Raw genomic sequence first — 247,482 nt, forward strand, 5'->3', positions numbered from 1 at the left:
ACTCTAAAGTAAAATGTCAATGCATTTGATTTTAAAGGTTATGTACAACTGTGAATCTGTATCAAGATAAAGAAGCGGAGAAGGCCTCAGATGAATCATGTCTGCAGGCTGTGAGGTCACAACAGATAACTACATCTATTAAAACTGGACTGGCAGTTTTCCTTTGCACACCATCAACAACAGCAAGAAGAAGTTCACACAGAGATTTGATGGCGTGCGATACTAAAGCCACCCCCTAAAGGCTAGCTGGCCCCTCTTCAGCACTCTGCACTGTGGTCCCAGCTCTCTCCTCATTAATTGCTTAACAGCATTCTTTCATCTCTGTTGACTTGATCCAAAGAAAACAACTTTACGCTGCACATTATGATTAAAGAATGTGCTTGTTTGGCTCCAACTATACAACTTGTGCTTGGACCATAAACATAAAAGCGCCTGTTTCAGACCTTATAAGTTATCGGTCTAGTGTTGAATTTAGATGATCATCGATGTATTAGTTTGCTGCGTTTTGTTGGAATATTTCTAATGTGGTACATTATAGACAAATATTAAGCTGCCTTTTTATTACGGTCTCTGAGATAGGAAATATGATAACCTGCAGGTATAGCACAGGACATCAGTGGAAGATCCTTATTTTATTCAATCTGTATTTTTATGTCTTAGACATAAAAAAAAAAAAAGCAACGATCGTCTTTTTTTTAGACCTTCCATGTATAATATCCCTTGAAGTTCACTTCTTTTTTTAACAGGCCGTAATGATAAAACATCTTTTATGTTTAGACAGAATAAAGCTAAGAGCGAAAAAATGGCTGGGGAGTTCAAACTGCATGGCAGTAAGTTTAAGAGCTAACTGTAGTCACGAAGGCCGTGTATTTGTCTGTCGAAAGCAGTACTGAGTCATTCATCACACTTGAGGAAAGAACTGAATGTTTTTCTTCAGGGTTTAATTATCAGAAGGCCATATCTTAGGAAAAGCACATACTATTCATTTCCCTACCTCCCCAACTGTTGTTCTAGAGAAAGCAAAGTGATTATCGTGGACTTGATTTGCTGCTATAAGACCTAAACTTGCACTAAAAATATCTCTTGAGCGAAAGATGGCCTCTGATTAAAAGTTCTCAGTTGTCTAACTTGACACACAACTTGGAATTTATCCCAAGAATGTGCAGCAAAACACAAAACCCTAATTTAATCAGAAGCATTAATGATGACACAAACTGGTGCAAATGAGATTTAGTGATTAAAGAAAAGCTGAAAAAGTGTGAGATGTTTCAACACAGTGTAAAATAGATGCCAGTGCCTTTCTCAGACTGTGGGGCCAGCAAGATGTCCTATTTTTCACATGTAGAATCATATTGACCATGGTATTATTTCATGTTTTGTCAAATGTTTTAACAATGATAAAGTTAGAGAGATTTACAAATATCCTCTCATCTAGTCAAACTTTAATATAAACCTATCCAGGCTCAACCGCAACCAAGAAAATGATAGCTCAGCGCTGGCTCCCCACTCGCTTTGTATAAAACAGTGGTTGGCGTATTTTCTGGACATAGTTAGGCTATGGTTGAGCTCTCTACATCAAGGATTAACAAAACCAAGTCATCTACTATAGACCTATGGAAAGGTGCAGCAGCACAGGTATCAGTCCTATTGCTCAGCATCACAAGAAGTAGAGGAGGGCGACTAGGCAAGGTGGGATTTCTGTTTTTGTTTATTTGTTTGTTTTTGTTTTCCTCGAGACCGCGGAGGATGGGGCCACCCCCCAGAGGGGTTTTGTTCTTGTATTTGTATGTTCTGTGTGTTCTAAATAGCCTATAAAAAAAATCAATAAAAAAATTATCTAAAAAAAAACAAAACAAATATAAACCAAGCAGAAAATGATAGCTCGTAAATTGAGTAATAAAAATGTAAACGTCAAATCATAAAAAAGTCTTTGAATTCATTTTTGTGTTTAGCCTACTCAACAATAAGTGCATTGATGACGATTCTTTTCAGTTGCAAGTTGTAATATTAACTCAAGAATTCATATTCTTGTTTATGTATTTTGTAGGAAAAAACTGTTGCAACTGCATTTTATTCCATTTTCCTCCAACTTTTATTTTGTACAGCTCCATCCACGTCATAGATCCACGTGTGCGATTGTTTGCGCTGACCGAACTTCCCTAGCAACGTGTATATGAACCAGGAAGTACTTTTTGTATGCTCTAGCTCCTAGCTGCGGTTAGCACGGTTAGCACAGAGGAGTGAAAGTGACTGACAGCAAAGTTTGTCTCGGTTAGATTTATGAGTCCATCTACCGTTCATGTTTGTATTTAACACATGTCAGGTAACGTCGTGCTTAGCAGGCAGTTCTGTCGCTGGAGATGAGTGAAAATTGTAAGTTGAGATTGTTTTGTTGGTGTGTTAGCGAGCTGTTAGCTACAAGCTAACGCAAAAAAAAAAAAAAAAAGGGCTGTTAGCTTGACTAGAAATAACTTTATTAAAGTAACGTTAGTGTCCTTTATTCAAAGAAAGTAAAAAAAAAGCACGTAACACAAAGTAAATGACGTTTGTTTTATAACGCACATTTTAAACTCTCATGCGTAACGATACATTAACAGCAGGGACTGTTTGGATAACGTCAAATTAGGTTAACGTGATGGGTGATAGCTTGATGTTATGTGCAAGTTTTGATTTGTAGTCTTGTGGGTCTGGACTATTGATAGCACGTTTTAGATAACGTTAGTTAGTTACATGTTTGTACTCGGGTGTTAGTACTTAGGTAAATGTTATTTGTTCTCCACCCCTGTCAGTGGTTTGACAGTACTGACTGAATAGTGATTAATGTGTGTGCTGTAAAGACTGAGAATGTGCAGAATCATTACTTCCACCACATAATTCACTGTCGGTGGAATCAGCTTCTGCTGTAGTGTTAGTACAAGTTTAGTGCCCTCTTTGTGCCAGTGCATTTGTGGTCTCAGTGGTACATAGCTGAGAACAATGCACCATGCTGCTTTGCAAGAGGCTCTTTACATCTGTCTTATCCATCAAAAACGTTAGATAATCTTGTCCTGTATTATCCCTGAATGACATTGTATGTATTTATTTTCCTGTCACAGGTGTGCCATGAAAATGATTTTCTTACCACTGTCTGATAGGCCATGATAGGCTTATCAAGTTATGCAGGGGTTATGGAAAGTCTAATGAATTCTGCTGAAGAGCAGCAACCCTCCTCTCCCCTGGCTAACTCATGGTCCAAAATACAGGAATCAAGCAAGAATCAAAAGCCAAAATGTGTTGGTGGATTTGTTTTAGTTCATGCAGGTAAGTGCACACACTATAATTAACAAGAGTTTATTAGAAAGAAATAGGTAAGGTAATAAGTAAACACGATTATGGGCATTGAAACATGATCCATCATGCACTGAAACATTAAGTCTTCAAGTATAGTTTTCTGCTTAGAGGAGGTCAACTTTCATCACTTTATGAATGGTCAATTGTTTTTTTCCCTATTTGCTTTCAGGAGCAGGATACCATTCTGAATCTAAAGCCAAGGAGTACAAGCATGTGTGCAAAAGAGCCTGCCAGCGAGTATGTTTGTTTATTTTACTGGTATTACTATAGTAAAGTGTGTGTGTGTGTGTGTGTGTGTGTGTGTGTGTGTGTGTGTGTGTGTGTGTGTGTGTGTGTGTGTAAACAAGCAACATACTGTAACCTTGTACTGTTTGTACACAAAACTTTGTTATTCTTAATGGAATGCTTCTAAATGTATTCCTTTTAATGTAGATAATTTGGCACTTCACAGTACTGAATCTGTTAAAAACTTTCTGAATGCTGAGCAACAGACAAGATTGACATTGATCATCAAGTATCATTTCAGGGCTTTCCTTAAAGAATAGAAGAATAGTGCTGCACCATTATAATTTAATGTCATTTCAGTTGAAAATATTCCAAATATGTTGGTATTGACGACATCTTACTACAAAATAATGCTTTCATCATATTATTTAGCCAGTCTAATTTTACTTGCTCTGACTCTACAATTCAGTTGGTTGTGACATTTTAGATAACTAAAAGTTGCTTAATACTGAGGTATGTGTAAACTTCCCTCTACTACATTTTTGCGCACAAATGCATTCTGTTCTTGTTCTATCAATTGATCTCATGTCTTTAGAAAGTATGTAGAGTAACCTTGTTTTATCAGTAAGATATTGGGATTTTCTCCTACACTTTCTTAGAGGTTTGCTCAGGTTGGATGGGGAGCATCTATGAACAGCTGTCATTCCATGTATAATCAGTGGAATTCCAATCTGTGTTTTGGCAGTATCCCTCAAGTACTTTAAAGTTCTTGTTTTGAAGTCATTCCAGTTTTCATTTGGCTGTATTAAGATAATTTTGCAGTTGGAATGGAAGTCTTTGTTCTTTGGCACTCGAAGCAAGTTCTTCAAGAATGTCCTTGTATTTGGTTTCATTCATTGTTCCTTCCATCTGTAAGACTGAAAAACAACCTCATGGTGCTGCCATCACCCTTGATTTACAATAGGAATGGTGTTAAATGGGTGACGAACTGTGCCCTGTTTCAACTGGATGTAGTGCTGCATTTAGGCCAAATTCTTCAATTGTAAAATATATATATATACATACATACATACATACATACATACATACATACATACATACATACATACATACATACATACATACAAGTCAAATTTAATTCAATCCAGGATCCTTATTGCATGTTTTATGCTTATTTTTACTCTAGTTTCTGTCCCTACTCTAGTTTCTGTCCCTGTCTTATCATAGTGTTATGTAACTGACGTAGATGAAGGTAGACAATGAAAGAAATCTACAAAGGCTGAAATGAGAAATGGGTTTATTTGATGTTTTGACTGGAAAGCTGTTGCACTTTCAACAAGGTAGCTATCTGTCTTTTCCAGGCTGTGGACCGACTCAAAGCCGGGGCACTTGCAGTGGAAGCAGTGGCCGCAGCATTGGTTGAACTTGAGGTTGGTTGATTTTGATTCAGGTTTGAATATAAAAAGTCAACCTTTATTAACTCGGTGTTAAATAACACCCCACATACTTAATGTAGAAGACATTTATCTTAGGCCCAGATTGGACTTAAAAAAAAACAACATCCCAAAAACTTTCAGTAAGGAAAAGAAACTTAATTTGACATATGTGTGTGTTTATCCAAAACAGCTTAATTCTGCTCGTGCCTCCGATGCATGTACTGTTGGATGATATAAGAGGTGATTTTCCTCAGGGCAGGCTTGGAATAAAGAACAATGACTCTCTGCAGCTGCAATAATGTGTAGAGAAATTCAGTGCTATATATATATATATATATATATATATATATATATATATATATATATACACACACACACACACACACACACACACACACACACACACACACACACACACACACACACACACACACACACACACAGCGAGGAAAGTAAGTATTGAACGCGTCAGCATTTCCCCCAGTAAATATATTTCCGATGGGGCTATTGGAATGAAATTTATCCACACATATAAAGAAATCAAAACATGTATGTCCATGAACAAAGTTATGTATAATAAAGTGGAATGATAATGGGAATAAATATTGAACACATGAAGAAAAAGGGGTGTAAAAAGGCATGGGAAGCCAATAAACCAGCTGAAATCTGTCAGTATTTAGGAAGCAATCCTGCCGCCTATTAGTGCAAATTAATATCAGCTGGATTAGTCCTAATTGATGGCCTATAAAAAGATTTCTCATTACCAAGGTGTCACTCAAGAAGCATTTCATCATGGGTAAAAGCAAAGAGCTGTCCCAAGACCTTCGCAAGCTTATTGTAGAAAAACACACGGATGGCATTGGTTACAGACAAATATCTAAACTTCTGAAAGTTCCAGTGAGCACTGTTGGGGCCATTATCCGGAAGTGGAAAGAACATCATTTCACCATTAACCGGCCACGACCAGGTGCTCCTTGCAAGATTTCTGACAGAGGAGTCCATAGAATTCTTAGAAGAGTTGTTGAAGAACCCAGGACCACTCGCAGAGATCTTCAGAAAGACCTGGAAGAAGCAGGTACAGTTGTTTCAAAGAAAACAATTAGTAATGCACTCGACCGCCATGGCCTCTATACACGCACACCACGCAAGACACCACTGCTCAAGAAAAGGCATGTGGAAGCTTGCTTAAAGTTTGCTGCACAACATCTGGACAAGCCAATGACATACTGGGAGAATATAATCTGGTCAGATGAGACCAAAATTGAACTCTTTGGCTGTCATAGCATACACTATGTTTGGAGAAGAAATAAACCATACAAACAGTGAAGTTTGGAGGTGCGAAGCATCATGGTGTGGGGCTGTTTTTCAGCATCTGGCACTGGCAGACTTGATATAATTGAAGGAAGAATGAATGGAGAAATGTACCGTGACATTCTTGATAAGAATCTGCTGCCCATCCACCAAGATGCTGAAGATGAAACGAGGGTGGACATTTCAGCAAGACAAACATCCCAAACACACGGCCAAGGAAACTCTCAATTGGTTTCAGAGAAAGAAAATCAAGCTGTTAGAATGGCCCAGTCAATCACCCGACTTGAATCCAATTGATAACCTCTGGAAAGAAGAGGTTCATAGAAGATGCCCCCGGAACCTTCAAGATTTGAAGACAGTTTGTGTGGAAGAATGGGCAAAAATCCCAGCTGAGCAATGTGTGCGACTAGTTTCTTGATACAGGAGGTGTTTTGACGCTGTCATTCCCAACAAAGGCTTTTCTACTAAGTATTAGTATTAGCCTCAAGCCCACAACTATATCAGCAAAATTCCTATGAAGAATCAATGAAAACCAAGAATGAGGCTTAAAAACATAAATGTAGTATCCTAATTAGATGGTATCAAAGAACAGAGGAGCATTAGGTAAACAGCCAATTATTGTCAACATTATTGTCCCAGACAGATAACAGTGACAGCAACCAAAGTGTTTTAGGATCGGATTGTTATTGTGTTACAGGAGGTGGTTCACCACCCGCAATCTATTATGATTTTTGTAAAGTAGAAGTAGTAGTGTTTTCAAGTATTTAATAAATGAAGTGCATTCAGCAGGGCCATTTTATAAGCTGCTGATTTAAAAAGTTAGAATTACAGTAGATATTGACTTTAGTCATTGCACTATCACTTTGGACCACAAGAAAGAGTGACCCTTTATTTTCTTGGTTGAACTATATTACACAAAAGAATGACTTTCCTTCAACATATTAACATTGACAATATGTTTCATTGCAAATATAGTTTTATTCTAGGCTCTGCATGTTTTTAATTGTTCTCAGGACTCTCCTTTTACAAACGCTGGCATGGGCTCCAACCTTAATCTGTCAGGGGAAATTGAATGTGATGCGAGTATCATGGATGGGAAGTCGCTGCATTATGGTGCTGTAGGGGCTATAAGTGGTGAGTTATTACACATGTATTGATATTTATGTAATGTTGTTGTGGCACTGAAGTTCAGTCCCCTGAAAGTAATGGTAATGAATCTGTCATGTGTTTTACTGATTTACTTTCAACCCAGTTTCTTAGAGGTTCATAAACAATGAGGGAAAATCCAATTTTTACATAATTTGGCATAATTGTATCTGGATTTGTTTTTACTGTAATAAAATAACATATAATGAATTGCTAGCTCTGTGATGATTCTGACTTCTCCTTCAGGTATTAAGAACCCAGTCTTGGTTGCAAACCGTCTACTGAGTGAAGCACAGAAAGGGAAACTATCAGCTGGCAGAATACCACCCTGGTGATTATAATGTTTATTTATTAATGTTGCATTAACGTGACTCTATCAACTTGTTAATTTGTTTTATTTTGTCAGCTTTTTAGTGGGGCGAGGAGCACATGATTGGGCAGTCAGCCATGGAATACCACCATGTCCTTCAGAGAAAATGGCCAGCAGTGAGTCTTGTTGCACTGATTATATGCTTCATCTAAGAAATTCATGTTCTGTAGCTCTGCAAAACTGAACCAAAACACAGTGCTCAAAACAACCTTGGGAAGAGGTGCATTCATTTATGTGGATGATGGATTACATTTTTTCTCACACAGAGTTTAGTTTATCTGCGTACAAGAGGAACAAGCGAAAGATGGAGCTGGCAGAAAAAATTGACACAGGACATAATCACACGAAGAAAAGACGACAATCAAGTGAAAATGTAAGTACTATGTTATCAGTTAAAATAAGATAAAATATTTGAATGGCATCAAGTTCATTCTTTCTTAGCTGCAGCACTTGAGTCAGAATGGACCCATCACTTCCTGCTGATTTTATAGTAGTATTCCTCACAGCGAACATCCCACAGATGCTATAAGGGGTTGAGATCTAACCATCTGACCAGGGGCATCATTTGCACTAAACAAATAGCAGACTATTGGCCAAATCTGGCCTGCCAAATGAAATCTAAAACTTTCCCTAATTGGCCTACATTAAAATATTATTATCTATTGTTGATAAAACAAATGTAAAAAATGTATTTAAATTACAATGGAGTTAACATTACTGTAACCATCTAATTATCAATACCCTTTTTAAGAGCAAAGTGATACTGTGCCTGAAATAAGTTCTAATAAAAAAATAAAGCTACTTCACTTTGATTAAAGTGTTGTTTTGCTTTAATTAAAACTGATTTAATTCCTCAGTTATTACACAAAAAGTGAATTGGATCTCTTAAACACAAATGACAGGGTTGTATTAATGATGAAATTGGTGTGGTTTCATCATGCTTTCAGCCCACTCTGCAGATTCCAAACCTGCAGTTATGCACAGGGATATATGGCATCAAACTGAAATTTAAAAAAGGCAGGAAACATAAAGTAGAATATGGTATTTTATACAAGAAAGCAAATTTACGAAGACATCAAGATATATTCTGCCAGTTATAATCTCACATTCTCACAGGGTCATTAAAGGAAATGTCATTACCAGGTTGCACAGAGGGTTCCAGGAAACGATTAAAGTGTTGACAAGAGTTAGTGCAAAGTTTCAGTGCCCTGAGCAGCACAACTGGAGAGTGTCTTAATGATGAGCTGAGTAGAAAGCAGTTGAGTCGACTCATTCTGCTATTCTGCTCGAAAGTCACTAGCAGTGGCAGCAGCACCGAACAGGGTGGGAGAGTTTATTTTGGTTCAGATGTAAATTGTGTTAAATGGAATAGAATGTGTAAACGGCCCGATATGCTTCATTGGACCTTTTTTAAACACTATTATTGTTTATTTAGTTCAGTTACATCAATCCTCAATATTAATGATCTATCCACAAAAAGACTAACAACTAAGATGGATAGTTTGTTGACTTACGTAAGTAATATATGATTTAAATGATTGATTTTGTGTCAATGACTTGTTAGCCTAATGAGTTTAAGGTTGGAGTTGCCCTCAGTTCTCATCAATCTCTTACATGTTTACACAAAACTGCTTGACCTATTAAAGATTAATATGTGACCATTTCTGATTTCAACATACAGTGCCTTGCGAAAGTATTCGGCCCCCTTGAACTTTTCGACCTTTTGCCACATTTCAGGCTTCAAACAAAGATATAAAACTGTAATTTTTCTAATTTGTGAAGAATCAACAACAAGTGGGACACAATCATGAAGTGGAACGAAATTTATTGGATATTTCAAACTTTTTTTAACAAATAAAAAACTGAAAAATTGGGCGTGCAAAATTATTCAGCCCCCTTAAGTTAATACTTTGTAGCGCCACCTTTTGCTGCGATTACAGCTGTAAGTCGCTTGGGGTATGTCTCTATCAGTTTTGCACATCGAGAGACTGAAATTTTTGCCCATTCCTCCTTGCAAAACAGCTCGAGCTCAGTGAGGTTGGATGGAGAGCGTTTGAACAGCAGTTTTCAGTTCTTTCCACAGATTCTCGATTGGATTCAGGTCTGGACTTTGACTTGGCCATTCTAACACCTGGATATGTTTATTTGTGAACCATTCCGTTGTAGATTTTGCTTTATGTTTTGGATCATTGTCTTGTTGGAAGACAAATCTCCGTCCCAGTCTCAGGTCTTTTGCAGACTCCATCAGGTTTTCTTCCAGAATGGTCCTGTATTTGGCTCCATCCATCTTCCCATCAATTTTAACCATCTTCCCTATCCCTGCTGAAGAAAAGCAGGCCCAAACCAGGATGCTGCCACCACCATGTTTGACAGTGGGGATGGTGTGTTCAGGGTGATGAGCGGTGTTGCTTTTACGCCAAACATAACGTTTTGCATTGTTGCCAAAAAGTTCGATTTTGGTTTCATCTGACCAGAGCACCTTCTTCCACATGTTTGGTGTGTCTCCCAGGTGGCTTGTGGCAAACTTTAAACAACACTTTTTATGGATATCTTTAAGAAATGGCTTTCTTCTTGCCACTCTTCCATAAAGGCCAGATTTGTGCAGTATACAACTGATTGTTGTCCTATGGACAGAGTCTCCCACCTCAGCTGTAGATCTCTGCAGTTCATCCAGAGTGATCATGGGCCTCTTGGCCGCATCTCTGATCAGTCTTCTGCTTGTATGAGCTGAAAGTTTAGAGGGACGGCCGGGTCTTCGTAGATTTGCAGTGGTCTGATACTCCTTCCATTTCAATATTATCGCTTGCACAGTGCTCCTTGGGATGTTTAAAGCTTGGGAAATCTTTTTGTATCCAAATCCAGCTTTAAACTTCTCCACAACAGTATCTCGGACCTGCCTGGTTCGTTCCTTGTTCTTCATGATGCTCGCTGTGCTTTAAACGGACCTCTGAGACTATCACAGAGCAGGTGCATTTATACGGAGACTTGATTACACACAGGTGGATTCTATTTATCATCATTAGTCATTTAGGTCAACATTGGATCATTCAGAGATCCTCACTGAACTTCTGGAGAGAGTTTGCTGCACTGAAAGTAAAGGGGCTGAATAATTTTGCACGTCCAATTTTTCAGTTTTGTATTTGTTAAAAAAGTTTGAAATATCCAATAAATTTCATGATTGTGTCCCACTTGTTGTTGATTCTTCACAAAAAATTACAGTTTTATATATTTATGTTTGAAGTCTGAAATGTGGCGAAAGGTCAAAAAGTTCAAAGGGGCCGAATACTTTCGCAAGGCACTGTACAGTCACTGATACTGACTATGACTGTTCACATGCATGCCATGGTCAGAGTTTTACGTTGTCTTTTTAGGTTTTACAGGAATTTGGCATCAACCTTGCGTTTTAATTTTTGTACATACAATTAATACAAAAAAGAATACAATTAACATATAAAGTCCATTAGCAGAAAATAACTTATTTTTGTACCAAGGATGGTGTCTTATGGGTTCAACAAAAAGCATTATCGTAGCAAGTCTGGTTTTAATTTTCATACACAGTGTTCATTTAATGCAATAAAATCTTTCCTTTTTTTTCTTGTGCAATATAGACACCTGTCTCATGATGGTTTATAGTTGCAGTGTTGTTTAGGAAAATCTAAAGGATTTCAATATAATTCTAAACGATGCCCTTATGTTTTACAGTCATTATTTACTGTGGATTTTGTTCATTTAAGCAAACTGATAAGGAATGACAGGATGGTCTTTGGCTCTGGTTCTTTTTGGCATCAAAAGCCCAGAGACAGGAATGATTTAGGAGAGCATGAGAAACGCTGTAGTCTTCTTTTTTTTTTTACTCTGCTTTTCAAGATCTTCAGTTTCTGGTAGGAGTGGAGCTCTGTTCATGTATCATAATGCCATTTTGCACATTTACCCTGTAGAACTCTATTCATCATGAAGTCTGAGTCAGGATGATTCACAAACGAGTCACTTCCAAAGCAAACTGCAATCAGGGAAGAAAAACAGCTGATTGAAATCACAACAGCACATTTTTGATGAAATATGAAGGGCAGGGAAGAGTGATTCATAAATGCATGCGTTACATTGTTAGTTTTGGAAATGTCCCTAGTCAAAGATGATGTCTCTGCTTCAGAATGTGAATGTTTGGATTTCTCCTCCTTTACGTTGCCTGAAATTCTCATTCAACCATTCTCATGTAACTGCTCTCCTTTCTGTGATGTAGGAAAATGGTTCAGGGTGCCTCGACACAGTGGGAGCCGTTGTGATAGACCTGGAAGGGAATGTAGCTGCAGCGGTGTCCAGTGGAGGTCTGGCCATGAAACATCCCGGCAGGGTTGGCCAGGTAATTGGGCCTTCCCCTTCTTTTTTTTTTCTCTGTTCATGTCTTTACCCACATAACTTCTTTAAAGGGGACATATGCTAATTTCCAGGTTTACACTTGTCTTTTGGGATTCTACTAGGACATGTTTACATGCTTTAAAGTTAAAAAAAAATACTGTCAGTCTGAATATAGACTTGAAAAAGCTCTGGAAATTCAGAGACTGGCAGACTCCGGTGACACCAGAGGTTTTTTTAGCGCTACTAAGGCTGTCTATGGCCCAAGCCACCGCGGCCTCAAAGGACGGGCAGGAGCTGCTGAAGGACAATGAGTCCATTAACGTCCGATGGAAAGAGCATTTCCAGGAACTCTTCAACCGTGACAGCACAGCTGAACCAGGTAGCATCAGCCACATCCCTCAGAGTCCTATCAGGGAAGACATGGGGGAACCACCCACCATAACTGAGGTCCAAAATGCCATTAGGAGCCTAAAGAACAACAAGGCCACTTGTCCAGATGGGATACCAGCAGAGATCTTGAAGAGTGGTGGACCAGAACTCCTGTACCACATCCATGACCTACTCCTCAAGGTCTGGGAAAAAGAAGAACTCCCGTCAGCGCTCAGGGATGCTCTAATAGTGACTATATTTAAGAAGGGGGACAAGGCTGAATGTGGAAACTACAGAGACATCTCACTCCTATCAACAACAGGCAAAGTGCTTCCTCGTGTCGTTGCCAATCGACTGCTACCACTGTCTGAGGAAGTACGCCCTGAATCTCAGTGTGTCTTCCGCCCATCCAGAGGGACAGCAGACATGATATTCACAGCATGCCAACTGCAGGAAAAATGCAGTGAACAAAAACAACCTTTGTACATGGCCTTCATAGAGGCCATATAGGCCTTTGGCTCTGTGGATCGCCAGGCTCTCTGGAGCATACTATCAAGGCAGGGCTTCCATGATAAATACGTCAGAATACTGAGGTTATTACATGATGGCATGTCAACCACAGAGCTCAGCAACAGTGGCTCTGAGTCCGGGCCTTTTACAGTAGCAACAGGGGTCAAACAGAGGTGTATCATAGCATCCACCCTGTTTTCCATCTTTATTGCTACCTTACTCCACCTCATTGGTAACAGACGTACCAACATCAGCGTCTTGGAGGAAGCCACCATGTTCAGTATCACCACCGCAATAATGCAGTACCAACTTCGATGGACTGGCCATGTTATTCACATGTCAAACACTGTGACAGTGTGACAGTGCGACAGTACCGCAAGGAAAAAGAGAAAAAGGCTCCTCTACCACTCACCACCTCCACTTTCCCCTGCCCACACTGGACCAAAATATGTGGATTATGCATTGGCCTGTACAGCCATTTAAAGACCCACTAACAGACGACCCTACGGAGAGGACAGTCCTACTCATTTCGAGTGACCGCCGATGATGATGATACCTGTATACCCTCTGTCTGAACCGCTCTGTTTTAGTGCATGTCTCTTTAAGCCCCCCTGCTGAAAAAGCCCAGTCTGCCCTGATTGGTCAGCATCTCCGGGTCTTACGCATCTGCGCTTTTAGCATCTCTGCACAGTAATTGCAGCCGGGGAGTGACTGTAACCGCACTGTAGCTGCACTTTCTATCTATATATTTTGTATAGTTGTTACATCACAACCAAACGGAAGTCCTAAAGGCTCGTTTAAAGGCTCAGTTTCTGAACACGGGCTATGTGTATTTCTCTGTGGATTGACCGTTTTGATACTTTCACAGTATTTATACATAACCTCGACCTGCTTTATAACCTGAAAAGACATGAAAATCTCACTTTTTACAATCTGGGACCTTTTTAAAATGATACAAAATAGAAAATTTTAGAAAGATTGAATCAGGCCTTTATTTGAGACGGCAATTATTAGAGGCCTTTCCTTATTTCAGTGTGTCCTTTTTTGTGAAATATTTTAATACGATAACATAGAATTTCTATTTTATAAAGCATACACCTACATGTAGTTTGTGTCAAATTTATAATGATGTGCATCTTGGAATAGTAGCAGCAGTAAACAAAAACTGCTTTTTCCCTGCCTAAATTATCTGAATCTAATGTGGGCCACCTCCTAAACCAGGTTATTTATTACTAAACTCCTTGTTTTTGGTTTTACAGCCTAGACATTTTCTGTATGATGTTGTCTCACTGTTCATGAAACCGGTTTTCTGCAGGCAGTCATTTTTACCCCAAAAGCTATGATAACGTTTAGTCCATTTAATCCGCCCTGACTCCAACCTCCGTTCGACTGTCTCTGTCTTCAGAATCAGCTGTCTGTCTGTCGGCAGCAGCTCCTGAGGTGTTGAGAGGACAGCAGCCAGCCAGACTGTCTGCACCAGGCTGACTGACAGCAGAAATGTACTGGACAATAATAGTTTTTATATAGGAAATGCATTAAGCTGTTCAGTGAGACAGGCAAGTGACAGACATCAAAAATGCCTCCTATGCAGATTGGCCATTAGACTCTCGAGTGGACAAAAACAATGCCAATGGAAAGATGTGTCAGCTGATCTGTAAACGGGCAATATCTTGCCAACACATTAACCACAAACGACTTAAAGGTGCTCTAAGCAATGTCACGCGTTCTTTAGGTTAAAATTTTTTTGTCACATACAGCAAACATCTCCTCACTATCCGACAGCCCAGGCTCCACACGCGGCAACAAAAACAAACTGGCCAACCTGCACCACCAAACATAACAAGCAGTTAATGTTTGGTGTTGCCAATAACCGACTAGAAGGATTGGGGGGGGGGGTTGGTGCGCGGGTGCACGGAAGGGAGGGAGAGAGGACAGGATGAGGAGGAGGGAGGGGCGAGCTAGCCTCAGTTTTATGTGAAAATACTTTGAACTTCAACAAGAAGTGCCGTCACCCAACAGCGCTTAGAGCACCTTTGACAGTGTGCCACGGCTGTGTGTTTTTATGCCCTCCAGTGGCCAAAAATTAACTCAATCAATCCAGCTTTAGAAAAACTGAAAGCAGCAGATAAGAGTTGTTAACGAGTAGCTGTTAGTAAATAAGCCCCCCATCTTTCTGCCCCCCTCCTTTCTTCCTAACGTTTGTGTTAATTCGGCATTGCTGCTGTTTGATGTACCTAATGGAGCTAAACGTTTGCTTCTTAATGCAGGTAGTCAAAATGAATGGGGTGACCTTCTACAGAAGAATTCGCTCTGATCACCCTCATGTCCCAAGTCTTTTACTTTGAGGCAGCTACAGGAAATTTGAGTTTGTATGAACAGCAGCTCAACAGGGGGAAACAACAATTTAACAATGGGGACAGCACAGCATGAATGCATCAGTAGGATTTACTGCATTGACCTCATTAACACTATCACTGGCTGTTAAAAAAACTGAAGCTCAGATCAATAGAGTTGTGAGTACAGTAGGCATGTTCTTCTAGTGTAGTTAATAATGTGGAAATGTAAATTAGGCTGAAATGACCATCCCAGTCTGCAGTGTAAGTTTTAAAATCTTGAATCGGCCATGAGCATGCCTTACTCAAAGTTATTATTTGAGATGTTTTTAGTACTTCCAAAACAGAATATTAAAACTAAAAAAACAGCAAAACTTATTTTCATCTAAAATGTCCTCTTATCCTCTCTTTTCTCAGGCTGCTCATTATGGATGTGGCTGCTGGGCTGAAAATGCCTGTAGTATGAACTCTCACTCTACAGCAGTGAGTACCTCAGGTATGCCACAGCACACTCTTTACTACCTACTTTGCAGTTGTGTATATGTGTGTTTGCATGCATGTAGCCTGCCTTTTTGTTTTGGAGATGATATGAATCCAAAACCGATATTTGATGTGAGCCTCCTATTTAGGCCTCGGTGATTCAAACTTCAAAAAGCCTGATAATACTTTCCGATGACCTCCAACCATTCCTGCTGAGTGACTCTCATCAGTCACTTCCTCCGCTGATTGAGTCATCATTCTCTGCTCTCTGTTAGTCAGCTGCATGCCAGGTGCATTGCAAAGCTCTTTGGATTTGCAGTGACATTTGACATGGGACACCTGCTGTAGATATGATGAGGAGAACCGCTGGGAGTGCAGCAGAAAGATGATACGTTTGCAAAATATCAAGTGCAGTTATCTAGATTTAGATCATAACTTTTGCTGGTCTAAATGAGTAATTATATCATATTATATTAAATCAGTGAGAAGTTGGTTATGGAAAGTATGCAGTATTTTCTTATCTCTAAAAACATTTTGTCACAAAATTCATTTATTTAACCATTATGGTCAAATAATGGTCATAACATTAAGAATTATGCATAATATGCTCTTAGGAAAATCAGCTGGCCATAAATTAAGTTTTTAAAAAGTGATCAAGTATCGAGACTACCAGGTTTTATTTGAGCTATACCCAGTCATTAAAGCTGTGGTTTAATTTTGGCGTCATTAGATAAAACTTCTGTAGTATTCTTTCCGAATATTCATTGAATTCAAATGGTCTGAGATAAAACTAGACTTCTGCATTTCCTCTTGGCTCTCTTTTCAGGCTTTAGAAAATCTAGCCTAATCTAGACTTTGGCCAGTCACATGTCATTGCAAAGAGAGAGTTTATATTGGCTGTTTTGCTCATGCATACCATATGTCCGTGCGGCAGAGAGGGGAGCGGGAGGGCTGCTGGAAGAGGTCTCCCTCCATTTAAAATTCTGGTGTTTTTTTGCTTTCTACCCACTACATCTTCAATTCTACCAATATGAGGAGCCTTTAACTAATTAGATCCAAATCTAATTAAAACTGAAAACACAATTTGTAAAACTAAATGTATTAATTTAAACCCCATGCAGATTTTGCAGTATATTCCCAGTATCAAAATTCTGTTTTCTGCTGCAGGAAACAGTAAATGGATTATTTGCTACCTCTCAGACGCTTTGTGGCGTGGTAATGATTTGTAATTGCCACCTGTCGCGTACTGCTTGTCCTTCTTCCTTTCTTTCTTTTTACTATGTTCAGTTGGAGGATGTAAGTGGTTGCTATTGTTTCTCCTCATGCAGAAGTGGAAAGCTGAACTACCATAGCTGGCAATCTTGCTGGATTTTCATTGGTCATCAAGGTTAGAGGTTTGAACGTCTTGTAAACCTTGTCAATAGTTTATCTCCAGACATTTCGCTACTTCAGATGCTGTCATATCAGACTTGTCCCCGACAACAATGCTGTCAAAATAGATATTCAATTATAGAAAGACCGCATTAGATAAGTATCTTCAACACTAAGTATAACATTATACATTTTAGTCTTTTATCAGCCTTATGAAAATGACCTAAAATGCCTAGATAAATTCACAATTATAAGCGACAAGCAAATTCTGAGGATATTTAACACTCTGCTTTGGGACTTTTGACACTTTTAAACAAAAGAATTATCTGAACAGTGAAGCAGGTCACTAGCTGATTTTGTAATAAATCAAAAACAGAAATTTACCGGTGCTTATTTAGAGGATCTTAATGCTACAAGACCAATCTCCTTCTAGCAATGTGACCTGCATTCTAAATGAATGTAAATAGTTACAGACCAGAACAATTGGAAGTAAAACACAATGCAGAGTAATGACAGAATGGTGTCAGATGATACCATTTACAATTTTTTTTTTTTTTTTTTTTTTTAGCTTTTTTTGGCTCTTCAGGGTTTTAACTAAGTGAGTCAATTGGACAAAGACATGCTTCCCTTTTCAGGACCAATCTGCCATTTCAAAAACAAGTTGCATTTTTCTTGAACATATTACACAACGTATACGTACAACCATGCTTTAGTGTTTCCCAAAAATTAGATTTTTTTGGGGGGGCATTTTTAGGCCTTTACTGATAGGACAGCTGAAGAGATGAAAGGGGAGAGAGAGGGGGAATGACATGCAGCAAACAGCCGCAGGTCAGAGTCGACCCCGGGCTAGCTGCGTCGAGGAGTAAGCCTCTATATATGGGCGCCCGCTCTACCAACTGAGCTATACGGGCGCCCGATATTAGCCCATTTCTTTAAGATGTGTAGATGTCTGCGACATAGCTTCTGGGGAACATTAAAACCTTTTGATGTGGATCTGTAGCCTAATGCACCTGAGTGCAGACGAGCTGATTCGATCAGACAGGCTGAAGCTTGATTCATATGTACTTGCATATGTACATTTGAGATAGCCTGCATTTTGCACCGCTGAAGCTTGTCTTATCACCAGCAATCACTGAGAAATTTCTGGGAGTGTAAGAACAAAAACAGTTACAGTGAGCCAAAACAATTCTTTGGACTGACGGTAATTTTAACTACAGTTCTAAAAGCCAAATACAGTATCTGCTATCTAAAGTGTATGCCTCCGTCTGGCAATTCTGAAATTCTCTGGTACATTTCATTGAAACAAAAAATAAAACAAATCTCTTTTTATTGCATTCCTACTGTTCTTGACAGTAGATGAAGGGTAGATGTTTGCTCCGTATGTATTTTCCTGTCTTCCTATATTGTGGTTTTGCGTTTGATGTTTGAAAAAAGCTTTTCCTTATGGGTATGGAGAACATAATGTGTGTTCCAGTATAACACCTGCTTTTAATTTTCCGAACATGAAAGGCATTCCTATCAAAAGAAACAGAAAAACAATCATTTTCATTCTGACTCGAGGAGCATGGTCCATACTCTATATGTCACTCTTTCCTCTCTTTTACCTCACCACCACTTTGCCCTCCCACCCCCTCTATTTAAGTCCGTTTTGTAATATGCGGCTCATGCGATTCTTTGTTTTATATGCGTTGACTTGCTTTGTCTGGCCTTCACTTGCCGCCGTGGCCCATGAGAGAACAGCTCACAAACTGTTCACTCTCGCTGCTGTTGGCTGTCACGTACAGTATCTCCTAGTTGGCCTCTTTCTTTTTACACTTCTCTTCTGTTGACTTGCTTTAGTCTGGGCATCTTGCTGCAGTTCCCGCTCAACCGTGTTTGTGCTTCCATAATATCCAGTTCCCCTGGGACAGAGCAGTTTGCGGTAAACGCAGTACACAGTACAAAAGGCACATTACCTGGCCAATCTGATGTTCTGCTCTTGTTCAAAAAGAACTTTGAATTGCTCCAGGCGTCTGGTCTCCACAGTTACCGATCTGCATTCAGTTTTGTTGTAGTTACCTGATATTTTATGAGGCCTTCATTTGTGTTTACAGAAACAACAAGGCTATATTATTCAGTCTTTATGGAGTTTAACAGGAGCTTTTGCCAGATGTGTTTTGTTTTCGCTTTTAGATTTCTTGTCTTTTTTTCTGAGTGCGGGCACACTTCACATTTGAGAGATTATTTTGTAAGCATGCAGCATACATTCAATATCTGTCTTTTCCTTAGCAACAACAAGGTATTGGTTTCAGTGTTAGTCTTTTAAGCAGTATGTAGCATATTATCTAAATAAAAAATCACACCTGCTATGTTTTGGCTTGGAAGAGATAAAGGATAAGGTGTTTAGCCATTTAAACCTAACTGGGAAAATCATCTTACAAAAATACATGAGATATTAAGATGTTAATTTAAAACCTATCAACATAAAATTGATTCATACATCTTACAAGCATGCATGCATGCATGCACATACTGCAGAGAGCAGTGAGCAGAGCAGGGTTAACAGAAGTGGAATTAATACTGGTTGCCGTTTCAAATTCCAAGACCAGCTGGGAATCTGTGCAGGGGAAACTAAATGAGAAACACATACCCTCCCTCAGCAATTACTGTCAGTGTGCCCTTGAGCAAGCCAGCTGTACTTGGCAGCCCCTAGGCGCTGTCATTGTTATGTACCTGAAATAATAAAGTTTAAAGTCATCACGCTGCTGAGAATGTGCTGAAATGACTGCAGTAGCACCAAATCTTTTGAAAAGTCAATTTTGCAATAATTTTTGCAACTTATTAACCAGATATATTTGGAAACTGTGATCTTTTTAACAAGTTATGAATATCAAAGCATAGTATTACAAATGGTAATCAGGAAATACTCGTACATACGGATCTCTTAAAAAGAAAAAGAAAAAAAAAAAAGTAATGTGCCTTGATGTAAGTGGTTTGTACTACATGTGCTTCAACTATCTCAAAGAGAACTCACTGGAGACCTTGTGCAATTCTGATTGAAGGCGTGCATGCTTGCAAGAAAGAAATGATTTAATGCAAGTGAATGAGACCGGTTCAGCTATGTCTGTGTCTCTTTTTTTTTTTTTTTTTGCCAGGCTGTGGAGAGCATCTGATTCGCACCATGCTGGCACGGGAATGCTCTGCTGCCATGCAGTCTGAAGATGCCCATCAAGCACTGCTGGAGGCTATGCAAAACAAGTTCATCAGTGAGTCACCCACATGCAGCCTGACTCCCACTACTTTCCATACACACAGATTTGTTTGTCAAGAACGTTTTTTTTTTTCTTCGAGAAACACAATTATACACTGAGAGAATTAAGCTAACAAACAGATGTTGCATAACATAAGGAATGAGCTAACAACTGGAAACATTGGAAATAATAGAATCTGAAGAGACGGCTTTTGATTTGTGGATCGTTTTTGTTCACTGTTTTAAACCTTCAAATGTTCCACGCATCACAGCTGACGGCCACGGATCATTTTGGAAGACACAATTGTTTTGTTAAAAGTTCATGTGAAGATGTCATTTTTTTTTTTTTTTTGCCATATTCTCAGAAGTGGTCAGTTTTTTAGAAGGTCTTGTTAACTGTGTTTGCTGCGCCTGTGAATGACCACTGGGATAGCTCAGAGAAGACCGAGCATGTGGAAACATGTGGTGGTTTCTGCCTTGTTTTGGCCTCCTTTAAAAGTCCTTCCCAGTTTGTCATGGACATCTGTAACACCAAGACGTTTGGACGGGCTGGATTAAGTCAATTTGAAGTTAATTCTTCTGCTGTTTCCTTTCAAGATGCACATTAAGTCAAAACAAAGCTCCATAAATCCTGCCTTAGCAAGAGCAATGATGACAGTGTCTGTGATGTGGAGGCCTCTCACTCAACGTTTGTCAGGTTCTCTAAATAGATTATCTTTAAAGGCAACACGTCAGCATTTTTAGATCTTTTTTTGTGTAATACAGTACTTTCATTGTACACACACCCATACACACACATATGCACACTCAAAAATAGTTAAATCCCATTAATTTATTATTCTTTTATTGTTATGGTAAAATAATTGTAAACGTTTAGACAATAATTGAACTGCTCTCATGTTTACAACATGCAAAGTTGTCAGTGTTATTATGAAGGGTATAACAAAATGTACAACAAAAACCTGGATTTTGTGTGAATGTTGTAAAAGCTGCACTCAAAAGTGTTAAAGTTTTATAGAGTGAGGAAAACATTACGACATGGAACCATAATCGGCGTGAAACGCAACAAAGAAACAACGGCTTGCAGACGCAAACATGTTTTCATCAAAAGCACCAATTGGTCCTGCTGTTCTTTTTCCTGTTGCTGTGTTGAGACATTTCAAGAAACGCTGTAGCTGTTTTTAGTTTGTTCTTTTCCCAACTGAGCCCTTTTTTCTTTTATTGCCCCTCATTGATCAGCCAATCCAAGTTTTTATATATATATTATATATATATATATACACATATACACACACAACACCTCATTCAAGTTTGCCTCTTTTGAATTCAGGAAACGAGAGAGGTTCTCATTCCACACAATTGACCCAAAGTTCTTTGAGAGTTATGTAGCTGGGTGTTTTTCTTTTAGTTAAATATTGTGGTACAGGAGTGTATACAGTGAAATATTTTTTTATTGAACAGTCTGCTAAATGAAATAAATCCATCCGAATAATTGCTTTCAGTTGTTTAACTTGGCCAGAAAGGCAAACAACTTGAATAGAATCAAGTTTGTCTTAGATCACCTTAATTTGATTGAAAGGTCTGTGTTTTGTCTAGTTTTTTTCATGTGTTATCCTTGGTTCAATGTGTTAGGATGGAAAAAACTATAAGTATACAAGAGACTTTGTTGATTGAGAATCCCCCCCCCCCCCATGTTTATGCTTTGTTAAGTCCTCACAAGTGTGGTGTTTTCTCTGTGTGTCCAGGCTCACCCTTTCTGGCCGGTGAAGATCGTGTTTTGGGTGGAGTAATTGTCTTGCGCTGCTGCAGATGTGTGGAACCTCCGCCGTCACAAAATATTCAGGGTATACTGGGTAAGACATTAATCATATCAAGAATGATCACACTCAAACCTCGGCGCCACAGCTTATGGTAGGCAGAGATTTGGCTGTTAATATTTAAAAATCCATCATCCGATAGATGGGAGCAGGGGGAGGAGGCACTGTGGCTTTCCTGGCGGGTGGTCTGTGTTTTCATTCGCACAATCAGTCTCTGGTTTCACACCCTTCATCTCAGATTCAAACCGAGACCTCCCACTATGGCATCAACGGCTAATCTTCAGACAAGTGGAGGCCTTCTGACTACTGCCCAGTTTGGCTGATTGTATTGGCGGATCTGGTTTCTCTACCTGGAGCTTCTGAGAATGATCCTTCCTTTTGCAAAGCTTTACCATCATGGAATTTGACTCAATCAGAGGTCTGTCCAAACGTTTAGCCCATATGACTTACTACTGGGTTTTTATGTTGCCCTTTGTGCTTTGCCATAATTTTAACATGATGTATATCGAACCCTCAGCTCAAAAGAAATCAATGGATGAGTTTAAGTTCCCTGACAAAGTAGAGCACATGGTTCTCCATTCCATGTAGGAGGGATTACATCTTGATTTAAAAATAACCATAATGGCAAATGACTAGTGAAGTGCTATTTATGTTATACAGTATGTCAGCTTGACTAATAAAATGCTCCAAAGTACCACTTACACACTGATGTACTGGCCCTGTTTGATGCCGTTTTTATGGACCCTAGCCCTTGTGCAGGGTGTGGACTACCTCAGATTACTTTGGACTGCAAATGGCTCTTTGTTGATTTACAAGAATAAACAGTATGTCAACCACAACCTATGGGTGCTGTAATTTCTTTTCTAACTCACAAGTTCTACCTTCCTCTGCAGTTATGTCACAACTGCAAGTCATACAGTATATTTGTAATGATAATGGGCACGCTCAGAGTTTACCGCAGTTCAGCACGCTGAGTCACCTTCCAAATGTTTTCCTCTGGCAGATGCAAAGACTTGATTTGGGTTCATTATTATGTGACTGTTACTAAACTAAAAGTTTAAACCTTTAGTTTAGTTCTCTCCTCGCACCCTCGCTCTGTCCCCGGGCTCTTTATATTTATACTGTTACATTTATATTTGTCTCGCCTTGCCAGACCTATCTCCACAGTGATGTGGAGTAAGGTCTAGCTACCCCACAGATACATTCTAGATAGGAGAAAAAAAAAACGCTCTGGGTTGTTTGCCACAGTCGGACTAACTTTATCCTGGAAATGTACTTCCGTTGATCCAGGCTACATTTAGATTAATGTATATTCATGTTCATTTATTTTCTCCTCTTCACTCTGTAATTAACCTTTTTGTATCTGTGTGTTTTCACAGTGGAGTTTCTATGGAGTCACACCACAGAGAGCATGTGTGTTGGCTACATGTCTGCCCAAGATAGCAAAGCAAAGGTGAGCTTCCCAGTTACCATATATTTGACTTTTATGAAGATTGTTTTACATCATATTGATGTTAATTAGAAAAAAAAATCATTAAAACAAAGGACTCTTTAAGTACTGTGGCAGATTTTTCAGAAATGCCATCTGGCTGCAGAATTAAAATGTTGAATGAATGAAATGAGGTGTCTTTTAGCCAGATTCTTGTCTTGTTGTTTATCTATTCCTCCAGAGAAAATGACTCCATAAGTTGTATTGAGTCGGATTAAATAATGGCTAGCTCACCTGTCTTTGCCAGTATCAAAACTGTGACTGATACACTATGGTTTTATAATGAGAGAGAGAGAGAGAGAGAGAGAGAGAGAGAGAGAGAGAGAATCCTAATCTATTTATTTAGATGCCAGTTTGTGGTAATTGTTGAATTCAACTTGCTTCTAGACTTGTTTTATAACAAAAGTCAGAGTTTATGCTGATCTGACAAGAAGTTGTGCCTGTTGGATTATGGGATTAAAACTCTTTGCAGAGCTCTTTTAAGTTGACATTACATTTACAATTTTGTTGTTGAGGTTCTGTGATCCTCCTCCAGGACCTTAACTTTCTAAAAATCATTAGCAAAACTCCTCAGTACTTAAATTATATGTCTTGAATCAGTCATTGTGGCGTCTTAAGCAACACGACTTAATGCTCTGGTCTCTTGGCTCTAAATGGAGTCTCAGCTTGGACTGATTTGTTTGGCTAATGTATCTCTGTCACTCTGTATAAAGAGAGGGCACTGTTGTTCAAGCCTGGTTCAGATTTCAAAGTGTTTGCCCTTCATGCCGCCTCCCGGCCCCCTCACCCCGCCTTTCCTCTGTCTCTTGGTCTATCTCCCTCGTCACTCCCCCTCTCTGGCCCTACCTGGTCCAAAAGAACCATCAAGTTTACTGAAAGTCATGCACCACTGGGGATATCAATATCAATCTGCATATTTGTCCGATGTGCTCTGTGTATTGGGCTTTGTGGTTGAATGTGAGCATGCAAGCTCCACTTTCACGCCTGTGCCAACGTAAAGAGGTGAGCAGAACACAGTGAACTGTGTACTGTTCAGAGGCGCTTTCAGTCACCAAACATTGCTCTTGTTTGTTACCTTTGTTTTGTTGACATTGTTACATAAAGCATGTATAGGGGCCGGCCTCTAGCTCACCCAGTAAGAGCGTGCGCCCCATCAAAGCCGGTCTACGGAAAGCCATTCCACTCCCTATTCAGCCCCATTGTACCGAATTTGGTTGCAGTTCCACCAGAGTTCCACTGGGGGTGATCGCGGTCCAGTGCAAAATGAATGGGACTCTATGGAGCTAGACGGCTAAATGTGTCTCTTTCACCCGATTGTCGTTGAGAAACCTCAGATTTGATTGTAGTTTTTGCAAGTTCAACATGTGTTATAGGTCGAAATTTGAATGAACGAGTACTTATGTCCTTTTGATTTCTTACAGGGTGAGTCGTTGTAGCCCATAACACGCTAGCATTCTGCTAATGAATGCTGATTGGTCAGTGAAGTTCTGATTGCGATCGGAGAGCCCGCTTGACGGCATCCGAAGCAGAGCCAGAATGTCAGAGTGAATATTTCAGCGTAGTCTTTAAAACATCAGCAAACCTCTTTCTAGCACGTGTATTATCAGGGAGAGCCGAACCTGTCAGCTGTGTTGTCGATGCCTCGAGAAAACAAAGGAAGCGACTCAGAGCTTGCCGTAAAGCAGTATCTCCGGCCGTATATGTGTATGACGTCATTGACATTTTAAAAGGCTTTTTAGAACAAAAAAGCGACTTTAAAAAAATCTAACACCCAGCAGTGTGTATTTTCTCTGCCTCCCCTTTCGAATGCAACATTCAAATTACTAGACAAAAAATTATATCCTGAGAAAAGTGGGTTTTGAGGGGTATAGCTCCATAGAGCCCCATTCATTCTGCACTGGCCTGTGAGCGCTGGTGAGCGCCCCCTATATGGAACTCTGGTGGAACTGCAACCAGTTCAGAACCCGGAAGTAACGAGGGAGTGGAACTTCTTGGTATATTAGAAGTTCTTTGGCCCCATGTAGGCTGAGGCCTTTGCAGTGGCCCGGGTTCGAATCCGACCTGCGGCCCTTTGCTGCGTGTTGTCCCCCATCTTCATCCCACCTTTCCTGTCTATCCACTGTCACTCTGAAATAATAATAAAAATAAATAAATAAAGTGTGTATAGTTGGAGGTTTAGCAGGCATTGGCGGAGGGTGGTATTACTGGTATAGTAGGCACAAACCTATGATGTTAATTTCTCCACTATGTCCCTACTGTCATGAGCCTCACTGTGGACTTGCAACAGGATTTATGATTAACACTTTCTTTTTGCCACAGTGGCTTAAGCTGCTCTGTCAGAGACTTTGAAATAGTGCAGAGAAGGTAAGGAGTAGAACAGCAGTCTTTAGCACTCCTCCATCTTTCAGTAGTGGTTTCTGGATCTCCTGGGAAATGGTATCCACTTCCTCTCAACGGGGCATTGGTGACACAGTGATATTGGAGAGTGCAGCCAAGAACACAGCTGCTCCACCAAAACTCACACTGCTCTACGAAGCTCCCATGAGCCTCCGTGGCTCTCATCGTCTGCATACCAGAAGCTGGCTGTTCTGTCCTTTACGCCGCCACACTGGGTGCAAAACAAGGTTTTACCCGTTGATCCCAAGCTGGGCCCAGAGTTGGCTCCCCCGCTCTCTGTCAGCATTTCATCCATTGAGGGGATTCCATAGGAGCGCATCTGTTTTCTCTTCAATCTAGTGAAGTCCAAAAAGCCAGAGATGGGAACCTTAATGCGAGCAGGCTCTATTCATGATGTCTGTTGTCTGTAAACTAAGTGTGAGTCTGTATGTGATGGAGGCCCAGGAGCTAGAACCTTCATGTCCATGGCCCTGATGGCAGATGTCAAAATTGTGGCGAAGTTCTGCCTTAAGACAATGTAGGAAATGCAGATTTTCTGGAGATGAAGTGTTAAATTAAGTCCTCATAAAAGGCATCGTCTTTTTCATCTTACCATCTTGCACTGCAGCACTGGGAGAAGTGCAGATGAGGGTTGATGCTGGTGACCAAGCTGCAGCAGGACAGGCTGTGCCTAACCAGTTCTTCCAATGAAGACTTCCTTGACTGTGTTGTCATAAATACTTGCTGAAGAAAACTTGATGAGGATTAGTGTTCCCATTGCACTTTTAATAGGTTGCCTGAATAATTCATCCTGATTTAAACGTGCACATATTAGTTAGTTGCAGAGATTGCGTATAGAGCCAGAGCCATCCACTGCCTCAGCTGCTATTCTACAGACATTTCTCCCATTCTTATTAGCATCTCCCTGGGCATTTCTAACCAGCCAGAGTCCATCTTCCACTGCTTTTCTGTGTAAGAACATGGAACGGCTGATACACAGTAGCAGGAGTATTTGGAACTGTGCTGGCAGTTCCTCTGAGTTTTTTTTTTTTGGCGAAAGTTGAGTCTGTTTTCTAATCCTTTTGACATTATTGTGTAAAATAGCTGCAGAGGGAGAACATCTGGTTTTATTCAAACGCTCACCTGTGTTTTCACTGTACAGCACATCAGAACATCAAGCCATGCTTTACAGAGCTACACAAAGCTGCATGGACAGGCCAGTGGCGGCACTTCTGAAACCGTTAGACTATTGTTTTATTGTTTGTCATGATTGGACAGATGAAAGGGAAGTGTAGGATCCACAGCACCGCCACCATGGCTCACTTCCCTCGTCCTGGACATCATTACCACTATAAAGCTTTTGGCTGCTCAAGTTGCGACAGGCCAGACAAAATCAAATGGCATGCAATTTAGGCCTCCTGGTTATTGTCTGCTTTGTATATTACACAGCAATGTCTTTTTTTTTTTTTTTTAAATGGTGTCGCATGGGGAATAAATAGCATATGATTGTTTTTATTTTAAAAGAAAGGAATGTAAAAACCACAACACAAAAACAGCCACATAGTCATAGAGCTAAATTTTCCTTTGGCCTATGCTGTGGTGTTAATGTGTGGCTTCTGTAGCTCCTAAACACATTCATATCACCAAAGAATGTTGTTTTTCTCCGACAGATACAATGGAGCTGTGTTTTTCACGTTATATTTTGACTCAGCCGTAGTCCTGTAATGTGGTCACTTCAGTCACTGGGTACCAAGCGGACAACCGGCTCACTGTAGGTTTGCGTGTCTTCATTTTTTTTTTTCTGTCTATCTAACCCAGCTATGGTATAATTTTACATATGGTTGCTCCTTTCAACCCTACTGACTTTATAAGTAGTTTACGCTGCTTTGTCAAACATGGATTCAGTCTAAGTACTTTGGCACTGTACTGTGTTTTATTGCTAACGGCCAAAAGCTTTTCTTCATGTAAATCTGCTGCAAACTAATAATCCAAATAAGAGCGATAGTTGGCACAACATAGACACAAATATGGTGTAAATGTTAATGAGGAATTTAGTGTTGTACACATAAGGCTCTAGCATTATTTGTCTGATGCTGACCAGATTGGATGTCACAGAAGTGTTCGGACTACTCATCCTCACTACTGTATCCCTGTAACCTTAGTCTATATCCTTGATGTTCCACTTCCGGGATTGCTCCGGTGCTGCAGGAAATTCCGCCGGATGCATGTATTTTCGCTGATGTCCGTTTCCTTCCGCTTTCTTTGTGTTGGAATTTTAAACTCCGGTGGATTTATGAGGACTACGGTTAACTGCTCCTCAGATCTCTGCAGGGTAAATCCAGACAGCTAGCTAGACTATCTGTCCAATCTGAGTTTTGTCTCGCACAACTATTTTACAGCGGCTCTGTGCGGAGCTTAGCGCTGTCCAAGACGATTGTGATCGGTTTAAAGAAATGCCAATAAACGAGAGCACGTTTTTCTCCCATCCCGGAATGCTGTGTGGACTAGCCAGACCCACCTCCGGCTCTGCAGAGTGTGGATGGTCTGGCAAAGTGAGACTAACTGTAACCTGGACTTCTGAGCTAGTGCCACAGCTTGTGAAAGGCACACAATGCTCTTAGCGATGTGCTGGTGTAATTACTCACTTGTTTGGTTTAGTAAGCTTTTTACTCTTCCTGCTTACTCACTCAAATTGTCCATTCTGTCAGATGGAAATAAAAAAAATGAAGCTCTTAACAAATGCTGCAAGGTTGCGTGTAGGGGTGAGGGTTAGGGCACGCAGTTTTCTTGCAAAAGCTAAGCGCTAATTGTGCCCAGTAGTGTTTTCAGCTGTGTATTCAATGTGGTTGGAATTTTACAAAAAAAACATTGCAAAGGTCTTTCCTTCTGACATGCAAACATCAAAAGCAAAACCTTTAACATGTCACCATAAGTTGATTATGTCTCTGCTGTGGACCTTCAGTCAAAACAGTTTAAACAAGGACTTTCTTTAACCTCGTCTTTAGAAGATGAAGGGGAGAGGATGAACTCAGAAAGGGCTACTGGAGGCATAATATCCCTTAAGAGTGTTGCCATGTGTGCATGGCCTTGTCTGGCTGTTGTCCCATTGTAGTGACAGTTGCCCTCGGGGTGCAAATGGGGCCGTAGTCCAAGCTTACACAAAAAGAAAAATCCTGTAGAGGTGAAGGCTCCTGCATTTATCCCCCTCCTCTTTGATTTGATTTTATTTCAATTATATTTAAATAGTTTTAACCCTAAACCGTGTTAAGCAAGCAGCTAAGAACTTCATTGTGATTGTGGGATTTGATGCTTGATGCTATTTGAAGTTTTACTTGCCTGCTAACAAAAGTAATAATACTTAATAATAAAAAACACATTTCATCATCATCCATGCCTCCTTTTTTTTTGTATTTTCTTTTGGTTTTGTTAAATGGTGTACAAATAACACAGCCACACATTGACAGTACAATAAATAATAAATGTAACCGACCGTAATAATGAAACAAAAATAAAAAAAAAATAAAAATGAATGACTAAAAATAAGTAAGAAAACTTCTATTGTATAGCTTTAACCACAGTATGTTTTTTTTTTTTTCAACACTAGTATATAAAAGGTTGACCTATTTTATAGAAAAAGATGTATCTTATTCCTTTAGTGAGTAAGTTACCTTTTCCAGAGATACGCATCTGTTCACTTCTGAGAGCCACAGAGATGTTAGCGTTTCCTTTTCCCGATGTAGCCCTGCCTCTGCATGTACATCTTTCTCATTGTGTGCATGTCTTCTTTTGTTAACTGCAGACACACATATCCAGATTACCCCCTGGGACCGTTCCTGGACAGTGCTTGGCCATCGAAGGAGGTGTGTGTCGACTGATGAGCGTGGTGGAGTGAGCCACATTTGCCCTCCTACTGGGCTTCTTCAGCAATACTCCAATACCACACACACACACACACACACACACACACACACACACACACACACACACACACACACACACACACACACACACACACACACACACACACACACACACACACACACACACCACCCACCACCCTGCTGAGGGAGGGAGGGGCGTTAGCTTCTACGTAGTGCACTTACAGGACTTCCCTTTGCCACTGTCTGCCTCTAGCATGTCTCTATTCTATACCAATCCCCCAAGCTCTGGTCGACCTGGATTAAACGTGGGGTATACTCGCCGCAGCCGACCTGTCGAGCGCCAGTGTGACGCCATGGGAGCGCCGTAACTGTTTATACTTGCGCGTGGTGGTCGCGACACTAGTTTGTTGCTCTTATCCTTCCCTACTCTTATCCTTTTGTATATAAGCTATGATTTAGGAAAACAGGGTGGATGCTCACGTTGTTTTGTGTCACTAAACAGACGTGACTATTTTCAAAAAGACTTTATTTTGTTCTCAAAATACTTTTCAAGTTTAAAAAGATGTTTTTTTTTTTGCCCCTTGTGGAATGCCTGCTACTCAAGATAGTTGTTATGAGTGAAGCATTTATAGCTGTGAGAGTTGAACAGTAATGATGCAATTTACAATGTCAACACGTACAGATCAACTTCCACATACTCGTACACACATATTGTTATTAATCCTTCAGCTTACAGTATGATGTAGCATACTTTGCATCTTAATCACGATGATGAGTTTATAACCATTTCAGCCATACAATGCTTTGCTTTGATTGTTTTTGAAATGTGAAATACATAGCTATTGCATGTGCAAAATCTACAGTAAGCCACTTTGTGTTCTCTGACAAGCATAGAGTTGATCAAGAAGCAGGAAGCTATGCACTTCCAGAGTGATGTTGAGAGAATATATATATATATATATATATATATATATATATATATATATATATATATATATATATATATGATGCTCAGGTAGCAGCATTTGACCCCACATGACTGTTAGTCATCATTTAAAAATTACAATTTATATTTGTATAGTGACATTGACAGAGACATGTATTTTCTTGCTTAAAAAAAGGGCCTCGGAAAACTAATTTATGTATCAAGCCCATGAAATTGGTGCTGTTGAGAGTTGTACTTGAAAGAAGTAAGGGTCTAAATTTCTGTTGAGATAATCCGTTCCTCTGGTGTTGCTGTTTCATTCAGTTACTACTAAGAATTCCAGTCTCAACAAAACTATAATAGAGCTTGTTTATTCTTTACTTGAAAATGCAACTATCATAAAATGGTATAAGCTATGGAAACGGTAATAATGTGCACTGCTCTCTAAGGTGCTTTTAAAGTAAATAAAATCTATGTTGCTACACTTCTGCGTCTATCTTAAGTCTATTAAACTTTATGACATGAGACACATTCTTCCTACTGTACTTTTTTTTGCAGAAAAGAGCAGTTTGTGTAAGCCCTAACAGACAGCATACATATCATGATCTAAACTGTGGACTGCCAAAAATGTATCGTCTGGGAATAAATTACATGCTGGACAGTAAGTGGAGTGGAAAAAAGGAATTCTGCAGAAGGACTTGTGAGCATGCTGAAACATTTCAACTTGAAAGAGGAAATATTGAAGTCTGTTTGTTAAGGAACCTTGTGACTGTTAAAAATGTGTGCTGTGCGTCTCTCTCTCTCTCACACACACACACACACACACACACACACACACACACACACACACACACACACACACACACACACACACACACGATGTTCCTTGAGCCAGTTTTCTTTTCACATATAAGGTTTTTTTTTCACATTGAAAATTGTGGATTAAATGACCAAAATCTTCCATTCTACACGGTTTTTTTCAAAATGCTATGTTGAGTTGATTTACAGTTTTTCTTGATTGCTTTGACCTGCTTAAAGAAACTGGGAGTTTGAAAATAAGAATCAATAAAATTTGCATCAAAGCATTTCTGATTCTGGATCCAATTCTTTGCAAGAAAATGGCACTGGCGTGAAAACTACGTACAGTAATAGGCTACAATGACAAGCAATGGTGCACTGATTTGCTCTGAGTGCCGTATTTTGTTGTCCACTGTGTAATGGTTGATTGGACTTGTTTACAAGTTGTGTTGTTGGAAGGCAAAATTCATATTTTAAATGTTTTGGCACGGTTCGAGCCTTTTGCAAACAAAATGGGTCAATTTGACCGTGAGTGCCACTGTTTCGGCCTGTGTGTTAACGGTTTTGAAAATGTGGAGTTTGAGTTGACTGCTGCTATCAAAGCAATCAAGAAAAACTGTAATTTCTCATAAAGGCTCTTATTAGGGAGGGCAGTTATTTATATCAATTGTTTCAGTCTCTAGCGCAAGACTTTGTCCAGCTGCTGGCTTTGGATCGTGGCCACTGTAGTGTCTGAGAGGAATGTGCAATAGAGATGTTCAAGAAGATAAATATATGCAGCGTTTGAAGAGAGAGATTCCTCCCTGTCAGTGCACCATGCCTGGTTGTTGGATAGGACCATATATTGATGGTATTCAGCCGATTTTGCCTCTCAGGTGTAACGTGTCACGGTCTGTTGACATCGCTGGCGTGCTAAATGTATGCGACAGGTCAGGAGGAGCAGCAGAAGGTTGGTTTGGGAGCTGCTGTGAATGTTTGTTTTTGTGCCACAGCCTCCTGACCCCGGGTTGATCTTGAGGGTCCATCTAAAAGGAGATGTATGTTACCTTGCCCCTCACCCACACTCTATATCATTTGCTTGATCGTGGGTTATTATAGATCAACCTCTTTTCATCGGGGGGGAGGGGGGTAGTCTGTGTTGCTGGGAGACCCTCTGCCCTATTCAGCACAGAACCTTCCACTTCAAACATCATCCCTCTCTGTCCTGGATCTCCTTAGCTTTGAAAAAGGATCCTGGGTCCTGAGCCATTCAAGGTGTATCCAATGCCTCGCGCTCAGCACGGCTCTTAAATGCAAAACAGACGGTGGAGCAAATAAAGATCAAAGGCAGCAGCCTTGCCCGTCTGGCCTGCTGTCCTCACATGCCAGGCGGTGCTGTCACAGTGAATCACGGCCATGCCGCTTCCATGCTCATGCTGCCCCACTCCCCCACCACCACCACCACCTAAGGGCCACCAAAAGCCCTCGACACGTTACAGCCCCACTGTGCCAGTGTCTAACATCAACACTCACACACAGGGTTATAACCAGACAGTATGTTAGGGGCTGTCTTTGTCAGACCAAGCCTGAATTTACCCTGAGGAATCTCTCACCTTTATACACATCAGGATCACCCTTTTGCATTTGAGGGGAAACTGATTTCCACTCACTTCTACTAGAGCATGAGTATATAAAACGTGCTGGTTCATTAGTCATGTGTTTAGCTCAATGAAAAGCATGACTTAATGTAATAATGCTGTTCATTGCTTGGTGATACTATATGTCCAAGTGGATTAGAGTTATGTGCTTTGTTGTTGTTCTCCCATAGATGGTGCAGCATGTCAGCGATGTCCTAGCAGCAGGGGTTAGGTAAAGCACCCTGCCCTCTCAGATGCTACACAGCTACTTGACCTGTTTGTTCAGCTGTACACCCAGGCACATGTTTGCACCCCACCACCCACTCCGCCGCTGACACGCTGTGCCAAAGACACAAGTCTATGGCAGGCAGGCAGAGTGCCAGCAGCTCCACTCCTGTATTTGGCGGTAGGATATTGGGGGTGAAGATTGAGAGGGAGGGATAGAGCTGCTAGATAAGCAACCTCCTGGTCCAGGTCAGCTATTCCAGATTAGAAGACCAAAGAAAAAACCTTTTAATTAGGTTTGCCGTGCAGTTATGGGCCTGCGGTATTGCGGCCCAGACACTTCCTGCATTGTGCTACACCACCCAAAAAGTAGCAGTGCGAGGGAGTGAAAGTGAGTGAGAGAGACTAAAAATGGCTCGGCCACATCTGCACCACACCACAAAACAAAAGAGATGCCTGATTGCCACCATGCTTCGCGGTTATTGACCTACTAGAAGCCGTACAGTGAGCTCCAGCATGGACAACAAACCACCTGGACTTGTTTTAATGGGAGATATTTCTACAGAAAAGAGTTGGAGAACAGCTGAGCTTTTTCTTCATTTATTACAACATTGACCCATCCAAGTTTCCACTGCTTTCTTCTTCTTTTAACTCCTCTTGTTTTCTCATTCCTGCAGTTAGCTCTTGTGTGGAGATCTACTGAGAAATCCCAGAGCCAGTCCTGTCAAACTCGATCTAAAACGGCATACGTTGGGACATAACTGTCTTCTCATAACAAAAATAGAGGCAAAATACCAACAATCATATCTTGGTGATGCTTAATGAGCCCTTTCGGATCCCTGACAATATACCACTAATATGGTGCTTTGCATCCTTTGAAACATACCAGAGTAGAGTCCTGGAAATAGTAACACAAAAGCGAGGCCTTGCTGACGCCCCACAGCCAACGCAACAAGTTTTCTCTGCACTCGCTTGTCTGCATTATGTCTGCCCTCCCATACATTTTCACAACAATCGCACTCAGCTTCTAAATCTGTATTGTATCTGTATACCTATCTACAGTACGCCTCGGCACAGCAATCACCGTGCAAGTGTTTGTAGGGGAAGAAATGAGAGATCAAAAGTGAGGAGGGTGTACAAATCCTTGCCTGCTCTTGAGACACGTGGAGCCTGTCTTGAGAAGAGATACTGGAGGCAGGGGGGGGGGGGGTATGTCATCAATTTGCGCTCACCCCTAATGTTTCAAAAATATAAGCCGAACACCTCACTTTGATCTCCATGGCCTGCTCTGCAGACGGTCCGCTAAGATAACAATCCATGCCGGTCACTGTAATCTTAGCCTCAAACCATGCTTTTACTGAAGAGGGGGGGGGGGCAAAAGAGACCTTTACACACTATGAGTCTGATAGTACAGGGGGGAGAACTATTTCTACGTTTTAAATGAATGTATCGGTGCGATTTACAGTGAGGATTTGAGGGTGGGTTGTTGATAACAAAAAAGGCTTTGTTTGGGATAAATTGGTCGAAGGACGCGTGTGGAGGAATCTTGTATGAATAGTGAAGAGACTAGGCGGTTGCAAGTAGCGCCTTAGGGGTGTGGAACGTGCTGGGGCCTGCTGCAATATAAAGACGAGCCTTGCAGCCGGCCAGCTGTGGCGTACACAAGACTGCAGGAATGAGGGCACCATGAATGGCTTTCTCTGTGCGACAATGACTGCAGCACTCAGCGGAGAGGGAATGGTCAGAGGTCCTTGATATGGACGGGCAGCAGTGTGTGTGTGTGTGTGTGTGTGTGTGTGTGTGTGTGTGTGTGTGTGTGTGTGTGTGTGTGTGTGTGTGTGTGTGTGTGTGTGTGTGTGTGTGTGCGTGCGTGCGCACGTGTGTACATATACGTGTGCATATGTGTGTGTGTACTGAGAAATTACTCAGGAATGTGAGGATACATGCCAAAGACAAAGAACTTGAGTCCCATTCAAGGAATCTTACCCCCCCCCTCCCCCCCCCCTCCCCTCCCCCTGAAGAAATATCACATAGCTGATGAAACTTTACTTGAAATTGTGTTAAGATTTATTTGCCATGAAGATCATACACGCAAAGATAGTTGTTTTTTCTAGCAACACATTCATTAGCCTTTTTAAAATGGATTTATAGATTTATATCTGAAAAATCTTTCCGTACAGTTGAATTCACACATCCTTTACGCTCTGTTATGGTTTCATCTTAACTTGAGACACAAATACGCACATCGGTGCCAAAATTTCAGCTCGAGCATAATCTCAAGTTGGCATTCAGCCATATGTGAATCAGAATACTAGACACCCAACTCAGACACAGCTACAACTTAATAAATACTTTACAAAAATAATGCAGGCTTTTTACAATAAAGATCCGCCTCAGAGACACAAGGGACACGGTTGTAAATTTTTGGTGAAAAAAAAAAAGAAAAATATGTGCATGCTAAATAAACTCACAAGCTTACATGAGAACCTGGATATTGTGAATGAGAAAACGAGAGAAAATTAGAAAACCCTGTTCTCTGTCCCCCCCTCCTTCCTGAAGGATCTCATTATTCTATTACCACAGGCCTCTCAGATTCACCAAACATAAACAATCTATGGAGACGAACATGGACACAATCTAAACGAACATTCCTAGAATAATAAATTTCCCTTTTTTAAGAATAAAAACTCAGTTCTCCCTTTTAGTGACCAGATCTGAAGAAGAAAAATACAATTGGTGACACAATTACTGGCAAAAATTTCATTCTTTTTGTTTTTAAGAGGCATATTTTATAAAAAAAAAATTAAAAAAAAATGTAAAAAAAAACAAAAAAAACAGAGCAACGTTGTGTGCCTGGTCAAGAAAAATTCCTTGTGAGCAAGTAAGTGTTCTGACTCTGTTGGATTTGTATTCCTCTTGGTTCATAAGAGCAGTTAAGTATTGTTCCTCAGAGCCTAAATGTTCTTTTGTGATTTGATCTAAAACGGAATAAAAAAAAAAAAAGAATGGTTTCAGCACCATTTTTGAGGTTTAGCTGAACATTTTAAGCAGTGTGTGTTTGTTTTCTTCCTTTTACTTTACAGCCGGCTAGAATTCCCTTGCTTCTTCAAACTGTTTGTGGTAGTCCTCGTCCTGAGGGTTGTCGGGACACTTCTGTCCGTTGTTAGGCGGCCTGGCCTGGTTGTAGCGGCTCCAGTCTCCTTTGCAGATGATCCAGGGCAGGATGTCCACCTTATAGTGCAGGTCGGCTGAGAACTCTGTGCTGATGAGGTTGGGCGTGCCGGCCCCTTTGCCGCGAGTGATGAGCTTCATGTTGTCGTTGTAGCAACAGTGCTGTGCCGCCAGCGTGGTGGACTCCAGCGTCAGCATGGAGCGGATACAGTAACGGGCCGTGGGCTTGTAGATCTGCAGCTTCTCTTTCGGCCCGCTGGCGTCTTTCCAACGAAAATCTCGGCGCGTGGGAGCATCGTGTACATCTGCTGTGCTGTACGCCACCTCAGTTGGGTAAGAGCAAGGGCAGCTGGGAAGGTCGTTTGCCACCTTGGTCATGTACTTCTTCAAGAAGTCGCTCTTGCAGTTCATCCATCGCTCGCAGCTGTCTGTGTCTGCAAGAAATCAAGACGCTATTAAATGCTCAGACTGATCTCATGAATTTGCGTATGTATGACACGCCAATTTGTATGCCTTTTTGGCAAGTTATCAAGACGCATAATCGCATTTTAGGGTGTATATCAACGCAAATCGGCCGCCATTGACCTACATTGCGAGTGAATTTCCGCCGTAGCGAGTAGTATTAAGGAACGGGGGATTTCACCCGGGAGAGCCGGGTTCGCGTCCCGCGTGTGGCGATTTTTCAGCCGTTTTTTTTTTTTTTTTTAGTTAAGTTTTAAGTTTAAAGTTTAAAGTTTCTTTCCTAAACCCAACCGTTTATTGTTTTCCTAAGCATGTTTTTGTCGTTATTTTCCGTGTTTTTGTCACTGTTTTGTTACTAAAGCCTTTCCCTGTGTTCTTTTCCTAAACCCAACCATTTTTTTTTTTTTTACAGGCGTGTGACGTTGTTCTCGCGATAGTACGTCACGTTCTCGCGATAACGCGCAACGTGGAGAGGCCACGTGGTGGGTATCTTTACATCTGCTGTATACAGCGTAGATATACACGTGGATAGCTGAAAATGCGTACAATAACACGCCATTTGGCTTTAGGAAAGTGGCGTGTATGTTTACGCAAAGTCATGATGCCATGTTGAAATGCTACATCTCCTTCCCAACATTAGAGAATGAAAGTGTGAGAAGGTGTTATATTTAATGAAGTTGTTGTTTCCACCGGGTTAATTCCGAACAGACGGACTATGAGAGTGTGGGCAGGCAGCGGCATACTGTGCTCTTCCTGCCCTGCTGCAGATTTTCATCACTGCGCAGTAATGGAGCGCAGCCCGAGCATGAGGAATGCTAAGTGTGTGCAGGAACACTGCTGCCAGATGGATAAACTGTCTTTGATAGTGTAAGAACGTCTGAATGACGGATAGTCTGAAATAAAAACAAGAGTAGGCAGAATCTTACCAACACCAAAGAGCTCCGTGGCATTGAACTCATCTGTTCCAGCTAGCAGGCTCACTTCAGTAGCTGCTGTCTTGAAGGCATCTTCGATACCTTTTAGAGAGATGAATGCACATCGAAAGGTGGATCAAAAGATGAAAGACTACTAAATCAACTCTCGCACTTGCAAACTACCCTGTAATATCCATCGACGCCGTTTTTACTGTTGGATTTCTTTAAAAAAAAATCAAGACTTTACCTGGGCAGTTGGGCATATCACAAGTTCTGGATTCGGTGGCTGTACAGGCGTAACCGCAAGACCTAGTTCTCTTCTGGTTGCCATTTCCACAGGTGACACTGCACACTGTCCAGTTACTCCAGTCCCCCTCTCCGTCCATATAGTCTGGATCAGAGAGAGAGAGAGAGAGAGAGAGAGAGATCCTCAGCTCTGATGCAGGCCACATGCTGAACTTACTCAGGCCTGTTAGCACGCCTCACTAATAATAATTGGGGGGAGGACATGAAAGGGGAAGTGGGCGGGGGGGGGCTCAAAGTTCTCTTTGACTTTGGCCCTCAAAGCAGATACCACGCAAGCCTGTCTACACACATACACTATGTCGTACATGGCATAGGGCACAGTATGTGTGTTCAGCTAGTGAAGTAACAGGGAAGTGTTTTGCTAATTCCAACAAAGCTGCAGGGGATCTGACAACAGAAATGTTCTGCGCTGCCTGAGTATCCCTGGAACACAGTGGCACTGGACCCCATTCAGTTGCTCTATCGGTGATTCATTGGTTTGGAAATAGGAAGTGAAATGGCAAGAAATCCTCTTTAACTCCAATTATCATTGAGAAGATCACTGTAATGGGTATACATGGAAACAGTTACAATCGGCTCTACGACCGCCTCACCCCACCACCACCCTCACTAACACACACACACACACACACACACACACACACACACACACACACACACACACACACACACACACTCTTACACACACACAGACACACACTTCTTCACACATCTTGAAAGCAGTACTCCATCAATGAGGAGAATTAATGTAGGCATGTTGAGATGGAAGTAATTCTGGCCAGGGTCCAAACCTTCCTATACATCCCCCTCCCCCCCCGCTGCCATCTGCCCCTCATTATGAACATTTCATTATGAATACAGGCCAGACAGTCATCAAGCGCTGCTCCCCTCCCCCTTCTATAACTAACTACGGCCAAAGAGCTGGTGGCAGCTCAGACAAAACTCAGAATTTAGAAAACTTAATGATAACCTGTCCTCAGCCCACAGATAAGACGGCTGAATGCACTAACTGTGATGGATAACTCTCACTGCCTGTCCACAGTTATGATTATTAGATCTAAAACCAGGACAGAAATGATGATAATGTATTTTCTTGTCCATTATGTGGTATGAAATGAAGGATGAAGGAGAGCTGACCGCAGCGATAAGCCAGAAACATTAAACATGGGCTATGGTTTGACAGAAAAAGATTATAAAATCGCCTCCCTAACCACTGTTGGGTAAGTGCAAGTGGATAAAATGACATATTCCACAGCATGCACATTCCTGTTCGACCATGTTGGTTTGGGCATGCTACAACACGGGCCGGACGCTTACTGTATGACAGTGAGTGTAAATTCTTCCACGGCAGATTTATCAGTGGGGTTACTTTTGGAGAGCGTTGTGAGGATGCTGTGGCAGCCTAACAGTGCTTCTGGCCCCAGTCGTGCTGCTGAACTTTGATGTAGCGGAGGCGTTTAAACTGTGTTGCGTAGCTAGCCCCGCACCACAGAGGAATCCATCTCATAAAAACGTGTTTAAGGCTTCAATCAGGGGCTCCCAAAGGCTCGCCTGGGATGAGTGCACTTATTATGGTGACAGCTTAAATCAGCAAAATCTGCAAATTACAGATTCCACATCAGACCATGGCCATCTGTGGAAACCCTGGAGACCAGTGCTCAAAAGAGACCATGGACCCAGCTAAATATTCTGCCATGTGCGTTTGTGCACTCATTTCCTTGCAAACACACCCTCTTGTCATTCTCACCATATTCAGTTTGAGCTTTGCTTCCTCCCCCGGTGCCTCCTCTTCTGTCCCAGTCTGCCGGCGGCCTGAGGAAGTTGCTGTCCTTGCTGTTGCTCCCGTAGGTGCGATCGTGCTCCTCGGTCTGATGAGTGGTGGAAGAGGATGAAGGTGAAGAAGATTGAGGCCACCAGTTTCTCCAGTTAGGAGAAGCCCAGCTGGGTTTGCTCTCCTTACGGAGGCCTTTTTCGGGCTCGTGGCCCTCTAGTCCATCCACCACTTCAATAGTCACCTGTATCAAAGAACAGAAGTCAATTTAAAGTCAGTATTCAACATGAATTCATCAAAGAAGTAAATACTTGTATAGCATTTTGGGATAGAATGAGTAGATTGGGTGCCGTGAGGTGACAATTTCTGATAGTCCCGTGCAGAATATTACCCCCTCCCCCTTTCTGTCCTAACACATGTGCCTCCCAGATGAGGGGGGACCACCACCCCTGCCCCACAGTCACCCTCCCACCTCTTGGGCTCTCTCCACCTAAACACAAAGTTCAAAGGGCTACTCAGCCTCCTCCAGACCATGAAAGCCAGATGAATCCCAGGATCAAAGACACCCCCCTCCTCCTCCTCCTCCTCCTCCTCCTCCCTCCTCCTCCTCCTCCTCCCCGTTCTCCCACAGCCTCACGCCCTTGCTCAATTGGTTGCTCCGCTCTCTTCCCACATCTTGAGATGTTAATACACTTTGTTCGTGCTAGGATTTAGCAGTGATGCTCTCAGAAATGGAAAGACCCCCTCGCCGGATTAGACAGGAGAATGATTTAAACATGGCAGCGGTTACTTGGCCATCTGCACCACTAAGGGACACATTAACATAAGCTGCTGTCTGTCTTCCTGCACATGGGTTAGTAGGAGTGGAGTGAGGCATTGCTGGTTGGTGTCTGCCATTCAGATGTCATGATGATGGACGCGAGACCTCAGTGTCTACCTAAAGCTTGACCACGAGTCAGGAAGTGTGAAAAAAAAGGGGGTAGTGATGTGCACCAAACTATTCTCCTCCTTCCTGTTTGCTCTTCCTGTCCTATTTGGTTGAGTAGCCATGTCTTACAAGAGAGTGAAAGCATCAAAGCACACTGGCACTGGCAGGTGCACAGACACACATGGTCACCTGTATGTTGGGATTCTGTCCATTGATATCGGCTTTGGAGAGGTCGGGGAAGTTGTGCAGATCGAGGAGGAAAGCTCCAGGGCCGTCCCTGTGTGCGTTGCTGCCTTGGGCCCAGGGGAGGGTGGCAGGCCGGTGGGCCAACCGGTGTTCTGGACCAGACCTCCGGTCTTCAGGAGCCAGTTGGGCAGAGGAGCTGCTTTTTACATTTATATTGTTCTGCTGAGGAGAGAACATAACATTGATTTATTATTGTTTATGCATTAACAACATAAGATTATTAAAATATATTTGTTTAGGAAATTCTTGCCTGTCAGGGCCCTGTCACTTCTGTCACTTCATCTACAAAGTCTGCACACTCAGCAACATTAGATTGATGTTGACAGAGGTTCATGCGGCCATGACGTCTGTCATAAATCCTGTGGCCCAGAAAGAAGGAGCCCCTGAAACCGTGGGGGGGAACACTGAGTGCTATGTGTCTGTCCGCTTCCACCAAAATATAATGCGTCTAGAGCCTGCATTCAGAGCCAATGCTACAGCTACAGACTGTATATTTTCCATTTTTAACTGACACAGAGTATGCTGCTGCTTTACGGTATTTATATGATGTGGACATTTTTAGCATGTTCTGGTTCTGGCTGGGAGAAAAGAGCATGTAAGACTGATGGGTTTCCTGCACTGGGGCTATGCTAAAAGCCAGAAAGAAAACATTGCAAAATAGTTACAGAAAAAACATTTGGTCTCTTGACAGGGGGGTTGTAAATTCATCCCAAAATGACAGTTGAGGACATATGTCTTCTGTCAGGTATGCACAGAAGGAACAATTATTTCTCAATTGGACAGACAGCCATAAGTAGTCTGCAATCATCCGTTCTGGACTGGCACAAAATAAGATCAAAGAAAACCATCAATCATGTTCCTTGTTTTCTTTTTTCATGTCCCATTTTTTTCCTCCCTAGTGCTTTTGTGGCCGGGCGGAGGCCTGAGAATATGGCAGCAGTGCTGTACTGTTGCGGTGGGCGGTCAGAGACAAAGTGTCAGTTCAGTCACATTGTGGTGGGCATAAAAGCCCCCAGTGGAGCTGTTTGTGTCCAGCCAAGGTGCACTCTGTGACAATAAATAAATGGAGCTGCACAGCAAGGGAGAAAGGATTATAAATGTACATGTAACTTGAATTCAACCGCAGAGGGGACAGCGGCTGCACAGAAAGATATTCTATTTAGCGTTACTTCACTTGATGGAGAGATTCTAGATTCACAGATGGAGTTAATAGGATGATATGATGCAGTTCAAAGAATTAAAAAGCGTTCACATCACATACTTAATGTGAGCTACTGCCATAATTACAATGATTATACTATTGCCCATAATTTTGAGGAGGAAGAGTAGATGGTTGTGCATTTTGCCTGTAGCCACCAATTAAAAAGAGATAAGATGACGAGTTTTTATGAGAATTTATGTTCGAAATCATAAAATCGGAAGAAAATGATTCTGAACAAGCAGATTTAAATTAAAGCCACAAATATCTTGTATCATAATCAAACAATTATGGCTGAGCGCTCAGTACAGAAAAAAGGTCATTTCAACAACATAGTTTGTGCATCTGCTATCAACCCTTTTATGTGAACATCCCATGACCCTCTTTGGTTCTACCACAAGTACTTGGGCTTTGAGATACCCACGTGATAACCCTGTCTTTCAAGTTCCCAGGCTTCAGAAGTCACTGGCTGTAATTGAGCTCCACTCAGGGAGCAGGCCCAACACAGCGCTTACAGGTTCAATCCCAATGTAAAAACATACACACAACTGTAAATAAAATAACATGTGCGGTATGTGTGGTTGATCTCCTCTGGTGGGTCGTATTTTTATGGTTAATGCATGCAACTGCAGACCACACAAGTTGCTCTTCAGTCCAGACATTACTGTTTCATAATACTAATACTACAAACAGTAATTTCCCTGCCGCTGAAAACAAGACAATTCCCTTTGTTTTCCCATCATAAGACCGTGAGGTGCTTTCATTCACAAACGCCAAACAGCATTTAAGGAAATCCATCCAAAAATGCTCTGGCTACCTACTAACACAGAGAAATAACCGACATTAAATTATAACTCTATTAAAAGAAAGCAGATGCCACCACAAATGTTTCAGAATACACAAACTGTTGGGTTATAAAAACCCAGTTACAGTGTTTGCAGGCAGATTAATCCATTATCCAGTCTAATCCTGTCTGAATCTTCTGTTGTGTCATATTATGCCGTATTACACATGGCAGGCGGATTATCTAATCAAACTTTAAAAGCATTCGGATTAATCCCAGGGCAACACTCAGTATGAGAGGCCATTGAGCTGACTCCTGCTTGTAGTTTGTCAGTTTATATGAAAATATTATTACTATTTTTGTTTAGGCCATAAATTATTTTGCAGATAGTACAGTACTAAGAATGCTCCATATGGGAGAATTGCTCATTGGTGTGATGCAAGTTTAAATGAAACTATTGTTAATAATGTGCTACCAAACTACTACTGTAACCACCTAAAATGACCACCCAGTTTCATGTTTTAAGTTTCTGTCACTGGACTCTGATATGGAAAGATATTTTCTGATGTGTTACATTGACAACAGGTTGGTTCATTGTACAGGTCTGTTTTATGACCAGATTTGTAGTTTGCTGTAGGGCATGTGTTATCTGTCAGCTGTAAAAAGCCACAACATTTACAAACTGTGCCATGGTGAGGCTAGGTAATGTCTGAAGACATGCATGAAGGTGTACAAAAAAAGACGTAATATGCCGCATTGCTTTTCCACATTTATTTATACAGAAGCTACATCAGAAACACTTAAATATGAGAGCTGCTCAGTACTGAACAGTCAAACCTAGATGCTACTGGAATGTGAACACAGGGTTGACATACAGTTTATTGTCTCGTTCTTTGGTGCCAACAGGACAGATGCTGATTTTCTCCAAAAAAAGTATCAGCCTTAAAGCTATAGTGTGTAGTTTCTGTCGCCCCCATGAGGAATTATAAGTAATGACAACAACAGTGTTGTTGCATCAACATGATACAAGCCAAGCGTAATTGCGCACCGCCCCCACCCCTCCTCCACGCAGTTGCTAGTAGCCAAGGAAGACACGGAGGATTAAAAAAACATGATGGACTCTTCAGAAGAGGTAATTATCTTCACTCGAGTTTCTGCGTGCGAAAGTCGCCGAAACGACAACAAATTTCTAAACACAGCCATGCTGAGAAATACAGAGAGAGTTTTGTGCAGCTGATAGTCTTTCTATCTTTGTATTAACTCATTTGGAAATGGCTTGAATGTAACGGATGTTCATTAATATAAAAAAAAAGTTACACTCTAAAGCTTTAACTACAATGCCGTTGATTAAAGCCTTGAGCTATATTGGAAAATTGTGAGGTTGTATTGAAAACATTCCATCATTTGGACAGAAACGGAGAAATCTGAAGTGCTTTTCCCCATAAGCTCTGAGATTTCACTAAATCTATATTTCCATCTGGGAGTTCAGCAGTGTGAAGGACAAACCATGAAATTGTATATACGCCCTAATAGATTTTTTTCAGTCTCAATCAGTATTTTAGCAGAATGACTGAGGGGAATTAGTACAGTTGAATATAATGGAAAGACTGCCCAACTCGGAAATTAGTCATCTGAAAGGAATGGCAGTTGTGTATCAGTTGTGTGTAAATTCCTGATAATGTCGACATAAACACCTCTCTTGGTCTTTTCCAAGTGATTCTCAGTGGAGCTTTTTAACAAACATAATGAGAAAAACATGCTGTTTTCTCATGTTTCTCTAATACAGCCCAGTGCACACAGGGCTTACTCATTTAAATGTTAAAAAATCAGCAGTGTTGCCCTTTGGTGGCGGGAAGCTTTACAGTCCCTATCACTCATCTGAGATCTTCCTTAACGAGGAACATGCTTTAATTTGGAGATCAAAAGTGACACCACCATTCCTCAGTTCATCTGGGGCCTCCCAGGATGTCACCCCCCACTCTCAAAAGCTATGAATGAACATTTGCACACACAAGCCACCCCCCCCTCTCCCTCCTCACAGTTATCTCCTCTTCTTTTCCCGCTTCCCCCTTTTTCACTTTGTGAGGGCTGCTTAAAGGGGCATGACTCAATTTTCAATTGGGAGCAACTCAGGGGTCCTTCCCCCAGGGAGGCTGGCAGGAAATGAAGGCAGTGCACATTGTGCCAGATGCTTTTCAGCACTACACTTATGTAGGTGGAAGAGGAGCTATCCTTCCCCTGTCACACGCCTCATACTGGGCATACGTATGTGTTTATTTACAGGATCAAACTGAGTCGCTATAAAGGAGTGAACTGTTTAGGGTTTACTTCTTAAAGAAATCAACATACGATAATAAGCTCAAGGGTAGAAAACAAAGGGTAGAAAAAAAAAATCATGATTTAGTACAGTATTCATAGCTGTGTGTTCTTAGCTGACAAATACTGTTTTGTAATTATAAAATCAGACACCAGAGTCTTCACACCGCCACAGTGGATGAATCTGCCTTCCTGAGTCGGTGACGATAAAGTGCCTTGGACCAAAGCGTTTTCTCTCTCCACTACAGGTGCACGGAGCCACATCCTGTCATTTGTGTTCCTGTGAATGGCATTTTAAATATGACACCTTGGAATCACAATACACCCCCTGGGCCGTGACAAGCCTGGCTGAAAGATGACATCACCGTCTTCAGTGGCGGACCAGTGAAGCATATCCGCACATAGTCGGAGCTTTCATGGGCAAATGAAAAACAACACATTCAGCGCTTTTCTCTACATGTGGCATGAGTGGCAATGTTGGGCTCTTTCATCACAAGCCAGAATCTCTATGTAAATGTGAACTAGTGACAAAAGGGATGTTGGAGTTGGAATGGGTGGCATGTGTTTAGTATTTTTGCTGCATGTCCTCAGGAGAAACTCCCTCCTGGTCCTCATCCTGTTCGTTCAATCCAACATTTGGCTGTGTGACAAATATTCGATAAATTCCTGGAATATTTCTTCGGCTTTGCATGCCCTAATATCCAACCGAACACAGGCTTGCTCTTGCATATACACAGGCAGGTCTACAGTGATAGTGGAGATAAGAGAAATTACCCTCACCATCCCCTTGTTGAAGTAAAAATTATTTCCATTAATTTCCCCCAAAGCCCTTATAAAGAATTTATGAAGGGACACCATTCCAGTGGGAATAAATCCATTTATCACTGGGACATGACAAAAATATTTCAGCAGCATGCTAAATATACATCAAAAAGCAGCTGAAGGATGCTTAACACTCTAAAAAAGCATGTCTTAAACCCCGAGTCAGTATTTGAGGCGCTCGTGGAGTCAGTGTGCTTTATGCCGATGTTAAAATGGGCAGTTAAACTGTAGAACCTGTCTTAAGTGGTGTCATGTTGACAAATGTCTCCCTCTTGAAATGTTGTTGAGGTATGTTCTAAACTGGACCACAACCCAAAAAGGTGTCATTAAAAACAGACATCAATGTCAAAAGATTTCAAAAACTATTATTTTATTAGTTTATATTATTCAATTTCTTGTCTTTTCCACAACAAACAACACAGCATTCTTGTCTGATCTTGGTGTCTATGTGGCCTTGCCTACACATGTGAGTAGGATAAAATAAAGCTAGACTTGATCTGGAGCAGTCTGATGCCAGACTCTTCTCCCAACATTGGGGGGGGGGGTGGGCCTTCATGGGTTCAGCTCTGACCCTCTGCCTCATCAACTGAAAGCTTGGATGACAGTGATGAGCCCATGATGACAGGGAAGTGCCTGCAGCTAGCATTTAACCCCCAACAATAGGGTGGTGCGTCTGGTGCAGGGGGCTGATCTCTGACCCTGCCTCATCTTCCATCCCTCTGCTCGCTCCCTGCCATTCCCGGGGGACGCCCTGGGGAGACCCCATCCCGGTGTATGTCAACAACCGCCAAAGACTCACAGAGTTCCTGGGGAATATAGGCTTTATTTTTGCCTGGGCCATTGGCTCAAATCAGCATTTTATCAAACCCATCTGTGACCAAATAAGATTAGATATCACCTTGCGCATCAAATTTCCCCCAAGAAATCCCTTTCTCCCTTCTGGAAAGCAACTCCCTACTAATAGATTTCCTAACTCACCTCTGTAAGTGCTGTGTCCCGATCCAGGCTCAGAGTTTCATTTCCCTGGGGCAGCGGGCTGCTCCGTAGTACCGTGATGTGCAAGGTAAGGAGAAGGAGTCCCAGGAGCAGCAGCAGTTCCGCCGCCAGTCGCACCATCCTTTTGACGCGGCCGCTCTTGGGAGCCTGCGGTGTGGCCGGAGCTCCGACTCCGCCTCCTCCCGGTGCAGAGCCTCCAATCTCCGGATCCGCCGGGGACGAGGAGCCGCAACACCACTTCGGAGCCACTTCGGGAATCAGAATTGCAAAAATGAAGGGAAAAGGATCGGAGTCGAATAATTTGGGGAAAGTGTTGTGAATTGATTTGGATCCAGTGGGGTTTTCGTTGTAAACTGTGTGCTAAATTACGATTGATCCTCTTTTACTGATTGTTCATATCTCCAGATTTTTGAGCAAAATATGATATGAGTTAATGCGCGGATCTGCCAATTACTACAGTGTATTCAATACTGCAGGACTGATCCAGCGCGCAGCATTCACACTTTCCCCTGTTGTTGCGCCCTCGTCAAATCTTCAAGCTCAGGAAACTTGCAGCCCAGTTGCCCCTTGGTGTCATTCTCAGCCTCACACTTCACTTTTCCTCATTTCCACTTGAGCCCTTTTCCGCATTTCTTGTTTTGTCCACATTCTGCACCACCCAACGTTATTCGACGAGATTACCTTTGGAGAAAAGAGTACAGGTAGTTAAAAAATAGATCTTCCTAGAGTTCACGGTGGAGTTCTGTCTTCTTCAAAAACAGTTTTCATCCTTTAGCTATAAAAAAAAAAAAAATGAATACATGGGCTGGCGTGCGTCTCTAACGAGTCCTGTTGCAAGAAAACAAGTGAAACCATATCAAACTACGGCTTTAACCAAAACTCACGCTGTTCTTGATGTGCGCTCTTGAGGTGGTTTTTATACTATACGCCCATGTGCAGGCTCCCTCCCCCTGGTTAACTCTTTCGTCCCTCCCAACCCTCCCCAAACTGGTGTCCGGCCGGTTGCAGATCAGATACATTCTGATGATACAAGTCCTGTATAGTCACAGGGCCAAAATGCAATCTTTAAAAACTACAAATTATCTTATATTAATAATATGGCAGATTTCATAAAGTTTCCCAATTCCAATAGACATTCAATCACAGATATGTATGCCGATCAAGTCATCTCAACACAGTTTAATATTGGAAGTAATGCCACTATACAGCCAAAATAAAGGACTCCCTGAAACAACCTCAAGTAACCTTGGTGGTCCCCGGAGGCGCACTGGGCACACGGACGCGTCGTAGCGCAGAGGAAGACACCCGGCCGGAGGCTCTTTACAGGAGGTCTGCCTTTCCTGTTGACATGTGCGCAGCAGCAGCCTTGTCTCAGTCTTTGATTAAAACGCTCCTACGGAAGGTGCTGTAACACTTCACTTCAGCGAGACAAATGGTGCGTAATGTGATTAGCCCTCGTGAGACTTTTTATTGTCCGCTTCAAAGGCCAGGTCGCTGTGTCAAATTATGCACCAAGCGGGGATGCTGCTGCTTCAGCATGGGTGACAGTTCACTGAGCCCCGAGGCATGGAGAAGAGCGCGCATCTTATAGCGTTTGTCACCTTTGAAGTCGATACATTCAGTTTGGCCACAAGTGGAACAATAATGTTACTGACTATGGCAAACAATATCTCATTGGTGTCACGGATTATTTGTTAGTGTCATAACAGCTCGCATAAAACCATATAAACACATCTTGGTTACTTGGTTGTGCGCATGGATAATCCTTGATGTGGTGGCCAAATGGCGCGTAAAGCACAGCTCCGGCAGGACATGACAGTGGAACAGAAGCAGAGCCAAAGCATCAAATTAGACTACTATAGCCTATTTACATTCGAAATAAATAAACTTTAAAATGATTTTTTTCCTGCATCACTTTCTATATCAGCCGACCAGTGTTTCAAATGTGTTGAATACAAGCCAAAGAAAACCCACAAAGGGTCTTCAGTCATTTCATTTTACAGCTATGGGTGTCATGAGTCCTGGGAGTAATGAGATGTTTGGTAAACTCAGGCCCTGACCTCAACTTCAATGTGCCCATCTGATGCACATGTGTGCCAAAAAGCAGGGTGAGTAAATCTGGTCTGAGTGACAGCTTACTTATTATTCTAAAGAATGCCAGTAGAGTAACTGGCAGCATATAATGATGAGCAGGATGGAGTAATTCACCTTTGATGAACGATATAACCAATATCATATTTCCTTCAGTCATTTATACCCCTTTATCCTGAACAAAGCTTCCCAAATGATCTCACACATATCTGATAAGATCATATGCCTCAATTAAAATATACAAGATAATGCTCCTCTTCTGTGCTTAAATACACCACACTGGCCTACTTCATTATGCTCTCTGTTAACAAGTGGTTCCCACTATACTGCAGTCTTCAGTTAAAGTCTTACTTACTCCAGGCACAGCCTAACTGTCTAAACCATGTAAATCTGTTCTTTGTCTGCTTCACTTCAAAAATCCCTCTCCAGAATTGAAAAATCTCTTGTCTAAATGGAAAACAGAGAGCCGAGAGAATGGCTTGCCTGCTTTGGACACAGTGGTGGACATCAAAGGCGTAGCAGAGGATCCCCCTTCAGAATTGCAGCTACATGCCATTCCAATAAGTGCAATGTATTTGGATCTGCAGTTCAAAAGGGGCTGGTGCAGGCAGGCAGGCAGGTCTCTGGGGCCTTGCCACCAGTAGTCAGGCTGCACAGATGTTTTGAATGCCAGCACACACCATTCGCCACTTCTGCTGAAACTGAGGGCAGTTAGAAGTGACTGGAGGGAAGTTTGGCAAGACACGTGCTTCCCACCTTGAGTCAAAGTTTATTACCATACTTTGTCACTTTGCTACATAGGCCAGTTGGAAATTGATTGATGAAAACTGTATCTTTTGTGATTTCCTTTCCTAAAAAATTATAAAGTTATACACACACACACACACACAGTTAAAAAAGGCTTTCTAAAGCAAAAAGCAGTTAATAAAAGCCACCAGTATGATCATCTTCTTCAAATGTAATTTCATTCTCAAATATGAGATTGGTAGAACAAGCATTCTTCCTGCTGTGCATCTATACAAAAATGTTGCAAGTTCGAGTTTGCCTTCCCGCATAATCACAGTGGAGCTTAGTATTTGAGCACTCTGTGTCTGTGACGCACTGAGTTATGTCTGAGAATGAATTCAAGCTTTCGAGTTTCTCTTTACCCACATCTGTCTTCTGCTGTAAACCCGCAATGAATTTCAGAATGTTCACATTTAGACTAAAGGTGAAAGTAAACACAAATTAATAACAGACACCCCGAGGACATCAATGCAACATTTGAGGCCACCTTTTCCCTTCTCCTCCAGATCTTTATGGAACAGTACATTGGTATGACATCACATATTAAAAAAACTGTTTTCTATTGTTTCTGGCTATAGGAGCCAGATGTGAATATTCACTTACAGAACAAAATGATCAAGTATGGAGCATAGATTGCAATTTGTTTTTTTTCCCCCCTTTCTTTTAACTTTTAAAACAGTTTGCAGTCCATCCAGCATGCGTTTTCCCTAGGATTGCTTATTTCATTTTAATTCCATCTTGTAAAATGTCAACACTATGTTGTTTATGGGGAGGAAAAAAAAAAAAAAAAACACACGTCCCGAGGGCAAACAAGTGTCGACTAGACCCAATCTGACACATTGTGAAAACACATTTATCATCTATCTATCTATAATCCTTCCTGTGTTAATCAAATGATTACCCCATACCACGAGAATTTAGAGTTCAGCACTAATTGCTAGGTAAGATTTGTGTTGGCTCAGGTGCTGCATACTCTGCATGCTTACCTTCACAACTGTTACGCAGGCTGTGTGTGAAAGAGAACGGCAGGTCTTTAAAACATCAACAATTAAGCCGTTAAGACTTGGTGAATATGAGCAGTCTCGCCACAAAACTTGCCATAACACCTTTTCTTGTTCGGCACAGAGGTTGTTGAGATTTAACTCAGTAGTTAAGTAATTGCAGCATGATCTGTTATTTACAGGAAGGTTATCATTTACTGTGGAGATGAAAGTGGTGTTAGACTGAGGAAAGTTTTATTAAAAACGGTTCACAATGGAACTCAACCAAAGGCATCTTCCTCATCTTTTGCCTAATATGTTCAGCCTTGAGTAGTGTAAATAAACGTGCGTCAGTAAAATTAACACAGTTCCAAAGAGAAGGTGTGGCACTTTATTAAGCCTGTCATCTGGATAATTAATCTACCTTTCTATTCAAAAACGCTCTCAGGAAGTTTTCATGTGCAGTTTTTGTGTTTTATTGAAAAATAAAAATAAAAAACAACCTCAACATTTTAGCAATTCAGCAGTACACCATGGGGAACAACTTCAAAGTACAAATGCATTTTCAATACTTCTGTCACTTCATGTTCAGGAAATAAATGGGACTCCTTACATCAACTTCTTAGAGCGTGTGCATCATACACTAATAATAACAACTACAACCAGCATTTGTAATGAATGGTGGCTGATATTAAATTATGAGAAGCAAAAACCTCCTCCATAAAACATTTTCAATGTCCAATACATAGACATGACTAAATAGAATACCTGGGTAAAAATAGGCCTCTCAACAACTGAGCTAACCGTATGTGATTCAAGATATTTTACTGTACGCCGTACTTGAGTTTCAGACCAATCCAGCATTGTTTGTGCAATAATTTAATGTGTGTATTCGCATATAAATGTATTCAGAAGTAAAGCATTTAAATTGTTCATATAGAGTCTTGTTAAGATGTACAGGTAATCGCAATGTTTTACAAACGTATAAAAAGCAGCTGCTAAACACTTGGCCCCCTCTTCTTGCTTTAAGTTGTGCGTTTATGTGTCTGCGGTGGCATGGACACTAGACTTCATTTTGACACTGTGAGATGAAGGTGTCGAGGGTCATATCAACTGACCAGCTCAAAGTCCATCTCATCATGGAGGTTTGGACAAGAGGAGTATTTCAGTCGTGAGAACTTCAGACAGAGATGGTCTCCCACCTCGTTCATATGGTGCAGCACCTGAGGACAAAGGAAAAGTCTCAGAACATGTGTGTATGTGTTTGATTTAGGTGAAAAATACCCTTTAAAGCCTCAGAAAGGAATTCCATGTGGGTACATCTGTGTGTGTGTGTACCTGATTTAGCATGGCTCTAGTGTGTGCTGCAGACAGACAGAAGCGAGCTCGGGCCTCTGTAATCGGCGTTGCTGGAAAGCCGACTACCACTACACCAATTTTCCTCTCCAGCATTTCCCGAGCGAAAGCCCTGGTCAGCAACACAAAAAGAACAACAACGATCAGTTTTTATATATTCTAGTACACCGATGACTGCAGAGAAAAAAAGTACATCACACCTAAAGTTGTGTTTACAAGGTGTAAGTAAGAAAATACAATTTCTGCATTCATCATTTTCTGAACATCAAATTTCACTTTACCAACGCTAAACATATAGCACAACAACTTATTTCACATTTCTCACATTTTTAAGGTTTGAATTCTCCAAAATGTGCAGTGACCCCACAAGCCACCTCAGAATGAGGGAGCATTTGTCTCTTTGCCTCCTCACATTCAAAGTCATGAGGAATGTTGCTCCCTCTAGGCCCTCCAAATCCTCAACTATGTAGTTGGGATGTGCGGTATCGATAATTAAAAAGAACACATACTTAACAATTTTGAAGGGCTAGGACTTTTACTTTAATAAGTCCAACAGTGAATACCTCTTTATTTTGCGGCAAAGTGGACAGTTTGGAGAATTCAAACCTTAAAATGTGCTCTGAAAATGCTTATGTGAATCTGACACCGCAAACTTTGACAGTCCTGTATATTTTCGATGATCGTTGATGTGTATGCAGTGCTTTGTACAGATGCTAGAGCAGAACCTCAATCAAACCCCAGCATCTTTAGGATGTACTTTATGTCATTAGGACAATGGCAATCCAAAAAAGATATCAAATAAATGGCCAGAAGTAAATTTGATATATAGTAGAGTAGCTACAGATACATTACTTTTATAACATTGTTATAACAATGCCTAAGAAATGCAATTCTTGATCTTGAGAACTCAAAAAATAAAAAAATAAAAAAATAAATGAGAAAAAAAAGCACAAAAAACATTATTGTTTTAAAAAGTTTCAAAAATATTATTTATTAAGGACAAGAATGTATTTATTTTATCAATCATCATTTTTTTTTTTAAGATTATTTTTTGGGGCTTTTTTCCCTTTATTTCAGAGTGACAGTGGACAGACAGGAAAGGTGGGAGAGAGATGGGGGATGACACGCAGCAAAGGGCCGCAGGTCGGATTCGAACCTGGGCCGCTGCAGACGCCTCAGCTCTTACTGGGTGAGCTAGAGGTCGCCCCTTCCCAATCATCATTAAAAGGACAAATCCGGCGCAAAAGGAACCTAGGGAGTTTGAACGTTCTCTGGGATTTGTTTTCATGCTAATTGAATATGTCCAGTTTTAGTGCAAACCGCTAATTACCTTATAACGGTAGTCGGGGCACTGGTAAAGTAAAAAGAAATCACTATTTCTATACCACTAACAAGGCTCAAAATAGCACCCCACTTCCACGGTAGCATAATGAGGGTCCCTACATGTACACCAAAGCATTGAGAACTTTGTAAGTGTACAGACAGTTTATTAAAAAGATAGATTATAAAGACCGTACCGTTCACGTATACGGGCGGGCGCCATCTTGGGAAAATAGTCACGATCAGTCCAACGGCGAACACGAGCACGAAAACGTAGCACGAAAACATATCCCAGAGAATGGTTGACTCGGTACCCATGTGTTATTAACCCCTAGGATCATTTTGCGCCGGATGTGTCCATGAAAACAGAGCAATGTAAAAATCAGAAGCTACCGATTATAGCAGTTACTGGGTGGGATCGGCCTTTTCATGGATATTAATGGTGACTGGCATTGAAAGACGCTTTCAGAGTGGCTCAAACTATCCTGGGTTAGACCTAATCAATACCTGATGTTGCCTCTTACGTGGTAACAGAAACCCAGTCTACACAGACACAGTCTACACTGCTGCTTGATGGAAACTCTGTAGTGTGTGAAATATGGCAGCCATCCAAATCCCTTAGAGAAGATACACACTGAGCTGACCTGAACATGCTTGTGACCACAAGGGATAGTGAAGTTGATATTTATTGTTGGAAAGTCTATACAAAATAAGAAGTGTTTTTGTGAGAGTTCGAGTGTACTTACACCACTTTGCCCGGCATGTAGAGCAGGATTGGAACCACAGGTGAGTCATCATTCCCATAGATGATGAAGCCCATCTCCTTCAGTCTGGCCCTGAAGTATCTGGTGTTCTCTGCCAGTTTGTGGATCCGTCTAATGCCTACAATTAAAAACAAGGACAACACCAGATGCACATGAGTAAAACAACAACTCATTGCTTTTTTTAATGCATATTTCTCCTGTCCCATGCAGGGAGGGACATCACCTGTCAGTAGTAGCTAATGTAGTTCATGTAGAGTTCTCTTTCCAAGTCCTGCACCTCCAGCTGGGCCATTGCAGGCTCCATTATGAACTTGCTCATAATTACAACTCCGCTGCGGCAGCAGATGGTTCAGTTTTGTCTGTCTGACGGCATGGTATACGCACTTGCACGTTGCCAAAATGAGGGTTTGTAAATTGGATACGATGGATTTCGCACAAAATAAATGACTGTGGACTGCCACTGGAGCGTAGCCATGACTGAAACGGAATACAAATAATGCTTAAGTATCACATGTATTTCAGATAAATGTATTAGAAAACAAATCAAAGACAGCAGAGGTGGCGTGCCCTGCTAACCCCCTGTGTTTCCGAGTGATGCGAGTCACTGGGGAGCCTGGTGCTCCGTGGCTGAAGCAGAGTTTTGGCATGGCTCAGCCTTGGAACACAGCTCTGTTTCCCGCTGATTACCTGGGAACAGATTGGCAGTTTGTTTATGGGGATGTAAGAGAGCACACTTTAAATCCCCTTATCTCGGCAGAGAAAGAGAAAGAGAGGAAAAAACTTAAGGCATCTGCCAAAAAGCACAGGCCCCATTTAGTAAATTGTTCCTCTCTGCTAAGATAGAGGGCATAAAGGTCAAAAACTTGCTGCCAGACTCAGAAATCATAGGAGTAGGTGAGAATGTGTGGATGTTGCTGTCTGTCAGAGTTTCCCTGTTTCAGAGCTGTTGCCACCAGCTCGCTTTAAAGTGCGAAATTCAACATCAACGAGAAAGATGAGGGGGCAGAGGAGGACTGAGAGAAGGAAGGAATAAGAACCTACCAGGCATTTAAAGCAAAGAATATATGACGTTTCCTGTCACAGTGGGCTTTTCTAGCGCTGTGATAGATTTTGGAACTGATGTTTTGAAAGACTGCGCGGTTTGCTGCGTTACCCGACAGGTCAAGACTCATTTTTTCCACAACAGCTATTTTGCTGGGCTACGTCAGATGCAAAGCGCGCCTGGTTCAGGGCCAGATGAGAAAGTTACTCATCTCCGCATGAAACTGCAATACACCTCAACCACGACACACCCGGCTTTAGTCCTTGGAGCGATTAACCCATTACAGCACCCTACCACAGACATGTTGTGTATTTTTCCCCTACGGTGAACACTTTAAGTCCTGTAGATTTGGATATAACTATCTAGCATTTACTTACCACCACCACCACCACATGTACTAACTCCCACTTATACTCCTTCTATTACAACTACAATAAGTCAAGAAGAACTGCTGTGGAAGTATTGCAACTGGTCTGGTAATGACTACTTCCCTGCCCGAGTGTCTGATGCTATTAAAGCAGAAACTTTTCAGAGGTACAGTGTTCCTCACAACACACACATGAAAATGATTTCCTCCACGTTAGGGTCACGTGTGCTCTGGGACTGCACGCCCCCCCCCCCCCTTCCTACCACTGCAGACCCCTCTAATTGTTACCACATTTTCTGACCAAGCAGCTGTTTGTCTTTTCCTGCAGGTCTGGATTTACTCCTAATGTTAACGTTGGTACCATCCTCTGGATTTGGTTTGCTATTTTTTCCATTAAAAAAAAGAAAAAAAAGAAAAAAAAAGAAAAGGATATTAAGGTGTAAAAATCTTTACAAGCCAGACATAATATTTGTCTGTGTAAAGAACATCAGGTTTGACGAGCATGTGGCTAATAAGACTGAAATTGAGGGTGACGTTCACTGGAGGGAGCCGCAATGAGCTCAGACACTCACCCTCTGTGCTCCCGTCTTTTCCCATGATGCACTTCATGGCACGTATGATCTGCTCAGTGACCGGAGGGGACATGGCCGTGGCGTATACTGCACTGTGAGAATGACTGCGCAGGTAGTCCACCAGCTCCTACAACACAGGACACAGTGTCACACAGACCATCAGCAGAGATACCATACAGTTTGTTTATAATACATTTTTGTTAGAAAATCTGATTGTATATGCATTTACAGATATTCATTTCAGATATTCTATAAAGTGTGGCCCTGCACTTTTATTAAAGCACCACTAGAGCATGCTCATGTATAGTCAACACCTGAGAATCAATTAAAATACCTCAAGTCATGTCTCGGTCATTATGACTATCTTGGCATAGACTGTAAAGTAGCTCTGGACCCTTTCCTGCTCTCCGCTGTGAGGTAGCCAGTGCATCTGAGAAAGAACCGATGCTGAAATGAGCCAGAATGAGGACTGCCATGCTCATTATTCCTAAATGTCAGCAGGAGATTCATTCTGCTAGTGGTTGTCAAGAGAAGAGCAGGATTTCAGGAAACTAATTTGGTCATGGGTCCCAAGAGCACTTGTGTGTAAGTGGTCTGAGGTTGGGAGCTGGGCCTGGAGCTGTGATGGGCTGCTGCTCAGTGGCCAGCGGGTGCGGGGTGATGACACGTTGCCGGAGATGCTGTCTGGCCACCATTTCCACTCACCGCCATCTGTCCCCATTGGGAGGCGGCTGTGGCACACAAAACACAAAAAAAAAAAAAAAAAAAAAAAAAAAAACACACACACACAACAACAACACACACACACACACACACACACACACACACACACACACACACACACACACACACACACACACACACACACACACACACACACACACACACACACACACACACACACACACACACACACACACACACACAATGCTCAAACGTAGGATGAGAACCCTGAAACAACCTGACATCTGTTTTCATTCAAGGCAGGGGCTTTTCACCGCTTTAGGGCCCCCGCAGGATTTTGGTGCAACCAAGATAAACCAGTTAAGAGAACATGTCCGAAATCCATCTCATTTCTGCAGCATGGAGTGACAGCTCAGAGTGTTTCCTCAGCCACAAGGTGGCCACAATACTGATGTGGGGATACATGTCCACAATGCCACAGGGTAGGAGTGGTGCCAGAACACACACACGCACGCACACACACACACACACGCACGCACGTACGTACGTATGTATGTAAGGTTAAAGTGAATTAGAAGGAGCTTGGAGGGTATTTATTGGGGGTATTTATTTTTGGTACTCTCATAAAATAGCTATTAGCATGACTGTTTTCCAGAACACGTCTGCAGTCTTTTGTCGGTCAACCTGAATCCACTTAATGTAGGATTTGAGGGATTTCACCACAACAACAAATACGTCAAATCTAAAGGATTTCTCTCTCTTTTCCTGCCTGTTTCTTTCAGGAGTTTACTACAGCCAGCTGTCAAACCAGGCAGAGTGTGCTTACTTCAAACATGATCATGCTTGTTAAAAGTCATCCTGTTAAATCTGGAGCGCAGTTCCGACGCCTGCCACAAGAAGGGGCTGGCACTCGGCCAGCTTTACCTTCTTATTATGGCAGAGAAGGGCTGAGCCAACATAAAGGCAACGGCAGGAAGGGTCCCTCTCTGAATACCTAATTCAAGCAACATGGTCGTTTCCTCTGTTGCTTTCTAATCAACTGCCCCAAAACCAGTGTGGTTATGTACTAAAGTGTACTTTTTAATGGAGTAAAAAAGAATTACAAAGGCCCGGAGTCACAGCCTGGGGAACATTTGTTGGACACATGAGAGCTACGAGAAAGGGGGGAGGGGTGTGATGGAGTGTGTATGATTGGATGATTGGTCTTTAAAAAAAAACAGATCTGGGTAAAATAATATTAGAAAATATCGGGTATGATGTGTTTTAATCTGCTTTGGAACCAAATGGGTTAATGCTGTTACTGTACACAGATAATGGTTGCCAGGTTGTTAAAAACAATGTCAGGAAAGTATCCGAAAGTCAGCTCAGTTATTTGGTTTTCTAAGAATGGCAACTTACTTAAGGCTATTGGAACTGGGATAAATCTCACCTACGCACATATATTCGGAAATGTAACTTGATCCTGTTTGGGTCCAGGAGGATTATTTTTAATAGAAAATAGCAACCGGACTAGTTTCTGCCTGACTGGAGAATCAGCAGGTCTACTGCAGTGTTTACAGGTGTGCTATGGACTAGCGATAAGGATATCACTGAAAACAGTGATGATAAATATAGAACTATTCTCTTTTTTTCTCCTTCCATTTCAGTTTTTTTTAATTGTCTTTATTTTTTAAATAACGTTTCTCTTATACTGTATCTTGTTTTATGTAAAGCACAAAATGGCCTTGTTGAAATGTGCAAAACAAATAACATTGCCTTCCCTTGCTTCTCTCTCCTCAAGTTTTCATTCACTTTCTACTGCCAGCTATCTAATAAAACCTGAAAATCTTAGATGACAAAGTGTTCTGGGTTGGCCTACCTTTAGGATAAGATAAGATAAACCTTTATTGATCCCGGGGGAGGGAAATTTGGGAATAAATTTGTGGAAGAAAATGAAGAATAGAATGAAATTCTGTGAACAAAAATTCTCAGGTATGAAAATAATTTTTTTGTAAAAAGAAAATTACATTCATAAGGACTGTGATAAAAGTATATAAATATTGACAACAAATGATGAAATGAAAGCAGGGGAAGCTGAAACAGAAAACCCACGGTTACCTTTTTCCCTGCGATATAGCCTCCAGCAGCTCCAAAGCTCTTGGTGAAGGTGCCCATCATCACGTCCACATCGGACGGGTTCACATTAAACAGCTCGGTCACACCCCTCCCTGTTGGTCCCACTGCTCCAATACTGTGGGCCTCGTCCAGGTACAGATACGCTTTATACTTCTTCTTCAGAGCGACGATCTCAGGAAGTCGCACCAACGAGCCCTCCATGCTAATGACATGAGAATCACATCAGTTACAAAAAGGTACGACATGGGGCCCACACATTTGATCAATTATAAACAAAACTCTTAAAAAAGGTGCCCTGCCACACAGATTTCATTACTTTTTGAAAGATATGAGATTTGTGCCAGTTCTCATTCATATTCAACGAACTAAGCTGCTTGAGTCCGATTGGCTAACTGGTAGCCAATGTGAGCCTGGCTATCAGCATCCTTTGCCCAGCGCAACTGGGTGAGCTCATGAATAGTAATGAGCTCAGGCAACACCACGTCAGACTGACCAGCTTTTGTAATTGTCCTGATTTCTCCGCTTATTTCTTTTCAGTGGCAAGAGCTGACAGAGGAGGTAGCAGTTCATTTTCACATTCACATTCACGACATAACACAAACACATATGGACCCAACATATTTCAAAAATGCAAGTAAAAACGTTGTTGTGTGGCAGGGCACCTTTAAAGTGATTAGGTTTTAAAAAGGGAAAGAATCTGACCAACCTCACTTTATCACCTACAGAGCATCTGTAAATGCATATTACATCATTTGACATGCTCCACTCTTCCAAGAATCTTTCTGCTGGCCTATTTCACTTTGCTCCCACCTCTCTCCCATATCTTCTTCCCCCTCGGATGCAAGCCGTTTAAGGCTAAACACAGACAGCATGAGTGAGTATATGGCTGGTAAAAAAAAATAAATAGAGCAATCCCAGACCTGCTATCCTTGCTATGGCTGAGAACGTCTGCAGCCCAAATAACACAAGACAGGGTTTCACCAGGGCCGATGTGGACATCAAAGGCAGGGCCAGGATATAGCTAAGCATGCTTACTCTTTATCTGAGCCTTTTGATGTTACAGGGAGGAGATAGATGGAGCGTTAGTTCTTTCAGTGCCATTCCGAAAGGCGCCATTATTTTAATGTCTGAGCCTGACATGAGACATTATTGTCAGATAAAGCCAGTCTGATTACATGCAATTAAGTTGTCTCTTAAATTACCAGGATTGTTATGGAACTAATAGTTATATTGATACCAACTGATGGCCATGTTCAAAATGTTCCTCTTTCAAAAGAGGATTGTCATAAAAGTAAACTTCACAGCTGACTGAGTAATGCGTTGTGTAAATGTGTTGAGGAAAAAGTAACATCTTGACTAAAAGCACAACGAGTACGTTGTGTTTTTGTTCAGAAGGGCTGCAATGTAGGGTGCAATTGAGGGTAAAAAGAGGAAAGAAAGGAGAAAATAAAATGGCCATGATAAACAGTTGGAGCTGGGGGTGTAGCCAAGTCAATCTCTGTGGCTCCATTTGGCCTTGATTTTGAGCTAATGAGCAGATGGAGAGGGTCACTAAGATTCAGGATAGCTTACTGCCGGGACCGACACACACACACCCACACCACCTTTCTCTTCTCTCTAGTAATGAATCGGTACCCAACCGTAGACACAGACACACACACACAGACCTACACACACAGACAGACACACTATTATTCAAGGGTAGAGAAGGAAGCAATTGGAAAAGAGACCATTTCAGGGACTGCTAAACACAGGCTGAAAGCTCTCCTCAGGTTACAATTTAAGACTCCTACCTGAGTCTGGCTGTGCAAAACTTTGCAAAAGACCCCCTGGAAGCCTATACTTACAAGGACTGATACAACAGCTCAACTGACCCAAAATACACATCTGTGAGAGAGCGACTACACTAATGTGTGTGTGCAGTATAATAAAAGCTGACCTATAGATGCCTTCCACCATGATGAGGATCTTCTTCCAGGGCCTGTGGGTCCGTGGCTGCCCTGAGGAAATTGCCTCTCTTAGCATCTTCTCCAGACTGTGCATGTCTGACACACAGACACACACAGACACACACACAAATTTCATTTAAATCCAAAGAGGGGAAAAAACAAATACATAACACATAATCATGTTGGCAAGTGTAGTTTAGGCTTGTACTATGAAATCACATACACATCATAGCTTGGAAATAACTACAACTAAAAGCAAACAACAGTAAGTAGAATAATAATTTCCACAGGGCATGGCAGTTCACAGAGTACACATGGAACTACTTTATCTGCCAGAAACACCTTCCACAAACTACGCACAGCAAGTGTGCAGTCTGATGTGAATGAACACCTGCAATGTATGTATAAGGGAGGATTACTAACTGAGCTAAATATGGGTTTTACCAAAGGTCTTTTATTGCAGTCTGCAGAGTTGCTTACAATTAGGATGGGACTTTTGGCTCCAGCTAAATAACTTCCCAGTGGCATTTAGAGTTTATAACAGGTAATGTTTACACCATTAATGATCCTTTACTGCAAACCAGCAGATGGCAGTATTGAATAGCTGTGGTTTATAAAGCAGCATTATTCAAAGTATGACCACAATCCAACCATTTCCACCGGAGCAGCAAGTACACCTGTCATAGCTAATTATTTGACATACGTAGATGATCGATATCGCTCCCTCGACACAAAAACAGCTTTACTGAAGAGGCAGCAGATGCTCTTCTGATAAAAAAATCACGCCCTGAAGCTAAACAAAACAGAGTACAGCTCAAGTTACAAATAAGAACATTGAGGAAACCAGACAGGCAGCGAATAAGATTCCACAGTAACTTGCTGTGTGCTCAGACAAGAATGAGGAAAAGATTATTTCACAGTTAAGCACCGATTTGAGATAAGTCACCCTCTGATATGAGATACAAGAAACGTGCATACAGTTGTGGATATCCACAAAATGTTGTCTTATCTTTGCACTGACCCTCGCGGTGCCCAAATGCAACTAGCTTAATGCACAAACCACAACCTTCCATTAAATACATGTAATTATTTAAAATAAGAATGCCAACCTTCAAAATGAGGGTCCTTCACCTTTAACTTTTTGAAGTACTTTAAACACACAAAGCCTCACAATGCCAGACTGGACAAACCAGTTCATCTACTCTCTGGTAGAAAATGCCATCATTCCATGTTAAACATACACCACTGAAACATTTCAAATACCCTAAACAGGGGATCTCAGACATTTTAGAGAGAGATTGCACCAATACATATTATTGTTCATGTGGCTGAGTTAATTGGTACAACCCTCTTAGTAAATGTTGGCCTTGTACTAATAAAAGAGTGTCTGGTGGTGGAGGCATAAAGGCAGGGAGGGGTCAGCTACCCAGGTGCCTGAGGGCTCTTTGCCTTTAGACAGGCCTCTGGGATCTGCTTGGAGGACTCATAACGGAGTCTGCTTGTACCTGTCAGGACACATTTGCTGCCAGAGGACTGTCTCATTTGTCCAGTCTGCTGAAAGAAGCAGTGGATGTTTCCACTGCAAGCACAGTGAATGTTGTATCATGCATCCTTCATAATTCCCCTTATAATCTATTGACTATATTTAATTTGACAATATAATAATAGAAAGCATTTAGTTTAAGTTCGATGACATTTTCATAAGAATAAACTTCATATAACGTATATATATATATATATATATATATATATATATATATATATATATAATGTTTTGCTGCTCTGCTGCATGGATAAAACACAGTTGTGACTGTAAACTGAACCCATTTAATTAAAGCTTTTACATTTGTTGCTCTAAACACTGAATGTTAAGTAGGTCTTTCCTAAGGCAAATCCTGTACCGCACAAGAAAGTCATGTTTTTCTCACAGCAGGAACAGTGTTGAATGAATAGAAGAGATAAAAACTAGATAAGGTGGTAGCTGCACAAACAGAAATTCAAACTTCATCAACAGATAATCTATTGCAAAATACATTATAGTGCTATCAACAATGGTTGTTTGCCCGGAGCAATGAATGTTAAACACCAAAGATGTTGGCAAACTGAAACAACACAGATTTCATAACTTACAGTAAATAATGCTGTGCATTGTGTTGTTTTAAGGCAGAAGCACTATGACTTATGTTCAAGCGAAAGAGTTACTGGACTTACTGTTGTGTTTGAACACACGGATTAAAGCCCCTGACAGTCTGGCCCCTAAGATGAGAGATGTGTGATTGAGCTCATCACTCAATATCAAACAACCCTGGAAATGAGCAGAGAGAAAATAGTTTATTTAAAATTTCCTGAAGAAAGCTTTTTAATTCCCGTGTAATCGCTGAATCCCATGTTCCTGCATCTTTAAAATCAAAAATGTCTTATGAACTCCACAATATTCCTGTTTATAAATTACAGTGTTTCCTTTAAGATTTTTTTTTTAGCAGAGGGGGCAGGTCTGTCCAAACAACCTACACTTAGAACGGACCCACCGCGGTGATGTTTTAGGTGGAGCTGTTCGTTTAATACTCGACTCTGAAGAAAGCGGAAGTTTCGATGATAAACTACATCAACACAACAATATGTGGAGTTAAGGTGCCTTGCCATACAAAACAGTTTTTTTACTTGCATTTTTTGAAATATGTTAGGTCCATATGTGTTTGTGTTATGTTGTGAATGTGAAAATGAACTGCTACCTCCTCTGTCAGCTCTAGCCACTGAAAATAAATAAGCAGAGAAATCAGGCCAATTACAAAAGCTGGTCAGTCTGACATCATGTTGCCTGAGCTCATTACTATTCATTGGCTCGCCCAGTTGGGCTGGGTAAAGGATTCTGACAACCAGGCTCTCATTGGTTAGCTGTTAGCCAATCAGATTCAAACAGCTTAGCTTGTTGAATATTAATGAGACTTGGCAGAAACCGAGCTGAGTCTTCCTGTAGGCTTTCTATACCACGCTAGAATGGCTTGAAACAAGGTAACCAAGGCATTTTTTCCACAAAAAATGTTACAGAGTCCATGGTAGAACTTCAGACATTACCAAAAAGTAATGAAATATGTGTGGCAGGGCACCTTTAAACTGGACGGGCCAAATAACCTCTGAATAGTTCTACTTGTTGTTAAATTGCAATGTGCATTATGTCGGCAGGATAATTTAAAAGGCAACCGCGACTACTTTTTTTGTACAGCCCTATTTCTGATACTGTGGTGGCAGAAATTTTGCCATGGTGGGCCGCCACTACAAAAATCAACATAGAGGAAACACTGCATTACACTGATTATTTGGTAGTAATTTTTGATTATTTATAATATGATGACATTTGCATAGACTGTGTATGATGTCGTTTCAGATTTAGTGGTCTATACGTAGTGAGAGGGCCAATTAGATTCTCCCTTGGGTACAGAAGAAATTAATTAGCTTGCAAACACTATCATCAGTATAACCGTATACAGATGATAATCATAGCAGTGTGTGCTACCCACCCATACAACTCTATAATTTTTCTGAGAGCTTGTTTTTCTATGTATTTCAACATATGTTTTGTTGCTTTGTACGGTGTCCTTGTAGAAGGTGCTGTATGGTAGTTGTTGCTCTAAAAGGATCCACCAGGCCAATTACATGTCAGCCCACTCGTCTTGCTCAATCCTAATCCTCTATGTCTAGGTCCTGTGTATGATGATAATAGCTGTATGCACTCCACACATAGTAATTTCTTTCATGTCTGATGAAGTTTCGACCGCCAGACACATCACAATTTTCATAATGGAGAATATGGTACTTCATATTCCATGAAAATCAGCATGCAAATTAATTCAGCTGTTCCACGAAATTCTCCCCAGAAAATTATCATATTTAACATTGAAGCTCTGAGCATTTGACTGCATTAGTTTGAATACATTCTTGTAGAGGGTACGTTGACACGGTCTCAGAGTGATTGATACCCTGGGTTTGGCCTGGGGTCCAGCTGGCCTGGTCCCGAGTCTACCAGCAGCTGTCACTCTAATGTAGCTCTGCCTGCACAGCGAGGGCTGTCCTGACACGGCCTGTCCCTGTAGGATAGAGTTGGCAGTGTGGGTTGACCCCCAGCCCCTGCAGGGTTACTGCGGGGGCTGCAGCCTAAAGGGCTGCTACACCTCTTGAGCTGCATAAACGACCCTGTTCTCATCACTTAAACAGTCAACCTCCCCTTCCTCCTGTCTAGTCCAATCACAGATATTCATGCTGCGTGTTGCCCCTGGTAACCCATGGCTGTGTGTGTGAGCCAGGCTGGTGGGCCAACAGGCCAGAGTATGGGTAATCATACCCTTAAGTTAGGCTCTTAACAAAACCTGCCCTTCCTTGTCTATGTGACTGAAAGCAGCCATGCATGCCCAGGGCCTTGTCCTCCTGGCTACTGTAATGTGTAATTATGATTTTAATTAGAGGGGGTGGGTCGGGAGTTGATCACAGCTGAGTTCAGTTGACTGTTATTCATTAATTTAGGCCATATGCGAGAAAGGAACAAAAGCTAGGCTAATTAGATTAATTTCTGCTGCGCTGTAAAAATGACACCCATTTATACTGTAGAAGGACTTCCTGTATGCAGTGTGTGGCATTTAGTGTGTAAAATAACAAACCTTGCCAACAAGTGCTGGAATGTTCATCGAGTTGGTGGCGAAACCCATTCCAAAGGTCATGGAGGACTCTACTCGGAGGAAATTGGCCACAAGTTGCTCCAGCTCTTCATGGATGCCCAGGTTACCTACAAGACAGAAATCACAAAAGGATAACTCACCCTGACAAATCACTGTACCTGTTGGTTAGTCTTCTAGTTTTTGTCATCCAACCACACAAGCAAGCTTTGACAGAGATGAATGCCTCCTGATAAAAAAATAAAAAAAAAATAAAAAAAAAAGCAAGAGACCCACATGCAACAGCCTGGACTACCAGCATACACACAGCATCATCAGCCCCTCTCACTCTCACACATTTGAAGAGATTTATAAAGATTCAAGATGTGGTAAATTTGTGCCATTTTTCATCCCAGGTACTATCGAGGCAAAGTCTAAAATTGTTCTGCAGCACATTTTGGGAATGAGGCAGTTGATTATAACGGTGGGGGACCAGAATTCATTCAGAACATTGATCAGACTGTAATCTGTCACCCGACATGGTGTTTTCTATTTTCTGCAATAAAAGTGGGATTTTTGGGTGTCTCTGGGGTGCTTTCAGTACTGCCCTTGTGGTCCGCTGATAAAAACGAATTATGGTTGTAATTGTGATACAGTGTGATACAGTGAGAGAGGTAGGCAGTGAAAGGTTCATATATACTGTATTTTATTTCTGCTGGCTCTGGGGATTGTTGTGTGTGTGTGTTCGTTCATATGAACACACACACTATAACAAAGGTTCCATACATTTTAACACACTCTTTACTTACTATAGCATAGTAGTTACTAGAGTTACAGTTACTCTATAAATAGATGTAACTCATTAGTAATACTAATAACTGTCATTGAGTATGACGGAACCAATGAGAAACCACACCAGTCTTCAAAAATGTATTTTGTGACGCAACACCGTGAACAAGCGTATCAAATAAGAAGCATCATTAAATGCAATTGGAACAGTCTTTAGAGCAAGGTAATCCTTCCAACCACTGTTCATAGAACCACCTACTGTATGTTCTCATTCAGACGTGTACCGACCCTGAGAGACAAGGAGCTACCTTCCCCCTCCCACACTAACAACCTGGCTAAAAAAGACCCATCGGAATTTGAGAGATGCAATAATTGCGATGTTATGGAAATCAATCATTTAAGATGTGAGCACATAGCGCATACATAAAAAAAAAATAATAATAAAAAAGACTCTGCCAACTGGAACACCACACATGTTGTTTATAGACTGGAGTGCCCCTGTGGTTGTTTCTATGTAGGACGATAAAAAAGAAGACTAATAGACCTAGTCGCAGAACATAAAAATGCCATCCGCACAAGGAATGTTGATTATGCTATGACAATACATTATGTGCAAACGGGACATGGCAACCCTAACACACTGAAAGTCATGGTGTTCGAAGCAGTTGAAAAGGACAGCAGCAGGAGGCCACCGCCTAAAAAGACTACTCCAATGCAAGACTTTTTAGATTGTACAACTGAAAGCAACAAAATAGCCCGGCCTCAATGATGAGATCAGACTTTTCTTTTCTGTGAAATGTGAAATTGTATGTTGATAATATATGGAACTATTGATGGGTAAGGTGTAGTATGTTGTTGTAGTAGTAGTAGTAGTAGTAGTAGTAGTAGTAGTAGTAGTAGTAGTAGTAAATATGTTTGTAGTCATGAACAGGAATATGTGGGCCAGGTTACAGATTGAAGAATTTATAATGTGTGCATAAGAAAAGGATTTGGTCCACTTTGACTTGGTAGCCAACATTATATGCACCTACTTTTGTAACATTAGGTTTACCCCTGCCCTCATCTCTCTCTCTCCTTTACTCCCTCCCCCCCCCTCCCCTTAGATTGTTTTTGAAGGTGGCTTAATTTTTTATTTTCTGGGACCATATTCGACCCATGCAATGAGCCCTTCATAAGATGTAATAAGCACAATTCGCCTGAAGCATCCAGCGAGCACCTTAAGTAAGACCCAGCAGGGCTTCTACCCCATTGCCATTTATGTCTAGCTCTTCAAAAAGCTACAAGATGAAATCTGTTACCAAAGTAAATAATCAAATCAAAGTCAATACAAATTAAGCCTTGTTTTAAGGTATTGTGATGTCATTGAGGCAATTCCCATAAGAAAACAGTGCATCAATTTTTATATATATATATATATATAAAAAGAAATACTAATCACTGTAGTCAGAGAGCAAGCATATACAACAGTTCAAACAGACTGAATGTTTGAGGAAGAATTGGAAATGGAAAATGAGTATTGAGTGATGTGTATAAAACCATAATACAGTGAAGCAGCTCTGTCTTTATGGTGATCCCTGTCAAATCGATTTGTACATTTCCTTGACCACTCAGGCTTACAGGTTCTGCTGGCACGCACAGCATTTATGATCAGACTGCATCGGCATTTGCTCTCTATATATAGACTGTGACCTCACAGATATGCCCGGCCACCTTATTGAAATGCTAACCTCATAAGGCTGCTCGAGGTCTGGATATTCTACAGGTAAGAGAGAGCGGAGGCCTTATTAGATCTCACTACTCTGCTGACTTGAGTTAGCTCTTGAGTCACATGCATCTCATTAAGCAGGGTCCCCTCCCCTGCCCTCTGAATTAACCAAGGTTACCTTTCGGTCATCACAATCCTCAAAGCTTGTTGACAATATAAACAATCTAGCAATTGCCAAGAATAGAAAGCATTATTGTGTAGGGACAACAAAGACTGTGCTTTCAAACCTCCAAGCTTAATCTGTCACTTTCGTTGTAAACCTGTGAATTACGTTTTTTTCTTCAAAAGGCTTTACTACAAGACGAGAAAAAACAAGCCTGATTTCTTGGTGATAGAAAGGATTAACTCTTTAATCCTTTCTATCACCAACCCCTATCACTGGAGTCTTAGCAGACGAGTGTAGCATTTATGGCTTAGTTCTAACACATACACAACAGCAATATTACATTAGTATATTTGTGTACACATTTTGGTGAAATACTTACTGTATGCTTGGTAGCTGCATTTATGTCTTGGTAATTTGTCATGCAGTTGAATGCATGACAGCATTATCCAATATACTGTATGTTAATGATTGAAGGAAAAGCGGGAACAATGAGCTATCCATTAATATACAGTGCCTTGCGAAAGTATTCGGCCCCCTTGAACTTTTCGACCTTTTGCCACATTTCAGGCCTCAAACATAAAGATATAAAACTGTAATTTTTTGTGAAGAATCAACAACAAGTGGGACACAATCATGAAGTGGAACTAAATTTATTGGATATTTCAAACCTTTTAAACAAATAAAAAACTGAAATATTGGGCGTGCAAAATTATTCAGCCCCCTTAAGTTAATACTTTGTAGCGCCACCTTTTGCTGCGATTACAGCTGTAATGTCGCAGGGTATGTCTCTATCAGTTTTGCACATCGAGAGGCGACATTTTGCCCATTCCTCCTTGCAAAACAGCTCGAGCTCAGTGAGGTTGGATGGAGAGCGTTTGTGAACAGCAGTTTTCAGTTCTTTCCACAGATTCTCGATTGGATTCAGGTCTGGACTTGGACTTGGCCATTCTAACACCTGGATATGTTTATTTGTGAACCATTCCATTGTAGATTTTGCTTTATGTTTTGGATCATTGTCTTGTTGGAAGACAAATCTCCGTCCCAGTCTCAGGTCGTTTGCAGACTCCATCAGGTTTTCTTCCAGAATGGTCCTGTATTTGGCTCCATCCATCTTCCCATCAATTTTAACCATCTTCCCTGTCCCTGCTGAAGAAAAGCAGGCGCCCAAACCATGATGCTGCCACCACCATGTTTGACAGTGGGGATGGTGTGTTCAAGGTGATGAGCTGTGTTGCTTTTACGCCAAACATAACGTTTTGCATTGTTGCCAAAAAGTTCGATTTTGGTTTCATCTGACCACAGCACCTTCTTCCACATGTTTGGTGTGTATCCCAGGTGGCTTTTGGCAAACTTTGAACGACACTTTTTATGGATGTCTTTAAGAAATGGCTTTCTTCTTGCCACTCTTCCATAAAGGCCAGATTTGTGCAGTATACGACTGATTGTTGTCCTATGGACAGAGTCTCCCGCCTCAGCTGTAGATCTCTGCAGTTCATCCAGAGTGATCATGGGCCTCTTGGCTGCATCTCTGATCAGTCTTCTCATTGTATGAGCTGAAAGTTTAGAGGGACGGCCGGGTCTTCATAGATTTGTAGTGGTCTGATACTCCTTCCATTTCAATATTATCGCGCACGCAGTGCTCCTTGGGATGTTTAAAGTTTGGGAAATCTTTTTGTATCCAAATCCGGCTTTAAACTTCTCCACAACAGTATCTCGGACCTGCCTGGTGTGTTCCTTGTTCTTCATGATGCTCTCGCGCTTTACACGGACCTCTGAGACTATCACAGAGCAGGTGCATTTATACGGAGACTTGATTACACACAGCTGGATTCTATTTATCATCATTAGTCATTTAGGTCAACATTGGATCATTCAGAGATCCTCACTGAACTTCTGGAGAGAGTTTGCTGCACTGAAAGTAAAAGGGGCTGAATAATTTTCGCACCCCACTTTTTCAGTTTTTTATTTGTTAAAAAAGTTTGAAATAGCCAATGAATTTCGTTCCACTTCATAATTGGAACCCACTTGTTGTTGATTCTTCACAAAAAATTACAGTTTTATATCTTTATGTTTGAGGCCTGAAATGTGGCAAAAGGTCGAAAAGTTCAAGGGGGCCAAATACTTTCGCAAGGCACTGTAAATCCACGAATGTTTGACTTCTCAGTTTATTAACAGGGTGTGCTTTCAGTGCACTTTGTATCTACTTCCAAATGACTTCAATAAAAAATAAATTAAAAAAAAACCTCATATTGCACTCTTTGCACTTAGTGTGTGTGGGAGAATTATTTCGAGTTTTTTGTAACTTTTGAACTGAACTTGACTGAATGGAACTTGCATAGCGTACAACTAATCTCTAAGATTTGACCCAAAAGCCTAAAATTGAACTGCAGTTTCTAAAATAATTGAATATCAGATAATGTAGAAGAAGAAAAAAAAAATAATAATAATAATAATCTTTAAGAGAATGTAAGAACCACAGACACAAGTGAAGTGTGCATTAAATCATCATCATTTTTGTTTGGAATAAATTAAGTGCTGGTAAATTCAATAAAAACAAATCCTGTGTATCAGCAATACAAATAGCTGCATGTGAACTAAAACACTGGTGATGGTGTCACTGCTACTATAGAGATACTTGGGTCTTTAAAAATGGATGCTTAATAAGATCTCATGGGAGAAATTTATGTTATTCCTTAACCCTCTCAGTGAGCCATCTGAAACACAGATTACAAACCCATGGAAAAACAGTCCCATTTTAAAAGAGAAATAAACATATAAATAAATCACATAAATGAATAATAGATGATGCAGGAGGAGTGCGTGTGCGTGTTTGTGTGTGTGTGTGTGTGTGTGTGTGTGTGTGTGTGTGTGTGTGGTGGTGGGGTACTTGCACTCTGACAAACGAAAGACAAACAACTAACGATGACATGGCCTTAAACTCCTCTGGTTCTCTCTGTTCTTGTCAAACTGCTGATATCATGAAACTTTACACAGCCACTCAACACCGCTTTGAGCTTGTATGTCAGCTCACGTTCCGCTAGCCTGCTCTCAGTAGATATATAGCACGGTGGTGTCAGAAGTGCCATAAACTAAACAGCATTGACAGAGAGGAAAGGACCTACTTTTCTCAAGTAAACTCAGAGAGGCTCGTTCAGTGAGCTCAATATTGTTTCCCAGTGGCAGTTTTTGACCAATAAACACACAGCTGACTGCCAATCATCAGATTTCACTGCCTCAACATTGCTATGCCGGAACATGAGATCCTGGCACACACAGGCACTTAAACACCATCAGAAGGCAGGTAAAAGTTCAGAGGATAAAACACCATTCAAAATGAATCTGAAGCTACTGATCCTTGCTGTTCTAACACTTCCATCACATATATTCCTTTTGCATACTGCCAAATGCCCAGGGTGTTTTAGAATGTTACATACCAGTATGATATCATTTCTCCAACTCCTCCTCAGTGTGGGCCAGTACGTAATGATCTCAGCTTATGCCCAAACAGTACATAATTCAACAAAGGCTAAATAATTCATATTACACTGGAGCCACTGAAAGATAATTAAACATGCGGAAAGATAATAAATTATAGTATATGTGATGAGGGAGATGTAGTTTTATTTCCTGTTAGATACTCAACCTATATAGTGTCACCAGGGTCTGCCAGAGAATTTTAAAATAGATGCACATGTAAAAAATGTGAAGCAGATGAAGCAAAAGAGACTACACAATATGCTCTTTTAACTTGAGTTAGGAAGTGGACCTTTTTTGCTCAAGATAAAATGAAGCCCCCTGTTGAAAATAGCTGACAAAAGAGGAAAAGGAGGACAAGTGCCACACTTTTTTGTACCCGTATAACTGCACATTGACCACAAACTTACCAATTTCCTGCCGTGTGCTGCCAACCCCAACCCCATACTGGCACGTTTTGTCTGCCACAGTTTTCAGGAAATCAGCGTTGTTCTCAGCAAAGCCGAGGTAGTTATAGGAGCCCATGTTGATGGCATTGTGTATTGTCCCCCCAGTTAACCTGCAAGTATGTAAACGTTAGGAATCTCTTAGCTTTTATACTTCATTTTCTTCTACACATACTCAGAGAATGATTTACATACTATAAAAGCAATCAAGATTCAATAAAACATAATTGCTAATCATAAGCTTGTTTCTTTGTCAGTGGAGTTCAGTTCATTAGGAGCAATTTTAACAACGTTTATATTAGGTAAACAGCAGTGAGTGTGTGTTAGCGGCATTTGTTATCCCTAATTCCCTGGACTTTTTTTATAATGCAATATTCACAACTAATTATGCCATCCTATATTATGCAAGTACACATGTAAGTCCACAGAGAAGAGACTGGGAAAAGATGGATGTATGTATGTCTAATCTGCAGTATGTCTATCCAAGATGACTGGAGTACAGTACCTGAATGTCCAGTTGTAGTCATCAGACACCCTCTCCATCAGGTCAAAGACAGGTCCAGGCAGGCTGCATATGGGACGGTTCCAGTTGTCTCGTACCCTCATGTACAGGTTTCGATTGTAAAAGTTCTCAAAATCTTGATAAAGTGGTACAAAATCCTGAAAGCAAATATAAACATTTTCAACAACTTCCCGGTAACCCAGTACGAGGAAGTCACAGAGTGGTGGAACAATAGGGGCAGGTGAGTAACTTCTCAAATTCTAAACTAAAAGCTACCAAAACACTACAACAGGACAAACAATCCATGTCCAAACTAAATATTATAAAAAGATTACCGTTGTTAAGATGGATTATAGCAAGTTCTTATTGATCGTTCTTAAAAAAAAACCAACATATTCTTTATAGTTTTGTACTCAGTATTGTACTGCATTAACAAGAAAAACAAATCTTTGCTATGTTAAACTTGAAGTTATAGAAATTAAGATTAAAGTCAATTAAGTTTTGTGACTAGATACATTTCCTTGTCTAGCCTCTTAAAAAGTATTTTGCCATGTGAGTAGGGGCTCTACTTTTTAGTACATGATTTGTGTTTGATGCTCTAACTCTCTAGAACCATACAGGTGTTCATTTTATTGTGTCTTCCCTTGTACTACATCAAGCAGAGGACTGTTGTAATTATCTTATAAATATCCAAACCAACTTTTTAGATTCTACCTTGTTAAGAGAGTTAGATCTACACTACTATAGCCTTTACAGGTACTGTATGTTTTCATACACAATGATCCCCTTTGAGCATTTGTCTTCATTTTCACTTTGCCCTTTGTATGTCGATCCAATGAAGCCACCATGACAACAGAGCCCACGGGCAGTTAAGCTCTTCTTCACTTTAGCTTACCTCATACTGTAAATGATTGTTGTCAAACTCAGGGAGCAAACTGCATAGCTATTCCTCCTAGATACTGCTTTATTGTCTCTGGCTATGGACTAATTGCCTTATCAAATAATAACAAAACATGGCCACAGCATTTACTTTTATAAGGTTATAGCTGTGTTAATATGAGCCACACAAAACAAATCATTAACTACTACCAAATATTACAATAACCGCAATAAAAACAAAAATCTATGGGAATACATTGGCTCTTATGTGGCAGTGCTCAGGCGTTATCTTGGTCTAAAGCACAGTTACGAAGAAAGAACTTGAATCCTCAGAGATTTAATTAGGTCTGCAACAGATATTCTCTGCGGTGTCCTGTCTCACCCATGGCAACATTATAGTGCAGAGAACATGAAGGAAGGAGGCAGAGAGAAAGCTTTAGGGCAAAACATTTGAATTAATTTGGGGGGAAAAAAATGCGTTGACACCTTAGGCATGTATGCTTTTCTATTGCAACTGTCTGGGTGCATGTGTGTCTCCAGTAAGTGTGTACACACACAATCTGCAATATGTCCATGTTTGTGCTGATTGCATGTTTTACCTACCTTCTGTTCCTCTCTTTCTTGGGCAAGGTGGCACTTCTCTAAGCCCACAGATCTGAGGAAATCTCTGAGGTAGCCAAACAGAGTGACAATGCCAAAGCCCAGGTACGTCATGACAGCCACGTACATCGGGGCCTGTTCAAAAGACTCCTGCCTGGGCTGCCTGGAGGCGACACCAGTCCCTGGGCCATTTTTCTATACAACGAGAGGCCCACATAAGCTGTCTTACATTGCAGATACGAAAAGAGAGGACACACAGTTATACTGTAAAAAAGTGGCTTGATTTCAAATAAAGGGTTGTTGTTAGACACACCAACTAACCTAAATAAAAGAGATAGACAGTGGCCCACTTACAGAAGTTACTAACACTTTTAAACACTGAAGAAAACCAGAAGAATACCCAACGTTACACCATAAATATTGTCACTTTGCATTATAACATTATAAGAGCAGAAAATAAATGCACACTATTTTGTAAACACACTGATTTTGTGTTTATAAAGCAGCATAACTGATACCTTTGTTACTGATGGAGCGCAAATTTGGGCTCAAAATGTACTTTTTCTGAATTAAAAAAGTCAAAACATGTAGAGGGTTGCAAGTGTTTGGGAAGCAAAACATGGCATAAGCTAGATGTTAAAATGGAAACTTATTACCATTAAGTTACAGAGATTTCACTGTTAAGTTAATTTTTACACGACCACAATCACTTTTTGGCACGAGTGCGCTTGTTGTTCCTGTGGGTTTCCTCCCACCAGAAAGATGTGCATGCTGGGTAAAGGAGCTACTTAAAGAGCTAAGATTCCTGGCTGTTATTATAATTTCAGCCAGCCGTTGAAAGGATGCAACTTGCACAAGTAACCATAGCTGGTATAGCCTGGAAGTGACATTTAGTCTTGAATGACTTTAATGACAAATATGAACTTGTATATCGAATTAAATTCTTTGTGCAAGGGACGGAATATATGTAAGGTTTAATGCCCCGCTTACAGGTCAATTGCCAAAGAACATTGATCTAATTTATCATGCGTTTTGCAATCAAAGTTTTTTCAAACAATTACTGTTTCCCTGGTAACACCGCTCCAGTAAATAGGACGGGCCTTCGATAGACCTGACACCGGGAGATATTTCTAGTCCGCTCCGAGCCAGACGTTAGCCAGCTAACATAATGCTAGTAAGAGTTAAAGTCAGTTACATTGTGAACGGTTGATCAGTAAATACAATTTGGTAGTATGTTGAACAAGACAAGCTAACGTTAGCTATCCAGCCATGTCACTGTCCCAGATCAATATCAACAAGACGCCATGAGTAACGTTACTCTCGGCTGGTCGGCTGCAGCCTGAAGTAACGTTAGCGAGTTGAACAGAGAACGGGATGTGCGATGATAGCTAGCTAAATGTGAAACAAATTCAAGGGGGCATAGCAACTTACTTCTTGCAGCTTTTGTGTTAGCGCCATCGTGTGGTGTTCAAAGAGGCACTGAATGATTAGCTACACTCAGTGTTGTAAATAAAATATTCAGATTATTATGTTATTTTTTTTCCTTTTAGTGTAGCGCATTAATTTGGAACGGTAAACAGTCCAGTTTCACCTGAACTACTTAGCTAGCTACGTTAGTATGTGGACACCCTGCAACCCATGGAAATTGCATGATAAACAGAATAGCCCCAGGGACTAAACTTGCAAAGACAAACCACCTGCATAACTCAACAACAGTATGAATGTACGTGAAGTTACAACACACACACACACACACACACACACACACACACACACACACACACACACACACACACACACACACACACACACACACACACACACACACACACACACACACACACACACACACACACACACACACACACACACACACACACACACACACACACACACACACACACACACACACACACACACACACACACACACACACACACAGCAAAGTTACCCAACCTGAAACCATAAGAAGGGAAGAATGTCAGGGCGGGGTCGACTAGCTAGTTCGTTCATATATTGGCGTCTGTTTACGTTGTTTTTCGTGGGAACTAACCAGTCCGTTGTTAAAAAAAAAAAAAAAAAAATAGAACGGCAGCAGGCAAATAACATAGTTAGTTTTAAAATGTAACAGTAACTTCAGTAAGATGGAGATGAAAAACACAGTGGCATGCTGTCGTGGTCTTTTAAGTGCATATTTCCGGCGTATTAATATATTTTTTTCTTCTTTTTTTGCGTTTTAGCATTATGTAATTGGTGATCAGCCTCTATGGGTTACAACGTTTGCCTACGTCACAGAGGTCATTTCAGGTAGCGAGCACCAATAAACAACATTTGCTCAGATTCAAGACTAAAGAAATTGTAATATACCTGACTCCATGTAGGAAACGTAAAGCAGATGAATGAAATAATTTGGTGGACAAATTCAGCCGCTTGACATACGTACCTTGTTGTGATAGCCGTTTCTCTTGATATCTTCGCATTTCAGTCCATTCTGGTTCAAATATAGTTTTAACTTGCCGTTAGCCGTAGTCCTTGCCATAATCCTTAAAGCACAGCAACGACTGTCTGCTCTGTTTGACTGTCAGGTAATATCACCGGTGTGCCCTTTACTGAACTTACAAAGGTGACTTCCTCCTTTTGTTGCTTAGGTTCAGCCTCCTATGAATTGTTGGTGTGTTCGAACATCGCTTGTGTTTTTTAAAGGCTTCTCCAAAAGTCACACTTCAGTTATTGCTGTGTTTGGATATCCTGTAAACTTGCCGACTCTCTCTTCTCCTTTTATGCAGAAATGAAACGTGCGAAACTTACTATCTGGTTTGAGTTTCAAAATATTGTGATTTTTTTTTTTTTTTATATATATATACGTTTTTCCCACAGTTTGTCATGTTAAGTTATATTTACCTTTCCATAAATCGAAAGAAACTTGGCACATTTGACCTAATTACTGTGTTAAAGAGTTTTGAGTGCTATATTTGAGTATCTCCATTTAATGTAATGCTACTAAAAAATAATACATTTTGGAGAAAATTGCACTCTTTACCACATTTCTTAGAAAGCTTGTTAATTCTTTGATTTGATTTATTAGACAGTAACAGAAATAAATGCATAACAAGATGCCATCACAGTGACATTGTAGATTTAAGTTTTTGTACACACAAAACAGACTCTGAAAACAGGACTTTTAAATGAGTATGTATACTAAGATAGCTGTTCTTTAACTGGATTAAAAGTTTGTATTGTTATTTGTTCACATAATTTAAGGTCAGGCAACAAAATAATACATGGGTCGGAGAGTTTAGAAAAGTTATTGCACTCATGATTTTTTTTTTTTTTTTAGCCCTGTCTTATCATTAAGAATGTTCAGTCCGGTGGTGATACAGTAGCAGGACACACCAAAATTCATCATCAGCATTGTGTGCAGGGTTTGATGCTCACAGTAATATGATCACACAGTAATACTAATCCATACAGTTTAACAGGTTCAGCTACACCTGGAGCTGAAAGGGTGTCACAATCTGGTTCAAGCACTCCTCAGGACAGGAAGGCCGATCTTACTACCGTGGGGGCTTGAACTCATGCTCACTGTGCTGGACTGCTGTCCCCAGTTTACAGTAAGTAATAAGAACATTTCATCGACTACATGCAGCCAATAGATTATGTTTTAGGTTACAGCTTTATGCAGTAATGTGCAACAGTCCAGCCCAGCCTAATTGATAAATTTTTACACTCCCTACTGCTGGCATTGTTTTTGCAGAGCGCAGAGACGTTTATAGCAAGTGGTAAGGTGTTGTACAATTTGCAGTCATTGCAGTCTTTCTGGTTGATGATTAATTAACTGAAATGTCATAAATCAGACCAACAAAAATAGCGCTGTAAACTTACTTCTGTATGCAGGCTGTTGACAATTTCTTGTCCGTCTGCATTGTTGAGATTTTCCCCTCAGGGCAAGCACAAAGAGATTGTCTGTCAGTTAAAGGTCAGCGCCTACTCAGTGGTCTTGTGGTGCACTTAGTTTGTGGGTAAACAGTAAATCGGAAATATGCACAGTATTGTGACATTAAGTGTAATGAGGTTTTTTTTTCCTTTACTTATTGACATTGACCTGTTGCTGTTTTGGAGAGCTTGTCTTTCGGTGGGCGTGCACAAACAGAATATGAGAAGCGGACAGTCCAAGTGATAATGTTAAAAGTGGTGAGGTGACACACCAGCACACAGCCAAGAACTAGTGGCGGTGGTGGTATTAGCAACTTTATAAGATAGCTAGCTTACTAGGGGGCTCAGTTCTAATTCTAGCACCAACCACGGTGCCAAAGAAGAAAGGAAGCAAGGTCTACAGTCTTTAAATTAGTGTAGGACATTATTTCATCAGTTTATTTCGTAATGTGTATGTATGTAGCTCTTTTAAAAGACATGTTTAGGTTGAAATAAATATACCTAAACAAGTAGTCATGTATCTTGTGTTACATATGCCCTCTTATGGCCGTAATGTGCAAAAATAAATATTCCAGTACTAACCTATTTTTAACCTAATTTTTTTAGAAGGAACATTCGGATGTAAGTTTTGGCCAGTCTTAATAGCCCTATGTGTATTGGATTGATCAGATAAGGCCTTTAACTTGAGCCATTTGCTTGCTTCCCTCATTTTCATTTTCATACAATTGCACTAACTTGCTTAAGCCGAATAGCCAATCGGAGGGAATCCTCTCGCTGACGTCTCAGATACATGTTGAACCGGCCGAAAAGAAGCCGATGAGGTATGATGAGAAGAGACGGTGTGTGACACACCGCAGATACTTAGGGCGACTGACGCCAACCATCTCCTTGACGTGTCAGCACCTTAAGGTGAACTTGGAGTTTGGAATGCAGGTGCATGTCTGAAAATCATGATGTGAGATTAGAAAATCTGATGAAAGATGATAGTATCACTCTCTATGTACGTTCTGTTGGACTATTCGGCTGACAGGGAGCACATTTAATTGAAGAACTGCCATTTGGGACATTTTACAGCCTGTCTAATAATCACCACCTCCATGTTACTTTTACAAAAAAAATTTTACACTATAGGTACGAGACTCTGTGCTTCACAACCATTTACCATTTGACAGGTCCTCCTTTCCCAACCAATCACAATTTGCTGTCTCTGTGACATGTGTCTAGAGTTCTTAAGTCTTCATTTGAATTGCAGAACTGGTAGAATCTGGCCTTCTTTGAATGCATTGTGTGATGTTTTGGCTGAAAACACTCAGGCCCTGTGGGAGGACATGTGTCATCTGCCATCACTTCAGAGCTACCCTGACTTCACACTAACTGATGAGGGTTGGTGTTGTCTAATAACTCTAGACTCTTCTCAGAGAGGGAGGGGGGACCACAGGGTGACACTTGCATGAGGGTAAACTAGGAAAGCTCACAGAAGAGTGCTGGGAGATTGTGGATATTTATACTGCAGTTTGAGTGAAGCAGAGAGAAAAGTACATATCGTGAATCCGGAGTTGTCGGCTTGCATTCAACTGTTACAGAGAGAATGATTGAATGGAGGGTAGCATTCTGCAGTCTTAGTAAATTAAAGGTATCTGCAGCTCTCACCTCCTCTTAGCTCAGCTTGGAGTCTTGAATGGAGCTGTCACAGTGGCAGGTGCCTCCCTGCCTTCACTACAGGATTGCTTTCTACCAGTGGGACCAGATGTAACCTACATCTGTCATGCTTCATTCATTATGTCAATCGGCATGGCACTGTTCATTTTGGCTTCACAAATATTGTTTTTTTTTTGTGTTAATTCTTGTATTTAGTTTGCACATTTAGGTTATAATTTGCAATTTGAAGTTTCCCAGCATTTAACTTAATATTAGTCGTACCAAAGTACGACTAATATTCTTGCTGTTTAACATGCTGTCGATGTGACTTTAACTAAAGTTGATCAGACTTTAAGGGGGATCACAAAATTAGGCTCATCTCCACAGGGAAATTCTTCATTTTTACACTTCAGCAAGCATCTTTCATGTTTTTCAGCGTGACTGAAGATTGGACTTCATTTCTTTGCTTCCTGTTTGATATTGATTGATGTTTTAATTTCCTAACAGGATTGATCCTTGTGTGTCTCACCCTGACTTCTCTTCTCTGCATTTAGGATTATTATTAGATGCAGTTTCCCTTTTTAAGATGTGATGGGCAAAATTATTTTGAAGCCTCCATGAAAGAGATTTCCCACCTAGAATACAGTTGAATGGTAAAACGGTGTATAAAGGGAATAAGCTGCCCATCACGCCCAGTGGGATGTCTCCATCTAAATTGCTTTCATGTGAATGTCATGTAAAATGGGCTTTCCTTAAATACATGATCAATACTAATCCATATTTGATCTGCTTGCATGTTTCTTATAGACTTATATTCACAATTCTGATAGCTTGACTAACTATTTACTTTTCTTATGTGCCTCATTATTTCTGTGTTTGGATGTTCATTAAATTAAAAACAAGGTTATAGGTTAAGGTTAGAGTCCAGAATGCTCACACAAATCAAAGGGTTTGGATGAGTAGCCTACAGGAGACATGGGTTGTCCCTCCACCTAGTGGCAGTGCAGGGGACAGCACCTCAGCCTCCAATTACATACAGTACACTGTCCTATTGCCACTTCCTACACACCTATAATGAAATATTTAATTATAAACAAATACGTTTGCTTAAGCAGATGGACAGGTCTTTGTCATACGTCTGTAATACCATCCAGTATTTAAGTGTTTATGGATGAACTCATGTCATGCTGTGCTGTTGGAAGCCAGTTGTAATGCAGAGCTATATTTAAACTTCCCCTGGGGTGCCATTAAATCATGTAATTTCTTCGTCAGGCCTGGCTGACCTCATTTTAATATCCACATCAGACAGCATTAAGAGAAAAACATTAAAAAGAGGAATATTGAATTTTGTATCTACCGTGCTATCTTACATTTGCATTTTATATTTAATCCATTTGCTGACATTCTTATCAAGTGAGACTTACAAGCAGAATAAACTGAAATTCCCTACATCCGCATGTTGGAATGGCAGGGGAATGATATTATGTGCTGTGACACTTGTTTTCTTGTGTGTCGGCTGTCAGAAGGGAGAGTTGAAAGTGGGTCCACCTAAAGTTCAGCAAAGCGTGCAATCCATTTGGACCACCAAAAAATGACAATATCATAAAAGGTTGATGCATAAAATGGCTGCATTGTTGTTTTTTGCTTTGCCGGGGATAAGAATGCGTAATGTGTTTTTCACTCAGCTAAATAGGATATACAACTTTGTTTCGCTGTATTATTTTTTGGAAAAAAAAGGGGACAGACTGAGATATCACATTGTCTAAACCTTATAGACTGTAACATTCAATTTGGCTTTAGTTTTATTAGCAGACAAAATGAGTTTGTGTTTGACAGCATGGGCTATTAATGCTGTGGACTGTACAAATGTCTTCAATTAGTCCTGTATGCCAGTAGAAACCCTGCAGCTGCAGTACTACTAACCTTGAGTGGGTGTTCACATCTACAGGGGATGCAAGATTCCCCTGTTCTCTTCAAAAGCAAGCGGGAGAGTGGGGGAAAGACAGGCTCAGAGACAGATATTTATAGAGAGAGTGGGAGAAAGTGAGATTGTGGCTTGAAAGGTTAAAGTAAGAGGGTGCAGCAGAATGACAGAGACGGAGAATGACAGAGTTGTCAGGTGAAACAGGGAGATGGTAAAAAATAAAGATGAAGCAAGAAGACTTAGAAATGGATGATGCTGCAGACATCACCAGAGGCTGTGTGGACCCTGCTGTTAATGTCTGTGTCTCTGTAGGTCAGGTCTGTGCTGACCCTAATTAAGTCCTGCAGATATTGTAAATGACTCACTGAAGGGCTAGAGGAAATGTCTTCTTAGGGCATGTCCTGCATTTATGCATGTCCATTATTTCCCCCGTGTCATCCACTCCTCGGCCTATAAACATTACTTTACTGTGCTGATCCTAACACATTGTCCATTCCATGAGCGAATTTTAAATATGTATATGCTGCAGAAATAATATAGGTACTTGAGTTTATTAGCATAGTCAGTTGCAGTTGAAAATTGACTTTGCTGAAGTATTATTAACGTTGAATAGCTCATACATAAGTCAGAATGTGCACTCAAAGTCATAATATTCCCGTCTGGGTAGAATTATTTCACTAAGGAGACAGCTAAAACAGTAAATCACCTCCTCTAAAGTCAAACATGCCCAAATCTGTAGTCCTTTTTCTGCTCTGACAACTGAGGCAACCATTTGTTCCAGGCACCCAGGAATCTATTGGCCTTACGACATCAAATCTCTGCAAGGCTCCAGACTCCCGGCGAGCCTCCCACCCAGCTGTAATTACAGTTTCCTATCTACCGGGATTGTCCCGTCCAGGGCTACTGAGACTCGGCACTAAATCTCCTTGATGTCGGCAGTCAGCCTTCCAGATAGGTAGCTGGGCAGCCGGGAAAAAGGCTGGGCCTCGTGGAAGCCAGCTCCTCTCCAGGGTGGTTGATGTATGGACCGTCATGGGCTGATTTTAACGGATTGGTCTCTCCTGCCACACTGGGCCATTCTGAAGTCATTGTCACACTGGGCAAATGTGTCTGGGAGGATAGATGGGAGGTTGCCGTGTTCAGGATAGGGTGGAGAAAATGTTGTCTTGTGGAGACACGGCTGATGAGGTGGCGCAGACAGACATTCTCCTGCTGTTGAAGGAAGGAGTTTTGTAGGAGCTGGGCTGTCAAGAAAAGGAATAAATGAGGATATGTGAGGGAGGTGTTCAGCGTTGTACTTGTACACCGCATGTGTTTTGTGAGTGCAGGTACCGTACATAATTAGTTTGATCAATGATTTTTTTGCAAGGAAGACATGGTTAATACAGCAACAAAACGTAGTTTCAGACAATCTGGGGAAAGTAAGAAATAGGAACAAAAGAGTTTAGAGAGCTTAGAGCATCAACACTGTCCATGATTACAGGGTATGTGGATGTTTTCATTTGCTTCCAGTTGTTTAAAAAATAAGTCTGCAGACAATTTGTTTTTGATGTAGAAGGCTGATTAACTGAGAGCGCCATTGAATTTTAGTGGTATACGTTACCATTAATTGTTACAAGGATGTTTGGGGCTTTGTGCTTCCTTTATGTTGAAAAGGTCTTTTTAAAGGACATAAATTAGACTGAGATGTAAAACATTTGCAGGCTGAGAGGGGCTGGTGATCGAAGTTGCTGATTGTCTCAGGCCCTTTAGTTTGAAGTATCGATTTGTTTTTGTGTTGTCCAAAAGTAGATTGAACACTTTTTAAATCAATGCATGGCTTTTGAAACTAAGATGAAATAATCAGACTTTCTCAGTGGAACATGTTTGAGGATGGCTATTCATTTTGCAACACACTACTATTTTGATTCAACAAAAGTAGATTACAACATGAAAATAAAGTGACACTGAACACCAGCCAACATCAACGGGCGGCCCGCGGGCCACATCCGGCCCGCCAAAGCTTTTAGTCTGGCCCGCAGAATAATCATGAATTCACAAAATGTAAAGAGGAAAAGATGCGTTCTGTTATTTATCATTTCAAGCATTTAGAGCAAAAACCCAGCCCCCTGTATTTGCATCTCTATTCACATGCCGGGATTCTGTACAGCGATGCCCAAGCTCCACACATAGGCTACAAGCTGAGCCGAGATGTGTGTGCGTTAAAACACGCAGCACCTGACTAGGAACAATACAGAGAGAGTTACCAATGGCTGCTGGGGCAGATGAACTCACGCTAGTCTCTTTTCTGTAAATAGGGTACAATTAAACCTTCGTGAGTAAAAAGTCAATACTTATGAATGCACTCACCTGTGTAGACCAGCATAAACATGTAGAAAGCAATATTTCAATCTGCTCTGTCTGCTCAGTCCACTCTTGTCCACCGCGCTGTTTTACGCAAACACAGCTCTACTCTGCAAATAGCAAATTTTTACAAACAAGCTAAAACAAAAGCTGTCGGTTTTTAGTCTAACTGTTTATCTTAGTTTGCCGGGAATCTGGAAATTTTTACAAATTATTTTAAACCTCACTGCTGGCTGAACAAACCAAACTCTCTGCTAGAGCGGTAAATCTATGGAGGTATTAGAAGACCAAAACAGATGCATCTGGTTACTTAATATGCATGTGAATGACACAATCGTTATGTTCGAGCTCTTCATTCTTGATGATGATGATGCTGGTTGTATTATTTTGCAACAGCATCTTTCATTGCGAATGAAGCATACATGACGAGTGCCTAGCCTGCTTATCTGTCCATTCATCATTAAAGCTGGGCTTTTCCAGTCAACTTTTTGCTTCAGCCTCTTTGACAGTGACATGTTTACCTGACAACAGCAGTTTCTTTCTGCAAGCATTTTCCACCAATCAGGACGCTGCATACTACAACAATGTTTCCATAATCACAGACTTTAACCATCACTCCTCAGTGAACTGCCTCCTAGTTAAAGAGCCAGTTATCATTATGGAGTTTCCATGTTTTTTAGGAGTTTGCTCACCCTAATACATGTAAGAAAATAAAAATTTCGAACAACAATAGGCGTATTAGGTATAAATTCATTTTATTATTTTATTCTGCTTAGAAAAATTCTGGCCCTTAAAAAAATGTTGTTGATGATCCCTGCTGTACACAATATGCAAAGAAAAGTGGACTGGTTGTGCTTTGAGCTGGTCTGCCATGCAATCATATTTGCATTAGTATGAAAAATGAAAGAGAAATAAAAAGAGCAAGACAGATAGCTGAAGGGGCTTTTTTTTTTAAAGCCTGCTTAGTCGAGCACAGTTATTATGAGAGTATCAATCCACATTACAACACACTGCTGTTCCACTCATTTACAACACACAGTCCTCAAATGGGAATATCGCAGTTACTGTATTTAAAAGTCCCGTTCAATATTTATTCTTCGAGCGTCAGTTAGGGAGGAATGTTAATAAGCCTTATAAGCCATGCAGAGCTGTGACTCCCTGTTACTTCACTGCAGGTTTTATCCTGGTTTGTGTGAGGCAACACATGGTGAGAGCTTGACACTCCTGCCTCTTATTTTCCTTAAACTGGTCGTAAATGCAACGCTATTGCAAACTGGGGGTGCAAGCTTGCAGACAATTTTTTTAATATGGAGAGGGGGTTGGAGCTGGATGAATGTAATTTCAGTATTTATGGACTTTACAGTGTTTACAATTCACTTTACTCTAAGTACTCTCACTTTGGAAGAGTCCCAGAGAAGAACGGGTCAATACAGGAAACTCTCAGAGCAAAGAAGGAAGTTAATGGGTTCACTTTAACCCCATGAAAGAGAGATCAATAAAACAAATGGGTGCATTTAACACCGTATTCCTCAAATGTCTGACATGTTCTTTAAAGACACATAGTAGTGATTGGGCTGGTTGCTGTTAATTTATGAAGTAAGTCTACTAGTTTGAATTGGTTAAATATATTTTCTGTACATCTTTGAATTTCAACTACACCATGAAAAAAAACATAGGATAAGATGCAAACTTTATTGATCCCACACCAGGGAAAATTCACTTGTTACAGCAGCTCAAGAGTCAAAATGCCAAAGGAAAAAGGAGATGAGTGATTAAAAAAACAAATTTAACCGGATTAAAAACACAAATAAAATAAAAGTAATATGCACTATATAACCTTTTACTTACTGTATACTGATCACATTCACCTCCTTCTGATCACGAGTCCCCACAGTCCATGTCTCAGCTACAGTGAAACAAACACCCACTCCCCCCATTAAGTGATATTTTTCGAAAACCACGCCTTTGATTTGGTGCTAAAAGCTGAAGTGCTAAAACCTCACATTTTTATTGAGTAACGCTCTGCTTGTGCTCAGACCTGGGAAATTGCATTCCTGCAGTGTGTCCGCTCATGTTACCATCACCACGGGTATCCAGCCGACTGCCACACACATATCTTGTGGTTGAAGCTGTGAAATATTGTGTCGAATACTTCTGGTACTAAAGTTAACTATTTTCATGCCACTAACTGAGGTTTTCTCAGTCAGTCCGGGAGAGCAGAAATGAAATCCCTATTTAGAACCACACTCACCTATCCATTGGTAAGGGATGATTGATTTAATTCTGCAAAGATATGTGTAAACAACATGATGAATGTTGAAAAGTGCTGGTTGGACTCGCTGTTCTGAGTCTCAGTCTGCAGTTGAAAAAGGGGAAATGGACATTGAGAATGATGGCAGCTGGCTGTGACACCGGTGGCAACAGGCCTGTGAGTCTGGAGGCAAGGGGGGAGGGTTGCGTGCAGGCAGCGAGAGGGGAAAATGGAGAGGTGAGTGACTGATGGGCATGTGTCAACCCTCCTCCTACAGTAAATGTTGAGAGGGAACAAGGGTGGCTCGCTAATTGGGGCGAGATGTAAAAGTCACTGTCACTCATCATCATCTTCACTAATATGTTTGTAGGCAAAAGCCAGCTGAAGCATAGAGCTGAGGGTTAGTTAGAGTTGGGGCAGAATGAAGGCTGCAGTTCCACTCAAAACATCTTTTTTGGGCATAGCTCTTATACTAATAAGATTGGTACCACACTGTGCTGTTGAACACCTAGCTTCTGCTTTAATTATTGAACATATGTACATTTAATTTGCAAGGTAATTTCAGAAAGCAGCCCTGTGAGACCAAGCCTTGTACTGATATTTTTTCTCTTTTGCACAACCCGTCCAACAGTGAATCCCTCCAGCAATAACGGCAATGTCATGATTTGTCATGATGGTCATAATAGAGTACTGGTCTTAACCTTCTAGCATCTACATCTGTCATTTTTCTCTGACCTTGATTTGCTTCCTTCTTTCAGAACCCTTCATGCAATGTCCTGAAGGAAAAAATGGCAAAGAGAAGAAGAGCGCTGTGCAGCCTCTGGAATTGACTGTGAAATTAACGGGAGAACTGTTATTCCAGCGTGCCGCACTAACCAGTGTGAAAAACAAATAGTGACAGTGATAACGAAGCAGCTAATGAAATAGTAAGTGCTCTTCCTACGGTTGTATGTGTTTATCACTGTCTTTCCTGTTTTGCAATCTCCCCTGACTAGAACAATGGAATAACAATGTAGCTGTTTCCGTTGATGATTGTAGTCACACAAATTAAACATTGATTTCAAATACGGTAAAACTAAGCTGCAAAATTAAGTTTCAACAGGTATAATTAAGGCCATTTTTACCATATAATTAGATTAAAGGCATACTATGCAGTTCCCATTTTTGTTAAAATGGGATGATTATCCATAATACTGAGTTTGTTTACCATCGAAATGACTTCGAAGCTGTTATATTAAGATACAAATCTTGCATAGTGTGCCTTTAATATGCTACCAAACATTCCCAGACTCTTTTTTTTTTAATGGCTGTTTAATACTAGTACTTGGCAGTGTCTCTAATTCCTGCTCCTAAATCTAACGATCCGAACAAAATTGACCAGTTATACGATCTAATTTGAGTGGCTTTTAAAACCTGCTAAGATTGCATTTCCATAACTCTCTAACTGGGAAAACAACAGCAATTATGGGATTGGTATTTGCATGAAGTGACACCCCTGAGCTGCAGTCATGCAGCAGGTGGGTAATTGGCCCTGAGCTGTACAGTGGGCACTGTGTGGGACTGTCCTTGTCTCGTGATGGGGACACCGGCTGCTCCACAGGGTGGACTTATCAGCCTGCTGCCCTCTGAGCCAGATGCAGCATTTCATAATTAACCAAGTGAGACGGCCGGGGTCAGAGAGAGACGCCGCAGTTTTGTACTGTAACTAGCTCGGCTCAAGCTGCGATCATACATGTGCAGTGAATATGTCTCTCCTCTCTAGTCTTGTTTGCTCTCACTTCATCAGATGTACAGTATGTAGATTATTTGCATGCAGACAGTATTGAGAGAGACAGAGAGTTTTATTGCTGAGAACGAAACTGGACTCCAGAGGCCTCCCTGGTGTTAATTGAGGTGTTATGTGATTTGTTTAGCTGGCCCTTCAAGCAGCCCTTCCCAGTCCATTGAATCAGATCCCCTGTGATTACTCTCTAATGGCCTGAGTTACGTCTGTGTGCTTTAAACAACCCACAACTGCAGAAGATAAAATGATAAGGTTAATGCTGCAAAGACACTATGTAAAGTGAATTACTATTTAAACAGTCTTTACTGCACCACTGCAGTGTACTTAAGAGAACTGTCCTTAAAAACAAAGCCTCTTTTCAAGCAGATTCAAAGCCAAAGGGCTGATGCTGGCACAATACCATTTATCTCTGGTGCACATCCATATTCTTGTGCTTACATAATTACCTAGCCCACTGAGTCTGGCAGGTGAGGTAGTGTGAGCAAAAGAGGCAACCAACAAAGAGCTATAGTTGGGAGAAGTAGACACAGAGACCTTTCCTTGTAGGTCATGCACTGTAAAAGTCCTCTCTTTCAGTTCATTAAATGCCTGTAGCTGTCATTCATCATCATATGCTGAACATAATTGCACACTTCAGCAATGTGACTTGGAGGAGTCTGGTGATATCAGTAGTACTTCATCGCTATGTAATGTGCCCTTTTTGGCGCTCAAAGCACCAAAGAATTAAATGAGAAAAAGTCAACATGCATGCTTCTTTTTAAATACAATGACATGGTGAGTTATAGTAATCCACGTTGTGATCTTTTTATTGATAACTTATTTTTTTTACCAAATCACGTCTGCCAGCTGTTTAGTCCTGAGTAGAAGAAAGAACACAATCATTGTGTCATTACATTTGAAAAGACACGTTGATATTGAAATTAAATTAAATTAAATGCATATTTTTGGATCTTTGATTGCCACAAAACACTGAGTCATTTTAAAACCGAGTGAGCTATGGTTAATAGTATCTCCAAAACCCCAGCAAATAAAAACAGATCACACTCTTCCTAAGAGAAAAAATTAATTCTGTTGTGTTTTGGATGAACTGCCCTTTTTTTTTTATGTTCCAATCAGTGACTTCATCATTCAAAGACAAAGGTGTTGGATGGAGTTATACTGGCTTGTACAGTATGTTGCTGTGTAACATCATTTGCTTCAATGCCATATTCATTAGGGACAACATGCAACAATGGAGTTTTTTTCTATTTATGAAAGGAACGGGCTACCAGATGCAGGTCTGTGGGGAACGTATTTATTTATTACAGAGAGGCGTGTTGATGCGCGGAGCTATACCCGACTAAACCGATCATTCTTGAGTGACCTTTCTGCATTGGTGCCACTGCACTGCAGTTCATGAATGTTTAATGGGAAGGGTAGCTGTTTTGGGCCTGCCAAGCTGGGTTTGCTGTTTGACAGAAACATGCTAACTCAAAGGCAGAATAGAGGTTAAAAACAGTGAGTGCTACAAACAAAGGACGCCAGACACAACCTCTGACAACTAAACACCCCTCACACCCAAAGGAAGCAGGTGAGTATCAGCCACTAACAAGCACCGTGACTCATTATATATTAATTAATGCTATTAGATATCACTCAAGAACACTAGATAAATGGCTAGAATGACAAATAACAAGCACAGGCAGTGTGAACAAGCACGGGGGAGGACTAAGTAGAGAATGAGAGAAGGACCTTTTAAAGAGAACAGGAACAACAGGATGCACTGCTGGCGAGGTGTCGTTGCAACAATGTCTTCTTTACAGTCTGGCCCACAACGTTCCTCCCTAACACCTTTTCTGTCTCCTTGTTTTTCTGACCTACCACCATATACTCTATTGTTACCAAACAACTCGAAATAAGGACAAAAGAAGGCAATAGCAACAAGCAGTGTGCAGAAAGAAATGCTTATTTTAAAAGAAGATGGGAAAGATAATTGGGTTTTTGAGAGTGAACTGAGAGTGTTCATGAAATAGTGAGAAAATGTGTGGAGGTGAGGTGCTGGTTTGGCAGGCAGACAGTAATGCAGATGAAAAATTACCTAATTTATATATATATATATATATATATATATATATATAAAAAAAATGAAACAAAACCTCCATCGGTTTGTTGATGCCATGTTTGACTATAAAGGCACAAACAACATAAAATCAAATCAAAGTCTTGTACTCTCTGTTTGCAGGATGAACACAATCAGCTTTTCATATCTGTCTGACAGCATCCCACTCATCTGGTTTTATTGAGGAGACAGCACAAAGGGAGTACTAGTCAACTGTGTCATGAAGTGGGAGCGTGAGAGAGACTAAGGCTACCTTCAAAACCAGGTGTAGGGAAACTGTTACTCCGGTGAAGTCTTACAGTTTACTTCCAGGGTGGCATGACAGGATAAAACCTTCAACGCTGAGCTGAAATCTGAGGGAGAGAACAAGCACATGAGTCAGCTGCACCAACGGAGCGGACGGCATATGAATATGATTTTAGAACTCCTACATATTCCGTAAGTCCAACTTAGTTTGACAACTTTAGCATAATCTATGTCTAAAGAAGGGGAAACAATAAAAAAAGAGATTTGAAAGGTCAGATGCAACTTCACTCAGTTGTACTTGATGATGTACTGTATTGTGCACATGATGAGACGCGGCAGAAATGGTTTCTATTTATTATTTGCACCTTTCAATTTTGCAAAACACCTTCAATGACGCCTGACTGCACCTTGAGGCGTCTCTTTAAATATCCGTTGGTTTCTTAGTGGAGAGAAGCACTGAAGAGGGAAATAAATGCTAGAGCCCTTTCTGTCTGGGCTGGGGCTGTGATGCAGAGAGCAGGTCTCATTGATAATGCATCAGGAGGAAAAAAAAAAAATCCATCAGGACCACATCCATTTAATGCATGAAGCAGACATTTATGCATGAAAGTGCGCGTGGCCTCTTGCTCCAAACCTGTGGCCAGGCTAAGAAGGGCTGTCCTCTCCGGGTTGTCACTGAGTACAGTAGCTCAGGTCTCAGGGACACAACGGCTCCCCTAGACATCACTCCTGCCCAGTTCCAGACAAAAGGATGAAACATTCATGAGGTGTCTTTTGCGACAATGGCAGATTTAGGATTGTTTGGTTATGATGGCCTTCCCACCTCTTCTTCTACACTCCACTTCACCCCCCCCCCTCCATACACATCATATCTGTTGGCCCCCTTGATGGAGCTTTCAGGTGAAAACATAAACCTAGTGTGGAGTGATTGCTGAATGTGCTCCTGCAGAGGAAGGACTGGCATTTCTCTCTCTTTGTTGTGCCTTTGACCTTTTGAAAATATCACAGATTAAATCTTTAATTATTTATGAAGGCTAGTTGTGGTGATGGGAGAAGAGAGGGGGGTGTTGCCACATGTGATGGTGCATCTTACCGCAAGACAAAAGATCGACGTTGTGGTTGGCGTAGCTCTAATCCGACCAGTACACATTCATGCATGAGCCGAGACGCCCGGTGTGTTATTTGACATTTATCAAATGTTTTGTGAAATTTGTGCATTCAGTGTGTATTCTGTCCTTTTTTAGATATTCTGATGTAGATTTTAAATTCTTAATGGAACATTGGACTCTTCCCAACATGTGTATCGCACTGTTTAGTGAACTTCAAAACAGCAACCCTCAGATGCTCCTAACTCCTCACGTCACCTATCCTCCTGCGGTAAACATTCCTGACACATTCATTTAAAATAATCAAATAATCATGACGCGAGAGATAATACACAAACAAACAACAGAGAAAATAACTATATAAAAAAGTATTTCCCAGGAGAATGGTTCAACCAGTGTTTGATATGCAAATTCTCTTTTTCATCGAAACCCCAAGTAAATGTCAGGAGGGGACACTGGGGAGGGGCTGAACATCTCAATTAAAGAGCGCTAACATGCATCATTCCAAACAACCCATGAAATGAAAGGCATCATTTAGATTGATCTACAGCATCAGTGTGAGTAAATCAGAGCTGCGGCCTAATAATGCAACACTCCAGGGTACGTCTGAAAATTGCAGATAGGAATTCAGAACCATATCTGCATAATGATGTTCCAGCTGATGAAGTTGGTGATCAGTATTTGGGAAAAGGCCACTGTCGCTGTTAAATGCTAAAATGTTTCTGTGAGAGAAGAATGAGTGTACGACTGTACCTCTCTAATGGCTGAATAGTGCTTACAGTTTGTTTTCTTTGGCAATGAAATGATTTGCCTGCACTCCCGAATAACCTTCTCCGGTGTTCATGCCAGTTAAGCACTTTCATGGAGTTTGGAAATGTGCTTCTTGGCAAACTTGGCTTGTACTGTATTAGTGAGAAGACACTTAAAGTTGGCTCTTGGCTAATTCTAGTATTTTAGTATTTAGTTTTCTGAACATTAGAAGCTTCCAATTTGCTTGTCTATTGTCTCATATCGATAACAGCTTGTGCTGAAAATAATCTTCTACAGTAATTACCTAAATTCTGATTAAGTTTGGACTTTTTTGAGACATCAGGTCATTACTTATAGCACTTATTAACTTTCCTTATCCAAAACCTTTCGTTTCAAAGTTAACTCACAACCTTTTTATAAAAGGTTTCTATTTTGATCAGGTACAGTCCAGAATAATGTGGCTTGCTACCCTAACGGACAGTTCATTTTACTCATTACTCTTATGTCTAAAAATTGCTCACTTGGAAGTCGGGAGGCATTCTTTAAAAATTACTCAAGTGAACATGAAAGTACTGGCTTTCAGTAACCGTTCTAGACCATTTCAAACGGAGGGGGCCAGGCTGGGGCAACATGCGATTTTAGGGTTACCAAATATATTAAGCACAAGTGTTACATACCACCAACCCTATAGGTTTAGTTCTACAAAACACTAATGATACACATAGAACAATAAACACAAGAATACTCATTCACTGTGTTCTACATTTTATTTATCACTGCACATGAATGAGATATATATATATATATATATATATATATATATATATATATATATTTAAAAAATGTAATCGCATGCCGCCATTTATAAATTTATTTTACACTTCACTCGGCTTCGCATCATGCCTAACAACACCCCTTAGCTGTTTTAAAATCATTAGAATCTAGCTAGGCTACTATTTTAACCCTTGTGTGGTCCTTCGGTCCTAGTAGTGACCGGAAGGACAACACAAGGGTATATACTCCGTTTACTTTGTTGAGAATTGCTCTCTAAACAAGGGTTAATACAGCACCTTAGTTCTTGTTTGTACAGCATTTTGGTCAGCTTAAACTGTGTTTAAATGTGTTCTAGAAATAAACTTTACTTACTTACTTTACAAGAAACAGGGTTTAGAGAGCAATTCTCAACAAAGTAAAGGGAAGTACATAATCCTTGTGTTGTCCTTCGGGTCACTGGGACCCGAAGGACCACACAAGGGTTAATCCTTTGCCGCACCTTATCATCAAGCTGCCATACTTCCTCGTAACACAGCCTGCTTCTGCAGGCATGATGGAGAAAGACAGCAGCAACACAATTCTGAATGGCGCTTTTTATTTTCCAAAACTCCCGGACGGCTCAGTAGACAAGTCGAAAGCCATGTGCACATTGTGTAAAGCGGAATTACAATAACCCGAAGCACGTCAAGCTTGAGCTACCACCTACGAGCTAAGCATAGTACAGTTAACGTGACTCAGGTTGATGCTAGCAGGCTCAGGCAAAGCACTTTTTTGGAGAGTGCTACTTGCCGACCTGTGGATGAAACCAAATCCCCAAAAATGACTACAGCTCTTGCAAAATGGGTGGCAACTAACTACAGACCTGTCAGCATCATAGAAGACTCGGGTCTTAAAACTACGGTTGGCATGTCTTATACATATTGCCATCGAGGGGGACAGTAATTTTCACGCATACACAGCCTGTACGACACGGAGAAAGCAGCCAAACTGGAAATGCTGCAAAGTGCAAATGCTGTCTCATGTCATGTCAGTGAGTAATCAAAATTATTTAGGAGTTACTGCACACTATATTGACTCTGGTTGGACTTAGCACTCGTTTGCCTTAACGATTCGACATACAGAAGCACGACACTATGCTGAAACGTGCTGAGCACTTCAGCGAAGTTGAATCTTAAAATTCAAGTTCATAAAGTAACTTTGATTTGATTCCCAATCAAGATACACTGGTAAGAATTGCTTTCCATTGTTAATATGTACTTAAAAACAGTTCTGAAATGCAAAACAATCGAATTTTAATCAAGTGATGAAACATGCGATTAATCGTGATTAACTATAGAAATTCAGCGATTAATTGCGATCAAGAAAAAATTTATCGTTTGACAGCCCTAATATATATATATATATATATATATATGTATATGTGTGTATATATGTGTGTATATATATATATATATATATATATATATATATATATATATATGTATATATGTGTGTGTGTATATATATATATATATATATATATATGTGTGTGTGTGTATATATATATATATGTGTATTTGCCACAGTTAGGGGGGCCAAAGAGGGGATCGAGGCTTAACTGGCCACCCTTGCCCCCCCCCCAGAACAACCACTGATGTCTTTCATTAATCAGAATGTGGATTTATTTGCCCAGAATGAGAAATGTACTTGACTTTATCTTGGTGGTATCACTGCAGGAACATGGCAATAGCTCACAAATGTAAAAAAATATGTTTTTATTGCGTAGCAGCAACAGGACCACACATACAGTATATCTCAAGAGGACGTTGCTAGTTATACAGCCGAGACCATACAGTAAATAAATGTATCCGTTTTATTCAGAAAGGCAGCATGCCACAGGGAAGAGTTCAGTACAATGTAATGCGTTTTATGAATGCAGGAGAATATGTCTCATATTTAGATTTACAGGTTCAGATTGCTGATTTTATTAAATAGGAAGCCTGCAGTATATGACCGTAGTATCAATGGTTATATTAACAACCCCCACTGAGAATGACCTAATTAGCTGGCCATGGAGGGGGTGAGATTTTAGAGACCACGAGGCGTTTTACCATGGATGTCACCTCTGCTTGCCCAGGTGTTAAGAAATATTTAGAAAGCAGAAAGTAACCTTAAATATTTTGCATTTACCTGTTTTTGCCGCTATGTAGAATATGGTGACAGAACTGCTGACATTTTGATCAGATTTTTCCTAGGTCAGAATTTTCTGTCACACAGGCACTACGTTATGGGCATGACGCTGTGGGTATGGCCACCAGTCGTGCTCAGACTGTAATCTGGGACAGTTTGGGCTTGTTACACTGCTAAACATATTCTCCAGCATCTAACGCAAATGTGAATGCAAATGCAAGATGTTGAAGATTAAAAGAATTACTTGGAATTAAAAAAAAAAAAGAAAAAAAAAAAGACTGAATTAAAAGGCTTCAGATGACCCAGTTTCCAGGCATCCATCCAGTGGCTTAGTTGCTCTGGAGGCTTCTGAATGTAGTATTTGTGGATTGTGTGTGTGTGTGTGTGTGTGTGTGTGTGTGTGTGTGTGTGTGTGTGTGTGTGTATGTGCGCATGCACACATACATGCAAATGCTTTTTTTTTGTGTTTTTTATGTTCTTACTTATATGCAGCTTTTTTCCCCCGCTTGTGTCGGCTGGTACACATCCTTAGATCTCATCAAAAAACAGTGACCTAGATATAATTAACCCCCTCTAACCGGCAGAAAATTGTATTTAAAAGTAGCACAGCACCCATCAGTCTGCTCTGCATGTCAGCACGGAGCTGCTCCCCATGTTAAACCCGGGTTCCTAATAGAGGGAGATATCGTGGACACCCTGCAGCATGTCAAGCTGGCGGCACACACGGCTCAGGGAAATGTAGTAGACAGGTGATGGAATGAATAAGCTTGTCTCAAGGCAGTCTCCTGGCTGACAGGTTCTTCTCATGAAACACATACATTTGAGAAAATAAGAGCTTCTGATATTGTTGAAATGAGTATCACTTACTGAATATCAGAGTAACAATTAATGCCCTGAACCATGGCTTTTGCTTGTGTGGCAGTATGACAAAGAGATGCTTGAGAGGTATTGAAATTTCATTTATTTTTGCTCAGATAGCCAATTGTAAGACATTATGATGTGTAATTTTCCGTTGGCTAAACAGCTCCCCTCATCTCCTTTGAGCTGAATGAGCACACGCATCACACACCGCCTTTAAGCATCTTCACTAACGCGTAAGATCCTGATTACACTTTGCCTTTAATCTAATTATCACTTAATTTGACTGTTCATTTGTTCATGCATATCAATGTGGGAATACAGTACATGTTCAAACCACTTTCTTCAAAGTGGCAGGGTGACTTATGGATGCTGTAGTTATTATGAGCCAACATTAGGCTGCGTGTATTCTATCTGATCAGATCAGTCATTTTCACTGTTCAATTTTTTCACATTCTCTTGAGATTGATTTCCTCTGAAGACCTCTTAGAAGATCAAGATCCTCTTAGTAGCTCATGCATGTATCTGATTGCATAAATTATGAGTTGCATCAACTGTTGCTCACATGCTCACTGTATGTCATGAAGTAGCTGCGGATATTCAAGGATAGAAATGAGGATGTGATTGCAGGCAGATAATTAATGCTACTTTGAAAAGGAAATGATCAACTCCACCAATGAGTAGTCATACTTAGAAAAGTTAAATGAACTGGATTTCAAGCAGCACTCTTAGTCGCTATAAAACAAATTCACACTTAGTCTTACACAACAAGGTTAAAATGAACCCGGCCTGGGGGGCTGATTGGCTCAATTTCCCATCTTAATAGCTGGTGGAAAAGTACAACTTTTTTACAAGTACACTATTATAATCAGGTCAGCTAACATGCTTCATTTCAATAACTTCAAAGTTGTGACTGTTATTTATAATATTGGCATCCATGCTGTACCTTTTATCCTGTAGCTGATATTTCTTAAGAACAACTTTAACAAAGGCACAAAGTAACAGATTTGTCTTTTTTTTTTTTCTCAGATTCTGCACAAAATAATAATTCTTACCAGGCTTACAATGTCTTACAAAACAGCAATGTTCTGCAAAGAGCCTTTTTCCCGTTTGCTTTCTTGCTGCACAAAATACGGCAGTGCTGATGCGTGGTTTCCTCACCCTCCCTCTGGGAGGTGTGAACCAAGGAAAGGGAACGGTAGAGACAGGAGAAAGAGGAGGCGGAGAACACAGAATGCAGTAAACTTCAATAAGCACAATGCCCTCATCTTCTTGTTCTGGAGATCACAGTTTCCAGTTTTTGTCAAAGAAATGAAGAATTGGTATTCAATACCCCTGATATTTTGAATAGTATGCCTAATAACCTAATTAGATGAAGGGGTTTTCATGCAGTGGTTAGAGCAGGATCTTCACACACACACACACACTCATTAAATCTGCTGATTTTGTTTGATCAATCAAAGCAAACCCATTCATAGGTTGTGATGCAAGCAGACAAACTGTGCCTCAAGGGATATTTTATGATATAGCTAAAAGATAAACATCAGACCCCCTGAGTCTGTTGTTCTTTGCAGAGAGTAGAAAGAATGCATCCTAGAATTAAATAAGTGAATATATTTATCATAAAATATCTTTGCTCAGTCTTCGTCAGAATGGCAGCGCTGCTGAGAATCCTACTGGCACACAGTCCTACCCCGGGGCTTGGGGATTACATGTGCTGCGTACACGTTAAAGCCTCTAAACCCTCGCCTCCGCAGAGCTGATCTGACTGCACAATCACCCCCCTCACTCTCAGCTCCACTCCATCGGACATGAGGCCTCCGTTCTCCCAGGATGCTCGCTGCTTACTTCCAGATCAGCAGAGCTCCGCAGTGCCCGCGAAGGTCGGACCATAAGTAAATTTGTCAGCTTGCCTCTGTGTTCACTGGATCACCTGGGAGTTGACCCTCTAGCTCACCATCAGTTCATGGAGTTGGACATTCTAACCGGGAGTGAGGATTTTTCAGGATGAACGCATCTATTTTTACATATCACTTTATTTTTAGAAGAAAAACAGGTCAAAAGAACAGTTTGAGTTATTGTTTTGCGCATTGCACTTGAACTCCCATTCACTAAGACTGGCACACGTAGCACAAGCACACAAGTCTGCATAAAACCACACACACACAAACACAAACACACAAACATCATCACACAACACATCTACAATTTCAAGGGGTGAATCGACGGCATAGAGGCAAGGAATACAGTGCAGGGCAGAGCAGAGCATATTCAATTAGCCCCTGGCAGTTCTTCCCCCTTACCTATCATCATTGCATCACATTTCAATATTGCACAGAGGTGTGCCGCCAACGCACTGCTGACACATCAAAGGGCTGCGGCAAATCCACACTCCTCCTTGGAGCCTCACAGCTATGTCACAGCTGTTCTGGGGTAGGCCAGGCAGGCACAGGGAGAGGCCAGGCATGACTAATGACCTTAGCAGACATATTAAAAAATGGATTCTCTATTTCCCACTTCGATGAGTTAAGTTATCAGGCCAGCCTGCGGGTAGAGCTGGATGGTTTCCTGGTCCAGCATGGCATGGTGAAGTCAGAGGGTTAAAGGAGAAAGATGAGCTGGATCAGGAAATGTGTATGACAGGGTAGATGCGATGAATTAATTTTTAAGTGTAGCACTTTTTCCATATCACTTTTATTTATGCCTACAGTAAGTTTTCTGATAAAGCTAACTTAACCATGCCCAGGACAGGGCAGGGCTGGTGCACTGCAAGTAGTGCATCCATTCTGAGTCATATCCTCAGTTTGTATAATAAATGGGTGCAAGGGCGTAAGTCCAAGACCAAGAAATAAATAATGACATCCCCCTCAGTCTGTCTTCCATCCCTCTCCGGGCTGGTGTAGAGGCGATAGGGGCGGTAGTGGTTCACTGAGATCTGGATATAGTCTAGATAGAGATATATTTGCAGAAGCGGCATTAACAGCGAGTTAAAGTTAAAACAGTGTGCTCATTTTTTGCCGCTGGGTTTGCCTCCTTACCTCTGCACTGTCTCTTCCCCTCTCCTTTCGCCTTAAATCAAATGAGTTAAGGCTCTAAATTGAATTCCATCTCCATGTATTTCTTCCAGAGGGCTCGCTAATTAAGACTTTAATTATGGCTGGGAGCAAAACAGAGGCAACAAAACCTCCTCATGTTTAAAACATGATCACCATATTTCTCTTTCCCCCTCTGCTTCCTTCTCTGCAAGTGTGTTTTCTGAAAGTTTTGAGGTGAACGGAAGGTAAGACATACTGTACACTAAGATGGTAATCAGAAAGGACTATACCAGAAATCCTCAAGAGTGAGCATACAATGCATGCATGATCAAAGAGAGTCACAAGGTTGGACCGTAGAAAAGATATTCAACGCTGGATGATGTTATTATAACTATACGCCTGTTTGCTTAGAGTAAGAACTTTCAGTGCCAAATCCCTCAAAATAAAATTAATATTTGATGATTATAGCAATTGGAAAAAAAGAACGGCTTAATTAGCGTCCTGTGTTGTACATTTTTTACTTCCACTCTCTGGGAGCACTGCTCAGTGTGATATTCTACAATAATGACAGTGCTTCTCTTTTGGGGCTTCACACAAGGGCTGCCTGGAGGATCGTTGCCCTGCCTGGGGGCTCTCTACTAGGCCTGTCCTGTTCACATACTGCACCTTTTCTCCCTCTCTTCATTACGCAGACCCTCTCATCTTGTCTCTGTGGGCCAACCCTCCAGCAGCTTCTGTATTTGTCACAAAGCCGATGTTTCAGAGAACCATGACCTCGAGTGTGGTTGCTGGGGAATGGGAGCTTGGCGCCAGTTGTGATTGGAAACCTGCAGAGCAGCAAGGGCATGGTCAAGGTGAGTAATACTAGCTCCTCTCAGGTCTTAAGGTCAGCTAATCTCCCATGGCAATCAGGAAGGCAATAGAACGAGTGAGACGTGCCTGAGTGGGGCTGTCCAGGCCCTGACATCGCAGTGATGGGGCCCGACTGGGACCCGATTTTCAGGAAAGGTAATTAATGTCTCCTCTCCAACTATCCCACACACACTTGTTATGGGATAATTGGTAGGTGTACAGAATGGCATCAAATGTGGCTCCAGAAATCTACTGATAAGAAAGGTAAAAAAAATAAGCAGATGCATGTACTTATGGCTGTAGCATGTGTGGTTAAACTTGACCCTACACTAGGTATAGAAATTGTATTTTGCATTCAAACGAATAGTGCTCTCTAGCTCCTTGCTTTTTCAAATGAGCCGTTATGTACCAAAAAGCTATAGACTACATGTCTTCCAATTTTAGCTTTTTTGGCGACGAGGATTCCTTCTCCTGTGGCTCGGCATAAATATGATCCTCCATTATGAACTAAAGTGCAGTGCAGGCTTTCAAATTTGCCGGGGCTGTGACAAGCGCCTCTCACTGATCTCCTTCTCCGTTTCAGCTGGTTTCAGTCACGTGACGCTGGCTCTGAACGAAAACGCGTTGTGGATTAGCTAGACAGGTAGGCTAGTGCTTTCTGTCCCTCTCAGTGATTAGAGTTTTTCAAAATGGCGGAATGACATGGAAGCCTCCTTGGACTTGCCCGTCCAATGTAAATACAGATAAGAAATTCTTCGCTTACGAGGATAAGTCAGATCATTGGCAGAGGTAATTTTACACCAATGAGGCCCTATTTATGAATGAAGACATTGATTTTAGCTAATAAAATACTTAAAACACTACACAGTGTACCTTTTTAATTTGTGTTAAAATAGCTAATAGATCATTTTATTGTGACCACTGCTGAGGCTGTAAAACTGTGTATTTTAACAACTGATTTTTTTCTACCGTTTTCTACCACTGTGTTTACAAGAAAGCACATGCACGCCATGTTCGCAGAACGACGTGACGCACATTTCTGCCAGCTGTGGAGGGTGTTAACAGTTGGTGGCAGTAATGTGCTCTAAAAGTAGCAATACAGCAATAAAAGAGAAGAAGACCGCAAGCCAATGTAAACAGCGCAGGGCTTAGCGCTTTCGAAAACAAAGGCTTTGCTTTATGAGGTAGGAAATGCATTCACGCAATGCATTTTTGTGAAAAACATGAACAAAACCATGGCTGTTTATAATTAAAACTCCACATGCTGCTTTCAAAATCGCGCTCTCGCTCTCTCTCTCTCTCTCTCTGACTGACACTCACTCACTTACTCACTCACAGACTGTGCCGCCTCACACCTTGCAGGTCACCTGTTATTACGGTCCATTGTTATGTTTCCACAGCCACAAGTGAAATGATTTCCCAGTGGCCTGTTGTATATAACTTTGCTTAAATTGGAGAGGGGAAGAAAGAGACAGGAAAGATATGGGGACGTGTTGTGGGCCAAGTAACCGTACAGCACATAGTTAGGCACGTCTCATGTTAGGCATCGTCGTCTTTATGTGTCAAAGATCTTGTTTGTTTACAGTGAAACCGTGTTCATTTTCAATTCAAACTAAACAGTGTACCTTTTTCCAAACGACTGAGTCAGTTTGTAAGTTAATAGAGCAAAAACACAAGCTACAGGTGTAACTGCATTGAAGATACATTAATAATATGATCCCAAATCCAAAATGTACAGAGATCCTACTAGGTAGCTCAGATACTAATGAATTGCCATAGATATGTATATAGGGGAAGCAAAGGAGAAAAAGTAGTTATTGTGTGTGGTAAAGGATTATGTATTAGAGAAGAAAGAGTGCTGCACCAAATGTTGTTTGATATAGGAAGGAGAATTTTCAGTTATATATTTATATATAGATATTCTGTTATTAGGTGCAACTGTAATCCAGTGGAATCGATCAGACAGAATGTAGATGCATGTTAATGACTGAGTTAAAGAACTGTGAGAACAAAATATATTCCAAATACTGTATATTCAGTCACGTAGTCTTGTTCATAATACTAAATTTGTTTAAAGTGTAAACACATGCAATGTAATAGTCATTTAAAATCTATCACACAGTGCACCAAAAAGCCAAAAAGCAGTTTTCAACAATGCAGATAAATTGTGTGGTAACAACTTCATACTTACAGATCTGTTTTGCATCTCATATATATCTTAATTCCATCTGGAATTCCATTTATTAGTACTTGTCTGCATTACATACCTTTTATGATTAATTATAATCACAGCGAGCAGCCTGGGAACGGGAGGCTCAGATAAATTGCAGTAAGTACGAAAGACATGTCAAGAAATCATTTGATCTTGTATTACAAATAGAGCTCAATAGCAATATGATGGTGACTCAGACTCTGCTACTACAAACAGTGAAGTTGCTTGGAGTACATATTTAAGACAATTAAAGCAAAACTCTCTTACTCTCTTCATAAGCAAATTACTGCCACCTCTGTGGCCAAAGCATCGTCATCTGCATTCTCAAAGAGGCAAAAGGGAATGTGGTGTGACAAATCCCTCTCATGATATGATATACATGCTGTAATTCATTAAAGGATGCATTTGCTGAATAATATTCTAAATTCCATGATGAAGAAAATAATGAAGAGCACTCATCCCTTTCTCCTCGAATTACTGCACACGCACAGACTGTGGTTGTATAATTAAAATGTTCTGAAATCAGTAATTAATAGAAAGGTTAGCATGCACATAATTCCGTGATTTAATCTATTAAGCCTTGGATTTTAGAGTCAAATCACTCTGCCGTGAAACCACTTTGGATTTTAATTTGTCCTTTCACAAGCTGTTGTTAGCCTTTACATCTACCCTTATCCCTCACTTTGTCTATCTCACTTTGGTTAGGGTTTTAATGAAGATTTTGAGGCTGGAGCTGATGATGAGTCTATTTCCCTGGACTTGATTCAGCTGTTTCTCCATCTGGCGTTTGAGCACCTGGGGTAAGCCTTCCTCTACAAACCCTCCCTATGTAAACCGATTTTCCATTTTTGTACTCTTTGTTTTTCTTCCGTCTTCTTCAGCTACTCCGCTATCCTCCTGTGGGACTTTCCACCAAAACTGAAAACATTAACATATTAAAAAATAAAACAATAAAAACCAGAGCTTACTGGTGAAAATCAGAACACAAATCTTGCATTCAGGAAGGTCTGAATCACACAATATCTCAAAACCTAATGTATCAACATTACAATTGCATTTTCAAAAGTACTCTAAAGGTCTATTAAACTTCAACTTTTGATTTTCCCAACATGAATGTGAGCACTGAGCGCTGTTTCGGCGACTGAAATTTGAACTTGCAAAGTGAACAGCCTGACAGGCCAGATTTGATAACAGAGTGTAGCACAGAGCTCCTCAGCTCTAATGAACACTACAGATGTGTCAAGCAGGGAGAGGAGGGGTATGCCAACAGCAATGTAAACAGCAGCCAATTACCTGCCTGGATGACGATTCTTTACTCTTGCTTAGTGCATGCACGTGAAGAGGCCAGCGCATCTGCTGCCAGGCCGAGCAGCAGTGTTTACACACACCAATATCAACCACGGAGCTGCCATTAGACACACACTGCATCTCAAGCACGTCTTCTTCTTTCAGTTTGTATAATTCAGTTGGCTTTGGGACATGTATAAATATGATCCATATTGTTTTAACATAGCATGTCATGTATATTTATTGATATACTTCAGAATGGTACATGTGAGATCATGGAAGTAATGCATGAAATGCTATGAGAACAACATATTCTGTAAGAGTGATGGTGATTTATTGTGCTTTTAAATCAAATTAGACATGAGCATGGTCCACGGATGCAAATACAAACCTAAAACGAGAATTCAGTGACTAAAAGTATGACAAGCAGACATGTAGTGGGTAGTTGCATTATATGTTTAAGTTTTGACCAACGTTGCATCAGTTTGTCATTTTGTTTTTGTTCTTACAGCTCAGAAATGTTTGTTCACTCTGGCATTAAAATTGTTCTCATGGCATTATTATCAAGCAAGACAGGTGAGAGAGAGAGAGAGAGAGAGAGAGAGAGACACACTGACTTGCAATCTGGATGTCTCCTGATCTCAGCCTCAGGCAAGATTGGCCAGTGTGAAGGGATGCTTATTCCCTCCAAATTCTGCAAACATCTGTTTTAATGTATTCACACCTTTTAGGAGAAGATTTCTCCTCTTAAACATACCCGGGAAAAGTCATCTCTTGTGCGCGAAGTCATGCTCTTAATAAGTCCGATTTTCCAAGCCCCATTTTTGTCATCCTCTAGCAATTTTTCCCTACTCAAGTCTTTGATGAAGTCATTTCTTGAGAAAGGAAAGGAAAATGATGTCCACTCACTGATGAGAAAAAAGCTAACGTTTAATGAATGAGGGAACCAGATGATAACTTGTTTAATGAGCTAATCAATTCTAAATTCGACTTTTTGATGCCGCTGCAGTGCAATACTTTCTGTTCAGAGGAAAGACAAAAGTCAGCCTCAGTCCCACAGCTAAAGTTGCATTATAATGTTAGATATGGGGCATCCATATACATCTTACCCTGAGGTGCTTCCCTTTATCTCTGTTTTTCCTCCCAAAATAGCTCCCTATATGTGAACATATGGAATGAATAAAACTGAATAAACATTAGATGTTGATCACATGAGATGAAGAAGCACACTTGAACAAATGCAAGCTGTTTGCACAGCGAGCCTGTTTTCCAGTCTGTCTGCATATAGTCATCTAGCTGATGCATTTAAAAGTGCTTGAAGGGCAGCATAGCTTTCATTTGGTGTGGTCGGACAGTAATGCATGGTGACAGGTCTTGACTGAAGGTAGCTCATTATACTGCACTATATATATATATATATATATATATATATATATATATAAAATCAATATTAGTGATGCCTGGCTTCCCACCAAAAGGGATACTGTACAATGGCAGTCTGCTCACTGTCACCTCTACAGTGAAATATGTTTAGAAAATAGAGAATTTGGCTATTTTTATTCAGAGATATTGCTGATGCACGCTCCTGAATTGAGTAAATAAGAACATCCTTATCAGAGTGGGCAGGGTGTTTGCAGGGATTCGGCTCTTTGAATTCAGCAAGCTGTAAAAGTGGCACCCCTTCCCGCGAGCAGAGGAGGAGCTAGTAAGGGCGCTGTTGAGAGATATACTGTGAGACAGCTACAATATCACTGACAGAAGGAACATGCCTCTCTGGAGTCCATAATCATATTTCACTGTGGAATATGGCGATTCTGATATGATGTAAGTCTGTTTTTCGCTTATAGGCAGAACACGGGCACCATTGTTTCAAGGCGGTCATACTTTATGATGCAGAAAGCATAAATCTCATTGCCTTTAAGTGTTATAATGCTGACACACAAGTCGACAGTGCCTTTGCTGTGTGTGAAGCGCAACTCACCCTGAAGTGGCCCGACTTTATTCTGCCTGGACAAAAGCCAGCGCCCATCAAGGCCTCCCAGGGGTTTAAATTAGTCACACCCATGTCTCTCTGTGGCCTCTGAAGCCCCTTCAGTTCTACTGCATAGGGTTACACCATGTCTCTAGTGGCAGGGCTTACTTAAAGCCCAACCCACATACTGTACCAAGACGTGAGCTATCTTTGAAAATAACCTTGAGAAAGTAGGGCTGGAGGGGAGGGTTTTGGTACACTTGATTTGTCTCCTCTATAATAAGACTACATGATTTGGCCTCTCCTGAGAGCCTGTCACAGAGCAGACGATGTTGAATGCTGCCCTGTAGAACTAATAGAAGACCAACAATGCATTTAATGGTTTGGCTTAATGTGGTGAAGTTATGTAATCTCTGTGTTACACAAAAATAAAAAAATGTGTGGGTGACAATGAAATAGTACATAACCAAGCACCTTATTAACCAGATAAATATGGCATAGCTTTATGTTATACAAAGTTTAAACTGTGCCTCAGAGGAGGAGGAATGTTTTCAAGAGAGGCTCTTAATAGGCCTACAGGGGAGTTTTTGTATATGGGTAGGTCACTGCTCAATGTCCTAGCTGCCTTATAAAGCCAGGAAGGAAACTAATTATCTGTTATTGTGTGTGTGTGTGTGTGTGTGTGTGTGTGTGTGTGTGTGTGTGTGTGTGTGTGTGTGTGTGTGTGTGTGTGTGTGTGTGTGTGTGTGTGTGTGTGTGTGTGCACTATGTTAGATAGTTGAATGTGTGTCCATATACGATACATACTCATCTCTATGACTACTAATGCCCCTACAACACCCCTCTATACACACTTTCTTCTGTCTATCAGTGCTGACCTGTGGCCACAACAACTGTCTTCTCTGAGACGACTGCCATGAAATATTCACTATACCATGAGTCATGTTCAGACTGCACGGAGAGCTGTTCTTGACTATCCTGTTCCCAGATCAGACCTGGCTAAAAGGAGTCGCTGTTCACTTTGATCCTCTGCTGGGTCTCCTGACTAAAAGCTGTCTCTCCACAGCCAAGCTGCTTCTGTATATGCTTCCTTGGTTCTTTCTATCTTACTTCAGCATTTTCTAGTTCCTACCTTGCCTTAGATAACTCCTGATTGGAAGAATGAAAGAAAGGATACTGTAGACAAAGAAAAAGATGGAAGGCAGAGTAACAGCTTCAAGCACCTTTTACTTTCACCGAAGCAACAGTGTATTAGCCCTAATATCTTGTTTTTATACAACTCGTTGCTGCGAAGATTTGCTAAAGAGGTGCCTAAGGAGCTGTCGATGATTAGTGGCGGAGTACGTACAGTATGTGAGAGGCGTGATGTTGGTTCAGGGTCTTGGTTGTAACAAGACCATAAATTACCAGAAACAAAGAATATCATCCCCCTCAGCAGCGGTGATTAATCTTACTTTGGGCTTTTAACTCTGGAGCTGGGTAGCAGCATGTTCCTAAGTCAGGCGGTATTTGCCTGGCCATTTATTCATTAGAGAGCCCTAAAGAGAACATCCGCGGACACCTCAATTTGTGCTGAAAAGAAATAGTCTCTCATGTTTTCCTGCTCATAAAATCCCGAACCAAATGGCACTTGAGTTGTATCACACATTTGACATTCACAGTGGAACCATTGTATAGACAAACACAAGCTGTTTGTGATTGACAATGCAGTTTGATTTTCTATTTAGTAGTAGACCATATGTGTCACTGATTCTCATATGTCCTTAATACTTACTGCACACACCAGAGCGACAGTTCATTTACCATTAAAAGGCGTTTGCTCTACATGCAGAGAAAACAAAGTGCACTCTCTTTGTACTCAGTCACTACAACTGCATAATTGGGCTTTACACATCTGCTCTTTTACTCATTATGTCCAAACTATGTCATCATTTCTCAGACAAAAGTGTTATTAAAGGTGTAGATCCACAAGGCTTTCCTCAAAACCAGATGCCAACTGTCAAAGAAGCCAGGCTTTGATTTTGTACTACCTCAAATCAATGTGGTCGTTAGTCTGTATGGTCTGTGTAGAGTATGAGTAGGCCACAGTGCGTCCATCCTAACTAAAAGTTTTCAGTGTGTACTTTTAAAACAATGTGAGCAGAAAGTCCTCCAAGGACAAACGGGGCCACCCGGAGGCACAAACTACATTTGTTGTCCAAAATAGTAGAAAAATGAGATCCATTAAGGCTAGAGTCAAGTGTCCTGTGTCTGATGACAGAACATGCCCTCTGTCTCGTCAGTCCCCATTGGTGAACTGGTTAAGGTCCTCAAGCTGATCAATAGAGGTACAGCGTCTGAGGATTAGCAGCTGTGTGAGTTAGTACACTTTCTCACTTGGCACCACTAATCTGTTGGCCTGTTATTTCTGCAGTTGTTGAGTGCCATGAAACTGACATTTCTTTTGTAGAAAGTACCCGTATTTTCTATTTTTCAACCTAGATTGTTAGGGAAGAGAAAAAACTTGTTTCTCTAGAAATGACAAGAACTGTTCAGCTGCCTCCAAAGGCAAAACTTTTAAAGAACATTGTGTCCTTGCTTCTTCTTTTTTTACCCACTCGTCCTGTTCTTTACTTGTGATTGAGTGAATAAGTGGCTGATATTGACTTTGGAACAAAAATGTCAATAAAGGCAGGAAGACAATGCTTTGCATATTTAGGACACGCAAAAAACACTCTAGATATGAGAGCAGTGGCTGACTATTGAACCTGGCACTCACCTCACCAGAGAATTGAGATGTTAGTCCAGACCTCCCAATCAATGATTGACACACACACCAAGAATTCTCAGCAGGGACTTTGCCCTGCTTCACAAAAAGGACCAAGCAAGGACATCTTGTGCTATATTCTATGAACAGAAACTAAAGATACCACAGGCATTTTAAAGCACATTAATGATTAAAAAGCAAAAATGCTCCTTTGTCATTTGAGGGACAAGTTAAAACCCTTTCCCAATTTGAGAGGACATTTACAACTCTACAGTGGCAATGAGTTTGACTTGGTATTTTTAAACCAATCTCAAACTTGTTTGAGTTCTTTAATAGCACATAATTATGTTAGTGCCCTTATATTTGAATTGCCTTAATGAGTGTAATTTGGAGCGGCCCTCCTAGCTTCAAGAGGCTGCAGTGTTGTTCTTCCGACACCTGCAGCCCTTGGGAGAAACAGGAAACCCTTTTAAGAAAAAGTCTACTAAAAGAACCAATTAACCAGTCTGACAAGTTCCCAAAGTAATCGCCACTGAAAGAAGATTGGGTAGCACTTAAGGCCAATCAAAGAGACAGGCATTTAGAAATTAAAAAGACCATTACATTTTAGCCTTTATCATGGCCACTCACGGCCATTGCAGAGTGGATAGGAGAGATGTGGACAGCTGTATAAATCCATTTTCCACACCTATTGTGTTCTGTTACCTGACACTCTCCCATTTCACGTTTTACTGTGTTTCAAATATCAGTATCTGTGAGATGTTTTGAAGATATTCAGGCAATACTTTTAATTTTCTCACTATTTTTTTGTCTTGAATATTTTACATAAAGTACATATTCAATTCATATTTTATTTATGTATAAAACAACACAACAACATTTCCCTTAGGGATACAAAGGATGTATGACGATAGATCTGGCAATGGAAGACTGAACTGGATGGGAAGCTTGGCAGTAGGTAGGAGCAGAGATGTACAGTAGTAGGACATAGCAGCACTTACAGTTCCCCATCAATTGAGTGGCATTAGTTTTTTTGGATTTGTAGCATTGACATTCTAGAAATGTAATTTGTATTGATTTTATGAAATACAGCGCAAGTAAAGTGGGAGTGGTCGCACAGAGAAACAACTATTACGGAGTGATCAGTATAGAAGAAAGATGTAAGATGTGAAAAAGTCACGTCAATTCATTTCCTCAAATATGTTTTTGTTCTCTAGAAAATGCATCGCAAATTGCATGTTTTTGAAGGAGCATTAAAAACATTCTCATGATATCAAGTACCAAAACAAATGCTTCTCTTGACTTGCATGAAGTCTCAGCGGAGTATCACAGTTGCTGTGATCAAGGTCAGCTCTCATCCTCCAGACCTGATTTTCCTTGTTGGTATTCTAAGCACCTCAGAAACTGTTGGCAACAGTTTTTTACTTGGCAGATACCTCCCCGACCTGATGGGCACATAGAAGAGACGCACTCTGAATAGTCGATTCTTCCAACCTGTGGTCAGCATTCCACATGCGTCCCTTGGAGCTAAATGCTCTTCCTCTGCTCTCCTTTTAAGCCTGACAGGAAGGATGTGATATTGCACCTGGCCTCTTTCATTGCTCCCTCCCCCTCGCTTCTGCCTCGTCGTGGAACTGCTCTACCAATCCACACTAATTGTTCATGCCTTCTCTCCCTCTTATTCCGCTCTGACACCTCCTCCCCGTAGAGCTCCAGTGCTCACGCCTTGAGAAAAGAGGACAACTCGTTATTCAAACTGTTAAACAGATGAGCTCATAAGCAAGAACAGCTCTGCACGCCGAGGTACAGAAACTGTGCAACCCACTATAAATCCGTTTTGATCTGGGCCGTTTCAGCGCAGCAGACCCTTCTGATGCAGGAATGATAAACATAACATCCTCCGGCTCACCCTCGATAAGTCTGTGTTGTTTAATGAAGCCCAATCAGCGGGAACAGCTTGGCAGTAGATCTCAATCAAACCTCATCTTCTTATCTAATGACTCCCTGTGGGACTTCCAGGTCCTGGCCTGATGCACCTCGGAGTCCAGCTCCATGTCCGGCTTTTCTAATAAGCATCCTGGCATAATAAGCATCCACTAAATCAGGCTAACACAAGTAATATTGCAATATAAGTTCTAGTATATGTTTAATTCTTCAAGGACGATTTAGAAGTTGTCTACACAGCTGCAGGCTTTGTTCATTTCAGTTTGTCATCAAAAAGTGTTATTTGCACTTACATCACAGTACAGTGGGCTGTTTCTTTTTTAATGGCAGTGTAGTGTAAGTAATGTGTTTTGTGCATTAATACATATGGTTTGGGTACAATCTTTTATTAGCAAAATAAGACAGAGATACCATGTTGCAATATTTGAGTAAAAGGTCTATGAATTATTACACAGTGGCTTGTGGTTACTTGAATGAAGTGTACCTGTGCACTCAATAATGGTGTGTTGTAATGAGTGCTGAGTTTCTCTGCGACAGAACTTTTAATAAATACAACTCAAATAAAAATATAGTCCAAACAATATTTCAAATGCAATATACAGTAGTTCAGTCAAAATGTTAAAAACATGTTAAAACATGCGCAGGCAAGAATACAACACAACTTAGACGTTTGTGTCTGTGGCTATAAATAATTATTTGAGTTATGTTTAGTTATTCTTTGCACAAATGTCAGAGTATATGTATTTTATTTTGTGTGCCAGTGCCACTTGAGCACAAGCGTTATTCAAGAAGTGTATGATTCTTCCTAGCACCTTTGTGGTAATAGAAGGAAGCTTGTAAATGTAATTCTCAACTGATTTGGGTCCAGCTAGCTTGTATACCACAGATGTACAATTAAATCAGGGTTTAGTTTACAATATGTATCATACCTGATTCCTACCTTTCCCCGAACCAGAATCGGATCAATCAATCAATCAATTTATTTATATATAGCACGCTTAAAAACAACCATGGTTGACCAAGGTGCTTCACAGGTTAAAACAACAACAACAAATTACTGCTCATACATTTTATACAACAATAAAACATGTGTAATATACAGTATACGAGGTATAGTGAAATTAAAATAAACTTAAAATTACCAGGAAATAACAAACCTAACTCGAAGGAAAAGCCAAAGAAAAGTAATGAGTTTTTAACAATGATTTAAAGCATTCCAGAGTTTGGCAGGTTCTGATATGGACTGGCAAGTTGTTCCACAAGTTAGGGGCAGCTACACTGAAGGCTCGATCACCTCTGGTTTTTAGTCTGCTTCTCGGTACATCTAAGAGGAGGAGATTAGCGGATCTTAGCACTCTAGCCGGGATATGAGCGTGCAGAAGCTCTGTTAAATATAATGGAGCCAGGCCATTTAAGCATTTAAAAGTCAGTAGTAAAATTTTAAAATCGATCCTATAATGAACAGGGAGCCAGTGGAGGTGACGCAACACAGGTGTGATATGGTCCCTCTTCCTCTTTCCTGTCAAGAGACGTGCAGCCGCATTTTGGACTAACTGCAAACGCTGAAGCGATGACTTATCTAAGCCCACGTACAACGAGTTACAGTAGTCAAGGCGAGAGGTTATAAGGGCATTTATCACCCTTTCCAGATCTTTAGGATGGAGATATGCCTTTACCTTGGCTATAGTTCTCAACCAGAATCGGATGAATGCATAGAATCGGCAGAAAGATAATTAATTCAACACAGCAAAAAATACATATTTGTATTAATTGTCCGTGATCCTGTCACATACAAGAGTGATTAGGGATTCATTATAACATGGCCTGTCAGTGCTCAGCCTGTGTACATGTGTGCAGTGGATCAATGGTGATGCTCCAGCATGGAGCCTGGCCTTGTCGTGTGGCACGTGGGAGTGCATGGAAGGAGCGGGCAGATTAAAGCAGCTTTGTCTGTGTGTAAGTGGATTATCAGCAGGTAGAGTGCTCCCTGTGTTTTTGCAGCGATTGTGTTAGTGCACTTCCTGCCTGGCCGCAGAGAGGACCATCTGCCATTTAGCTCTGATGGATGGCCCCAAAGCAGACGTCAGTCTCCTCTACGCAGAACACCTGCTGAATCCTGATCAGACTGTTGGCTCATATTAGTGAAGCCCATCAGTTTGTCACGATAGCAGTCGCGTCTTGCTGCTGAGGTTCAAACAGGAATAACCGCGCGCACACACACACACACACACACACACACACACACACACACACACACACACACACACACACACACACACACACACACACACACACACACACACACACACACACACACACACACACACACACACACACACACGATGTGGCTTTCTTCCAATACATACTACTCTAGGTAGACTTATAAACAAGCCTCATTATGGGCTGCATTATGTCCATTGCTCATTATTGGTGAACAGACTGTAATATTTTGACTGGCATCAAATGGACATAGCTGTGCCAATTCCTAACAGGATTGTGTGTCTTGAAGCATAAGCTCACCCATTGACAAAGTACAGTATGTCTACTTCTTGCACACGAGATAAAAGACAAACAGAAGGACAGACAAGAAAAGAAAACCAGATGGAAGAAGAGGATAATTAATATAAGATGCAGTATATCGAGAAAAACATCACTATAAAGAGGAAATATCCGATTGATCAAAGTCATACAGTAACCCCATGGATCAGACCAGTGGATCATTCAGACATTAGATGATAGAAACTTTAGAAGAGGAAGAGATAACGGCCTTTCATGTGACAAGTTTGGAGAAATAAATCAAAAGACAGAAGTTATCCATACATAGTAATAGAGAAGAGAAAATCATTGTGCAAAGAAAGCTGAATTTTTAGATGCCAAAAAATACTTTAGCTTGTCAAGTGACCATCAACACCTGCAAGACGTGCAAAATAGAAACCGATCATTTACAAACGGAAATTTCACACAGTAAGAGTTTTACATTTTACATTGGGTACATTTGAATATTCAAATGCAAGATGTGATAGTAGCTACCACTTGAAAGCTTATTTAAGGTCCAAAAATGTTTGGACGTTTTGGTTTGTAATTGCATGAATCTATACATTCCACCAGTAGCAGTGCAGATTTTTGATATGGCATATAATATACACAAAATGTGTCTGTCTTCTGGCACTGTGTTGAAGATTCTGTCATATAGCTACATGTAACAGTGAATCATTGTAAGCTCTCAGGCTGCTTCTGAATCAGTGTCACCAAAACACACCGGTGTATCTTTTATTATTACCTATTCTACCATTGTCACATTGATTACCACCTCCCAGTTTACCTTATATATAGGGCATTACTGATTTAGCTAGGTCTTTGTGTATTGTTTATTTTTTCTCTCATCCCCAAAAGGCAAAAAGCTTTTTCCACCATTAAGACATGTATACACTTAACAGCAACTGTATGTGTGGTGAATCCGTGTCAGTCACAGAACAGAAAAGGGGTTTGTTGCATTGTGAGGGCTATTGACCCTCTCAGTGTGGCAGACATGCTCTCAGCCAGTTTTAAAGCCCTGATAGCCACCAAAAGGCAGCAAGAAGAAAGACCCTGTCTCCTCCTGACAGCCATCTCCTACCACTCGTCACTTTATCTCACCAAGTCTGTCAAAAAATAAATTGAATACAGCAAACGGGGAAAACAGAAGCAGTGTCCTTTGTGACGCAAGTGACATTGGCTGACAATCTTGTTTTGCCACGAATGCTTCCATAATTTCATGCATGTGCTTTTTTAGATTGATTTCAGTTTTAATGCACAGCTCTGGTGTGTTGGTATTATGCTGTTGCCTTTGGGATTATGAAAAATGAAATTCCATCATGTTGGTGTGATACCCATTACAAATGTAATTGAAATCTTAATTTGCAGAGCAGTACAACTTTATTTAAAAGGAAAAACAGATTTTGGATGATGATTTTTTTTTAAATAGTATTTCAATTTCTTTTAGTGTTGTTGTTGACTAAGTACTTTAAGAAGTCATCCTTTTATTTCTTAAACTATTGATTTTGAAATCAATTATTAATTTTATGATATTCTGGATTTAGTCCAATAAAAAATTGAAACAAACCAGTATAAGCTGGTCTAATGGTCCTCTACTTGTAACACTGGATCACAGATGTGGTACCTGAAATCAGACCCTGGAAGCAGAAGGTGTGGTTAGAAATGTCTGTAATTGGTCAAAAAGCAAGAATCAGCATTGAGAAAGCAGTCAGACCAGAGGCTTATGGCAAGCAAGCAGTTGTCAAAATATAATGGGTCATTTGAAACCAGTTCCAGGTGTTTAGTAGTGACGGCTTGTGGGCAGGTGTGGTATGGCAGGTCCACTAGGTCAGATTTAATAACGAATTTGCTAGATTGCTTTATAGTGGAGGAAATGAGATTCCTTGTAGTTTATTCTGGCCATAGATCTTCAGTTAGACCAACCTGTGTGTCCTTAAGGCTGTTTTATGGTTTTATGGAGCTTTCTCCGTAGCCTACGTAAGTGGCCTGATGTTTATACTTGTGCGCTGGTGTGTGCGTCGAGCCGGTGGTGTGTGTGTGTGTGTGTGTGTGTGTGTGTGTGTGTGTGTGTGTGTGTGTGTGTGTGTGTGTGTGTGTGTGTGTGTGGGGAGTGGGTGATAGAGCGAGGGAGAAGTGAGAGAGTGACGGCGATTAGCTTAGGAGCGTGTACCGACTCTAGAGTCATAGTGAGAGAAACAAAGAGTCTCCCCTGTTCTTTCTGACCACGGTGGGAAATCTGTAGCAGGAAAAGTTAACCCTCTCCTTGATTTCATGTTGTTTATGGAGAAGGAGAACCAGGAAATGAGTCGGGGGAAATGCAGGCGGATTTGCCTGGCGCACGCCAGCGGGAGCTGTCCGGGATGCGGCAAAGTAATCTTGACCGGGTGGCGATGTTGCTGCGGCCTCTCGGGTGCATCTCCTCAAGTCTGGAGAGGATTGCTGCAGCCATGGAGCGTGGGCCTCCAAACGCACCACCTGCTCCTGTTGTGCCCCTTCCTCCTCCCCCCACTCCATCTCCGTCTACCCGCTCCACCAGGAGCGCATTGCATATTGCCACCCCTGGACCGACCAGATCCCGCTGGAGTGTCCAATCCCGCCATAGTTCAACATCACGTCTCCTTAATTCCTCTAATATTTCCTCATTTATGTCATCAACACATCCATGATTTATGGAAATGTTGTGTAAAACACAACAAGCCACAAAGAATGCTGTGATTTTTTGAGGACTGTACTGTACAGTGCCTCCTGGCCTATCCAAACACCTGAAGTGCATTTTCAGTAATATTTTTCCTTGTAATTATTTATGGTTTGCAAAAATGGGAACTGCTGCATCCGTGTAGATGAGAGAAGCAAAGTGTATGCGCGTTGTCCACACGCTACATTATGGCCAAGCATGCGCCCTTAAAATAGCATCTGAATAACGCGCCACTGACTTTAGACTAGCGCCACTGACTTTAGACTAGCGCCACTGACTTTAGACTAGCGCCACTGACTTTAGACTAGCGCCACTGACTTTAGACTAGCGCCACTGACTTTAGACTAGCGCCACTGACTTTAGACTAGCGCCACTGACTTTAGACTAGTGCCACTGACTTTAGACTAGTGCCACTGACTTTAGACTAGCGCCACTGACTTTAGACTAGTGCCACTGACTTTAGACTAGCGCCACTGACTTTAGACCAGGAAATGCCAGAAATCGACTTTAGCTTTCATAGCATCAGCTAGTGGGTTGCCATCATCCAGCATGTGTGAATTGAATGAAACTGTCCTGATGGGAGTGTGAACAGTAAACAATCATCAATCAAACTAAATAAGGCAGACAATGCAACTGCTTATGGCGTAATATTTAGAGGAGAGGGCACTTTAACATAATCAAAAACTCACTTGCATGTGTGTCCATGACTACACTACTACATGCATGCATGCCAAATTGCCAATAATTTCCAATCATTCCAATCTCTGGTCCCCTGGTTAAAAAGATTTGCAGTAATTGTATTCAAAATTCTATGCGTTGCACCTTTAATCTTAGTGTAGGCTATATTTCTTACCATGATCTATGCTGTGTGTTGTATGCTTTATGGTCCTCTAGATACTAGATAAAGTAATCAGTCCTGGAGGGGAGGACTCCCATCTCACCAATCTGATACAGATATCAAGCCCATGCCTGCATCTTGGAGTGTTACACCATGCCTGCCTCTCAATAATAACCACAAATCTTCACTATAGCCCTCCTGCTCACTGCCTCAGGCCACTTATATTCTATCAAAACACCAGCATGGACATCTCAGTCTTCCACCACCTGCAGTGCTATTTACTGCCCTTCCCATGAGCGCTGGGCCGCTGTTGTAACTAAAATACACACCCACTCACCTAACTGCCGACAGGTGGAATGGTTTTGCCTGCAGCACTGAACGCACTGTAGAGTGGCGAATGGAAAAACATTGTTTCACCTCAGTGCCTCACGATTCTGATTTCAAATCATCACAGATATATGTGCAACTTCTAAAGTCAGTATTTAATCTTTGAATGCTTGCTTAGCCCCAAGAGTTCTCGCTGAATGGTAAAAGTCACACCCAGCCTGCATCCGAAACCAAAGTGATCTGGTTGTCTGTCAACCCCTTCTTTCACTGTCTCTCTACAAGCTCATAGACACTAAGGCTACCGTTTTGCAGAAAATAATTTTTTTCCATAACTGCTGTGCTGTTCATTTTCTGGGCTGCAGGATTACAGGTTATATTCAGGCCTCCAGATATACACTGGCAGACCAGTGTCCCACTGACCCTCCAAAGCCTGCAATTTAGCAGGGTTATTTATGGAGCGAGGAGAACACATCCTCCCCGCCTGCTCCTCTGCTTTCATGATGCTGAACATCCGCAGAGGCCCTTCACACTTGTGTCTCAGTCCCTCCCCCTCCCCCCTCCCCCCTCCCTGCTTGGTGAGCATGGCGCTTTCTCTGTGAGTCACAATCCTATTACCCCTCTACGGCCTCATGGTGGGGCGATAAGAGCAGCCCGCCGCCCTGCAAGACGGGTAGCGCTTAGCCTCCTTTAGCTGCGGAAGGTGGCTTAACCATGGGAAGAATGCTCCACCGAGCTTTTGCTCTCATCATTTCAGTGGGAATTAGCTTTTGCAAAGAGGTGTGTATGTTTGTTAAAGATGAAATTGCCAGGGGAAAATAACACAAGAATATGACTGTCAAAACATCTGTAGCATAAGAGACATTGAAATAGACAAATGGATAAAAATAGGGCAGGAAATAGACTTGTGACATCTGTAGAGAAAAAGAAAAAATCAAAGCATTATCATTTTGAAAAAACCTGTTTGTAGTTTGGCTTGAAGCATGTCTGATACCATCTCTCTCCCAGGGGTCATCTGCTATACATTTCACTTTCGGGAACACTGCACACCTAATAGGAATACGGTGTTTTAAAAAAGACAACCTTAATTTGGCATCTGTACTTAACATTCACTCACATATGCATATGTGGACTTTGTACGCAGAAGCAGCACAAACAGCAAAACACACTCACAGGGACACAATCACCTCACATGCAATGTGATATTTATCTACATAATACTGTATGTTTATGCAAATAGCAACACTTTCTTTGCAGTAATTTGAAAAAATGCAGTTGACTACAGTATATCTCCACATGTAGGCTTCTTGCCTCTGTTGAGGCTCTGACACTGTTAGATATATTGAAAAGCAGACAGCCTATCTCATTTTCCTCTCACCACCTGAAAGGAAATTAATGTCACATCATTGAGATTGCCTCTTTTCATCCCATTTTGAAAATGCAATGAACTGCACTGGCCTTTGGTGGTTTTATGCAAAAATGCATTTGATATTTCAGGCCATATTATGCGCATGATGCAAGTTTAGTGTACACATTTCTTGCTGCTGTGCATCCAAGTTTCATGTAAGGCAGCCTGTGTCAGCTGACAGGGTGTTTCATTGTAACATGTGTAAAAGTGAGTGTGCTGACAGTGCTCTTAACCCTCTCATCAAAGCCCGAGCTTTCCTCTGAACCCCCTCCTCGCTCACGCCTTTATGTGAGCATCAATCCCTGTTCAGCCCTGTACACTGCGCCTAATTATGCCGAGGCCAGCATGAGAGGTAGAAGGAGCCTCCACTGTACGACTCTAACCCTGTCAAGAAGGAATAGGAAAAAAAAAGGGCAGATAATTAGGAATCTGGTCCGTTTTCCTTTTCCACTTTCGCTCCTTTCCATCTCCCCCTGCTTCATCTGCATGTTTCAGAAGGTTTCTCCAATTACTGAGGCAGTACCCCTAACCGTTTCTCCATCCGCCACCAAGGGGGAAAGTAGGAGTGTGTGTGTGTGTGTGTGTGTGTGTTCGTGTGAGGAGATGAGAAAATGGAAGGATTCTGAGAACATAGAGATTCTGACTTTGAATTAATGGTTTAAATTAACAGTTCTACGGGATAGAGTAAAATTGAAGATGAGGGATTTCTGCTGTATAAACATTTCAGTGACTGTAAGAGAGCTTACCTTTTTCCTTGTTCTTAGTGCTGGCCTGATGCACATAGACAAACATATGCTACAGTAGAGGGACCCCTCACATGCACTGTGCTCCTTAAAAAATGGTGGTGTGACGTCATCTAAAGCAGGACATGTTGTGAATCAGTAGCCTTGAGGGAACATGTCATACATTTCATGCAGGATTTGCACTTCTTTGCATGCGTCATTGGCTTCTGTACCTCATGGATTATCAGTCATCAGTGAGGACAGCAGCCTTTGAATGGCAAAGCAGTAACATTAATCTTATTGAAATATTGACTGATTAGAGACATCTGAGTTTGTAAGATCCACTGCAATATACACACATTGTAGATTACTACTACCCTCACACTCTATCTCATTTCTCAGTTTTGCAGAATCAGCTGCAGCAGAGGTGACAATATGATGGTGAAGGTGAAAATGACTGAAACCTGGCAGAGAGAGTGGACTGGTGTTTGGATTTACTGTCACCTTTTCACACTGATTGGAGTGGAGGTTAATGTTGTTCTGGGGGGAAAAAACATCATGAATACTAGCTCTACTAGTAAGCAGTACTGTCACTTCTGTATGAGGTAAGCAGTTTAAAATGGTTGACCACTGAATATTAATTTTTGAGCAGAATGAGAGAGTACAAATAGCACATTAACTGTAAATTGAGGCTTTTAAGAACATAGCTATTATAATAGATTTTCCATCAGGCCTAATTTCTTCATTATTCCCCAGCTTGTACGGCGAGCATGGAAGCTCCAGATGACTGTGGCCTCTGCACAGCTGCCACGTGAAACCCTTTCACTGTGCCGGAACAGAGAAAAGCAGTTTTAAAACAGCCAATTATTACACTCTAATAGTCCAGACTGCTTAAAATATCAGCTTTGATGGAAAAGGGCTCTTTGATGGAAAAGTTAGGTGTGCTTGTCTTAATAATAATAATGCATCCAGAGCAAGAATTATAGAGAAGATCATTTGTGACAGTACCTACAAGCATTATCTCCCATTTTCACCTGGAACGGCATTGAATGAAGGACTTTTTTTGCCCATGTCCGCTTTAGCTACTGTTGCTGGATCTGGAGTAATTTTTTCCCTGTTCAGTTGCCATTAGTTTCCCCCTAAAATAGCAGACGACAGCAAAAACCTCTGTAGCCAATCTCCTCTTTCCTAGTTGGTCAGTATCAGCCTCTTCCTCGCTCTGCCGCTCACTTTCAGCAGAGATTAGGATGTATGAATTCATTGGGCTGGCTGTGGCTGTAGTTGTATAAAATGAACACATGTGAGCTTTGCATCAAGCCACGTGTGCTACTCGTGCACGAATACACTGTCACTTTATGTTGACCCCATAATTCTCCGTTGTCCATGATTTATAACTGAGAATTGCTACAAAATCCCCTCCGCCACTCTGCTTTCACATACAGAAAGCAATGAGAGGCATGTCATAGCTTCTTATGAATAAAAATTGATAACATTATGGGGGTTTCATTTCAACCATGAAATGTTGCTGTCATTTCTACTTCTCGGAGCACAATGTATGCCACACCACAGAAATATCCCCCAGATCCCATGAGAGAAATGTCATTCTCCCACGGCCATAAGTCCTGCAACATCCCCAGAATATGCAATCAGCCAGGGGAGGTGGATGGAAACAAAATTGCTACAGGCAGACCTATTAAAAACATACTGCGGTCATGGGAGGAGTTAGTGTTGTAACAAGGTCATAGCGAGGGCCAACCTAATTTACTCGAGCCAGTAATGTTGCCTAGAAATGATCTAGAATACTTACCTGGCAATGTTGTGAGGTGAAAACCTCTCCTAATGCATTAATAGCATGGCATTACTAACTACTTAATGACCTGTTATAAAACCAGTATGGACAGGGCTCTGCCAGGGATTTGACCCTTACAGAGAAACAGATTGGCAGAGTGACAACCGCATATGTGTTGGAGGAGGGGGGGTTGGGGTTTATAGGGGGGGGCAGAGAGACAGAGTTAGTTTTAGACAACACAACAGATTAACAAAGCATCATATTAACCTTCAGGTGCATCTAATTGTTGGGAAATTGAATGCAGCTCTCAGTGAGGGGGGGATCAATATATCGAGCTTGCCAGGCTTACAACCTCTAATCCTGCAAATCTTCTTGAGGTCCTGAAGTGCTGTATTGAATATCAGAATGAGTTGGGGAGCACTGCTTAAGTATAATTTATGTAATGTGTCTGCCTGTGTCCACATTCATTCCCACTAGTGCCGGTGCTTCTTTAAGATCAGTCGACCTTTCTCCCTTTTAAGATATATTTAGCTGCAGTTTCCATTACTATCACATATCAAACATAAAAAAACAATAATAATAATAATAATAATAGGGATGGGTATCGTTAGGATTTTATCGATACCGATATTGATACCGATACTGCTTATCTTTTTTGTGATACATTTAAAAAAAATTTTGTTATTTATTTTTAACACAACATACAGAACATACAATTTGCCTGCTTGGTTGTTTCGGGGAATGATTGTAAAGATGAACAAAGAATGTGTTAACGGCATTTCCTCTCTAACTGGGACGTTTTGGGACCGATTGGTGGGTTTGCTGTGGACGAAGTACACACAGCGATACACTGGTAAGAGCTAATTATGTTTAACCATGTATCAGCTAATTTAAATAGCTCATGTTACTGTATTGTGTGAACAGTTAACTTTGTTTAATATTGTATATGGCGTTTTCTTTTATCTGGGTGCAAATGTTCCACCAAAACAAGTTCCTTTCCCGAGACCGTTTTGCAGAGGCACCGTCGCTGCGTGCAGAGCTTAGCGCTGCCCAAGACCTTTGAGATTAGTTGAAAGAAATGCAAACAACATGGAACGTTTTTTTCTCCTACCCCAGAATGTATGTGTGGTAGAGCCAGACCTTACTCCGCAGCATTGTGGAGATAGGTCTGGCAACGCAAGACTAGCCTTAAGGTGGACTAAGATGGTCCTTAGCAAAACTGGGAGGAGCAGTTGTAACTAAAATGAGAATAGTTGGTTGGTTTAATATAGTTTCCTAGCTGTTGAAAAAACGTCAGGAATCCCAGAATGCAAAGCTGAAAAAGCTGTTTTTTCTTGTTTTTTTTTTAAAGCAGATTTGATTCTCTGAAAGACACAGATTTGGAACATTGAAAACATTACACTGCAAACATAAGAGTGAAGCCATTATTTTAGACATTCAAATCTTATAATCCCATTTTTCAGTTTTAAAACCGTAGTTTACACTTTCAAAACCTAAGTTTAACATTTCAATTGTTTGTAGCCTTAATTCGATATGTAACATTAATCTAACCTCATAATTTAGGCCCTGGTACAAAAACCTGTGTTGCCTTCTCTGCTGCTTGCCAAGACTATTGTATTCAGAGAATCTGGAATCTGTTCAAACCTTATCAGCCATCAGCTTAATCGAAATAGTCATGATAGACCGCTAGTTAATGAAACATCTGAAGCTATTGATCACAGTTGGTTCAGCCAGAGACAAATCCAGTGTGGCACAGAGAAAGTGAAATGTCTCCTTTATCAAGAGATGAGTAAAGCCTGCACATATGCTCAACCTCCCACAATGTTTATCATGAAAACAAACTCTTCTTTGTTTAGAAGCTGTGATACTGCATGAGCTGATATCAGACGGGAATAACAAATGTACAGATTGTCTTACTTGCTACATTTTTTCAAGTGCAGATCTGTTACTTTTAATCAAATGAGTTCTAATTTGTAAATATCCAAACACATTTAGTATCTTTGAGCTTCTGAATCCACTGAGTCTTTGACACTTATGCAGGGTGAGGTGCCCTAAAGCCTCATGTCTGTCCCTTTAATCACAGGTTACTGTGCCACTTGTCATCTGCAGTCAGGCCTGTTACTGATAGGCTTTACTTCAGGCCGCCTCCTTGTCTTTAGTGGCTCGATTAAATTGGAGTGACACCTGGCATGAATCCTCAGCTGTTATGGCCCTTCTATGCATCCCATCCATTTTATCAGCATAATAGACCTCTGATGAAATATTACAAACCAACAGCTCCTTCTCGGCGCTTCACTGAGCTGTGTAGGCTCGAAAGAATCAAGTCATTGTCATCGTCACAGGCTTTAATGATATAGCAAATTAAAAGAATGTATTCAAATAGGTATGAATAACATCAGGAAATAGCAGTCCGCCTGCAATCCTCGCATATTAGAGTCATTGGATGAATTAGTTTTGAAATTACATGAGCACTCTAATCAAATTAAATGTATGGTTAGTGACTCCTGCACACTTGTCATGTTGAGGTGGTGGTGGGTGGGGATATTTTTAACCTCTCAAAGGCAATGGTGGATATTGTGCAGAAGCTTCTATTCCTGGAAACTGAGGACTGTGTTAGAAAGACAGCCTACTTGTGGCGGTTCACAGTTACACTTTACCATATATATAATGCATTGTATGCACCTTTGTTATGCAAAATAGGCATGATGAAAAGAATGTTATCATTGAGAAATGGAATTCCAGCTGCCCCTCCTCCTCCCCATGGTCATGAGTGCTGCTGGAGGTGCAGCGCTGCACACTGGAGGAAAATCCCCTCCACTCCAATCTTGTTGAGCTGACACACATGGCCTTTTGATATTTCATGCGTCTCTTCTTTGCATTTGAGGGATGGGCAGGGAGATGCTAAGGGGGCATGTCAAAACCTGTTTTGAAACTCATTCAGTTTTCTTGTAAACTGAGAATTCTGTGGCTGCAAAAACTACAGACTCTGTTTTTTTCAATGAACCCAGTGGTACTTGATGGAAGATATTAATTATTGACATAGTATTATCTTTCTTACAGTATCAGTGCACTTTTCATGACCTTTCACATTTTGAGCATATTTAACTACGTTATATTGTTCCACCTTCATTAACGAATGCTAATTCTGCAAGAATTGCAAGCAGTTGTATTTTAGCAGTGGTTGCTTGCAAATGTTCTGTTCTTGCTCTGCTTGCTTTAGTGCTGCTTTGGGTGATATTACATCTCTCCGATGACTCTTTATTGCCTTGGGGTGGTCAAGATCTTCTGCAAGTTATCCGTCTGAGAATCCAAAGGATTCATCCTGTTGTGCATTCATAAATTATGCTCAATATGTCAATAGCAAATATGTCAATCCCAGCATTTATCATAGTAAAAATGTAAATCTCACTTCTATGTTGTGGTTTACAAACAAGATGATCCACTTTGTTGTTATTCTACCTCTAATCCCACTGCTACCATCTACTAGATAAACATGACAGCATCACAGGTTCAGTGTAAATGCCACTGAAATGACATCTGCCCACACATTGACAATCATAGTGTTCTTCCTCCTTTACAACCATGTGAAAAAACACACAAAGCGTATATTCCACCTCCCCTGAATGAATAATGTTGATCCCACGCCTGTGTACATGTATGATTGCCTGCCAGTACAAACTCACATTACTTACAGTCCTGCAGACAGTGGGTCTGTTTGGGATGAGGCGCTTTAAATAAAGGTCTGATGCTCTCTTTATCTATACATGCATAATTTCATTATTTTCATAGGACCTACAGTATAAGCAGCTTTATTTATCAGAGCTGTCACCTGGCTTTCTTCTGTACAAAGCTTGTATAATACGTCAAGTTTAAGCTAGGCTGCCTGTGCAAGAATACAAAACACACCAAGTAAAACTCAGAAAACTTCCACAAAACACAGCACTTTTATTCATCTCATGTCCTGTGATTATTTCCAGCAGCTCAGCGAGAAATGCTTTAGTATCTCAAAGGGAAGCGGAAATAAGGGGAAGGTGGGGCACGGTGAAGCTTAAATTGAGGCCATTATTGAGGGCAGTGAGGGAATAGTTTGGGGCTTGACTCAAAAAAGCATAGGCAGGAAGAGTTTTAGTTAGGTCAGGTGAACACTGATGGTAGCCCCTATAAATCTCTTAAAGTTTATATAAAGGTACAGAATACTGACCTACCAATTAGGCTAAAAGGATCTGTACAGATCCTGTATTTAGCCAAATGATTGCACTTTACCAGCAAAATGTAAGACTACATTTTGCTGGTAAAGTGCAATAATTTGATGTTTCTGTGCATTGAAACCTTGACTGATTCAACATAAAGAAATAACTTCTGACAACTTTGAAACTGGCTTACTCTCTGACAGTTGAGGCAGCTGCAGCTAATTATCTCACTTAATAGTAGGATGAGAAAAGATTCTTTGCTTCACAAACATCAGATTCATATTCATCTTGAAAAATAGGCTGGGATCGTGCAGCTGCGATAATGTTAATGTGGACAGATATGGAAATGTGAAGCTGCTGTGTGAATGCAGGTGTATTACTCTCAATCCCTTTTTAATTGAACATAAAATCGCTACGTTATAATGAATTGTGCGACACAGTTTGCATTAGGACAGAATCACCTTGGTAATGCGTTTCTGAACGATGCTAATTGTATGGACGTTTAGATACAGTAAGTCCCTGTGGTAAGCAGGACATGAAAAAGGGCAGAGGAACAAGAGATAGCGCTCCACTTTTTAAATTAGGCCACAAAAGCAGGCTGGTAGAGCTCAGTTGGATTTCAAAGAACTTGGGCGCAATATCACTCTACTATGGATGTTATTATACTTCGTGCCATAATTCAGAGAGAAATTGCAAGTGTGGGAAATGCGGTCATTTAAAGGTTAAATTGAGAGAAAATAGGCATTCAGCAAATACAATTCACCCTTGTAAATGTGTATTCAGGGACAGGAATTGCTTTTCTTTCTTTAGCACTGTTACATTGTGCTGACTCCTAGTCTAGTTGATATTTCTGATTTGTTTGACAAAAGAAATACCTTCTTTCCAGTATAATGTCTCTGTTGATTACCAGACTCACTGCTGCCAAGTGATAAGATCCTAAAGCAGATAAAGCCCAAATGTGAGAAATAGCACAGTTAAAGCATTATTCTGGCAATAACTATAGAGTGCATTTTTATTCATATATTTCCAAATGCAATCATGTAAAATCTGTCACTTAACATTTTCTTTGTGCTTAAATAATTAAACTGGAAAACCAGATTTTCCTATGTTCCTTTTTTGAATGAACGCTCACAAAGCTAGACTCCTGTGCCTCTCTGTGCTCTTTCTCCATCTCTGAATCACTCCACAACACATTAAAACACATTAGCCCTCCCTGATACAGCTCACAGAGAGAGAGAGGGAGAGAGCGAGAGCATGTGTACAAATGAATCAGTGCTGTTTGTTGTACTGTTTCAGACTCGAGCTGTTTCAAGTAGCTTATTCAAGAGAGCCACAGATCATGTTTAGTAAGCTCACCCTCATTATATCAGACCCTGAGGAGAAAAGGGCCCTCTCACTCCATACTATCAAAGCCATGGAGCTGCCTTAGAGGACATTCTTCAGTATGAATAGAGGCTCGAGAGTACATACAAAAAGTAGCATGCTCAGCCCTCATCACCTCTGTCAGTGGGAAGCTGCCAACATTCAAGGTTTTGATCAAGCCTTGCCGTAATGGCTGTAGGTGACAGGTATACGATACCATGGTTGTGGGAATAAATAGCTTGATTAGCATAATGCATCACCAACAAATTCAGCATTCAGTGCGCGTGAATGAAATACTTTTTGCCTGAGTGCAGCATTCATATACCTTCTGGGATCGTATTTCATAGGACAAACACACAATTATGTAAACAGGGTATTTACCTCAGCACCATTGGAAGGTAATATAATACAGTATACTTCTAGTGTGTGCCTGATACTCTGTCACAATGTTTTGGCTCCTTTGAATAGGCCCTGCAGCTCCCATTGTCCACCAAAAGCGTATTTCCACTCTTTTCAGCAATCATAATTCACCTGATACAGGGAACGCTTACCTCCAGAAATCCCAGCCATATTGATCCATCTGGAGCTGAGCGACATTGCTATAAACAGACTAATCTAACATAAAAGCTGGCCTTTCAATGCCCTGGCCTGTTGAAACGATTTAGCTATGCCTGATAGCAATGAATAAATAAGAAATGGATAAATGAGACACACAATCGCAGACTCGATCCTGCAGTGCATCCCGACGGCATGACTGGAGGCACCAGCTCTGAGATAGGAGATTATTTGGAATAATATCCCTTCCGTTTTGCAGGTCTTTAGCACCACAGGGTTGGACATGGGGAGGACAAAGAAGTGAATTTGGCTATCATCAGTCAAACTCCTGCTTTCTAACTGCTTTCACCCACACCTTGAATCTGAACTTTGTGACCTTTTGCCATTTTAACGTGAGATTAATTGCCACTTAGACCGTCCACTAATAATCTATGTGATAATTGTAAAGGGAATGAGCTCTTTACCTGAACACTAGTCAGACCAGACTTGCCACTTACCTCTGTCTCCCTCTTTCCATTCTCCTCTCACCCCCTGCCTGGTTCCTGCTTGACTGGATGCCAGTAGGCTGAGGTTAGCGCAATAAAGGTAGTGGGGGGCTCAGATACCCCTACATCTGTCAGGATTACAGCAATTCATTCTAACCTTCAGCAGCCCTTGCCAGATGCTCTCATAACACTTACTGGGCAGTTTTTGCACTTGGAATGCACCAGTATACTATGTTGTACAGATACATGTACACCTTTAGAGAAAACATATGTTAAAAGTGAACGTAGTAGAAAAGGGCGTTGGGATTTCCTTTGAGATTTGTTGAATAAAAAAAAAAAAACGATTATATTTCTATCCTGTTTAATGCTGCACCACATTAATATGCCCAGTAGTCAGTGATGTGATTGTTTGTGCAGCATATCAACCACAGAGTAAGGAAACAACACCATCCCTCCTAAGACACAAAAAGAACCTTTTGGTTCTGTTCACAGACTTGTCTGCACTTGGAACAATCAATCTTAGAGCATTAAGAATGTTGAGCAGTGGTAATCCACATTCCTCCCTCAAGTCCGACTGAATCTTTTCATCCTTAATTTGTATTGAACAGTAATTAAACCCTCAATGAGACTTTCCTGGGCAATATGTGCCCAGTCTGTCAGTATCCAACAACTCTGTGTTCCCTTTTCCCTTCCCCCGCTAAACCCAAAGTTTATTCCAAAACTTGTCTATGATATGTACAGAACTCACAGTCACAGATGAGTAGTACATGTCATCTTCCTCTATACTCCAAAAATCTGATGTAAGACTGTAAACACTTTGAATTATGTATTACAATTTCAGTGGTAAAATCAAACCGGATGCCAGCACTGTATATGTGACTGAGTAATCCTAAAATATTGTATCACTACACTTACTTCCTCATCAGTAATACATGGTATTTCCTGTATATGCATTTTATTCTTAGCCCCGTCAGAAACAATTACATTTCATTCATATAATTAAACTGGTTTACCACAACAATTGTCCCCTCTCATAAAATAAAGAATACCGTGTTTTCACTAAATATAGCCTATCACATAGTGAGTCTAAAATGGATTTATATTTTAAAGGGTAATAGCAAGTGATTAGAGTTGCCAACAGAACCGCTGATTGAGGTCTTGCTATTGATCCGACAGTTGTTTTTGTGCTCCATGAAGAACAGAGCTGTTTCCGTCACAGCTCTGGCAGTGAGCTGGTAGCCTCTGGCAACACTCCTGCCTTCTGAGCTGACTGTGACCAACACCAACAAATGTCAGGTCTATAGGCTTGAGTGGCAATTGTTTCGGGAAAACAAAATGAGGAAAGGTCTTTTGTTTTCGCTTCAGAGATGACACAAATGCTTCTTACACAGCTTATTCTCACTGTATCACTGTAAAGTGTCCTTGGATTGTAATGGTGCTGCCATAGACCAGCTACATTTGCAAAATGGAACTAAGTGTGTCTCTGTGTGTCTGTTGAAAGCAGGCCTGCTTCTGACTCCTGGCACATTCTAGTCCCCCGCCACCTCCAGTGCAATTAATGATCTTGCTTACAACATTAGCGCCACAATCATGAAAAATCGCACAGAAGTACCGAGTCCCCTAACATATTGAGCTTGATTCATCAAGGGCTTCATGCTCTTTGGCGATGTCAAACTTGGTCTCAGCGTTATTGAGTGCCTTGGTAATCAAGTACCTGTCATAAGCTCCCAGGAGTGATTATCTTTTTGAACCTAGACTACTGTTCACAAAGAGATATGATATATGATTCGTCTTGAGATTCAGTTAATGACTCATCTTATTTGGAGTTTTACAGCATACTGTATAAGGCACTCGGAAAAAGTAGAAAATTATGTGTCTTTGTTAATCCATTGCATTGTCAGTGCTTCAGTAATTGTATTTGTGATTGGAACTTTGCACTTCATCTACAACACAAGTGTGCCACTTCAAGAGTGTTTGAAAGACAAAGATATGAACAGGAGTAGAAATCCTTTTTTGAAACTTGCTGTCCTTTGTTTTTATCAGCACTTGCAGACAGACACATAAGATTGACCGTGGGTCAAACAGCTAGTGTGGTATGCAGGGAATTCCACATTTTTGAGGTTTAAGACGTTCAAGATTGTAATTTCATTCCCTCTCTATCTCTTGAAACTTGAAAACAAGATTGCCATGTCAAGGAGACATCCTTTATGACTGCAGTCTGTAAAAAATTAAGGTTGCAGAGGTTGTTTGCCATGCTGTCAATGACTTCAGACCTTTGCAGAAGTGATTGTAGCCTATTAAAATTCATATTAAGGAGGGGGAGGTATAATGTTGTGTATTGCAGTGGGATGCAGAATAGAGTCGGAGTTTGACAGACAAAAAGCAGGGTGTATAAGTGGCATGAAGACAGGGCTCATCAATCATCAGACAGCTCTCCTTGGCATTGTAAATCACTGCAGTGCCGAAGGGCATCATCTGTCCCCATCTCCTAATTTCAGACAAAGTGTGAAGTTCTAATGCTTATTACAGATGGGATCAACAACCAGACTGTACCATTTGTTTTGTTTATTTGCATCATCAACAATCATACACATTCGTTGGTCTCCCAGCACTGTAGCACGTAAACACAGGACATGAACACCAGTTTGCCCATCCACTGTCATCAGCAGATAAGCCTTTGGATGTTTATCCTACACCAGAAAAAAATGTCCAGTAGCACAATAAATCAAAAATAATCTGCCTCAATAAAAACATAAGTAAAACAAAATAACCAATTTGATTACAAACCGACATCAGTGCAATTCTGTAGCATATACAGTATGCAAATACTGATACTGTATAATCACATATCACATTGGGAGGGAGTGCTCAACAGTTGACCGTTTTTAACAAAGAGAAGTAAAAGTCCATAAGATAAACAGTTGCTAACACTTAATCAATCATTGATCTTTTTGCTGTAAACAAAACCAAGGCGCCAGAACAATTAGTAGTACACGTTAGCTGAAAATGGAACAGTACTGCAGTGCAGACAAGTAGTGCAGAGTAAACCAAACAAATCTTCCACTCTACTGTGTAGTGGTGAACGTTGATCACTTTAAGTAAAATTTCACTGTAAACATGATGACACATATCTAAATGAAACTTCACTGGAGTGACTGAGATGAGTGTAGGTGAAGAGCAACATGCTACAGAGAGAGAGAGATGCTGTATGGGTTATGTGTCTCATTATATCTAGTGCCCCCTAATCTAAGACCCCTCAAGCCCTCTCTAAGTGCCCTGTTACTAGATTCAAAGTATCAAAAAGCTGCAGATTCAATTGAAACCACTCAAATACAAATGCCTAATGAACTTTTATGTTGGTATTGAGTATCATACAGCCTTTTTTCACACAAGTATTGCTATATATGTGCATTCTATGCAAGCATAGAAATAATAAACATACTATAGCATATTAATTATATAAGATATCTTAGTGGCCCGCATTGGCCACAATTTTGTCATCATATACATTTCAGAATTTACATATATGCATATATACATGCACATCTAGTGCAAGATATTTTTAATCTTTCCGGACTTTTGTTCATTTACGTATCTGGACAATCCAACATCTTAAGACATCTACCTGATCCTACTCAAGTGGACCAATTACTGAAATCAAAAACACACAAGACCCTATCGCGTGTCTGAAGTAAGATTTCTTTTTGCACAATAGTGACAAAAATAAATACCAGAAAGTGACACTATGCACAAAGTGATCATTTTCTATATTCCATAAGTGCACTGAAAATCAGTCAGTGTGTGCACATGGGTTGTCAAGCGTAGAAGATGAGCTCAGGAATCTGTCCCCCCTGCACCCCCGTGCCGTTAGTGCTGTCCGAGGAGCACTGAAACTGAAATGTCACTTTCCCACACTGCACCTCTGTCATCCCTTCCTGTCCAAAGTAGCTGAGCTCATTCCCATCCAGGACCACGCTGGCAGTGTAGAAGGTATCAGGCTCGATCTGAACTGGATACTCAAACCATGCTGGGAAGGTGTTGCTGGAACCATCAGAGAAGTATTTGCTGAGGTTTTGTCCCAGCAGTACTCCTTGACGTTTCAACTCAATCTTGGCACTGTACTCTGCTGAGCCACAGCTGGATCCATACAGTCCAAACCCAGCAATGAAAACTCTTTTATCCACTGCAAACTGTATACTGTCACAGCGGCCCCTGTAGCGCCACTGATTGCTGCGGTAGGCACAGGACTGGAATCTGTGGCAGCGCTGGGGTGTCAGGCCCTTCCTAGGCATGCTGACAAACTGTAGCTCAGGTTTCTTGGCTGCCGTGTACCACAGGAAGATGTCATTGGTCTCATTAAGCGTCAACACGCCCGACTGGGCTGCTCCATTGGCAAAATCATCCAGAGCCATCGTAGGGATACGTATCAGGAACATGGCCTTACCCAAAACCTTACGCCTGTTGTCAGTCGAGGAGGTAAGGTCCTGTCTCTGGCACTCAGCCTCAGCCCAGTTGAGCGCCGCCTCAAACACCACTATCTCTTTAGCATTGAGTGTCTCTCGCTGTAGGATACTCTCCAGGGTCTGGGCGTCGATGTCGCAGAAGCCCTCTGAGCGTAACGCCAGCTCGGCCTGGGCATCAATCACCTCCCAGCAGCGCTGTGTCAGCTCCGGCTCCTCGAACAGGCAGCTCTGGGAGAGTAACACACAGGCATTCTTGGCACTCAGGCTGGTCTCCAGGAAGTTGACGCAGGCACGTGCCAGGTGAGGGACAATGTATTTCTTTGCAGCATAAAGAGTGGCCAACACTGTGTCAGCACTCAGGTCAATCTCATCACAGTAAATGTACCTGTTGACATAAAATGTGACTTTCTCAGCTTTATAGACAACAGACCAAACACCACAGAAATGACATGCAATACGACATGATGTAAACATGTTTAAGAAGATAATTATATTATACAAACAGAGGAGAGGTTATGATAAATACACCAAAGATAACTTCATTTGAAGTTGATTATGGTTGAAACAGACTGATATAACATTATTGTACAGTAAGCAATAGCGTTGCTGTATCTGTTCATATTCATGTTGGAAAACAATGAAATGAGATTCTGAAGAGAGTGAAATCACTGTGCAAACTAATCAAACCTGCCAACAAAATAGTATTCCTCCTACACTCTCATCTACCACCTACTGTAGCTAACCTGTGAGGACACGGCAAACAAAACTCTGAAATAAATGCGATGGAGGAACAGCAAGGAGGATGGACGGAGTGAGAAGTAGAAAGTCTGGCAGTCTTAAGTGTGAAACAGGTTTATCCAAGATGTTCCAGAGATAGGTATATAAACTAGTTTCATCAAACCTTGCTTTTTTCCACCAACATCAAATTAAAATATCAGTTATGTACATAAAGATGACACTGTTTGTTCAAAGATCATTGTAGAAAACACACATGAACAGGGCCAGTTGAAGTAAGTTAAGACAGAGGAGAATTCTTACTTCAGCATTGCCAGAAATGCTGCTGGTTCCACATCTGGAATATGGATTTCATCCGTGTTCTCAGCCAGTTCACCATAGAACATGGCGTGGAACACTGAGCTGCCCACAGCCAAAACATACTGTTGGAGGAAGAAGAGAAAACAAAGTGATAGAGTTAAAAGAGAAATGAAAACATGTCGTAGTTAATCTGGGATTTCACTGGAAACCACATGACATGTAGTAACATTCGGTGAAAGGAGAACGATTATTTGAAATGGGAATTGTACTAAATCCAATTAGTTCACATGTAGCTCTTACTGTACATAAAAACACAAATCTCTTTGTGGATATTAAACAATGCCTCAATTCTAATCACTGCAGAGACTGAACCTATTGAGTTTCTCACATACTGTAATGAGCAGAGCTCAGCCAGTTACTGTTTCCCCTGAGGACAGGAAGGTGGATTTCTAATGAACAAGATTGCCTCTGATTTAAAAAAAAAAACACAGGAAATCTTAATAACACAACTGAACAGAGTGCAGCAAAAGTTCAATTTACTGAAATTAATGAATTATCTGAACTTATGATGAAATCAGATGCAACACATTGCTACTAATAATTCCAGCGATAAGCACTGTATACAAGGCTATGAATTCTGTTATTATACTCAAGGACTGTACTTTTGTGTGTGTGTGTGTGAGAGAGAGAGAGAGAAAGAGAGAGAGAGAGAGAGAGAGAGAGTATATGTGGGTGGTATACATTTTCTCAAAAAAGGCTCACAGATTGTCTCTTAAAATTGCAGTCGACCCAATCTAAAATAGACCTTGGAAATAATGTTTTTTGAAAACAATGCTGTTGTTGTTACACAAAGAAATTCATTAAAGGATGAGTATATACAGTAAATACTGCGTATTAGTATAAGATTAGTCCCACCTCTTAACCCATTGTATTTTACAGATGTTCAAATAAATCACTCCTTTTAGCTGCTAGCAGCATCTTCCATCTTTTAAGGATATAACTTTGGAAATGAAATCATAATGCACATCTGAGTTCCTGCCAAATGGACACAATAAACATTGCTGCGCTGAACATCATTATATTATATCCCAATGGCATAATGTCTCAGCATAAAGTGCAGTCAAGTCATCCTCAATGTCCTTCCATAACTGCTTTCTATAAAGAAGAAGTGCACTGCAGCTACCAATCATAGATAATACATTTGGGTCCCATTATAAAAGAACTACAAAAGATGACCCATGCAGGGCTTTTCTGACAGTGTAGATGTGGAATGGGAAGCCAAAGCCAAATTAATGGCTGCAAAATCACTTACCAGATTTAATGTGAGTGTTATAATCATATTCAGACAGAGTAGACATTATGATGATGCCTTTAGATGAGGCACATGGTCTCTGCAACTATAAACCTTAATTATTTATGTGAACATCTTGGAAAAAAGCAATGAGGTCAGAGGGCGGACTAAACAAAGAAGCATGTGGACCTGCATGTTACCACTGGCATAAACAGGATAAATATGGGCCCAATTATAATAATCATGGCTATTTATAGTAGATTCATTGTGCTGTCAATCCAGAATTCAAAAGCTAATCAAGTTAATTATTTCAAAAGTAAACTGCAGAGTTGAATGCATCTTACTCTATGCCTTATCATTGTAACTTTGTGCTGTTGGGTGTGTTTGATTAAAAGTTGAGTAATTGCAGCGCTGTCTCTGAAAAGGTGAGCTGAAGCAGAGACAAAGGTGATCCATTCTGTGTGAGATGACTGCTAAAGCGGGTATCCCTTCCTCCTTCGCTCACTCTGTGCCTCTATCCGTCAGCCTCATTTACATAAATAATTGAGGACTGTCTAGAAAAGACACATGGTGCGGAAGTGAGAGTGGAGCACAAAGGATTTCACTTCCATTACTGCTGGCAATGAGGAAGATTATTTTTATGCTGATAAGATATGAATAACACTAGGCCGGGCTTGCTGATTGCTTGTTTGCTAATTTCCTCCCTGCTACCGTGACTTTACTGGTTGATGAAATTCTTACTCGGTGTCCTGGCAGCCGCTGGGTCTTTCCAGGTTGACCCACCACAAAGTGAACATCTGCCATCAGCTCATTGTTGAACATAACTGAATTTCTAAAAAGAGAAAGACATAAAAAAAAAAACACCAGAGAAAATTAATTTGACATATTTTACCCTGTACATTTGTTTTAGAAGAGGAGAAAAAGCTTAACTTTAAAATATTAGGGTTAGATTAAAGTAAGATCAATGCACATAAACCCAATTATATGTTATGTGAATAATAAATAAACTAATTAGTCTTTGCCAGAAGTTCAAACTAAAATAGTAAATTACATTTTGTAAGACAAGAGTTGTATGATTGTATAAAGTGTCCCAATTGCTTCGGGCAACACTTACGACCTTTCATTGAATTAAAAATCTTACATAGAACACTAAAACACACTTAAACTCTATTAAACACATCTACATAAAAACAGGCAAACAAGACAATGAACAGAATGGAAAATCCCCACTGTGAAAGAATGGGACCAACAATAAAAGTGCGTTCATATATTATTGAATAGTGGAAAATGTCACAGGGGTGGGTAAACAGCCCCATGGATTTCTGGAGAGACAACAAAGCCAGGTTGGAAAGCCCACATTTTGCTCTGGACAGCTGTGGTCTTTTACTGATAGGCCAAGGTAAATATTTTCCTTTTAGTACAGAGCAGCCTCTGCCTGTTGTGCATATCAAACGCACCCGGTGGCTGTTCGCCCTCTGTTATGTCAAAGCGGCAAAGTCTGCAGGAGCAGGAGAGGGTGTAAACACTGATACCCCCAGCAGATTGAGGGCAGGGCAGAGGGAACACCCAACCATACACACACACACACACACACACACACACACACACACACACACACACACACACACACACACACACACACACACACAGACCTCAGTAAACAAGAGTAATTACCCTACTTGTGTTTTGGGATCCATTTTTGAATGTAATGGAGGTTCCGTTTAGAAAACTGGCAGGAAAAATGCAGTGGAACATACAGCTCTCATCTATTGAACTTTATTAAAATATTGAATTCAAAAATCAGATTCTTCCCTAAATGTACTGTTGACAAAGAGGGGAGAAGCAGTAATGGTTCCTGGTTCAGAAGGAGGCTTGCTGGTTGTACCTACCTTTCTCTTATAGTGGAGTAGAGTCCTTGCCAGTTACAGTTCTGTATGGTGTTGTTGTTGTTGAGGTTCTGCTGCTGGTACTGTTGCACTGTGGTGGTGGATGCTGGCTTTTTGGTGGGAAAAATATCCGCTGCCATCTTCTTCTTCTTCTTGCTCCTCAGAGTGATTATCTCATAACAGACAGGGGGCAGCTTGGGGCTGCCACTGGCATTCGCTTTCTTGGAGCTTTTACTTGACTTGCTTTTCACGGACTCTGGAAGCATTAAGAAGAAAGTCAGACATTTCATGTTCCTTCCCTTGGCATCGACCATGAGTGTTATTAACTGCCGAGCAGTGGGATTGCACGAAGAGAAGACATTCACCAGGAGCCGGCAGGTGTAAGGGAAGACCGAGGGGGACAGAAGAGACTTGAGCTGTACTCAGCAGTGTAGTAATTAGAGTTCCTGTACGAGGCTTCTCCTTTCAGGGAACTAACAGGACAACTCTCTTTTTTTGCCCCTTTTCTTCACTCCTCTGAAGACTCAGACTGCTGATCCAAAGGCACTTTTCCTGAGTGAAGTTTGATCTGCTGACGGAGAGGCTCTCGGGGTTCCCATCCCTGCTTGTCCAGAGTGATGAGATCAGCTCTTTAAATCACTTCTTTCTCTCCTCTGCTCCCTTGCGTCTCTCACTCACTGCTTTGCTGAGGGTTGGCCTGACAGCCCCAGATTTAGTACAGCTGCAGTGGTCCTCAGGCAGGCAGCAGTGTTTACTCAATTCCTTTTATTTACCACTCTAACTCCTTCTGTGCTTCTCTTCCTTTTTCAGTCTCTCTTCATCTGTTGATCTACCCTTTTCTCTCCAACACTTCTTTTTTCCCCTCTCTCTCCTCCATGGAGCACAGTCATCTGCAGGACGCTGTAGCCGTGGATGCTGTGTAGCTCTGCTCAGCCACTCGTTCTGCTGACTACAGAGGTTGAATGGGAGAGCGCAGAGGAGATGGAGAGCCCCCCTCTCCGCCCCTCACAGCACAGTACACGGCTCTCTCTGTAGCTCAGCCAATGACAGCGCACAGCATTCATGATTGGCTAACGTAGCCTAGTGCAGCACAGACTTGAATATGCAATAGTCAACGTCTCAATTAAAGTGACAGCCATGCCCCATAACAATGATATATTTATCTAAAGTTGTGCTTCCTGTGTTTGCTTTACCTGGAGCCACTGCATTCAGTTTGCACTACAGTAAATATAGACTCCATTTTATATTTTAAAAGGGCAATGCAAATTTACATGCTCTTTTGAAGGGCATATTTTGGTTAATTCATGAATCCTCTGACAGTCATACTTCTTTTTTTAATGAGCTTTTTCATAAATACATACAAACCGTTGAATTTGCACTACATTGGTCTTTGCTGCTTTGATTGAAGGTATAACCTTTAAACAGTGCAAAACCTTTTTAGATGCAAGTCCACATGCGATTTATAGACACAACATTCATGTGAAAAATAGTCACACACAACCTATTCTTGTACTACTAGAATTTGATAATGTAGCATATAGCAGTGTGCTTATATTCCTGTATCTTTAAATATTTTAGATTTGAAAGAGTTTTTTTTTTTCATTTTAAATATGTGAAATCGCTATGAAATCGCTGTGAAATACCGGAGACTTTCTTTTAAAAAGCCAACTGCTTCCAGCCCCATCCAAGAATGTGTGCTTGTGCTTAAGCTTTCTTGTTAAGTCATCGCTTCAGGAGAATACATGGGGATATAAATGTAATGCACTCTTTGCACAATGTATAATGCATACAGTTCCTTTGCTCTTCTTGTCTAGTTGGGCCTCAGCACAGTGGGTATTCTATTTAAAGCGCTGGGCTGATTTAGCTTTTTGGTGGTGTAAAATGTTATAAAATGCTGTCATATTCACTGCAATAATAATAATTAGATTAGATTTTACTTGTATGGCACTTTGGTTGTTCTACTTCTATTATGTACATTGCATTAATAACAGTATTGTCTTAAGCAGCACTATTACTACTAATATTAGGAGTTCATTTACATATTATATTTGTAAGAGTGAAAATCAAACTGACAAAAAGAGCAGGATGAGGTGAATACATTTAATTGAGGATGTCTTCCTTAAACAACTGTCACAATATTGATTTTTCCATAAACCCTAATTAACTGTCTTAGTGTTTGCTGCGCTGAGGAGCGTTAGCCCACTAAGCTCCCTTGTACAGTGTGTGCTGGAGAACAGAGACATTTGCTATGGCAACATGGAGCCAACATTACAGGGAACCATACTCTTAAATTGCTGGCCACTAGAGATGTTACCTTGGTAACCACATCCACAAGCAACAGCAGGACAGAAATGTAGTACACGGACATAAAAACAATGATGATAGTAAAGGAAAGGTCCTAATATGATTCTGCATCTTTTGACTTAAGAAGGAACCTTAACTTATATATAAATATGTGCTGTGATTTTTCTGTTATTGCACAGCAATCCAGTGTCATTTGTTACCATCAGCAACCTTGATAACTGGTGACAGAATACACATGTTAAACTAACAGATTTGTGATTTATCTGGCATCCTTGTCTAGCAGCCTTACGATAAATAGGATATTGTTATACAGTATATCACCCTAAATGGCTTCCTGCTTTCTTTAATTGCATTTTCTCTCCATTCATCAGCAGAAAATGTAATCGTGTTATTCACACATTCAGAGCTCGGCGTGAGAAGAGGAAGTAGTGATGGTGTTGTCACAGCGTCAACATCACCTTTGTCTCACACTTTGTCATCACATAATCACACATTTTTACAGAAAATGAAAACACTAGCATGACTGTAGTAGCATGGCAATCAGCATTGGGGTCGGCAAAGGCCGTTAGTCCTTAGTTAATCCTTGCTGCTGAAATAATGTAGAAATGAACACAAACACTGACATAAGTGTGCACTAAAAGTAATTTAACCATTGAGATATAGTTCTCAACATATCTCAACTGTCATTCTTTTATAATTTGAGATAATAGCACTAAGATTGTAAGATAATTTTAATTTCTGATGCAAGTTTAAACATTTTGGACGTATTTCAGTGCCTGGCAGTACTCCAGTGTCAGGATATTAACTTCAAAAGGTGAAGTTAAAAAGCAGCAGAATTCCAGCTGTTCCACCTTTGTTGATTGCTTCTTGATGACAGTACTCAGTCCAAACCTTTATCTTCAAAGTAAGTATACCAAGACCCCTTCATCTTTTAAGAAATAACTACAGTCGGTGGGCAATACATTCAAGCCGGTAAAGGTAGAAGTGGAAATAGTCTGGCACCTTAAGCGGTGAATACTTGGGTAAATAAAGTATCTTTCTGTTAATTTCTGCTGTAGTGTAAGACATCAATTTGCAATTTAAGCAAAAAATGGAAGCACTGGGTAGTAATTTTTCCAGTGTAAAAAGCTCTATTAGTGTTTCAATTTCAATTTCATTCATATTTGTAAGGGACAATGTGCAATTAATTAAAACATAAATATAACCTTTTGATGCATTGCACCACAGTTAGCCTTAGGCTAATTTACATCTACAGAGGTGCAATCTTAATGGAGTTTGGTAGAAAGAGCTCAGGAAAATTTCTCCAAAACCCATTGAATACAAAGCGCTTTAGTTGTAGTGTGGAAGTGACTGCTTGCTATTGTGAGTTTGAGCAGAGAGATGCGGCAGTAAGTGTGTGTGGCAGAACTCTTCTGCAGAGAGACACCTGCTGAGAGGCTTGGCTGAGAACAGCAGAGGAGAGAGGAGGCTGGGAAATGAACTGTGATGCAGGCCTGGCACACGGAGGCAGGGACAGGATCCAGCAGCTTGTCCAGTGTTCACCCCAACCCCCACAGCCGCCTGCCCTCTCTGCCACCACCGATAAAGCAGGCAAGGGCACCTGACAGGTGGAAGGGGTGGAAGTGTTGGCGTCTGCCCAGAGACGGGACTTAGAACTCCTGATAAAGAGAACTGTTAGTCAGCGGGGTCTGAGAGGGAGCCGGCAGTCATGCACAAGAACAGTGTGAAGCTTGTCTGTGTATGCATGCGAGCGTGTATGTGTGTTTTTGAAACGTAAACTTGTGGTTTGTTCAAACTCTCTTTCTGACACTGCTCTCTTTCTGACACTCACAGAATTTTCTGCCTGTTCACAGACCATCACAGCGTAAATTCAGCCAAGCCTCTCGGATTTCCAAAAAATTTGAATAACAGGTTTAAACGATCCAAATTTAATCCGAAAAAACAACAATTTCTTGGCAAACAAATAGCCTAATACGCTTTAACTGACCAAAGACGACAACAACACCATAGATGAGATGATAGCCTCTCCTTCGGGTCACAATCAATATGTCACAGTCACAAGATGTAGAGGGGTAACTGTAATTACCCAGAGAGCACAGAGAAGCCAGAGACTGTAGGAGGACTGCAAGAGCCACCAGCTCCTGGATTACATGCACAAGAGCAACCATTTTAACAACGGCACACCTCTTCCACACTTGCAGTATCTATCCATCCATCCATCCATCTAATCTTGCAGCCGTGTGTATGTTTGCTGCTGAGTGCGTGGACACAGTAATGACAGTGTAGAGAAGATCTTGTAACCCCGGCCCACCACATGCTGAAACGTCGACTCCCACACACTTTCTAACATTGCTCACTCATCGCCCTCGCTGTCAGATAAAACTTGATAGCCACAATTTCCAGTGTGATTAAACGTTTTGGGCGTAGTATGAGTTGGTCTTTGCAGATGTATTACATATTCTGCCCTGTGGTTAATTTGCTTTATTTGTCTGAGCGTTGTTTGGTGCCCCCCCCCAGCCCCCTAAATCACAGTTCTTTTCGTAATCCTCGATTCATCGACCGTGGGAGTTGTTTTCCAAAGCCTGTTTTTTTGTTTGTATGTGTACACCTAATTGGTGCTTCACCTGTGACCTGTACAATTATACTGAAAGGTTACAACGTTTATATTGGTGACTGGAAAACCTGGAAGGGTCTGACTAGGAGGAGCTGTACCCAGGCTGTGTAAGAGGACAGTTTTGCAGGTAATTAACAAATACAGTACCATTTTCAGCCTTTCCAAAACGAAAAACACAAGCAAAAGTGTAAGGAATGGATCAAAAAGTTCCCCAATGTTCCCCAATGTAAGCGAAAAACATTACCGTAACGGTACCGTTTGGCTAACTAGCATACTACTTGCAGTAAAAATGCAAATGTATTGTTATTTCTAAAAGCCTTAGTTATTAGCTAACTACACATTTGCAGCCCCTTCCCTGGTTAGGCTTTTAAATGTACTCTGACAGATTAAACCATCAGAGTACATCTACATGTGTATGTGTTGTACATGACTATCAATACATTAAGGTGTGATAGTGTACGTATAGCATGTATACTGAATGTAAGCATCAATTTGATAAGTGAATCCAACAGTCCATTCAAAAGTTGTTCAGTGTTCACATCTTTGTTGTTGTTGAAGCCAGTGTTTCTCTTGTGTAGTGTAAACTTTATGTTCCAATTGTGATTTTAAATCAGGTGGAATGGTGGTCTGTGATTGCCAGCCTTTTACTGCAAAAGCTCTCTCTGAATGGCATTTATTGCTCCTAGAAAACTCTTTTATTGGTGCTTTTCAGTGAGTTCAGGTCTTGTGAAGATCAAGATTATTTGTGATTATTACATATTGCGTGTCCCACACAAGACATACGGTTACTTGGATTTCTCTTATACTCTTTCTAATTCTACAACCATCCGGATATGTGATTCATAAATTCCAAAGACTTTTGCCAGCAGACTTACACTGAAGTCTGACTGGAAGGATAGGCTTCTTCACTAATTTATGAGAGTAATAAAGTACAACTTTATGAGCCCATATCGTTCATTAAAACCACTGACTTGGAATGCACTAAATAACATAACTAACATTGATTGTCCTGCAATACTAATCCAGTCTGGACACAGGTTATCTCCTTTGCATAGATCACGGAGGCAGTATCAGAGCTCTGCAGTGGAAATGCTTGATGTTCTGTTGATACCAGTTTTAATGTCAGGCTAGGACTGTGTTCCCTGGGATCGTCACTACTGAGGTGTGGGGTGCTGGGGCACGTACAGGGAGCTGCTACCCAGTTCTTTTTAAACTCAGAGTGGGAGGTGCTTTAAAATATGCAGCTTTCAGTAAAGCTTATTCAGAGTTGGAGCCAGTTCCACGGAATCATTTTCAGAGACAGAAATCCAGGTGCACTTTTAGCCTTATTTGACTGTGATTGCAAATTTGTTTGCCACTCAGGTGGGGAGGGATCAGCTTCCTCAAATGGAATTCCTCAAGTCGAGGATAAGCTGTCTCTTATCTGTCGTTTTTTCTTGTGGAGCACTTAAAAACAATATTTAAAAAAGATTTTCGGATTAGTATTAGGCAGTGTATTAGTAATGTTGACACTTGTGAGTTCAACCCTTACCCTGATGCTCCTCACACACAACGTTTTGTTTCAGTTTACTCCACACTCTTCTTGTGATTAATTCGAAATTATTCACCACACCTCCCTTTCTCTCTATGGTTATCGGTGAAAGTCTTTGTGGTTACTATCAAATAATTTAACAAATCTGCTTGCTTTTGTCTTTTTCATGCGGACATTAAAAAAAAAACATCACAACCTCCCTGCTCGTACTGTATGCTGGATTGGAATATGCTTGTCATAATGCACACACACACACACACACACACACACACACACACACACACACACACACACACACACACACACACACACACACACACACACACACACACACCTGCCAACCAAACATAGCAGATGATTTCACTGATAAGCAAAGAGTTATATTTCATATAAAATCAGCTGTTTAGTGATCATTAGGTGCTGAAACCTGCATATTCTCAGAACTACATGGCACGTGGCTGCCTCTTTCTGCGGTACAGCACAATGATCTGCTATAAACTAAAATATGGAAAGCAAGGTGTTGACAAAGCTGTTTAAATGTTGGCAGGAGGCCCACCGATGCTGGAAAGGCTGACCATATGGTTCGTCCTAGGATGTGATTTACAGTAACATGTCTGCAGCCCATGCAGATGCAGGAACTGGTGTATTTACACAAGAATCCCAGTCATAATGTATACCCTCATTGTACCTTCATATGCGCATATTACCATAGGACTTGTGCTTGGATTGTGATAAATATGTATATGAGCATCTAAACAGACTCCTCATGTGTTCAATCTGTGCCAAAGAAGCCCCAGAGGAGCAGAGTGCTGACCAGGCACATACAGGCATGGAGAAAAACAAAAAGAGAGAGAGAGAGAGAGAGAGAGAGAGAGAGTAATGAGGGTCCTTTTGTCGAGGGAGGAGGGGACGTCTCCTTACTGTCTTTATAAAGCAGGAGGAGAATAGCAGTGGGATAACAGTAATGATGTGCTCAGCTGTCTAGATCATACAGATGGCATGTATACAAAAAGAGAGAGCGAGAGAGGGATGTAACATGTACAATAAACAATAAACATGTTAAAGAAAACATATCTACATGTTATTTAGCTGAATGATTGCTAAATTACTATAATAATAATGTCATATTTTAGATCCTGGATCACAGTGAGACGCTGCTATTAAGATGATGTAGCATTGTGGTCAGATGCTGTAGGCTGTTGCAATGTGCATGCTGTCAGGGGACCCCAATGTTCCATATTGTAACATGAAATTGTATGTGGGTGTGTGTGCGAGTGTTAATCAACAGAAACTGCTGGGCAAAGAAGGTCAGAGAGGAGATTGGGTTTTCTGAACTGAGTGAAAGCGGTCCCTATAGAAAGCTGTGGAAAAGCAAAATGTGAGATATGGTTCTGTGGAGCACATGGGAAAAGCCCTTCAAAGCTGATTCTTAATCCTTTTCTACCCCTGACCTCCTCCCCTCTCCTTCCCTCAGTTAAATCTCTGTCACTGCCTTAAAATTTACATTTTTCACAGCAATTTGAATCTAGTGTATGCCATGACCACCTAGATTCATTCATTTACACTAATTACCTGCTGCTGGGATGGGAGTAGATGGTTTAACCTTCTCACAGCTAATTTCTCATGATTTCTCCAAAGCTGCACACAGCCCCTCAGGGGAAAAATATGACCTTTTCCTATTTTATTATCAGCAACACAAACAAAATGACACTAATCAGAATAATGTGGTGGCACCTTTAAAAATCATTTTATTCCATTTCACTTTGTAGCAATTGATGACATAATTAAGATTGACCATATGTAGAATAGTTTTTTTTTTTCAAACATTTTCTCTATGAGCCGGCCAGTGTGTTACATTCACTGGGTTTGAACAACTGAAGCACTAAACCTGTCACAAAGAATGGCGTGGAAGATTGTAAAGTTTTGCTAAATTGTCTGTCCATTCAGCCACCCACAATGTTATCTATAAGACAGCATTTGATTTGTTGCTCCAGGCAAGGACAAAATAATGTCTATTTGAGAAAAAAAAGAACTTGTGTACTCTTGAGAACCATGCAATGTGTGATAATTTCACAAAAAGACCTAGGATAAGTGACAAGAAAAGAAGCCACACATGTTTAAATTAGTTTCTTGAATTTTATTATGAACCTATTTACTAAAATAAAAGACTATGTTAATTAACCGGGGTTGTCAGTCATAATGGCAGTGTACGGCCGAGTCAAAAGTGGAATTACTGACGGCAAAACAGTTGGTGGAGGACTGCAAGGAGTCTTAGAAACAGAGGTTCTTTTTAAAGCCACTTAAACAGTCCCGAAGGCCAGTTGCCCAGATGGAGAACGTCTTCCAACAAGTCCTCCAGACTAATTGCTGAAATAGGTCATTTGTCATTGCCTTCCAAAATGACCCATGTGAGCTTTTTCTGATGGTGTCCCTTTTGGCAGGATGGCATCTTTTGTCAGTGAGTGTCTTACAAAACCCATGTCATCGCTACATAAAAGGTCTCCTATGAAATCATGTGACAAATGAGATCAAGTGTTTTCTGAACTGCCTCTTCTATTGTCACAGTTGGGTTGGGTTTAGGCACCAAAACCATTTGTTAGGGAACCATTAGGGAAATATTGGGGGCAAGGTAGTCTCGCTAGTCCACATAGCATTCCAGGTTGGGAGAAAAACGTGCTCTGGTTTATTGGCATTTCTTTAAACCGATCACAATTGTCATGGGCGGCGCTAAGCACCGCACGGAGCCGCTGCAAAATAGCCTCGAGAAGGAACTTGTTTTGGTGGAACATGTGTACGTTCAAAAGTTGTTTTAGTCGTGCGGGAGAAAACTCAGGTTGGACAGATAGTCTAGCTAGCTGTCTGGATTTACCCTGCAGAGATCTGAGTCCTCATAAATCCACCAGTGTTTAAAATTCCAACACAAAGAAAGCGGAAGGAAACGGACATCGGCGAAAATAAATGCATCCGGCGGAATTTCCTGTGGCACTGGAGCAATCCCGGAAGTGGAACGTCAAGGATATAGATTAGAAGCAAGGGTACAACTGAGAGACAATAATTTGCTCAGCCACAAGATTTCCTTGTTGGTAAATGTCAACATTTGTTGTTTTAGATATTTGGCCTCCAAACCATACAACAATATAGGCTGTTTATTCCTACCTTCTAATACGACCCACAGGAGCATTTAGTTAAGTAGTAAGATTGAGGTAAAATCATGGATATTTATTAAGTTACATCACTTCCGGTCACGCACATGATGTAGTTCCGTCAAGTACAAAACAACTGTTCAAACATTCAAACAAGTCCTGTGTTTGTTTGACCTATCCACTACCCCAACCTTCCTTCTTGGACAGAATTTGACGCTCATTGTGGCACTTCTTCACCTTACTCCCTGCTTTGGTACCGTCAGAATTACTACATCCACTCATATTTCCTGGCACCTTGCTCTAATCTGCATATTGTTTTCTGACCCAAGAAGTCCACCCACCCACAGCAACAGAGGGAGGGGTGTCACGATGGACAATCAAAGACTAACCTTTACGTGCATGCAAATCAAACCTATGCACAGTGCCCATTAGATTGCCAACTGAAAGATTCTACATTTTTCCTTTTTTGTTCTGTGTCCCAAGCCTCTGGGCATCCGGTAATTTCTCAGCACAATTAATTTGAGTAAACTGTGTTAAAAGGTCAGCAGTGAATGATGGATTATGGCTTGTTCTAATTAAGATTTTTTTTTCTGTGATGCAATTGAAAGAAAGATAGTGAGTCAAAACAAATGCAAAGCATTTTTCACTATCTTTTTTTTTTGCCTGGCACGAAATGTTAAATAATTTGGATCTATTTGCTCATGCTGTATGCATCTCATATGATACATTTGTGACTGAACAAGATTTTGGTTCACCAAATAAGTGATTTAACCCTGAAGCAATGTCATATTTGTGGTGTGAAAAACCTTTTATATTCTCATAAGTGCTAATGTCAATCAAATCCAATGCCACGATGGCTCCAAAACAATCTATTCACACCTTTTACATCTTAATTTCTTTTGGAAGAGGAGCCAAAGCTGCATGCTGCAGTTTTGCTTTCTAATTTCAGATTTGTCTGACAGTGGTGCAGCCCATGTGGGTGGTGTAAATGCCTGGCAGCTCATGTCCCAAGCCAAGAGAAAAGACTGCACATACTTATAATAAGACAATCTTATTATAACAAGGTACAAAAGTTTGTATTGGTCATGTAATAGATTAAATCCTTCAAGAAAAGCTTCCCATTTCTTTTCCAGTTTAAAAGGGTGTACATCCAGTTGAAAATAGCATACCTGGGATTAAATCGCTAATGCACATAATACAGCACAGGATGGAATCAAAAAGGATTAGCACACACATTTTTATATAAAATGTGTTGTACTTTTTTTTGAAATAACAATTTAGAAAGTTCCAAAAATCAGAAAAAAAAATCTTTTAGTAAATGTAATGTACAAGTATGACACTTCTAAAACTATCTTGATGCAGTAACTCCATCTGCCAGAAGAGTAAAAGAAACATTTGCACAAACTGTTTGCTGCAGGGTTTCTTGTTTTGTACAGTAGGTGTGGCGCAGCCTGTCGCTGCTGTATTCCACCCCTGAGTGCTGTGAAGCTGATTTATAAGAGGGAGGGGCCCGTGAGCTGCAATCAGCCCATTTCCATCAGCGTTATGGCTGCCTGACAACATCCAGCTGTCCCTGATGTGCCACCAAGGGCCGATGGTGCGCTTATCCGCTCTGCTGTTATACTGCAGCGCTCACTGAGACGAAAACATATACACACATGCATACTTGCTCACACAATCACACATGGTGACACGCCTGCTCCCCCACACACCAAATCACCAAATGAAATCCATCATTGTTTTTCCTAGTTTTGAATGAGATCTGAATATAATATATATTCTATTCTATATTATATATAGTATAACAACTGGCTTAGTTTCAGTAAGGTCAGGATGAAAATGAAAATAATTAAAATGTTTACAATGTCTTCTTTGCATCCCAGTACAGTATATAGTCTTTATGGACATCAGTGTTCCATATTATGAATCCCAAATGTTGCATATCATGTGATCTGTTCATTTTGTTAAATATTTATTATAAATTTGGCATTTTCCCACAAATTTTAATGCAAAATTATTATAATGCATCCAAACAATACCTTTTTTCCAATTGACCTGTAATGCACAAGGGTCTTAAAATGAGCTTCTCCAGAGAATGAGTTTCACGAGATGATGCTGTGTTCTACTTTCAGACTGAGAGCACAGCTAATCAGAGCCCTGACTCAACAATGCATCAGTGCTGTGCCTCATCAGTGCAATCTCTCTCTACCCTTTTGCCTGATGTCTTCTCTCCAGCTGCTCCCACTAACTTATGACATAATAACATTATACTGTAACCTGATAAATTGTGAACCCAGCTGTCTAAACCCTATTTTGTTTTTACAACAGCTGGGATGCTATGTGCACTGGGCACCCACCATGCTGCCGGGGCAATGCATGACAACAAAAACCTACCTTACTAAATTTATATCATTCTACTTTAGTGAGTTAGACGCTCAAACAGGACAGTCAGTGCTATTTCTGACTGCTGGTTCTCGGAAACATGCTGCTCTCTGTCAGAGCTCCAGAAGTACAAATTCTACCCTAATAGATGTGACCATCATGGTGCTGTATACTTTATATTTGATTACATTTTTGTTAAGAGATCATGATAAAGACACCACACTTGTTTGGTTGCCAGTGGACTCATTTATGTTAAAACGCATACATTCACTCATGCAACTGAAAGACTTAAAGTCTGTAGCAATGGTAGGACAAAAAAAGGGGTTGGGTGGATGAAAAATGGAGATTTGTCAATTCTTACTACTTGAAGGGCAAGAAAAATGTACTTATGGGCTGAGAGTAGAAGAAAAGTTATGTTGTTGCCTAAATCAAAATGGTTTATTCTCTGTACAGTTTAGCTGTACCTTTTCAGCATTGCAATTTAGAATGCTGTCATGCTAAAGTATGCTAATATGCCTACATTAGCATATTAATGTTTGCATTTGCTGGGTCTGAACATTTCTGTAACTTGTGTGTGGAGGAGAGAGAAGTTACCAGGGTTTGAACTTCTCCCCTAAGCCTTCTTTATTTATTCTTTACACACACCTATTTATGTTACTTTTTGAGTGTATAACTGCGTGCAACACCATGAATTCCTTCCAGGAGAGACTGTCTGAAAATGTGCTCTGTTCGCCCAATATTAAAATTATTTTTGCATCTCCCCACTCTCTGTGATGGCCATTATTTCAACCCGCCTTCGTGTGTAGCCATTCAGAACAGCAATGAGCAGTTTTACCTTTCACTCAACAAGTTGTACAAACTAGTATTTTTATCGTAACTCTTCCCTTAGAATAGCATGTTAGCATGGTGTGTCAGAATTACGCTTGAAGTACAGCTAAGGCTAATAGGAATATGGGAATTAGTTTTATGGATTTCTCAAACTTAAGTGTTAAACAAAAGGGTAAGAATTAAAAAGAACAAAATTGTCACATATACTGTCTAATGGATGATTTTATTATTTCATCACATAAATTACTTTTCCGGCAGTTTAGTTCTATTTAAGACGTGCTATCTTTATCACTTCATTGACAGTTAACGCCACCTGACTCTGGTACATCATTTATTATGGTAGTAGTAATTTGCAATGCCTAAGTAATCAATTTCAATTCTGACATTTTGTGATCATACATGTCCACTTATGTGGATGGAAGACCCGCGCTGAGCACTGTTAACAGAGGACTGATTGGCAGAGAGCGTAGCCACACGGAGAAAGTAACCATTTCAATGTCTTAACTTAACCATGTTTAAACTCTGTTCTCTTTGCAATTTCAGTTTTAGACAGAGGGTGAAATAAAAAATGGGTTTTTCCGGTCTGGCAGGCTGACAGTGGAGACATTTATTGATTTCTCCCATTTAATGCGTTCAAGATATAAAACTGTGGCTGCACTTATCTACCTGTCTATCTTTCTCTTATCAGGCAGAACTAACTGCTTACATTTCATTTGGGGCATTTTTACCACAGTTGGATGATCGTCATCTAAAACAAGTGCACCTGTTGAATTGGTAATAAAGCATTTTCATCCCTTTATTTGCAGTAAGATATAATCAATAATGATTAGAATAGACACTGAAGCAAACAGGTTTCAAACATATGTTTCAAATGAGATCAAAAGCAACAAACAGAAATCTGTGTAATTTGGCAGATATTTCTAACCATGAGAGGAAACTAGTGGTAATTGAAAGTAAATGACATTTGGCAAACCGCTGAGCTGAGAAAATGTATAAATGAAGAATCAAATAGTTCTTAAAGTTGTAGTCTCACTATCGTTTTATAACCTGTTATATCATCCAAAAGACAGTTGCCTCCCAGAAGAAACCTTGTTTAAAAGTAAAGACAATATTCCCTTATTCTTAAACCGAGGGGTTCAGATCACAGTCTAATCAGATTTAAATGGATGTGAAATTAACCACAATATCAATCTTGTGCCTTTCTTTCTTCTGAAATACCACAGAGATGTTGCTCTGATAGTACACACTATAGCTGTTATTGTGCCTGATCTACCACATGAAATTGCTTTCTGCATTTTGCTTCTCGCCTATAATTAATGGTTGAGAATAGACAATATAAGCAGACCCCTTGCCTGAATGAAGTCGCCATGACTTTCAAGATTTTGAGTCACATTCAAAGATAACGTCCTTTACCCTGCCTTTATATATCAGTTTCAGAGTGCTTATTTGAACAAGCATCCATTTTGGACTCATATAATCCCAGTGGTGATGACTGGTACTGACGACACAGACAAAGTGCCCTCTCTCCGATTCTCTTCAGTGATAGATAGAAGAGTGGAAATGATAGCGCATGCTGTTGTGGGAGGGAAAAGGCCAGTTACAGCCCCTGGGCTCCCTTATGCCTCCGAGAAATGGAGCTTTTACTGATCAACACAAACACACATCAAATAATTTGTGGTTGTGTCCCAAAATTGAGCTTGTTAGATTAGATGTACCCATGTATTTTCGTCCAGGTAATGGCTGGATTATTGCCAGGTTCGTAGGATGTAGCTGCATTGACATTTTACATTTCTGTAAATTGTAAGTTTTGCCTGATGTTTTCATCCAAAGTGACTCACACTAAGAGAAACATGTCCACCATGGAGTAAGAATCCTTGGTTTGTTAATCATCCATAGTTATAAGCGGAGGTTTCTGTCCTCTTGTCACATTAAATATCATAACATACACTTTGAGAAAAGGATGTTTTTAATCATGCCACAGAGGAATTAGCATGGGTATTTCTAAATACCTCAGGCTTTTGAAAAGACACCCCGCAGTGCTACGCATTGTGTGTTGTTTGTGCCTAATTCATACTCGGCATCTGCGGCAGATTGGCTCACAGGGGCGGCTTGCAGACATTTGAATTAAAGCTGCAAAACTATTAAAAATGTATGGTCTGTATGAATGCATGACCTATATTTTCCATGCAAATAAATAAATAAACAGGGTTTGGGGAGGATGATGCAAATCTTCAAAAGGGGGACACAGGATGAGCTAATGACATTATAACAATAAAGACTTTGGATTTCACACTGGTAGTGTAATAGAGAGCCTTTCCCCTTCGCCCATTATCAGTCTATCCCACAATGCCGCCTGCATCTGTCCCAGCATGGCTGTGTTTTAATTGGCCTCTCCCAGTTCAAGTATATATTGTGACTCACCTCTCTCTGCACACTTCAGGATTGCAGAGAGAATGGCTTCGCTTTCATGTAGCTGTGTATTTTTCTTGAGCTGGGACATTGACACAAGGCGGTGTTTGGAGTGTTTGTCTCACCAATGGTGATGTGGCCTTTCTCCTTCATTCTGTCCCTAGACCATGTCTGTCTATCTTCTTGTTTCTGCCTGTCTTTATAAGCTCCTCTCCATCCTCCTCCCCACCACCCCACTCTGTCTGACTCCCTCTGTTGTCTCAGTAGGTTTCTTCTTCCTTCTGCCATTCAGACGATGTCAGGGACCATTGCAGTGAGAATAAAGGCCTCTGGTTTCTCTCACTTCAGGATGAACTGTCGCTGTCTGACTGAAGCAGCCTCTAAATTCACACAGAGAGAGAGAGAGAGACACTATCAACAGCAACTTATTTGTGTGAAACTTTCAAAGGCTGAGTTGTTAAGCCTGGGCTGCAGTAGTTATTCTTGTTAAGAGAACCCCGGCTGTTTGAAGGAAGAGTAAAGGGGTTTTGAGTCAAGGCATTAAAATCAATTTGTCTTTGAGATCCTGTACATGGAAAGGTCACCTCGTTATCTCTCACATAGTCTCACGTGGCATTAGTTTTCAGCCTAACATCTGTGTATAGACCACTGAACCAGGGACGTAACATTGACCCTCACTCTGTAACGGTGGAGTACACTTTAACCTGAATGTTTTCAGCAAAGGCCATCCTGTCTCTGAAACAACTCATAAACCAGGGTTTCATACTCTCTGTGTGTATGTGCCTGTGTGTATCCATTTATGCGTGCGTCTCTGTTTGTTTGTGTGTGTGTGTGTGTGTGTGTGTGTGTGTGTGTGTGTGTGTGTGTGTGTGTCTAAGTTGAGGCGAGGCTGTTGGCTGCTTATATGAAGCAGAAGAGTGTATCCATGCTGAACTGACTAATTGGGAAATATAGTGTACAAGCTCATTTGATGCACCAAGCAACGTATTCCCTTTGCATGAATAACTGCAGGTTTATACCCTAAATATAGTTCTTGTGCATAGCTTCTTACTACACTGCAGCCACTGCATTGTTGACTGTAAACCCGGTGATAGATTATGAGAATCTCTACACAGCATTATGTTTGTTTTTTTTGCCTTCTTGTTTCCATTGTGTTTTCTACCCTAAGGGACTTCATCCCCCTCCTTCTGCACCTCTGCTCTGGCTAGTGCCACAAGCTTGGCATCAAAGGGCCATTAAAAAGGCTTCTTCTAAATGAACTTGACAGCAAAGCCAAGGCGTGGTGATATGGGTGGACATGCAAATCAATATTTCACATCATCAGCCACTGGTTGGTGGAGAATGGGGACAGGATGACGAGGTGTGGCAAATACTGTCTTGTATTGATTTAGACAGCAAAATCAAGGAGGTCCAGTTAGGGCTTAGCAGTTGCATCTTACACGTGTACTGAAGGTAATGTGGAGGTAATCAAAAGCCAGCGATCATCAGGGAGCTTTTCTTTCTGTTTCAGTACTGAAACCACATTCTGGCGTTCTGTTCCGTGGCAGTTCAGCTCACAACAAGCAGCAAGATGAGTTGGAGGCTGTTGATCACACTGAAATGACATCTGCGCTTTGTTTATTCCCCCATACATGCCATAACTGTTTGCAATCTCATTTTAGAAAGAAAGGATCAGTGTAAACCAAGCAGATGGAAGGCAAAATGGAAGCAAAGACATTTCCCCTCTCACTGAATTGTACCATTTAGTTCTACAGGCCGGCTAAGCAATATGTCACTACACTAGCACTGTTGATGCAGCTTGGCAGCCCCATGAACAGCAAACATGTCATTCAGTTGTAAATTACGTTACACGCAAGGTCACCTTGTGTAAAGGTTGGGAAGGAGGAGGAAATGAGCTGAGGGTGTAATTCATCTCTTCATGTCAGAGATATATATCGTACGGTGGAAACACATGCAGTTAAACTCCCAGATAACACAGACACAAACATGGCACAGATGTCTTTATTTATGAGGCCTGTTAAACCATGCATATGAAGACCTGTCAATCCTGTGTTTACCGCTATAAATCAAATATCGTTGTTGATTCCACTTTTATCTGCATCACTATACAACATATAATTTAGTATTGATTTGTTAATAGGGTGAATCACAATCAACCAACGTAAACAGTTATTTAAGCTACTTTTTGCAGATGCAGCACTGTATGTCACCCAGGACTTGTAGCTGGTATCTTCTTCTCGTTGGCCCTGCTGAATCTCCGTCCTTGTGTGACTTTCAACTCCAAGCCATGCTCCCTCAAGGATACATGTCTTAGCATAATACAGACAGCTTAGGAGCCATTGAGATGTGGTCCCTCTACACTGAGAGGCAGACACTGCCAGGCAAGGAATCCCCCTCCCCCAAAACCAGCTCGTTGCCAGCACAAAGTCAACTCTGTGCCTCTCCAGCTTTGGCACCCTTGACCGTTGACTCTATCTCATTTACACCTCCCCCTCCCCCAGACACACAGAATACAGTGTGGCAGTGTATGGTTCATACACTTTAACCATCCTGTCAGTTACCATCACATAGCTAGATGGACTTTGCAAAGGGATATCTTGCATTCTCAAATTGAGTTGCTCACATTTTTTATCTTTTTTTCCCCAATTTTTTTATCATTTAATATCACCCTTTCGCTTGGCACTGTGCCAGATATGAAGAGACTGTCAAGGTCAAATCTATCCCCACAATCCCCAGCTGGCCCAGTGACAAGGGTGTCTGGGAGAGGGAGATGTTTTCATGCTGGATGCACAATTTGTCTAGTGTTTACTCTCCTGTCCATTTGCATCACCGACTGTGGACCTGAGTGACATCAACATGAAGCCGCAGTCACAGAATGCTATTGCTTTTTTTTTCTCGGTTAGCCTGGAAATTCTCCCCTAGATGATGCATGCATGATTTCCCAGCATACATGTAACGTGCAAGCATGTACACACACTGTTTTTTATTATGTAGACCTTTCATTGATGACATCCACTCTTTAACTTTAACCATCACCACTCTACATGTCTAACCTAAAACTTACTGTAACCTTAACCTAAACCAAAGAGTACAATGACAAGTTGTGTTTTTTTTTATGTGGGGGTTATGTGCTGGACTATGTCTTTGCCTAGAAATAGTCCAGCACTGTGCAGTGACTTCCTTGAACCCAGACTAAAAATAGTCCAGCGCATAAATCCATATAAAAACACAACTTGACGTTTTTACACATTGACTGTACGGATTAAACAAACAAAACATAACGTCTTAAATAGGGAGATTTAGAGGTGCTGGAATGGGATTTTTTTAGTTTTTTTTTTTAACCTTTGGACAGAGCTAAGCTAGCTGTTTACATTCTTTATGCTAAGATAAGCTAACCACCTCCTGACTGTAGCTTCACATTTAACCAACAGATTTAAGAGTGGTATCAATATTTTCATCTACCTCTGGGCAAGAAAGCAAACGTGTTTTTCCCAAAATGTTGAACTATTCCTTTAACTCTACAACTCTGTCCTAGAAGTCCTAACATCCCAAACAGCTAAAATGCCGTCACTTTACAAATATACAGTATGTTTTGACTCTGAAGGTTTGAGACACAAATTAGAAATTGGTAGTACATGTATACATGTTGATTTGCATCTTTTCACTTGCCAAAAACGTCAATACATCACAGCAAAATAATAGTGTTCCTACGTCTCTCCAAATTGTTCTGCTCCTCACAGGCGTCTTTGAAATAAATCCCTTAAATGTCAGCAAATTTAGCAAATGTGTAACCCATCTGAGCAGATTATCAAGATACAAAACTGTGAAATTAGCTCACTGGAGACGTGCTTTTTCCCACTAAATACTTCCAAGAAATGCCCTAATCCATTGATTTCAATCAGTTGGTTTTATCTTTCAACTTTTTGTCACTCCAACATCTTTCCTTATACAGTATTTTCACAGGTATAGTACATGGCACAAAGTATGGTCCTATCATATATTACATAAGCACAACAGGGTTCCTCAACCCTGCTAGCAAATATAGTATAGTCGCACCTGAAGATGAACAGGATGACCTGATTTCCTGTGTCTCCAGAGACAGATGTGCAGATGAAGGAGCACGGTGCATCAGGCCTCCATTTTCCTTCTTCTACAACCTGTCATGGAATCAATCCTGCCCTTAGATGTGCTCTCTATAGGGAATTAATCAGTGAAGGTACTGTGGTTTAACCTTCTCTGTCTTTCTCTCTCTTTCTATTTCTATCTGTGAATAGATCTATCCATCCATCCTTATATTTTGTCATCCTTTCTCTTTTTCCTCCTCGGAGATTAGCTCTCTGTCTCTTTCCGCTGACTTTCTTTCCGCCTCGCTCTCTCTTTTTATCTCCCCACTCACTCTCTCTCTCTCTCTCTCTCTCTGTCTTGCTCTTGCTCTCTGTCTCACTCCCCTGTCTTGCTAGAGCGGCAGCTCATGGAGCTGAGGGACTATGATTAGGACAGAAGAGAACTGGCTGTAAGACAGAGACAAACTCAGAACTGGGTCATCATTGTTTCTGTGTGAAGGCCCGCTCTGCAGATGAAAAGCTTGAAGACAAGGGGAGCAAACAACGCTCAATACAGCACCGGGAGCCCTAGACATTTCTGGGCTACAGAAATACTCATGCAAAGGAGGACTCGGAACTGCAACACTGAATTTATGTAATAAGAGTTGAATAAAACATGCTGCTGGCCCGTTTTCTATCTCTCAACCCTTCAAGTTAGTAATCATCCATTGTTGGGCTATAACTGCATAGCGGAGATGCAGCACAATCACAGAGAAGTGCAGCTGTCATGAAGAACAAGACATGGAAAACCTTGGTTGTCACCGAGTAATAGTACTTTGACATTGATCATCATTTTTTTCCGCCTCTCTCATGCTTTATCTCTCTTCCTTGTCCACTCTGCAGTCATCTCTCTCTCTCTGTCTTCCACCCCTTTAGCAGACAGTCTGACAGGGTCTGTCCCACTGGCCAACCATTCAGCACTCATCATGCGCATCATTTCCTCTCATCATTCCCCCTGGTGTGTTTCTCCTCTGGCCTGTTCACTCGCCATCAGCCACTCCCCATAAACCCTTTTATTTGTGTGTGTGTGTGTGTGTGTGTGTGTGTGTGTGTGTGTGTGTGCGTGCGCGCCTGAGTGTGTAGTGCATGGGCAAAACTGTAGTATATACACCTATGCATACTAGTACATGTAACCTGCTGCTACACATTGTTTAGTTGTGGGTTTGTGTGTCAGTGTGACTACACATAATATTGCAAGAGAAGGTTGTGTCACAGTGTGCAATGTGAGGGAAAATGGGTTGTGATATCAGTTTGAAACAACCAGAGCTTGTCATATTTTTATGTTAAAGCAGCAAATTATGGTTTTATTTAACACTCTATACGTCATAAAAGCAACAAGTATCCCACCATAGATTTTTTCCATTACAACTTAACGTCTGCTGCTGTTAGTAAGAGCCAGAGTCTTCAGTTTGGGTGCAACAGAGTATTTTCTTGAATCAGAAGACATATAGCATTTATTGTACTCTTGCTCTATTTGATGGCAGTGGCTCTAAAATAAATTAATTAAGCAAGAAGATGTAGAGTCTTTATACTGCAAGCAACATAGCAACCTTTCTCGATTCCCACAAACAGCATCAAATTGAATATCCTACATTTGCGTGTTGTTCTTGTGTTTTCTTCAACACAATGCATTTGATGTATGTTGCCTGTGTCAAACCTCTACTGCAAATCAGAATTAGTGGTGCCTTGGCCTACTTTCCAAACCATCGAGGAGCAAATAATCAGCCCGAGCTGAGGATTTGGCTGGCAGTCTCTCAAACGTGAATGCTTGTAAAACATCCTTTTCTGCAAATGTTGGGTTTCAACTGAGAGACTTTCAAGAATGTTTCTTTGACAGGGAGAATACTGAGACTTCTACTGCCATCTAGAGTGTAATGGCAGGTGATTCATGGGAGAGAGCTGTGTGGTTAAAAGGGTTTTCTAAAGATGTTTACTGCACTAAATGATTTGCATGTAATGCATCAAATGAAATAGCTCTACTGTGTTTGAGCAAGTCCTAGGTAAAAAACTCAGGCGTGCATTATTTTGCTACTTTTAATTGATTTACCCAAGTCTGAAAAATACTGCTTACAGTATTTACTCCAACAGACAATATTATATTGGACTTTTTTTCCTTAGTGGGCTTTCTGTTTTGCTGCCTCTCTGCCCTCTTCCTAGACAAGCCTACTCCTCACAGCACAGAAGTAATGCCAGAACAGTTCCCAATGCCAGGAATTGCCTGGAGGTTTATAAATGAAGTACTTGTTCAGAGTGTGGGAAGATTTTTCTTTTTATTATACAAATAACCCAACACCAGCTTCTAAAAAAAAAAGAGAGAAAGCCATAGATCACCAGAGGCTTAAAACTCTTTTGATGTATTATCCACCTTACCTTTTCCATTTCATTTCTTCCTCTTGTAATGAATTTCTCTTCCTTTGTACAGTAGTCTGCACTATGCTACCACTCAATTTGAAAATATCCCAGCCACTCTTTGCTGATTGGGTTCCACAATGATTTTTTATAATCACCATTTTCATCTTGCTTTAATTAAACCTTTTATTGGACAGAGACACGGGCCATTATGCCCTCTATATTTCAGAGAGAATGGATTGGAAAATGACTAATACCTTATGCTGACCTTTCTCAATCGCTGCCTGCTGGCAAGGCTATGCAAAGCAATTTCACCAACATATTTATCTCATCAAAAGCACACCTTAGACGTAATCCTAATAGCCTTTTCATTAGCCTTATAATTGAGCAGCGTCGAGAGTGTTAAAATGTCTCTCAGCCGCTTTTGAAAAGTAGCCCCACACCAGATCCAGCCTATACACATTAATTTGGGGGTAGTTAAACCCACGTGAACCTCCAAGTGTAGTCATCACTCACGCACGTTCTCCCTACTTTATACTTAATCTGACTATGTGACATAGTAAATAACCTGCTGACTGGACAAGGGTTTCGGGGGAAATAAATGTAGTTACATTTATAACAGTAATCTCATTACAAAATATCACATATAATATAATTCTTTTTAAACTGCTCAATGCTTGTTGAAAGCTTGATTGCTTGGATTGTATGGCGCATTGTTGATTAGAAAGGTGATCCATTTTAAGATTTAATTTGTTAAATACATTCTGCGATAGATGCAGTTTCTAAATGATGACGATAACGCTTCACATTACAGTTAAAAACATGAATAAATATCAGTATGAGTATTTCATTGAACTGCATTTTATATGAACGTCAGACACACAAAAATGAACGTTACCAAGAGTAATCAGATGAATCTGATCCTTGGTTATTCATCCATTCATGGAAGATAACTGATACATCGCCTGCTCTGTATCAATAATAGGATCTAATCACAATCACTTCATAATCAGCACCAAGAGGCGTTCTCATCTGTACACCAATTCAAGACAATGGTGTGAAGTTTCTGAGACGGCCAGTAGATGGCAGTACTTCCCCAGCTTGTCTGGACTGGCAGTGAATGCAGTAAGAATATACCAGGGACAAAGGTTAAATAACACTGTTGACCAGGAGTGGGTCAACACATAAATATCTCCAGGGACTTTCTCAAGTGCCTAGTGCGGCTACTTAGTGTGAGATTTGCCAGAGGAAAAGGCAGAAGCCCCATTTCCACCTCAGCAAAATGAAATCAGAAGCCCCTGGGATTTGCCTCTAACCTTCCTGGCTCTCACTGCTGCTGAATGATTACTGAAATAGAAGAGGCTAGAAGGTGTATGGCGATATCAACTACATAGAGGGTTACAGGACAGAGCTACATGAAAATGTGAGACGATTTACATATATTAGTAATGATTATCTTCTAATTAACATCTTACTAACTACCTCATTAACTGTCATTTTGAGACTCATGGAGCAGTCACACACAAACGCACAAAGGGATTATTATAAAAACAGGAAGATACAGCAGTGTCTGCTTTAAGCAACGCTTCTTTATCATGTACAGTATAATATAAGGCCAATGTCAGTCTTGTTTGTTTAACGTTTAGTGGACAGGAATTCCTTTGGCTCGCTTCAGACCTGCATGCATTTTATTGGCTTGTGTGGGATTTGGGCAGGAAACCAGAGCTTATGCCCCCTATCCCACTTCAAACGGATGCCAGGCACCCTTAAATGTCATGGGGTGGTTAGAGAGTTGAAGGAGGTGGGAGGGAGGGGGGATTGAGGAGTGAGAAGCTGGGGCTCGCTGGGCGAAAGAGAGAAATCCAGCCACACCGGGCTCACCTCACAGCTTATCAGTGTATGCTGGATGTACGTAGCTTTACCGAGGCTGCTAAGGCAAACCAGATGCAGTGTTGGTTGTTCTGTGCCACTACGTGTCAGGTAAAGCCTGGGTCAACCTGAGGCGCCTTGGTAGTATAGGAGGAGGCCACTGTACAGGTTAAACTCACTGCAGATGTTCCTGACTAACATACAGTAGAGTGTTGGGTCCTGCGGTTCATCCTCTTGACTTGACAGCATCTTTGAAAATGTTTTGAAGGTTTCACGGTGTCACTTCAATTACTCACCCTGACAGATTTCCTCTGCGCTTTAGATTGACAACTTGCAGTGGTTTATAGCTGGAGTATCAAAGCCTGTGAGCGTGTGTTCTAGGGAGTGATGGTCACTGGGAATCCCACTGTGTCTTTCTACTCTTGCCAGCAGCAGTGTTTATAGGATTTTGTCTCATTTTCTCCAGTGTTAATTTATTTCCATAAAGACAGCCATGACACATTCTCTCCTCTGCCTTCGGTCTCTGTGTGGCTTTACTTAACTGTGCTATTAATTTCTCTCTTTCATTCTGTGTTGAATGGACGAATAGACCTGATTGATGGTTACTTTGACAATGAGCATCATCACTATTGTCAATTTTTCTCCATCTCTTCCTCTCTGTGTCTCTCCCCTTCATCTCCCTCCGTCTCTCTCTCTCTTCAGCGCTACGTGTCTACACCCTGCTGTTGCATTGTTTTGTGGTTTTTGGATAACTTCTCACTATATTGTTATGCTTCCTGAGGTACGCCATTATGGTTCATCTGTGTCAATGGGTAAATGAACATGTTGTGGCATGGTTGACTTTAATTTCCCTTTTCTGCGACTAAGTCTCTCAAATCTCTCGCTTGCCAGCATCATACTCCTCCCTCCCTGTGGGTCTGTTTGGCAACCAGAAAATACCATCTCTGTCATAATCGGGATTATATGGAGCTCATTTGCCTTTGATTGCGAAAACATTAATGCACAAATGTGTTGGTGACTGACCTGTGACCTTTCTCATCAAATGACAAGCGAAACGGATCTCATCACTTCTCCTCTCAGGCTCTTTAGACCCCAGGGGTCTGGGTCAGGGTTTGGTAGTGTTCGTGCTGTCTTTCTGTCAGACTTGCATGATCCACTGCCACTTAACGAGGGAGAACAAGGCTAAGAAATGAGGCATTTCCGGGCCCAAGGGTTTATTTTCTACAGCACAGTGGATTACATTACAACATACAAAGGGAAGACGTGACTCGTTTTTTAAAAACTCTTCTGCTCTGAACACTAAACCAGACCGTCCTAGTGTCTGATCTTCAAAGAGAAATCAGGATATAAAGCTTTTGGACGCGTTGTTATACTTTTTTCTACTCTGTCCTGTTCTATCTGTACTTTAAAAAGGTGGAGCATGCTGGGTCCTCATCCGGCTTGCATTGTACCCTCAGATATTACCCTGCTGGGTGCTAAAAAGAAATGCTTATTACATATCCAGTGGAGTAATGCTCTGCCTCTGTGTTTCTTCCTTTTACTTTTTATTTTCTCTCATACCACAAATATGCTATAGAACAAGAAGAGATCCAAATAGAAAAAAGAAGTGAATGAAGTCTTTGTTAGTGTTCCTTGTTTTCTTGTTTTTCATGGGCATTCTTCTGCACATACATTGAAACAATATGGATTATACATTACGAGTAACTACCAAGACGTTATGTACGTGTGGTGAGGCTTTAAAGTAGAAATACAAGTCACATAAAAACACAGAAACACAGCCATGTTACTATTTGGCATTCCTAACTACAAGGCTTTGGCAAACATCTACAAAGAACATTTCATTAATACAGTAAACATGTTGACATACGGAGGTAAATAACTAAAAAATAAAATGGGAAATGGCATTTGACATTCTGGGGTCATTCTACAGGCAGACATCATCAACACTCTGCTCCATACTCATCACCGCTGTTTCTCTCAGTCTCTGTAGTTGTCTCTTTCCTCTTCGCCGTATCGTCAGATGGCCATTACCTTCCGCTGTGGAGGGGTTTCCATGGTGATCACATCCCTTTCTGGGCAAATTGTTTGCATGGGATTAGGGTTGACGATGCGCTGCAGGACCAGAGGGGGCTGCTGGGAGGAGGGGGTGGGTGGGGGCTGGCGAAGGACAACAATTTTAGCGCTGGGTCCCTGCAGCAGGATGTCAGTCAGCTCTTCCTGTGTCGAGTTGACCACCGGCACACCATTCACCTCCACCAGTCTACAAGGCCAATTACACCCACACACACACACACGCAGGCAAAAATACATGTTAAACAAATAATATAGAAACAGTGAATGTAAAATGTTCATCATTAAAGTCCAACATCCCCTCATTCCAAATTAGAAAATTCAAATGTTCTTCTCAAAGTTTCTTTGATAACATAAAGAATGTCCAGGACAACATTGTATATTTTGGCAGGATATTCTCTACAGGTAAAGGCTGGACCTCTGTAAAGTTTATTTAACAAGCAATAAATAATATCAGTAAAAAAAACATTACCTTTACACAAAATTTCCCTTCATTAGTTTTTATTTATAACCAACCAAATAAAACTGACAGGGAAATAGCAACCCTTTGTATTTTTTTAATAGCTGCGTAAAGAGCACTGGCACAGATGCTATGATAAGTGAACACACACTGACTGTTTTCAGCTTCTGGGGTTCTGTCTCTGCACTGTCTTGCAGACTTCTCTTTCTTTGGCAGGATTGTCTCTAGGAGATGGAAGATGTCAACTGCATTGTGTGTGTGTGTGTGTGTGTGTGTGTGTGTGTGTGTGTGTGGGGGTGTGTGGGGTGCAAATACTTTGTTTGAGAGTGCTGCGATTCTAAGCATGTTCTTATAATGCAGTAATTGCTTAATTATATAAAGTATTTTATCTGCTCCATTTCACTCTCTTCTGCATCCAAGTATTACATTACAGTGTTTGCTTGCTTTGGGGCCAATATCTGATGGGTTCCCATAGCTACCAAGCATAAAACAATGAGCCATGAAAGAAATGGGTGGGATGAGTGACATACTAAATAATACTCTCACTAACTAGGTGGCCAGTGTGAACGCTTACCGAGTAACCACATAACTTGGTTTTGTATGTGTCTGTGTGTTACCTGTCATCCACACAGAGGTGAGAGTTGTCCACCTTGACCACCACTAGTCCGCTGTCTTCTCTGTAGCGACACGTGAAGCCATAATGGCCATCAGGGTTGTGGTTCTCCTGTACAACCAGTAGCATGGCAGGAGACTGCTGTGAAACCAGCTGGCTCAGGCTACCAATGCCCAAACTCTTTTTCCGAGCTTTCTCCTAAATGTAGAAACAGCAAGAACATTTACACGCATTCACAAACATTTGTTTCAGAGTTTAGGCCATAGCCTATTTGTGGTGGATTGATGTAAATGGCATGCAAAATATGCTGTGTGTGACACTAGAAGTAGTATTTTTTATAGTATATGTGTATTAAGTAAAGTTAAAGGAGTAGTTGGCCGGGCGCAGTGACTTCTCGGAGTCTTGTCACAACTGAGTTTGCCAACCGCACTGTGATGACAGGAAGCCCCCTGTAAAACCATATTTTGTTGTTTTCCAATGTAGGTTTTTGTACAGATTAAACAACCAATCTGTAACATGTACATTAGTGAGCTTCAGAGGTGCTGGTAGGCAGATGTTTGGCCTTTGGACAGAGCCAGGCTCGCTGATTCCCCCTGTTTCCAGCCTTTATCATTTAACTCTTGGCAAGAAAACGAATAAGTGTGCTTTCCACAATGTCAAACTGTTCTTTTCAGGACTGTAAATGGCAGACAGTTAAGAGATTCAAAAGTAAACATGCAACATATTGTATGGTTATCTTTATCACAACCCTTTTCAATCTTTAAAACTTTCAAAGGTATGTTTCTGTTCCTCTGAAAAATAAACTATTGTCATTTGCTTAAAATAAAATTGTAACATTATTTCTTGGAAAAGGATTACAAATACCACTAATATGGAGGCCCCCAAGAGATAAGACTGAGGCTGCATCAAAGCCAGAAGACCACCAAGATGTAATGATTAGCTTTGGAAGAGCTCACATCACAAGTAGCTTGCAGGGATCAGAAATAACTTGTGAGTCTGACCACTAAATTCCAATGTTCCCATATCCAGCCTCTTGGCATACTCCCCCCTCCCTCTGAACGGCATGTGAATGCCTTGCAGCAATAGATGCCGCCTTGCCAGGGTCAGGGGTCAAAGCTAAGGCTTCTCTCTCCTCAGACAAGTGGGCCAGACAGGATATATCCACGGAAACGCAGCCCAAGCCCCTTGAGAAGCACACTCTAATGTGCATCATTTTCCCTTTTAGTTTGCCTCAATGTTGGACACACTCCAAGAGGCCGAGGAATTTTCTCTTCATATTCTTCTTGTTTATCCACAAGATCTCATCAAATCCTACCCTACCTGGGCCAGACATATCCCATATACACAACCAATGGACTGTTAGTAGGCAATTAAATACGGCTATTCAAGATCAAAAAGGTCACTCGGGGGAGAAATAACGGCTCACCTATATTCTCATAATAATGAGAACATTTTGATTTTAAGTTGCAAATTTCAGTAACACACAATACTTTTCCTCCATCACAGGAAGCTACAACATGATATTTGTTTCACCCAGTGTGAGAAATGATCCTCTGACAGCTCAGACAACATAGGTGCTAAGTGGAAGGGATTGCATTTAATTTATAATGATGGGTGTTGGTAGTTCTAAAGTCAGTGCTGTCATTCTGAATGCTGATGCCTTGGCTGCTCCAACAGCAGAGATCTTTAACACAATCAATCAATCTATCCTCACTGGACATGTAAGACTAAAGAGTGGGCAAAACAGTAATTCTTCCAATGTCCCCTCTTTAATAGTCTGTCTGAAGTTTTCAAGTTGTCCAAGCTAAACTGCTTATTTAAAATAATTTCCGCCAGTTATTGTACTTCCCATTCTCCCCTCACTCGCTCCCTCTGTTTCTCTGTCTGCTTCCCTCTCGGCTGCTTTATTGATGCTCTCCAGTTGCAATAGATCCCGGAGATTAGACTGCCGATGATAAAATATTTCCTTATTGTCTGTAATGCGGGGCAGCCTACGAGACCAAACACAGGGCGGTCTGCTCCTTATTAGAGCAGCAGCTCCATCAGTTCCCAGGCTGCTCCTCAGCTCTGACCTGTGTGTTAACTCTGATTAGGTCATATGATAAACATTAGCGCTGCTGCTTTTCCCACAAACTCAGCACCTAAAAAAGCGTGGCCCCGGGGCGGCAACGTGACACGGGGCACCTTTCAAAGCCGAAGCCGCGTGTGTCCTTTCATGGCACCTCGTTAGGGCTTCTCCAGCGGGATAAAAGAGCCACATTAAAAAAGAAGTAGGCTCCTCCGGGGATAGATGGAGATAGTTTTACACATGCTGGCCCACTTCTCCATTGCACTCTCCCAGTGGCTTTTGTCACACACATTCCATTGTTGGTATGGTCACAGGCTCTCGGATGTCAGCGCTAAACATCATTTTCTCAGAAAAAGTGCATGTTCAGCCAAAAGACTTTACTCAGCCTTGTATACCCACTCTCTAACTGCACAGCTTAACGAAACAGAGTAGACTGAATGGAGCATTGTGTTGTCACTCAGGAGAACAGTAGAGACAAGATCAAAGATGATGGACCTAATAGTGTCAAGTAATGAACTACCACATCAGGAAGCTTTCCTAGTGTGTGCTAATTCTATTGTAAACAAATATGTGAACATTTTCACATGTTCTGTCGATTAATTTACCCTCTAGGTCCGTGATTATCACAACATGGCTTTCATTAATGATGAAAAGGCCAGTTATACTGTGTACATTGCTAGGTGTTCTTCTATGGTTAAAGACATAGGGGACAGCATTAGCCATGTCATTATTGTCCAAAAATGACAAATTTGACTGTTCTTTCTTCAGCAAAAGTTTGATTTCAGTATCCCGTGTCATGCTACTCTGAATAACTAGTGTCGTTTGGATGCAAATATCAGTTTCTCATTGTATATTTTTAGCAATCAAAACATTCTCTGACTCAGACCGTACAGCTTTCCCACATATTGGTGTGACTTTGTTTCACATGCTATCGATTAAACTCCACTGTTGGTTAAATTCTGCAGCAGTTCAAATAATCCATGAAAGGTGTAATTTTTTTAAAATTTTTTGATCAGTAGTACCTTAACATAGCTTTCTTGCAAAGCATTTTGGAGGTGAGTCGCCTGCCGGTTGAGATGCACCATGGAAATCTCCTCCTTAAACACTTGGCAGTTCAGCTTCATCTTTTCCAAGAGACGAACATCCAACTGTCTGAAAGGCAGGAGACCACATTTCAGAAAAGATCACAGATTTACATATATACATGGTTTATGAAATATGTAGTTCAAATGTAGTAAAGGTTTTATGTGAATTTCAGCAGAGTTAAATAAACACAGCAGTTTATTTTCCTTGGAGTAGCAATGCTGTCTCTATAGCCCTGATTACCTTTTGGTATGCAGTAACATCACATAGTCTGTTTGGGTGGATGGCAGTCAAACACAAACAAGTAGCACAAAGAAAAGTTGTATGCATTGTTGAACAAGCCACTAATTAACAGAGGCAGTCCACCTACTTCTTCTTGTGAGCAGTGGAGTTGTTAATGTTGTCTCTGAGGATCTGCAGGCTCTGCCTCTTGTCATTGAGTTGGCTTTTAACCAACTCCAGCCTTTGCATCAGCTCCGCAGAGCTTAGCCGGTCTACATCCAAATCTCCATCCATGTTCTTTATCTCTGAGCAAAATGCCACCAGGCCGTGGTGGAGCTCCTGGACCTTTGGGTTTCAAAAGAACAGTTTTTCCTGCATAGTTATATTCACTACCAAGCTGATAAAATCACCACAGTTATTGCATCATTACATGTAGAGCAAATGTTTTTTTCTGTTACATATTTACATAGATGTAGTTGAAGACAAATATTGACCTGAAGGATGACATTTTGTAGCGAGTCCACCTGTTGGTTTAGCTCCCTGATCCTCTCTTCTTTAGCTGGCTGGTTCACCTCGACATTTTTGTTGACATTGCTGTTCTCATTAGAGCTGTTGACTTCTGGATTAGTGTGTGAAGCAGTACCTGTTGACATCTCCTATGATGCAAAAGCATACACAAAGGTGTCTTGTTAAATGTTATATGTCAGGAAAAGCCTGGTACCTTACATATAAATGATCCGTGTTACCGTTTTACTCAAATGCAGCTCCAATTGTCTGTTCTCTGATGTCGATGTCAGTAGATTCCCAATCTGCTGATCTGGTGGGAGCACCTCTGATGAACCTTAAAAACATAGCGCATTGCAGTATATGAATACATGTCTGTTTTTTTGTGGGTTTTTTGTTTTATAAAGACTACATGATGTGCTGTGCACCTTGCTTTTCTTTCAGTATGAAAAGGCTCTTATCTTCTGTCATTCCCAACATTTTGATGCATGACTCCATGATTTTTCCCACTGTTGTTTCCTTTGGGGTTCTGAGATGAACTATCCGCTCTGATGCTGCAACACAACATGTCAGTCAGAAGTAATATGGAAGGCTGATTTTTTTCTCACGTAAGTGTCCTATATGTATGTCAAAGCAACAGCCGACCCACAGGCTCCACACTGCATAATGTGGCTATATATGGCTATATGTAAGTGAATATTACATATTCACATCAACTTGTATGCTCTAAATGTACATAGTTTTTCTTTATAGTTTATTAGTTATAATATACTGCATATATTTAACCTATAAAAAAATTACTCACCATTAATAGTAATCTCTATCAGTTGAGAATTCCTCTGCGCTTTGTAGTTTGGGCTGTTGTTTCTATAGTGGAAAAAGGCCAATAGATTAAAACAAAGTTAGTCTTTTTGTTTTCATTGTATACTGTAAATGAGAGGCTGTACCTGAGCTTGAGGGAACGCCGATTCATGCTCAGGCAGCTCATATGAGGAGAGGACTTAGATTTGCTCATTGACGCTAATGTTGCTGTGAATGTCTCAACATTATTAGGGCCTAAGGATTCTGTAGAAAAAAAAAGAAACATCAGTTTTAACATCTTCTTGACATTGAATTTGCAAGCTGTCAAAGTAAATGTTTATTTGTAATGTTGTGATGATAAAAGTGTACCAAGCAGAGAGTTGAGTCTCTGGGTGATGGTGCTGGGGGGGTGCAGCTCATTATAAATGGCCGACAGTAGCAGCTCCCTATCTTCCAGTGTGGCGACATGGAGGATGTCCAGAGTCTTCACATCCACCAAAGCAATATCTGCTCCACACAGTTTTACTTCTGAAAGTGAAACATTTAGAATGTTTTTTTGTCTAAAGGTAAATGACAAGTCTTTGCATACCTGAATGCCATTTAATAAAAAAAAAAAAATGAAAATGTGGAAATTGGACATGTAGTAATACACAAGTGACATCTTTATGAGAGAGAAAGTAGAAGAAATCTGAAAATTAAAATGTAACTGTTAGCACTTACAAAAATATATAAATTTTTACAGACTTATATTAGCTTTCAGCTATTAGCTACTTTACTACATTACAAAAGGAATATGACAGAGGTTGTTGTCTTTTAAGTAAAAGGAAAAACTCTAATGACGCAAGTATTTTGACAAATAATTTGTCATTTTTGACTAAATGAAATATGAAGGCTAGTAAGACAAGTTTATTATTGCATAAACCTCTTGCATATTGCAGTTAAAATATGATCTATGCAGTGATTATGTCAGGTTTAATCTTACATTATCCTCATCTCCTTTTCCTCTGAAGTTATTGACATACATAAAAAAAAATGTTTTTGATTTGATCTGCGGTGGACAAAAATCCAATTGGCAATGTCTGCCTTTGTTATGTTACCACAGGGCTGGGAGAGGAGACTGTCATAAAAATGTGTTTTACCTCTGATGAAAGGAAGACATTTCTGCAGTCCAATACTGGTAAACCACTGGCAGACTTCATCTGTGTTCAGCTCTCGAAGACATTTGGCCACTTGCCTGTCAATGTCCTGGGGAGAAGGAGAGGTTACATACCTGCTGCTTATACCACATTCTACAAGGAGCAAGTGGCATGGGAAAAACTGCTTTCATTACCTTTATAAAAACCCTTCACCCAAGCAACATACTCTTTGAACTATTGTTTTGAGATGTGATAAAGTTATATACAGTATGTATTTCTCAATCCAAAAAGTAAGCAAAGGTTGGGAATTTCAAAGAGAGCGGCACATGATGACGATGATTCTGACTCAAACGGCTGCATGTTAAAACCTATTTAATGGGAGGCAAGACATCCTGCTTAAACTGCCAGGCATTTTGTCATTGTGTGTTTTACTGATTCATTTAGAGTAAGTATGACTGTGTTGGATATCCATGTTTCGACATATCACAGCAAGTAAACACATCTGTGTGTTTAACTGTAAGCAAGTGATTAAAAATACTGAAAAGAAATGTTTACCTAAACACATTTTCCTATGTCATCGTTGCCTTAGTCACATATGCTCTGTTTATGATGTTCTTGAGAGGAAAACTAGTGTTCCCTGCTGCCAACAGAGGCTTTACAAGGTGACTGTGGAGCGATTAGTTAAATTGAGGTTAGGTTGTCTTAGGAATTTCATTATTATGTTATAAGACAGAGACTTTAAAAAAACCCCAAAAAAAAAATTAAAAAAAAAAAATAAATCTTCTATATTTGTCAGCATTGGCTCTGGTGTTCGTGTGATACGTTGTGTCTCTGTGTTGGTACCAGGAGTGAAAAGGAATAAAAAGTAGATATTGCATGGAGGTAATAAGTGCAGGACGTTAGCAATTTGCCTTTAAAAAAAAAAAAAAAAAATCTTTCCGTTTTGTGTTTCAGCTAACACATGGATCGCTAAGGATACGAGCAATCTTGCTTGGCGAATCCTGGACACAGACGAAGATTCTGAGACTATTTGCAGAGTCATTGCTTTGACAGATCAAGGGAGCTGGGAAATATAAACAGAGCATATTCTGTAATTGCGGCAGCTCTGGACTGTGTGCTGATGCCACCCTGAAGGCCCTTGCTTTAATGTTTTACAGTACCTTCTCAGGGAAGTTTCCATTCTGATCCTTAGACTGAGGCATATATGATGCTGCATGAAAGCCGTAAAAAAAACAAAACAAAAAAAAACAGAGACATGTACGGTTATTTTTACATTATGTATTAGTCCGAACAGAAATATTATGTAGAACAATCTTGTTTGTCCATAATATGATATTACCAGACTCACCAACGGTTATGCGTCGTTGTCGTGGCGACCCCTCCTCGTCCTGGTGCTCTGTGGTCTGGGTTAAAGTGTGGAAAGTGGCGCTCCTGGTAAGTATGTCCCCAAAACTGCAGGAGCGCGTTACTGGCCTCTGTCACGTAATACAGGTTTCAGTTAACATTAGATTGATAATCCAGCCCGGTCAAATCAATTCACAGTCAGTAAGTATTTTGAAGTCGTAATACATGGTCATAGATAGTGTAAATCAGATAAAGCACATTTCTTCCAGGAATGTGTAGTGACTCTCTGTAGATACCTTTAAATACATTAAAGGTGCATGAGTGGGCTATAGGGCATGCAGCATATACAGTATGAAGAGATGATGAAAAGATTTTCATGGCATGGTCTTCATACCCTTTGGTGAGTAAATGTGTCCATGTTGGCAGCACGAGGAAGCCGACAGAGTTCAGCTTTCAGCATGTCGGAGCAGCTCACATCTCTGTTGGTCAGTTCATCTGCATAGTAATAATAAACAATAAGTCAATAAATGTATAAGAATTGATCCCAGGTATTCCTATCTTAGTTCGTCCCTGTATTGGAAACAAACTATTTAATGAAGAACATATTTTCACTCTTTGAAGCCACTTTATTCTTATGGCTTCAGGCCTTCTCAGCCTTTTTCTGGCATACAGGTCACCAGGTCTATTTACAGTGCATTAGCTGGTGCTGATACTGGACGCAACTAGATGGGGTTGCTTGGCAACCCGTCATGCACACTAATGTCCGTCTGGTTGATGACATACTTCTCTGACAACCCAAGTTCTTTCCCACAGAAAGCCCATATTCTTACATTTTCCAAATGTCACTTGGTCAGCGAGCAGATATCTTTTTTTCTGCTATCATAACAAGCAAGACGAATGAGGCTGAGAATATGGCATCCAAGCTAGGGCTGACTTTCTCAGGAAACACAATTCTATGATGTGATAGATGTTGGAATGTTTGCAGTTCTGATTTGTAACTACTTTAAGTTTTATATCTTCACAGATTGAAGCGTAACAAGCCCCTTTACTGTTTAAAACAGTAGTCTTTTCAAGTAGTTTACCTCCAAAAAAATCCAGCCTAATTTCTTAAACACATGTTTTTCATTTCAGGGGCCTGTTTCTCAAAGGCTGGTTTGACATGGATGGGAGTTTAGATGGAGTCAGAATCAGATAAGATAATGTAATTGGTTTATGTGTGTCAGCAGTGGAATCTTGTCTGGTTCCTGAAGAGACAGTGGAGTACAAAGAAGGGGGGCAGTGAGCTGGCACTCTCTTCATCACCTGGTTGGCCTGTGAGTCACTCTGTAGAGGATCATAAAGTCTGGCCTACAGCTAAGCAAATTCAGAACACTGCATGCAAAACACAACCGTCTTGACTAGAACAGCCAAGTGAGAAAAGCGATGAGTCTTAGCTATAAGATCCTGAGAAAATCATTTCCAGTCTCGCTCTGTGACTTCGTTTCACCATGCATGGAGAGAAGGGACACAAGGTGGAGAGCTGTCTGAGAATGCTAATGGAGGGTAGCATTACACCCACCCTACCACAGCCACGTTCAGACTTCGCACAGCCTGCGTCGTCCAGGAAAAGCCCAATCAAAACAAAGGACAGGAAAATTTAGGCAGGCTTAGGGACGCAGCCTGATGTTGCCTTAAAGGGTGAAATCACCAGTAACGGAGAGATGGACATCATTCCCAGTCTGAGTTGGCTCAGTCAGGACAAGTCAAAGCATGAAGGAGTTCTCGCCCTTGACTGGTTGGCACAGACGAACACATTGCATCCTTGCACGTACACAATACAAACACACTGAGCAATCTAGGTTTGGTTCGTGACAAGTTTGACAACTAGTCACACACAGACACACACAGGGTTAATGGCAAAGCAAAGCTTTAGAATCAGAACTTTTCAGCACATTTATGTAATGGATAGGCAAAAGTGATGCTTATCATTTCCAGTATTATTGTCCTCCTCTGGTTTGAAAAGAAATTAAGCTCTTTGAGAGACGACTGAGGGAGGAGAGCATGCTGAGTCACAGGAACCCAAAACCTGGGAACCGCCTGCCCAGCCACACACTGGGAATATACACACAATGGCTAAAAAGGGATTCCAACAAAGGGGAACTTCTGCAACTCCCAAAGGAGGCGTTCGAGGTACTGTAGCCATGTCACATAATGACTGCAATTTCATCTGAATGGGGAACTGAGATCAAAACGAAGAGGCAACACATGAGCTCAACAGCTGGATGAAGCGAACCATCATCTGGTGCCATTTACCTCTCACCTAGTGTTTGCCTAAATGGAAGCAGAAAGGTTTAAATACAAATACTTGCAAATTCACTTCAAGAAAACTCACCCAAGTTGTGCTCAGTAAATGACAAAAGATTTATTCCAGTGTTGAAGCTTCCTATGACAGAGAAAGAAACCAAGACAACCTGTGTGACAACAATTTCCTTTAAAATAAAAAATGAACATTAAAGAAACATTTTGAGAAATACGCTTGTTTTCTTTTTACCTCAAGTTACATAAGAAGAACAATGCCAACTTTTTTTATGCTCAGCCTTTTTTAATATAAGCAATGGCTCAGTTATATTCAAATGTCTCCGTAAGCCATGACAGTGTGACAGTGGGCCGGTATGTACAATACCAGGACCTTACAACTGAATCATTGTTTACAGCTACACTGTCCTCCTGTGACATGTCAAAATGCATCTGGGCAAAGGGCCTTTTGTTTAGCCTATCTTAGCAGTTAGCCTTATTAAAAAGAAGAAATCATTCTGTGCAACAGCTCAACATTTGTCTAATTGATGTTTTATTTTGTTGGCTAAATACAATCACCTGGGTTTTGTTCAGTGGGTATAGTTTACAGTAAATGTATAATTTAAAATAGTTAAGGTAAGACTTTGGAGTTGCTGTATGCAGTCACTGGGCACAGCTGCTGCTGTCTCATTTTCTATTTCTACACGAGACGAACACACAACCGGTAAATGTGGCCGCTTTGGAGTCGTTGGAAGGTACATATGACAAAGCCAAGCAGTGTTTTTGCTAAGCTCTTCTAAACATCACGCAGGTACCTCGCTATTGAGCTCACAGATATGAATTCAACATTAATCGTCTCATCTACAGTATCTCCTAGTAAGAAAGCAAACTTTTTTTTTTTTTTTGGGGGGGATTTCAATGAAACATCACTGGAGATCTTATCACTGTTAGACTCACTTTTCTGGGGGTACTTAGGGAGAGGAGCCACCTGGTAGGCGCAACGTAAGAACATGGGCTTTGTTTTCTCTTTATCCCCCTCTTTGGCTGTCACAGCCTCTCTTTCTTCTCCACACTCATCACTTGGTTCCTCTTCAGGCTCAGCTGCATAATCAGCACTGACCTTATTCTCAGCCAGTGTGAATTCCTCTGTCGACTCCTCTGCCTCCACACTCTCCATCTTTTCCTCATAACTCTCCTGGTCACTAGCAGCAAAGCTTCCATCACTACCAGATGTATGTGCCACACTTTCTTCTGAATTCCTGTCAAAGAACTGATCATCGTAAACAATGTTGGAGGGAGTGGGAGGGATCAGATTAATAACCGGCGGTGTCAGGAGGCTATCACAAGCTGGTGTGCCATCAGTGCCACTCTCAAACAGCAACGGGTCTTCCTCCTCTTCTTCATCATCTTCTGCACTGGTAGAAGTGATGGCCGGTTGGGTCTGGGACTCTATAGGGAGGGAAGACAGAGGCTTCAGGCGTTGCTTTTTCAGAGCCCTCCGGCAGGCTGACACAGAGCTGGCTGAGCGGCCCATGCTGTTCCTCGAGGTCACGGGGTCCTCCTCGAACAGGGTGAAGCTGGTGTTAACTATTCCCAGATCCTCTACTGTAATCTGGATAGCCTCCCTCTCACCTGATCCCCCTTGATCCAAGTGTGGATGCTGAGGGCCTGCATTCATCTTCTTTTCCTGCTCCTGCAGAGTATCTCTCTCCTCACCTCGCCAGCATGAGCAGCAGAACAGCCTGCCTGTAAGACTTTGAGTGCTCTTCCTCCATGGGCGCCTACGAGGCCGCTGTTTCTCTGCATTTGCACTTGCCATAGCAGTGGCTGCCTGACCATACGCTGGCTATACTGCTAAACACACCATTCTTCAGTTGGATCGGATAAACCTCTGCAGACTAAAGAGAAGATAAACAACCATGCACACCTCTGAGATATAATACTGTCCTGTGATAGGTGCCTAAGCATCTGCACGCACACAACAAACACTCATCAGCAACATGTGTTGCTTAGCAGAGGAGTGAAATAAATGGACCAATTCATGCTCCGGGTCAGGTGAACACTTGAAATGAATGCTGGGCTTAATCAGCAGGCTTTGATATGTTAAGCAGCATCATTGCAGATACAGCTCTGGTTTCAAAGGGCTTTTATAAGACAGCAACACCCTGCCAAAATAACATCTTGGCATATGTCATGTAGATAATAATAAGGACAGTAAATTGCATTTGTATGATTATACTGTGTGTGTGTGTGTGTGTGTGTGTGTGTGTGTGTGTGTGTGTGTGTGTGTGTGTGTGTGTGTGTTTGTTTGTTTGTAATACAGTATTGCACGTGTCCATACATGATCGTGCATGTGTCAGGGCATGTGATTATATTATTACAAGTCAAGTCATGTTCAGTGTTCAATTTCGATGGGTCATCTGTCGGGGACTTAGACTTAGCATGGTACTATATGGAAACCGGTGAGAATATGGGCTGGCAGATGCTTGGCTCATACAACCCCTATGGCATCAGATGACATTTTCTTCATTCCACAGGCCCAGTCCTGTTCTCTGCTACATGATAAGTCATCCAGCATCATCTTAAAACCTGTATGCCACACCACCCACATCGAGATCTTGTATGAAAAGATATCTGTGTGTTTTTCTCACGCCCATAAAGTGACAGTACAGTGATGGGAATAATTACTCCTTCACAAGTATCCACCTCTCATATTTCAGTCTCTCTTGGGAGTGAAAGGAAGCTGCTACTGTGTGTTTTTTTGTTTTAACTCTGTCATTACTTTCCTCAGTTTCTTCTATCCCCCATCAGCATTTGGTTCTCCCCTTTTAGAAATGTAACTACTGTGTTTACAAGCCAGTTTCCAATAGGCAAGATGATTACCTGCCCAGAGTGTGTAAAATCTAGATGAACTTCCTTCGGTTTTAAAGTTATTCTACATATATTTCTTATGTCATACAATTACGTGCCAATGCATTATACTACCCACATTCATATGGAAAACTCAGCTCTATGTTTAAATTAAAATCTGTTGCCTTTATTGGGGTTTTAACAACACTATGACTATTTGACTATTTAAAGCTGACCTCTGACACAGTAACTATTCTCAAATTAGGTTAAACAATTTGTTGATGTGCAGTAGTATAATTTCTGCACACTGGCAGCAGATATAAGCAAAAGTAGTGCTTTCAAATTGAGCATTTCAGGTGGTAAAGTTCCAGAGAGACTTAGTTGCTAGGCACAAATTACACCTCCAGGTGATTTCAGTGGGAGGCCAGCTGACTATTGACAGAGTTAGTGCAGGGCTGAAGACTCTTTGTAGTGGAATGAAAAGTGCTTTCATACCCGTGTCACTCAGAAACCCACATGATTGTTTCCACTGGGAGAAACATGGCCTCAGAATTAGCAGCAGATGAGAAACTATTTGAGTTCAGTTTACCTCAGATTTGAGCATGACACGGCAAAACTTAAAGGCCAAGACGCACACAAGCTGAGAGCTACAGTACATTTATAAAGGTGAGGAGGACATGCATTAGAAAAAGGAAACTTGCCCTCAGCTGAAAACCATTTTTGGAGTTAAGCATTTAAAACCCCCCTTGTATACAGTACTGTACAATATTTTAACAATGCACACTTGTTCTCAACACTGCAGAATCATACAATTTACATATATTGTATATGTTTTGCTCTTAAAGTAGGGGTTGGTGACAGAATCCTGGTCAATACTACATGCCCAACAAAGGGGGGCAGTAGAGAGCAGATGCACAGCACTGACAGGACATAAAACAGAACCCACCACTTCTTAGAACGACCTCCTCTGGTATTCACAAGTCTGGATAAAGTTAAACCACACAAGTGCTTTTCATTCGCAGCCTAGTGAGGCTGGCTTTCATGATATCTTGATCTGGTATTTGCAAGAATATCAAGTTTTGTCATAATCCTTTTTACATGTTGTTTGAATATACATAAGCAGTAGGGGAATGAAAAGATATATGTACGATTAATGTTCCATCTCCTTTATACAGGATATGTTTGAAATTAGCTGAAAATCTGTGACCTTACTAGCAGATTTATGAAAAATGAGTTCCTTATGACAAATATTGAGAGACACCGTAAGTGACAGACAGACAAAAATGAATGTTTCACAGCTGCCATAGCCTGGGGATGTCTGCGGGAAAGATGACTGAGACAGACATGGAACCCCACCAGTCTCCTCTCTCTGAGTGACAATGTAAATTTTACAATAAACTAATTGTTGGTCTTAAACTTAGCCTCTTTGGCTTGTTTGACTTTCTCCGTGCATTCATGAAGTTACATCACCGGACTTCATTGCACTTGGTGAGTTAGTCTACATGTCCAGACATAGGTCTGTGAGTATCTGAGCATGCTCTTGAGTGTGTTGTTGCTGGTCTCACTACCAGAGAGTGGTAGATTCTGGACAGCCCCCAGATGGCTGTGCAGCCAACATCAACACCAGCCTTCAGCTCTGGGAGGGATCCTTTTTAAAACACCCTCACCTCTTGCTCAGTTGCAGCACAGTGAAACATGTTGAACATTTCCTGTGACAGTCATGTTTCCATAGGCATCAAGACTCTGGGTCCATAGTCAGCGCCGGCTTCGGTGGTGAACATAACCCTGTTTGGCCATACAGAGAACTCACACAGGCACACAAAAAAAAACAACCAAATACAGCCTTTTTTCCTCTACTCTAATTCACAGAAGAGGAGAATGCTTCAACCAGTATATAATTACATCTACTAAACAAGACAGCAGCATGAGTCACTTTCCAAAGACAAGGAATGTCACCTCTTCCTGTGAAACCAGGAGGAATGATGGGAGTTATTACTTCAGAATAACATCCACAACCCTCTTTATATTGTCAAGGATGTGGAGCAACCGCGGAGGGCCAAACAACGTGGCGGCGTTCTTAGAGCAGCAAGGGGGGTCTGCAAAAAATAAGCACATTCAACCAAGGATGTTGAGTTTCCGATTCAACAGATAAATCAACACATAGCAAATTGAGTCTTTTCACCAACGAGTTTCACTTAAACAGATGCATCCATTTTGCTTACATAGATCTTCCTGTTTGTGCACGCCACCACCAAACCTCTTGGAAGTCAGACCAAGTGTGCCAAATATTTGCAGTTTCGCCTGTGGCTGATACCTAATAGCATGAGAAAAGGAGTTCGGTGGGGGGAGAAAGAGGGCACTGACCTTGAGAACTTCTGGGTTGAACTTTCCCCTCCATCCCCCCACCTCACCCGCCAGTCCTGTGCTCCCTAATCAATTACTGTTGGCAGTCAGGAGACCACCAATGATTAGCAGCAGCAAGGCAGACGTGGTTTGGGGGATGGAGTGTGGGATGTGGGAGGCTGGGAGGGTGGCGCGTGGGGGAAAGGAGAGGAAAGAGGTCCTACAAACGGCTTTGATCAAAACGCTGCCTCGAGAAAAGCGTAATGCAGTGGGACCCCCCTGGTTTAAATGACCCTTGAACAGTTTTATTTATCTATGAGAATGAAAGACGGCATCCTTTTGTATTCTGTCTCTCAGACTGCTGCACGTGAGCGGACAGCTGTAGATGTCAAATCATGTTTACACTTGCACATGCACAGTAGAAACCAGCCGAGACCAACAGGCTCAAAGACAACAACACAAGCACCGCACATAAACACAAACCTTTTTTTGTTGTTCAGGTCTTTGAAGCAGGAGGGAAATAATTTACAGGCTCTTTTTTTTTTTTTATGAGAATCTGTGCTGTTCCCACGCCCAGTGTGGCAGGAAAGCTCAACAAAATCATTTGTCTTAGATTGGCTGATTGGCTTGCTGGAATCTGAGTATGTCTTTGACGGAGATGGAAGAGAGAAACTCTCCCACCACACCCACCCCACAACTGGCCTCCTCTCACTTTTATTCTTTAGCTCTCTTTTTTTTTTTTCTTTTTTCTCCATTTCTGATTCTTCTGTCTCTCTACTTTGTGTTTATAGGTTTATCTTTTTTATAGAGTGAGATTGAGGCTGACAGAGAAAAGGGGCCCACACTCCTGCAGACATAAGAAATGTTTGTGTCATTAATTCTCCCCATCTTGTTTTATGGTCGGGGATAAGACAGAGAGAGAGTTTATGTGTGATCGGGAGGGAGAGAGGGAGAGAGAGATAAACAGAGAGAGAAAGATTAAATAAAGAAAGATAAAAGAGGAAGAAAGAATAAAAGAAGAAATGAGCCAGAGAAGCCCTGACTCCATACAACACAGCAGACTGCGGCAAGCTTACACAAACCTGCTTTACAAGATGTGGCTTCCTCCGGGGCTCTCCGTGGCTAGCCCTTTCTCCAACTCTCCCAGCACGCAATTAATGGCATTATGAGCACCACTGGAAAGCTTCAACTAAACAGTTGTGTCTACAGTTTTCCCATGGGAACGCCATTTTGTGTCGATGCCAAGCACTCTGAAGTGATAGGGTTATCTCTTTTCACTGATGTTCTCCTTCGGGACTTCCACTGTTGAGAATTGCTTTGAGGAAATAGAGTAAAATCAAATTAAGTTTTATCTGTAATTTCAGAGCCAACTAGGATTATCATGATACATCACTGAGCAATGTGGGCTGGACTCTGACTCGGGCTGTTTTGGAATCCAGTCCGTGGTATTGTTTGCTGCTCTGGGTTTGTCTTTGTCATGAGATGTTTTTCACAGCCAGACAAGTATGGTCAATGTGATGTCCGCAGCCAGAGCATCTGAGCCTAATCAGGCAGGCATTTCAAAGCTGCTGTCATGGGTATTTAGAAATGGGCAGACCAAGGACAAAGGACGACTATTGGCAACTTGTCCATTTTGTAGCCCCTTTGAGGTTTCCTAACGATGCCTGTGCCGTCATAGAAATCACTGCAAATTAATTTTAACACTCAGTGAAAAGACAGATTAGTGCCGAGAGGATGGCACAAAGGGTGTTAAATATGGCGAGCAGCAAGCTGGACCACAGGCCAGGCTTGGGACACATCACCCCCAGCTGCCAACACTGACCTATTTTCACCAAACCAGCTTAAAGATTTTTTAGCATCCTCTATTGTGCAAAGGCACTGCAAAGCACACCATTGAAGTCTTATCTGCGTGACCCCCTTTGGGTACGGTGCCCTTTGATGCCTCTCATAAAGGCAGTGATGGGGTTTTAATTAAGTGTGGCAGGTGATTAGATGGTCCGTATTGATCTGAAGGGTTAGGGGCAGATGTTGCAAGAGACAGCCAGGGGGAAATGGCTCTATAAAGAACACAAACAAGGGCCCAAACTATTGTAGTGGATACTCCAGTGACAGACACGACCCTCACTCTTAAACCAAGAGAGAAAAGTGATTCCAGATTCTATTATCTTCTTTGCAGGAGGAAATAGTGAGCAGATGGCAACAATAGTCACGGGCCTCAACACGATCAGCACCGTTCACAGACATCTTTTCTTTGGGACAAATTTACCGTGGCCTCATGAGGTTTTCATTGAAGTGCTAGCACTAGGAGGTGAAACTTGCCAACAGGTCAATAGCATTAGAGACATGACAGAGGTCCCAGAACATTTTATATAAACTCCGTCTGACACCATACCCTTTCCCTGAAAGATTTGCTTTGTCTGTTTGCATTTTGTCAGTTTGATTCTTTGGGGGGGAAAGTGATTTTTTGTTTGTTCAGGAAATGTGCTTAATGTCCTTTTACTTCCTTTACTGCATATCATTTCATGATAAGCAAGTATTGAGATGGTTGACCAACATTTATAAATGTCAGCGTGTAGGTCAGTCAGGAAAGATTATTCTCATGTCATGCTATGAATCCTGATCTAAAAGAGTGTAAATGCCTGCTAAGCAAGTAACAAGGGTTTGTGTAAATGATTGATTGGGTCATGAGATGACTAATTTGTAGTTTATACAGTTCATGGGAGAAATTTATGAAGACAAAGATTTGGAATGCAAGTCTGAGTTGGTCTGCTGGCTGCCACTATGGGAGCAGATTGAGAACCATATTTGAATGATGACCAAGTTTTTTTTTTAAGACAAATAAATGACCTCCATTTAAGGGTACATAAATCGGATCTTTTGGAAGGGCAGTGACCCTTTTGAGGGAGCACAGGCTAAACTTCTAATTTGATTCATGCCATGGCTGAATGAGAAGGGAATGTGTTTACTTTTTTTGGAAATAGCCATGAATAAAACAAATGGAACCTGGGAGAAATCCTAAAACTTTTATTGATGAAGAAGTAAAGAAAGATTCAGAGGGTTCTAGCAGACACGTTATCTTAAAGACTTTAAAGTGAGTTACGATCATTTATAAAGCAGCTATTATGCTGTGTTTATCCCTACCAAAGCTTTGAGTAATAAACAGTGGCTGAAGTATAAACAGCAGTCCCAATGGTCTAATGGTTATCATTATTATCAATGTGTGTGATTGTGGTACACATCAGTATCAGTGAGGAGTGATTACAGTTACTGTAAAAAGTGAACTATAGGCAGATTTTTCTCTGCCACAATTTTTTTCACATGCAAGTGAAATCAGACTAGATCTAAAAAGAAATGCTGTGTCATAAAAAATAGGTTTGAGACAGTTTATCCACTTCACTGTACCAACAAGGCTGACTGGTGCCATATGATATATGCTATAAACATTGTATGCAGCTTGTGCTGTGTTATTGTGCTTTTCCTCTTCGGCACATTAGTTACTTCGATTTACTCAAAATGTATTTGATTAGATTTTTTTTAATATTACATCCAACACACATTTGTTGTAGTGTGTGCCTGTGTGTTTGCATGCTTATCTGCACATATCTTGGAATGAGGGAAGCTCGGTCAAGAATGGTAAAACAAACAAAACACAAAAAAAAATCTATTTGATAAGTCAGTGAATAGGAAAGGGACACGCTTCATTTCTCTCTCCTCCCTCCATCTCTCACTGAAAGCTATTAATGAAGGTCTGGCAGCACTGGTGCAGGGTGGCATAAAGGCCACCTTTGAGAGCATAATATCCAAAGTAATCAGCACCTTGAATGGCTTTAACAAAAACCTGGAAACACAGTGGGATCAAATGTACTGTATACTTATTAATCACCTGTGACAACCGTCAGTGTTCATGCAGATTGGCAACATTTGAGGAACCCGGGCAGTGATCCTTTGATTTCACAGAATGAAGTGTCGACAGGAACCTGAGCCTTCTCAGCAGCTAAATTACAAAAAGGGCAACACAATAGTTGCTCATTTCCTGCAATGAATAGACTTTTGAAATGACCTCAAGCTTATTCGTCCTCTTACCATTATCAGAATTAGCATGACACAAAGTGCCATTCCTGTTAGGAACTCGTAATGGTCCTATTTGTAGAAATTACGTTCTTGTCATTTTGCACAGGAAATGACTATCCATGTATATGCATTGTCTGATATTTATTAATTAAATCACATCCAGATTTATCTTTTGGGTCAGCATCACTGTTCACTGTACCATGAGATACAATATTCACTGTGTCCAATCAGCTTCCACTTTGTGAAAATTCTGTGTTAGCGTGGAGCATCAAGGTGAGCGATCCACTGGAGATAAATAGGTATCTTTTAGGTCTATGCTTTCATTTAAAGCAGGGGTGTCAAACTCAATTTCCCAGAGGGCCACGCTGGAAAATAAGAATCACATCAAGGGCCAGACACGTTTAGTTTATTGACATGTGTTATTCAATTGAAAAAGTCAAATATCTTTGACTGTATTATTGCATGTGTCATATAGTCTTCTCACTCACAGTTTGGTCGACAGATAGTCCTAAAGAAGTCAGGAAAAAGTTCCTCAGCCATCATAGGAAAAGAAGCGCCCAAAAATGTCGGAAAAAGTGACAAATCGTAAAAAAAAAACAAGAAAAAAAAGAAAAAACGACAACAATGTCAGAAAAAGCGACAAAAACTAGGTGGGCCAAAATGTATTGTGAACCTAAATTTATATGCGGGCCGGATCATAATCTGCGAGGGGCCGGATTTGGCCTGCGGGCCTTGAGTTTGACACATGTGATTTAAAGGATGAGTTGACCAGTAGACAATTTTCCTAAAATCTTGGTATAATCCTTTAAACGGCACGCTTCTCATGTGCTGTCACAGACATATAATCTCCTCTGTCCTCTGTACTGCTGGGGTGTGAGAGAGGAGTATTTGTGTTTTTTTCCTCCTGTGCTGATGGTCCTCTCAGGAGCCATTAATGCTGCATGTCTAGTCACGCTAGACAGCAGCAGGCTGTTTTAGTACTCAGGTTGCTGAAGGTTGCTCCCTCACCTTGACCCCACTGAAACAGGAGAGCTTGAATACTGTCTTCCCCCATTTCTTCAAATAGCAACATTTCTTTACACCAGTATGGTCGCAGCAACCGGAAAGCAACTGCTTCTGTGTATTTAATAGAACTTATAATCACAATATATGTCTAATTTTCCATTATTTGTTGTTACCTTATTTATCCTTTGCCTATTTTCTCTGTTGTCCCTCGTTGTTATTGAGAGCAATGTAGGGTTTAGCATATGGGGTTTAGCATCTATTCCAGTGTTTGTTGTATCAGCAACATACTTTTGGGTCACTAGTGGCATGTGCACCATTGCTTGTTTACCCACATAATCCTGAATTCAAACATCTTTTGATGAACAAATAGTATTTTTTATTTGAACATCAATTAAAATAAAAATGTTAATATTATAATTTATATTGTATTGTCTATAAATTGAATTTTTAAATATCCAGTAATATTATAACATCACTATTTTTGTAATGCTATTGTTTCACACTACAGTTTTATAGATGCCAAATAATAATATTACAAATAAAAACATTGGTTGACCTGCTGCTTATACACATGAACACACAAATGATAAAATATTCTTTAATTGTTGTTAAATGTACTTTTATTAATCTCTGCCCTCATGCAGTACTTGAGTATTATTAGTCCTACAGTACCCTGCAACAAGACCAGGTGCATAGCCTTCATTGAAATAGCTGGTGTCAGCACTGTGAAACAGGGTGTTGACCATCTCTGAACATCTGTTTAAGCACAGGAAACCATCCTCACTACAGTTTCAGCTAATCACAGCCTGTTCCAGCTCCCCGATAGACAGCAGCTCAGACTGAGGGTCAGCTTGGGGGTCAAAAGAAGGGAACAGGTCCATATTGTCAGTTTGATTAGGACTCGTACTCTTTCACAAAACCCTGTCCCCAGCAGCCCCCTTGTCTCATCCCGGGCCCGGGTGGAATGCAGGGGAATCTGATGGCAGACAGGAAGTCCTTATTGTACTAGTGCAGAGATCCCGGAGCCAGACAGCATACGGGAGCGATGTCATCCCTGGCCGGGCCATGCATATCTTTGTGCTTGCTCACCGCGTAACAAAGACGTAAATAAACACTGTTACCCCCACCGGTCTTTAACTGTCATTTCAATTAGGCAGAGTAGTGATCGAAAGCCACGGCCTCTGTTTTTCCCAGCCATGCCGTTACCTCTGACCCCTGCGGCTCGTGCCTGAGGTGATTTTCTTTATTAGTCTATGGGGTCAGTATTTAGCCCCATAGCCATCAGTAGCTGGCTTAAATCTGCAGAGTCAACACTCTGCCTTCCTGGCTGTTAGCTGCATTAGCACACTGAAGCCCCACAGCCCTCCCACTCCCACTCCCCAAACATCCTCCCTAAGGCCAGATAACATCTCTGTCCTGTGCATTCATGAGCCGGCCAAAAGCCCATGGTCTGAAGCTGGGGTTCTGCACATGTTGATGCAGAGAGGCTTTCTAGTAAGTCTATTCAATTTAAATATGTGACACTAGACAAAGGATTTAGCAACAGTAACAAGTTTAGAGATGTGAAAGATAAGAAAACCTTCTTGACAGGTTGTAATGAACGTATTGGCTGTTTAATACTGATCTAACTCGCTGTGGTTGCTGATTAATTGTCTTACCTTGAATTGTTTTTTGACATGCAAAAAAGTTATTAATAGAGAAAGGGCAAAAGCGTACCTATAGGCTACAATCTCTCTCATAGTTTAAATAAATATATCAAGGTCCCCTTACACAAGCCATATAAAATTGGAGGTCTTGACTTTCCCAACGCGAAGAAGTTAACAGAGCTGTGACCAAATGATACATTTTCCAGGAAACCAAGCCTTTGGGATTGAAACAGTAAATGTTTTGTTACAGACAATAAATCATGACATTGTTTAATTAGCATCCTCCAAATTCTCATTCATTGTGGTGTGCCTCTGAGATGTTTCCCTCTTTGGCTTATACTCACATATTTCTCAAGATATTCCACCCATCAATTTTGCCACTGAGAGAGAGATAGAGGGAAACGGTAATTACACAGGAGGGAAATCTGGTGAGGAATAAAATGGGCCATTGTGATAATCCTCTCATGGGATTTACAACCCATATCAGATAAAAAAAAAAAAAAAACAGCCATTTGCTTATCTGGCTTCTTTCTCATTACACACATTTCTTTTTATACCATCCAGTAAAACGATGTACGTATAAACAACATCTGTCGCAGATACAGAGATGCAGTCTCACTCAACTGTCTTCCGTTCTCACAGAAACAGCCTAAAACACTGATCAAATACAGTTCCTCCCACTCTCCTCTAACCCTGGGCTTCACCTGAACCTAATCTCACAGGGCATCTCAGCTATACAAAACCCTGTCAACCTGAGTAAGACGATGCCTTGTTGGTGGTGGTCTCTAAAGACCAGCAGGGACAATGGATCAAATACAAACCGAGAGGCTTTGAACTATTGTTGTAACTCTCTTTGCCTCTGTTGCTCATGCCCACCATGACCTTCTGCTCCTCCTCTGCTCCTGATATATCGCTTACTATCCGACTGAGTGAAAGTGCCTCATTCTAGAGCAGGAGGAAATTACTGATTTGCCTCTCTCGTCTACCTGTGACCTAGATAACGGTGTCTGCTCAATGAATACATGTACATATAACAGCCTTCATACTGGCTCGCTAGTGTTTGTAATCTGATAAAAACCTACTTGGAATTCCCCTTCATCCATCTGACTGCAGAGTTATACTGTAAAACAAATGCAGTTTGGAAACCATGGGTGTGTATTATAGGTGTATCACATTCACTTCTGAGTAGGGCTGGGCAATTTATCAATATTATATCTTCAATTTGGGATGTTGTAATATGGTAAATGTTGTCTTTTCCTGGTTTAAAGGCTGCATTACAGTAAAGTGATGTAATTTTCTGAACTGTTCTTGCCGTTCTATTATTTCCCTTTATGCACTTAGTCATTATGTCCACATTACTGATGATTATTTATGAAAAATCTCATTGTAAAGATATTTAGTGAAAGCACCAATAGTCAGCCCTACAACATCGAGGTATTTGGTCTAGAATATCATGATATTTGATTTTCTCCATACCGCCCACTACTTCAGAGGAAGAAGCAGGATTTGGGAATAACAGATGACATGAAACAGGATTACATGTAATCCAAATGATTACCATTTATAATGTAAAGAAAATCCTAAACATTGCTCATTCTTTGCATACGTGCCTTTTGTAGTTTAATTGTCTTTTCTCCCCGCCTTTACTCGCCCTTTAAACATGAGCCATGAAACATAAACATAAGTCATCCACAAAATATACTAAGTGTGTAGTATTTAACAATAACATAACATAACTGCATGGTCGCAAGAAAAGTTATACAAATTTCTTTATGCATTTTTTTTTTAAATAAGCCATGCACTGAAAACTGTCGAAAGGAAAGGCGGGAGCCTATTTGTGTGTGGATATTGCAGAGCGGTGCCAGCTTTCATGAATAACACAATAAAACAGTCAAACAGCGTTACAGAAATCTTTCAGATTTCCAAATGTTTGAAAAATGGGACTTTCTTTCGCAAGAGGAATCCCAAGGAATCTGATCCTTGGATATCAATCTCTGTCTGCGTGATAAAGACACTGATGACAGAGGAGTTGATCACTAGCCTAGGGTGGGGTCCATGCATATTTGTCTGCAGTTCTACAGTAAATGCTGCTGTCTCCACCCAAGCTCAAACCACTCCACAGACTTGTCTCTCTTCCCGAGCTGTCGGCAGACATCAAGTCTAACATATAGTACACTCTGCGTTCACCTTCATTCCATCAAGCTTTTCCTCAAGACAGGACCACGAGGAGCCTTGTCTAATGAGAAAACACCATGTATGTAATCAGCTTGACAGAACGGGGCAATTCTGAAAAACCTCAGTAAAGCAATCGCTGGCAGAGGCTGCTTATGATACAGGCTTGTCAGTTTCTGCCAGCTGGCACAGGCGCCCTGGCAAAACCATGCCTGGTGTTTAATGGATCATAAAGGTTTGCTGGGAGCAGCTTCACAGCTCGAGTTGATTTAGCAATGTAACACAAACCCATTAGTGCAGCGTTTCTGTGTAAGCAAGCATGGCATTCAGACTCCATGCACCATGCAGGCTCCGTGCAGCAAAACACAGACGTATAGCCCTCGTAAATCATCAGGTCTGGGCAACTTGCACAAAAAGGCAGTTACACATTTCATCAAAAGAAATGATACAGCTTATCACATAATCACTGTAAAATTATTGGCATGCCCGAGGCAATTATTCTCAACTGCTTCATGTAAAATCGTAGGAGCAATTTCCTAACCATTCGGTCCACAAAAACGATCCATTAAATCCAAAATGATGTTTGGAACTTATTATAAGGAGAAGTGCACTGCCTTTACCCCCTCTTTAGAAAACTGGCTGCATTGTTTTGCCTCCTATTTTCATAGCACTCTACGCATATCCAACGTTAACAATTCTGCATCTCAAGACTGGATGTATCATTATTGTGAAAAAGAAGGTTCACTCTTACCTTAATACAAAAAGACCCAAGAGCATCATTATTCCAGGAGTGTGTAGTTAAACTGAAGACATTATTCAACCCTCACTTTCTCTGTTTGAAGATAGGTGACACACTGTAGACAGTGCGTTGGCATGAGGACAAGCCTGGCTGGCTGACAGAAAGGGATTAAACAGTATTAAGAGTGTCCAGATGCCGGGCCACACGCACATCCGTTCAAACTAATACTTCGACATACTGACACACTGCAGTGCAGGATAAACAATGATCAAAACCATTATCATTATCTCATCACTCAGAACCGATACCCATCATTCCACTGTTTCATATCAATATTTGCACACTGGATCTTCACAAATCAAAACATTTAAAAAAGATAGTTAGATGCTAGCCTTTGTAGCTAACGGTTGTGTCTCTGTCTTTACACATGCGCTTTGTATCATCTTGCTGTCTGCAGGTCTGTTGTTCAAAGCGGATTATAGTCGGCCTGATCCACCCTGTGTCACCAGCCCCCCCTCAGTGAAGGATACACATCTGGGTCATGAGATTTTGTGAGTACGGTATTTGTTTTTCAGATTTCTGCATCATGATCGTGGCTGTGGAATTATTAGAGTGTGGTTATAAGTTAATCAATGCAAAAAAAAACAAGGACCAACACAAAACAAAATGATTTTATTTTCCTCTATAGCCCATTTAAATATCATTTTTTATATAATCTACATTTCCTCTGAGGTCATTGTAGGAAGGCAGAGTTTATGAACCTGTAGTGTAGTTACAGAGGCCAGAAATTCCCCAGCCGCAGCTATGGCTAGAGGGTGTTTAGAGAGTGCAACCAGGAGAGCTTTTGGTACGGCTCTGGGGGCCAGCCTTGCTCCCTGGACGGCCTCCCCTGGAAGTCTCCTGTGACCCCCTCAGTCTTTCCATAACTCTGCTGAGTGATTGCGGTGGTCAATTAACACTCTGTGAATTGCTCCCGGTGGAGAGAACGGTCACACTCGTGACAGCAAGAAACCAAAGCGGCGGGTTCACTCCGAGTTCTGCAATAATAACATAGTGGACCTGGTACAATGAAAAATGGGTTGAGGGCCCAAAACTATAATAGCAGCTATTGTGCTGGTGGTCACACAGTCACTCAAGTGCAATATCCAGGAAGGCCATTTCATTACATCCAATAGAGCCTCAATCATGTGTAAAATTTGCAGTTTAAATGGGCTCGCTATCATATCAATCATCAGCGGCTGCAGTGAAGGCTAATGGAGGTCCTTTCTTCCTGCTGACTCTTTTGGCTTAATTTAGTCTTTTTTTAATCAAGACAGGCCTTTGAGTGATTACTGTTGTGCTGAACCAGAGGGCTCACACCAATATGTTTCCTGAAGATTAGAAGAAGAAAAACAGAATTTGTTCTGCTGGAGGAAAGCAATCAGCCAAGATGCATTTGATGTTAAATGTGGCAGCAGACCTGCAAAGAACTTGTTTAATTTTTTAGGTTCTGAGTTTGGACAACAACAATGGTATGTCCTACTAAATACTGAAACAGCAAAATTAAGAACAACCTTTAGGCAATTTTGTTGAATTTAGAATATGAAGTAGTGTTTAGCCACATTGAAAACTGCTACTATGGCAATGTCAGGTCCACCACTTTGGTCCAGACTGAAATATCCCAACACTATTGAATGGATTGTCATATAATTTTGTACAAACATTCTTGGTTCCCGGATGATATATCCTAATGACTTGAACTGACCTGAACTTTTATTTATGATTTTCACATTTGTTGCTTTAAGTAAAATGTTTGAGTTAAACTATTGGATGGATTGCCATGACATTTTGTTATCCCTAAACCTTAAATTTGGGGCTCAAAACAGGTCAACATTTTAATTTGTCTAACACCTAGCAAAACAAAACTTTTTTATCAGCCTCTGCTGCACTTAATGTTTAGTGCTAATTGGCAAGAGTCTACCACGATGATGACCATGGTAGACCTGCTAAACATCAACATGTTAGCATTGTCATGGTGAGAATGTTAGCATGCTGACGTTAGCATTTAGCAAGTACAGCCTCGCAAAGCCACCAGCATAGCCGTAGACTCTTGGTTTGTTTTATTATTATGAAATGCTCTTTTCTTGGTAAGAAGTGATCCCACACATGAGCAGAGATGTATAGTAACGAAGTAGAACTACTTCACTACTGTACTTAAGTACTAATAGGCTGTATCTGTACTCTGTACTTATTTTTTTCTCCTACTTCCACTTTTACTTGAGTACATATTTTCGATGAGTTTAATACTTTTACTCCGATCCATTTTTTATGTGCTGCATTGTTACTCGTTACTGTTGTGAATTCCTTACGCTACGGAGACTGTGTAGGTTACCGTGTGTGTAGTTACGGCTACGTTAGTTACGTACGTATAAATCCCTAATCGCCTAGTGTTTCTTTTCATTACGGCGGTTGCCTGTTCAGAAGTCAGAGACTATGTAAGTTTGTACTCTTTCTATTTAGCCATTGTTGCAGCAGACTAAGCTATTCCTGAGTTGTTTCAGTCTGCAATGAGTACTGAATGTTAACCGTTTTACCCTGTGATGTGAAGCTGCTACTTTATCTGAATTTTGCTAGCTTGCTAACTTTCCACTACATCACACGTTACTAGCTAGTGTGTGATACGTTTTTTGGGGCTTTAATCGTTACTGTGCTGGAGAGGATGTTCATTTTACTTGCACAATTGTACATTTTATTTCAGTATCTTTTTATAAGTGATTAATAACCCACTGTTATAGCAGAGAATAGTAGTTATAACAGCTGTGACATTAATGTACCTTTTTTGGGTTTATTTCAGAAACTTCCTTCATATATCCAGCAATGTACAGCTTGTGACTGCCTGTAATGCACCATCTTACTACCAAGTAAAAAGTTGAACTCCACCTGGCGACTCGTGCTCTCTGATAGGAGGCCTGGAGCAGCTAATACACATTATCCAGCATTCACAGGGTTAAAATCCCAACAGTTACAATTATCAAAATGTTACAAATCATTCCTTGTTCTGCTGCTACAGCCAAAGGAATTGTGAGTGTCCTTTAGGCTAAACATTTGAAATAATATAAACAATATTATATTCAACCTTTTGACTTTCTTTAATAACTACATAACACAATACTTTCAGTACTTGAGTAGTACATTTTAAAATAAACTACTTGCAATACTTAAGTACAAAAAAATGTTGAATACTTTAGTACTTCCACTTAAGTGTGGTGCTTAAAGAGCACTTCAGCTTCTACTCAAGTCACTTTTTTTATAGAGCACTTGTACTTTTCCTCAAGTCTGGGTCTCTAGTGTTCAGTCGGCTTTGCAATATATTAATGATTAACAGGGAGACACAAGAAGATGTGACTGTATCGTTAGTACCGTGTACCTTTATTAAGCTTCCCCCTACCCCATTACATGGGTTCCATACAAAAGTTCCTACCCAAGTATTTCAACTAACACTCCATCTAGTACTTTATACATGTCTGCACATGAGCATATAAAATGTAAGCATGCTTAAAAAAAGTCTTTTATATGGCGTGTCTTCTGATCACTTCTAAGAGCAAAAGTGTGTTGCTTCTATATGGCCACATCAAAAGGCAGGGTGAAAAGCCTGCCTTAGTTGTCACTGCACTGTACTCTGATCCCTCTGTAACATGGTTTGTCAGATCGACAGTTTTGGAAAGTTACAATATTTTGAGACACACTTCCGCCCAATTCCAACGTCGGAAAGGTTTGGTGGAGAACTGTTTTCACATGCTGTTTGACAATCCGACAAGTACTTCATTTGAAGCATACTGAGGCCCTGGCGTGTCCCGTGCTCCTCTGTCCATCATGGCCCATATCAGGCATGAATGGTGCCACTTTATGAATGCATACATGGGGAAGTGTACAGAAGAAGTTTGAGACTGACTCAGCAGCTGCAGGATGCAGAGGAAGCCCCAAAGGGGAAGTGATGTAGTCGGCATAATCACACTGATGATTCACAGGCTGTAAAAGCACCCAAACTATTTCATCATCACTGGGAAATTAGCTTGTGGACATTTTTCTTTAAAAGTTTTTGCTGCTCCTTGTGATGAGTTTAATTAAAAGAAATCTCATAACTATGAACTCTCACAAGTATGAAACATTGCATGCATCTCAAAATTTTATATAAACTACAATTTAATGTTAAATTACTGTAGACTTGGCATTTTCAGTTTATTGTGCCAACAATACATTTCCAGGGGACACAAGTGTTAAACGAAAATAATAAGCAACCTCCATTTTTAATTAAATGCACAGCTTTTGTCCCTCGGCTCCAAATGCTCATTACCCGACAATTACATCATCTGTGGTCACACTTAAGGGTGTGTGTTGATGTTTGAACACATTTACTTTGTTTATGGATGTTGTGACTTGGAGTGTGGAAAATAGGTGGTCAGTACCCCCACAAACCCCTTAATTTGCACTTTGTCGGCCTTGTTTTTTATGATGCTGCGAACAATTATGTATACAAGGAACATCCCATAAAAGACACTAATATAAACATTTTATGACTGCAGACAATCTTTTCCCTAGCACAAAGACATTATAAGAAGTAAACGCATGATGTCATCATCTATATTTTATCTCTGGAGTTAAGATATACACCCTGCAAGGTGCTTGGCAGGAAATCAATAGCAGACACTTGCTCTATCACAACATGTAGTTCAGTGTTTTTCTGGACGGTCAAAGTTGGGTCCAGCTTTGCAGAACCCAGCTGTGGCTTTTGGTGCCTTGTAAAATGTTTTTATGTCTAGACATTGCACCAAAATAGAAACACTGAATGGATTTAGCTGAGAATCGACTCTGTCCTACCCAAAGGATCAGTGTACTTTCTCATGAGTGAGAATCCGTTCTGTTATTTAACCTCACAGTTCAATAGACCCGTCAGTTGGAATAGTAATGTTGATACAGCAATAAGGACGGGTGAGATAACATTGATATCTGATCCAGATTCGAAGGCTTGCACGGAACACTGAACTGAGGATATGTAATGGAGTAATGTTGCATTGTTGAATTCAAATATTCAAGCAAAGTAAAAGTTCACATAAACACAAAATAAAGACCTCATATTATTGTGTATAGCGATTAAAAAATTGCCTGTGACATTTAGTAATGCCCTGCATGTGTAAGCAAAGAATTGAATCAGACGTAATGTCGCCACCATACCTTTTGTGTTGACTTGGATGTACTTTTGTCAAATAAAGATCAATAGATCGAAGAAACGTGATTCAGAAACAGGAGAAAGGAGCATTTGCTTCTCCCAGAGATGAAAAGCAGGAAGTGCGTGCAATTGATAAGTAGCCCAAAATTGTATTGGTCCTTCAATAGTCCATTTCTTTTAACCGCTGACACTTTGTTCGCCCAAAATGCCTCTGGCTTTTGTTTTCTCACTCAAACTTTGGAAAAAATCCAATGTTCTAAATCAGTCTGCAATTTACATTTCCAGTGGACTGTTCCTTGCTTAAATTTATTTGAAAGGTGCTTGCCCAGGGAGCTTATGAGTCAGGGTTCAGGAATCCCCTCATTCACTGCTAATGCACAGTGACAAACAGCGAGGATGGATCGGGATCTCCAAACATTCTCCACAGGCTTCATGGAGCAATCAATTTATCACAGGCCTGGTAGAGCAGTGCCAAGGCTTTTAACTGCAACGCAAGACGCGGTCCATGCTGCTAACAGGGGGAGAGCATGAAGATTGATGGCCAGATGAAGCTCTATTATGACTAACCCCACTTGGTGGTTTTCAGACAGTGCCGCCGGGCTGCTCTAAGAGTGCCAGTGGTGCTGGTGGAGCAGCAGCAGCAGCAGCAGCATGACCCTGCCAGTAAGAGTGACAGGGAAGAGTGTCACAGACACACACTGAGGATGTTTTGTGGAGTCTGAATGATCTGATCTGCATTGTGTTGATCTGCAGTCAACAGACAGTGGCCCAGCTCTGGCAGTGGTCCATTCTAACAAATACCAGCTTTAACTTTGGAGAACAGATAGTCTCCACTCTTATTCTGAGTAATGTCTGCCTCTCATTCATTTGGGCGGCGCATGAAAAGTTTTCAGACACCGGGGCCATGCCAGAGGTGACATCACACCATATTTTCTCCTCCTATGAGGCAGACTGCAGCAGGCTGTTAAGGAGGTTGACATGACAAAACCACCTCTGCTTACGAACGTGTACGTGTCAACGCCCTTTTTACGTGTGCGGTGTGAGAGCGTGTGTGCCAGATTGTGCGTACGGTTCCTTGTGCCAGATTGTACGTGTTTATGATCATGTGTGTTTGGCGTTTGATGATGCTGCAATGGGGTAGGGGAGCATTGCTTGAATAAAAAAGAGATTTATTGCATAACTGAGGCATTATTCTATTTTCTCTTAATTTTTTTTAAAGAGGTAGAATAACTAATATTTCTGAGATCTACATCCAAGCAAGAGCTGTTGATGAATAGGGTTATTCCTGATGTGCAATTCATTCTACGTTAGAGGATACAATTTCCCGTATTGAAGATATGTTCTTGCCTCCTCTTTAGTTTACAGTAAATTTCTTTACTTGTGATTGTCTCGTATGCAGCCTTAAAGCCTTGATAAAATTGAAAAGACAAATGTATACCTTGTTAAACTTTATGTCTTGTGGCTGCTCAATTAATCTTGTTAGAAACAAAGAGTGCCCAGGTCTAGGCCATTAAAGAATACTATTACAGCCTTACCATTTTTGAAGGCTTTTGTACACCCATGTTTCCTTAACTCGCTGTAGGCAGTAATGGGGATTATACACTTTTATGTTCCACCCATTGTAAGCTTTCTTTTGCTTTAGCCACTCCGCAGTCATTTATATTCATTCAGCACTGACTGCAGATAAAGACATGAGCCTTTGTGTCTGTGACAGATGGAATGTAACCAGGAATTAACCAAGCTTCAAATGGTCTAATACAGCTAAATAATTACCCACAATGATTGCAGTTTGTTTAAGCACAAGATAGAAAACGCTCCAGAGGTCTCATGTAACAATAAAGTTTTGCATCACGTGTTCTTGTTCAGATCATCACTTAAGCTAGACTTGTGGTAGTCTCTGTGGCTGACATATTGAAACATAAAACAGGAATCACACCTACAGCTTCCCCCTTGCAATCAGGGCTTGTCTCTGTGGTCGTCACGGTGGTTGACTTTTAAGTTCATTGTTTTAAATTCCCCTCCTCACTGCACATGATTTAGTTATTAGACTGGGAAGGAGAGAGTGATGTAGGAAGAGAGAAGATGGGGAAGGAGGAGTATGTTTGCAAGATTTTTTCCCCTCAACTTAGCCTCTCTTCCTTGCCTTTCTGCTGCATTCCCTTGTCCTCACTCTGCAGTCTCTAACAGAAGAGAGCTTCAAGGAGAGGCTGGTCGAAGTCAGACAGGGATGGGCCTGAAAGAGGCGTATTGTGAGGTCACATTCTTCCCAAATGCAGGCAGGAGCCAAGTCAGTAGCTAGCGGAATTACCCCCATGAATCATGCCCATTGTGATGCCTACCCAGGATGAGAACATGGAAAGGAATTAGGTATGGCAGAGCCTTATCAGCTTCCCATTCGGAACCGGCCGCTCGCTCGGTACGACCAGCCGGACAGCCTTTCCCATCCTTGCTCATGTAGAGTGTCCGCGAATGTGGAATTCCTCCACTGCCATGTGTTGTTACTTAAGGGTGTGCTGCAGCCAAGTTACTGCGCACTTTTCCATCCACGCCCGTCCTCCTGTCTGTGCACTTCCTTCCCTCCCATTTACCCAGAGATCTTTGTGGTAGGTCCTGGAGTTCAGGCAATATTAGGTTGCACCTCTTAAAACATGTTAGGCTTTGTGGTGAAAATTAAAGAATGGAAAAAAGATGAAATGTAACATTTTGCTTAGGGCTTTTTCACATTTAAGCAAAAGGGAGAAAAGATGAGACGACTGGAAACATATTTATTTTTCATGTACAGTCCCATTTGTTTCCTCTTAACCAGCTCTCTGCAGAATCCATGTTGAGTTATATATCTTGGGTGGCATCTTTGGTTTTAAGATCAACCAGTTGTCTGCCCAGTAAAGTGAGAAAGACGTGAGAAACAAAATATATATATTTTTTAAAGATTATTTATTTTTTCCACAGGACAGATGAAGACATGAAAGGGGAGAGAGAAGGGGTATGACATGCAGCAAAAGGCTGCACGTCAGAGTCAAACCCACGGCTGCTGCATCGAGGAGTAAACCTCTATATATGTGCGCCTGCTCTACCAACTGAGCTATCCCGGCCACAGAAACAAAATATTTTTACAGCACAAATTTGGGGGATTTATTATATCTCATTATTTCACATCAACTTTTCATTTGAATCCATTTAAAAGTAGCTGTTTGCAGCGACCATAAATCCCCCTTGACTGCTCTTTGTGTCTTGGGTTGAGAGACTCTTACATTATATGACAAATGAAGTGAATTTAATGGTGAACAAAGAAATACGTTTGTCATTTTTGTCAAGGAGGATGAAACCGATAAACATTGAGAATGAAATGCTGTAATAGAAAACACTCCACAGAGAAGGCATGCATTCTCACTTAATAACCCTTTGGTGATTTGAATGAAAAGAGCCAGCAGAGAATAAATGAGTCTGCTGCATGATAAACTATGCCATGCAGCGATCGAGCCTAACATGACTTCAGCTAAAGGTTTTAGCCCTCCAGGACTTTGTGATGGATGGTAAACAATTCTGAACCATTCTGAAGCTCGTATGAATGAGGTAATAGCAGTGAGACAGGAAAATGGACTGTGCCAGGAAGTCTCATGTCAGCATTTTCAACTGTCCATGAGAACAAAAGAGAGAGAAAAAAAATGAATCTTGCCGGTTGAATCTAGCTATCCTCTTTCTGTTTGTTTGTGTGGTGGTGGTGGTGGTAGTGGTGGTGGTGGTGTGTGTGTGTGTGTGTGTGTGTGTGTGTGTGTGTGTGTGTGTGTGTGTGTGTGTGTGTGTGTTTCCATCAACGGCAGGCAGGACAGGACAGGGTGTGGGCAGGAGTCACCCCCTCCACCCTCCTTCAGCCCCTCCTCCCAGCCCTCTCTGCCTGGGAAGGGCACGCCGGGTGGGGCTGGCAAAGCTGTGAGGGCCCCCATACCTCATAAGGGCATGACACAAGCACTGACTGCATACATCCGGGGTGTGAAGTCTTTGTCATAACACAGCTCTCCACAAAAATAAAATAAACACATGAGAAAGGAGAGGGTGGGGAGATATAAGGACAGGGAGGGAGCCACTGGGAAAAGGTAGGAGGTAAAAAAGTGGGAGATAAGTTGAGTAGGACAAAGACTGAGAGAGTTGGAGAAAGGTGGCGCATGAAACAAAGCGACAAAGCCCCCCCAAGTCGATTACTATTGAGTAAGCCCCGAGTCCATTAGCACAAATAACATCCAGGTGCTGCTGTGGCTATGGTGGCTTTTTTCACTGGGGTGTAAACGACCTGCTCCTTTTCATGCTCCAACACAGGAGGCCGGGAAACAGGCCAGACAAGCGCCATGTCTCCTTGGGCTATTCCTCTCTCCTTCTCCCCTCCATCACCTGGGTCCCGTTGATCCTTGAGACATGTTCTGTTCATCCGCCGCCTGTGACATCACCCGAAAACATTGTTGCTCTCTGATCTGTGTGTGTGTGTGTGTGTGTGTGTGTGTGTGTGTGTGTGTGTGTGTGTGTGTGTTGAATGTGGGTTACTTCTCTCCTTGGGTGAGACCTCCTTTCATTAATCGTTACAGTTCCCTTCTCACAACTGAGCCGGGGGGCCCCTGAGCTTGCACTAAACATGCTTTCTTTTTCACTAGTTTAATGAGGAAGAGGAGAAAGAGAGGGAGAAAGAAAGTTTGGCAGAAAAAAAGTGGAGGGATTTTTCAAAACAGCCACAGAGGATTTATTTGACAGAGAGAGAAATGTGGAGACAAATATGTGCGCATAGAACCACACCACACCCATGTTACCTCTCATTACCTCCAGATAAGCAGCAGTGCACCACAGCTGGCTGCTGTCTCTCAGTAATGGCCACTATAGTACAAATTAGTGGCTGTAGCCAAGCCCAGTCTCTTTGGCTACTAGGCCTGGACTCTGCATTCTCTGGTTCTGTTTCACAACTGAAACAGGCTTGAGCGTTTGTCATTACATCCCATTTAAGGCTGTTAGTCATTCAGGTCATAAAGTCCCCTCTATTCTTATTCTCAGAGTTGTGAAGTAAACATAACTGGATTACAGTAATCTGATTACAAAATATAGTAAGTGACAATAGCAATGTGACTGCTAAGACAAACACCAACACACATAGACACACACGCACACACACACACACACACACACACACACACACACACACACACACACACACACACACACACACACACACATATATCTAATAGTAAATGCACATGGCAAAGGACAGGACACAATAAGTGCCAAGGGTACAGTGCCGTTTACACAGGAATCTATATGTATGTATAGAGATTTGGCTAAATTGTAATGTTTATTGGGGGGGGGGGGCATTATCATTATTCCAACAACTATTTTATGCATTTTATCAATCTTGTAAAATATAAATAATTTCTCAGTCTTAGTAGAAAAGTCAGTCTTTCCATAATTATTTGCTTTACCATGGATGGATTATTCTGCACAGTACACGTTACGTGCAGTATACAATACATATTGTTGTAATGTATGTAGATCTTACATCTTGAAAATGTCCCTCTCAACACGGCATATGCATACTCTGTACCCATGCGTGTATACATAGGTGACTGTACATTGTAAGGAGGTGCTCAATCACTCCAGCCTTCACCATTGCCCTCATGTCTCCAGTATTCCTTTCTGGGGTAGGTAGTGTGCGTGTTAAAACAAGAAGTTCAATCCTTGCAGGTAATGATCCTGCGAGCCTCCTCTCCTTCTCACCGAAATATTTGCACTGCTGGCTGCTGCTTTGTGTCCCCTATTTACCCCTGTTCCTCTCAGCAGTGCTTCACCTCTGGGTCACCCTTTGTTGTAAAACAGTTTGGGTTGTAGTACGAGCTTGATGTCGTCCTGTGTCAACTCCCTATGAGGATGTCTGTGAAACATTCACTCAGCTGGGATACAAGAAGTTATGGAAGGCTGCATTGGGGACAAACCAGGCAGAAAATCCACTCATCCCTGGGGTGACCATTAGATATGGTATGTTGACATGATATGGGACTGGGTGGTGTTTGAGGTGAGGAGGCCTCGTCGTTTACAGTCTTGAGGATCTCAGCCTTAAAACACCATGACAAGTGAACAAAGCCAAAGCTCTGATCCTTAAGCTCCATAATGACTGGGTGCATGTCATCCATAGGGACTGATCTCATTTATGTTGCACTGTTAGGTCTGTGATTCTCATGCGCTCAAGTGCTCTCTATAGTAGTGCTGAATACAATATCAAGCATTGTTGAAGGAGTGTCTGGAATCTATCCAGCTTCATTATGCAATGTCTGAATGTATCTAGATTTGTGAAATGTGCGAGCATAGTGTGCACACAGGTGAACCTAAAGGTAGGTGTGTGTGTGAATACATGCCACCTCTTCAGAGTTGTGAGTTTGTTTAGGGCATGTATCTCCTACTGCAAGCCTCCAGGAGGAAAAGTTGTTACAGCACTGAATAAATGTTATTTATGGCCACCTTGACAATTGCTAATACAGGAACTGTGCACACGGAAGCCAACTCCAAGTGCTTGGTAGGAACATACCAAGAGGATAAATCCTAGTTCAAAAAGCTGCTTAACATTACAGTGAAAGTATTTTTTTGCAGAGATTGAGAGACATGGTTTGGACTATTTCAGGGAACTCTGAATGTTCACTTTGAACAGAAAGTTTGTGAATGAGTAGTGTGTTGAAAACATGCAGTAATGGAAAAAGCAGACATGAGGATGTCGCAATGTAGAAAGAAATACAGTATGCACAATGGCAACCAAAGAACTCTGTTGATCTAGTGTTGATGCCTGCCACCATGGCTTGAACCTAAATGCTCCCACCACCAGGTCTAATTCTGCCATAGTACTACCTATGATGCAACAAGACTAAATCCACTGATTCAGCGGAAATTTAAGCATGTAGTGACATGATACAAATGATTGCATATCAACTTTTGCCAAAACCAAGAGTCATGACTGGCATGGCAATCACCCAAGGGATGGGACAGAATAACAAATAAATAATGAACAGCATGTCATGTGATTAATGTCCTTTTTATTAAAGTGTTGCGTCATGTTTTCGGTGTTAAACTTCTCATGCATCATAAGTTGGAACCAAGTCATCCAAACCATATGACGACATACGCCGTTTGTTCCTACCTTCTAGTACGACCCATAGGAACATTTCATACATTAACAAACCTAGTGGTGGCAGGAAATACGACCCACAGGAGCGTTTTCCGTCCTTATATCTAAACCAGAGGATGTAGTAATCGCATTTTTAAACACATTGTTAATGTGCTAGAATGGTTGCAGTTTGGTTAGTTTTTGTGTTAGGTTATACAAAAACTACTTGGTTATGTTTAGGCACCAAAATTTAGATGCTGATGTGGATGGCTTTTTATGAAACAACATTAAGCAAACATCTTTGAAACACACTGTAAAAAGAGACTGCGTTTTTTTACAGTGTGTTCAGGGGACAGGCAGCTAGCGGATAGTGAGGAGATGTTTGCTGTATGTGACAAAAAATGTTGTAGCCTAAAAAGCGCGTCACATCACTGAGAGCACCTTTAAGTTTAGAAAAAGGTTGTGTTTTGGTTTAAATCAGATGTTATTTCTCTTCTGGTTACGCAGAACTTGACATGGCTTTATATGTTACGTTTGTTCTGTAAAGTTAAGAAAAAACATGCTGTTTACTGTTTACTTTTATTTTATATATATATGGGACTTAAACCACGGTCTCCTGGGTGAAAGTCCTGTGTTTGTTTGACCAGTGTTGGGAACGTTACTTTAAAAAAGTAATTAGTTATAGTTACTCACTACTTAGTAAGTAACTGAGTTAGTAACTGAATTACTCTATAATAAAAGTAACTCGTTACCAGGGAAAGTAACTATTTGCCTTACTGTTAAAAACAAGTTGCTATATGTCAAAGAATTTAGATTTTTTTTTTAGCAGTTTTCACAAGTCAGTTTAAATGAGTAGAACAGATAGGTGTTTGTACATAACTTTCGATATTTATTGCACGTCGACAGAGAGCAAGAGGTTTATCCTGCACTTCAAGTATTATCTTTGTAAGAAAAGTAGGCTAAACAGTTACACCATATAAACTTAAATGACACACATAGGCCTACTTTTAACAACATACCTGCCTATCATACGGTTGACTTCAGCCTGTGTCATAGGTTTTTGTTGTGAGGCAGAAAGATCTAGCTTTTGCTGCTTAGAGGACTGTGCTCCGAGTCCTTCTTTGCGAGCTATCATCTGTAGTGGAGGTATCAGTGTTTTGGCCACTAGCTTTGTAGATCCATGTGTCGTTGTGAGATGCTTCATTAAATTAGAGTTGCTTACAACGGATGTCGACAAAGTCTTCGCTCCTGGACATAATGTACACATTACATGCTCGTTCTTGCCTTTGACCACAATGAATTTGAAGTAGTGCTTATATCTCCACCTTGAAAATGCCAACTTTTCATCGAATTGCTCCTGAGTCGCCATCTCTGCTGCTTCATCGAATCTCTGTTTAGCTGTTGTGTGTGCGTGTGGCATGTGTGCTGGCATGTGTGTAAAAACACTGGCTCTGATTGGCTACCATGAAACATGACTCTGCCTTAGCCAATCATAATCGCTTACCTCGTTATTAACCCACCTTCTCACTAGCTGTGAGCCAGGGATGCATTCGGATTACACAGTTTATTCAATCAATGCATAGTAACGCACCGCATTTAATGTCCAGTAACGTTAACGGCGTTGTAACGACGGGAAAAGTAATTAGTTAGATTACCCCGTTACTGAAAAAAATAACGTTGTTACCTAACGCCATTCTTTTAAACGGCGTTCTTCCAAACACTGTGTTTGACCCATGCCTAACACTAAATATGGCACTCTTCTACTTCACCTTACTTTCTGCTTTGCTCCTGTCATAATTACTACGGCCACTAGAGTGCGCCCGCTACTATAAACGTAAATCTGAGTCGTAATTGCTGCTTAAACAAACAACTTACGTATGTGGGCGTTTTTAGGGGGAGGACAGTTTTTAGTTGGAAGAGCCAAGAAGGGGCGAGGTTGCTTTTACATCACCGAATTTTGACATAGCTCCATCTGCATGGCAAGTTGGACATGCAAAATTAACACCTACGCAAGTGGATTTTTTGCTGTATAAGTTACTATGTCTTTTTGATAAACCCAAATCCCTTTTGACTCTTGCCCCTTCTCTGTCCTGCTCTGATGCACTTTGGTCTACTGCAGTACTGTACACTTGTATTAACTCAATTTATTGTACTTTATTATGTTTGATTTGCACAGTAAAACACACAGTTCCCATAGCAATGGTGAAGCTCTACAGAGAAAGCCTTATTTGTTTGCACGATGGTTTCTTCACCCTTACTGGTTCACTGCCTTGGGTTGGACTCGTAAGTTTTGTGGATTTGATGAGCGAACAGCAAATGTTCACTGCGTTTTGGAAACGGTCCATTTCTGACCCAATACACCACTCTACAGTGTGGGCTAAAATGCCATATTAAAAACAACATACTGTTGCTGGTGTGGCGGGGTCATTGGAGACATAATGAAAAAAGAAGTGTGTGACATTTTTGCGTTCATTGAGTGCATTCCATTTACTTTCCAAATTGCAAAATTCCCCAGCCTTCCCCAGCACATGGCAATGATAGGTACTGTAGTATATTGATGCATGCTCTAAGTACCGAAGTACCACATAACCCATAATTAAAGCCATATGTGCCATGATGCACTGTATTTTTGAAAGAAAATGTAAGGCAAGGTATCAGATCTGACGCCTAAAGTTATGGTGCATTTCAATACTCCACCAATAAAAATTAGAAATCCAATACAGGTGACCAGCAGATTCCCCAAGGGAAGTTGTTTTTTTTCATTACAGTGAAAGAAAATGCATCATCCTGTTTAACTGCTCTGAAGGAATACAACATCATTAGCTGGAGGTTCTCAACCAAACTACAGGGCATTTTTACAGTGGGACTGGCTGAATAAATCAGCTCTCTTGGAGTTCTCAAACTAAGTAGGTTTTACTTGGTCTCTTTGATCTCTGCAGAGCACCTGCATCCGATGTCTCAGGGAAAATCCTTTAAAAGTCAGAGGCATGTTTATGTGGCTGCCACAGAGACCTGCTTTCTCATCACTTTATTATCAAGTCTTTTAACTCTGTCTGTAAGAAGCCAGACTGAAGCTCCTGAGCAGTACCGAAGCATGAGCATGAGGAAATACCTAAAGACATAATAATCATTAAATGATTAAACCAGGAAAGCGGGCACTGAGTCATCTCATGTGTATTCAGTGTAAGTGCTACAACTCTCAGGAGGCACCTGTGTTCCATCAGCATGCCATTAGAGTCTAAAAAGATCACGTCCAGGATCCTGCTAACATCCTGTTTCTCTGTGTGTGTGTGTGTGTGTGTGTGTGTGTGTGTGTGTGTGTGTGTGTGTGTGTGTGTGTGTGTGTGTGTGTGTGTGTGTACTGTATATGTGTGGAGGAGTAGGTTGGGGTGAGGTGGGGGTACTAGGCTAAGTTGTTTTGTTTTAATCAGTTTCGCCTGTAATCACACTACTCAGAGTTGGCAGGCGATGAGACTGGAGATGGGCCTGATGCGGGTAAAATGACTTCCTGTTTCTCTCTCTCTTGCTCTCGCTCTCCCTCTCTCACTCTCCCCGGACTGACTCATAGCTGGGCAGCGGCCGTGCGTGTGAGTGTGAAGACGAGGGGAAGTGAGCTCACTGGTGGGCCGACCTGGCCCTCTTGGGGCCAAATCACTGCCCGCTAATTAACCACAGAGTGGCCCCTTCCCAACAGGACCCAGCAGGGACTCTGCTCACCACTGCCACTGAGCTAGCGGAGTCAGCGGTCACTTTATGCAACTTTGCAGTACTTTCTTGAATTCACTGCATGTGCGTGTGGAAGACAACACTGTGCATAAGTGTTGATCCTCTCACTAATAAAAATGGACCTACCTAAATGTAGCATGCATCCCTGTTCCACACTTTGAGTGACATCAGTTGTTTTCTTTGAGCTTTGACCTCAATGATCTGGCTGTGGTGCTGGGGCCATGTTGCCCATGTTGCCATGACAGTGTGTACCTTGTGTTGTGTAATGTGTTCCAGATGGATAGGTAACGCCAAACATACTACATTACACCAGCGTCTGTTAGAATAATCTCCTACCACCTCTAAAATGCTTTCCTTGGATGCAGAAAGGAAGTGATGATCACGATTTACAACAATCTGCTTTGATTTCTGGAAATCTAGACCACCACCTTGTCTTGGCTGGCTGTGACTTAGAAACTGGCAAGATGGGAGTCTGTGGCTTGAAGCTAATACGCTGAAGAGCAGCCAAGCCCACCCACACCTGACAATCCAGGGTAATATCCAATAAAAAAGGGAGGCATTAAGTGAACAGCGTTTTGCTTTTTTTGAATTTGACTCTTGAAAAGTCAGGATAACTATTTAATAACTCACTGCAGAGTTTGAGAGCTATTTTTACTCTAGTAATAGTAAACAATGTATAGCGGTCTGGCTCACAAAGGAAAAGCAAAAATGCTGATCGACAGATAGTTTCCAGGAGAATCAATCCAACAAGGACGCGGGATGATTAATGTGGTCAAGTAAATAATCATTCTTCTAGGGGTGGAACAAGACCTTGAATAAATGTTTACCAGCATTACAGCAGTGCCGTTACTGTACACAAAAGGATCCAAAGCACAGGATTTTTCTGCTTAGTTTTTGGACTTTGTAGTAAATACAGGTGATTTAAAAATGTGTTTTGTTACAGGGAATAATGCTCACTAAGCATGCTTCTCCAACATGTGTCTTTTGTTGTTTTTTTCACATGGGGAACGTCAAAGTATGGGATGCAGCAACCAATCTCTGTCTGTCTGAAGTAAAGACTCAAAACTCTGCAGCATAATATAAATTCTCCTAAAGAAGGCAGATGTCTGTTTAGTCAGATGAATGTGAGATCTTTTGGGTTTCTCATTGCTGAGAGTTTCTTTTGCATTTTGGACCACACATGAAGTAAATTGAAATGCAGACAGTGTCATAGGAGAATTATAAGACATATAAATATTGATACATGTTTTAATAAAGACAAATTAAATAGACATGAAATCTATACTAATGTCACTATAATCTGTTTGGAGCTCCCTCTCTGCACTTTAAAATAGAATCATTGTGTAACAATACAGCTTGAGTAATAACTAATATTGAGAGCCATATGACAACCATTGACGGGAAGCATATTAAAGCTTTGCATCAAAGGATGTGTCACCAGTTGAGCAATTGGCATGGCACTTTGTTGATGTAATATGGCAGTCATTATCTTCCACAGTACCATCCAAAAGAGGAATACCCTCTCGAATGTCAAGTCAGATCAGTTCTGTGGAAAACCACACTGACTACAAGAGCCAATTTGTCACATTTGCAGTATGTGACTCCACACCTGCTCCAGTAACATTCATCATTGCCCTGATTGGCCCTCATTAGGAGAGCAATAAAGTGACCTGGCTGCCTAATCATACAGATATTGCATTTTCTTTTCATTGTCAAATTCAATTGTTGGCCAGAGGATTAATTCCATTTTTGGCCTGTTCTGCATTGACTACCATTTTCTGAATAAAGGAGCAAAGACACTTTCATTTGCCAAGAAAAATAAATGTACAGGAATTTGTCTTGGCGCTATTATAGTAGAGGATGATGGACAATATACCGTGTTTAACAGAACATACTGACAGACATACAGTAGAACAAGGACAGCAGGACCTCACATACTGTGTGCAGGGATATGGAAGACATACTATGGACACCATCCTCTACATAGTTTTATATACATAGAGTGCTTAAAAAATAACACTTTTCAGAATAAACTGCCTGCACTTAAGATTGTTTTTAATTTGTAGGATTCTTTGAATGCAGATGGCATGACGTCCTTCCATGTGTGTCGCTTTCAAATCCCCCTGCAATTCAAAACACATACATTGTTTTCTTTAACATAAAGAAGCTATGCCTGTGCCATATGGATACATTTCTATTTTGTAAACCATAACTACTCTTCTCATCTTTGTGTTTTAAACAATTTCATACGACAATGTTCAAAGTGGTGAGTGTGATGGTGTGTGTGTGTGTGTGTGTGTGTGTGTGTGTGTGTGTGTGTGTGTGTGTGTGTGTGTGTGTGTGTGTGTGTGTGTGTGTGTGTGTGCGTGCGTGCGTGTGCTGGTGCTGGTGCGTGTGTTCTGGCACACAGGGTGCTGATGAATATGCTGTGCCACTCTGAGTAATGCCATTATTGCATAGGTGTGTGATAATATAGCTAGTCTTCTATATCCAGAGGGCAGGGGTGGGATTACTCTTAGAAGCATCCGGAACATACCTTTCTGTTGTGATTGGGCTGAGTTTAAACTGCTAAGGCTACAAACATAAATGTGGACCACATATGAATTAATGCAAACTACAACCATATGAAGCTGATGGCAGACAAATGAAAGAAAGAGAAAATAGACAATGACTGCAAGGTCTATTGTAATTAGAAGCAGTGGGCTTGCTGGAAATACCCTACTTCATTGATGAGATTGATTTTGTCTCTGTCTGCACACACACATATAAGTACACACTTATGCATGTGCAAATGTACATGCACGCGCTTGTATGTGCATGCACAGAGCTCTGGAGGATTTACTTTTCCTGGCATGACTAACATACTAATACTTTTATACACTGAAGTGAAAAAAGAGCTTGTAGTCAGGCTCTTCTGCCAATAGCTGTTGCAATACTTCTCTCATGCAGAGAGAAAATTTGGGGTTGGGAATATGAATCCACAGTGTTACAGATATACACTAAGTAGGCAAGCCAGACACTTTTCTGCAAAACCACCTCTGCATTTCTGGTCCTATTTACTGAGGAGCTTTAAGTGTTTAACTTTAGACTTTTTTTTAAATAAGGGGCCATACTGCTTGGATTAATTTAAATTGCAATTCAGTTATGTCTCTTCTGTGAATACTTTGAAAACCTGTGCTCAGTTAGAACATGCAAACTTACTGTAATTTATTTTGTAACATACATTGCGGAGAATTTCCCTTACTGAGATAAGGAAAGGTAGGAGTATGGGAATGCAGAGCAGGGGTTGTAAGGAAAGCATGTTTCTGAGGGAGAGCCCAACCTTGATTTGCCTTCAGAAAATAATAAACCAAGCCATTTGTGTAAAGGACACTCTCAGGTTTGTACATACAGCTAAGCTTTCAGTCTGCTTTCAATATTGTCTCACAGCAGCTGGCAAGCTACAACACACACCTGGGTAAACACACTATGCTCTAGCTCTTGTCCTGTTCGCTCTCTGTCTTTCTGTGCAGGGGCCTTCGTTTGTCTTCATTCTGCATTCTGCTCACAGGGCTCAGCTGCGACCGCAGATCAATCTCACCAACACTGTCCATCTAGACACCAGGGGGAGGACGCCATGTCCAAAGGCCCACCCAAAATCCTTTCAAATCCTCCTCATGCAGATCAGGCAGGACTCACAGCAGTGTGCATTACCTCAGAAGGCTGACATAGCCCAGCCCCTCCGCTCTGGACTGGTTGGCTCGTTTACAACCAGAACTTTGATTGTATCAGCTATGGTGATGTCAGCCTGCTCTGCTGCTAACAGCGTTCTGCCACTCTCTTCCAATTCTCCCTCTCACTCTGTATGTCAATCCTGCCAGTAGATTAATCCATGGCTCCCCACCACACGCTCATCACTCTCCCAACAACAGGCACAAATTCATACTGCCAAGAGCAGGATATAGGCTATTAATGTCACACCTGACTAGCATTTACATTGTGCGAGCTGCTCTCAGCCACTCCAACATTACTATTTGGATCAGCAATTCATTTCACAGTATTGAAAAAGCCTGCTCCTGCGGTGACCTTCACTCAATTGCAGCATGGGCCTCCAGATGCTGGTGACTTAACCCCTCGCCTGTAAAACAAGAGTAAGAAAAACACCCTGGTTATGATGACTATATTGGTGGCCTCGATTCTCCCAGGGAGCAGAGGCTTGGCTGAGGCTCTGTGCGACTACAGAGGGCCAGTGGGTATTAGTGGTTGCTGTAAAGTTTTTTGGGAGTAATTTAGGTTGGTATCAGACCAATACGCCTCCGCTGACCCTTCCCTCTGTGTTGTACCTCTTGCGGTCCCCCCTGTTGTCCCCCCTCAGACTGGGGAACTCCATGTTAGGGGTTTGTAGATCTCACCGTTATTTATTTATGAGTGTTTAAATGCCACAGCACCCTGGCAAGGACTTTAATGGAGGTGAGACACTCCCATGTCGCACAACTCCCCTCAGTAAAGTTTTACAGCGTCCCACCACACTCTCCAGAGAGGCCAGGGGAAAATGACGCCATACCCTAGAAAAATACTCTGTACTCATGCCTGGTCTGACACTCTGGTGCAGTAGAGTCGGGGGCTGTGAGGTATTTTCAAACTGTGAAAGTGTGGTTTTTGGTATTGCTTTTCTTTCAAACAACTCCAAATGTTACTGTCATCAAATATCACACTTTAAAAGCAGAAATAAGCTGCTAAAAGACAGTCAAAACAAAGGATTGCGCCACATTTGATAGCAATTATCACAACATAACGTCCCTCATGTAATGAAGACCTCTCGACTTGTTTTAATCAGCCCACAAGCCAGTCGTATCTGTCAGGCTTCACCACCACTGTGGCTAATGGATCCGTACTTTATCACATTGATTCTCCCTGTAAAACCAGCCCCCCTGTCAACCCACCCACCTTTCCTCCTTCCTTCATATGGCCTTGATGGGATCCAGACTCTGTGTGGAAGCATATTAAAGTGGCCCAACAGTGTCAGCAGGAGAGCTAAATGGAAGGTAGTGAAATCTTTTGAACCTCTGTTACATTATAACAGTTCTAAACACATCCAGCTGGGTCCAAAGTTCAGGGAGGACATAAAAGCACCATTGCACGTTACCTTGGAGGATGATAATAGCCGAGCACCACTAAAACTACTAAGACAGTCCACAATCAAAGGGCCCAGAGGAAGGACTCCCTGCACTTCTTACTGGCTGCTAATGGCCTGTGTGTGTCAGAGACAACCTATCTGACAGTCGTTATATCTCCTATAACACACACTCCATGCGTTGTAAAGACGGGGAACTTTTTCGGTGTTAGTGATTAAACTCCATTAACTTTGGGTCAATTAAAATACAAAAGACTTAGAAGAACAGTAATTACCCTGTACCAGCCTGGTAGGTCACCCTTTAAGCGAGTTACAGCGCACTGATCTTGATGGGAGGCTGCTCATATCGTGACTTCATGGCTGCCAGACTTGTTTTATAGGAGTTGGACTGCTGACATTGACAATATTGCTTATTCTGTCTATATTGTAGAGATGAGCTGGTCAGACATAGCAGAGCGAGGCCAGACAGCATACAGCATGTGTGTTCCTTGAGCTATGTGTCGGCTGTGGGCTCCTCTGTGGCGTTTCAACCACACACGATAAATATGAGCTTGTGGCGAGGCCGTGGTGCCCCAGGAATGCTCACATGTGGTGGAGCGGCTCTCACCACCATTGACAAGAGAGTTAAGATGGCTTTTGGTCATCAAGATTCCTAGTGGGGAGAGCTACATAGGAGGCCATTTAAATTCAAGACCGTGGTTGCAGATGCCAGTTTCCTTTCTGGCTCAAGTCTCTTACTAAAGCGTGTTATTTGTTTACTCTGTGACGAAGCAACCAATCACACTATTGTTTACTGGCTGACTGATCTCGGTCAGGTCCAGAAATGCACTTAATCACCAGTTAGCAGCATGTGAAACAAACATGGAATGGCATGGTCAACAGCAATATTTCCTTATCACGTGTAATTCTATGAATGTCTTTCCATATTTATTTACACAACTCAGAAATGCTCTCACAGCTAGTTTGGCCTGAAATGCAGGATTTGGCCAAAATAATTAACAAGTAAGAAGTTTAGGAATCTGTGGAAGATGCCAAACAAAATATGAGCCACGATAAGATCTTAGCTTTAAGGACATTCAGCAATAAGACGTTTAAACCTAGAACCAGCCAACACACCCATAGACACAATATGCCCACTAGCTATCTGCGCACACTCCTCAGTTTGTTGTCCTCTGGGATTTGGATGTAACTAGAAAGGAAAAAACCTGTCCCTCCTAAGCATAACTGACTTTTACATCCTCAAACTTATCTACTCCATAAAACTGACCGAGTCAGATAAAACGAACAATATCTACATGTGTAAATTGTTGCACAGCAGAAACAGTTTTATAGCAGCCTCCTTACCAAAAAGAAAAACACTCGGCTTGATTGATGTAGCAGTGATTGGGCTGTCTGTTATTTTAATATCAATACTCTAGCGAGATAGAGTCAAAGTAATTTGTTACCCTCAGCAATTGTGCCAAAATATTTCTATGGATCTATTATTCATACTGTAAATGGACATTCTTGAAATGATGCCTGTTCCTTAAATAGCTCTTTGAAACAGAGCTGATTAAAGGCTGGCATAAATTATACACCAGAACGAATTTGAAAATTGTTTCACAAGCAACAACAAAAAAAACAATTACCAAAGAGATTTAATTTGGGTCAATTATGCTGTGGTCAGGCTATTATATTTATTTTCTACCAAACATCAGGAAAAAGTCAGTGTAAATCATGGGACTATGAAATGCGCTCCTTCCACACATCCGTCATCAGAGACCAATCTGTTGTTGTCTCCCATAACTTTACGGCTGACAAGGGTCATTCGCCTGAGGCCCTGACGGAGACTATAGCCCCTCTCTGGACAGATGCAGTGGCATAAGGGGGGCCCGGATACCCCCTCTCCTCCTGCTGACCTCTCCCTCTCTTCCAGAGTCTGAGAAAGGGTCCCAAGGTTGAGAAGGTCCTGGGGACTGGACACATTGCGGCATTAATTACACACTCAGTTACCATTGAGCCTAATGTTTGCCCCCCCCCCCCCACAACCCCCCCTGGGGTTAACTCCTTCCTGACAAGCAGGGAAAGTAATGGGGCCTCTGTGGCTCGTTTGCCAGCAGTCAGCCAAGACAGCTCCTCCATGTCCTCTTCCGCAGCCCTGTTCTCGCTGACTGACAGCACCTAAATGCTTCGGTCCTGCGTCGCTTTGCACGGAGATCACACACACACAGGGGGGAGGAGACGGAGATAATGGGAGGTGTGAGGCGGTGGGTTACAGGCGGGACACTTCATACCATCAAAGGCTTTTTTGCTGGGCGTCTTGTGCAAACAAAGAGGCTTTTTTGGAGCGTTATCAATCAGAGGCTTCTCCTGCTGACATCCTCACTGCGCCCGTGACTGTGATTGGCTGAGAAGACACGAGTGAAAGAGAGTGTGCATCGACAGGATATCCCCCCTGGTTAAGAGTAAACTAAACACAGTGGAAAGAGAGAGAAGGACGTGTACCTTTGTCACAGGCTCGAGGTGAGATGCTCGCAGATATCCTTCGATGTATTAGTTCCTGAACTTTAGCAGGGCTGGCGTTCTTCTCCAAAGCGCTGCTGGCTACAACTATAATCACAAGTGTCTCTGCCTATTGCTGAAGTATTCCCATTTCTGTTGACAGGGGCTGTAGTCGGTAATCTGATAGGAGAGTACTTACAATATCAAGGCTTGTGTTTCGTTTGATTAATTCATAGCCTACAGGGTCTGTGAGATAGAGGGAGAGCTCAGCATGAGATCATGACCCTGGAATTCTAAACAATAACCATCTGTGGTGAACCGTGTTGAGCTCGATCTGACTCTCGCTTTTCCTCTCTCACTTCCTTTTTCTCTTCCTCCCTTGCAAGATAACACATTAAAACACACCCACACATGGAACACACCTGCAACAGACATTTTGCATATACAACCAACCAAGTACCACAAATATGTCACGACATGCACACTGTTAAAAAAAAGGATACTTTTGGGCCTGAGGCACATTTCACCATAACACCTGAGTTAAAACAGAGCCTCTGTAAAAAAAGAAGAAGAAGAAAAAAAAAACTCCTATGTACACAACCCTCTGCCTGAGTCAACTTACTAGCAAAGTTGAGAACAAAAATGTTCCTGATTCACTTTCCCTTTTAGAGTATCATGTAATTTAACAGTTACTTCAATATAATCAGCTTGGCAACAGTGCTTTACACTACAAGCTGTTAGTGTTAACAGCAAAGAAAATAATCCCTGTTACATGTTGGATTTAATGAATTAGTCCACTGCTCTGTGCTGGAAAAAACGCTGCTGTGTTCTACATGCTTGAATCTGACATTTTAAAAGAGGGATGTTCTGAATTAAAAGCTTTAAGAATTTTCTTTTCTTTACTCCACAAAAAAGAAAACAACATGCCTGTAAATGTCAGAGCTCTTCTAGCATCTCCTTCGATGTTGAGAAAAAGTGACGTGGTTTGTTCTCTTTCAGCTGGTTGCCACAGGGCCGAGAAATGATAGATGAAGTGTTACTTTGTGGACTATTTTTAACTTTTCCAAACCAATGTTCAGACATTCCATCTGGACAGGGTTAGGGGCAAGGCAGCGCAAGTTCTTTGCCATTAGTTACAGTAACAGACACCGTGAGCTCTCTTCAGAGGTCAGAAAACAAACATTTGACTTGTTTATGTGCCATGGCATGGCTGAGATGATGAGTGCAGCCTGGTTAACAGTTTGCAAGAGGTGATGCGTGAGTGTTTAATAAGCTTGGACAAAGTTGTGTTACATGTAGAGGATGGTTTCAAAAACTTCAAAGCCCTTCCTGGTTACTAAAAATATACTTAAGCTTCCACAAAGCTAAATTGCCTGTTATCAAGATTATCAAGTGAGGACATACCATATATGTGTTTATGTTCAGGAAAACTAGTAGGCCCTGCTGTAAAGGACAACGGTATTCACAGGATACATCCAGCATGTTTCTCCATTTAACAGTACGACATTTAAATAATTCACTTCGCCAACATAGTAGACCGAAGGCATGGGCTGGTCAATGACATGGTATCACAGAGTCAGTGGCGTTTGTTAAACTGTATCGAGCTGTGGTGTATCCTTGCAAACTGGGCCTTTAAGTCAGATATATTGAAAGTTATATTACATCGTGCAGGATAATGTCAATCTGTGATAGGGGCACATTGGATTATTTGGAAAGACAGGTCTACGTGAAGCAGGTAGCCCTTGTTTATTTTCTCAAGATAAACATACACATAGAGGCTCAGTAGTAGTGGATAATGCCGATTTAGAATGTGCTATTGTGCGTGAAAGGCCTTTTTTACATAGTAAGAATGACTGTTTAGAATACTACCAATTCAAAATACTGGAGAGTCGTTTCCCCCGCCCCCTCCTGCCCAGACTCGAAGTTCACGGGGGTTGCCAGGCTGAGACCGCAGCATTCACAACAATGTTGCTAGACGCTTTTCTCACATAGCCAGACATTACTTCACAGCACAGCAGAGTAGCTAACGTTAGATGCTAGTCTCACATAGCCAGACATTACTCCACAGCACAGCAGAGTAGCTAACATTAGATGCTAGTCTCACATAGCCAGACATTACTCCACAGCACAGCAGAGTAGCTAACGTTAGATGCTAGTCTCACATAGCCAGACATTACTCCACAGCACAGCAGAGTAGCTAACATTAGATGCTAGTCTCACATAGCCAGACATTACTCCACAGCACAGCAGAGTAGCTAACGTTAGATGCTAGTCTCACATAGCCAGACATTACTCCACAGCACAGCAGAGTAGCTAACATTAGATGCTAGTCTCACATAGCCAGACATTACTCCATAGCACAGCAGAGTGGCTAACGTTAGATGCTAGTCTCACATAGCCAGACATTACTCCACAGCACAGCAGAGTAGCTAACGTTATGCTGGCTATATCGACAGTCATAAAAGCCTGTGCTCACGCGGAGCCATAGATATATACACGACGCGGAGCTCTGTAACCAACTGACAGACACACTTTTTCGGCTTAAAATTACAGTATGAACCGCTAAAAACACAACAACCTCACCGTCCTCTCCACACGCCAGTCAGGCACACTTCCTCGGCTTAGAATTACAATACGAAACGCTAAAAATACCACTAGCTACCTTGCCGACAGAACACACTTCATTGGCTTAGAATTACGGCAACAATCGCTAAACACACTGCAAACTCATAGTCCTCTCTTTCCGATTTACAGCCCCCCTCTCATGGCTTAAAATAACTCACCGTTGTCGGCTCCAGCTGCTGAACTACACGTTGTAAACAGCCATGGGCTGCTTGCCTGGTCCTCCCGGTAACGTTAGCAGTTAACAGGGTTAGCATGGCGGCGTTAGCCAGGACCAGTCGGGATCACTTTACTGGCTGTGTCTCAATTGTTTTTGCGAGTAACCAACTCGGGTACTCTAGCTATATAATTCAATGCGAGTACACAAATGTTGAAATGACATAAAATGCCTGTCCCTAGTGGCTGTGATAAATTAGCCTGAAGCTATGCTTACCTGTTCAGGAGGAAATAAGCCAATTCTGCGTCCTTTTGGGATCTAAGCTGTCTCCATCTTTCAAATACATCTCCAATATTTACCAGGGGGTTGTTACGTCTCTGGTCACGCAACTGTTAGAAACATGCTGTTTACTTTTTTTTTTTAGGTCGGGTAGAATCTATCTCCGTTGATCCTGTTCGTTTGTTAGCTGCTTGTAACGTTGTTACAGCCATGAAAGCGCACTGGGTTTACGTTTTTACAGGTATATCTGGCAACCCGGCCTGGCTGTCAAACTGGGCTGTTGATAACAACCACAGACCAAAACATAAACAGAAATTCCGTCACGGAATGTAAATTTCAAAAAGAAAAAATACTGACATTAGCATTGTTGTCAGAAAAGATAGTATTTCAGTTTAACATGTTTCCTTAATATCTGATGAGGCATTGGTGTCATTTTTGGATTTATTACAGTACAAATATTACATATTGGACCTTTAAGGAACTTGTTTCCTTTCTCTTTAAATAGCCTTGAGTAGGCCCAAGTCCCATACTTCTTATTTTACAAAAGCAAGATTTTCTATGCTTCTTTATATCTCTGAATGTGGCTGTCATATGCACACTTATCAACTATTGTGGTCAGTGGGTTTTGTAAATACTGTAAGTAGTATGTAAAATGTAATTTTTCCATGTATAAAGAAAATATACATTATTAATTATTATTTTTTCAAATAAACCTTGGTTTTCAGAGACTGAATGTGCAGCATATTATTTGACAAATGAAATTGGATTAAATGAGTTGTTAGGTGTCTTCTTCTCTCCCAGCCAGATTTCTAAAATGACATGACCTACAAGCAGCCTCCAAAGGCTTTGCTTTGCCCTTTGACTGAACAGGATGAATGAGCTTTGAAGGATGGCCTTCACGGAGAAGGACTGTCTTGCTATCAGTTAGGAATCTCGTAATGTTTATGTTTTGAGGGGTGTGTCAGGATGAGAGTGTTCGACTGAGATTCTTTGAGAAAAAGGGAGGTACGCCCTGCCTTACGGCTCGAGTTGAATGTCAAGTGTAGATACGCTGCACAACAATGAAGCGGCAACACCGTCTCTACTGAAAAATGTTCTCCTGTCTGCAGCTGGAGCACAAGTGGCCCCACAGAGCTGCTCTAAAGATTTCCATTCTGTTTTTCCCTCAGACTTACCACAAGGTCCACAAATAGGCCTACATTGCACAGAATGAATTTTATCAGCAGAGGACTCTCACTTCATACCACTATTTTTGACTTTATAGTGAGAAAGGGTGTTCCCTTGATTATGGTTATACAGCGAACAATAACTGGAGTTAAGTTTCCCTCTGTGCCCTGTGAGCCTCAAATAGCGTGTCCACCACAGAGAGACCATTAGGTTTTCAATTACACTCTCAAAGTGGTCCCCGATCGTTCCCCCTGTCACAGGTGGTGGGATGTAAGTGGAGGGGCAAAACCTGGTGTTCCATTTAAGAAATATGTGGGAAAAACTGACTCTGAGCCATATTTGTTTGGAATGTTTTGTGGTTACAGATGTAACTTCTACTGCGCCAGCGTCACTCCGCAGGAACAATGTCTCTGCTCCGCTTCTAACCACTAATTACAGCATCAGAAGTGGGACTAAACACATAGCATAACCAAAGAATACAGTCATTATACTGCATTTCACGCATTATATTGTAAATATAGAACTGTGCAAAAAGTGCAAAGACTGATGCTAATTTTCACAATGTTTACAAGTTAAAAGTTGTCCAATAATCTCACCTAAACTGGATCTTAAACACTTTCCCTGTCAGTTTCTGTCACCTTGCGGTTGGCATTTGCCCGGGTGGCCCCATTTTGCTTTGGGGGGTCTTGGGGTACACGTAATTATAAATTCCCACCCACCTTCTCTCTCTCTCTCTCTCTCCACACTCATCTGTATTACATGTGTTATTTAGGGGGGGGCAGCGAGCCACCAAAGTAGAACACAAACCTCCCTCTCAAGGAGCTTTGTGTTCAAGAGAATGAGAGAAAAAGAGTTAGACTCCGAGAAAAAGACATAGAGTGAGCGCATTGTGTCTGGACTCCTAAACCAGAGAACCACGGTGCTTCACCAGAGGACTCTAAGGGGAAGCCCACACAGCAGGAACAACAGTACAGTACAGCGTGATGGGAAAACATCCACAGATTGATTTTCATCAGTTATAACAGAAACCCAGAGAAAAAAAGAAAAACACTGACTTGCATATTGTGCTTAAATCTGTTTGGCTTCCTTTGCGATATGTCATGTGTAAAGCTACATCCTGTGGTTCTGCCTGGTGGTCAGGCAGAGTGTCTGCGGGGGCCCCGAGTCCCTCACCAGGACTTGGCAGCAAACTGCAAGCTTCACTTTGAGCAAGCAAAGGTCAGCGGACAGAGAAGAGATCATCCCTTTGGCTGAGATATCATTTCCACACTGCAGCTCAAAGCCTTGATCTTTTTATTTAAATTTTTTTATTTTAACAACATTAGAGAATTCATGAAGACTTGATGTGCCATGAAGGCTCATACACTCAGCAGCGACCATCTACTGTATGCACATGTATAATCTGCAGTGCAGGTCTTCTTTTATCAACCAAAAATGAGGCTGAGTTTACACTTAATTATCTTGCATCATCTTGGCTTAAAGCGTAACTCTCGCCAAAATGTAACCATGTTTCTTTTTGTAAATGTACCCGAGTCAAACTTTTGTTTAAAAGCATATTTAGGACGGAATCGCCACTTTTAAGATTTACTGTATTTTTGTTTTTCGGTCAAATGGCCTTTTGAATGGGAGTGCTAGGGGCACTTTTATGCTAGCCTCAAAATAGCTATTTTTAAAACACTAAGAAGGCTCGACACAACATGAAACTTTGCTTGAAGTATCACCAGGGGCTCTTTTAACCAAAGATATAGTATGTGTTCAGGAATAACCCTACTAATCAAGCATCTTCAGAAACTGACCCCTTAAATGGCAACAGTGCCCTTTGACCCCTTCCATCCTTCCTCACAGGAACACACTTCTAGACACACGCAGAAACACACACTCCTTAACCTCATTAGCAGTTAGGATTCATTAGAAAATGGAAATTTAATTAGTGGTTTCAGTTTGTCATCGGGTAGCATTTCCTCCGTCTGAAAAACGGGCAAAGGGGTGTGTCTTACGCCTTTTAGCAAAAAGAAATGGTAATGCTGTTGTGGCCGTCCTCCACACCCTTCTATCATTTGTCTTAACCAAACCCGCCCAGAAATAAAAAAATACTTAAATGCAAGGGGATTTTCAATTATTTTTTTTCCTCCTTTTTCTCTTATACTCTCTACTTCTTTTTTTTTTGCAAGTGGAAAAGCAGCACGCTTTGTGGAATTCCGTCGCCCACGCACTCTGTCAGGACACTTGATTCCAATTAGATATTTTTCTTTGCTTTCTTGTTCTAGCCTGTCTGGGCCTCCTGCTTTTATCCCTCCCTCTGCCCTCCCCACTAACTCCCTCACTGTTGAACTCTCCCCTCCTCTCTTCCATTTTCTCGCTCGTGTCCTCATTCTCTCAGTCTCTATCACAATATGTAGTTTTGTGAACCACAGTACCCTGCTTTGCTTTCATGTATTCCCTCATACACAGATTTCTCACAGTCCCACATCCTGTGACAGATTTTAAACTTTGACACTGTAACATACAACACATCAGGGCTGTAAAACACTGTGGCAAAACTGTTACACTGTTAAACTGTTAAAACCCTACAGTTTCTATAATTATAAAGTAGGGATTTGGAAGTTTGCAAACCACCTTTGTTTTACTCCTAGGCAGTGAATATTTATTAACCTATGGATCTATTTGATTACAGTGTGAGGTCAGCTCCGTGCTGTGAAGGTCCTCCCACACATTCACTAATGATAGCCTAGGCATGGAGTGCATACAATACATTACCCAGAGTGCAGTAGCCACATGTAATTCTTCATCTAAATTACTGTAATTAAAACATTCCACAATCCTTTATATGTTATTCCACCCTTTATGTGCTGTTGTTGCTTGTCTTGGCTCTCTTTTAAATCAACAAATCAAACATTAGTCTTACGGTTGAAGTGATTTGCATTCAGCATTTGGAAATCCTTGCAGCGTCTAGCGACATTAATAGTTCTGCTGACTCATACAGACTAGACACAGCCTTATGGCACAGCTTTAATACAGGAAAGAAACATCACTCTGTTATTATTAGCTTAAGAAAGAAAGTCAGTAACATTTCTGCACAGACGAGAGAGTTAGCACGCTGAAAGGCTGTCGTTGCTAGTCCAATTCTCCTTTGTTGCGTGCCACAGACAGATGATTTGAAGTGCATCTCTTCAGCCTTGATTGTTTCCAAGCAGGGGGTTCCTCTGCAGCGTCCAGCCCATCAGTTCACAACTGAGGCCTCGAGTTTCTGCTCTGTGTTGCATGGAAGTTTCCAAGGGCCAAGCTATTGTATGTGTCAGCCACATTTATCATGTAGTTGTACAACTCTGGAAAATTCTGTGTTACAATTTGCAATTTCATGGCTAACCACAGTAATAGAATAATAAGAATAGTATAATAAGAGTATATTTGATATTTTTATATCATTAGAGCATGGAGACGGAAAGCTTGCAATTGAATTTGTTATTGCGCTGGAAAGGTTGTGTTTCTTATTATGCAATTGCTTGATGGTAGGCTAAATGAATTTCTATTGGAAAAGCTGAGCTTCAGAGTCACCTCTGGTCGCCCACCTTCAATTAGTCGTGATTCTGGATGGGATTATGTTACTGATGGGCCAGCTGAGGCAGTGAGCTCTAATTAGGACTGATACTCAGGGGACAGATTAGTTCTGAGAATGCATGAGGGGGGAGGTATATGCATGCTTGTTTATCCTTCACCTTCAGTTGAACATACAGACTGCAGAATAGCTGGCGTTAGGCAATAACAGTTATGTTCGGCTGTAGGTACTATGTACCGCCTTCAGCAAAGAAAACTTCTTACTGCTCTCTCAGGGCCAAACCATTCATCACATGGAAAAGAGGGATGGATGAAAACATACCCCCTGGTCAAGGAGAGAATACATTCAGTAAGTCAAAAAATCATCAGATTGCATCTAAACCCAAAACACATCCACCTCATCCGGAAGATATTATCTAAAGTCGTGCATGAGCTGGATGTAAATAGCAGATGGACCTGCAGTACCTCTATTATGTGCTTTCCAGATGACAAGATTTACCCACAGATTCAAAACTCTCAACTGCACTGTAAAGCAACCTATGTTCAATGAAATTACTATTGTTAGATGGCAGGCAAAATTATATCAAACAAATTAATTTTGACTAAAGATAGTAGGGAAACAGTCTGTGGCCATATTTAAGTTAAAAACATGCAAGGCAGAATTTTGCAGAGGAAATAAAATTACAGTTATGTTCTATGCAGTATTCAAGGCCTTTTGCTTTCAACTTGCGAAAGAGAAAAATAAATTCATAACAAACTAAAACTAGGAATAATTAAATATTGTCTTCTACTATTAAAATATAAATGTTCTCCTGCAGCCCTTTATGCAAATAACTGAAGCTAATAAGGAAATAAGAATGTTTCCAAGGCCCTCTAAGAAGTCTTTCAGGATTTCGGAAGTGCCAGCAGGTTGGAATTTGACTATCACTGTATATCATTTAATCTAAATGAGGAGCTTGTGCCTTTAGCCAACCATTAGTTTAAAATTAAAATCTTATCCCAAGAATCTTGTCTGGATGTTCCACTGACACACGTGTCATCAGAGAAAGTTTGGACCACACAGAGTAATCCTTCATGGCTCTTCAAGGACGGAGCTATGCAGGCATGGAAGATCTACAACTGGAAGGGAAGGCTAGCCTTGCATCTTGCCTTTTAAAAAGCACTCGCTCTCCTTGAGTGTCTCCAGAGTGGGACAGATGCAACAAGGCAAGGCGACCTCTTGAAGGGGTCAAGGAAAAAAACACAGGGACGCTTGGGGGCGGTGGGTAGGAGGGCCGTTGACCTTACTGGAGGTACCTATCATTCACTGAAGATGTTGGCACCTGAGCAGACATACACACACATATATAAATCCCCGAACATGCACAAAGAAATCACCCATACACACACTTTTCATGACAGGAGGTCTCTAATGAATCTGGCACTCAGGAGACCCTTGAGAGGAAGCAAGGCCACTCTCACCCCTACCACTGACTCTGCGGGGCACAGAGAGACCCTCGCATGTCTGCATTTCATAAGATAACCACATTGAAAAGCCGTCAACAGACAAATGTGCTCTGTCAAGGGCTGAGGGGCGTTTTTATGTCTCCCTGTTGCTGTCTGACAGAGACGCGGAAGGTCGGCTCTGAAGGAGTGCTTGTTCATGGCTATTACAGTCGCTGGTACAGTGATGGGGCCCTTCGACTCGACAATGCCCTCATTATCCGTCTCTCTCTGTCTCTGCCTTTACTGATGTGCGCCAGGCACTCTGTCTTGATACCCAACACACACTGTCAGCGTGTTATGGCCCGACTCAAGTGACTGTATAAATTCAGATTATTGAAGAATTATTCTGGTCTGTCTGGCAATTAAATACGCTCATGTGTGGCTTGCCAGGGCAGCCAGCCAAGCTCTCATCGGCACCAGTCCCAGTCTGATCTAATTCTACCAAGCGCCTCCCTTTGTCTGTGGTAATGCACTTTTATCAGAAGGGAATGTGTCTCATAGGATTGAAATATCTCTTTCCAGTCACACTTCCTGAAACCTTCAGTACAAGAGCAAAGGCATGGAGGATATCTTTTGGTCTGCGTTAAAATCCAAACAAGATGAGTCTGTCTCATAGTCATCTGAAGTTTATGTGATTGTGTGATTTATTTCATTGTTATTTAATACTCATTGTGGCCTATTCCCCTGAGAGATAAAACTCTATGTTCTCCGTCTTGACTCCTCTGTTGCAGAACTGGAGAGTGTAATAAGCAGCTGGCGGTGGATAAAACACAGTACAAATCCATTAAAGGGCCAAGTGGTATATTCTGACATGGTGCAGGTTACCTCTGGTCTCTGGGCGTGTAGAAGATACATGTTTATTTTGGAGTTGAGTGACAGTGAACATTATCGCAAAGGCCCTGACTTCAGAGACAGGAGACATCACGTCAGAGATCTCTTTGCCACAATGGGAGCCACTAACGAAAGCCACTAACGAAAGCTTGCCTCCACACAACATGCTCGTAAAGCACACACACTCTCACAGCATCACCTTCAGAGGGGACCTACCACCCTGCAGCAGAGCCTGGCACCTCGCCAGCCAAGAGGGAAGAGGGGGTTTTAAGTGCAGAGCCTGGCCTGGCCTCATCCAAAACGCAGAGACCACTTAAAACACATTTCTGCAGCTATTTAACACAGCAGCTTAACACAGCTCAACAGCTGAGGTCTTCCAAGCTCCGAGAGCAGTCCAACTAATTGGGGTTGGGGTGCAGAAGCCTGATATGGTGTGGGGGGCTGTGGAATTAAGCTATTACCTTAACCACAGGAAGTAGATGAAATATGATACCTACTAATTCCATCAAACCTCCTGTTGAGCCATGTGTTCCTGAACAGGTCTTTTTTCTTAAACTCTTATCTCATACTTAAAGTTTCTAGACACCATAAGTTATCATTGTCATCTCATTATTAGTCTATATCCTTGACGTTCCACTTCTGGGATTGCTCCGTTGCCGCTGGAAAATCCGCCGGATTTCACTCATTTAGGCCGGATATTCGTCGCCTTGGGCTTCCTTTGTGTTGGCATTTTAAACTCCGGTCGATTTATGAGGACTATGGGTAACCTTTTCTCAGATCTCTGCAGGGTAATTCCAGACAGCTAGCTAGACTATCTGTCCAATCTGAGTTTTCTGTTGCATGACTAAAATAACTTTTAAACGTACACATTGTCCACCAACAAACAAAACAAGTTCCTTCCGAGCCTATTTTGCAGCGGCACCATGGTTTTCTTCGGTGCTTAGCACCGCCCAAGACGATTTTGATTGGTTTAAAGAAATGCCAATAAACCAGAGCACGTTTCCTCCCATCCCCGAATGCTATGTGGAGTAGCCAGACCCTCCTCCAGCGCACTTTGGAGGAAGGCTTGCCAAGAATCATCAGATGAGGAAAAATTGCCAGACAACAGTGGGACACATGGAGAGACTTACAATCAGTAGAAACTATGATTACACACCCAGAAGCTGTCCCTCTGGTACATGATGTTCTCATCTTTAAAATTGCAGACGCAAGCAATCTGAATGAAAACTTTTATATCCATGACAAGTAGAAGCTTGTCACATTTGGATCCATGTGTACTCACCTTACGGCAACATACTGTACATTGACACACCTATGGATAAACATCATGATTCACAAGCTTTAATATGAGTCATTTCTTGACACATAATATTCAGTGTTGCTTTGTCAAAATGATGAAAGGTTTTGTATCCCATTCATTCCACAATGACAATGTAGATGATGACAATGCTCTATAAAACCACGGACTAACAGGCAGACCCGTCGCCAGACCTCAGTCTTAAGGGGGGCATATGAAATACATGGGAGGGCACAATTATTATTAGCGTACAGTACGTATATTTATAATAATCATATACTCTTGTTATACTATTCGCACGTAATAATCACGTTAAACATAACCAACAGCAATATGACCAGGTAGCCTATATAGCCTACAACACATTACATAGAAGCAATGTTATGAATATCCATAAAACACTTGACTATACAACATATTAGATGTAACACCAGAAGCATCTCTCAAACATTGCATTTTAAAGCAGTCAACAGAAGGATATGCATTGCTATGCATGTGCCATGAGACACACGCACGCACGCACGCACACACACACACACGCACAGAGACTTTGAACCTACCGGTACTTTGAGTGGAGGCAGCATGTCCTCTCTTCAGTCCCTCCTGTCATTTGAAGCTGCATGCTTATTTAAGCCCTTAATAAAGAAGGTCGCGTCCGATGATATAGATGTGAATTTCCTGCAGGCATAACTAAGGGGCCATCCACACGGAAACGTTTTTTTGTGCAAACGCACATGTTTTGCATCGTTTGGGCCGACCGTCCAGACGAATCCTGCAAACGCACTGCCTGAAAACGCACTTTTTTGAAACCTGGTCTCAGGGTGAAAAAATCCGAAAACGGCTCTCGTTTGGCTTTCGTATGGATGGTGAAGCCACAATATTGCCGATGATGTCATCGCCACACCCCTCTTTTACACCCTCTCCCACGGCCGCTGACGCAAACAACTGCGGTGAAGCTAAGCGAGCATGTCCCATCTCCATGGTCAAACCAGCTCACTTCATCTAAATACTGTGTCTCTGTCTCCTGACCCTTCCCTCTGGATTCTACACAAGATATATTGCTAACGTTATGTAGCTAACGTTAAACATCGCTAAAGCAGCTGGACCGCTTCCAGCAGCGGCAACGTTAACGTTAGCTGCTATGGCTATCTGTTTATAAAGTGGAAGTAGACAATTTATCAACTAGCTAGCTAATCTGTCTGCTTATAAACTCCTTGAACGGATTATAGTAACTTTTACCACGGCTTATCGTAGAAAGGCTACTGCAAGAAAAACGTATAGATTATTAAAAAGACATCATTCATGGATCATTGATGTTTGTTTGACTGCCGATGTTAGCGAGTTACAAGTGGATTCGTTTGGACGCAACTTTTCTTGAAACGAATCCAGGGAAGACGGGTAAAAAAAAGATTGTTTTGGTACGTGTGGACGGGGCCTAAATGCGGAGTCCTTTTCCACCGAGTAGCCTACACAAGCCAGTCCCTGTTCAAATACCAGATAGAGGAACTTTTTTTTTTTAACCAAACATTTTGACTGGATATTTCCTAAACACAACCTGTTTGGGTTTGTCCGTCACACCCCCTGATTCAACAGTTAGTTGTGGCCCAAATGCTGCCCCAGTCGCAGTTGCACTTGACCTGCAGGTCCTGCCAGGCCCAGGGTCGTTCTCCACGGAGCTACTAGCATCAGGCTCAGACTGTCGTCTAGGGGCTCCTTCTCCAACGACAACATCAGGAGGCGTCGGTGTCCTTTCCAATTTGGCAGAGGAGAATGTTGGTGGGCTTTTTAACCACTTACGGATATCCATGACGAACTGAAGCGAGTAAAGCCGGCTCATCCAGCTTTCAAAAATGTGCGGTAACTGTTGAGCGGTGGCGATGAAGCTAGGCTACGACGCCTCGTAGCCTAACTTTCTTTTTAGTAAGGCCGTGATAGGCTGTTGCAGTGTAGATTCCCATCAATCAAACAAAAATCACACCATTGTTTATTTATATTTTTAATGTTTTAATGATAAAGAATGCAACATGCAACACAAAATTAGCAACTATGATAATATAAAATTAAAGTAATTTTTTTTAAGAGGTCTGTGCCTCAAGTGGGGGGGCACAAGCATTTTTGGGGGCGGGCCCGGCCCCCTATGGCCCGCCCATAATGACGGGTGTGCTAACAGGTACCTCAGGTAGGCTATGAAGAGTCTTATTAATAAGCATATTGTTTCTTATTGAAAAAGTAAGAGTCTACTGCCATGCTAGCAGTAGGTATAATGTTTACTATGGTCACCATGCTGACATTTGCATATTAATAGGGCTGTATCGTAGCCTGCTTGACACCAGACCCTTCTCAGTTGTAACTGAGAGTGGGTCTGGGCAAGGTTCATTCACAGCGCATTTCCAAAGAGGCATCACCAACGGACGCCGCTCAAATGCCTCTGGCCGCAATTGGATAGTCCTTCAACCAATCAGACCAACGATCTGGGTGACGAAGCAGCGACAGCGGCATCAACGGGCCGTCATGTTGAATGTAAACAAAAAGCTGCTTGCCGTCACTGCGCTATCTTCATCGTGTAAAGCCCACCTCAACGGTTGTGATTGGTACCTCGATTTGGAAAAATTGGAAAGGGGCTTGAACGGGCTCTTGGCCTGACTGACTTGCAGAGCAAATCTCAAATTTGCCAGAAGTTCATCAGGGTTTTCCCAGGCTAGCTGTATCGTATAGTTTGAAGCTTCATTCATTCATTGGCTGAGGACATTGGTTGTTTGTTTTTTGGGCGATTTTTATCATTTTATTTTGCTAATTTAATGTTCTGCCTCCGAAGAACGAGCTGCGCATTGTTTCTGTTGAGTTTGACTGAAGTGAGTTTTACATGAGTTAACAAAGCAATTAAGCTGCTCTTGGTTCAGTGAAAGAGAGATACTTGAATTTAGAAGGTGTTGGGTTGTATTTTTCTGTGACTAAAAAACAAAAGTGTCAACCTCATGGAGGCGTTAGAGGGGAAAAAAGTAGGGATCACCAAACTCATCAGTATTTATCCACTGGAGACCACGGATGTTGATGTTGCACAAAGTTTAATGGCAATCCATCCAATAGTTGTTGAGGTATTTCTGTCTGGACCAACATTGCCACCCCTAGAGCCATGCCACTAGTCAAACATGGTTTTAAATACTCTGATGTTGGACGATGTTTTAGGTTCAGATTCGTTGCTTTTGATGTGAAGAACATTTTAGGTTTAACATCTATAGAGCTGTTACTTTTGGCCAGAAAATTTCCTCAAAGACCAAATCCTTCCTCTGCACTGTTTTTGTACAGAAAAAACTTAACACACCAATGCTCCATTTCTCTTAGGGACACTTTGAATAAAACTGAATTAGTCACGCCTAGATGAGCCAAAGAAATGTTTTTATTCCTCCGCAGATGCATGTAGACTTCAGAGTAAGTTTTCTAATGTACACAAAGTTACAGCATGTTGAGACTACGAGGGATTGTGATTATAAATTAAAGTGTACAGCACAGGCTTCAAATAGAACATTCTAGTAAAACACCTCTATGAACACTGTTGTTTTACTTCTTTATGAAACATATGGTCTCACTTTGCAGTTAATTATTAGAGATTCTTACATGTAGTGTCATGTCCGACAATTATGTCACATGAGGACACACAGAAAGTACAGTACATAATCTCTGTCTTGTTAGGGCACCAATCAAATGATCTGGGTACACCACTGGGTAATAATTGTCATCTGTGATTACTTACATGAACTCATAGTCAGTTTATGACTGAATTTTTCAGGGGAAAGCATAAGAAGGATTCAACCTTGATGTTTGAATAAAAGGAGTAACTGAGGTCACTATCTTGAAGAAAAAAAAGAGAGAAAGTCCCTCTGGTAAATCTGACAGAGGTGGTTATCATGAGGAGGGTAGATAACACATGGGAGCATGTGGAAAGAATCACAATCACAGACTCAAACACACGCAAACGCAGCCACACAAACTTCCTGTAGCAAACACTTCTTCCACACACTTATACACATGCAAGATGAAATTCATCCCATCCAAACACCCCATATACACTAGCACTTTTATATCCTGTTTTACCTCACAACTCGCCTCTAACACAAACAAACTCTTGACTCTTTCTGTAAAATGACTTGTTACATACTGTATGGTCATTTGTGCACACACACACACACACATACACAGACACACACACACACACACACACACACACACTGGCCTCCTTTCGTCCTGCACTGGAGCATGGACAGGCCAAAGCTCACTTTTCAAGAGGGGATGCTTTGAGTTCCAGAGGGGTGCACATGAAAGAGCAGCAGAATATAAAGGAGTGCCCAAGGATACACTGCAGCGCTCAATGTGAGGACAATTTAGCTCTGATGGAAAACCCGGATCAAAGGCCTGGCCTCCATAATTGCACATTCCCCAACAAACACTGTGCCATTTGAAGAGTGGGCCAGACCTCTGGACTCCTGAGACCTGTTCCTGCACACAGGCAGCCCCATACTTTCACCTTGCTATGTTCTCTATCTCAATGTCTCACTAAAAGATTAGAGAAATGCTTTCATTCCAAAAGTGCTCACGATTTCTCTGTGAATGTCAAGATACTGCCCGAGGCTGAGCCAAACAACCCTCAAATTTCCTTCTCTCTTTTGTTTATCAAGTCATGTTTATCGCCATGGTGAGTCATTGTTCAAAAGGACAACGCTCATATTTGCATCAGATGCACCTTACTCGTCTTATAACCGCTTTGCTTTGTCGTAAGGTGAACTTTAGGTTGCCATGTTCTAGCATCACCAACAAGGACACCTAAGTGATTTGGTTACATAAGCAGCTCACAAATTAATGACTGCACCCCTCTGCTAAGACTCCAAAACAAGTTCCTGCTTTCCTGACTAATTCTAATGATATTAGGATGATCTGTTTAAACACGTGGGTTCATCTTTATGAGAGAATCCATTGTGCGGAAGATATAGCTCTCTGTGTACTTGCCTGTCAGAGACGATGAGACAGAAAAAAAAAATTAAACTAAAGGTTTCTTATTCCCTTGAGCCCCGCCAACAGGTTAATTTTCTCCTGCGTGCAGGTTCAGCCACCAGAATGCAGTTTCAGAGCGTGTATATCTAGCTTGGATATCTTCACTGTGCTGCAGGTGGGAGACCTCTGGGTATTGTGGAATGTCTTGGCTCTGCTGCGAAGGAAACCAACAATAAAATAAACTGTCTCTTAGAGTTGTAAGTATTACAAGTGTACATGGCATGGGTAATCTTCAAGTTAAACTGACCTATGCTTCTGTGTTTGCATGTCGAAAACTTACACGACCACACTTTGTTTTGTGTGTTAAATATTTTTCTTGTAGTCCTGTTGCATTTTTATCACCACAACTCATAAACTGAATGACCTCGGTGTTGTTTGTCCTCTTGTTGTTCTATTACTGTAGGATGCATGTAGTGAACTGGCTTCCTTTTTGCTCTGTCGCCATCCATTACAATCAATGTTCTGATGTCTGCACTAAATCTCTCCTCCGCACAGGCAGCAGCAGAAAACCAACATGGTTGAGCAGACACTGACAGTTCTGTCCATGAGAGCCTGTGAGTGCTTACTCCAGGACTTCTGATGGTGTTATGTTGCGTCTAGACTTTAATAAGTGGTTGTGTTTTCCTGAACGCACACCCCAAATAGCCCCAGAAAGTCCTATGGCGATGCTTTGGTAATAAAATACTATATGCATGTGTTGTTGAGCCGGACTCAAATAAACATGTTCCTAATAGACCCGAGTGTGGCAAACCCTACAGAAAGTGCCTTGTCATCAGAAATATCACTGTGTGTGTGTGTGTGTGTGTGTGTGTGTGTGTGTGTGTGTGTGTGTGTGTGTGTGTGTGTGTGTGTGTGTGTGTGTGTGTGTGTGTTAATACATCCTTGCACATGCTTTGAAGAGGTTTTTATGAAGTAGACGCCGCATATGGGAATACTACAATGTAGACAACATGAAGAACGTGACATTTTTGAAGTCATCGTGGGAGCATGGGGCTGCAAAAACAAAACTGCAAATATTATTGATCAACTGAAGTTCTACCTCTGATCTGTTGTTTCGTATTGCTTTAAAGCGAGACGAAACTTTTGAAAGAAGAACTGACCTATTCTTTCAGATGAAACGTTGGAATAATAAGTAATAAAACACACCCTTGTACTATTCACTTAATTCTGGTGCTGCTACATTCTTACTTGGTCTGGTTTGACCAATAGCTTAAAGTAGCCAATGTTAGCTAGTGTTGGCAACCAACTTTCACTTGTGCTACTGTTACAGGTAACAATTGTCACTTGTGGATGTGTACTGTATAGTTTCGCTTTAAGAATCATTTCAAAGCAGCTCATTTTATGTTTTGTAGAATCAAAATGAATACTTCAGATATCAGAGATCAGACATCAAGCTTTGACTCAAATCAAACCTATTTTTGGTCATATGTATAAGTTTTATTTATGATATTATGTACTTCATTGTATGCTTGATCCAGCACAGTGACTATAAATACAAATTAGCTGTACCTCTGGTGCAATTTTGTATAATGTACAATAACAAACATCTACCATCTGTGGCTCACCTGTGACCCAGTCCTATTATACCTTCTACCAGATGGACTATCTCCGGAGAATCGGTAAATGTATAGGCCTTAGTCCCCCATTCAGTACTGACCTATTATTAACCTGGGAGGATTTTCTTCAGTTGTCAGTGAAAAGCATTTGAGTGGGTCAGATTGAATTTCTCCTTTTCTGACATTCAAGTTCAAAGCAATCATGTCGAATAGGTGGAAAGGTCCAAGAAAATAACAGAATTTAAGAGCTGGTTTGGAATTTTTTCAAAAGAACCATGATGGGGTTATGATGAAGCATAATGATCATTTCCTTACCGCTCTAAGCTTTGAGGAGAAAAGAAGAAAAAAAAGCTGACTGAGCTTCCAAGTTGTATTCCTTCTTGGCTTCAGTAAAACCTGTTGAGGTGCTAATAACGAGACGCAGACTGTCCACAGACTCGGTTTTGACAAGTCCACAGTCTCCATTTCACTCAAAGGGTAGATCACTGTAGAGATGAAAGCAGGGAGGAGAAAGGGGAGGCCTTTGGTGTTAATCAGGTGCTGATTGGCATCTTGGGAGCCTTTAAGAGTTTTGAAAACCTGTAGAGAAAAGGGTCATTATCCCTGAACACCACTGCATTTCCTCCTTATTGTTGTCAATGGCTAGCCTGGGAAAACCCTGAAGAACTTCCGGCAAATTTGAGATTTGCTCTGCAAGTCCGTCTGGCCAAGAGCCCATTCAAGCCCATTTCCAACTTTTCCAAATCAAGGCACCAATCACAACCGTTGAGGCTAGCTTTACATGATGATGATAGCGCAGCGACGGCAAGCAGCTTTTTTTTATATTCAACATGAAGGCCACCGAAGCGCAGCAACCCATTGATACCGCTGTCGCTGCTACGTCACCCGGATCTATCCAATTGCGCCCAAGGGCATTTGAGTGTCGTCCGTTGGGTGGGGAATGGGCTGCAAATGAACCTTTCCTCAGTTACAACTGAGAGTGGGTCTGGTGTCAACCAGGCTAGTCAATGGCAGTACTGAGATCAGGTGAAAGATGTAATTTCATTTGTATCCTGTTTAGTTCAGCAGGCGAGAGAGGGTGCTGTTTTCTAAAAGTTTCTCTCAAGTCAAACGGAAATTTTAGCTAAGAAATATATACAGCGCCCCCTTTATTAGTATATGTGTGCGTGCATTTTTTGTTCTTCCTGTTAACCGGCTTTGGAGCGGACATCGTAAGTTGCTTATCCACATCTGTGATTTTAGCACTGAGACTGTGACGCTCTGTGACTCTATACCTTACTACTTGCTGTGAATAGATTCAGTGGGTAATTAACAGAGTTCCAAGGTTACAGGAAATGTTCTAAGAATCATTTATCTATGGAATATTTTGAAAGTCTGGTCATTTATTACTACCGTATCTGGGCCCATTAAAAAGAGAATGCTAGCTAGCCATTCTTTCTGTTTTGCAGGACAAACACAACGCTGAGTGTGCAGGATCTGTTAATGACTCAGCAGATGTTGAAATAACATAAATGAGGAGTAACATCTAATGGGACTCAGTGCTATTGCTAACTAGCTTCCATTTTGTGAGTGGAATACAAACTTAAGCTTAACAGAGTATGCAAATGTTGACGGCGGTAAAGCGACAGATGTCTTAAATCGGTCTAAGCTTAAATTGTAGTATTCGTAGGATATACCTTGTGACATTCTCCAGTCAATAGCGCACCACAGACATTGACAGCGGCCCCCAGATGTCAGTTAATTATTACCATGGGAAACGCCCACCCAAAAGCTTGAAGCTTAGACGCTGTTTCCAACTTTTAAATCCTGTTAAAACCCCCAGCAGGTTAAACTAATTTAAGTTGGACTCTTCTTTACTAACTAAAGCCCAAGGACTAAAATATATGTCTTCCTATGCTAAACCAAACTATTCAGCTTATCACAGTAATTGAATCTTAGCGGGGACAGGGAGATCTCACTCTTTCCTGTCCAAAAAAAGCCCCTCTCCAATAAATATGTTCTCGAGATCTTTTAGGAAATGGGACACAAGTTGGCTAATTGGAGGGGTGGCAGGGGTTAAACACTTCCCTCAACGTTTCAATCTGTCACTCCACACCACTGCATGCTGGGACTAAAGCCTGGACCAGAATGTGGGAGTCCAACTGAGCCTTTCCAAGGACACTAAACTGTAGACACCCCAGAGAGGCTGCCACTGCAGCCTCAGGAGAAACACACAAACCAGCTGTGTGCCACACACACACCCAATCCATCACCTCAGCCTTCACATCCCTGCTCTCACTAAAGTCTCAAATAAAAATGTGATTTCCCAATCAAAACCCCACAAACTGGAACTCACACATTTTCTTAATAATCGCTGTTCCATTTCCGTCTAAACTAATGTCATTCACCTCAGACTGCCAGCCGAGCGTTTTCCTCTTTATGCTGTCGGGGCCTCACACTGATTGAAGTCTTGTTCTTGTAGCTTAAGTCTGCATGTTTAACCCCAGGCCCTTGCAGGATATAGCCTGAATTACATCCACACACCGCACTGCTTAGATTGTAATCTTCTAATAATATACAGCCAATTTCCACCCTGTTATATACAGCTGATTGGTGCAGCCGTCCACGCCTTCCTTTAGTATCACACTAAAAGTCCCAGTGGTACAGTATAAACAATCAAGTAATGAAGCTTCTCATCAAGATGCTCTGCATAGTTTTCTCCCACCCTCTCCTTTGTATCACAGACTAATCATTGTTTCTTTTTTAATTAGGCTAACACAGTTCTTTGTATACACAATTATACATTTGTAAATTACACTTTGAGATGAAAGCAATGAAGATGGCTAAGGAGGGAGGGGCCTGTCACATATTTGCTGCTGTCTTTCTACACTAAATGAGGGGTGTTTTCTGTCTTTGGCAGTTTGTTTAACCACTTATATGAGTGGATTGTTCATTAATTCTCATTCTGTCACGTCCCAGCATTAATCATTTTTTAAATGTGCCTTTAAACCGCCACCCTCAACATCTGTCTAATGATTTAATGTTGACATATTAAACAGTGAGTTGTTTTTCTGCCACTGATATATTCTGATGCTTTGATGCAATGAAGCGTTGTAATTCATTTTAACCAAATCAGTGCTCCACGTCAGATTAGATTTCATATGGTGAGGCTCGGGCACATTCTGTGAATAGCGTGCCTGGAGAGTCAGTCCAGAAATCTGTGTATGGCCCTTTATAGTTTATTTTTTGTGTTTTAAATGACCAAAAAAATCATTGAAAGCCAAAGTAGTCTTTTTTTGTAGGAAACCCAACGACAAGCCAGAGTGCTTCGTAAGACGTGGGAATGTTCAAGATCCTTATCATTATTATCATTAGCTCTCCCCCTCCCCTTTCCCACCACAACCCTTACTTATCTTGATAAACTGTCAACTTTGAATTAGCATTCAGCATGAGTCCGACATAAAGAAATGACAATCTTTGCTGTTTTGTTTTTTTTCGCTTCGTACTGCTTTCTACATGTGTTATAGTGCTATGATTTCCCAACTCTGCGGCCACTAGCCTCAATAGCCACAGCCCAGCTAACTGCTGGTCACCACACCTATAGGAAACACCCACAGGACATGCTTTATGCCTCAAAATATTGAAAACATTATCCACATCCATGTGTTGGGTAAACAAATATTTCACTGGCCAAAAAAATCCATTAACTTATGTTAAACATTCAGAGGCTTTTGCAACAGAATTGACACTGGCCTTGCTGTAACTCTGGTGAAACCAAACGAGAGTGAAGGCCTTGCAGCTCTGCAAATCTTTGTTTTTGCAAGTTTACTTTTTGCTGAACATTAGCTCCTCATCTTTTCTCCTATGAAACGTGCAAACAGTGAAAAATCTCACCACGTTTCTCTGCAAATCTTTTTTGTGTGTGCAAGTTTACATTTCTGTAATATGTAAACTCTTTGTCCTTTCAACCAGACTAGCATTTCCAGTCAGGTTTTCTTACACAACATTTGAAATGCTCATAAAACAGGTGGAAACTCACTCCATTTTATGACCAACAGGGGAGTTAGAAATATACACACAGAGTCACAGAGGCACAGCACGTTAATGTCAACTCTGTCTCCTAAATATTACGTTCATAATCAACTAATTTGCATTGCCATTTTGTGGGAAGCATGCTGCGATTACATGTTTTATTGTCAAGACGAAATCTCAATGGTATAAGAATGCTACACTTCCTGCATCGGAACAAAACATAGCCAATGAACACAAATCAAATGGCAAATACATGTCTTCTCATACATATTTGGCAATGGTTGATAATGTATTATGTTCATATTTTCATTTATAACTACTTCACACTTGCTTGTTCCAGCTTTAAGACCAGTATATGAATGGTTTGACACAGTGGAAGGACGGAGGCCAGCTGTGGTTCTGATCCAGCCGTTCACTTGTGTGGGTCCAGACAGATCAGTGTGAGGGAGGGTTTGCTGCTGTGAGGCTGCTCCACCTAATCCCAGGCTGCATTACTCAACCAGTCCAGTCAAACAGCACACAGACGCGGGGACTTCCCCTTCCCTCCAAAGACGTAGAGGAATACTGTATTGCCTCATGCACCACTGAGGTAATATTATTACTTCAGCAAAGTCTAACCTGAATATCGTCTAAAATGTCCAAACCACATTGTGTGAGAGTATATGCAAAGACCAATTTGTTCTCAGAAATGTTGAAGCATTCTCTATGAAGCAAAGTTTTCTCTGGTTGTAACATTAGTCTGCTGAAAATTCTCCTACCGCCAAGAGTATCGAACAATGCTTTTAGTTATTTTCATTTTTTCCCCCAATAGATACCAATCAAATCTTTGTGAGGGGAAATCCATCACATGGGTATGCAGCAGATCCACAAGGCATACTCTCTTGCACGCAACTCCAAACTGCAAATTAAATTACTGCAATCCACTGTTCCTGGCACTCTTTCAACACCTTCAGGGTGTTGAGGAGTGTCATTTCTAAACGGGCCAGAACACTGTGGGTAACAATGTTAATATCTGGATCATGGCTCATATAATCCCCCACCTCTCATCATATGCAGTTCACAGGGGTATAATTGTATGTAAGTATGGTTCTTTAACTCTATTTTAGCTTAAATGATGTGAAAAAAGGTGAGGAGTCACAGTTTGAACAGAATCTGATATGTAATCCTTTTCATTAAGAAATTTGACACTTAGCCAAACTCTTAAATCAGATGTTACTGTGTGTAACAAAGAAACAGGCAGGTTAATTCATCTTCAGTAGCATAATAAGGGGAAGAGACTGTGTAAAAAGTACAATCTGGATCTGCACTGACATATTTCCCTCGATAGATAAATATGAACTCGAAGCAAAGCGTTGGGTCTATCTCTGAAAACAAACAGGGCCATATATTTCACTTGGAATAACAGAGATCAGCTGTATCAACACTGGTCCTCCTACTGCAGCCAGCCACCTCAAGTGAGAAACCATTGAGTCTGAGAACTGTCCTCTGAGTGCATTTAAGCAGACATGAGGCAAAGCCATTGTCATTCTGCTGAGTGGAATATTGAACTAATCAGGGTTTGATATCAATGATGAAAATCTGGTTTAATGACCAATCTCAATTTAAGACAACTGTCAACTCTTGAAAAGTGTTCAGACAAAATACAAAATAAAAACCTACAAAGAGACGCAGCTGAAGAGCACTTTATGGCTGTTATGATTTGATGGCAGCATTACATTAGCGAGGCCTTCCTAACTTTTCCCTCACAAATAATCTGACTGCTGTTTGCACTGGCACAGCTGTTTGCATTGCCTTTGTTCAGCTGTCTGTGCACTCCCTCCCTTTTCCCAGTTTGATAACATAATACTCTGAGTATGTTCCTAAAGGGTAATAAAATGAGAAGGAGCCACTATCTGCTCTGTGATTGAGCAACACCAGACTTAAACACATCCAGTGAACCTGGAACATTTTACCAGCCAATGTTTTCTCTCTCTCATACATCCTGAAGACGTGGAGCGTGCAGCGGAGCTGAAAGGCTCAGAGAATTATTTTCTTTTTAAGGCAGAATTCACCCTCAAAAAGATTCTGATTTGTTAAGCCTTCGATTTTGAACATGTGTCATTTTATAACAGCAAATATAGATCACAATAGGGCTACAATCTAAAAACCTTCAAATCAAATCACCGACCGAGGGACACCTTAAAAATCGTGTTGACTAAAGTTTCAGTGTCAGATATTTTTTACCAACATGTCAAGGAACAATTTATATTGAACATATGTGCAATCTTTCCAATTTCAACACAGAATTTCACTAACTGGATGCCTGTTTTTGTGTCTTTTTGCTACCTTAAACGAACTCAATGTGTACAAAAAGGATTAGTAGCAAAATGACCTTTTCTTCCTGTGGAAAACAATGATTTTGCGAGACTGCTTAGCTTAAAGAATATCCAACTTTTCACTGTGAGTCAGCAAGATCCTTATCGTTACTATCATTATGTCTCCCCTACCCCTTCCCACCCCAACAACCCACTTATCTCAATAAACTGTCAATGAATCAATATCCAGCATGGGGCCGAGGTATGGGCATGCTAATCTTTGCTTCTTTTTTTTTCTTTGTACTGCTTTCTGCATTTATTATCGTCTCATGATTTTCCCAACTCTGCGACCACTAGGCTCAATAGCCACAGCCCAACTAACTGCTGGTCACCACACCTTTAGGAAACACCCACAGGACATGCTTTATCCCTCGGAATATTAAAAATGGGGTTAACAATAATTACAGTGGCTAAAAAAATCCATCAACTACATTTATATTCAGAGAGAGAGCTTTTCTCAAACCCTGGTACATGATGGCAATCTGTTGCTCCTTCCCACTCGTCCGTATGTTACTTTCATGAATTGCGTGACACTGACAAATGATGTCATCTTGCCGATAGGGGACCTGTTTTGTTGTTTAATCTGTAGGACTGAAATGTTCACACCACACGCGTTCCCAGTGCCTGCAGAACGAATGCTATTTGTTTTCCCTACAATATCTGCTCCTGGCTACCAAAGCATAATACACTTATTAATAATAATGTTTAAGCACTTGGTTGAGGTAAGGCAAAGATCATGTTCTCAGTTAAATACATAAAAAGCCAGTGCTTATGTTGAAGCATGAGTAATCTTAACCTTTAGTGTTTTAGTAGGCTAAACCTAACAACACATGGGACACAGCAGGACTCCAAGTTACCAGTGCTATACATTGTACCACCCCCCCCCCTACAAATTCTGTGCAGTATAAGAACATCATACTTCCTGGATTTAAATAAAAAAACATTGCCAGTGAATGCAATCCGAGTGTGGCAGAGCAAATTGTAGTATATAAAATGACTTTGAAGGAGTGGGGGCTGCTCCTAAATGTGCTTTACTGACAGTGAATGGGGGAGATGGGTGAGATGGAGCTGATACACAAAAATGGCTTTTTAATCTCATAGAAGGTCAAAGAATTGTGACCCGGCAGATCCACCTTTGACCTCACAAAATCATTGTCATTGTCAAGACTGTCTGGTCTTCTGCGTGCCATCAGTGAAGCTGCTGCAACAAGTGTTGATTGATGACAGTGGACTCTATATTAGACTGTTGTTTGTAGCATTTGGAGTGAGTTGTTAATGTACATACATCTAGACTAAACACATACAGTAAGAAAAGAGGCACAGATACTCAAAAACTTTGGGAGTTGAGGCGCTTATACAAGCATGATGGCGTGCTTAGTCACAGACCTGCAGGCTATGGTCTGGGAGGACTCTGTGTTTTGTTTCAATCATCAAAGCTATTGGGTTTTGGGTCTCCTCTCTGTGCCTATCACTCAGCAACACTCATGGCCACTCGGACCCTGAAATTTTACTCCGGGCTGCTGAGAGGAGCGGGCGGAGGGGGCTGAAGAAACGTCTCCCTGGCCTTGCTCTGCACTGCTGGGGGTCACTCTGCCATTCTTCTGTTACACAAAAGACTTCTTCAAGTGCCTGTGTGACAATGGTCTTTAGATCACCGGAGCGCAATGATTGCTGGTCAACGTGAAAGCACTCCGTATCAATTGAGCCAGAATTAATCTGAAGTTTTAGTGGTTTTTATGAGTTGGCAAGGAAACGTGTTAATGCCGTCCTGTAACCATGACTAAATGTTCATGTTGTCCTTCATTAATTAATTTTTTTGCATGATAGTTAAGACCGCACAGATTGGTCCCAGACTGGGACTCATTCTGAGCCTGTTAATGAACACAACCTCTCACTTTTCAACCCGAAGAGCTAACATAATGTCACTCGCAAGCTCCTCATAATGAACGTGCACAAACCACATGCCCACAATAGCAGTGAAGCATGATTTCACAAGGCAAGCCTTAAACTTAGCACAAAGGAATGTCAGATGTGCTGACACAAAAGATCTCCCTTTCCCCCCTTGATTTACATAAAGCATAATGCACTGAAGGAGATGAGACTTTCAAGCATTTGCACACCACATTTAAAACGCATTTGGGGATTCTGATTAGGGAAAATTGAAAAACATTATCAAATAGAAATAATTAAAACAAGGTTTGGAGTCTATGGTTTCCAGACTGTTTTTGTTTAGCCGTCATCATAAACAGAGTTAGCTGTGTCTGTCAGTGAATTAAGAAAACACTGGGCCCCTTCTGCTGCGCCGACCTCGATTCACAGATCCTGTGAGACTTGCCAACGGTTTGCTTTCTTTCAGCACAAGTCGACTCAGCCAGTGACAGACAGGCACCCTCATGTCAAAACACTGTCTGCTGCTGCCAGCCTATAGGCAGCCCCAGATAGCAAGCAGCACAGTTACACTGTCACCTCAACATCACTGACATATTTATGTATACAGTATGTTCTTGTGCATGACAACATATGCAATATATTAAAAGAGCAATAAGTATCATCATTGTAAGGCAACAAAGCAGCCAAGCCTCATCATTAGTCATATATTTATACTGGTTAGTGGTTTGTGAGGCTACTCCGTGCTCCTCTGCTCTACAACCTTTATGTTTTAGCTCCTCTTTCCAAAACTACGTTCACTTAAAGGTTTAATCTGTTAATTTTAAAACTTTGAGTCAGTCTAACATGTGCAGCCTTGTCACATTTTTGCCTTTGCTCATCAGTGTTAAAATAATGATTTTTTTTCTCTGTCCCATTGCTGCTAATTGGAACACTTTGCTTTTGGTGTTTTGGACCATTTAGTGTGGAGCAACCACGAGAGGACAGAATCAGGCAGAGATGCCAGTTTGTTGCAAACTGACACCTCTTCAAAGAGCCGTGAGTCTGCCAAGCATGCAGAGGTATCCTCTTTCTGACCTGAGTTCAAAAGGCACATCTCTCACACTTAAAACTTGTTTAGCTTGACAGTGCTATAAAGAAATAAATAGCAGCATGCTTTATACATTTAGACATGCTTGAATGTCTACTTCCTTCACGTCTGTACTTGGCTTAATTCAAGATGAATTAATATAGCAGAATACTGGAATAAATGTGCAGTCTCCATCTTTTTTTGTACCTGTGCACTTCGAAAGCAGCCAAATAAATGCAACTGGGTGTCTATTCTATTCCCACTTCAACCACTGGAATGCTCTGAGGTATAGGAAGAAGGAAATTATGAGCTTAAACATTCCCATTTCTCACTTTTCATAGTGTCTTTGATGCAGCGGCTGTTGTGCACAGAATTTCCCCGCCTTCATGTGATGTAGGAAAAAATATGTAGCCAACATGTTCAACTGCAGAAATATGGAGAAATTGGTTAAGGATATAAAGGAATTGGCCATTTTTTGGGCCACGGGGGGGGGGGCACCAGAGGGGGGGGTGTCATATTTCAGGGGGCGTCGGTGCCACCCCGTACCCCCCCGTACCCCCACCGTGCCCCCCTTCTAGCCTTGCCCCTGATTTCCGGCTAGCTAGACAGAATTATGTAGATAACTGGGATAAAGAGTGCCTGTACTTTATATTCTTTTGTGCATGCTATGTTTTACCCAGCACCTGCAAAAAAAATTATGGATGTGCATTTGCAGCTTAAAAGGTAAAAAAAAAAAAAAAAAAGTTATATTAACCTATGATTAGCTCTTTGACCACATGACTTATGAATTGAACTTGTGTATGATTAAGTAACTATAACCGTGGACTAATTTAGGTTTAGCTCAGCCAATAAGATTAACGAGAACAAGACAGCAACAGCAAGAAAACTATATGTAATGTAATACTCCAGATAATCTAACCAACTAGTTATTTGTTATTTTCTCCTACACCAACAAAACAAGCAGCCTGCAGACTCCAACCCAATGAGCCAAACTGATCATTTGAAAAGGTTTTACACATTATAGGACAGTATGTTGTCTGTATGACACACACGCACGCTTTGCCTACATGCTATTTGTCATCATGCTGTGTGGAAAATATTGCTCCCTCTGACAGCTTTATGAGTACTTCACACAGAATTTTGAGAGTCATGGCCAAGAAAAAAAAGAGATGGCAATAAAACACTCCTGTTACCTTTTAAGCCATAGTGCAATTCAACCATACTGAGGTTTAGCATTGATGGTGTGTTACAGCTCCTACTGTACAGACTCAACAGAAGCATGACATTGTCGTTGCATTCACAAACTGTCTGAAGAAATATTTTACTTATCTACAATACTGGATACAGTAATGACATATAAGGTCCAATCCTGTCAGCTCAAGTAAAAAAAAAAAAAAATGTAACACTCAGATATACGGTAAGTATTGCAGCTTCCATAACTTGGCCCGAGGCTGCCCATTATTCAGTTGCAGGTTTATTTAATGTATTTTCCTGTCTGCAAACATAGTTTAAAATAAAATCCCTCATTGGCCTGCTTATCATGTTAGGCCGTCAGTCCATATTAAAACCAGATTATAATTAAATGAACAGCATTATCAATACATACAATACATGCATATGCAAAACTATGCTCACTGTATCCTGAAAGTAAGTGTGCTAGCACTTCAGTGGAGGAACACAAACACACACACTGAGCTGGAGAAGTGGTATCAAGCTTCTCATCTAACTCTTGCCAAGAAAGTGAAAGTTAGGACAAAGGAAACTGGGGATCCAACACATACGCAAAAGTCAGCTCTGTTCTACCATCAATCTTTCTGTGTCAGACCTTTTAAACTAGCAGCACATGCACAATGGGAATGAAAGTAGGCTCATTAGTTTAACATTAGAGCTTTAGTGTGTAACTTTTTGATATTAATGAACGTCCGTTACATTCAAGCCATTGCCAAATGAGTTGCTGCAAAGCTAATTAAGACTATCAGCTCCCCAAAACTCTCTGTGTATTTCTCAGTATGGCTATGTTAAGAAGATTATTGTGTCCGGTGACCAGACAGTTTTGTTGTCATTACTTAGAATTCTTCATGGGGGCGACATAAACTATACACTATAGCTTTAACAGGTAGTTGACATGCTCCAGTGAAGTGGACCCGTCCAATTTTCAGCTTTGCCATGTGTCTTGTAAGTGAGCTGTTCCCACATCTTTCCATGTTCTTTGTGACTGCTCCACTTCTCATGCAGCGCAGTCAGACACACATCTATAAACAAACTTAATATTGTCCTTCCCTTGTTAGTTGACACTGTATAATCTAATTGTCAGTATGTTGACTCACTAACTATTGGCGTTGGATCTAAGCCCAGCACTTAATATGACAAGAAATTAGTTTATTGTTGTATACAATTAACAGGGACTTACCTTGAACTATATTGTAATTAATTACCTTGAGGAAAAGTGTAAAGTAAACATTCTGACAGGCTTTTTCTATTGCATTTAAATCTCATATTGGTCATATTTTTACTTCCTACAGTAACACCACATATTGATTTTTAATGTCATACATCCAGTTTCCTGAAATAACATTGTGGCTTTCAATCTGCAAACGTACAAAAACAACATAAATTCAAACCGCCTCACTTATGAGTGAGAAGATTGAACATGAAAACATATATCAGCTTGTGAATGCCTGTTCTATCTCAAGACTCATTCCTGGTGTGTGATCACACATTCTGTGTGTGTGTGTGTGTGTGTGTGTGTGTGTGTGTGTGTGTGTGTGTGTGTGTGTGTGTGTGGGAGAGCCGGTGGATTTTGTTTACTTTAGAGGAAAGTTTAATGCCCGGGGTCGCCTATATTAAAACGGACAAGCCCATTTGGAAGCAATCATCAAATGTGTCATGGAAAAACCGCTACGTCATGCTGCAAGGCACGTCAAGATTTTGCCAGCATCAATATTTTCCTTCAAGGCTGGCAAGGTATGTCGTTTAGTCCGGGCTTACAGTATGTACATCAAGTTCCTCTCGACAAGTCTGCAGATCTGAGAGTGTTGCAATAAGAGGAATAATTGTCTCTCTGTCTTTCCTCTCAACAAATGATCCAAAGTCTAACGTGATCGACAAACAGGAACAAAAGAGAGGAAGAGTTTTATCAGTATCACCTCCTCCAGATAGGAAGTTCGGGTAATTAGCTGCACTCACCTCAAGCGAGGGCCAATATCCTGTTTGAAGAGAGCACTGTTCTGACTCACTGATCCTGAGGGCAACACACACAGGCCCTCCGAACTCTAGGAGACCACCTTGGATGGTGTGATGGGCAAAGGATCTAATCTTCCTGCCTGAATAGTTTGCATCCTCCCACCTGACAGATTGTCACATTGATCAACGATTTAAGCCGTGAACGTCCCTCGGCATACCAGCTTTTCTCAAACCTTTTCCGCTGCAGAGACAAATCTAAACAAACACACTTCTCTCCACAGTGAAAGTCCTGTGCTATGACATATTGCGCACTCTCACACAAACCATCAAATCACACACACACACACACACACACACACACACACACACACACACACACACACACACACACACACACACACACACACACACACACACACACACACACACACACACACACACACACACACACACACACACACACACACACACACACACACACAGTATGAGAACTGGTATTGTTAGCCAGGTGGAAATGCTGCACTGGTGAGTAGTAGGCTACTAGCCTAAGCAGGGATAATCTGATTTGTCTCACTGACTGCAGCCCTCTGGCCTCCCCTCCCCTCCCCTCAGAGGCTCAAACACCTCCCAGGCCATTAAGGATGTGTGAGGACACACGCAGACTGATGATCCAGTCACAGGTTCTTAATGTAGGGTGCTGATCCAGTCGTCTCTTATGACGCTGTCAGTGTGCACGCTCAAAAGTAAATCCCTGTAGTTCCCCAGTGCCACTGACATACACTGTACTACTTTTGGAAGAAGAAAAAAAACAAGAAAGAAAGACAACTAGAATAAACATGACATAACTGAGTCACCCACACCATCACCACAGCAATTAGGCACAGTTTGAACCAATGGAAATCAAAACCATTGCTCTTAACCTTACCCTCTATAATCCAATTTTTACTTAACCTCCACATAGCAGCTGGACTCCCCGCGCACTAACCACATTGAGGTACTTACCACAAACACACTCAGACATCAAAATACCATCACCTCACAGAACGGGCTTTCGAGTAAATGTTGAAAATAACAAAGCGGCCACCTTTAACAGTGGAAAATAATATTTATCTGAGCACCGATTGCTGATACCATCTGTAACACATTCTGTAAAAGCAGCTCCCATAAACACACCATGTAAACACTGATACTTTTAAATGGGACGAACACTGAACTACGGAGAGATCCTCTCTTTCTGTAGTGGTCTGAACACTCACGTCCTCCTCAGATGTGCTTCTTCACCTCACACATTTTTCACTCACACGCGGATAGACTGACTTTACTACAGTAACCCACTACTTCACTTTATTTCTTTATGCCTGCATGTCTCTGACTTTTCCACCCATTTTAGCGATTGATCGTCATTATACCAACACAACACCAGATAGATGAGTCAAACATTATCAGGCCATGTCGTGCATTTACTGTAAACCTAAAGTGATTGTGTTTACAGTATATTCCTACATTCTCTTTGTGACAAAGAGTGGCAAATCTGGCGAGGATGGAGTTTTCACTGGAAACAACTTTTCTAGACAAAATATACTGTATACATGCTCAGTTACTGCAAGCTTCAATTACTGCAATGGTGAAAAAAGTACTTGGATCTTTTACAACTAAAATATGTGCATTTAAAATCCTAAAAAGTATAGAAATATTATCATCTTAATTAAAAGTAAAAATACTTGTTTTGCAGAAAATCTGCCCCTGTGACTGGTATAGCTGGTCATGGTGGAGCCAAACTTTTTCACGTCAAGGACCCCTAAACTGACACAAATTAGGCCCATGGATCCCCATTTGATAATATTTCGTCCTAGGGGCCCCCATCTGATATGAGTTTTGCTATTAGATGTTTTATTACAGAAAGTGTATGAAACCCATGACCAAAATTGTCATACATTCATTGTGTCATCAAAATGACATCTGCTCTTTCCCCCTCACTGAAGAATCCCAAATCTATGAATATGCAAATAACATAAACATTCTCTCTTCTGTAGATACATGTGAAGACAACCTTTTAGTGTCAAACTCTACACATACATCATTCTGCACAGTGAAGCTCAAACATCCAGATGAAGCAACACAAAGCTAAACGCATGTTTGAGTGGAGGGGTCCACATTGTCTTCACTATCAACAGTCTCGACTGGAAGCACAAAAAAGTTTGACATACATGTCACTTCCGCCACTCCCTGATGCAGAAAAGTAAATTTGCTGTTACTCTGTCACACGGTGCATTCTTGTTTCTCACTGTTGACTGTCCACAATAGAAGTCCTTGTTGATGCAACATAGCAAAATCACGTTTGCATACAAGAATACAGGAGGAAATGATTCTGCTCTACGTCATGGGAGCCAGACAATAATGACATGGAAAATAAATGGGATAAAGTTTAAATAGAAGGATGGAAGTTGTAAATCTTTTTAGGAGAGAGTGGACCACAGATTTTAGGAAAGGTAGGGGGGAAAGGAATGCTCACTAAGCACCTAATCCACCACATTCTTGTTAGGGGTCCGAGTCTGAATTCAGGCAGGCTTCAATGCCATGCACTGCGATAGGAGGGGTTGCAAAAGGCTGAGGTAATTGGATTGGAATACGGCACTGAGTGTCAGACAACAAAAGATATCCATCTCTCTCCTGGCCGTTCAGCTCTTTTGTTGCTGGCTGGAATTTATTTGGTCATTCACTCTACTCTTCCAAGCCCGGCGAGGACAGAAGAACAGGGGCAGGCCACCAGGACTGGCTCAGTCTGGTGGTCTCGTATGCGGGCCAGTGGAGTCACAACGCCTGTGCAGCCGCTGTGTGAGGATGTGTGAACCACGGATCCCCCAAAGCCCAGGGGTCATTTGTGTGATCATTACCATAATCACATTAAGGCTGCAGGAGATTAGCACCATGGCCTCAGAGGAGATACCCTGTCTGTGCTCCATGACAACTACAGACCATGCTTATAGGGAACAGTGAACACGCTGCTTAGATACCTTGTAGCTGTATGATAGACAGGCAAACTGGCAGTCAAGTGGAAAAGCTGGATAAAGCAAGGAGGCATCCTACCTTGGCTCATTTTTCAAGAATTGAGACATATGACATCTGTTTTAAAAATGCCAGTTTTTAAAATTGTGTATGTGATATATATATATGGAGAGAGAGAGAGAGAGAGAGATTTTGTATATGTTTTATAAATGTTGAAACACAGGTAAATATCTTTTGATTTATTTTGTAGTGCGGAAAACTCTTGGTCTGTACAGGCTGTAGAAATGTATCTGTTTTGCTGATCAATAGATTAATTCAACAGGATTATATCATTGACTTTCAGTACGACCACCACTGTCTCCCACCCCTGTCATCATCCCAACACAAGCATCACCTTTAGGCAGGTCATGGGGGCACGGTAGATGGGATCTACCCCCCCCCCCCAAAACCATCTACAATATCTAGACTCAATTTTGGCTTTTGCCATCAAGGGAAAAAAAGAAAGCTCCCTAGGGTTAAAAACCTCTCCCATTAACCCTAATTACCCAGAGAGAGCATTTCCGTGAGGCCTGTAACCTGAGATGTCTATCAGTTCAGCGACTGAGGCGGGAGGGGAGGAAGCCGTACCTTGAAGTTGAACCACAGGAAATGTGACATCTGAATATTAACAGCAGTGATTTAAGATGCTGGAAATAACACTTAAAGTGGACATATAATGCTTTTCCGTGTTTTCTGTCATATCTACAATGTTATAATGTTGGATTTTCATGTTAAACGTGACCAAAACTTCAAATAATGAGGTAAACGTATTTTAGACAAATCCCTGTGAGCTAAAACGTTTAAAACTATTCTCAACGCTCCGGTTTCAAAAATAATTTCTACTCTCAGCTAAGTCTTACGCAGCTCTCAGCCGCCCTGCTATGATTGGTCATCTGCTCCAAGTAGGCAGGACTGGAGTGTTTTTTCTTTTTAAGCCACTGTGGTGTTAAAATTGTCGAATGTAACTAGCTACATGCAAACGGCAGTAAACAATGTCAGCTTGGCTGCCAGTGTTGTTACATTCTCCCTAAGTCCAGGTCACATTACTCCTGAAACATTTTCTGTTTATGTAACTAGTATTTGGTTTAAAAGCCTCTGTTTGCGATTTTTGACTGTAGAAATTGCTGCTATATTCTATTAGTGTCAGCTGCTAACTAAAGTAGCTACATGGCTAACGGCAGTAAACAATATAATCTTGGCTGCCAATGTTCTCCACAATTCCTGGTCACATTACTGCTGAAACATGTCCGATTGGGTAGTGGTTAGTTCAGAAGCCTTTATTTTTGATGGTAGAAAGTGCTGCTTCAGGGCGGCCTCTAGCTCACCCAGTAAGAGCGTGCGCCCCATGTAGGGTGAGTCCTTTGCAGCGGCCCGGATTCAAATCCGACCTGTGGCCCTTTGATGTGTGTCATCCCGTCTCTTTCTCTCCCCCTTTCCTTTCTATCCACTGTCACTATCAAATAAAGGGAAAAGCCCCAAAAAATAATAATAAAAAAAAAAAAGTGCTGCTCGTTCCACTAAAATCTAACGTTAGCATACTGCTAAATATTAAGTAGCTACATGCTAACGCGACGTAGCTGTAATCTCGGCCAATGCTGGTCAATTCTCCCCAAATTCCGGTCACTTTACTGCTGGGACATGTCCGGTTGAGTAATATTTGGTTTAGAAGCCTTTGTTTGTTATTCACGGGACAAAGTCCTGCTATATACCCCATTGCAGTAGCTTCAGCTTCAACTAGTGAAACACCAAGGGGGTAAGCTTCGCTTCAGAACTCGAACCTCCTATGGCGCCATTTTGACGCTACAAAGAGATCACCTCCCGTTAGCATTCCACTGACTAGCATACATTTTGGCGCCACTTTGACAGCGAATAACTTTACATCTGAAGCGTTTAAAGACTCTATTTGTCCATTGTTTAGTTCTAAAGAAACACAACAATGTATAAAAGGCTCCATTACCTTGTACCTCACGTTATGGCTCCGTAGCAGACGTTTTTATAAAAATAGGCTAACGATTGTGTCATAATCAAGTGACTTACTGTCGCACAGTAGAGGAATTACCGTATAGTACAGGAGAAGCTCGCAGGCAGTTTGGACTTACATTAGCTGTTTAGGTTTAATTACTAATGTTAACTAGCATGTTAGTTAGCAATAATTAGCCTGTGCCTATGTTATCTCCTTACATATACCTACGCTCTCTGTCTCTGTAAGATTGAGAATGATTGATATTTCTCTTGGCACAGCTACCAGAAGACTTACAACTTTCAGACACGTTGCTCACGTCATATTTACGTTGTCTCTGTCAGTTGGAGGCTGCGCAGTAAAGCAAGAGATCACCGGAAAAGTGCTTCTAATAGCCTTCACTGGTCTCCGTCCAGAGCAACGGGCTCTGTTGGTCCATTTTATATATGTCAATGTGAAACACGTGGCGGAGGTTCCGGACATTCCAGGAAGCGTGCTGGCCAATCAGAGCAGACTAGGCTTTTTCGGGAGGAGGCATTAAAGAGACAGGCGCTCCTACAGAGCATCTCATACATAGGGTGAATACATGCTGCAACCATGGGCAGTATGAGAAAAATAAAGTTTTTTTTTTAACATTAAAGCATGTAAACATGTTCTAGTACAAACACAAAATGCAAGTATACTCCTGAAAATGCTATATAATAGTTGCCCTTTAAATTCTCCCCAATTCTGTTTATGTAGTATTTGGTTTAAAAGCCTTTATTCTATTAGCTAAGTGTCCACTGCTAACTACAGTAGCTACATGGCTAACGGCAGTAAACGTTGTCATCTTGGCTACCAATGTTGTTAAATTCGGTAGAAAGTGCTGCTAACTATATTGCTAACTATTAAGTAGCTAGCTGCATGCTAACGCAAGATAGCTGTAATCTTGACCAATACTGGTAATTTCTCCCCAAATATTGGTGATTTTTCACGGTACAAAGTCCTGCTATATACTCTGTTGCAGTAGCTCCAGCTTCAACTAGCTAGCTAGCAAGTTAACATTCCTGCTAACCAGACTGGGCTTTTTCGGGAGGGGGGCTTAAAGAGACAGTGCTCCTACAGAGCATCTCATACAGAGGGTGAATACAGGTGCAGCAGCCATGGGCAGTATA

At 41.2% G+C, this 247,482-nt stretch overlaps 5 protein-coding genes and 1 long non-coding RNA gene across 14 annotated transcripts; 2 read left to right on the forward strand and 4 right to left on the reverse strand.

Annotated features, from left to right (window-relative positions):
• The first annotated feature begins 2,182 nt into the window (after positions 1 to 2,182).
• On the forward strand, positions 2,183 to 46,873 carry tasp1 (taspase, threonine aspartase, 1). Of its 4 annotated transcripts, none has more exons than XM_039783857.1 (15): positions 2,183 to 2,373; positions 3,096 to 3,300; positions 3,500 to 3,567; positions 4,917 to 4,985; positions 7,316 to 7,436; positions 7,695 to 7,779; positions 7,855 to 7,934; positions 8,085 to 8,191; positions 12,059 to 12,178; positions 15,804 to 15,882; positions 20,372 to 20,482; positions 22,212 to 22,319; positions 23,663 to 23,736; positions 29,948 to 30,008; positions 45,938 to 46,873. In XM_039783857.1, exons 2-15 carry the CDS (start codon positions 3,138 to 3,140, stop codon positions 45,973 to 45,975), a joined length of 1,284 nt encoding a protein of 427 aa, XP_039639791.1. In that variant the 5' UTR covers positions 2,183 to 2,373; positions 3,096 to 3,137; the 3' UTR covers positions 45,976 to 46,873. The 4 variants fall into 4 exon arrangements, 3 of the variants coding, with proteins under 3 accessions (XP_039639791.1, XP_039639793.1, XP_039639792.1); XM_039783859.1 differs by lacking the exon at positions 45,938 to 46,873 and adding an exon at positions 31,513 to 31,991; XR_005637123.1 differs by lacking the exons at positions 29,948 to 30,008; positions 45,938 to 46,873 and adding an exon at positions 22,522 to 22,701.
• Positions 35,638 to 48,416, reverse strand: ism1 (isthmin 1). Of its 4 annotated transcripts, none has more exons than XM_039783853.1 (7): positions 48,392 to 48,416; positions 47,490 to 48,188; positions 41,335 to 41,553; positions 40,194 to 40,461; positions 38,388 to 38,531; positions 38,153 to 38,242; positions 35,638 to 37,198 (listed from the first exon to the last, which is right to left on the reverse strand). In XM_039783853.1, the coding sequence occupies exons 2-7, from the start codon at positions 47,625 to 47,627 to the stop codon at positions 36,681 to 36,683; spliced, it is 1,377 nt and encodes a 458-aa protein (XP_039639787.1). In that variant the 5' UTR covers positions 47,628 to 48,188; positions 48,392 to 48,416; the 3' UTR covers positions 35,638 to 36,680. The 4 variants fall into 4 exon arrangements, with proteins under 4 accessions (XP_039639787.1, XP_039639788.1, XP_039639790.1 ...); XM_039783854.1 differs by lacking the exon at positions 48,392 to 48,416 and adding an exon at positions 48,308 to 48,387; XM_039783856.1 differs by lacking the exon at positions 48,392 to 48,416 and having other exon boundaries at positions 41,335 to 41,550; positions 47,490 to 48,384.
• Positions 48,417 to 51,816: 3,400 nt separating this feature from the next.
• sptlc3 (serine palmitoyltransferase, long chain base subunit 3) lies at positions 51,817 to 77,488 on the reverse strand. Of its 3 annotated transcripts, none has more exons than XM_039783575.1 (12): positions 77,184 to 77,488; positions 74,744 to 74,935; positions 73,265 to 73,419; positions 72,724 to 72,872; positions 66,186 to 66,310; positions 63,745 to 63,838; positions 61,524 to 61,629; positions 59,567 to 59,786; positions 56,786 to 56,912; positions 54,787 to 54,922; positions 52,703 to 52,832; positions 51,817 to 52,587 (listed from the first exon to the last, which is right to left on the reverse strand). In XM_039783575.1, exons 1-12 carry the CDS (start codon positions 77,277 to 77,279, stop codon positions 52,474 to 52,476), a joined length of 1,644 nt encoding a protein of 547 aa, XP_039639509.1. In that variant the 5' UTR covers positions 77,280 to 77,488; the 3' UTR covers positions 51,817 to 52,473. The 3 variants fall into 3 exon arrangements, with proteins under 3 accessions (XP_039639509.1, XP_039639508.1, XP_039639510.1); XM_039783574.1 differs by lacking the exon at positions 77,184 to 77,488 and adding an exon at positions 76,697 to 76,795; XM_039783576.1 differs by lacking the exon at positions 77,184 to 77,488 and adding an exon at positions 76,172 to 76,281.
• Positions 77,296 to 120,922, forward strand: LOC120547852. Its single transcript, XR_005637110.1, has 7 exons — positions 77,296 to 77,363; positions 78,220 to 78,351; positions 87,588 to 87,755; positions 100,341 to 100,502; positions 103,418 to 103,512; positions 119,586 to 119,788; positions 119,940 to 120,922. It is a non-coding gene; the product is annotated as an uncharacterized LOC120547852 (long non-coding RNA).
• Positions 120,923 to 130,114: 9,192 nt separating this feature from the next.
• Positions 130,115 to 137,226, reverse strand: btbd3b (BTB (POZ) domain containing 3b). Its single transcript, XM_039783577.1, has 4 exons — positions 136,243 to 137,226; positions 135,095 to 135,185; positions 133,066 to 133,184; positions 130,115 to 132,412 (listed from the first exon to the last, which is right to left on the reverse strand). The coding sequence occupies exons 1-4, from the start codon at positions 136,551 to 136,553 to the stop codon at positions 131,380 to 131,382; spliced, it is 1,554 nt and encodes a 517-aa protein (XP_039639511.1). The 5' UTR covers positions 136,554 to 137,226; the 3' UTR covers positions 130,115 to 131,379.
• A 23,742-nt stretch (positions 137,227 to 160,968) lies between these two features.
• On the reverse strand, positions 160,969 to 174,620 carry LOC120547849. The gene is made up of 16 exons (XM_039783572.1): positions 173,304 to 174,620; positions 172,444 to 172,494; positions 170,467 to 170,567; positions 170,077 to 170,203; positions 169,889 to 169,938; positions 168,732 to 168,837; positions 167,962 to 168,120; positions 167,739 to 167,856; positions 167,597 to 167,658; positions 167,220 to 167,345; positions 167,034 to 167,128; positions 166,782 to 166,943; positions 166,436 to 166,632; positions 166,005 to 166,134; positions 162,919 to 163,112; positions 160,969 to 162,031 (listed from the first exon to the last, which is right to left on the reverse strand). The coding sequence occupies exons 1-16, from the start codon at positions 174,163 to 174,165 to the stop codon at positions 161,788 to 161,790; spliced, it is 2,784 nt and encodes a 927-aa protein (XP_039639506.1). The 5' UTR covers positions 174,166 to 174,620; the 3' UTR covers positions 160,969 to 161,787.
• Positions 174,621 to 247,482: the final 72,862 nt, after the last annotated feature.

Source organism: Perca fluviatilis, chromosome 19 (genome assembly GCF_010015445.1).
Source record: "Perca fluviatilis chromosome 19, GENO_Pfluv_1.0, whole genome shotgun sequence".
Lineage (NCBI taxonomy): Eukaryota > Metazoa > Chordata > Actinopteri > Perciformes > Percidae > Perca > Perca fluviatilis.

Coding starts and splice junctions, on each gene's coding strand:
- tasp1 (XM_039783857.1), top strand. CDS start 3,138: ATGATAGGCTTATCAAGTTATGCAGGGGTTATGGAAAGTCTAATGAAT. Junction 7,437..7,694: donor TGCTGTAGGGGCTATAAGTG/GTGAGTTATTAC, acceptor CTTCTCCTTCAG/GTATTAAGAACCCAGTCTTG. Junction 30,009..45,937: donor GTGCTTGGCCATCGAAGGAG/GTGTGTGTCGAC, acceptor TCTCCACTACAG/GTGCACGGAGCCACATCCTG.
- btbd3b (XM_039783577.1), bottom strand. CDS start 136,553: ATGGTCGATGCCAAGGGAAGGAACATGAAATGTCTGACTTTCTTCTTA. Junction 135,186..136,242: donor TACTCCACTATAAGAGAAAG/GTAGGTACAACC, acceptor TTCTCTTTTTAG/AAATTCAGTTATGTTCAACA. Junction 132,413..133,065: donor GCATTTCTGGCAATGCTGAA/GTAAGAATTCTC, acceptor TTATGTCAACAG/GTACATTTACTGTGATGAGA.
- sptlc3 (XM_039783575.1), bottom strand. CDS start 77,279: ATGGCAAGGACTACGGCTAACGGCAAGTTAAAACTATATTTGAACCAG. Junction 73,420..74,743: donor AAGAAAGAGAGGAACAGAAG/GTAGGTAAAACA, acceptor ATTTGCTTTCAG/GATTTTGTACCACTTTATCA. Junction 56,913..59,566: donor GCTATATCGCAGGGAAAAAG/GTAACCGTGGGT, acceptor CCTGTGTTGTAG/GAGCTGGTGGACTACCTGCG.
- LOC120547849 (XM_039783572.1), bottom strand. CDS start 174,165: ATGGCAAGTGCAAATGCAGAGAAACAGCGGCCTCGTAGGCGCCCATGG. Junction 166,944..167,033: donor AGCTGCATTTGAGTAAAACG/GTAACACGGATC, acceptor TTTGCATCATAG/GAGATGTCAACAGGTACTGC. Junction 162,032..162,918: donor CACCTCTGTGTGGATGACAG/GTAACACACAGA, acceptor TTGGCCTTGTAG/ACTGGTGGAGGTGAATGGTG.
- ism1 (XM_039783853.1), bottom strand. CDS start 47,627: ATGGTGCGACTGGCGGCGGAACTGCTGCTGCTCCTGGGACTCCTTCTC. Junction 38,243..38,387: donor TGATATGCCCAACTGCCCAG/GTAAAGTCTTGA, acceptor TCTCTCTAAAAG/GTATCGAAGATGCCTTCAAG. Junction 37,199..38,152: donor CACGGAGCTCTTTGGTGTTG/GTAAGATTCTGC, acceptor GATTTCTTGCAG/ACACAGACAGCTGCGAGCGA.